The sequence below is a fragment of the Symphalangus syndactylus genome, chromosome 16 (assembly GCF_028878055.3).
Source record: "Symphalangus syndactylus isolate Jambi chromosome 16, NHGRI_mSymSyn1-v2.1_pri, whole genome shotgun sequence".
Taxonomy (NCBI): domain Eukaryota; kingdom Metazoa; phylum Chordata; class Mammalia; order Primates; family Hylobatidae; genus Symphalangus; species Symphalangus syndactylus.
In genome coordinates this window covers 101,124,962-101,408,398 of record NC_072438.2, presented here as the reverse complement: position 1 = coordinate 101,408,398, position 283,437 = coordinate 101,124,962, and the positions used below count along the sequence as shown (strand labels likewise).

Below are 283,437 nucleotides of genomic sequence, written 5' to 3'. Positions count from 1 at the left end.
GACACATACGGACCAAAAAGGAGACCCAAAACTCACAGACCATCCCTGAAATAAGTACCAGACATGCCCTTCCCCAAGGAAAGAGACCCCAGGAGGATGGCATGGAACAAAAGGAGCAAAGACATGCAGAGAAAACCCAGCAAGCCGATCATCAAACATAAACAGCCATTGGTTATTTTATGAAGAAAACTTGGGGCACAGGAAAACAGCATGGCGAGTTTTCCTCTCAAAATGGCAGGATGGCTCGTATCAGAACAACCCTCCTGTGAACAATAATTATAAGCTCTGGAAAAACTATATAACAGTATTGGAAGCTAGTGGAGAGCAAACAGAGATGGCAGAGACTCAGTGCGGCAGCCTTTGAAAGCAGGAACTGCAACGGGTGAGCTTCACGCACAGCTCACACCTGAGGGTGCGCCCTGGTCACCTAGCTGGGGGTGTTGTCAGCAGAGCACTGCAGTCTCACTGGCTGGACACGTAGGAGGCCAGAGAAGGAAGGCTGGAACACCAAAAGGAGGGAGCCACAGATGACAGGGCCCTCAGCACTGTGTGTATATTGCATCTCAATCCTGTCCTGGACTGAGCACCCTGGGGGAGACGCTGAGGGTCCCTGCAGAGAGGTAGCAGCTACTGCCACAAGGGTAGGTGGGACATGGCCACAGTGCACAGGCACGTGGCCTACGAGGGCAAGAGTGACATCTTCCAGCACAGAAAACGTAAGCCAGAGTCTCTGTGTCATATTGACAACAACAGTCATATACTGTGGCTGACAAAAAAGCATCCAGACATGAAAATAAACAGGAAAATGTGACCTACATCTGAAAGAAATAGCAGTCAACAGAAATGTGCCTCAAGATAACGAAAGATGATAAAATTAGAAGACAGACTCTTTAATATGTTCAGGGAATTAAAGGAAAATATAGTCACAATGAATGAACAGAGAATCTCAGTAGATGGCAGTCATCTTTTAAAAGAACCCATGAGAGGAAAATAGAATCTCAGGACCCCAAACTCATGGTGCTCAAGGAAAAGTAAAGCTTGGGAGTGGATTCTCATGGAAACCACTGTCCTTTTGGTCCCAGAGAGACAGCGGTGATTTCCCATGCTCTCTTTATCTCACGTAAAACTCAGACTCTCTGGGCACTGATCAGAGTCTCACAGAACAGAGCCATGTGCCTCACTACCCACCCCCCTCTTTTTTTCTTTCTGTCCTGTCTGCTCTTTCCCTTTCAATACCCAAACCCTCTTCATAAACATCACAGGACACAGACCTCAGAGGGACTCATGTTTCTTTTTCCTGGGCGTGTCCTCAACCTTGCTAAATAAACCTCTAATTGATTGGGACCTGTCTCAGGCAGGTTTCCCAAACCAAAAGGAAATTCTGGAACTGGAAAGCACTACAGACCATACAATGGGTCATAAAATAAATCTTAAATGTTTCCAATAATTGAAATAATAGAGAGGACATTCTCTGATCACAATGGAGTTAAAAGAGAAATCAATAATAATCATACATCTGGGGAAAACCACAAATATTTGCAAATTAAAGAAAACATCTAAATAATCTATGGGTCAAAAGAACCACGGGGAAATTTGAAAATATTTCAAACAAATGATAGTGAGCACAAAACATATAAAAATCTGTAAGATTGTGTCCAGAGTTGGTTCTTTCTGGTGGGGTCTTGGTCTCACTGACTTTAAGAATGAAGCTGCGGACCTTCGCAGTGAGTGTTACCGCTCTTAAAGATGGTTTGTCCAGAGTTTGTTCCTTCAGATGCATCTGGAGTTTCTTCCTTCTGGTGGCTTCATGGTCTCGCTGATTTCAATAAAGAAGCTGCGGACCTTTGCGGGGAGTGTTACAGCTCTTAAAGGTGGTGCAGACCCAATGAGTGAGCAGCACCAAGACTTATTGTGAAGAGCGAAAGAACAAAGCTTCCGCAGTGTGGAAAAGGACCCGAACGAGTTGCCACTGCTGGCTGGGGTGGCCAGCTTTTATTCCCTTATTTGTCCCTGCCCACGTCCTGCTGATTGGTCCATGTTACAGAGTGCTGATTGGTCCATTTTACAGAGTGCTGATTGGTCCATTTTACAGAGTGTTGATTGGTGCATTTACAATCCTTTAGCTACACCCACAGTGCTGATTGGTGCATTTTTACACAGTGCTGATTGGTGCATTTACAATCCTTTAGCTAGACACAATGCTGATAGGTGTGTTTTTACAGAGTGCTGATTGGTCCATTTTACAGAGTGTTGATTGGTGCATTTACAATCCTTTAGCTAGACCCACAGTGCTGATTGGTGCATTTTTACAGAGTGCTGATTGGTGCATTTACAATCCTTTAGCTAGACACAACGCTGATAGGTGCATTTTTACAGAGTGCTGATTGCTGCATTTACAACCCTTTAGCTAGATACAGAGTGCTGATTGGTGGATTTTTATAGAGTGCTGATTGGTGCATTTACAATCCTTTAGCTAGACACTGAGCACTGATTTGGTGTTTTTTTACAATCCTCTAGCTAGACAGAAAAGTTCTCCAAGTCCCTACTCGACCCAGGAAGTCCAGCTGCTTCTCCTCTCAAGATGAGCTAAAAATAAGTTTAGAGGGGAGATAATAGCTCTAAATGCTCACATTAGAAAAAAGATTTTCAAAGAAATGATCTAAGATTCCACTTTAAGAAGTTTTAAAAAGATGAGCAAATTAAATCCAAAATAAGAGGGGACTAGAAGGAAAAAAACTATAAAGAATGAGATACTAATGAATTATAAAACAAATAGAAAAGTCAATAAAGACAAAAGTTATTTTTTGAAAAGGTTAATAAAATTGATAAAACTCTGACAAGACTGATCAAAGGAAAACTGCAATAATCAATTACCAATGCCAGGAGAAAAGAGACGACACCATTACAGACCGTACAGATGTTAATAGGAAATATCATAACATAACAAATGATCTTCTGCTGATAAATTTGAGAGCTTATGTAATAAATTCTTCTGAAAATAAAACTTACCAAAATTGACACAAAGTGGAATAGAAAACTTGAATATTCCCATATCTATTCAATAAATGAACTTGTTATTGAAAACTTTTCCAGAAAGAAAACTTCAGAGCTAGATGATTTCAATGATGAATTTTATCAAATAGTTGATGAAACAACATAATGCCAATATTTAATAAAACATTTCAAAACTTAAGAGAAGGAAAGAGAAGAGAACCCTTCCTAGCTTTTTTATGAGGCCAGCTTAACTCTGATGTCAAAACCCGGCAAAGACATTATAAGATATGAAAATTACAGATCAGCATCCCTCATAAAGATAGATCCAAAAAATTGTAAACAAATTACTAGCAAACTGAATCCACAAACTTATAAAAAAAAAAAAGATAATACATCATGACAAAGTAGGGTTTTTCGAGGAATGCAAGATGAGTTTGGCATCTGAAAACCAAACCAATGTAACTCACCAAATTGATGGAATAAAGGAGTAACCATATGAAACATCAATAGGAGCAAAAAGAGCTTCTAATGAAATTCAAAATCCATGTGAGATAGAAGCTCTTGGCAATCAAAGGCATCATGTAAAACCTACACCCACATCATACGCAATGGTAAGACGCCAGGCACTTCTCCCCTAAGACCAGGGACAAGGCAAGGAAGTGTACTCCATCTCCACAAGACCTCTTGCTCCAGGTTGTAGCTGGACAACAAAGGAAGGGAGAAAGAAGAGAAAGAAAGATTGGTGGGAAAAAAGTACAATTATCTCTAATCACAGATGATGCAATTATTTACAAGGAAAATTTTAAGCAGTCTTCAGAACTACGGAAATGAATGTGAGATTCACAGGGTCTCAGAACATAAGATCAGTACACAAAAATCAGTTATGTATCTATATACTAGCAGCAAATAATCTGAAAATAAAAATTTAAATTATTCAGTTTATAATACCATCAAAACCACAAAATACTGATGACTAAATTTAGCAAAAGACATCATCTATAAAATGTCGCTGAAAGAAATTAAAGACCTGAATAAATGGAGAGACAGACTTCACGGATTAAAGCACTCATTACTGTTATGATGTCAAATTCTGCCCAGATTCAACTACAGTTTCCACGCAATCCCAAATCCGATCCCAGCAGGTCTGAGATGAAGCCGGGGTGAGGGTGAGCAGAAAATCACAAGCATTCTTGTACACCAATCACAGACAAACAGAGAGCCAAATCATGAATGAACTCCCATTCACAATTGCTTCAAAGAGAATAAAATACCTAGGAATCCAACTTACAAGGGATGTGAAGGACCTCTTCAAGGAGAACTACAAACCACTGCTCAATGAAATAAAAGAGGATACAAACAAATGGAAGAACATTCCATGCTCATGGGTTGGAAGAATCAATATTGTGAAAATAGCCATACTGCCCAAGGTAATTTATAGATTCAATGCCATCCCCATCAAGCTACCAATGACTTTCCTCACAGAATTGGAAAAAACCACTTTAAAGTTCATATGGAACCAAAAAAGAGCCCGCATCGCCAAGTCAACCCTAAGCCAAAAGAACAAAGCTGGAGGCATCACGCTACCTGACTTCAAACTATACTACAAGGCTACAGTAACCAAAACAGCATGGTACTGGTACCACAACAGAGACATAGATCAATGGAACAGAACAGAGCCCTCAGAAATGATGCCACATATCTACAACTATCTGATCTTTGACAAACCTGACAAAAACAAGAAATGGGGAAGGGATTCCCTATTTAATAAATGGTGCTGGGAAAACTGGCTAGCCATATGTAGAAAGCTGAAACTGGATCCCTTCCTTACACCTTATACAAAAATTAATTCAAGATGGATTAAAGACTTAAATGTTAGACCTAAAACCATTAAAATCCTACAAGAAAACCTAGGCAATACCATTCAGGACATAGGCGTGGGCAAGGACTTCATGTCTAAAACACCAAAAGCAATGGCAACAAAAGCCAAAATTGACAAATGGGATCTAATTAAACTAAAGAGCTTCTGCACAGCAAAAGAAACTACCATCAGAGTGAACAGGCAACCTACAGAATGGGAGAAAATTTTTGCAACCTACTCATCTGACAAAGGGCTAATATCCAGAATCTACAATGAACTCAAACAAATTTACAAGAAAAAAACAAACAACCCCATCAAAAAGTGGGCAAAGGACATGAACAGACACTTTTCAAAAGAAGACATTTATGCAGCCAAAAAGTACATGAAAAAATGCTCATCATCACTGGCCATCAGAGAAATGCAAATCAAAACCACAGTGAGATACCATCTCACACCAGTTAGAATGGCCATCATTAAAAAGTCAGGAAACAACAGGTGCTGGAGAGGATGTGGAGAAATAGGAACACTTTTACACTGTTGGTGGGACTGTAAACTAGTTCAACCATTGTGGAAGTCAGTGTGGCGATTCCTCAGGGATCTAGAACTAGAAATACCATTCGACCCAGCCATCCCATTACTGGGTATATACCCAAAGAACTATAAATCATGCTGCTATAAAGACACATGCACACGTATGTTTATTGCAGCACTATTCACAATAGCAAAGAGTTGGAACCAACCCAAATGTCCAACAACGATAGACTGGATTAAGAAAATGTGGCACATATACACCATGGAATACTATGCAGCCATAAAAAATGATGAGTTCATGTCCTTTGTGGGGACATGGATGAAACTGGAAAACATCATTCTCAGTAAACTATCGCAAGGACAAAAAACCAAACACCGCACGTTCTCACTCATAGGTGGGAATTGAACAATGAGAACTCATGGACACAGGAAAGGGAACATCACACTCTGGGGACTGTTGTGGGGTGGGGGGAGCGGGGAGGGACAGCATTAGATATACCTAATGCTAAATGACGAGTTAATAGGTGCAGCAAAACAACATGGCACATGGATACATATGTAACAAACCTGCACATTGTGCACATGTACCCTAAAACCTATAGTATAGTAAAAAAAAAAAAAAGAAGAAAAAAAAAGAAACATGGGAGAGGGAAAAAAAAAAAAAGAAGAAGGGCTGAGTCCAGGATGGGGAGTGTCAGGGGACCTTGATTTGTAAAAACCAGTCCTTTGAGAAGAACAGCTCGTGGTGCCAGGCATGTTGTAGCTCCTCACGGCTCAGCCTGGCACACCCGGCACCCTGGGACTGTGGCCACCGCCCTCACGTAAGGATGCCGAGGCACCGAGAGGTCACGTGACCTGGCCAGAGCCGCACAGCCAGTTGGAGGCTGGGCTATGCGGGGACCCCACAGCGTGCTCTGACTTCACACACACAAACGTCACCACTTACATTTTTATTTCCCTGTCACTGTCTTGTTTCTCAAAGGACTTGAGGCTCATAGCAGCACAGGTTCCTTAAGGAGGCTCATAGCAGCGCAGGTTCCTTAAGGAGGCTCATAGCAGCGCAGGTAGGCAACTGTGTTGAGCTCTCAGGGTGGAGAAAACCTGGCTGATCTCTACCTGTGGCCTCTCTGTAAAGATCCAGGGTCCTCGGGGCGGCTGTGGCAGCATCTGAGATGGTCTGGTGTGGGCTGCCTCAGATGCCGGCCTTGGTTCGGGGGTGGTCCTGGCCTTGGCTTGGGGTGTGGTTCTGGGTGCTCCCTCCACAGCCCTCTTCTTGATGTGGCTTCAACCTGCCCCGTCCGGGTTTGGCCCCAGCTTCCCGTGAGCTCCGGGGTAATCCCTGTGCTGGCTATGATAGGGACATCTGACCTAGTGGCCTCCAAGTCCTCCCCTGCCCCAGGACTCCTCCCTCAGTTCTGGGGAGCGCCACGTGCCCTGCGCCTCCAGGCTGAGCAGGGTCGTTCGCTTGCAGGCGGCCTCTACCGGTCTGGCGCTCCCTAACAGCAGTGGGGCCACAGCCCGTTTGTTCCCTCACACCCAAGGCAGAGCTGGGTGCACAGCAGGTGCTCAAAGGTGGCTTCACTTTGCAAATAAGAATCTTTGGCAAAGCCCCAGGATCCCTGCAGGGGCCCGCCAGGGGTTCACCACATGAGAGCACAGGTGTTAACTCAGTGTGTGAGCATCCTTTTAACATAATCCTTAAGTTGGTGGCAGAATTTCCTTCCCCAGTAAGCTCTGCCGTGTTTTGAATTTCATCCTGCCTCCCGGTGTGTGTTTTAAAGATCTCTTTGCATTTGCTCTGCCCGGGTAGGGCATTCATGTGATGCCAAGCCCAAGGCGTTTCCTTCTTTGCTCTTAATTCTTAAATTCTGCTGGTATTTAATATTTTCAACTTCCAAACCTTCACACGGGTATCTTTACTAATGTAGATCAGATTCATTTATGTTCCTGGTTGCTACAGAATTAGAAAAACAGGAAGAGAATGACCAAAGTAACGCATTTCCGTGGCAGGTTCCGCAACCCTTGGTCTTCAAGTTTCAGCTGTGGAGGGCAGGGCCTGTCTGTGGGATGGAGACATGAGCTGCCCAAGTCAAGCAGAAGGTGAGAGGATTCCAGACCTTTGCGGCCACAGTGAGGACATGGGTGGGAGGGGAAGCATGGGATTTGAGGAGGGTGAACACACATACACCATTCGTGGTTGTAAGTTTTTAGCACGTTTACATCCAAAGTCACTTTGTAAATTAGTAAGTTTGTTATTGGAAGTAACTTTTCAAGTTGCTGGTTGGACCTGGTGTTTTGTTGTTGAAGCTCTAGATAGAGGCACAAGCAGCCGGAACTCAGAGACGAAACCCTCTGCCATTTTCAGTTCATGAGGAAAACGAGCTGCAGACAGAGGGAAATGCTGCTTGGTGCAAAAGGAAAACAAAATGAATACAGAGATGCGTGCATGCCAGACCTGTTTCTGAAAGGAGGAATGAACAGCAAAACCTTGGCAGGGCCGACCAGGCCAGAGGCTGCTGGTTTCTCTTCATGCCTCTCCAGGTTGAATCTCCTGGTCTCACCCACCTACACTTGATTACTTTCTAAAGATATAAGCAGAAGTTTTATAAAGAGTGAGGTGCTGGTCTACTTTCTTTTCTCTTTATACTTCTCTGAGTAAAGGACACTGAGCCAGCATCCCCACAAACGCTGAATGCACACTGAGCCAGCATCCCCACAAAGGCTGAATGCACGCTGAGCCAGTATCCCCACAAACATTCAATGCACACCAAGCCAGCATCCCCATACATGCTGAATGCATGTCAAGCCAGCACCACCACAAACGCTGAATGCAACACACACCTTGGTTGGATGTTTGAAGCAGCCAAGAGTCTACACTTCTGAGACAATGGGAAAAAGTGGATGTGGCCTGGGGATTGGCTGATGTGAGGGAATTGTGCTTGTTTGGGGCTTACAGTATTGGGCTCCACAGCAAACAGGCTTTATTCTTTAGAGACATCTGCTCTGCTGAGTTCCCCAGGGGTCCGATGGCATGATATCTATAAGCCAACCCGAGTCCCTCCACCAAAATAATAGGTGAAGTAAACACAGCCAAATGTGAGTGTGTTAGAAGGCGGTGAGGGGCGGCTGACTCTCTCTGCCTCCGTGTATGTTAGAAGCGTTCCATAATTAAAACTTTCTAATCAGGTGCAGTGGCTCATGCCTGTAATCCCAGCACTTCGGGAGGCAGAAGTGGGTGGATCACCTGAGGTCAGGAGTTCTAGACCAGTCTGACTAACATGGTGAAACCCCATCCCTGCTAAAAATACAAAAATTAGCTAGTTGTGGTAGCGGGCTCCTGTAATCCTAGCTACTTGGGAGGCTGAGGTGAGAATCACTTGAACCCGGGAGGCAGAGGTTGCAGTGAGCTGAAATGGCGCCACTGCACTCCAGCCTGGGCAACAGTGACTCCATCTCAAAACAAAACAACTTTCTTTTGCCCTGTACCCCGTGGATACAGCCAGACCCTGGCAGAGAGGCTGTCTCCCTGTATCCCGTGGTTCCCTTGTGTCCAGAATTGGTTCCTTCTGGTGGGTTCCTGGTCTCACTGACTTCAAGAATGAAGCTGCAGACCCTTGCAGTAAGTGTTACAGTTTTTAAAGATGGTGTGCATGGTTTGTTCCTTCAGATGTTTAGATGCGTCTGGAGTTTTTCCTTTCCGGTGGGTTCGCAGTCTCACTGACTTCAGGAGTGAAGCCACAGACCTTCGCAGTGAGTGTTACATCTCTTAAAGGTGGTGCTCATTCTTCCTGGTGGATTCGTGGTCTCGTTGGCTCCAGGAGTGGAGCTGCACACCTTCACGGTGAGTAATACAACTCATAAAGGTAGTGCAGACTCAAAGAATGAGCACGGGCAAGATTTATTGCCAAGAGCGAAAGAACAATGCTCACAAAGCACAGAACGGTACCAGCACAGGTTACTGCTGCTGATGCTGGTGGCCAGCTTTTATTCCCTTATTTGGCCCCACCCACATCCTACTGATTGGTCCATTTTACAGAGTGCTGATTGGTCTGTTTTACATAGTGCTGATTGGTCCATTTTACAGAGTGCTGATTGGTCCGTTTTACAGAGTGCTAATTGGTGCATTTACAAACCTTTAGCTAGACACAGAGCACTGATTGGTGCATTTACAATCCTTTAGCAAGACAGAAAAGTTCTCCAAGTCCCCACCCAACCCAGAAGCCCAGGCGGCTTCACCACTCACTACCTTCTGCACTTTCCCACCATCCACAAGGCTGCACGTTGACTGCAGAGAGCCAGGGCTGGCCACCACTGCATCTCATCTCCTGCCTTTCCTGCCGACATTCCTTCACCCGCACTCCCTTTTTAATTGTGCAGTTCTCTGTGTTTATTTTGCCTCCTCAAATGCTTTTGACAGTGACACGAAAGTATGTGTTTCCTATGTCGGCTTTACCCAAGAAGCACCCATGACTAGGGATTGCTCTGCCCTCGGCACAGGTGTCTCTGGCCACGGGCAGCCCACCTGTTTGGGGCTGGCAAAGGCTCCAGGTGTTGAAGTGGTAAAATCATGAAGCTGCCTGGCCCATCTCTTACCCCTCCTCTCCTGTGCCGCTTCGTCCTCAGGCCGCCCCACCCAGCAGCCTTGCTATAAAGATTTTCCGAGGGGTCCAGCAAGACTGTGGCTCTCACTCAACACTTAGCGTTGCCCACTCCTGGTGCCCTTGGACACCTATGGACAGAGAGTGGGAGAGGCAGTCCTGAGGGAAATTCGAGGTGCTGACACCAGGAAAAGGGAAATGGATGCTGGGCTGGCAGATACAGCGTGCGTGTCATGATGGTGGGGGTGAAGAGGAGTCGCTCCAGTGTGAGGCACATCGTCCGAGAACTCCCACGAGTGAGGGCAGGGCTGTGGGGGGCTGGGGCAGTGTGTGGGAGGTGGAACAAGCAGGGGGTGTGTCAGGAGCTTTCCCTGCAGGCAGGCAGTAGAAGCTGATGCAGCCTTGCAAATAGAAGATACGGTCAGATGTACATGCTGGGGAGGTCACTCTAGCTGCCAGAAGTTTATAACATCAGCAGGTGTGCAAGGCTTGGCACCTAGTAAACCTTTAATAGATGGATGAACAGAGAGGTGAATGGGATGGTAATGAATGGGTGGATAATGAATGCATGGATTGCATGGATGATGGATGGATGAATGAACGAATAAATAAATGGGTGGGTGGGTAGATGAATGGATGGGTTGATAAATGGATGAATGGGTGGGTGGATGGATGGTTGGATAAATGGGTGGAAAAATGGGTGAGCGAGTAGATGGGTGGGTGGGTTAGTGGCTGGATGGGTGGATGAGTGGCTGGGTGGATGGAGGAATGGGTGGGTGGATGGATGGGTGGGTAGATGGCTGGGTAGCTAGATGGATGAGTGAGTGGATGGGTGGGCAGGTGGATGGATGGGTGAGTGGATGGGTGGGCAGGTGGATGGATGGGTGGCTGGATGGGAGGGTGAGTGGCTGGATGGGTGGGTGAGTGGGTGGATGGCTGGGTGGGTGAGTGGATGGGTGGACGGATGGGTGGGTGGGTGGCTGGGTGGATGGGTGGGTGGCTGGATGGGTGAGTGGTTGGTTGAGTGGGTGGGTGGATGGGTGGCTGGATGGATGGATAGATAAATGGGTGGGTGAGTGGATGGGTGGATGGATGATGAATGAGCAGCTGGCTGGGTGGGTGGGTCAGTGGCTGGCTGGCTAGGTAGGTGGATGGATGGGTGGCTGGATAGGTGTGTGGGTGGATGGGTGGGTGGATGGGTGGGTGGCCAGATGGATGGGTGGCTGGCTGGGTGAGTGGGTGGATGGATGAGTTGCTGGATGGGTGAGTGGCTGGCTGGCTAGGATCGTGGGTGGGTAGATAAATGGGCAGCTGGAAGGGTGAATGGGTAGATGGATGGATGGGTGGGTAGCTGGATGGGTGGGTGAGTGGATGAATAGGTGGCTGGATGGGTGAGTGACTGGCTGGTTGGGTGGGTGGGTGACTGGATGGGTGGGTGGATAAGTGGATGGGTGGGTGGATGAGTGGATGGGTGGGTGAATGGGTGGCTGGATGGGTTGGGTGGATGGGTGGGGGGAAGATGAATGGGTAGGTGTGTGGACGAATAGGAGGCTGGAAGGGTAAGTGGGTGGCTAGATGAGTGGGTGGGTGGATGGATGGGTGGGTGGATGGGTGGGTGGCTGGGTGGGTGGCTGGATGGGTGAGTGAGTGGCTGGATGGGTGGGTGAGTGGATGGATGGGTGAGTGAGTGGATGGATGGGTGGGTGAGTGGATAGATGGATGGATAAATGGGTGGGTGGATGGATGGATAAGTGGGTGGCTGGATGGGTGGGTGGATGGATGGATAGATGGATGCATGGGTGGATGGGTGGGTCTCTGGATGGGTGGGTGAGTGGATGGATGGATGGATGGATGGATAAATAAGTGGGTGGATGGGTGGGTGGATAGATGGATGGGTCGCTGGATGGGTGGGTGGGTGGATGGCTGGATGGGTGGGTGGTTGGGTGGCTGGATGTGTGGGTGGGTGGATGGATGGATAGATGGATAAGTGGGTGGATGGATGGGTGGCTGGATGGGTGGATGGATGGGTGGGTGGGTAGATGGATGGGTGGGTGGGTGGGTGGATGCATGGATGGATGGATAAGTGGGTGGATGGATGGGTGGGTGGTTAGAAGGGTGAGTAGATGGATGGGTGGCTAGAAGGGTGAATGGATGGAGGTGGCTAGAAGGGTGAGTGGATGGCTGGATAGGTCAGGGAGCAGGTGGGTGGGTAGATGAGGGAAAGAACAGGTTGAATGGATGGATTCAGGGATGGATGAGAAGGCAGTGAGGCATGAGGAAAGCATGGACTTTGACAACATGCTGATTTGATCCCGGCTCTGTCACTCACTGGCTGTCCCATCTGAGACAGATCTGCAGCTCTTGGGTCTCCATCTCCTCATCTGGAAAATGGAGATAATATTTCTGCCCTGGCAGGACTTGATGTAAAGGTAACGGGGTTATGCAGAGCCTGGCACCCAGCAGGTGACTGAACACGGGGATCATGGCACTCCGAGAGTGCTCTGCTCCAAACGCAGCACTGTGGGGTGGGGCATGGGGAGGAGGTCAGGGTGTGCCCCCGCTCCCCCCAACAGCTTCAAAGACAGGACCCTCAATCACACAGAACCCTAGGGAAAGAGCCTTGGCTGAGGTACCCTCCATCCAGAGGTGCTGAGGCTGCACCCCTGAAGATACACATACTGGAAGTCAATGTTAGAAGTGGTTTAAATCTTATCCTGAAAGAACTCCAGCCAGGCACGGCGGCTCATGCCTGTTATCCCAGCATTTTGGGAGGCTGAGGTGGGTGGATTGCTCGAGCCCAGGAGGTTGAGGCTGCAGTAAGCCAAGATTGCACCACTGCCCTCCAACCTGGGTGACAGAGTGAGACCCTGCCTCAGGGAGAAAGAGAGAAGGAAAGAGAGAGAGAGAGAAAGAGAAGGTAGGAAGGGAAGAAAGGAGAGAGGGAGGAAGGAAGGAAGGGAGAAAGAGAAAGAGGAAAGAAGAAAGACAAAAGAATGAAAGAAAGAGAAAGAGAAAGAAAGAGAGAGAGAGAGAAAGCAAGCTCCATGCAGTATCATTAGGAAAAGAAACGGTGAAGCGTAGTTTGTTGAATGAAACCTTTTGTTTAAGATGGGAGGAGGGTGATGAACTCGCGCAGGCGTTTACTTGCATTTGCAAAAGTAATTCTGGGAGGCTGAACATGAAAGCAACAGGCAGAGTCCGGAGGGCGTGAGAGCTGGCAGGGGACGGGGTGGCAGTGGGAGTTAGGCTGCTGACTGCATAACTTTTTACTGTTTGATTATCAAGCCACACAAATGCATTGCCTTTTGTTAAAATCAAAGAAAATTAAAACAACACATCTTCCATTTGAGGGAGCAGTTAGCAGGGGTTGAGCCCACTGAGCCACAGTCTACTGCACTTTCCGCTGAACCCCTGGGATCAGGGCCCTTTCCTGGCTGACCTTCCACCACTCCCTGTGCTTCTGCTGCGAGGTGGTGGGAGTGGGGGGCAGCGTGTGAGGGTGCGGGCAGCTCTGACTTGCTGTTTAGAATCATTTCTCCATCAACACCTGAGCCTGGTGGCCCTCACCTTCTGTGTCCATCCTGATGTCCAGCTGCAGCAGCTGTGTGGGCGCCTGTCCCTTCTCTGCAGCTCCAGCTGGCCCAAGCACCCTCTCTGTGCCTGCCCCACAAGCTGCTGAACCCTTTGGCTCTGCAGGGGCAAACAGAGCCCCATAAATCCTGAGCTGACTGTGGGCTGCACATTTGACAGCGTCTCTTTGCCAAAGATCCTGGTTTCATTGGCCGAGTGTTGCCCAACAGGCCCCCTGGCCCTCCTGGTGGATGGCATTTGTGGTGCAGGTGAGGGCTGAACATCCTCAAGCTGGTAGGGTGCCAGGCCTTGGGGGACAGAGTCCTGCCCATTCCTGCAGAGACCTGATGCCTGGGCAACCAGACCACAGGAGGTGCCCTGGACAGCCTGACTGGGTCAGAGCCCTGGAGACTGGCTGGGCACCGTGCAGAGTCTGTGGCACCTGGGGCTGCTGTGTGGCCTCGGAGTGCTGCAGCTTTGTCACCCCTGAGACCCACAAGGCAATGACATCACTCCATAGGTGTTTTTAGAAAAATTAGTAGACTTTATTTTTAGAGGAGTCTTAGGTTTATGGTGAGCAGGAAGGCAGAGGCTCCCATGTACCCCTCCCTCCCTTATTAAACCTTGCATTTGCGTGGAATGCTGGTTACACGTGATGAGCCAATATTGGTAACTTATTACTAATAGACATTGCACATTATGCCACAATACACACTATTCTGACCTAATGGGTGCTCTTACTTCCTGGGCCTCCCAAGGCTGCAGCTCCTCAGGGTTGGGTGGGGCCCTCTCAGTACCCACCGTCCTGGAAGAGTGCCTTGAACATGGAGACACGAGCATTGAGCAGACTCACCTGATCAGGATGCCAAGTGCCCGGCTCCAGCTCTGCCCCCAACTGCTTGTGAACTTGCTCTTCCGGATCCTTCCAGGCCACCTTGCAGTGCACAGAGCAGGCCCTGACACGTGGAGGTGGTGTGTTCCATACGTGGAGGTGGCATATTCCATACGTGGAGATGGCATGTTCCATGCCAGGAGGTGGTGTGTTCCATAGTGGAGGATCTGTGTTCTATGTGTGGAGGTGGCGTGTTCCATGCATAGAGATGGTGTGTTCCATATGTGGAGGTGGTGTGTTCCATATGTGGAGGTGCTGTTCTATACGTGGAGGTGGTGTGTTCCACATGTGGAGGATCTGTGTTCCATGTGTGGATATGGTGTCTTCCATATGTGGCAGTGGTGTGTTCCATATGTGGAGGATGTGTGTTCCATGCATGGAGGTGGCGTGTTCCATGCATAGAGATGGTGTGTTCCATATGTGGAGGATGTGTGTTCCATGCATGGAGGTGGCATGTTCCATATGTGGTCTTGCACGCAGAGCTCAGCACAGTTCACACAGAGGCTCAGGTGCATCCCTTGCTGGTTGGCTCATCCAGACAAAGCAGTGAAAACCAGGCCCTGGATTTATTAAGAGGGTGGGAGTCCGGGGTGTGGCACAGACCCCTCCGGTCTCGGCCTGTCTGTCCTTCCAACATTTGTCAGGTAGCAGACACGGCTGTTATGGGAAAGATGGAAGCGTTGTCTTGCAGCCATCGTGTCCAGTAACGACCTCATTCCATCACATCTGGTGGAGAACATGCTCCTGTGAGTTGCCCCAGAGCACAGCGGTGGGTACAGCCAAGATTCTAGCCTGGTTTTACGTCTTTCCCCAGCGGCCAAGCCTCCTAATTGTTATTTTTGTCAATTGTCTTACCTTGTTTTTAGGGACACATCATTCACACACGTGTCTTCCTGCAGAACACCTGCCAGTGCTGTGCTGTGTTTCTGTGACACATCAAAATGCCGTGTGGGTGAAAATGAAGTGGTGACAAGGATGTTCTGTTGACATTTCCTGTGAAATCTTTGGGGGAGGGCACAGGTGTGAGGCCTTCTGTGTCTGTCGAGGCATTAGGGTCAGAAATGATGATGATATTTTCAGTCTATGACCTTGAAATAAAAATGAACGAGGAATCATACCTATCCCCAAATCCACGGAATACCCCAGGCTGCTCCCTGCACAGGTGCAGAGTGGAGCCCAGGCTGTGCCTCATTCTCTGAGCAGCAGCCCTGGGGTGGCAGTGGATCCACAGCCCATCCAGGCTGGAATGCAGAGGGTGTGCGTTATTCTTGGCACCCACCACACCCACAACCGTCAGAACATTGTGGGGTCATCCTGCAGCTCACCAGCTCTGGAATTTTCTGCCCCCGAAAGAGGAAAAGCATAACTCCACACTGTCTGACACTGAAGCCTCCAGGAAGGCATCCTCATAAGTACCAGGCTTAGCAGGTGCTTTCTCAACCGTGAACTTGAGCCAGGTGTTTTCTCGATTTCAGGACGTTGTGATCTATGCCCTCGTCTTGCAGTGACACCATTGCCTTGCTAAGCCATAAATAATGTGATCGGGAACACATTGTGGCTTTGAAGACAGAAGCTCCCAAACCATCATTCATATGCAAGAGGGAGAGGAAGGCGTCAGCTGCCCACATAGTTCACTCCTCCACGTCGGCTGCACCCTAACCGTCCCATTGAGAAGTGTGTCCATTATCCATGGCTGTGTAATAAATCCCCACAGCTTAGCAGCTTGAGCAACAAGCACTCATCATCTTACAGTTTCTGTGGATGAGGAAGCTGGGAGTGGTGTACTTGGGTGGTTCTGTCTCAGGGGCTCTCACGTGGCTGCTGTCAAGCTCATGCCTGGGGCTGTGGTAGTTTGAAGTCTCGACTGGGGCTGCAGATCTGCTTTCGAGGTCTCTCAAATGAGTTTGGCAGGAGGTGCTATTAAAATATTGAAAGTAATAACAAAAACTGCAATTACTTTTGCACCAACCTGATAGTTGCTCTCCTTAAGTATCTCCTAGAGCTAGTGATGTGAGAATGAGCACTTGGAATGGAGCCGTGATCTTCCACAGCCTGATCTCAGAAGTGACACCCACCACATCTGCCACTGTCATTTGGCATGGGTCCAACCTAGTGTGATGAGAAATGAATACCAGGAGGCATGGTCAGGTTGTGGCACCATGGAGGCTGCTAGCACCAAAGTGGGTGTATTCAAATGCACTTCCTCTTGTAGTGGTTTGTTCTCATGCTGCTATAAAGAACTGCCTGGGACTGGGTAATTTATGAAGGAAAGAGGTTTAATTGACTCACGGTTTCACAAGGCTGGGGAGGCCTCAGGAAACTTACAATCATGGTGGAAGGGGAAGCAAACATGTGCAGATAGAAGGGGGAAGCCCTTTGTAAAACCATCAGATCTTGTGAAAATCACCCACTATCATGAGAACAGCATGAGGGTAACTGTCCTCATGATACAATGACTTCCCACCAGGTCCCTCCCATGACACATGGGGATTATGGGAACTACAGTTCAAGATGAGATTTAGCTGGGGACACAGCCAAACCACATCATTTCTGTTGTAAACATTTACTGGCTGCCTGATGTATTTCTAATGTGTTGAATGCTATAGCAAAAAGTCATGTATCTGACAAGACCTGAACAATTAAACTGTGTAATTTTCCAGTTCTGCTGCAGAAGGAACTAGCCTAAATGAGAGGGACAGAGACTTGCCCGCAATACAAGACACAATTAGCTAGTGATAGAGTTGTTATCAGAATTTGTGTCTCTAATTCCCATTTCTATTTTTGTCCACAAAATTCCAAAGGAAAAAGCACAATCCTTGCCTTTAAGAGTCTGAAAATATTCTTGGGATGATAAATGCTTTTTAAATAAGTTAATGAATCATGGTCATAGTATTTTCCATAAAATTCCAGAGTTTCCTATAACCAAACCAGGGTGTGTCAGGTATAATTAGATATGTTCCCCTAATATCCAAAAAGAATTTTCTTATTAAGAATGTTGAGTTGTCATGAATGTATTATTTATACTGGAAAATATAGATTACCATTTTAGTCAATAACAGGTTTTCATGAACCCTACACATCAGTCAGGGTACAATCAAGAGACAGAAACCACAGCAATTATTTGAACACAGAAAACTGAAATGAAGGATTGTTAACCAGACTTGGAGTTTAGCAGGCAACTAAAAGATATCTTGAAGGTAGAGGCTACTAGAGGAAGCTACTATGCCTGTGGCTGGAGGAACAAAGGGGAAATATTGGAACTACTACTATTTTAAAATCAAGACCTCTACGGAGAGGCACCTGCCAGCTTTAGCTGTTGTCTTGAGGCTCAGAGTGGGGGGCCCATGTCAGGTGGAGGCTACATTTCATCCATGTCTCCATGGGAGGAGACATAAAACTGACCATTTTCTGAAAAGATCGTTTTCTTCCCCCTACTGCTTTGCCAGCATCTTTGTGGTTCTCTCATTTTTGTTTTCTTTTGTCTTTGTTAAAAAAATAGCTTTATTTTGACTTTGTTCTTGAATGATATTTTTACTGGGAGTAATATCCTAGGCTGGGCATTATTTTTTCTTTCTCACACCATTTAAAGATTTTATTGCATTGTCCTCTGGCTTCCATTGTTTTTGCTGAGAAGTTGGATGGATGTCTATCAAATTTTTGCTCCTTCTAAAGTAATCTTACTTTGTATGCTGGTTGCTTTTATGATGCTTATTTTTATTTTGGTTTTCTGTAGTTCACTATAGTGTGTCTAACGTGTGGATTTCTATTTATGCTACCTATTTCACTGGAGATTTTTCCCTTCAAATCTTGTATCATTTTTAAAAAATTTCGTAAGTTGAACTTCACCTTTCTCTAGTAACTCCTTGATTAGCTTAATAATAGACCTTTTGAATTCTTTTTCTGGCACTTCAGGGATTTCTTATTGGTTTGGATCCGTTGCTGGTGAGCTAGCATGCCCTTTTGGGGGTACTAAAGAATGTTGTTTTGTCGTATGACTAGAATTGTTTTTCTGGTTCCTTCTCATTTGGTGGACTATGTCAGAGGGAAGATCTGCAGCTCAAGGGCTGCTGTTCAGATTGTTTTGTCCCACAGCATGTTCCCTTGAGGTGGTGCTCTCCCCCTTCCTTTAGCGATGGGGCTTCCTGAGGGCCGAACTGCAGTGATTGTTTTGCTCTTCTTGGTCTAGCCACCCAGTGGAGCTACTGGGCTCCAGGCTGGTACAGGGGAGTGTCTGCACAGAGTCTTGTGACATGATCTGTCTTCAGGTAGTGTTGTTAAGTGCGCTGGTTTGGTATAGGTTGGCCTCCAGCCAGGAGGTGGTGCTTTCAAGAGTGCATCAGCCGCGGTTTTATAGAGAAGATACAAGCTTGCCCTAGAGTCCCCAGGAGATTATGTCCTTTGTCTTCAGCTACCAGGACAGGTAGAGAAAGATCACCAGGTCGGGGCAGGGTTAGGCATGTCCGAACTCAGCCTCTCCTTGGATGGGGCTTGCTGCAGCTGCTGTAGGAGATGGGGTGTGTTTCCCTGGTCAATGGAGTTATGTTCCCAGAGGGATTATGGCTGCCTCTGCTGTGTCATACAGGTCGCCAGGGAAGTATGGGGAAGCAGGCAGTTACAGGCCTCACCTTGCTCCCACACAGCCAGCAAGGCCAGTCTCACTCCTGCCATTTGCCGCCACCTCCAACAGCACAAAGTCTGTCTCCAGGCAGTGGGTGAACAGGGCTGCAAACCTGCCCTAGGCTATCTGCTTCCCAGCTGAGAAAGCAAGCAGGGTTTTAAGGCTTCGTGCCTCCCCACCTGGACACACCATTGGTCTGAGAACACTGTAACCCAGGATCAGGGACAGGGGGGTCCTGGAGTTCCCAGATGACTTGGAGTTGGGCTGCAGCCCCTGGCAGGCTGGTTGACCTCAGTTTACCTTTTATCCCCATGAAGAGCTATATAGGTTTTCTTCCCAAGCAGGGGATACAGAGCAGAAACTTTATTCCTCCTGGGTCTTTGTGCCAACACTTGTCCTCCGACCCCAAAGTACTTTCAAAAGGATGGTGCTGATTTTTAGCCACTGCTCCTGGAATTGGCATGGCCCACAGAAGGCATGTCCGCAGATCCCAGGCTCACCCACCTACAGTCGCATTTCTCCTGGCTGCCAACCGGGCGTGTCTACACCCAGATCCCAGGATCACCCACCTACAGTCGCATTTCTCCTGGCTGCCGACCAGGCGTGTCTACACTACTTGGTTGGCTTCCAATGCCTTCAAGCAGATATGGTTCTATTTTGTCCAAGTTTTCCAGTTGTCCTTGGCATCTGGGTGGGTATAGATGATTTAGACTTCCATTTTTGGAAGTGGAATTTCCTGGGTTGATTTGTTTTCCAGTTTAATATTTAAAGATGCACTGTGGGCCATGTGCGGTGGCTCACATTTGTAATCCCAGCACTTTGGGAGGCCCATGTAGGTGGATCGCCTGAGGTCAGGAGTTTGAGACCAGCCTGGCCATCATGGTGAAACCCCGTCTCTACTAAAAATACAAAAATTAGCCGGGTGTGGTGGCGTGCGCCTGTAATTCCAGCTACTCAGGAGGCTGAATTAGGAGAATCGCTTGAACCAGGTAGGTGGAGTTTGCAGTGAACTGAGATTACACCACTGCACTCCAGCCTGCGTGACAGCGAGACTTTGTCTCAAAAACAACAACAACAAAAAGACACACTGTGCATGTCCCTGGCCCGGGGCAGAAGTCACAGCCCAGCGTGTTGCCATTAGACACTCTGTTCTGTGATATGTCCCATGAGTCCCACACATTGCCCAGGCCAGATCTTTACTGACCACTGGAGCTACCTTATGGCCTCAGGATGTGGCTTTGCTGACGTTCCTGTGGAAGAGGCAGTGCCCCATCCATGTGCCACCCTGTGCTGTGATGGGGAGCCTGGCTGCTGCACTCACACTCGGGGTGGAAAGCAAAGCCCGACCGCCCATTTAGCCAGTGGGACTCAGGAGCCGGCCATTCACTCGTTCAATTCTGTCCATACTGAAGAGACGCCTGTCCCCTGGCAAGAGGCTACAGAGCCTCTTGCTTCCCTCAGAACCTCTCCTGGGGACAAGTTCCTGCTGTCCCTAAGTCAGCAATGAGGCTGAACCCAAAAGCAATGTGGCCAGGCCAGGGAAACCTTCTCTTCATGGCCAAGAAGTAGGAACCTGCATCTTCGGCCAAAGCAGGCCTATGGGATTTAAGGACAAAGAGGCTAAATACACAAAGGAAAGGTGTGTGTATGTGTTTTCTAGGACTTCTTTAACAAATTATTGAATACTACACGGCTGGAAACACTGGAAGTGTATTCTGTCACTGTTTCAGACACCAGACGTGTAATTCAAGGTGTCCACAGGACCATGCATTCTCCAAAGGCTCCAGGGAGGGACCTTCCTTGCCTCTTTCCCTTTCTGGTGTTGTCCACAATCCTGGGTTGTCCCTGGCTTGTGACAACATCACACTATGCTGGCCTTCCTTCTCTGTGTGTCCAAATTTCTCTCTCTTATAAGGGTGTCATCATTAGGCTCGCTCCAGTCCAGTGTGACCTCATCTTATTTAATGACATCTGCAAAGACCTGATTTCCAAATAAGGCACTGGATGTTGGGATTTGGACATACCTTTTGAGGGGAGACTCAATCGTACCCTCCTCTTTTGGATAAGCTGGGGATGGTTCCCTCTCTCTGGACCTGATACTGCTCTTTCCCCAAAGGCCATTGATTAGTCAACATGCTCCCTGGGGCTCATGTCAGCCAAGGAGGGCAACTGATTTCCAACCACCTGTCAACATCTGCTTTACCCCCTGGGCTGAGAGCTGAGTTTCCCACAGTGACAAGTAGGTGATAAAAGACAGGTGTCCAAATGTTTGCTGGAGAAAAAGCATTGGTTTAACTCATTTAATTAGTTCCAGAGAAGCAGTCAGACAGAAATGACACATCCCCTACAGGGCACAATAATCCAGGCTGCAATTTCTCACCAGATGCTGTGCAGACCACGATGTGGAAGAACATTGAAAACATGAAACCAAAGGAAGCACCAAGCCAGAGTTGTGCATCTGCGAGAATTTCAGAAATGGAGGAAAAATTGATGCAAGAATACCCTTCGGAAATGAAGGAAAAATCGACGCGAGAACACCCTTCGGAAATGAAGAAAAATCGACGCGAGAACACCCTTCGGAAATGAAGGAAAAATCGACGCGAGAACACCCTCCGGAAATGAAAGAAAAATTGACATTCTCCAGTGAGGATGCACTAAGAGAATCTGTAGCCAGGACACCTGCTTGAAAAGATGCTAAAGCAAGTTCTTCAGCTTGAGGGAAGACACCAGAGGAAAACCCACAACCCCAAGAAGGAAGAAAGGGCAAGACAAGCAGTAAATGTCCAAGGAAACACAGCACACTATTGTTCTCCTCTTTACCCCGAGTGACTTTTCTTGCTCTGAATCTATTTTGTCTAACATGAATAGAGCTGTTTGAGGATTTTTGTGTAACTGATGTTGACCTGATAGGTCTTTTCCCATCCTTTTACTGTGAAACAGTTTGTATCATTACATTTAAAATGAATTTCTTGTAGACAGCATGTAGATGAGTCTTTAAAGTACATATGATGGTTGAAAGCAACAATGAACAACATTGCATGGTTGAATTTTCAGTATGTGCAGATGCGATACGATGACTGTGACAAAGGGCACAGTGAAGGGGCCTTGGTGGGGACAAGGTCCCAGCATTCCAGCCAGAAGTGGTAAAATATTAATTCTGCATAGACTGGCAAGGTGAGGAAGAGTTAGAATGTATATTGCAATCCTTAGAATGACAATACACAGAGATAGATTCAAGAGACCATTACATAAATCAAAATGAAATACTACAAAATATCCCAATAATCCAAAAGAAGGCATGCAAAGGGGAAAAAGGGAAAAAATCAGAGGCACAAAACAGAGGACATGCAAGAAATGCTGGACCTAAATTCAGACACATCAGTAATGAATATAAATGTAGATGATCTAAACATACTGATTAAAGGCAGAAATTATCAGACTGGATAAAGGCAAGTCTTATCTACAGGCTGTCTACAAAAACCCTCTTTAAATACAAAATATAGGCAGATTAAACGTAAAAGCATAGAAAAAGATATGCCAAGCAAACACCAATTAAAAAAACTGAAGTGACAAAGTAGATTTCAGAGCAAGGAAAATTCCTAAGAGTAAAGAGGGACGTTGCATAATGACAAAGGATCAACTACCCAAGAAGACCTAGTAATCCTAAACACATATGCACCCAACAACAGGGCTTCCAAACACACAAGACAAAGACGATAGACCTGAAAGGGAACAGGCAGCTCCACACTGGAATTGGTGGCCCCAACATTCCCATCTCAGTCGGTTAGGGCTGCCATGTCAAAATACCACAGACCGGGGCCTTAAAGGGCAAAAATTTGTTTTCTCACCATTCTGGAAGCTGGAGGACCAAGATGAAGGCTGTTGGGGTTGACTTCTCAGTGTTCTCACATGGTATTTTTTTGTGCTGGTGTGGAGAGTGAACAATTCCTGGCTTCTTTCCATCTTCTTATAAGGACACAAGTCCTACTGAATCGGGCCCCCTCATGTGACTTCTTGCAACCATAATCACCTCCTCACAGGCCCTGTCTCTAAACACAGTTACATTGGGGGTTAGGGCTTCAACATGTGAATTTTGTGGGACACAATTCAGTCCATAACAACTCCTCTCTCAGTAGCTGATAGAAAAGTGGACAGTAAATTAGCAAGGATATGGAAGAACTGACCAGCTCCAGGAACCAACTGGACCTAACTAACATTTATAAAACGTTCTGCCAAACAACATCTACATACACTTTCTTTTTGGTCATAAAATGCATGTGAACAAATTTAAAATAACAAAAAACCTACAATGGCGTTAAAGTAGAAATCAATAACATAAAAATGCCTAGAAAACCTCCAAATAGGTGGAAATTAAACAACACACTCCTTAGACAATGCAAATGTTGAGGAGAATGGCTCAGAAAAACTAGAAATCACTTGAACTGAATGAAAATGAAAAATATAACACAGCAAAATGAAACAGTGCTTAGAGAGAAATTTATAGAACTAAATGCTTATAGCCCTAGAAGCATTTAGTTAGAAAAGAATAAAGAAATGCTAATATTAAAAACAGAAGAAAATTATAAATCAACAATCTAAGCTTCCACCTTAAGAAATTATAAAAATAGGAGCAAATTAAACCGAAAGCAGGCAGAAGGAAGGAAAGAGTAAAGATTAGAGAAACCAATGAAATAGAAAACAGAAAGACAACAAAGAAAAATCAATAAACTAGTGGCTGGTTCTTTGAAAAGATCAGTAAAATTGATAAAGCTTTAACCAGACTGATTAGCGAGGGAGAAAGAGAGAGAAATTACCAGTATCAGTAACGAAAGAGGATATATCACTATTGACCCACAGACATTAAGAGGGCAACGCGCGAACATTATGAGCTACTCCCTGCACATACATCTGGCAACTTTGAAGAAATAAGCCAATTCTTTAAAAGCCACAAACTACCAAAACTCACTCAACAAGAAATAGATGGCCTGAACAACCCTTTTGTATTAAAGTAATTGAATTCATAGCAGAAAAACTTTCTAAAAACGAAAATTCCAGACACAGATGGTTTCATTAGCAGATTTTATGAACAGGTAATGAAGAAATGTTACCAATTCTGCACAATCTCCTCCAGAAAATAGAAGAGAAATGCTTTCCTACTCATGTTATGAGAACAGCATTACTTTAGTGCCAACACCAGATAAATGACAGTACGAGAAACAAAACTATGTACGAATATCTCTCATGAACATAGATGCAAAAGTAAGTAATATAGAAGAACCAGCATAAATTGTGACAGAAGCATGCAAGTCTGGCTAAACATTTGAAATTCAATCAGCACTCTCCATTGCATTGACAGACCAAAGAAGAAAACACACATGATCATCTCAAATGACGCAAAAAACAATGACGAAATTCAAGAATCATTCATGGAAAAAGTCTCAGCAAACTAGGAGCAGTGAGGAACTTCCTTAACCAGATGGAATGTATCCATTAAAAACCCGCAGATGACATCGCTCATAGTGGTGAAGAACTGGATACTTCCTCCCTAAAATCTGGAATGAGGATAGGCGGTCCCCACTCCCATCCTTGCCAACATCATCCTGAAAGTCCTAGCTAGTGCAATAAAGCAAGAGAAGGAAACAAAAGGCATTCAGACAAGAAAGGAAGAAATAAAACCATCTCTATTTACAGAGAGCATAATTGTTTACGTAGAACATTCCGAGGAATTTACCAAAAAGGACACAAAAACCTCACGTATAACTAGTCCATGAGTTCAGCAGTGTCACAGGATGCAAGATGAGCACACACGTGTCAACGGCGTTTTTATCTGATAACAGTGGACACGTGGGAATTGAAGTTTTTAAGTCTCAGTCCCACTGACAGCCCTGTCACGAGAATGAAACACAAACACACTAACACAACGCAAGTAGATGAATAATGAGCAAAAGAGGGAACAACTCATTTACCAAAGACATTTGGATGGCAGATAAGAACATGAGATGCTCGACATCATCAGCCACGAGGGAATAAAAATGTACACCACTGATGCGTGGAACCACCGCACACCTGTGAGAACAGTGCAAGGAAAAAGGAAACACGTGGTCACACCCAGCGCTGGCGAGGACACGGAGCCCTGGCTCTCCCGCGCCACTGCTGGGGGTGTGACGTGCGGCAGCTGCTCCAGACGACAAGGTGGCAGTGTATTTTAACCTTACGACTACGCTTACCTTGGGATCCAGCAATCCCCTGCCTGGACACGCATGCTGGAGAAATGAAAGTTTATTTCACGGGAAAATCTACACATGACTGTTTGTAGCGGCTTCACTCCAGGAATTGGAAAATGAACCACTTATCTGAATCCAATGAATATTCACCATAAACAACCAACCAACTGACAAATGTGTAAACAACAACATTGAGACCTACTAAAAACAACAAATACCTGCTTACATATGTTAATTGTTTGCCCATTTTGCGTCTGTGGACTTCCATTCCAATTCTTTATTTATTCTTCCAATACCTACGACTGTTTCTATTTAAGGTGTTAAAGGAAACGTTTGACTGATTAAATAACTGATATGACATTTATCTTACTTTACTTTTAAAATTTCAACTTTTATTTTAGATTTAGGAGGCACATGTGCAGATTTGTTACATGAGAATATTGCATGATGCTGAGGTTTGGAGGACGGGTGCCATCACCCGGATGGCGAGCATCATACCTGAAGGAAGTTCTTTAATCCTCCATCCCCAACCCTCCAGGAGGCCCCAGTGACTTTTGTTCCCATATTTTTGTCCACGTGTCCTCAATGTTTAGCTCCCACTTGTGAGAACATGCGGTATTTGGTTTTCTGTTCCTGCATTAATTTGCTTAGGAGAATGGTCTCCAGCTGCATCCATGTTGCTGCAAAGGACACGATTCCATTCTTTTTATGGCTACGTAGTATTCCACGGTGTATATGTACCACATTTTCTTTATGTATTCTACCACTGACGGGCACCTGGGTTGGCTCCATGTCTTGCTATTATGAATAACGCTGTGACGAACATATGTGTCCTTTTGGTAGAATCCTTTATTTTCTTTTGGGTATATACCCGGTAATGGGATTGCTAGGTTGAACGGTAGCTGTGTTTTAAGATCTTTGAGGAATCTCCAGAGTGCTCTCCACGGGCCTGGGCTAATTTATGTTCCCACTAGCAGTGCGTGAGCATTACCTTTTTTCTTTGGCTTCACCAGCATCTGTTGTTTTTTGATTTTGTAATAATCGCCATTCTGACTGCTGAGCTGGCATCTCATTGTGGTGTTGATTTGCATTTCTCTGATAATGAGAATTTTTTCTTGTTGGTCACTTGTATGTCTTCTTTTGAGAAGTATCTGTTCCTGTCCTTTACCCATTTTTTAATGGGGTTGTTTTTTGCTTGTTGATTTGTTTAAGCGTCCTATAGATGCTGGATATTAGGCCTTTGTCAGATGCGCAGTTTGCAGACATTTTCTCCCATTTTGTAGGGTGTCTGTTTCCTCCACTGGCAGTTTCTTCTACGGAGCAGAAGCTCTTTAGTTTAATTAGGTCTCACTTGTCCATTTTTGTTTTTGTTGCAATTGCTTTTGGGGACTTAGCCAGAGTTATCTGCCAACACCAATGTCAAGAAGACGTTGTCTTCCAGGATGTTTATAGTTTGACATCTTGCATTTGAGTCTTTAATCCATCTAGAGTTGATTTTCGTCTATGCGGAAGGGTAAGAGTCCAGTTTCCTGTTTTTGCCTGTGACTGAGCTGCTTATCCCAGCACCATCTATTGGACAGGTCGTCCTTTCCCCGCGGCTTGTTTTTGTTGGTCTTGTCAAAGATCAGATGGGTGCAGGTGTGCAGCTTCATGTCTGAGTTTTCTATTCTGTTGTATATGATAATGAAACCAAATCAATGTCTCTGCTCAGACACCTTCTGACAAGGTCTGTGGCACCCACCACCACGCTAGGGCCGCAGCCTCCTGCCCCATGTGCCAGGTCCAGCTCTGCCCAGCTCCCTGCAGCTGTGCCAGTGTGTGCTGTGACTCGTGCTCCTGGTTTGTCTTCTGCCCCCCTCAGTAGACACCACGGCCTTCAAGCTTTCTCCGCTCCATGACCAGCACCTAGGATGGGACCAGCAGTGCATGCGGCTCTGGATTCATGTTTGTTGAATGACTGACTGAACGGAGGCTCCCTTACAGAAGTGAACGGTGCAGCCCTCCCTGAGTCCCGGCCTCGCTCTGGATACCAAGGAGCAAGGTGGTCAGGGGTCAGGGGCCGAGGCTGAGATGCTGGAGCGGGGAGATTGCCTGGGAGGGGGCTGGAGGGTGTGGTGGAACTGCAGGTTCTCTCCTTGACATGCCTGTGGGGGAGCCTTTCCCCGCCCTCTCTCCGCTGGTTTTCACCCTTTCTCCAGTGCATGCCACACTGGGCATCCCACCCCAGGGATCCAGGAAGGGGGCGTGTCGGCCGAGTGAGAGCCCGTTTCTGAACACCCTGTGAAGTTGGTGAGAATTCAGGTGCCTATCGGCCGGGCTCCACCTGTGCACCAGGTGTGGCCACCTCACTGTGACTTCAAAGGTCCCCGGGGAGGAAGGAGGCTCCCAGCTGCACACAGGTGAGTCAGTCCCATTGTTCCGTGTGTCTGAAAAATCAATCGGGTCCAAAGTAAAAATATTTATTTAATGAGCAAAAATGTATGGCCGATCGGTTTTTAAAGGATATTGCTTCCTGCTCCTTGATACTGAAAAGGGGCGTTTGAAAAAATTCATTTGCAGGGATTGAGTTCTGGAAATGGCCATTCTAGGTGAAATAAGGACAGAAAATAGCACAGCACCCACCAAAGACAGCTCATTCTCTTCCTCGGGGTGCTGGGGGACACGGACGCCCCTCGCGGGCAGGAGGATCCCAGCGGGAGGACACTGGGCACTGTGTGAAGTCTCTGGGAGCCCCAGAGAGGGGCAGGTGATGGCCCTGAGTGTCCCTGGGTCTCCTAAACGCACGCCTGGGCTTCCCTGGGAGGAGGACTCCACCCTGCAGAAGTGAAGGGTCTGGGTCAGAACCCAGTGAGTCCGGGGCTCCCTCCGCCTCCTTCGCTCCCTGTGAGATGGGCACGGAGAATGAGTCCCTCCGTGGACGCCTGTGGTTCTCGGCCGAGATCGCACCCTCGCGGCGCCTGCCGGGGACATGTCTGCTGGCCACCGCCCAGCTCCTGCAGCTGCGGTCTCTGGAGAGCACCGTGGGGATCCCCACGGCTGGAGAACCCGCGGTGCGTTTTGTAGGGTCAGTATTTGGGTACTGGGTCCCTTCCTCGCACGGCTCCCCGTTCAGCTCCCTGCAGGCGTCGGGACCTTGCTGCACGGCTCCTCTTCCAAAACCCACGAGGTTCTGAGTTCCTGGGGCTTTGTCCCCCAAGTCTGTGGCCGCCGCAGGGCCTCCTCCTGGACCAGCCCGAAGGACACATGAGGATGGCGCCTCGGGGCTGGGGTAGCGAAGGCCGCACAGACGTCCCGAGGACCCTGGGAGCGGCCGTGTCCTGCCTCTTGGTCCCTGAGGACCCTGGGTCTTCCTGGCAGTGGAGGCTGATGTCTCTCACTCTGTCCAGGTGCAGGTCAGTGCACAGCTCCAGAGGGAAGCGAGGACCCAGGACTCCCTGACGGTTCTGGACAAGGCTCTGCAGGCGCCAGGCCTCAGGTCAGAACAGGACTCAGCTAAATGCCTTCAGAGCTCCGGGTGAGATGCGCGGCACCCGCCACCGTCAGTCTTCGTGTGTTGGGGTGTGATGGGGATGGTATCTCAGTCCTATGTTCTCCTGCTGCTGTGTTTAGGACATGTCAGTTTCCCATGACTGCTGGAACAACCGTCCTAGTTCTGGTGCTGCTTTGTTTGGGATGTGTCAGTTTCCCATGACTGCTGGAACAAGTTACCCCAGCCTTAGGGGCTCAGAACAACACACAGAACTCTCACGCTTCTGGAACACGGCCCCCACTCCCTCCAGAGGCTCCGGACCAGCATCCTCCCATTGCCTCCAGCTTCTGCTGTCTCTCTCCGTGGCCGGCTCCTCCGTGTCTCTTCTCTCTGTGTCTCTCTTCTGTCTCTTAGAAGGACACGCGTGATTGCATTTAGACCCCCCACCCCCACCCCCCCATAACCCAGGAAAAGCACCTCTCAAGATCCCTACGTTTATCACAGCTTTTGCCTCAGAGGTGACATTCGAAGCGCTGGGGTTTTGCACAGATTTTGAGGGAGGTCTTAATCAGCTCAGGTGGCCGTAGCAGAAAACCACACACGGGCAGCCTGAGCAGCAGACACAGGAAGCTCCCACCGCTCTGGGGTGGAAGCCGGAGATCCTGGCACCAGCTGACTGGCCTCCTAGTGAGGGCCCTTCCTGGTTTCTTGGTGTGACAGAGAAAGGGGAGGGCAACCCTCTCCTATGAGTGCACTGATCCCACTGGGAGGACCCCACTCCACACGCCGCAGCACTGGAGATGGGGTTCCACCCGTGACTCCTGCAGGAGCGCAAACATGCAACCAATAGACCGCGTGCCTCTGGGCAGCAAAGGTGCCCTCTCACCTGCACTTCATTCTCCCGGTGCTGCCTCTAAGGACAAGGCTGGCTCCAGCAGGCTCAGTGCTGACTGCCAGGATGCAGGGGGCCTGCTTGCTCGCCATAGCTGCGAAGCCGGCTGATTACATTTCAGGCTTTTGTTTATTCCCCATCCCGACCCACTCCTTCATCCACACAGACTGCTTCGACCTGGACTCAGGCCAGGCTGGACACGAGGCAGACAGAGGGACGTCCCCAGCAGCCAGCTCCCTCTGTCCGAGCAGATGGAGGGACGTCCCCAGCAGCTGGCTCCCTCTGTCTGAGCCCTGGGAAGGTGGGGTCCTCAAGAGCTCCCCTCCGCAGCCCCAGCCGCCCCCATGCTGCAGCTCCTGCCCCCTCCCGGGGCTCTATCTCCCCACGGAGAAAGGGGGTCCCTCCACTAGGCAGGCACAGCCTCCTTCCAGGCCTTGTTACGGGCACCTGCACACATGCCTGGGCCACCTATGCTGTGCCCACCACCTCAGCAGATGCCAGGGTCCACAGAAAGGCATTGGGTGCAACAGTCACTCAGCTGTTGTGTTTTCTTTCTCTTAGCCACAATCTAGTCCTAGCAGCAGTGTCCGTGGTTTGAAGCCCAGGTTGGGCACCCCGCTGATGCCAATTTTCTTTGCCCTCATCATCCCAAGGCGGCTGCTGCAGTTTCAGACATCACCACTTTGTTCAGTGCAAAGGAGAAAGGGGACAGGGTATGTGCCAGTTACACGTTTCTTCTTCTGGAAAATCTAAACTTTACCCGAAAATGCCACCCTAGCCTCATGCTTGCTTGTCACCAATCCAAGCTGTGAGAGATGGCTCCATCCTCTACACCAGAAATGGGCAAGGCCCAAGAGAGCTGGGAACTGCCAGTCCCCTTGAGGGCCCTCTTATTTTTATTTTTTAGAGATGAGAAAACTGGAGTTCGGAGATGGGCTTGTTCACAGCCACACAGCCAGGGAGCCTGCTCACCCCAGTGTGTGCCCAGCCAGAAACCTGCGTCTGGGCCCCCAGAGGCTGGGATCTTCACAGTGGGGACCCACCATGTCCACTGCCTGCAGGAACCGACAGAGAGGCTGTGATGCTGAGCCCCGGCCTCATGAGACAAGGCTTTGCCCGATGGAATGCACCCAGTGGCAGTGGACAGCGGTGCTGGAGCCTGTGGGGTTGAGGCGGTGGAGCTTGGTCAGCGCGGGGGGCAGGGGGCAGGAGGGGGGATGTGGCCAGTGGCCAGGGAGCAGTCAGGGCTGGTCGGCTGACCAGAGGCTCAAGGAGAAGGTGAGCTTCTGGTCACTGGGCCATATGGGGTGGGGCGGCTCTGGCTCTCAGTGAACTCCTGCTTGGAGGAGGCCTTGGGCTTCCTGAGGCTGGTGGCCCCCAGGCCACACTCTGCCCTGGCCCTAAGGGACTCTGAGCTCTGGGCTCCTGAAGCCTCAGAGATGAGGAGCAAGCAGCTGCAGGTCCCCAAGCCATAGTGGGGTAAGCCTGGGACTTTGCAGGGGATGCCAGGTTATATCTGATGCTGGCCCCGATCCTGATCAGCCTGCTTTTAACAGCAGATGGTGGAAAGAGAGGCAGAGGTGGTGTACTAGGCCGTTCTTGCATTGCTATAAGGAAAACCTGAGACTGGGTAATTTATAAAGAAAAGAGGTTTAATTGGCTCATGGTTTTGTAGGCCGTACATGAAGTGTAGTGCCAGGATCTGCTTCTGATGAGGCCTCAGGAAGCTTCCAGTTGTGGTGGAAGGTAAAAGGGGAGCAGATGCATGGCATTGTAAGAGGGGTCAAGTCAGAGGGAGGAGGCATCTAACATTGTGAGAGGCAGAGCAAGTCAGAGCGGGGAGGCGCCTCATTGTGAGAGGGGGGCTGTGAGAGGCGGGCAAGTCAGAGGGGGAGGCACCTCACATTGTGAGAGGGGGGCTGTGAGAGGGGGGCAAGTCAGAGGGGGAGGCACCTCACATTGTGAGAGGGGGGCTGTGAGAGGGGGGCAAGTCAGAGGGGGGAGGTGCCTCACACTTTTTTTTTTTTAATTGAGACGGAGTCTCACTCTGTCGCCCAGGCTGGAGTGCAGTGGCGTAATTTCAGCTCACTGCAACCTCTGTCTCCCAGGTTCAAGCAATTCTCCTGCCGCAGCCTCCCAAGTAGCTGGGATAACAGGTGCATACCACCACACCCAGCTAATTATTTTTGTGTTTTCAGTAGAGACAGGGTTTCACCATGTTGGCCAGGGTGGTCTTGAACTCCTGACCTCAAGTGATCCACCCGCCTCAGTTGCCCAAAGTGCTGGGATTATAGGTGTGAGCCACTGCGCCCAGCCACCACACACTTTTAAACTACCAGATCTACCAGAGTGAGAACTCACTCATCACCAACAGGATGACCCACGCCATTCATGAAGGACCCACTCCTGTGATCCAAACACTTCCTACCAGCCCCCACCTCCAGCACTGGTGATTACATTTCAACATGAGATTTGTGGGGACAAACATCTAAACCATATCGAGTGGGCTCAGGAGGCAGCAGCCCTGGAAGATGCCAAGTGCCTAGGAGGAGAGAGGAAGACGCTGGCGTTCACGGGTGCCATGTGCAGGCGCAGCTCCTGCCAGGCAGCTGAAGATGCAGCTCCAGGTGGCAGTGCCCCAGCCCCACCAGTCCTTCCTGGGGAGAGGGTCACAGCTCAGCGGCTGAGGGGCTGGGGGGCTTGTCTGAGACCCCACCAGTCCTTCCTGGGGAGAGGGTCACGGCTCAGTGGCTGAGGGGCTGGGGGGCTTGTCTGAGAGGGGTGCATGCCTGCCCATCAGGCACTTTCGGAAAAAGCTGGAAAACAAGATTTCCCTGAGAAGTCCTGGGCTTTCTGGTGTTGGAAACTGTAGGAAACAGCTGGCCTCTGCTTCCCCTCCAGGGTCCAGGAGAGAATTTGTTTTGGACAAACCTTGTAGGCCACATGCTTGGGGCACCTCTGACCTCACCCAGTGCCATGCCCCCCAGCTGAGGCCCGGCCCCTGCTTTGGAGTGGTTCAGGGATGTGAGGCCTAGCACTGGTCCGCAGGCCTGTGGGAGCCCTCTGGGCCCCTTGCAGAGTGGGGCAGCACTTGGCCAAGGACTGCGAGGGCTGAGCTGTCCTGAGCCCGTCCTGGGAGAGCAGAGCCGCCCACCCTGCCTCGGGGCTCCTGGGTGTCTCCTGCAGCCACGCCACTTGTAGCTGGGTTCTATCCTGGGACAGCAGAGACACCCAGCCTGCCTCGGGTCTCCAGGGCATCTCCTGCAGCCACACCACTTGTAGCTGGGCTCTGTGCATGTTGTCAGTGCAGCCCCAGCAGCCCAGAGCGGTTCACAAGCTCCCAGACCGACGGTACCTGCTCCAGGGAAACTCCTATGAGGGCACTGAAACTTCCCATCGTTACAGGGCTCCGGCCCACAGCCATGGGGATGCCCCTTCCCATACCAGCTCCTGCAACTGGAAGGCTGCGGGCCATTCACTCTGAAGCCTCCCCTTTCCAGACACAAGGGCAGGAGTCAAGGGCAGTGGCAGCATCCCCCAAAGATGTCGATGGATGGTGTTTCAACCTAAACCGGACAGCCGCACTCCCTCCCTGGCCACACAGTGGGACAGAGACCAGGACACAGTGGCCCACCCGCTGCCCTCACACTCCCCTCCTCCACAGTGTGAACTAAACCGCACAGGTGGCCTGTTACTTGGACAAGGTGGGAAGGTGTGGCCCCACCCCCTCCTAAGACATTACAACGTGGAGAACCCCCAAGCCCGCCCTCAACTGTGTTCACTGGAAACAGCCCAGCAAGGGCTACGTGTGCCATCCGGTTTCACTTTTGGGAAGGTTAGTGGGTAAAATGCGGTATTGACAGTTCTCAAATATTGATGTTGATCTTAACTGCTAGAGATACCGTGAGGGAAAAGAGTGCTTTTGTTCAACGTTTATGAATGGATAAAGGAGGAACTGAAACCAGCAAAGGGGCGGCTGGCCCCGGACCAGACGTGGCTTCACCGAGGAGCTGTGGGCAGGGTGGGCCGGCACCTCCTTTCCTCTTGAGAAGGATGTGGGGAGCAGGTGGCTCGTGCCACCCGCCTCCCCGGCCCTCATCCATGCCTCTGCACTGCCCGCTGGGCTCCTGCCGCCCGGGGATGTGGGGAAAGGCCTTGGAGTGGGATGGAGGTCCACACGTGGGTGTTTGACAGATACCGGTGGATGGAGGTCCACGTGTGGGTGTGTGGCAGATACCGGTGGATGGAGGTCCACGTGTGGGTGTGTGGCAGATACCGGTGGATGGAGGTCCACGTGTGGGTGTGTGACAGATACCAGAGGATGGAGGTCTATGTGTGGGTGTGTGACAGATACCAGTGGATGGAGGTCCATGTGTGGGTGTGCAACTGGGTGTGAGACTGTGTGTGGGTGAGCGTGTACATGAGTGTGCATGTGCACGTACACCTGTGTATGTATGCTGTGTGAGCAGGTGTGTGAACTGTGTGCTGTGGCTGTGAGCGTGTGCACACATGAACTGAGCATGACAGTGCAAATGTGTGTGCTGCGAGTTCCATTGGCCACATGAATGCAGGTGAGGCCGCTCCACTAGGCTGTGGATTTCCAGCCCAGCCACGCTGGTTGCCTGTGTCTTCTTCTTGACACAGGATGGAGAAAGAACGATGCAGGATGCATCTCCGAGCCTGCCTCAGGCACCCAGAGGGAGCTGGGTTTGGGCGCAGCTGCTCTGCGTAGCCCTGGCTTGGATGCTGCGAGCTGGGTGGGCCTGGGGTGAGCGCCCGTCCCTGGGGTGGGTGGAGGCCCCCATTTCCCTCTCAAGTCCCCTCATTGCACATCACAGCCTCCTCCCACCCCTGCTCTGTTTAGAGAAAGCCCAGAGGCCCCTCAGACCACACCTCCAGCCCTCTTCTCTGACCATGTGGGTCTCCCTGTTTCCTTCCGCTGGCCTGGTCTCTGTAGGGCTCACTGGGCCTGCAGTCTGGGACCCACAGGCTTGAGGATTGAGGCTCGGGGCCTGGGAGCCTCCCTGGAATGTTCTAGAAAGCTATGGATGGGGCACCTGTCAGGGAGACAGCACACGGAGAGCATCTCCCACCTGGGTCCTGCCATAGCGGCCTGGGCCTGTGGGCCTAAAGAGCCGCTCCAGAATTTAACTGGGCCTGAGGGCTGGTGCCCTGTGAGGAACCCGGGATAGAACCTGGGGACAGAGGCCTCCATTAGTCCTTGGGAGTGGCAGATAGCCCATGGGGTCACTGTGATCATGGTGCATTGTGGGATCATGTGCTGGGATGGGGAGGGGTCGTTGTGATCACGGTGCATTGTGGGAGCGTGTGCTGGGATGGGGAGGGGTCATTGTGATCACGGTGCATTGTGGGAGCGTGTGCTGGGATGGGGAGGGGTCATTGTGATCATGGTGCATTGTGGGAGTGTGGGGAGGTAGTGTGGGGATGGGGAGGGGTCGTGATCATGGTGCGTTGTGGGAGTGTGTGCTGGGATGGAAAGGGGGTCATCGTGGGAGCGTGCGCTGGGATGGAAAGGGGGTCATCGTGGGAGCGTGTGCTGAGATGAGGAGGGGTCATAGTGATGATGGCACAGCGCACTCTCCTCTGGTCTAGGTTTAGGGATGCCAGTGAGACCCGCTGAAGCGTTGGGGCCCTACCCAAGGTGAGGCGTGCCCAGCTCTGGGGACTCCTGTCTTGGGGCCCCTCCCAGGAGAACCACCCCCCTCCTCTGCCAGAAAACCCCCAAAGCCGTGGAGGAGCCCTGGGCCCACAGACAGCATCCCTGCTGCTGGGGACCCCAGGCTTGTGCGGGTGCCGCTGCCATGGGGCTGATGGGGCCCAGCCCAGGCACCTCAGCCCCTGCTTTTGCTTTCCCGGCTTCTCTGCGGCTCTGTGCTTTCGCGGCCCCACTCCAGGCCGGAAGGCTCCCACGTCTCTATGGATCTTCACGATGTGGCCAACCAGAGTGAGCACCGTGAGGAAATGGAAGCAGACACAACATTCAGCAGCAGAAGACAGGATGATAAAGTTGGGTTTGGTTTATGATGTAACGTGACCATTAAAAGTGTTTAATAAACAATGTTAAAGACTACTTAGTGGCAGATACATATGGCAATGCTTAGCATAACCTCATGACTGTCAATATGCACAGGCTTGAGAAACACCTGCAGGATACATGAGGGCATGTTAGCATGGGTTATCTCAGCAGGGCGGCATATCAAATCTCGGTGGCCTTCTGTAGTGTCTATATTTTCTACAGTGAAGCTGGGATACTTTAGTGAGCAGAGGCATTGTTTTCAAAGTTCCCATTGGTACTTCCATCACATCCCTGTGTGGTTCTGTCCTGGACCGGCTGCCCACTGAGGTCCCACTCGCCCTGCCCTGCCCTGTCTGGCCAGCTGGGTACCTGCCCAGGAGGAAGAGGCTCAGTGTGTGAGGCCTGTGTTATGCCCTGAAAAGCCACTTCTGTTGGGTGAGGGCCCATGAGGCCTTCAGTTTGCCGTTGTTGTGTGCTTCTGAAGAACAGGGATGCTGTCCACTGTTCTCTGTCTCCTGGCTGGACAGAATTCCACTCTGCATATCAGGGGCAGTGATGGGGCTGGGGGTGTGAGGGCTCAGCTGTGCCTGAACTCCTTCACGGTCTTGCAGGAGGGGTCATGGAAAGTTACGGGACAATCTGCACTCAGGAATGCTGAGTGTTTGGCAGGCCCCATGAACAGTGATCAAATATGACGCTGTGTGTCCTACAGCCTAAGGGCTGTGGCAGAGACCAGAAGGGCCATCAGCTCCCACAGCTCTCGAGTCCAACTCAGGGCTCCCCCTTGCTGACCTCCCTGGGTTGTCAGTGGAGACAACCACCCTCCCACAGAGCAACTGCCTGAGATGGGCCAGGCCACCCCCCGTGCCCTGGCTCTTGCTGCACATGCTGAGGTCAGCACAGAGGCGCCCTCGGACGCCAGCACGCCCTCGGGTTTGCAGCTTGTCAAATATCTGATGAAGGCAATCTGGCCAAATGTGCTCTAACACCACTGGACCAAGGGAACGTCTTGGGCTGAACAGATGCAGCCTTGCATCCACCGCCTGCCACCACCCTCTGTGTATACCCCCTGCACACACCTCTGCACACACTCCCCCTGCACACTGTTGCACACACCCCCTGCACATAGCCTCTGCACACAGCCCGTGTACACTCCCTGCACAGATCCCCTGCACACACCTCCCACACACCTTGTGTACACCCCCTGCACACTGTTGCACATACCTCCTGCACACAGCCCCTGCACACGCCTCTGCACACACCCCCTGTACACACTATTGCACACGCCCCCACACATAGCCCCTGCACACACCTCTGCAGACACCCCCTGTACACACTATTGCACACGCCCCCACACACAGCCCCTGCACACACCTCTGCAGACACCCCCTGTACACACTATTGCACACGCCCACACACAGCCCCTGCACACACCCTCTGCACACACCCCTTGCACATACACCCTGTATATACCCCTGCATGCTCCTTATGTACACCACTGCACATACTCCCTGCACAGACCCTGTGTGCATCCTCTGCACACACCCCCTACATGTACACCCTCTGCACACTCCTCCTGCACACACCCCATGTACACCTTCTGCACACACTCCCTGCACACATTCTGAGTACACCTCCTGCACACGTGTACAGCCCCTGCACACACTCCCTACAACATCCACACACACTCCCTGCACACAGCCCCTGTATACAGCCCCTGCACACACTCCCCGTGTACACCCTCTGTCTGTGTATACCCTCGTCTACTACCACCATACGTACCCTCCACTACCCTGCCTTGTGTATCACCTCCCAGGCTGTGACATACCAGGGATGTTGCCAACGAGCTGGTCTAATCTGGGGTGAGGGTTTCTGGGTGCCCCTAGACACCAGGAGAAAGGCCGGGAGGGGACACCCCTGGGGCTCTGCACTCACTCCACCAGGCGCTGGGCCACAGTAGTACGGTGACACAGTAGGTGTCTTGAGCGGGATTAAAGTCTTCCCAATAAACAGGCTGAACTCTGTCTTCCTTGAAAGCTCTGTAGAAGGACCTCACCGGGATAAACACAGGGGGACCTTCCAGGGCGCCGTCAGCCATGAGCCACAGTGCTGGGCCTGTTACATCTCTGGAGGTTCTGGGGTGGAGAAGGACCGGCCGTGGGGAGTCACTGGCTGGGGAGAAGCTCAGCTCCCGCCCACCTCTGGGAGGCCCGGGGCTGGACGGGAGGCGCAGCAGACAAGGCTCCGGGCGGGTGCTGGGGGGTCTGGAGGGGTACCCGCGTGGGGGTCGGGTCGGGGGGGAGTCTAGGTGAGTCGGGGGTCCCCGGGGGCGCTGGGTTCAGGGTGGGAGCGGAGTGTGGATGGGGCAGGGTCCCCACGCCCACCACCAGCCGCGATTCCACCGCGCCTACTGGGGGTTTCCCCGGGAGGACACGGCGTGTGTCAAGGACCCGGGCCTAGAAGGCGGCCGCGCCCAGTGATGCCTTGACAGGGCGCTATCTGGGGCGGGGGCTGGGGTCGCGTGGCCAGGACCTGGGAGAACCGCCATTCAGGAGACACCCCCGCCAGGCTCTTGGTTCCGCCCACGCAGGCTCCGCCCCTTCCCCCCGCCCCGCCGCGCAGGCCCCGCCCCGTCCCGCCAGGCTCTTGGTTCCGCCCACGCAGGCCCCGCCCCTCTCTTAGCCTCGCCCCGCCCCGCCGCGCAGGCGCCGTCCGAGGGCTCCGTTTGAAACATGGCGCGGGCTGGGCCTCGGCTGCTGCTGAGCGAGGAGGCAGTTCGGGCGAAGAGCGGCCTAGGGCCTCACCGCGACCTGGGTGCGCCGGAGGGCGGGCGGGGGTGCAAGCGTGAGGGTGGCAGGGGGTGGTTGCCGAGCTTCTCGGGGCGGCGGCGGGCCGTGGGCAGGCGGGACCCCTCTGCGCGGCGCCGCGGGCGTCCGGAACGGTCGCGGGCGGGCGGGCGGGGCGCGCGTGCCCAGGTGAGCGACCCACCGCCCGTGCCCAGGTGCGGCCCCTCCCCGCGTTCGGGTTCCCGCGTCCCGGCCCCTGCCTGTCTAGCGGGCCACTGTGGTTCCGTGACTGGGGGGTTACATCCGCTGAGAAGAGGGAGCCAGCCCTGCTGCCCAGGAGCGCAGCCCGCCCTCCCGCTGGGGACCCCCCCCTGGTTCTCCTGGGCCCACTCTGTGGTGATTGTCGGGCTCAGCCTTCTTGAGGATGTTGGTGGCCGGTTTCCTTCTTGTTGGCTTATTTTTGTCTGGTTTTGGCGTCAGGGTGAAGCCGAGCTCATAAACTGTTGAGAAGTGTTGCCTTCTCTTTTATTTAGAAGAGGTTCTGTAGAGTTTGTGCTCATTGTTTGAATGTTTCCTGGAATTTTCCAGTGAAACCATATGGACATGTCAATTTCTGTTTTTGAAGGTTTTAAATGACAAATTCTGTATCTCTGGTTGTTAGAGAACCGTTCGTACTAGTTCACCGCGAGCCGGCTGTGTGGGGTTTTGTGGAGTTGGCTTATTTGAACTAACTTGTGGAGTGTGTGTAGAGTTGTTCCTGGTGTTCTGTTGTTAGCCTGTTAATGTCTGTGTGTGGTCTGCAGGTGTTACTGGACCAACAGGTTCAGTCAGGTGCTGTGGGGGCCACAGGCCGATACACTGAGACAGCGGGGTTTGCAGCAGAGAAGGAGTTTAATGCTGGCAGGAGCCCAGCAGGGAGGTGGAAGGGGGCCTCAATCCATCTCCCCAAGGAGATCTGAGCGTTTTTTTTTTGTTTTTAGACGGAGTCTCTGTCGTCCAGGTTGGAGTGCAGTGGCACAATCTCAGCTCACTGCAACCTCCACCTCCCAGGTTCAGGTGATTCACTCAGCCTCCTGAGTAGCTGGGATTACAAGTGCGTGCCACCACGCCCGGCTAATTTTTTATATTTTTAGTAGAGACAGGGTTTCACCATATTAGCCAGGCTGGTTTTGAACTCCTGATCTCAGGTGATCCACCTGCCTTGGCCTCCCAAAGTGCTGGGATTACAGGCATGAGCCACCACACCCAGCCTGAGCTGGGGTTTTTGAAGGAACAGGATTGTAAGGGGCTGGAAAATTGGTGTTGTCAATTGGTCAAGGTAAGGGCCATGGAATTATCAGGGTGTGGAAACTGCATTCTTTGGTGAATCCGCTTGTGGGGTCCTTTAGACCAGCTGGCATCAGTCCCCAGGTCCTGAAAGAATATCTCAAATGGAAAACTTAACGGTTTATAATGTCCAAGTTATTATCTGTAGAGTAGTTAAGGGGAACTGTAACCTCGTGACAAAGTCCACCTGATCCTGAGGCAGTAGGCACCACGTGGCTCTGAGGAAGCAGGTGAGAGGGCAGCTGACCTCGGGACACACCAAGTCCTCCCTTCTTCCCTGATTAGTGCTACAAGGTTTACAGGGATATCCCTTTTCCTGATGTTGATAATCTGTGTATTCTTTCTTTTTTAGTCTTGCTAGAGGCTTGCGAATGTTATTGATAGTTTCAAAGAACCAACTTTGGGTTTGATTTTTCTCCAGTGTTTTTCTAGTTTCAAATTTCATTGATTTCTGCTTTTTTTTTTATTTCCTTCTTTCTGCTTGCTTTGCATTTATTTTATACTTTTTCTAGATTCTTGAGGCAAAACTGTAGATTATTGATTTGAGACTTTCTTATTTTCTATTATAAATAGTGCCACAAGTTTCCCTCTAAGCACTACTTTAGCTGTATCCACAAATTTTGTTATGTTGTATTTTAATTTTCATCCAGTTCAGCATATTTTAAGAATTTTCCTCAATACTTCCTGTTTGACCTGTGAATTTTTTGTTTGTTTGTTTTGTTTTTGAGGTGGAGTCTCGCTCTGTCACCCAGGCTGGAGTGCAGTGGCACGATCTTGGCTCATTGAAAGCTCTGCCTCCTGGGTTCATGCCGTTCTCCTGCCTCAGCCTCCCGAGTAGCTGAGAGTACAGGCACCCACCACCACGCCCAGCAAATTTTTTTTTTTTTTTTTGTATTTTTTAGTAGAGACCTGGTTTTACCGTGTTAGCCAGGATGGTCTCCATCTCCTGACATCGTGATCCACCCGCCTCGGCCTCCCAAAGTGCTGGGATTACAGGCATGAGCCACCGCGCCCGGCCTGACCTGTGGAATTTTAGGAGTATGTTTTTAACGTTCCATGTGTGGCTATTTTCTTGTTATTTTTCTGTGTGATTCCATTATGGCCAGAACATAATCTGTATGATTTTAATTCTTTTAAATTTGTCAAGGTTTGTTTTATGATCCAGCATCTGGTCTATGTTGTTGAATGTTCCAGGTGCACTTGAATGTGTGTGTATTCCGTTGTTGAGTGGAGTGTTATGTAAATACATAAATATCAATTAGATCCTGTTGGTTGATGGTATTGTTCAGTTCTTCTGTATCCTTGCTGATTTTCTCTCTAGTGACTCTATTAATGACTGAGAGAGGGGTCTGGAACTCTTAACTATAATTGTGGATTTGTCTATTTCTTTTTTCACTTTCTATGTTTTGAATCTCTATTTGTTGAATTACATAGCTAGGATTTTTATACCTTCTTAGCGGACTGACCCTTTTAGTATATGTAGTCTCCCTCTTTTTTTTTTTGAGACAGAGTTTCCTTCTTGTCCCCCAGGCTGGAGTGCAGTGGCACGATCTTGGGTCACTGCAACCTCCGCCTCCCAGGTTCACATGATTCCTCTGCTTCAGCTTCCCGAGTAGCTGGGATTACAGGCACCTGTCACCACGCCTGCCTAATTTTTGTATGTTTAGTAGAGATGGGGTTTCTCCATGTTGGCCAGGCTAGTCTCGAACTCCTGACCTCAGGTGATCTCTGCCGGACTCCCAAAATGCCGGGATTACAAGTGTGAGCCACCGTGGCTGGACCTTCTTCCTCTCTTTTCCCTGGTAATTTTCTTTGTTGAGACATCTGTCTTACTTGATGTTACTGTTGTTACTGTAGCTTCTTTTGATTGGTTTTTGCATGGCGTATCTTTTCCTATCCATTTGCTTTGAACTTTTAACCTACCTGTATCTTTATATTTGAAATTAGTTTCCTGGTTCATTATTTTTATTCACTCTGCTAATCTCTGTCTTGTAGTAGTGTTTTAGGCCATTTACATTTAATCTAATTGTTAAATATTAGAACTTAAGTGTGCCATTTTATTGTTTTTTGATTGTTTCCTGTGTTTTTTCTTCTGTTACCGTTTTTCCTGCCTCCTGTGACTTACTCGAATATTTTTAGTGTCTCATTTTGATTTATCTGTTATGTTTTGGTGTATATCTCCTTGTATGGTTTTCATAGTGGTGGCTATACAAATTACAATGTATTTATGTCATTCAACACAGTTTACTTGTACAGATATTTTACCACTTCTAAGTGAAATACAGAAACTTTATCACCATTTAGGTCTCTATCCTCTCCCCTTTACAATTTAGTTGTCTTAAGTATTTCCTCTGTATACCTTGAGAACCATATTATTACGATTTTTTTAAATACCTAGCCTTTTCAATAACTCAGGAGGAAACATATTTATTTGCATGTTTATCTGTTCCGTTATTTTTTCTGTATTCCACAATGCTCTAGGTTTCTTTCTTTTGTTTTTCCTTTATATTTGAAAAAATTTCTTCAGCAATTGTCTTAGGGCAGGTCTGCTTGTGACAAGTTCTCTTCGTTTTTCTCTACAGTTTTACAGTTTTCATCTGTCATCTCCATTTTGCTATTAAACTGCTCTTGTGATTTTTTTGTTACTGTATTTTTCTTTGAAATTTCTATCTGTTTGTTCTTTATATCTTCTGTTTCTTTGCTAAGGCTATTTTCCCTTTGTCTCAAGGGTTTGTAATTGTTCATTGAAGTATTTTTTATGACAGTCACTTTAAAATCCTTGTTAGACCTGACTTCTGTGTTCTCTCTTGGTGGTATCTGTTGTTTGACTGTGTTTTCTCATTCAAATTGCCCTTTTTCTGGTTCTTGGTCATTTTTTATCGTATTGTGGACATGCTGGGTATGATGTCATGAGACTCTGCTTCCTGTTTAAATCCTCTTACTTGAGAAGACTCCTCACTCGAGCCTGCTGGGTGCCACCTTGTTGCCGGCACAGTCGTGGAGCTCTTGTCTCACCCACGGCCTCTGGCAGACCCTGCTGGCTGGGAGGGTGAAGGGCACCACCTCGTTCTAGCCAGGCCAGGACAGCAGTCAGGATCCATTCTCACACCCCAGTGCTGGCTGCTGCGCAAGGCCAGGTGTACGAGGGGCATTTGTGTGTGTGTGTGTGTGCAAGTGGGGGTTTGCTTGCAGGAGGGCTGATGATGTGAAGTGTGTGTGGTTGCAGGAGGGTTGATGATGTGAAGTGTGTGTGGTTGCAGGAGGGTTGATGATGTGAAAGTGTCCTGCAAGGCCCCTCCTGGTGCCAGGTGGACGAGGGTGTGTGTGTGTGTGTGTGGTTGTGTGTGTGTGTGTGGTTGTGGGTGGGTGTGTGGTTGTGTGTGGGTGGGTGGGTGGGGGTTTGCTTGCAGGAGGGCTGATGATGTGAACAGTGTGTGTGGTTGCAGGAGGGCTGGTGATGTGCAGACAGTCTGTCCTGCCAGGCCCCTCCTGGGCCTTTGGCCGTCGAGAGCAGGCTTACGGTTTTTGGTCTTTTGGTGTTTCTGGGCTGCTGGCTTCTGTAGCACCCGGAGTGGGATGTGTAGTAGATAAGCAGAAACAAAACCCCAGAGTCAAGCCAGGGACTCAGCGCTGGGTTCTCTCTCGAGTGCTGAGGCCCCTGGCTGGTTGGCTTCTGTTCCTTTCAGTCCCCCAGTGCTTGTTCCGTATGTTTTCCTCCAGGGCGGTGGGTCTAATGTGCGGGAGGAGCAGGTGAAGTGTGTCCCCTCCATGTTGCCTGGAACTGGAGGAGCTCAAACCAAATTTTAAACTTAATCAAAACACATTCTGGTTGGGCGTGGTGACTCATGCCTGTAGTCCCAGCACTTTGGGAGGCTGAGGTGGATGGATCACTTGAGGTCAGGAGTTCGAGACCAGCCTGGCCAACATGGTCAGGAAACCATAAGACTGTCACGGAAACCCTTTTCCTTCAGGAGCATGAGCCAAAGGTCAATGCACCTTGTCCCCTCCTGACCCTGTCCCGGTGGCAGGGTATGGGGGACAATGAGCTGCTTGTCCTGTGTGCCTCCAAGTGGGGCAAAACCAGGCAGCGTCCTTCTGTTTAGCTGCACCTGGGATGCCTGAGGGCTACCTGAGGAAACAGGGAAACGTGGGGTTTTAGTAGAAACGCCGTCTCTACCAAAAATACAAAAATTAGCCGGATGTGGTGTCACGTCCCTGTAATCCCAGCTACTCGGGAGACTGAGGCGGGAGACGCACTTGAACCCAGGAGGTGGAGGTTGCAGTGAGCCGAAATCGCACCATGGTACTTCAGCCTGGGCAACAGAGTAAGACTCCATCTCAAAACAGAAACAAAAAAAACAAAACCTATTCTAAAACATAAATGTTCCCAGGAGAGGATTGACGTATTCGGATCTAAACTGCCTTTGTGGTTATGGAAACTTTCATCTTGTAGTTAACGTTGATGTAATGACTGCTTATGGGGTGCGCGGAGCTTGCACAGCCCAACCACAGTTGTAACAGGAGGACAGCAGAGAGGTTACCCAACTAGTGGGTTTCAGATGGTGATGGCTGCAAGGGGTGACAGAATTGAGCAGCCAGAAGTGGAGGCGGGAGATGGTTTAGAAGGTGTTCCTGGGGAGAGACGGTTTTGGAGGGAGAGGCAGTAAAGGTGGGAAGAAGCGTGTGGGCTTGGAGGTATTGTAGAGATAAACATAAGCTGAAACTTCAGGTACATTCCTTGCTTGTCAGTGCTGATATTCCACCTCCAAAGGAATTGCACTGGGTTCTAGGTGCCTCTTTCAGATTACGAGGGTACATATCTCTCCAAGAAAAGCTGAAAATACAGAAATGTGTAAGGGGGAAAATAAAGGGATTTATTCCACAATAGGACACTTGTGTTAACATTTGTCTTTCAATCTTTTTACATATACTGTTAGAGGAAGAAATGTTTTGAATGACCCTTGTCAGGCACGGTGAGGAAGGCTTTATTCAGAACCATCGAGGTGGGCCTGGGGCCACTGCGCTGGGATTTTGCAGTGGGGGAGAGAGATGGAGCTCAACTCCAAGTACAGCAGGGGCCTGGGGGTAGTTTATAGCCGAGGATCAGGGCAGGGGCAGTGGATGGCACATGACTGAGAGGACACGTGAGGAATAAGGGGATTTGGGCTAAACCGACCGAACAGGATTATTGCATAAGAGAGGCCAGGGTGACCAGACACCACCTGTGGGATCTGGGGATGAGGAACCTGAGCAGATACTGAGGGTGGGGGTTTTGGCCGCACTAAACTGGACTTTACAAGGAAGGGCACAGATGGCCGAGGAGAAGATTCAGGAGCCTGAGTAAAGTTGAATTAAACCAAGAATCTGTGTCAGTTTCTACTCTATATCCAAACACCAAGAACTTGACTGTTATTATAATAATTGTTTGCAAAATAAGAGATTAAAATCTCGTAATGTTTTTTTATTCTTAGCTGAGCTTCGGTCATTGTCTATTCCTGGAACTTACCAAGAGAAGATTACCCACCTGGGACATTCTCTGATGAGTTTAACGGGTCTGAAATCTTTGGATCTCTCGCGCAACTCATTGGTTAGTCTGGAGGTAAGTTTTAGGTCTCTTTCTTAAAAGAAAATTTATTGCTATCAACATCAGTGGAAAGTCCATTCACCGCAGAAACGGAGTCTGTTTTGTAACCCTCTGCTTATACCTGTAAATGGTACACTTTGTGTTGTGTTTTTTTGTGTTTACCGTGGGCTACATTTCATACACATCACGTTACGCTGTGTTGTAGCCCTCTGATGACGATGGTTATATCTTTAAAGGAAATGAAATGAGACCCCTGAGACTTAGTGAGTGGCAGCGCAGTGGCCCTGGGGCTGCCTCCTGGGCTCCTGGCGGGGTCACCCTGGAGGGAGATGCCTAGGTGGTGGTGAGGGGAGCTGTGCACACCTGCCATGGCCTGATTGGCGCGGATAGAACCGTGGGATACGCCTGCCCCGGGCGTGGTGCCTGAGCATTATGGAGGCCGCGTCTGACACCAGCTGGGGAGTCTGCTCCAAGTCAGATGCGGACCCAGCCCAGGCTGCACCCAGTGCTGCCTCATCTTTCCCCCTTCCCAGGCCTCAGCTTTCTCATCTGTGAAGGGGGGGAGGGCCTCCCTGATGGTTCTCACCTGTAGGGTGACGTGTGGATTAAATTGTGCGTGTAAATCACTCAGCTTGGTGCTCACTGAGGTGGCCTCAGTAGATGCTAGCTGTGCTTAGTTGCATTACGCCGTGGCACATGTGGGTTCCATAAACGATCATCTCACCACGTGGGCCGCCCTGACGGTTCTCACCCCGTAGGGCGGCATGTGAATTAAATGAAATTGTGCGTGCAAATCACTCAGCTTGCTGCACACCGAGGCCTCAGTAGATATTAGCTGTGCTTAGTTGCATCACGCTGCGGCACATGTGGGTTCCATAAACGATCATCTCACCACGTGGGGCCCAGAGAACTTCACAGATGAGAACGTGTTTCATTTTTCTACTTTTGCTGGTAATGACATGTATTTATTGCAAATGCATTTATTAAGTTCGTTGGTCAGTGTGTGTTGCTGGCTTATTTCACTGTGTATTTCTTTTTTAAAGTGTGAACAAGTTCACTGTTTTCCTATTGACAGGGCATTCAGTACCTGACTGCATTGGAGAGTCTCAATCTCTACTACAACTGCATCTCCTCGTTGGCAGAAGTGTTTCGGCTCCACGCCTTAACTGAGCTCATGGACGTGGACTTCCGGCTGAACCCTGTGGCGAAGGTTGAGCCTGACTACCGCCTTTTTGTTGTGCACCTGCTCCCCAAGCTCCGGCAGCTGGGTAGGCGTCAGGCAGGGCCATGCTCACGCTTTTGTCCCCGCGGGGTATGGGAGTCCTGGTGGGTATCTGTGTGCTCAACGTCACATGCTTGATTCCTTCTGGAACAGGGAGTTGGTTTTCTACACTGATGGCTTGAGTTCCTGCAGACACACAGCTCTAGCAGCCCTGTGTCTGGACAGGACAGGGCTGGAAGGAGAGCACCCTGGGAGGGCGCAGGGCTGGGGCCGTGGGAGCACAACCCTGGACCAGGCTGCCCTGTCCTGTTCCGGCGCTCTGCGTCATGGCTGCTGGACTTGGGCACGTTCCTGAACATCTCCTGTCCTGTTTCCTCGCATAGCACCCGGGCGTCGTCTCAGGTGCAGCTAAACAGGACACTGCCTGGTTTTGCCCCACTTGGAAGCACACAGGACAAGTAGATCATTGTCCCCCACGCCCCGCCACTGGGACAGGGTCGGGAGGGGACGTGCAGTGACCTTTGGATCATGCTCCTGAAAGAAAAGGGTTTCCATGACAGTCTTGTAGGCAGAACTTCCAGGGCTCCCACAGCGATGCCCAGTAGGGAGGGTCCCTGGGTTGGGGCAGCCACAGGTCACCTTCCCGTCCGCCTCCTGCCTCCCCGGAGGCATTGTTGCTGTTGCCGTTGCTGTGAGCGCCTGGTGGCGCCTCTGCTGACCCTACCCCAAGTCACAGATCCAGGAGAGAGCTGGGGCCTCAGCCCAGGGGCACACTGACCAGAGTCCATGGGGGAAGAAGAGGGTGCAGGGTCTCTTACCTCAGTCCTCCTGTGTGAAGTGGGGGGATAAGAATGCCGTGTTGACATGTCGTGGTGGGGAGACCTGAGTTAATATCTGTAAGCTCCCAGACTGCCCGGCATGGCCAGGGGCCTATAAACGTTCACTGGTTATTTCTGTTGTTAGGGTCAGACCTACCATGCACCGCTGTTCAACACCTGCCCCTCCTACTAAGAACCTAGGACCTTATCAAAAACAAAAGAATCACAGAGTCCTGACTATCTTGTTAGAGCAAAAGACCAACAGAATCACAGAGGACAGAACACTTTCTCCCACTGCGAGTGCCCTGAACAGGCTGTTTTCCACGGCTGTGGGAGCATTCAGGTTCTTTTAGAGAACTGAGATTTGTATGTCAATTTCAAGTAAACAGCAGCTGAAGGAGGCCCCGCAGCTGAAGCACGTTGGTGGGTGATGTGCCCAGCCCCTGGGTAATGTCTGTTGTGGGCGTCGGGACTGAGGGCCAGCTGGGGTTTTGCCACCCACCAGATGAACACCCGGCAGCCGTCACCCTGTCAGCCCCGTGAAGTTCATGTGCAAAGCTGCACACAGGAGGTGGGAAAACGGGTGGAGGAGCGCCTGGGCGCCTCAGCGAGTAGACTGGGCAGGCTGTCTGGGGCCGTTGTGGAGCCGTGCAGGGCCGTGTCACCTCATCACAGGGAGGGCTGGCCTGTGGTGTCTTGACGGCGATGTGATCACACGTGTTTGTAAATGGAATTCTCACATTTTATTTAATTTTTGGGACATAGTCTTGCTTCGTTGCCCAGGCTGGAGTGCAGTGGCGTGATCTCAGCTCACTGCAACCTCCGCCTCCCGGGTTCAAGCAATACTCCTGCCTCAGCCTCCCAAGTAGCTGGGATTACAGGCGCGTGCCAGCATGCCCTGCTAATTTGTGTCTTTTTAGTAGAGATGGGGTTTTGCCATGTTGGCCAGGCTGGTTTCAAACTCCTGGCCTCAAGTGATCTGCCCACCCTGGCCTCCCAAAGTGCTGGGAATACAGGCGTGGGCCACTGAGCCTGGCCAAATTCTAACATTTTAAACTGCACTGCTTTGCTACTTGGAGAAGCTTCTGGAGATGCTGGAAAGAGCTGTCTGTCAGCATGCAGCACACACAGCCTCTGTTTGGTGATAGTGTAGGTTAGTGGTATGGATTGAAATGTTTAAAGGAGTCCTCTTGTGAGAATGCCCCAGTCTGCCACAGTTTGACCATTTTTTAGTAACTAACGATCAAAACAATTTTTCTCTGACCTTCTAAAAGTGACTTGAGAAGCTGACAGTATCCCTGGGTCCTGGTGGACTTTGCTTCTGCAGGAGTTCAGCTACCCTGGGCACTGGGGGCCGGCAGTTGGCAGTGGCAGGAGCATCAGATGGGAGGGCAGCGACTGGGGGTGCATTTGTTGCTCTGCAAGGGCTGGGAGGCGCTCAGGGCGTCTGTGTGGCCAAAGTGAGACCTAGCTCCCAACATCACTGTCAGGGAAGACCCTGGCTCACCCGCTTATGTGGCAAGTGCTGGGCCCTGGACAGGCCCTGCTGCTGGCCTTCCAGAGCCTGAGCAGTGTGGATAGAGTTCTGTGCTGCAGCTCTTGGCAGCAAGGAGCGCCTCCTTGGGAGCATGCGGCGTGCATGCGTGGTGCTGGCCACCTGAGAGCCTGGCTGCGCTGCCTGACACTCTGTCCCCTGGGATGGGGCCGTGAGTATTAACAGTGGACCCCCCAAGACACACTGTCTGTTTCCAAACCCAATTAGGATTTTGCTGTTTAATTGTAAGAGGTTTGGGAGGAATAAGCGCCTAGTTTGTAGCGTTTATTTGGCTGATTAACCAAGTAACTCATAAACAGTTGAGTTTGGCTGTTTCAGGAGCTACAGTCCTTATTCTGGATAATTTTTGGAATCTTCAGTTCTAAATCATTGCCTCTGTCATCCAAGTTTTAGATTCAGAATCTTAGTGTTTCTACAGAGAAGGAACACAACAGTCTTGCCGCACGTGACAGATGCTTCCAGCAGTGGCGCTGGCAGTCAGAGGCACTGCGGGCAGCACGGAGGCGCTGGGCCGCCGGGACAGCCTGCTGCCCCGCGTGGTGCCTCCCGGAGGGGCTCGGTCCTTGGCTCCGCCAGGGTCATGGAGAGGCCCTGGTGGTGGAGGAGGCAGATAGCAAGGGCCTGCGTGTGGGGTGGAGGCGGCGTCTGGGGAGACTGCGCCAGCAGGAGAGGGTGGGCTTGGGGTGAAGGTGGGTTTACAGTTGGCTTCGGACGTGCTGCGTTAGAATTTACACAACAGTTGAGAGAAATGTTCTTGGAGTGCGGGATTTGGAACTGACTCAGCAGTGAGGCAAAGTCTCGGTGGGCAGAGAGCTACGCGTTGTTAGTGCAGGGCGGGTGAAGGCCGGGGTGGAAAGGTTGCCGGATGGTGGGGTCGGGGGGCAGGTCTCCTGGTGCACGTGTCTCCTGGGGACGTCCTGTGTGCTGGGTGGAGAGCGCCCCAGGTTGCAGAGGCCTCTGACTCAGCATCTTTGTGTGATTATCAGAATTCCTCCGTTTTTCTGCTTTGAACATTATATTGCGCTATTACTTACTCATTTCTTACTGTGATGCTATGGTTTTCAGGACGTGCTGTAGGCTAAATGGAGGCAGCATGGGAACTTGTCACAGAATTCACGTTACAAATGGGGGTTAAGATGTGTTGCAAGTTCCAAAGCGCCAAGGTTGGAGGCCTGGGGACCTTCTTATCTTCGGGGATTTACATGAGGAAGCTCCAGGAGTTCTTGGGTGGGAAGCCTGGTGGCCCCAGGTACGCACGTCCCTGAGGCCCAGCCCTAAGCACAGACCCAAAAGGCCTCCTGGAAGTTGCAGCCTCTCGGGCCGGGCAGGCTCCCTCCGTGGAGGCTTCTCTGGGTTACCCGAGTGTGACTTGAGAATCCCACCCCACACCCGGTGTGCACTTTAGAGAAAGGGTGTGCGTGTGTGTGTGCGGCTGCTCCTGTGCGCAGCAGTGAGCTCTGAGGGACAGGCGGCCTCAGCACCACGCTGGGCATCTCCGGGAAGCTGTGGGACCACCAGAGCCCAGCATTCCGGTGCTAGGTCAGTGGGAGCAGGGCTGGCCCTGAGGGGATGGACACCCTGCCCTGTGTAGATGCCCCAGGGTGGATGCAGCCGCCCGCCTCTTGCCACCTGCGCAGTCTTCTGTGGCCTTTTCTTCTAGACGATCGCCCCGTGAGAGAGAGCGAGCGGAAGGCTTCCCGACTGCATTTTGCATCAGAGGACTCACTCGATTCAAAAGAGAGCATCCCAGCATCTTTGAAAGAGGGCAGGTATGAACGGAAGTGCTACGGATGCCCAGAGTGTTTCTGACTGGCCTGCCATCAGGAGGATTAACTGAACGTCATTCACTGTGTGCCAGTCACTCTCCAGGGGCGGACACCAGGAGGGAGGAAGGTAGAGCCCGGCCAGCGGGGACTCAGTGGACGGTGGGACGGGGCCTCTCTCCTGTTCTCCACATTCCTAGGAGTTATTTCTAATATTGAAACTGTTGATTAAGGTAATATGTGTAAAATCAACTCAGCAAAGGGCTTGTCATGTCCCTCTTCCCAGGGCTGGCAGCTCTCACGTCTGTGGTTGCCTCTGCTTCTAGCTCTCGCTTCAGTTACTTTCTTAGCTGCCCATCCAACCAAATCCCATTTCTGGCCGTGAGCACGTTCAGCAGGACCCGCCTGCCTGGATGGAGGAGGACTCCTTCCTCCCCCGCCCTTTGTGTGACGGTGCCGGGATGCGCCCTCCTGTCTCCCTCCCCGTGGCTGGTGCTGGTGAGGCGGCCTCCGGAGACCGTGGGCGTGTGTGTGAGCCGGGCCTGCTTCCCCTTGCAGCCCCAGCCCTGCTGCCTGCATTTCTATGTTCGGTTGATAGTATCTGCGTGTATCCCAAAACCCTAGAGAGACTTCGTGCTTTGTTTATGGGTTGATTCAAGGGGCAGAAATCAGTGGACTCTGTCTGCATAGCCGTGGGAAGTGGTCGGATTGTACACTTTCTTGAGTACCGTTTGTCTTGTCTGAGGCTTTTAATCAAATCTTTTTTTTCTTGTGTGAGGTGCCTCTACTCGTTTTAAACTCCTAGTGCACGGGTCAGTCAGCTTTTTGTGTGATTGTTTTGGGCCCTGGAGGCTGCGTGACCTGTCCCATCTTCTTAGCTCTGCCTTTGCAGGGCAGAGGCAGCCAGTGGCAGTACAGAAGCCAGGACGGTGTGCCCGTAAGATGCCCGCCCACAGCGCAGGCAGGGGCCCCATTTGGGCCGTTTTTTGCTGACTTCTGTTCCAGTGTCTCCAAAATGGCTCTGCGTCCTTGGGATCGCCTCTTCCCTCAGATACCGGCCCTGCAGCACCCCCCGCCCGACCCCATTTCAAACCAGGCTACTTGCTGCGTGGACAGCGGCACTCTAGTACCTGCACCTTCTGCTCATGTGAGCCGTGTGGGAGAAGCTGTTCCGTGCCCCTCCTGGCTGCTGGTGGTCTATGCAGCCGCTGGTGTTGTTTGTCTCGGAGGGCCTCCCTCCAGCCCTGCTCTCACAGGCCGTCTTCCCCTGTGTCTCTTCACAGAATCTCTCCTCTGTGCCTGTCTCTACGGGGCCAGGTTTCCCCTTCTTAGAAGGACACCAGTGATCATGGATCAGGGCCCACCTTAATGGCCTCATGGTAATTTGATTGCCTCTGTAAGACGCTGTTTCCAAGAAAGGTTGCATTCCCAGGCACTGGGTTAAGGACTTCAACATATCTTTTGGGCGGGAGGTGGGGGCACAGCGCCACTCCTGACACCTGGAATCCTGCACCCTGGCTGTCATCGGCAGAGGGTGGGGTAGGGGGAGGGGGCACAGCACCACTCCTGACACCTGGAATCCTGCACCCTGGCTGTCATTGGCGGAGGTTGGGGTAGGGGGAGGGGGCACAGCACCACTCCTGACACCTGGAATCCTGCACCCTGGCTGTCATCAGCAGAGGGTGGGGTAGGGGGAGGGGGCACAGCACCACTCCTGACACCTGGAATCCTGCACCCTGGCTGTCATTGGCGGAGGGTGGGGTAGGGGGAGGGGGCACAGCACCACTCCTGACACCTGGAATCCTGGACCCTGGCTGTCATCAGCAGAGGGTGGGGTAGGGGGAGGGGGCACAGCACCACTCCTGACACCTGGAATCCTGCACCCTGGCTGTCATTGGCGGAGGGTGGGGTAGGGGGAGGGGGCACAGCACCACTCCTGACACCTGGAATCCTGCACCCTGGCTGTCATCAGCAGAGGGTGGGGTAGGGGGAGGGGGCACAGCACCACTCCTGACACCTGGAATCCTGCACCCTGGCTGTCATTGGCGGAGGGTGGGGTAGGGGGAGGGGGCACAGCACCACTCCTGACACCTGGAATCCTGGACCCTGGCTATCATTGGCGGAGGGTGTTGGGGGGGGGGGGGGGCGGCACAGTGCCACTCCTGACACCTGGAATCCTGCACCCTGGCTGTCATCGGCGGAGGGTGGGGTGGGGGGCGTGCACAGTGCCACTCCTGACTCCTGGAATCCTGCACCCTGGCTGTCATCACTTGTTAGTTTCATGAGGTTTTCTTGTGGATTCTTTGTCGTTTTTTAAAAGAAAATCACGTCATCTGTGAACAGTTTTATTCCTTCCGGATCGGTATACCTTTTATTTCCTTTTCTCATCTTACTGCCTTATCTGGGGCTTCCAGCATGACGTTGGGAAGTCTGGCGAGAGGGAGCATCTTGCCTCACCTCCTGTCTTGGTAGGAGAGCATCTGGTTTCCAGTGCAGCCTTGCGCCTGCTGACCATGGATGATAGGTGTTGTCTTCACGCGGAGAAGGCTGTCTTCTACTCCCAGTTTGCTGAAAGGAATCATGAAGGAGTGTTACGTTTTGTCAAGTGCTTTTTCTGCATCTATGATGTGATCTTGTGATTTTCTCCTTCAGCCTGTTGCTTTGAAGGATTTTCAGGCGTTGAACCGGGCCAGGCACAGTGGCTCACACCTGGAATCTCAGTGCTTTGGGAGGCCAAGGTGGGAGGATTGCTTGAGGCCAAGAGTTGGAGACCAGGCTGGACAACATAGTGAGACTCTGTCTGTAAGGAAACTTTTTTTTTTAATTAACTGGGTATGGTGGTGCGTGCCTGTAGTCCCAGCTACTCGGGAGGCGGGAAGATCCCTGAGCCTGGGAGTTGGAGGCTGCGGTGAGCTATGACCGCACCACTGCACTCTAACCTGGGTGACAGAGTGAGACCCTGTCTGTAAGAGAAATAGAAGTCAGTGTTGAGCCAGCTGTGTATACCTAGAATAAATCCTGCCTGATCGTGGTATGGAATTCTGTTGGATTGTTGGATTCAGTTTGCTGATTTTTTTATTGAGGACTTTTGTGTCTATTCATAAGAGATACTGGCCTGTGGTTTTCTTGTATTGTCTTTGTCTGGTTTTGGTTTTAGGGTCGTGCTGACCGCATAGAATGAGTTAGGAAGTCATCTCTCTGCTTCCATCTTCTGGCAGATACTGTAGAGAATTGATATACTTTATTCTGTACAGTGAGCCCATCTGGCCTGGTACTTTCTGTTTTGGAAGGTTATTAACTATTGACTTGATTTCTTTAATAGAGATCTCTACAGTTTGTCTGTTTTGGCAGATGGTTTCTTTCAAGGAACTGGTCGTCTCATCTGAGTTGTCACGTTGGTGGGTCTAGATAGATGTTCATCACATTCTTTTCTTTTGTTTCTCTTTTAATGTCTCTGGGATCTGTGGTGATAACCCCTCTTTTATGTCGGTTATTCATGTTTTCTTTTTTCTTAGTTAACATTTCCTTTGCGTGTTATGGATTTTGAACTTTTGGATTAGGGCTGCTAAACCTGTACCTGGAACTCAGGCTGGCATTTCCACAGCTACCCTTGAGCTGGGAGAGGGGAGCAGACTCGGCGGGTTAGAGTGTCATAGTCACGGTCTGTACTGAAAACTGGCTGTTTTCCTGCACAGTTGCTAGCTGGGTTCTGAGTTCCAAAAAAGCTCATTCTGATACCTTTTCTTGTTTTTTATATAGTTGCTTTTTATGGAGGGCTAGAATTTGGAGCTCTTTTCTTTGCCATTTTTTGCTGACACCACTCCAAATACATTTTTATTCTGATTACGAGATTGTTTCAAATTTTTTCTCTTTTGTTATAATACATATAGGAATAAAGGAAGCACATATTCCGTGTGGTTGGAAATGCTGTATTCTAGTCAAAAAATAGTATTTTACTTGGCTTCACATTTACTTATATTAAAACTTCACAGTAGTATTTGATTGGTGTAAAAGTCACAAACATCACAGAAACTGATGAAAAGAAAGGGAGTAAAAGTCTTCACCCGCCATTCACGCTGCTGACCGTGACCAGCGGCAACGTGTGGATGCACTTTCCTGCTTTCTCAGGGTGAGTGCAGACCCGGAGCGCCACTGCACGTAAGATTACTCTTTATACCACACGCGACTTTTAACCTCTAGGTGATGAGAACAGAATGTGCTTCATACCGAAGTGGCACAGACACGAGGGTTAGTGATTGACACACCCGCCAGGTCGTCTTTGTGGACGTTCAGAATCATTGTGTCCCGGTGTGGAAGCTTCAGTCATGGATTCTCTCAGTTGAGATTGTCCACAGTTCCCATCTGTGAATTATCACGGAGATGAGAGTGTAAGATGACATGGGTCAATGTCTGTATGGCACAGAGGAGGTGGGGGATGCCCACAGAACTGTGCTCAGTGTCAGGCTTCAGGGAGGTCCCGGCCCCAGGACCCAGCCCCCTTCTTTGTGCAGCGTTCCGGAGAACTCAGGTCGCAGGCCCCGGGGAGTGGGACTGGCCTTGGGTGGACCAGGTGTCGTGTCATGAGCCACTCACAAAAGCAGCGTTCCTGGTCACTGCCCTTGGGTTTGTCTTGTGTACATATCTCTTAACTGCCTTTGTTGGAAACAAGGTCCCCTTTGAGCACATTCTTCTCTGTATAGAGGGTCACCATGCCAAGGTGGGTCCTATTCTGACATACCTCTGATTTCAGCCATTATGGAAACATTCTCCCTGAATGTGAAAGTGGACATTTGGAACACTTAACTTTCTTGATCACATGTATCTCCTTGTGGATGTTCTAGGAAAAGTATAATTTGAATTTTAACCTGCATAGCAGGTTAAAGACATAGCAGAACAGAACCTTCCAGAACTTTAATTTTTGAACCAATCCTAGTGGGGTTCTGTCCAGTGCTGGGATTTGGCCCAGTCCTGGTGGGGTTCTGTCCAGTGCTGGGATTTGGCCCAGTCCTGGTGGGGTTCTGTCCAGTGCAGGGATTTGGCCCAGTCCTGGTGGGGTTCTGTCCAGTGCAGGGATTTGGCCGTGTCCTGGTGGGGTTCTGTCCAGTGCAGGGATTTGGCCGTGTCCTGGTGGGGTTCTGTCCAGTGCTGGGATTTGGCCGTGTCCTGGTGGGGTTCTGTCCAGTGCAGGGATTTGGCCGTGTCCTGGTGGGGTTCTGTCCAGTGCTGGGATTTGGCCGTGTCCTGGTGGGGTTCTGTCCAGTGCAGGGATTTGGCCGTGTCCTGGTGGGGTTCTGTCCAGTGCTGGGATTTGGCCGTGTCCTGGTGGGGTTCTGTCCAGTGCTGGGATTTGGCCGTGTCCTGGTGGGGTTCTGTCCAGTGCTGGGATTTGGCCGTGTCCTGGTGGGGTTCTGTCCAGTGCTGGGATTTGGCCGTGTCCTGGTGGGGTTCTGTCCAGTGCTGGGATTTGGCCGTGTCCTGGTGGGGTTCTGTCCAGTGCTGGGATTTGGCCGTGTCCTGGTGGGGTTCTGTCCAGTGCAGGGATTTGTCCCAGTCCTGGTGGGGTTCTGTCCAGTGCTGGGATTTGGCCGTGTCCTGGTGGGGTTCTGTCCAGTGCTGGGATTTGGCCGTGTCCTGGTGGGGTTCTGTCCAGTGCTGGGATTTGGCCGTGTCCTGGTGGGGTTCTGTCCAGTGCTGGGATTTGGCCGTGTCCTGGTGGGGTTCTGTCCAGTGCTGGGATTTGGCCGTGTCCTGGTGGGGTTCTGTCCAGTGCAGGGATTTGGCCGTGTCCTGGTGGGGTTCTGTCCAGTGCTGGGATTTGGCCGTGTCCTGGTGGGGTTCTGTCCAGTGCTGGGATTTGGCCGTGTCCTGGTGGGGTTCTGTCCAGTGCTGGGATTTGGCCGTGTCCTGGTGGGGTTCTGTCCAGTGCAGGGATTTGGCCGTGTCCTGGTGGGGTTCTGTCCAGTGCTGGGATTTGGCCGTGTCCTGGTGGGGTTCTGTCCAGTGCAGGGATTTGGCCGTGTCCTGGTGGGGTTCTGTCCAGTGCTGGGATTTGGCCGTGTCCTGGTGGGGTTCTGTCCAGTGCTGGGATTTGGCCGTGTCCTGGTGGGGTTCTGTCCAGTGCTGGGATTTGGCCGTGTCCTGGTGGGGTTCTGTCCAGTGCTGGGATTTGGCCGTGTCCTGGTGGGGTTCTGTCCAGTGCAGGGATTTGGCCGTGTCCTGGTGGGGTTCTGTCCAGTGCAGGGATTTGGCCGTGTCCTGGTGGGGTTCTGTCCAGTGCAGGGATTTGTCCCAGTCCTGGTGGGGTTCTGTCCAGTGCTGGGATTTGGCCGTGTCCTGGTGGGGTTCTGTCCAGTGCTGGGATTTGGCCGTGTCCTGGTGGGGTTCTGTCCAGTGCAGGGATTTGGCCGTGTCCTGGTGGGGTTCTGTCCAGTGCAGGGATTTGTCCCAGTCCTGGTGGGGTTCTGTCCAGTGCTGGGATTTGGCCGTGTCCTGGTGGGGTTCTGTCCAGTGCTGGGATTTGGCCGTGTCCTGGTGGGGTTCTGTCCAGTGCTGGGATTTGGCCGTGTCCTGGTGGGGTTCTGTCCAGTGCTGGGATTTGGCCGTGTCCTGGTGGGGTTCTGTCCAGTGCTGGGATTTGGCCGTGTCCTGGTGGGGTTCTGTCCAGTGCTGGGATTTGGCCGTGTCCTGGTGGGGTTCTGTCCAGTGCTGGGATTTGGCCGTGTCCTGGTGGGGTTCTGTCCAGTGCAGGGATTTGTCCCAGTCCTGGTGGGGTTCTGTCCAGTGCAGGGATTTGGCCGTGTCCTGGTGGGGTTCTGTCCAGTGCTGGGATTTGGCCGTGTCCTGGTGGGGTTCTGTCCAGTGCTGGGATTTGGCCGTGTCCTGGTGGGGTTCTGTCCAGTGCTGGGATTTGGCCGTGTCCTGGTGGGGTTCTGTCCAGTGCTGGGATTTGGCCGTGTCCTGGTGGGGTTCTGTCCAGTGCTGGGATTTGGCCGTGTCCTGGTGGGGTTCTGTCCAGTGCTGGGATTTGGCCGTGTCCTGGTGGGGTTCTGTCCAGTGCAGGGATTTGGCCGTGTCCTGGTGGGGTTCTGTCCAGTGCTGGGATTTGGCCGTGTCCTGGTGGGGTTCTGTCCAGTGCTGGGATTTGGCCGTGTCCTGGTGGGGTTCTGTCCAGTGCTGGGATTTGGCCGTGTCCTGGTGGGGTTCTGTCCAGTGCTGGGATTTGGCCGTGTCCTGGTGGGGTTCTGTCCAGTGCAGGGATTTGGCCGTGTCCTGGTGGGGTTCTGTCCAGTGCTGGGATTTGGCCGTGTCCTGGTGGGGTTCTGTCCAGTGCTGGGATTTGGCCGTGTCCTGGTGGGGTTCTGTCCAGTGCAGGGATTTGGCCGTGTCCTGGTGGGGTTCTGTCCAGTGCAGGGATTTGGCCGTGTCCTGGTGGGGTTCTGTCCAGTGCTGGGATTTGGCCGTGTCCTGGTGGGGTTCTGTCCAGTGCTGGGATTTGGCCGTGTCCTGGTGGGGTTCTGTCCAGTGCTGGGATTTGGCCGTGTCCTGGTGGGGTTCTGTCCAGTGCAGGGATTTGGCCGTGTCCTGGTGGGGTTCTGTCCAGTGCAGGGATTTGTCCCAGTCCTGGTGGGGTTCTGTCCAGTGCTGGGATTTGGCCGTGTCCTGGTGGGGTTCTGTCCAGTGCTGGGATTTGGCCGTGTCCTGGTGGGGTTCTGTCCAGTGCTGGGATTTGGCCGTGTCCTGGTGGGGTTCTGTCCAGTGCTGGGATTTGGCCGTGTCCTGGTGGGGTTCTGTCCAGTGCTGGGATTTGGCCGTGTCCTGGTGGGGTTCTGTCCAGTGCTGGGATTTGGCCGTGTCCTGGTGGGGTTCTGTCCAGTGCTGGGATTTGGCCGTGTCCTGGTGGGGTTCTGTCCAGTGCTGGGATTTGGCCGTGTCCTGGTGGGGTTCTGTCCAGTGCAGGGATTTGTCCCAGTCCTGGTGGGGTTCTGTCCAGTGCTGGGATTTGGCCGTGTCCTGGTGGGGTTCTGTCCAGTGCTGGGATTTGGCCGTGTCCTGGTGGGGTTCTGTCCAGTGCTGGGATTTGGCCGTGTCCTGGTGGGGTTCTGTCCAGTGCTGGGATTTGGCCGTGTCCTGGTGGGGTTCTGTCCAGTGCAGGGATTTGGCCGTGTCCTGGTGGGGTTCTGTCCAGTGCTGGGATTTGGCCGTGTCCTGGTGGGGTTCTGTCCAGTGCTGGGATTTGGCCGTGTCCTGGTGGGGTTCTGTCCAGTGCAGGGATTTGGCCGTGTCCTGGTGGGGTTCTGTCCAGTGCTGGGATTTGGCCGTGTCCTGGTGGGGTTCTGTCCAGTGCTGGGATTTGGCCGTGTCCTGGTGGGGTTCTGTCCAGTGCTGGGATTTGGCCGTGTCCTGGTGGGGTTCTGTCCAGTGCTGGGATTTGGCCGTGTCCTGGTGGGGTTCTGTCCACTGCTGGGATTTGGCCCAGTCCTGGTGGGGTTCTGTCCAGTGCTGGGATTTGGCCGTGTCCTGGTGGGGTTCTGTCCAGTGCTGGGATTTGGCCGTGTCCTGGTGGGGTTCTGTCCAGTGCAGGGATTTGGCCGTGTCCTGGTGGGGTTCTGTCCAGTGCTGGGATTTGGCCGTGTCCTGGTGGGGTTCTGTCCAGTGCAGGGATTTGGCCGTGTCCTGGTGGGGTTCTGTCCAGTGCAGGGATTTGGCCGTGTCCTGGTGGGGTTCTGTCCAGTGCTGGGATTTGGCCGTGTCCTGGTGGGGTTCTGTCCAGTGCTGGGATGCTGTCATGTTATCATGTTACCTGGCTGTTGCTCACCGATTGTCCTTGGTGAGTCCCTCTTTAGCATCGCTGTAGTGGAAGCAACAAGACCCACTGCCCCACATTTGCAGTACACTGCTTCCCTCAGGGACCATGCAGGAATTTTCCTTCTCGAGGTCTGCGTGGGCCGGAGCATACGGCTGGCTTGGGTGATGCTGATGAGTTTGCTTTTCCTTACAGACCATGCCACCCCAGAGCCAAGTGCACCGAGGCCTCGGCCAAGCAGAGCCTGGTCGTGGACGCAGATGACGAGGCAGTCCTGAACCTCATTGCAGAGTGCGAGTGGGATCTCGGCAGGCCTCCTGGGAGCACGAGCTCCAGCCGGAAGGAGTGTGAGGCCGACTCTCGTGGTTCCCAAGGTGCGCTGCTCATCTGCCAGGACACCAGTGAGGCCGCTGGCTCTGGGATATATATAGTCATCACTGGCCTTGGAGTCCACAGTTGCACTTTTTGTGGGACTTACCTTGAAGGGTAGAATCTTCATGATGTGTCTTTGTGTGCTCTCGAATGCCAGCCATTTGGACTACAGAGTTACAAAAGGAGAAAGTTAAGGTATTTGAGTATAGATAGTCATACTGCATGATGGTTTAAATTGTATCCTTCTGAGATCACAGGAAAAGGCAAACTGTCTAAAATAGACAAGAAGCCTAGTATCCTGTGGGAAGTGGGGCTGACATCTGAGGCAGCTGCAGGGGGGCATAGTCACTGAGCTTGTAGGAAACCCTGAGCTCAGGCCGCCACTTGTAGACCTTTAGATCCCAACACGGGTGTCACGGAGACTCCATTGCCCGGTGGCACCGCCCTCCACTGGGATGTGCTGATAGGCTTTAGCTTCATTTATTCCACCTCCATTGTGAGTTTCTGAGAACTTTTCATGGAAACAGCAGGTGGAGACCTGAGTTTGGGCTGAAGTCTTAGGTTCATCTGTGCAAGGACATCTGTCCCGCGGCAGCGGTGCCCGAGCCGTGTCTTTGCCAGCACTGGGCGCTGAGTCCTTTAATCTTAGCTGCTCCGTCAGGGGGTTGTGGTCCCTGTTTATGGCTTTAATTTGCATCCCGCTGCTGTTGAAATACTGGCCGTGCCTGTCTCTTCTCTCCAGGTCTGCCCACCTTTGTTCTGGGGTTGCTTCTCTTAGTATTGAGTCTTAAGAGATCTTGGTTTTGACACAAGCTCTTTCTCAGGCACAAGGGCTGCCCATTTCCTCCGTTCTGTGGCTGGCCTTTTCATTTTCTGAACAGTGCTTTGAAGAGCACAAGTTTTAATTTGAGTACAGTCCAGTTTATGAAGGACACAAGTTTGTTTTGTTTTTTTGTTTTGTTTATTTTGAGAGGGAGTTTTGCTTTGCTGCCCAGGCTGGAGGGCAGTGACGCGATCTTGGCTGACTGCAGCCTTCGCCTCTCAGGTTCAAGTGATTCTCCTGCCTCAGCCTCCCGAGTAGCTGGGACTACAGGCGCCCGCCACCACGCACAGCTAGTTTTGTATTTTCAGTAGAGACAGGGTTTCACCATGTTGGCCAGGCTGGTTTCAAACTCCTGACCTCGTGATCCACCCACCTCAGCCTCCCAAAGTGCTGGAATTACAGGGTGAGCCACCGCGTCCGGCTGAAGGGCACAAGTTTTAATTTCACTCCAGTCCAGTTTATGAGCACTTTCCTTTGATAGTTTGGGCTTTTGTGTGCCCTGTAAAGGAATCTTTGTCCACCGCATGATCATAAAGATTTTCTCCCATGTTTCCTTACACATGTCCCATAGTCTTAGTGTCTAGGTGTACAGTTCACTTTTTGGAGCTTTTGTGTGTTTTGTGAGTTAACGGGTCAAGACATCACCCCCTACATGTACAGTTGTCTCTGTATCCACTGGTTTTGAATCTCTGGAGTCAACCAACCATGGATCGAAACTATTTGGAAAAAAACAAAAAAAATTACAATACAGCAATTGAAAAATAATACAGTACAACTATTTACACAACGTTTATTTATTTTGTATTTTTGTAGAGATGGAGTCTTGCTATGTTGCCCAGGCTGGATTCAAACTCCTGGCTCTGGCAGTCCTCCTGCCTCAGCCTCCTCAGCATCCTCGACCGCAGGCATGTGCCGCTGTGGCCATCTACAGTAGCATTTACGTTGTGTTATGTATCCTAAGTAGGCAAGAGATGACTAAAGTATACGGGAGGATGCATGCAGATTATACAGATACGCCATTTCACCTAAGAGAGTTGCATGTCCATGAATCTTGCCAGTCCTGGGGGTTGCCTGGAACCAGTCCTCTGTGGAGACTGAGGAATGACTGTATGTCCAGTTGTTCTGTTGCCTGTTGTTGACAGAAGTATATCCAGTTGTTCTGATGCCTTTTGTTGAAAAGACTCTTTTTCCTCATTTAGTTACTTGACACCTTTGACCTGAGACTGTCTGGACTCTCTCTTCTGTTTTGTGCATCAATTTGTCTGACTTTGCTCCACTTCATGCAGCTTAATTCTTGCAGCCTTGTCCTGAGTCTCGCAGGCGAGTGGCGCCAGTTTCCAGTTCCAAGCTCTCCTGCTGTTAGAAGTCACTGTGGATTCACTCTGGTGTCACCCGGCACGTGATTAACCCCTCAGTCTAACAGATACCATACACTTTTCAGAAGCTTAAAATGTAATTTTTAATGAAATAAAACTTTTACAATATTTTATGAAATATTTTATTTATAATATTTTAATAAAATAGAATCCAGACATCTGTTGAGCCCGCAGTTGGTACAGTACCAGTGTGGGGACTCCAGGAAGCAGAGCCGTGAGACGGGGAGGAGCAGCTGCAGAGGGTGCTGTCTGGAGAAGGTGCCTTGGAGCCGGCTCTGTAGAGAGCTCTCACCACCATCCGGAGCGGAGCCGGAGGCCTCCCGTGCTCCCGGGCCACACGCGTACTTCACCCCACTCCCAGGTACTTACGCGTGTCTTAGTCTGTTTTCTGCTGCTATAACACAAAACCACAGACTGAGTAATTGATAAAGGACAGAAGCTTATGTGGCTCGTGGTTCTGGAGGCTGGGAAGTCCAAGAGCACAGTGCCGGCAACTGGTGCTGGTTTCCTGTGGCACATGGTGCAGGCAGAAGCAAGCTCAAGACAGAGAAATGGAGCCAGACTCATCCTGTGTCAGGAACCCAGCCCTGCGATACAGCATTCCTGCCTCCCTGAGGGCTGGCCCTGTGACCTGTTCACCTCTTGAAGGCCCCCCTCCCCCGCTTAATACTGTTACAATAGCAATAAGTTTCCAGCTTAGGAACTTTGGGGGATTCCTTCAACCCGGTCAACTTTTACTCCCTTCAGTTCCCTTTTAAGTAGTTAAATAGTTTTCACAACATTTGCTTTTACTATGAAATTTCTCCTGTTCTCTTTGTATTTATTTGTTTGTGAAACTCTCCAAAATGTCTTTGGAAAGAATGCAGCACATTGAAATTTATAATCCATTCATGGTTTAGATTCATGGTTGGTAAATAGGTGCTTTTTCTCTGCACGTGTGTGTGTGGACACCCTCACCCTCTCACTAACGCACACACACTTTCTTTTAAGTGTATGGGCCCAGGTTATGGCAGTAGCTACATTTTGAAAATCAAAGGCGAGAAAAGTTAACCAAGAGCATCATGTGATACCATGTGATGGCCACCTATGTGGCTAAGTATCAGAAAACCTCCTGCCGCGAGCAGGCCGGACACGGTGGCTCACGCCTGTAATCCCAACATTTTGGGAGGCCGAGGCCGGCGGATCATTTGAGGTCAGGAGTTTAAGACCAGCCTGGCCAACATGGTGAAACCAGGTCTCTACTAAATATACAAAAATAGCTGGGCATGGTGGTGGGCGCCTATAGTCCCAGCTACTCAGGAGGCTGAGGCATGAGAATGGCTTGAACCTGGGAGGTGGAGGTTGCAGTGAGCCTAGATGACATCACTACACACTCCAGCCTGGGCAACAGAACAAGACTCCAACTCAAAAAAAAATTAAAAAGAAAAGAAAAAGAAAGAGAAACCTTGTCTTGAGTGACCCTGGCACCTCCTGGAAGCTTGCTCATGCCCAACTGGTGAGAGGGCAGGGGACCTAACCAGGTTGTCTGTCAGCCGCTGAAGGACGTGGTGGGTCATCTTGAGTTGTGCGGGCTGTGGTGGAGGCCAGGGCTGTGCCCATTTTGTGCCTTCTCCTGCTTTCATTGTCCTTCTACAGACAAGTTCACCCTCCCCTGGGTCTTGTGTGTCCTGGGGGCTTATGGTTGGTACAGTGCACAGGACCCACCACTTTATGGACCATCAGTCTGTCACTTCGCCTGTCTTCAGAGATGGATGTGTGCTTAGACGTTTGGAACGCTTTGTTGAAGCGTATTGCACGTCGGTCATCATGGGGTGAACATGCTTAGCTGGGCGGTCCATGTCTGCTTCATCCAGACTCCCCCAGAGTTTGCGTGTTAGCACGTGTGCCCTGGTATGCCCCTTTCCTCCCTCGGCACCCTCCTTCTGCGTGTGTCTTTGTGCAGGTGTACGGATGTATGTATGCATGTGGATAGGTATGCGTGTACATATGTAAGTGTGTGTGTCCGTGTGCGTATGTACATGGGCACACACATGCCTTTTAAAAGTTACAGTGGTGAACACTGCGCCCAGAGAATTTGGCCTGACGTGGGTCCCGTCCTCTCTGTATTGCAGACTCTGTGGATACCGAGGACTCGGCCTCTTCTCAGAAGTTGGATTTGTCAGCAGAAATGTTGCCTGGTACCCTGCCAGCCCCCGGAAAGTGCAGGAAGCGAAGAATGCCTGGTGGAAGATTCCAGGCGTTTTCAGACCAGGAGGGTCTGGGCTGCCTGGAGAGAACTCATGGGTCATCCATGCCCGAGGAGAGCCTGAATAGACAGAACAGCTCAGAAAGCAGGACCGGGAGGACCTTGTCTCAGCCTGAGGCCTCGGAGACTGAGGAGCAGAGGTCTCGGAGTGTGACTGACACCAGAGAGGTGAGAGAAGGGCTGGGGGGCAGCAGGCCCACGGCGCCCCCTTCCTAATGCGGGGCTGTTACGGCTTTGGCGATGCCGTGATTACGCCTACGGCACTGACCGTGTCCCTTCCTAATGCGGGGCTGTTACGGCTTTGGCGATGCCGTGATTACGCCTACGGCACTGACCGTGTCCCAGGATAAAGGGAACCATTACACTTAGGTTTCCAGGGTGCTTGCTGCTGCGTTTTGTTGGACGCGTGCCTCTGTGCCACACGCTGCTCCTGCGGTGCTGTTCTGAGTGGAAGCCCCAAGGTGGGGAGAGGGGACTCTGCCTTACAGTGTACAGGGCGTTTGTCTCCAAAGTTGGAATCGGGCATCTTGGCCGGCTGAGCCATTGATGACCCTGTCGTGAGGGGAGGATCCTGGAGGTCATTGTGAGGAGAGACTGAGTCGCACCACCCTCAGGGTGACCTAGAGGCCAGGGGGACAACTGGCAGAGGCCCAGTCAGAGGCATTGAGACACGCCTGCTGTAGACATGAGTGCAGACCACCCAGAGGGGAACAGGCAGGGGCTGTTCACTTGGTACTTGCCACAACGAGGGCTTCAGATTCCAGGCAGACAGAGGAGCGTGAAGGTGCAGAATTGTGGGATGGGAAGGGAGGCATGGTGGGAGCTAGAGGCGGCTCCCTAGCAGCACGGGGTGGGGGGGGCCCAGAGCTGGGTGGGGTGTGTTTGACGTCCCCGGCAGGTCCTGAGCTGGAAGGAGGTAGAGGTGGGGAGGTGGGCGGTCTGTTTCAGGGTTATTGTTTGACTCCGGGCCATTGCTGGGGACAGTGTCTGGCACCCTCTACCAGCCTGACTGTGGGCTCAGGCTGCTTCCTGGGCAGCTCCCTTTGAATACAGGCTCTGACCACGGCCTGGGCGTGTCTTCTGCTTCCCTGTCTGGGTTGAGGGAAGGAGTCTGGGGCCTGCTTGAGTTGGGAACGTGTGGGCCCATCCTGTCCTGTCATCAAGACCTCACTCGTCCAGGACCGGTGCACCTGGCTAGGCCTCACTGGGCAGGCACTGCTGAGCCGCCCCCCACAGGCTCAGGGCTGGGGCCTTACGGCACCTGCCCTCCCCTCCGTGGTGCGAGGGCATCCCAGGGTGCGCTTGGGGCACTTGCTGGCATTCAGGACCTCAGTTACTGACTCACTGGCCTCATGATTTTGTTTCCATCACAGCCGTCTCCTGGGTCACACTCGACTCTATCTGAGAAGAAGACGGCCCTGCAGGCGGCGCTCCTGGAGGCACTCTTGGACCTGGTGGACAGGAGCTGGGGCAGCTGCAGGTCCCTGCACAGCAATGAGGCATTCCTCGGTGAGTCAGGGCGGCTGCTGCTCTTGCCCTCCAGGCAGCGTCTGTGTGGGTTCCAGGGTCCTCTGTGTGTGGTGACCTGGGAGTCATCTCAGCCCCAGGTGTCCTGCATCCCCTCGCACGAGCGTGTGGTGGTTCCACGCCTGGGCCCTCCCTGCCAGTCTCTGCCTCTCACAGCGGCCAGGGCTCTTGGGAGGCACCACGTGGTCCTGGGCCTGTGGGTCCCCCGCTGTGCTCTGGGGTGTTGGGGGGCTGTCACCTCATTTTGCTCAAAATGCCCAAAGGGGCTTGGTTCTGATGGCTGTGTTCACGTGGGGATTTGGAGTTTGGAAGCTGCTCAGCATCTTCTCCCCCGACCCAGACATGTAGCCTGTGCCGGGCCTGGATTGCAGAGCTTTTGGTTGTCGTGGGGCCCAGGAGGGTGGTCCCTCCCCAGAGAGGACTTGGGTCTGTTTGATTCTGCCAGGCAACCTGTACATGAGCACACTGGGGCTTCCCTCATCTGGGGTCACACCGGGAGACCAGGAGATGCCGTGTCCCCGGTGGCACCTTCTCTTTGTCCTGCAGCCTGGGGTGTGGCCGTGTGTGTCCCTCAGGAGCCTAGCCAGTGTGCTCCTCCCGGCAGACCCTGGGCACGGCTCTGAGCTGTCTGAGTGCCCCTCGCAGTGTTATAGCCCCTCAACTCCTAGAATGAGGACGCCCTGCAGTCACAGCCCACCCAGACCCCAGCCCCATAAACCTCCCCTCTCCCTAGGCTGGTGTCCTGCGGGAGCCTCCTGAGCTTGTCATCGTCGGTGGCAGGGGGACTGTCCCAGGCCCAGGCCACTGTCCCAGTGTGGAGTTGCCAGCTGTTGTCTGCACGGCAGTTTCCACACAGGGCAGTCGGTGCTTGTGGAAGGTGCAGCGAGTTGTGGCGGCACCATTGAAACCTTGAGACGTGGCGGCCCCTGGTTGCCCCTTTTCTTGGAGGTCACCTCTTCTCTTTCTGCAGTTCCCACCCTGCCCGTGTGTGGACGCACAGAGGCTGAGGTGGTTTTGTGGCGCCAACACCCCTTTCCCCCCTCCCTACCTGCCGTCTTTTTGAGGCATCATCTGTGTGATTCAAAACATACTGAGCCGATTTTGTTTATATTTCATCCTTTAAGCCTAAGTGCTAACATAATATTTGATTTTCACTCCTAGCTCAGGCAAGACACATCTTGTCATCTGTTGAAGAATTCACAGCAGCTCAGGACAGCTCTGCGATGGTGAGTGAAGACGTCGGCTCCCTGGCTCTGGAGAGTAAGTCCCTGCAAAGCCGCCTTGCTGAGCAGCAGCAGCGGCACGCCCGGGAGATGAGCGAGGTGACGGCGGAGCTGCACCGCACACACAAGGAGCTGGTGAGCCTGCCCTGGTGCTGTGTCTGTGTCCATGTGACTGGGGGAAACGCGGCTCTGACTTCAGGAATGAGGGCAGTTTCTCAATGCCACACTGTCCCAACCGCCATCTCTGCAGCCCCACGTCTCCCCTCCCTGCCCGGGACCCGGCCACCCCCAGGAACGCGGCCTGCCCTGTCTCACAACAGGCCTGGAGCACTTTGGAGACAGCAGTGGCGCTGGCCACTTTCTCTCCCCGGGCCCCAGGGACCCTCCACCATTGGGCGGTGCCAGGCGCTGAGACAGCCAGGCCTGGACATGACTTTGTCTTGCTGAACCGTCTCAGGGCCTCAAACTGGAGACAGCTGAGGCCACTCTCCTTTTATGAAGGAGATGACGGCCACTGTCCCATGGTGAGCTGGGGCTACAGGGCAAGTTACCCCAAAATGAGCGGCTGAAAACCCACATTTATCACCTTGGATTTCTGTGTGTTGGGCCTCAGGCTCAGCTCCGCCAGGCGCGTACGGCTCCGTCTCAGCCGTGGGCCGGCACCGCCGTCTCATCTGAGGCCTCATGGGACAGAAGCCTCCCAGGCTCCCTCCACGCTGCAAGGGCCTCCCCACGGGCTGCTAGCATCCTTAGGACACAGAGCTGGTGGTCAGAGAGCCACACCCAGACAGAAGCCGCCCTCCAGGAGTCCTGGTGTGAGGGCAGAGCCACGTGAGGATGTGCACACCCAGGGGGCCTTGTCAGCGTCTGTAAAATGGGAGTGAAGTTGGCCCAGGACAGCTTCGAAAACTGCCTCTGAACTTGTCTCACAAGTACATACAGTCTGTTTCATGGGACCCTACATCTCAGAGATCCCACACAACGCTTCCTCTTTAGAGAAGAAAAAACACAGATGGCAAAACAACACAGGCAGCCTTTGTTTAAATGCACGTGCCCCCCCACCCCCCACCGTCTGGAAGCCTCTGCATGTGGCCTTCATCTGGAAGCCTCGTATTTTTTTTTTTTTTTTTTTTGAGACGGAGTCTTGCTCTTTCGCCCAGGCTGGAGTGCAGTGGCGCAATCTCGGCTCACTGCAAGCTCTGCGTCCCGGGTTCACGCCATTCTCCTGCCTCAGCCTCTCCGAGTAGCTGGGACTACAGGCGCCCGCCACCACGCCTGGCTAATTTTTTGTATTTTTTAGTAGAGACGGGGTTTCACCGTGGTCTCGATCTCCTGACTTTGTGATCCGCCCGCCTCGGCCTCCCAAAGTGCTGGGATTACAAGTGTGAGCCACTGCGCCCGGCCGAAGCCTCGTATTTAAACACACGTGGGCCTCCTCCATCTGGAAGCCTCTGTATTTAAACACACATGGGTCCCCTTCCCCCATTCCAGAAGTCTTTGTATTTAAATACACAGGGCCCCTCCTTCCCCCGTCCAGAAGCCCCTGCATTTAAACCAACGTGGCCCCTCCTCTGGAAGCCTCTGGATTTAAACACGTGTGGCCCCCCGTCTGGAAGCCTTTGTACTTAAACACACATGACCCGCTGTCTGGAAAGTGAGCTGGGCGCCATCACTGATGATGTCTTTTCTGTGGGACGCAGCAGGGCACACCCCTTGCCCTTCTGAGCCTGGGACCAGACGGAGCCAACAGGCGGAGCCCAAAGGTGTGCCGAGCGCCAGTGCAGCTGGTGGTGGGAGTCATGTGCAGCTATGGCCACCGTGGACGCCTGCTTTTTCGCCCTCTGCAGTTTGCCTAACCCCATCCCTTGGGGCAGTCCTGGGCCGCGGGACAGAACAGCCCCGGTTCCCTGTCAGGGTGAGTGAACCGGAAGAATCTGGCAGCCCGAGCCCCGCGGGTAAGGAGCAGTCAGCACGGTCAGGAACCTGGTGGAGGGAGCAGCCGGGCAGGCTGGTGGGCGCTGCCTTCCAGGGAGACGCACATCTGTCACTCCAGAAGCACCCAAGTTCACTCTGCCACGTGAGGACGCTCATCCCTCGGTCACATGATCCTAGACCTTGCTTTCTTTGGAAGCTGCAGTCGGGTGTCCTGAGGCAAGGTGGCCCCACTCCCAGCTGCTGTGCCTGGCACGGCCTCCGAGGCAGATGGGCTGTGCTCAGCCTGGGTGCAGTCAGTCCTCTGTTCCCTGCGCCTGCCGTGGCCTAGACACCAAAAAATAAAAAATAAAAAATTAGCCAGGCGTGGTGGCCTACTCCCGTCATCCCGGCTATTTTGGGAGGTAGAGGCAGGAGGCTCAGGCATTGGGGGCTGCAGTGAGCTGTGATTGCTCCACTGCCCTCTAGTTTGGACGACAGAGCGAGACTTTGCCTCAAAGAAACAAATGAAAAAGAGCTGGGAGCTCACAGCCCTGCCTTAAGAGCTCACCGCGTCCTTGGGAGGCAAAATCATGAGACGTGGCGCTGCCAGGAGCTTTCTGGACGACCCAAAGCACCACGCAGAGGGCAGGTCTTGCTGGTTGGCACCACTGCAACAGACACCTTGAGGAGAAGGCCGCGAAATGAAGAACTGGCCAAGATAAGCCTGAGGGGAACGGTCTCAGACCCAGCGATCAGCTTTCACTGTGGGTGTCGGGGGCCTGGCGGGCGCGTGCATGCTGAGGGGCTGTCGGCGGGTGGGCTCGCAGAGCAGAGAAGGACGAAGCAGCGATACCCGCAGCACGAGGCTTCTGCTGCACAGACTCGGGCGCTCCCTCCCCTGGTGGCAGTGAGCTGGGGCCTGCTCAGCACCCCCGGCCCCAGGATGTGCCTGCTGGTGCCTGAGAGAGCAGCAGCCAGGTGAGACGGGATCTCTGGGGACCCTGGGGACCCTGGCCGCAGCTGCTGGCGGCTTGGATGGCTCACACCTCACCAGGCACCCTGGGGCCGGGGAGGGGCAGAGGCTGCCATGTGGCTGCAGGCGTGGCCCTTTCCCCTCCTCGATGACAGCTCATCCGTGCTCCGGGTCTTCTCCATACTTTGAGGATATGAAAGGAGCCAGAACAGAAGGGGGTTCCTGCAGGGCCACTGGTGCCTCACACTGGCACCAAGGCCTGGGACCTGCAGTGTCTGTGAGGGCATCCTGGAAGAGGCAGGGTTCCCCCAGCCGCCAGCTGCTGCCCTGCCCAGCATCAGGCCTGCAGGCCCAGCTGTAGCACATGTCTCAGGGAGACTCAGGAGTGGGGTTCTCACAGGGCTGGGGTGCTCCTTTCCATCCGTCACTGCCCCCTCCCCTGAGGGTGCTGCAGGGCTGGCAGGGCGGGCTGGGAGCAAGGAGATGCACTGTGAAACCGAATTAGTGCCTTTCACATCATGACTCCAAGTATGCAGAAGGAACCCTCTAGGGATTCTCAGGGTTCAGTTTTCTTTTCTATACGCATTTTACTGAATTTGACTTGTGCATTTAAGTGTATTTTCTGTGTCCCCAGGATGATTTGAGACAACATTTAGATAAATCTTTGGAAGAGAACAGTAGCTTAAAATCAGTTTTGTTGAGTATGAAAAAGGAAGTGAAGAATGCAGACACTGCAGCCACGTTAAATTTGCAGATCGCTGGTAAGTTGATCGTGTATTTGGTCACTTTGTAAACTTTAAGTGTTCAAATGTGCCTAGGTAGACTTTGTTTTAAATTCTTCACTGAGGGAAGTGAGCAGCAGCAGACGCAGTTGGTAAGTGGGGAGCCGAGCCCCTGCCTCGCTGGCTGGCGTGGAGGCTGCCTCAGCCGGAGTTTGTGACACACGCGCGTGTCTGGGGCAGTCCTGGCATGGATGTAGGAGGCAAAGCCACCCCTGTCCTCACCCTGCCCGGCCGTCCTCCCCTCAGCACAGGGTGTCAGGGCTGCAGTTGCTGGGGTGGCCTGGTCACTGTGGGGTTCGCTGCTCCTGTCTGGCGTCCTCCCACGGTTATGCTGCCATCGAATTTGGTGAATGAGCCTGTTGTCCAGCGTCTCAGCGTTCCAGATTCAGGTTGCATTTCTGGTGAACCGTGTCTCTCCCGAGCAGGCCTGCTGTGGTCACTGTTTTGTCCAGATCCAGATCTTTCTCATTTCCCTCTCCTCACTTTTTTTGTTCTATTTTGCAGTTTTTACAAAAGTGTATTCAGTATTTCAAGTTTAGATACCTGGATTTTAAATAAGGAAATGCTGATGGAGTCTGCTGTCCGTGGTAACCTTCTCGGTGTGGCGTGGAGTCTCTTGGAAGTTTTAACTGATACTTCCCTGAGGTTAGCAAGTGGAGCATCTTTTCCTGGTCTCAGGGGCTCACGCACTTTTTCTCAAAGGCCAGGTAGTAACCGTTTCAGGGCGTGTGGGTCTCACCGTGTCTATCCCAACCAGCCGTGGCCTTTGCGGCAGGGAGGTGGCCGCGGATGAGGCCTGTGGCTGCTCTGTCTGCTCTGGGGCAGTGTCTCCTCGGACCTTTCGCCCGTTGGTTTTTATTGGATTGTTTTATCGAGCGGTAAGAGTTCCTTAGAGTCTTCTTTTTTATTTATAAATTTTGTTTTTCTCTCTTCTGTTTCTTTAAGATATTGTTATATTTACAACGGGTCCTTGAATAACCCTGTCCATTCAACAACATTTCGTCGTAAAGGTGATGAGAAAAAAAAAAATCAGTTCTCTGCCCGGGAGAACTGTGTGTGTGGTTTGCTCTCCCAGCTCTGTGGGCTTTCTCTGGGTGCGCTGGTTTCCCCCCGTGCCCCAAAGCTGTGCACGCCAGGGCGTTGGCGTGTCTGACCTGTCCCGTCCCGAGTGAGCGCAGGCACGAGCCGCCCTGCCGTGCGATGGCATCTGATCAGGGCTGGTTCCCACTCCACGCCCTGAGCTGCTGGGATAGGCTGCAGCCACCTCTGCCCCTGAACTGGAACAACAGAGTAAATAATGGTCTAACTTGTTTTTATTACTCGGTCTTAAATGTATGCATAGCTCCCATTTATTTTCACGTTTAATGTTAGAGGTATTTTGGTCTTTGGTGGTTTGGTGATGTTCTTGTGACTAGAAATTGCTGTGTGAGCGTCACTCCTGCTCCCGTCGGTGACCTGTGTGGACGGTGAATTCGCCTTCGTTACACGGCAGTCGCTTTGCTTCGTGGCCGTTTCTGGAACCATCAGCGTGAAGCAAGGACTTTCTGGACTTTCCGTTAGACTCCTTCTTAGCCTTCACTTCCAGTGTGAATTTTTTCTTTTATTGCGAATTCTTCCCTGAGTTCAGAACCCTCTTTTCTGACATTTCTGATTATGACTTACGTTGTTTTTTCGTTTCTTCTGTCATTTCCTTTTTGTCTCGTAGGGATATTCTTGCGCCCTAACCCTTTGCCTTACAGAAACTGAGATTTGGCTTCAATACTTTCTGCTGCTTTTTACGTGAAAATTATGCTTCTGAATTTCAAGGAGGAGGCAGGGTCAGGGCAGCTTTTCTGACCTCACGCATCAAGGATAGGGCAGCCTCCTCTTGGGGATTCTCAGGCCCTGTTCTCTCCTCCACCCTTCTCTGATGCCGTCATCCTGGTTGACCTTCACCCTGACCCCACACCAGCTGTTCCTCTTGGTGCAGGCTCTGTTCTAGAAGGGACCAGACAGGTCAGCTCTGAGGGATCGCACAGCTGCCTCAGCTTTTCCAGACTGCACGGGGGCCCCTGGCCTCACCCTCATGGGAGGGGCAGGGCCGTGGTTCCCTGGTCGGCCCACTGGGTTTCCCAAGGGAGCAAGGACACTTGGGGGCTGTCCCGTTCTCAGAGCTGACGGCCACCCACTGCTGACGGCTGCCTCACCCCCGCAGAGGTAGACATGATGTGTGACTTGTGGCCTCTGGGGGTTTGTCCCAGCCTCTTGTGTTTGGGGTCCCAAGACTTCCTTGTCCCTGGGATGCTGTAGTGTTGTCCCCGGGGTTCTGGTTTTGCCATCTAAGGACTCTTGGTTTGACCACCACGGGGACTGGAAGGTCCTGAAGCTGTGCCGCCCTGCGTTTCCTTCATTCATGCCCTCCGTGAACATGTCCGTTGACATAGACTCCACGTGGTGTGGCCTTCACGCTGGATGCTCTTGCGGCGCTGCTGCCTTGTGGGTGAGAAGAGCCTGCCATCGGTGTCACCGTCACCCTTTGCCCACCACTGTCCCCGCCCCCCCCCCCCCCAGCTTTCTCACTGCCTCTGTCACCGTGTGGTTTTGCAAGAGTGTGTCTTACATATGAGTTTATTTGTATCCCGTGTTTGGATTTGGGGAACCACTAGATAGTATCCCTCTTCTCCTCTTGCGCTGGAAATCCAGAAACAGGCGGGAGTCTGTAGATGGAAACCAGCCACATATTCCATCACTGATGGATGCAGAGTCAGAGGGCACTTCAGAGACCTGTGGCCACTGTGGGCTGCTGGGTGCTTTTCCCGAAACCCACAGGCCCCCCCTTCAGGGGCAGAGTGTGCTTCCTTGTGGAGGAGGAACCAGCAGGCAGGCCCAGTGGAGGGACTGCCAGCCAGTGCCACCTCTCCCTGCCCTCACACAGGGATGTGGCTCCGTGGGGGCCTGTGGAGGGCAGACCACACAGCTTCAGCCTGGGGAGGGCCCAGGGTAGAAACAGCACAGGGTGGGGCCGTGGCATTCATGCTCGCCCTATCTTTGAGTCTCATTAAAACTGATCTTTCCCAGCTATATTCTTTTTCTAGTAACCAAGATCCAGTTTAAATATCGAATTGTTTTCATTTTCAAAATGTATGAATGAGTTTTACTCAATAATGGTACTTTTTTTCTTTCTTTCAGGACTTCAAACAAGTGTGACGAGGCTATGTGGGGAGATTATGGAACTGAAGCAGCACCTGGAGCACTACGACAAGATCCAGGAGCTCACGCAGATGCTGCAGGAGAGCCACAGGTGCCGCCCATGAGGCCTGGGTGGGCCCCCGAGGGGAGGAGGACCAGGCACAGGGAGGGTTGGGCCGGACTGGGTCACACCCAGAAGGCGCAGAGGAGCAGCTCCTGATGAGCCTTGGCCGATGATATCCAGGACCACTGCTGATTTGAAACTTCCATAAACTTTCCTCTCTGAAAACGGAGGCCCTTCCTGCTGTCGCATGTGTGAGGCGTGGATCATGAAGTGTGACCCATGAGGTGTGACTGCAAGGTGTGGATGTGAGGTCTGACCATGAGGTGTGACCATGAGGCATGGACTGTGAGATGGGACTGTCAGGTACGTGACCATGGGGTGTGGGCTGTGAGGTATCAACCCTGAGTGTAAGGTGTGACCGTGGGGTGTGGACCATGAGGTGTGACTGTGGAGTGTGGACTGTGAGGTGTGACTGTGAGGTGTGACTGTGGGGTGTGACTGTGGGGTGTGGCTGTGAGGTGTGGCTGTGAGGTGTGACTGTGAGGTGTGACTGTGAGGTGTGACTGTGAGGTGTGACTGTGAGGTGTGACTGTGAGGTGTGACTGTGGGGTGTGACTGTGGGGTGTGACTGTGAGGTGTGACTGTGGGGTGTGGACTGTGAGGTGTGACTGTGGGGTGTGACTGTGGGGTGTGACTGTGAGGTGTGACTGTGGGGTGTGGACTGTGAGGTGTGACTGTGGGGTGTGGACTGTGAGGTGTGACTGTGAGGTGTGACTGTGAGGTGTGACTGTGGGGTGTGACTGTGAGGTGTGACTGGGGTGTGGACTGTGAGGTGTGACTGTGAGGTGTGACTGTGGGGTGTGACTGTGAGGTGTGACTGTGGGGTGTGACTGTGAGGTGTGACTGGGGTGTGACTGTGGGGTGTGACTATGAAGTGTGAATGTGAAGTATGGACTGTGAGTTGTGACTGAGGTGTGAATGTGAGGTGTGACCATGAGGTGTGACTATGAAGTGTGAATGTGAGTTGTGACTGTGAGGTGTGAATATGAAGTGTGACTGTGAGGTGTGAATATGAAGTGTGGCTGTGAGGTGTGAATATGAAGTGTGGCTGTGAGGCGTGACTGTTAGGCGTGATTATGAGGCGTGACTGTGAAGTGTGACTGTGAGTTGTGAATGTGAGGTGGACTGAGAGTTGTGGACTGTGAGGTATGACCTGTGTGCAGTGTGACCAGGGGAGACAGGCGCATGAGAGATGGGCACGGTGGGGCAACCTGGTTCCCCTGGGCCGTAGTCCGGCAGCTGTGCTTCCCCCTTCACTGCAGTTCGTGTTCAGTTGGAAACATGGAGATTTCACCTTTACTCCCTGGCTATAGGGGGATGGTGAGAAGGGGGCTGGGTGTGAGGGGATCTTCAAGGCAGAATCTTAGTTTGTCTTTAAAGAATTGTGTGCCGGGAAGTGGTTGGAGGCTGGGTGCAGAAAGGAAGAGGTGAGCTGCTGGAGGAGGCAAGGACAGGTTGCTCTGGGCGGTTTTGTGGGTGCTGCTGTGTGAACCCCTGTTCCTGTGGCCTCAGCAGGGAAGGCTGGTCTGTGGTCATTTCCTCCCCCTCCCCTCCCATTCCCTCTTCCTTTCCCGCCACCTCCCATTCCCGCTCCCTCCCCCACTCCTCAGGCTGAGGCTGCCACACTTTCCTGGGTTTGACTACAGTCTGTTCATAGGCGTAGCCAGGCTCTGCCCCTTCCAGGATAAAGGCCACAGACCCCCTTGGGGCCCATCACAGGTGTAAGTTACAGTGGGGAAGGGTCCTAAAAGATGAGACTGGGCCAGGAGGAGACGCAGCGGAGCAGAAAGGGGACTGTGGCAGCCGCGGGTGCAGTGCACAGTTGTGGGCAGGGCCATGTCACTCCCTGGAACCTGGTGGGCCTGTCTGTGGCAGGTCACGGTAGAGTTGGGGGTCATTCTCCTTGAGCACTGTGGCCTGGATGTGGACAAGGCAGGGTGCACAGCTCCCAAACACGGTGGCATCAGGCTTCTGCCCCCAGGATTCATGCTGGCTCCATCCAGTCCTGGCCTGCGGCTCCTTTGCTGTCCAGGCGAACAGGGCCGGGGCCTGCACAGTGGCCCTGCCAGTGGGGTGCCCATCTCTGCTGCTAATGTGGCCGAGGTCAGTGGGCCCTGCATGAGTGTCCTCAAGTCATCGCTGACTGGGTAATGAGGGCAATTTGGAAGTGACAGAGTTGGTAAAATGCAGTAGCACTTCTAAAATAAAAATGGTCAACAGCATTAAAGACTAGGACTCTCCTATTACACTAATGTGATGTCAAAATTATTGTATTTGACTGGGAATTAGAAATATTTCAGTCCCTGTATCTTTTCTAGAATTAGAACTAGAATAGAATTGCTAGCCACGACATTTATCATCTTCTCATAAAACCATGCGTAGCTGGAATAGCAAAGGCGCCATTCAGTCACTCATTAGCCTGTTCAGCTCATTCATTCATTCCATAGGTGCCGAGCAGCACCTCCAAGGCTGCTCCCAGGGGTCAGGGCAGTGGTTGGGAAGGAGGCAGGTGGGCAGTAGCCAGTGGGACACAGAAGGTGATGGGGCCACAGAGACAGGTCTGTGTGCAGGGCCAGGGCAGCTTCGTGCCCATGCAGGGAGGTGGGCAGGCCCAGCAGATGAGGGCGACACCGCTGGAGAGGACGGAAGTGCCAAGCAGCCGCTTCCCTGTCATTCTGCAGCTCCCTGGTCAGCACCAATGAACACCTGCTGCAGGAGCTGAGCCAGGTGCGGGCGCAGCACAGAGCCGAGGTGGAGCAGATGCACTGGAGCTACCAGGAGCTTAAGAAGACCATGGGCCTGTTTCCACACAGCAGCGCCAGCCAAGGAGGCTGCCAGGCCTGCTGACTCCTTCCGAGAAGCTGGGCCGCCCCTTAAGCTCCCTGGTAAAGTTACATTGTCTGCACCTTTATACTTCTTAACTGAGTGTACTGGCTGGCAAGAGTTCTCTCTTCTGTTGGTAATTATTTAGGATTTTTGGAATGTATTCAGGGCCTGTAGCTTGGTTTTCTAAAGCACCTCCAAATGATATGATTACTCCAAGCCCTTTGCATGTTTTCAGACAAAAAATCATATTTTGAGACAAACTGACCATTAATCTTTTATCCAGTATCCTGAGATGAAGTAAATGCAGTGTTTTACTGCCTGATGTGAAAGAGAGCTATGTATGATAATTAAAGAAAATAATTTTCTGTGTAACAAGCAATCTTTATTTAATAAACGAATACATTGTTCTGAAAAGTTAACTTTTTAAGTGGCTGTATACAAATTAGAACTGAGTTTGTCATTGAGTTATAGAACAAACTGTGCACCATCATAGGTGAGTGGGAATAATTAAGTTCAAAGACAACACAAGTAACACTTATAGATGTGGGGGAAAAAACCTTAAAAATATTGTCTTATGATATTAACATATCACAGTGGAAACATCTACCCAAGCCCTGGCTCTCTCTCTTGTTTGCAGTGTAGTTCTGAAAATTATGTCGTAATGGGACACAAAACTAGATTTTTAGTTTGGAAACTTCATATCTTATGTCATACTTGGCTGTGATTGGTAAGACAAGGTCTTTTTTTAAATGACGTTCAACTGATTTGGGAAGAATGAGCAGCCCTAAGAAGAAAATGCGCCGTGCTAGGTCTGTGTGTGTGTGTGTGTGTGTGTGTGCTGTGTGTGTGCGCTGTGTGTGTGTGTGCTGTGTGTGTGTGCTGTGTGTGCTGTGTGTGTGTGCTGTGTGTGCTGTGTGTGTGCACTGTGTGTGTGCTGTGTGTGTGCTGTGTGTGTGTGCTGTGTGTGCGCTGTGTGTGCTGTGTGTGTGCTGTGTGTGCGCTGTGTGTGCTGTGTGTGTGTGCTAGCTGTGTGTGCTGTGTGTGTGTGCTGTGTGTGTGCTGTGTGTATGTGTGCTGTGTGTGCACTGTGTGTGCTGTGTGTGTGCTAGCTGTGTGTGTGTGCTGTGTGTGTGTGCTAGCTGTGTGTGTGCTGTGTGTGTGTGCTGTGTGTGCGCTAGCTGTGTGTGCGCTTGCTGTGTGCTAGCTGTGTGTGTGTGCTTGCTGTGTGTGTGCTAGCTGTGTGTGCGCTGTGTGTGCATGCTAGCTGTGTGTGTGTTCTGTGTGTGTGTGCTGTGTGTGCGCTTGCTGTGTGCTAGCTGTGTGTGTGCCTGCTAGCTGTGTGTGTGCGCTTGCTGTGTGTGTGCTGTGTGTGTGTGCGCTGTGTGTGTGTGTGTGTATGTGTATATGGATTGTATCCCTGGAGAAATCAGAGGTGGGACTCTGCTGTCTCTTCCCTGAAGAGGACTTGCTGGGCTTCAGGCTTCCCTCTCGTGTCACCTCTGTCCAGTTGTGGTCATAACTAAGGAAAATGTGTCCTACCAAATTTATTTTCTGTAGGGTTAGGATGGGGTTAATTTGTCATCACGTAATTTATGTAAGAGTGTTAGAAGATGTTACTATTAATCCACTTTAAGCTTATAGATGCTTACCTCGTTTGGGTTTCGTTGAGCTTCTTGGACCTGTGAGTTCATATTTTTCATCAGATTTGGCAAAGTTTCAGCCACTATTCATATTTCTTGTCTGACCCCATCTCTCTCTCTCACTTCACCCTCCCTGTCCCCGTCTGGGACTCCAGTTAGCTTTCTGTTAGACTGATACTATCTCACAGGTCACTAAACGTGATGCTTTTTCATCCTTTTTCTCTCATCCTTTCCTTTAGATGGTTTTATTGTCCTGTTGCGAGGCTTACTAATCATTTCTTCCACTTGCCTAATTTGATGTTAAGCTTGTATAGTGAATTTTTTATATCAGAAATTAGATATATTTTTAGTTCTAAAATTCCATTTGAGGCTGGGCGGGGTGGCTCACACCTGTAATCCCAGCACTTTGGGAGGCTGAGGCAGGAGGATCACTTGAGGCCAAGAGTTTGAGACCAGCCTGGCCAACATAGCGAAACTCCATCTCTGCTAAAAATGAAAATTAGCCAGGCATGGTGGTGGCCACCTGTAGTCCCAGCTTCTTGGGAGGCTGAGGCAGGAGAATCGTTTGAACCTGGGAGGCGGAGGTTACAGTGAGCCAAGATTGCACCACTGCACTCCAGCCTGGATGACAGAGCAAGACTCGGTCTTAAAAAAAAACAAAAACAAAAAAACTCCATTTGATTCTTTTCATTAGTTTTATATCCCATTATGTTCACGTTTCCATTAACTCCTTAACCATGTTTTTAACAGGTTTACTAGAAATTCCCAACTGTTCCAAAGTGGTTGTACCAGCAGGCCCGACTGCTAGTTGTGTATGACCACGTCTGCCGGTCCATGTTTTCAGCACCCATTGCCTGAAGTGTGAGCACCTTCACTCCGGAGGGTGTGGGGTGGCGGAGGGCGTGGGGTGGCGGAGGGCGGGGGGTGGCGGAGGCCGCGGGGTGGCGGAGGCCGCGGGGTGGCGGAGGGTGCGGGGTGGCGGAGGCCGCGGGGTGGCGGAGGGTGCGGGGTAGACCCTCTTTCTGGTTTCATTGGCTTCTTGTTCAGCACCTTCTCACATGTCTGCGGCTCATCGGGATTTCCTGTTTGTAAAGTACCTATTCAAGTATTTTCCCTACTTTTCTATTGGATGGTCTGTCTCATTTATTTGCAGGTGTTATTTATGATTCTGGGTAGTAGTGCTTTGTGAGTTACATTTGCAAATAGCTTTTCTTGTGTTTTTACTTTCATGGTGTCTTTTCAGAGAAATTTTAAACTTTAATATGGCCCAATGTATCAGTATTTTCTTTCATGGTTAAAGCATTTTGGATCCTAATTTTTAATAATCTTTACTTTTCCTTGATCATAAAGATGCTTTGTTATCTTCCATAAGATTTTATAGTTTTGTATATTTTGGATTTTAGATATAGATTCTACCCAGAATTGATTTTTGTGCCTGTTGTGAAGCTTAAGGATCCAGTTTCATTGTGTTGCAGACATAAGCCCAGTTTTCCCAGCCCCGGCCGCTGAAGATTCCTTTGTCAGGATGATCTCTGTGTCTGTCTCTGCATCTCCTGGTCTGTCTCTGCCAATACCACACACTCTAGGGCGCGTACCTCCATCTTGTGTTAGGGTGTCTTGGCTGTTTTGGACCCTTTGTGTTTCATACATTTTAGAACTGGCCGGTTGAGTTGGGATTTTGTTTGGGATTGTGTTGAACCTGTAGATCAACTTGGGAATCATTGACATACTTGTAATACTGGGTTTTACAAACCCTGAATACGGTGTCTGTCTCTCCAAATGTTAGGGCTCCTTCGGTGGGTGTTAACACAGCCTGATACTTTTCACAGTGCTTTTTTTTTTTTTTTTTTTTTGAGACGGAGTCTCGCTGTCGCCCAGGCCGGAGTGCAGTGGCACGATCTCGGCTCACTGCAGGCTCCGCCCCCAGGGTTCACACCATTCTCCTGCCTCAGCCTCCCGCGTAGCTGGGACTACAGGCGCCCGCCAACACGCCCAGCTAATATTTTGTATTTTTAGTAGAGACGGGGTTTCACCGTGTTAGCCAGGATGGTCTCGATCTCCTGACCTCGTGATCCGCCCGCCTTGGCCTCCCAAAGTGCTGGGATTACAGGCGTGAGCCACCGCGCCCAGCCCACAGTGCTCTTGTATGTCTTTTGTTCCATTTAATCCTAGGTCCTTGTTATTTTGCGATGCTGTGTTTAAAAATGTGCTTGGATTTCATTTTCCTAATTATGTGTTGCCATTTCATGGAAATTCAATTTTTGTGCATTAATTTGTATCCAGCAATCTAGTAATTTTAATCATTTGCCTGTAGCTGTTTTCTCATTTTTAGGCACACAGTCATGTTTTCTGTAAGTAATGGGTTTTCTTTCCCATTCCTGTTGTTCTGGATTTTTACTTTATGTTTTTATTTTTGGTTTGTTTTTTGCTTTTCTACACTGGTCGGAACTCCTAGAGCAATGCTGATTAGAGGTGGTAACAGAGTGGGCATCGTTGTCTTCTTCCTGGTATTCAAAGGGGTGATAAATTCTCACCATTTATCCTCTCACTTGTAATAGATTTTTTTTGTTTGTTTTAAACCTTCTTCTATCAATAATTCGCATCAAGAATGGATGAATTTTATCACTTTTTCTGCAACGATTGAGATGACCACATGATTTTTATCATTTAATGTATTGATGTGGTTAACGACCATAATTTGCTGTTGTTAAAAATAAAGCTTGTCAGGAGATCGAGATCATCCTGGCTAACACGGTGAAACCCCGTCTCTACTAAAAGTACAAAAAAATTAGCCAGGTATGGTGGCGGGCGCCTGTAGTCCTAGCTACTCGGGAGGCTGAGGCAGGAGAATGGCGTGAACCCAGGAAGTGGAGCTGGCAGTGAGCCGAGATTGCGCCACTGCACTCCAGCCTGGGCGACAGAGCGAGACTCCGTTTCAAAATAAATAAATAAATAAACCTTGAATTTCTGAGATAAGTCCAACTTAATAATTATGGATTTTCTTTTACATACATGTTGTTATATTTAGTTTGTTAATATTTTGTTTAGCATTTTGTGGCCCAGCTATACCACCTACCACCTGTGTTTGGGCCCTGATTTCCTCATCTGTAAAATGGGGACATAGTGCCTTCCTCACAGGATTGTTGTGAAGGTGAAATGAGTTACTGTGAATAGGACTCTCGGCAGCATCTGGTGCGTCCTGAGCACGGGGTAGCTGCGTGCTCTAGTGAGGTGGTTAGTGTCTCTCTTCACGCTGCGTGCTCTAGTGAGGTGGTTAGTATCTCTCTTCACGGGTGACAGCCACTTAAACGATTTTCCTTTGTAATGCTGTTCTTGAAAGGATTCGCGTCTTTACACCACCGTAAAATGAGCTAGGTTGTGTATTCTTTCTCCATTCTCTAGGATAATTTACTTAAGATTATAATTATTTCTTCCATGGATGTTTGATGGAACACTGCTCACCTGCGGGGGTTCCCAAGTATTTTTATGAAACATTTTAATCTCACAAAGTATTGATATAGCCACTGTTAATTTGGAGTTACCGACCTATTTATTCTCTTTGCTCCACTTGCTTCACAAACCAGACTTGCCATTTGAGATCACCTTTGCTTTCTGCATTTAGAATTTCTTTTAACGTCTGCTGGTGGCAAGTTCTCTTTTCATTGTCCAAAAATGCCTTTATTGTATCCTCATTTTGGAAAACTGTTTCGCTGGGCTAGTATCTCAGGTTGGCATTTTTTTTTATAGCAGCCTGTGATGACATCGTCCTGTTTTGGGGGGCTGTGGTGGTGTTCACAGTGTTCACGTCCATTCCCCTTGAATCTAGACCCCACCCAGCACTACACCAGTGCTAGACCAGGACTCACACCTGACAGATGGCTGGTCCGCCTGCTTCTCCTTCACAGACCTCCTGTCTAGAAGAGGAAGCAAGACTCCCTCGGGCAAAGGGGACACAAGGCCCTGGGCCCTGTGAGCTTCAGCCTAGTGGAGGCCCTCCTCATACTCCCTACCTGGGGCCCCTCCAGTGTCCGTCCCCTATTATCACCTGTTACAGACACGTGTGCTCCGAGGAACAGAGAAATCCATGTTTTAACACCTTTATTTGTCACTTTACCAATTTGACACACAATGTTAACGACAGCAGACACAGGGGTAGTGTGCACACAGACACGAGCTGTTTCACTACAGGTTTGCAAGCCAGGCTCAACAGCAAGTCCAACAGGCAACACCACGCCTCTCACCTGCAGGAGGGACAGCAGGGCCACCCCACCCCGCGGACGTCCCCAGTGAGTGCAGTTTAGACGTCGGCAGAAGTGCCTTTCAGAGTCAGAACAGCCATGACGTGGACATCACCCGTCACACTGATAAAGTGGTGCGCTCAGTACTCCCCAATGTTAATCACACAGTGTAAAAATATATTGCACATATATATATATAAATTTGTTTCCCTTTCTTGAAAAAAACTTAGTACAAACTAGTAGTTACACGATCCCTTTCAAGTTTCTCTTAAGTTGTGCAGATTTCCTTTGTGGTTTGGCTTGGTTTAGTTTTTTAAGAGGTCAAAAGAAAGAAGTAAAGCATCTCGATGTGCCCAGGACTCCCCATCACATGCCTGGGGACAGACACTGCACCCTGGATCACCAGAGCTCACAAAGTATTCAGTAGTAAGAGGAGGAAAGATGCAGGTTCAGTGTTTGAAGGACATTCTAGCCTATTGATAACATCATGGTCCAGCCTCATCGTCCCCCTGTGCCATCCCCTCGTGGTGTGTGCTGTGGGGTGGGAGGGTGGCCAGTGCACACGTGATTGCCCACAGGAGGAGATGAGCTAGGCCAGTAGAGGGACAGATAAGTGTCCAGGGCCAAGGCATCTCCATCTCAACTCCTCCCCACTCCAGTTGTACAGCAGAAGGAGCCACAGACATGTGTGAACACACAGGACAGGCCCTGTGCCAACAAAACACCATTCACAAAAGCAGGCAGCTGCAGCAGCCCAGGACGGGGGCTGGGGTAGGAGGTGACGCCCACACAGGGCTGCTGTGGTCGGCCCTGAGCTGGCATCCCTAGGGCCCGGGATGGAGCGGCACCAACAGGCAAGTGGGACAGCCACAGGACATGACGCCAGCCCAACACCACCATCTGCTCCCAAACTTGGACAGGATATTAGAAGGTGTAAAAATAGTCCAGTATAAATATATATCTTCTGCTACAATATTTTAAACATATAATTTGAACTTTAATTTTGGTAACGCTAACTGTTATGAACACTACCTGGTTGCTTATCCTATAGCAGTAAATAAAAATAAATAAGTACTCTGGTGCGAACAGTCTTCTCAACGCTCTCCCTCTGCTTTCTCCTTTCCTGATGCTGAGACACCATCAGCGCTGTCCTCCCGACAGAACCTGTCCCTGTGTCATGGTGTCACCCCCGACAGAACCTCTCCCTCTCTCCTGGTGTCACCAACAACCTGTCCCTCTCTCCTGGTGTCACCAACAACCTGTCCCTCTCTCCTGGTGTCACCCCCAACAGAACGTGTCCCTCTCCTGGTGTCACCCCCGACAGAACCTGTCCCTGTGTTCTGGTGTCACCCCCGACAGAACCTGTCCCTCTCTCCTGGTGTCACCCCCGACAGAACATGTCCCTCTCCTGGTGTCACCCCCGACAGAACCTGTCCCTGTGTTCTGGTGTCACCCCCGACAGAACGTGTCCCTCTCCTGGTGTCACCCCCGACAGAACCTGTCCCTCTCTCCTGGTGTCACCCCCGACAGAACCTGTCCCTCTCTCCTGGTGTCACCCCCGACAGAACGTGTCCCTGTGTTCTGGTGTCACCCCCGACAGAACCTCTCCCTCTCTCCTGGTGTCACCCCTGACAGAACCTCTCCCTCTCTCGTGGTGTCACCCCCCCCAACCTGTCCCTCTCTCCTGGTGTCATCCCCCACAGAACCTGTCCCTGTGTCCTCCTGTCGCCCCTACAGAACCTGTCCTTGTGTCCTGGTGTCACCCTGACAGAACCTATCCCTCTCTCTTGGTGTTACCCCTGACAACCTGTCCCTGTGTCCTGGTGTCACCCCTGACAGAACCTATCCCTCTCTCCTGGTTTGCAGGCTGTGCAGTTTGTTATTCACAAATACACATTTATTTTCTGTTGAACCATGGTTAGTAGAAGCTAGTTGGCAGTGCATAAAAACATGCAGAAGAGAACACACACCTGCCTGAATTCACAATATTCAGAAACAGGAAGATGCACGGGTCTGTTATGTGCAGTGGGGCTGCCGTCCAAACTGTTCTGTGTTTGGAGGCGGCACACGATGCAATTACAGATTCCACAGACAAGTTGTAACTGACAATGGTGACCGCTATGTCCTTGTGACTTTATTTTTGCTACCCCTCCTGGCTAGGTGACAGAGATGGGAGCCGAGTGGGTGTTTTCAAAGATTCGCTTTGGAGCTGAGTGGAGAAGGGTGCTCTCCTGGCTCCCGCGTGTCTGAGGAAAGCCTGGGGGCCGTTGGGGGAGGGCGGGACACCGGGGAGGTCGTGCCTCTGACTCGTGGGCACCAACCCTGGAAGTGTGGAGGGAGAGTGGGGGCGTGGGGCCTCTCCCTCCAGGATCCCAGGGTGCTCCAGGCTAGGACGGGCTGGGTGCCACAGCAGCCTCGATCTCATTCGCGAAACCCACAGGCGTGTCCTAGGATTCGGGATGCACGCCGCGATTTTCCTCAGTGAAGGGAGCACTTCTGTGAAGGAGCTCACCTCCAGGGGCCAAGATGGGAGCCATGAGTCCCGCCGCTCCGGCCACTCCAGCCGGGTCTGGGAAGGGCTGTGGTGAGTCGGTGCTGGTCGCGTGGACGAGGTGACCCGTCGGTGACAGGGCCTGCTCCCTGCGAGGTCGGGTGGTGCCCGGGCCGGGCGGAGGCGCTTCTCGTGCACAGGGCCGGTTTCTGGTGTGCTCCCGATGCGCTTGGCTCTTTTCTCGAGGCCGTTCTTGCCTGAGGCCAACCAGGGACCAGGAGGCAGCATCCTCGTGCCCAGCACCTCTCCTCAGTGTCCCTTGTCCCCACAGACCAGACCAGGGCCCGGCGAGCCTCTGTGCCTGCCGTGCGGTGTGAGGACCCGCGGACCCCAACCCGCCTGTCCCTCCGTCCTGACCCGGCGCCAGGCTCAGCTCCAGGGCGAGGTCCTCTGGAGTCACGTTCATTCTGCGTGGCTTGGCCGTGACTGTGGGGACCGGGCTGCCCACGGACAGAAGAAAAGAAGAAACGCAGCCTGGGACCAGGAGACGCAGCCCAGGGTGGAGCCGCGCTGGGGCCAGGGAGGCCGAGGAGGGCAGGAGTCTGAGGGTGTAAAGGTGCCAGGGTCTTCCGGGTCTCAGGCTTCGGGACCTGGGGAGCCACGCTGTTTGGTGAGCACTCGTCCTCGGCCTCTTCAACACAAGGGCTTTGGAGTTGCGATGGGCTGTGATCGGGCGATTCCGGTGACCGTTCGTCTGTGATCGGGCGATTCCGGTGACTGCTCGTCTGTGATCGGGCGATTCCGCACTGCACATTCAGAGTTGTTTTCAAATGTTTCCGCACGTTCTGCCTTTCACACGCGGTCCAGCCAGGTTCAGCGGGGGCACAGGGCTGGGCTTGGCCACCCCCCGCCTTCCCCAGGCCGGTGAGGTGACATCTTAAAGGAGCCACGAAGCCTGAGGTCCATTTTTCCTCGGTCTTTATTGCCAGGCACCGTGAACTTCCCAGCCCTGCCATGGAAGCTGCCTGCCAGGTCCTCCCCGTCCTCAGGTGGAGGCTTCTCTGTTGAGGGGCCTCGGAGACCCCCAGCCCTCAGTGGACCATGCTGGCTGGGAGCTCCGCCCTGGGGCTCCTGCTCTGCTCAGGCAGGGGGAGTCCTTCCACTCCTCCAGCAGGGGAGTCCTGCTGCTGGGGCTGTGGCTGCAGCAGGTGCACTCTTGGGAGTCAGGGGAGGCGGGTGGCGCTCATGCATGTCAGTGAGGGAGGGGCCTCGCCGTCCTCCTGTACTGTGAGCCTGGCCCTGGGCAGCCCCCTGCCCTGGCCAGAGCCTGACCGTAGCCACGGGCTAACAGGCTCTGGAAGAGTTTCCCCAAGGCTGCCGCAGGCTCATCCGCAGGTAGACTCCAGAACCACGGCCCAGCAGGTCACACGTGCGGCTGTGGCTGTGTGCGTGCCAAGGGACAGTGGCAGTGTGCCATTCTGACAGCGGGTGGCCACACCCTCAGCCTCCCCAGGAGGGAGCAGGAGCGCCGGCTTCTCCCCAGGTGCAGACAGGTAAGGGCGGGCCGCCTGGGTGTGTTCTGGCAGTGTGGAGTGTCCTGGATGGGCTCTGCTCAGCCCCCTGCTGGCAGAGAAACCCCCACAGACACTGCAGGCCTGGGGGTCCTCCCTAATGTCCTGCTCTCCAGTGGGGTGGGGGGGAACAGGAGAGGTTAGACCAAGCCATTTCCGGAGAGTTGAAGAAGGTGCTTGGGCTGTGGCAATGGGAGGTCTGCGAGCAAACAGGGTGCAGCTAGCGAGGACGGGCGAGCGGGAGGGCCGGGCAGAGGCCCTGTCACGCGGTGAGGCGAGGAGTGTCTTGGGACTTCGTGTCTTTTGCCTGGCAACACCACGGGGACCAGACATTCTGAATCTTCCCAGACCCGCTCTGAGAACACAGGCAGCCACCACATCTTCTCAGGAAAGCAAAGCGAGCCTGCTCCACCCTCACAGTCCAAGCCAATGTGGTCAGCCAGGAAGCCGCCCACTGCCCCCCACAGCTTTCGTTTTACCGAGGTTGCCCTTGGCACAGAGCTGGCCTGTAGGCATGTGTGCACACGTGTGTCCACGTGACCGGCTTCCCCACACGTGTGCCAGGCACCCAGCACCACCGCCAGGTGGCCTCACTCTGCCCTCTGCCCAGGAAAGCAGGAAGGCCCCGTGGTGTCCGCTGCACGCAGGACAGGCCTCGGGCCCCACACACACCTCCCACATCGGGTGTGGGGCCAACTCCGTGTTGGTTGCCTGCTGGTTGGGGTTAGCTCCTGCCGCCCTCAGGGCTCCTGGAAGGTGTCTGCTGCTCAGGAGGTCAGCACAGCCTCCTGTTGCCATGACAGCCAGCTCCTTTAAAACGCCCCTTTGACCTACAAACCACGTGACCAATGTGGTGTGAGCCGGGAGACACTTTGGAAATGGCTGAGGACGAGGCAGGTGTATTAGGAGGGTCAGTGAACTGGGGCCCAAACCTGGTTTGAGAGGGGAGTACTGGGGGCATCCGGCAGGAGGAGGGGCAGGAGGGAGGTCTGGGCCTGGCCTCCCCCCAGCCCCCTCTGGGGCACCCGTCTGAGTTCTGCCCGAGTGAGCACAGGAATGTAATGAAGTGCGAGGTGACAGAGTCCCTGCTCCGGGGACACCGGCAGTGCCACGGGGCATGGAGCGGGGGCTACTTGCCCCCTTGCACCTTCTGGTCGTAGGTGCCCGCGTGCTTGTAGCCGGACACATAGCCCGACTCGTCCACCAGGTCCACACGGCCAGCCTTGCCCTTGCCCTTGCCAGAGGGGTCGAAGCGCTCCTTGTGGGAGCCCGTGAACTTGGTGGTGTCCGTGAGCCTCGACACTGTGGGCGACGAGATGGCTTTCTGCAAGAGGAGCAGGAGGAAGGGGGCAGGTGAGTTGCGATCCAGGTGAGGCCAGCAAGTGAGGTGGCTGTGCCCTGGGCAGGTCTCCCAGCAGTGGGGCAGTGGGCAAGGGGCATAAACCCTGGGATTTATGCCCCTTTTAATTTTAATTCTTATTTTTACCTCTCCTGACCCTGGGGCAGCCTTGGGCCTGCCGGGTGCCACGACCCTAACAATTGCCCAGGTCCACCTGGTGTTTATGCAGTTGGGGACCCTACCACATGCACCCTCAGAGGGAAGGGGCTGTCAGGACAGCCAGGCCCCACCCTCCAGGCTACGTCCCCCCAATCCATGCCCCTTCGGACCAAGCCGCCCCAGACCCCGCCCCGGCCACGCCCACCTGGCCACGCCTCCCAGGACCCACCCACCCCCTCCCAGGCCAAGCCCCCAGTCCATGCCCTTCCTGACCCCGCCTCTCTAGGCCTCACCCTCCAGGCTATGCCCCATTCATGCCCCTTCTGACCATACCTCAGACCCCACACCAGGCCATGCCCTCCTGACCACGCCTCCCAGGACCCACCCCCCCAGGCCACGCCCCAATCCATGTCCCTCCTGATCACCCCTCCCCAGGCACCACCCACCTTCCAGGCCCCGCCCCCACCCCTCCAGGCCCCGCCTTCCATCCCCGCCCTGCTCACCGTCACCCCTGAGATGATGGGCGCCTTGCCCTCGATGAGCCTGTGCACCTCGCGAACGGCCTCCTCGCTGCTCTTGTCTTTGAATCGCTTCTTGGCGAGCTCCTCCAGCGCCTCCTGGAACTGCTCAAAGGTGATGGTCCGGCAAGACTTCCCTCTGCAGGGGCACAGGCGACTTAGGGCTGGGCGCGGGCCGGCCCAGGGCTGCTCTCCCCCAGCGTGGGTCCGAGCAGAGCTGGCCGGCCATGGCCCAGCAGCCCACAGGCTTCACCCGCAGGCGGCCGGCCTGGTAGCGCTGCAAATCCAAACTGTCTTGGAAGAAAGCTTGGAGGAAGCAGGTCCTCTATAAAGCTGGATGCTCACACGGCCCTGCAGGCTGCTCTGACACAGGGTGTGTGCGGGTCTGCACTCTGCCGGGGCGGTGCGGGAGGCCATTAGGCAGCGGCGCCCACCTCCTCCTCCTGGGGCCACCACAGCCCCGCCCAGCTGCGTCGGGAGTTGGGGGTCCTAGGACCTGCTGGGGCCCCAGCTCTGTGTGTGTTGGGGTCCTAGGTGGAGGTGTCCCCCACACAGGAACATGGTTAGGAGGGGCTGCTGCCCCCAGACACTTGGCAGCATGGGTGCAGGCCCACACCTCAGACGCCCTGGCTCCAACACCCGCCAGGCGGCCCCGCTGTGCCCCTGCACTGTCCTGGCCTCAGGGTGCAGAGCCTCGTGAGCCGGAGGTGCTGTGAGCAGCTTCTGGTCACACAACACGCTGCGTCTAAACACATTCCACGCCTTACAAACATCCTCCCACCACAGGCCATTCAGACGCTTTCAGAGGGTTCTAAAATGATTCTTGGTCTTTTATATAATAATACTAATTAGAAAATATTTTTCTTCTCTGACCAGATCTACCACAACTAACCCAAAGTGGGGTTTTTCAATGTTTAAAACAAGAGATCCTGTGGATGAGGCTCAGCACTGCAAAAGGCACGTGCATTTCACCAGGGAAGCCTCTGGAGAGCACGAGAAAGGCTGCACCCGGCAGGCCAAGCATTCCAAGGGCACTCCCAGCTGCAGAATCCACAGTGACCAAGAGTCAGGAGACAAATGACCCATAAAACCCTAGCAAGCCTTTCCAGAAGTCAATGAGCAGAGGGCCTAGAATAGCCAAAACGATTTCAAGAAATGAGAACAGAGTCAGAGGACTGACTACCCAACTCCAAAGCTCATCGAGGCTTGACTACAAAGTGGCAGCGACGTGGGCACGGGCAGGTGGCCAGCCCCACAGCCCAAGGGGAGTCTGGCTCAGCCACACGCATGCCGCCCCCCGATGTCCACAGGTGCAGAGGCAAGCCAGAGAGAAAGGACTGTTTCTTCCACAAGTGGAGCTGGAGCAACTGGTGATCCCTGTGCGAATTAAAATGCACTTTGGTCTATACTACACACTATATACAAAACTAACTCAAAATAGATGACAGTCCTAATTATGAAGCTAAAACAAACTTCCAGAAGAACACCAAAGAGAAGATCTCTGTGACCTGGGGTTAGGTGAAGATTTCTTAGAAATGGCAACAAAATATGGCCTATAGTGGAAAAAATAGATGAACTGGACTTCATCAAAACGTTCAAAACTGTGCTCTCAGAAGACACCGTTAAGGGAATGAGAAGACAAGCCACAGACTAGGAGACATGCCTGAGAAAGGACTTGTCTCTGAGATACACAAAGGAACCTTAAAACTCAGCAGTGAGAAAAAAAATCCATGTGAAAAGACGGGCAGAATATTTGAAGCAGACACCACCAGAGAAGACACGTGCATGCGGACAAGCACACGGAGAGGGGGCCGCGTGGGCGCCGTCAGGGAAGTGCGGACAAGCACACGGAGAGGGGGCCGCGTGGGTCCCGTCAGGGAAGTGCGGACAAGCACACGGAGAGGGGGCCGCGTGGGCGCCGTCAGGGAAGTGCGGACAAGCACACGGAGAGGGGGCCGCGTGGGCGCCGTCAGGGAAGTGCGGACAAGCACACGGAGAGGGGGCCGCGTGGGTCCCGTCAGGGAAGTGCGGACAAGCACACGGAGAGGGGGCCGCGTGGGCGCCGTCAGGGAAGTGCGGACAAGCACACGGAGAGGGGGCCGCGTGGGCGCCGTCAGGGAAGTGCGGACAAGCACACGGAGAGGGGGCCGCGTGGGTCCCGTCAGGGAAGTGCGGACAAGCACACGGAGAGGGGGCCGCGTGGGCGCCGTCAGGGAAGTGCGGACGGAAACCACAGCAAGGCCGCTGCGCGATCTCCAGGGGGCTCAGACAAACAAACTGCCAGCACGTGGAGCTGAGCAGGCCGCGGGGTGGGGGGCGTGCTCATCCACAGCCGGCCGAGCAGCGCGGCAGAGCCACTGTGGACAGCTTCTCGTCACAGCCAAAGGTGGCCCAGCAGTCCCGTTCCTGGGTCCTTGCTCAAGAGAAATGAAAACAGAGGCTCACACATAAACGCAAATGTTTACCACTGCTCTGCTGGTAGTCACCAAACCCCAAACAATCCAGTGCCCTTCAGCAGTGGCCAGACCACAGTGCTGTGATGTGTGCACACGTGGACGGCACCCCAGCCCGGAGAGCAAGCCCAGGATACCCACCCAACGCGGTGGGTGCCAAGTGGCCGGGCCTGGAGCCAGGCATGGAGGTGCCGCTGGGTGATTCCCAGACCCCAAGGCGGATGCTGTGTTTAAACAGCACCTGAGGGTTCCCACACACTTTACACGCGTGTCCTGAAGACACAACAGACACCATCAAGAACAGCACTGAGCCAAAGGAGAAGAAATCCCGCTCAGAAACTCACCGAGTGCTTGGGGTCCCACAGCTCAGACCCTCACGCCTCATGGGGTCCCAGGGAGGGGAGTGGAGGCCTCGCTGTGGCTGGAGGAGGCCATGGGGAGACAGAGCCCCAGGGCGGGGCCTGGACTGCTGAGGACAGCCACGCAGGGCACATTCCAGACCCCCAGTCATAGGGCGCTGTTGTCCAACAGCATCCCCCAGGGGGCGCAGGTGAGCCCTGTGAGCCGGAGGTGCAATGAGCAGCTCCATGGCTTGGGGGTCCACGGTGTTGGGGGTGGATTTAGCCCCTTGACGCACTCAGCCTGGACACCCGCACATTCCCTGTGGTGCTGGAGGAGCCAGGCCACCCCAGGCAGCCCACAGTGCCTGGAACTGACAGTGCCCATTGGGCCCTTGGGGCCTGTCTGTCCTGGGCTGTCAAAGGCTCTCCTGTCTTCTATTCACACCCTGCCCAAGCTGACATGCGGACGCCAGGCCTGACTGCCAGCCTGGTGACCAGTGCTGAGGCACGCAGCCCTTTCTGACGGCCTCGGAGCCAGGCACCACCAGCATGAGTCACTCGGTGGGAGGGGGATGACTGACGGGGTTCCCCCATCAGAGGCGACATTCAGATCCGGACACCTGCTCTGCCTGTTCCCCGAGTGTCTTGGGGAAAGGGCTCCTGGATCTCTGCCCCACACCGGCAGGGAGCTTTCCCCAGGAGACCTGGGTGCCCCCTGCCTGGGGCAGTCCTCAGGAGTTCTAGGACAGTGGTGCCTGCCTCTTCCCCAGAGACACTTGGTCTGGCTGCCCGGCTCTCCTGACACAGAGTGGGCCTGTTCTCCAGAGACCAGGGTGCTGGAGGAGCCTCCGAGTGTGGAGCTGGGCATCCTCATTGCCCATGCGCTCCCCAGCCCGGCGCCCTGCCCCGAAGCCAGCCAAGCAGGACGCAGCGGCTGCCCACACATGATGTCCTGCGGGGCCTGGACTTGCTTCCCAGGCTCTGAGTCCCCTGGCCTCTGGGCCTGGCTCCGTCTCTCAGGGACACTGGGACCCGGCCTGGGGCCTCCAGGAGCTGGGCTCAGGCCAGGACAGCCCTCTGTTTCTCCGTGGCGGACGTCACAGGCCCCACTGGGCTCGGGACTGTGCATCCAGCACCCTTGTGAATCAGGAATGCCCTTCCAGGGTGCCCTCTCTGAGGGGCAGGGGCTGGTGGGAGAGGTGACAGCTTGCTGCTCGGGTTCCGGAGAAAGCTACCAGCCCCCCTGGGCTCTCTGGGCCTGCAGCTGCTGTAGCTGGAGTGCCCTGTCCTGAGGCTGCCGCAGGTGGGAAGCTGGGGGCTGTGGAGGGGAATCTCAGGGGAAACAGCCTTTCCCTGTACTTAGATGAGTCTGAGACTGAGGGGCTGCGGCTCCCCCAGGGCACCAACCTCTGAGATCTTCCATTAGCCCCTGAGACCTGAGGAGGCTGGGAAGGAACCCCTGGCTGGTGGGCCCCGCGGGGGGAGTGGGGGCTTCTGCGGAGGCCCCTGCCTGGTAGGGACGCGGCTGTAGGGGAGCCCTGTCTGGCATCTCCATCCTGCACGTCGCTCCGAGTTCTCACTGCTCCAGGAGGGCCCAGTGGTCCCGGTCCAGCAGGACCCAGCCTTGGGGTCCCCCATGCCTGTTGGCCGCCCCTGCCTTCCCCAAGCCCCAGCAAGATACAGAGGACCTAGAGCAATGTTTCGGGGCTGGCAGTGGTCGGTGGCAAGCCCTCCAGGCTCTGCCCATTCTCCCCTCACAGGTGACTCCACCAGCAGCTGAGCACCTGGGGGCAGGTGAGGTGATGTCTGGCCACCTGGGAGGGCTTCTCCCCTCATCTCAGGAAACGAGCCCTTCCTGCACCCCACTCGGCTCAGCGGATGGATGGCAACGTCCACTGGCCCACGGTGGGCTGAGAGCCAGGGCCCTCCCATTGCTGCGCCAGCTCTAACCCCAGGCACACCCACCATGAAGCCCCCACACAGCCAGTCAGAGGGCTGCCTGAGCTCAGGAGGTCTGGCTACCAAAGGTCCCACCCTGCCTGAGGGGCCGCCTGTGATCAGCCCACTGTTTCCCTCTGGGTGCACACCCTAAGCTTGCTCCTAATTTTGTGTTGCCACCAGCCTTTTTGTTTTCCTGGGGGGGGGGGGGGGGCGTGTGTAGTCACCACCCTGTGGACGTCACTAGGAAGAGGTGGCCCTTAGTGGGATGTGGACTTGGGGCCCAGAGGGACCCCCGGGCAGATGTGAGAGGCCCGACCTTCTCTAGGGGGCCCCAGGGGCTCAGCTGCCTCCATCCACCCCGGTCTCGGCCTGGGCAGGGCTTGGGTTTATGCACCCGAAGTCAGTTTCTGGCTGTTTGGAGGTCACCCTCTGAAATGACCTGTGCTGCCTGCAGGCTCATGGGGCAAAGTGAACAGCCAAGGCCACACCTACCACTGGCCAAGCGCAGAAGAGGCGGGTGCCTGTCCCCGCACAGTGCTCTGGGGATTGCCGGTGCTGCTGGGCCTGTAGGCCACAGGATCCACAGGCCTTGACTGTGAGGCCACGGCGCCACAAGCTCATGAACCCTCAGCCACAGACGCACCCATGGCCGAGGGACCCCCTGCAGGGGCTCCACTCTGCAGAAGCCACGGTCATCCTGCCCTGCCAGGGGTGGCCACTAGAGGCTCCCCAAAGACAGAACTGGCCCCAGGGCTCCAGAGCGGCCGAGTGCAAGCCCGGGACAGGGTGGCACCCACAGCAATGGAGGGACAGGGTTGGGTGTCGGGAGTGCAGCCCACCCTTTTCCGGGGCTGGGTAACAGCTGGGTATGCAGCCCTGAGGCTCCTAGCCCCTTGCAGGGGAGCTGACACCTGCTTTCCTGGGATGGACAGACAGGAGGACGTCACACACAGTGCTCTGTGGACCTCATCTGCCCTGTGGTGGCTGCCCTCCAAACACACTGTGACCTGGATTCTCTCCAAACCTGGGTGTTGCTCCTGGGAGGTGTTTGGGTCGGCTTCCATACTGGGAACAGTCTGAAGACTTTAGGACAAAGTGTCCTGCCGGCTGTCACACTCGGGGTGACCACAGACCCCAGTGTTGGCTGGCCGGGGGGGTATACCAGGCTCAGCAGCCCTCCACGCTCAGGGTGACCACAGACCCCAGTGCCGGCCGGCGGGGGGGGGGGGGGGGCGGTGTACCAGGCTCAGCAGCCCTCCACACTCGGGGCGACCACAGCCACCAGGGAGCCTGGCCCTGCTGTTCTCAGTCCCCCACTGGCCCTGGCTTCCTTCTAACCTGCGTCCAGGTATCAGTCTAACCCCCAAGCCAAGCCACCACCCAGGTGTCTATAGGAAACGTCAGTGCATTCACTTGGGAAAACACACCACACCCAGCACACAAGCGTGGGTCCTGGGGGAGGCCAGGGCTCCCAGCGAGCCGAGACCACGGCCCAGCCCTCCTTCCTCTGCCTCATCGGCTGGGTGCCCCCACCTGGGCTAGATGGCCCCGCAGGGGGCCAGTGAGCAAGGCTGGTGGTGGTGCAGGTGGGGAGGCAGCAGCTGAGCCTGACCCCAGGGGTCCTGAGGCACCCATGGCATGGGCCCTTCCCCAGGCTCGAGGAGGCGCTGGGAGATTCGCTGTCCATGGCTCTACTGGGCCCCACTCCCACCGCCCACTTGTGCACCTCATGCCTCCATTAATATTTTAAAGCTGCCGCTGCGCGCTCTTTGCAGGAGGGAGTCATTGTCTGAGTTAACAGTAGTCTTCAACAAAAACCTGGCATAAGGCTGCAAGAAATTTGTTTAAGATTTAACACATAGTAACATCAAAACAAACAAGCACTGCCATGGCAACGAGGACTAAACAAAGGCTCGCAGATACCCCGAGCTGGCGCCACGCCGGTGGAGCCATGGCAACCTGCCCTGAAAACAGAAATCGGTGGACTTTTCTCCACAAGTCCTGTCAGGGTCAGCAGCTTTCTGCAGTACCTAAGGCCACTTCCTAACGGTCCCCAAGCTCCTGAGGGAGGCAGAGGCTCCCACAAGTGACAGTGGGCACCCCCTCCCCAAAATGCAAAACAAAAGCAACTCAACACCCGCCAGGCCCGCCACCACCCTCCTCCAGCCTGGGGAGGGGCCCATGCCATGGGTGCCTCGGGACCCCTGGGGTCAGGCTCAGCTGCTGCCTCCCCACCTGCACCAACCACCACCAGCCTCTGGGCGAGGGTCTGCCAGCCTTGCTCACTGGCCCCCTGCGGGTCCATCTAGCCCAGGTGGGGGCACCCAGCCGATGAGGCAGAGGAAGGAGGGCTGGGCCGTGGTCTCGGCTCGCTGGGAGCCCTGGCCTCCCCCAGGACCCACGCTTGTGTGCTGGGTGTGGTGTGTTTCCCTTGCTTTTCCCGGAAATCAAAGGAAAGCAACTCAACACCCCCCAGGCCCGCCGCCACCACCCCTTGCTTTTCCCGTAAATCAAAGGAAAATCTCTAGTGTCCCCAACCCCTCCTGGTGGCCCTGCCCCCCTCTCTCTTCCTGAGACAAGGGTATGAGTTTAGGTCCCTTGCTCCTGCACACCTGGGAGGTCAGGACCCGGTGCCAGGATCATAGGGACCCCCGGAGGGGAGTCCAGGCTGCAGGAGGGAAGGACAGTTTGAGGGTGGGAGAGAGGAGGAGGTGGAGGCAGCCCTGGGGAAGCCCAGGGTCACAAGGGTCTGCGGCTGCAGGTGAATGGGGAGGTGGGGAGGTCAGAATCCCTCGGGCCAGGGTCCCGGTCCTGGCCACCTGAGCAGCTGCCTGCTGGACAATCTCCCACACGGCGCCCACTCACGGTGCCCAGCCGGCCGACCAGGCTGCCCAGGACTGGGTCTCAGCCTCAACGCTTCCCTGGGCTTGGGCCACAGCTGTCTGCTCCCCCAGACCTTGACCCTCATGGTCAGCCAAGGCTGGCACACCCCAAGGCTGGTCCCGGGCTCCACACTGGGGAGGTGGCTGTGCTGCAGCAGGGGGCCAAGCTTTAGCCCCCAAGTGCCTGAGCAGCTCCAGCCCTGCTTCTGAGAACAGGCCCAGACCAGCTGGGGCTCCTCTGGCCTTCCAGGGTGCCAGCACCCCCACAAGCAGGCAGGGTTCCCATCATTCTCCAGATGAGCCACAGCCGCCCAGCCCCACCCACCGCAGGGAGAGTTCTGCGTGTGTGTGCAGGCGTGTGCATGCAGGCGTGTGTGTGCAGGCATGTGTGTGCAGGTTTGTGCAGGTATGCGTATGCAGGTGTGTGCAGGCGTGCGTGTGCACGCGTAGCCATGTGCACGCACACATGCACCATAGTTTGAAGGCAACTTTCTGCAGAAGGAATCACACCTGGCACCGCACTTGGTGTGTCCGGGCCAGCGCCAAGGCTGTGCGCATGGGGCCGGCCCTGCAGGGCTGATGGCCCCTGGACAGGCTCTTCCCACCTGCCCAGCCCTTCTAGGAGCTTCACCCACAAGCACCATCTCCACACCACTTTGCCCCGGGTCTGCTCCTGTGTATCCTGGAATACATTGGGCAGCACAGAGGGCACCCAGGGACTTGTCCCAGATGTGCCCACACGCCCAAGCCTGCTGAGGAGCAGCTGCCAGGGCCCCGGAGCACGGGGCTGGGATCCATGAAGGGGCTGGGTCCCCTCCAAACAAGGACACCTGAGGGGGAGGAGGAGCACTGGGGGGCACAGGGGCCCTGGCGGCCAAGGGGAGGAGCCTGCCCTGCCCGTGCCCACGCAGGCTCTGGACATGGCGACTGTGCCACGAACCCCACCTGCCACTGCATGGGCTAAATATAGCCGACCCAGTTTCCCTCTCCTGGTCCATGTGCCCGGGACACGTCCCCTTGGCAGAGTGAGTTCTGGGCTCAGGACAAGGGCACTGTCTCTGCCAGAGGCTCTGGCCCCTGACCGCCCAGGTCAGTGCCACCTGCCCATGGCTGTTGACCCACCAGAGCGGCCCTGGTCACCAGGACCTCCAGCAGCTGGCTGGGGCCATCTACACAGGCCCACACCACATGGCCCGCTGCTGCAGGAGGCTGCAGGTTTCCACCAGGGGACGGTGGGCTGGTCTGTCCTCCAGGCAGCGGCTGGCATAAGCCCTGTGGATGATGTGGGATCTCCAGCGTGCCTGTGGTAGCTGCCCCTTGCCAAAGAGCCCACAAGCGGGGCCTGTACTGCAGAGTCAGGCGCCAGCCACCTCGGCCACAGTCCTGAGGGAGGTGCAGCCCTGAGAGTCAGTCCACGAAGGATTTGTGGCCGGGGGGACAGTGAGGGAGGCACAGAGTGGCAGGGGGTGCAGTGTGGGGGGGGTTCAGTGTGGCCGGGGGTGCAGCATGGGGGGTACAGTGTGGCCGGGGGTGCAGTGTGGGGGGTGCAGTGTGGAGGGTGCAGTGTGGCCGGGGGTGCAGTGTGGGGGGTACAGTGTGGCCGGGGGTGCAGTGTGGGGGGTGCAGTGTGGCCGGGGATGCAGTGTAGCCGGGGGTGCCGTGTAGCTGGGGGTGCAGTGTGGCCGGGGGTGCAGTGTGGCCGGGGGTGCCGTGTCGGGGGTACAGTGTGGCCGGGGGTGCAGTGTGGCCAGGGGTGCCATGTAGCCGGGGGTGAAGTGAGAGGGGTACAGTGTGGCCTGGGGTGCAGTGTGGCCTGGGGTGCAGTGTGGCCTGGGGTGCAGTGTGGCCGGGGGTGCAGTGTGGCCGGGGGTGCCGTGTAGCCAGGGTGCAGTGTGGCCGGGGTGTGGTGTGGCTGGGGGTGTGGTGTGGCCAGGGGTGTAGCACGGGGGGTACAGTGTGGCCGGGGGTGCAGTGTGGGGTGTGGTGTGGCCGGGGGTGCGTGCCAGAGGTGCAGGCTGTCAGACGGACCCTCGCGGGCTGAGCCCTAGCCTTTGTTGGGGCCCTGCTGGTCCCCTTGCTCTGGCAGGCTCCTTGTGCCTTCCCGGTCTCCAGAGGCCCCAGGGATGAGTGGTCCTGGGTTATTGTGGGCTCCAACCGCCAAGGTGTCGGCAAATGATGGCCCTGTCTGAGGCCGGGGAGCACAAGACTTTGTGACTACCTGCCCAGAGGGGCCAGCCACAGCCTCCTCTCACACCGGCCAGTGGCTGAGCCCATGAGGACGCTGAGGCTAGGAAGCCACAAAGGAGGTTGGCGGGGCCACTGGGACTGGACAGGGTCAAGGATGAGACCAGCTCGTACCCGGGGCCCTGGATGGAGCCTCCCCTCCAGCTTGTCTGGGACTGAGGCTGGGAGCTGTCAGGAAGATGAACAGGACTCGCTGGCCCTGGTTGCCCCTGCCGTCCCCTAGAGCTGGGGGAGCCTGCAAGTCGGCTGGAGAGAGGGTCTGGGTTCAGGCATCCTTCTGAGCGGTTCCACTGCTTTTCTAGCATAACTTTCCAAACCCCAAACGCCCTCAGATGCACTCAGATGTGCCGTACACAACAGGAAGCTCACCAGGACATGCACAGTCCAGGAACACGCACGACCCAGGAGACACCCAAGACCCAGGGGACATGTGTGACCCGGGAGACACATGTGACATCACCACGGAGTACAGCAGAGACGGCACAGCTGCAAAGGCCACGGCGCCCACCCAGAGCTGGTAGATGGGGCGCTGGCGCCGCAGAGATGGGCCCCACAGCCTTCAGCACAGGGGCGTCTGACCCACGGCCCAGCCCTTCGCAAAGCCAAGGCCGCAGAGGGGGAAGGTGCAGGAGCTCTGAGATGAAAGAGGTGATGAGGTTGCGGCAATGTAGGAATGAAATACATCACATCGGCCGCAAGTGGACGCAGGTGCAAACCACCGAAATAAAGCCATTACCACACAGGCGGACAGGACAGGGCTGGACACGGCTTGGGGAGAACCACTGCTTTTCTCAGGCGCGATCATGGTGGGGTGTCGGGACATGAGGTGAAATGTGTCGGGGCGTGTGAGGGTGCCTCAGTGTGCTTCCCGGCATTCATCCAGGAGAAAACAGACAAACAGACAATGCGTGACACAGCAACAGACATGTGCACACATGACACAGAAACACATGCACATGTGCATACGACACAAAAACATGCACACGTGCACACACGACGCAGAAACACATGCACGTGTGCACACACGACGTAGAAACATGTACACGTGCACACGACGCAGAAACACACGTGCGCATGTGCACACACGACGCAGAAACACATGCACACATGCACACGTGCACACCAACGCAGACAAAGCAAACGGCACAATGCGGTTTCAAGGTGGCGGCCGGAGCCGCCTCCTTGGTGCCCTTTGCCGTTTCGGCGCCCGTGGGAATCCTGGGGCAGAAGCAGAGCGGCACAAAGGCTTTGGGAGGGGCTGGGGGTCACCCAAACAGCCAGCTCCATGCAGGGGAACACAAGCATCCAACCTCTGAGACTCAGCCCCGAGCCAGCCCACAGAGGGTCGGGAGCTCTGCCCGCCAGCAGCCACCTGCCCCTCCAGGCTCCAGGCAGGCACTGGCCCCACTCCTGGGGAAGCCCAGTGATCCCAGTCACAGCCCCCTGACTCCGGGGAGCAGCATTCACCCCTAGTCTGCTCCAAGGCCAGACATCCCCTCATAGGCCACCTCCCGTGCCGAAACCCTACACGCCTACGGGGCTGAGAGGAGCCAGGGCTGCCGCTCAGGACTCGGCACTGAGAGGTCCAGCAATGCCCGGACCCCTGCTCCCTGGGGGCCCAGATGGCACGTTCAGGCTCCCACGTCTGGGCTGCTTCTGAGAAGGGCGGGGTCTTGAAGCACAACCCCCTCCACTCCCCACGGCCCACTCCCCACAGAACCCACCCGGTGGCTCAGGGCCGCAGACTCCCGTAAGTCAGGCCCCTCGGCCCGTGAGCCCAGCGCACTCACTTGATCTTGCTGAAGACGATGTCCACGTCAGTGACGGTCACGTTCCTGCCGTCGATCACCTGGCAGTCCTTGCACAGCTTCGACCAGTTCTTGCCGTGCATCTCCCTCCCAGTGGCCCTGGTGTCCCCGTGCACCGCAAACCGCCGGAAGGCCTCCTCCAGGGCGCTGAGCTCGGGGGATGCGGCTGCCCCCTCACTGGCACCCTCCGATTCCAGCGACAGCCTCTTGGCCGCCCGGTCCTTCGAGGGGTCCCCCGGAGACTTGGGGGGTGTCCTGTTGGCAGTTTTGGCGGGCTTGGCCTTGTCAGCCATGTCGCTGTGGAGGAAGGAGAGGAGAAAGGTGTCACCCGGGCCATGTCCTAGCTGACCCGGGTGCAGCCCAGGAGACCCGCCATACCAACGAGCACCAGGACGTGGTGAGGGCTGAGACGGACAGGCCCTCCCGGGGCTGGGCGTGAGGCCCCTCAGACCCTTGGAGCCCGCTGCCCCGGACGCACACGTGTCCAGCCCCGGGCAGAGCAGAGCCAAGCGAGGCCTTGCCCACTGCCGTCATTGGGCCAAGGACCCCCTAAGCCAGATAAAGCCAGCAGCACACAGAGCCCAGGGTGGGAGCTGAGCTGGGTGCCAGGGGCTCCAGGCCGAGGAGGCTCAGGGTGTGACTGGCAGCATCAGAGCCTATCCGAGGTCCCCTCCCCGCCATAGTTCCACTGTCCCTCCTGTGGACGCCCGCTCTGCAGCTCTGGAGGACACCTCGGGATCACACCCTCCCCGGGGTCTGTGACGTGGCGCCTTCCTCCGGGAGGGTCCACAGCAGTCGTGCAACAGCCGCTCCCTCCCCAGTGCAGAGCCTCTGACCAGAGATGGAGCTTTAGGCTGGGGAGGGTGCGTGGTGGCCCTGGGGGCACCTCAGGATGCTCTTCCCAGGAGCCCTGGGCCTGCCAAGCCCACGGTGGCCCCGGCCAGGGGAGGGGACTGCGAGTGTGCGGGGCTGAGGCAGTGGTGGGGGCACCGGTGTCAGGGCGCAGGGATGCCCTCTGGACTTTGCAAGGTGCCCGCCCCCAGAGCAGGCGGCTGGGCTGTGGGGTTGAGAAGACTGAGGGGTGCCACCCAGGCAGGGCTCGGGGACGCAGGGCTATGCCACAGGACGGGGCTGCTGAGGTCGCCTCCCCACCACGCATGGGCTCCGGTGAGACCCAGTCAGGCCCTGAAGGACTCAGAGTGAGGTGCTGGACTCAGGGCACGACAGCTGCTTCCCCAAGGGGCCTGGACGCCAGGTCGGCCATCAGCACTGCACTGAGAGCTGAACGGGGCCTCGGCCCACAGACACAAGAGCTGGTGGGAGGGTCTGTGCCGAGGACACAGGTGCGTGTCCCAACCCTGGGACTCATGAAGCCCTCTCAGATCTGGAGTTCTCAGCGCCAGTCATGGCCAAAGTGTGGCTCTGTCATCGTGGGGGTCCTCAGTGTGGCCCCCGCTGACCTTGAGATCTCACAAATTCCCCCAAAACAGCTGGAAAAAAATCCAGGGACTCTCCCTACACTGAGGACCTTAAGGGCCTCAGGCCCCACCCACTCACCCCTTTCCCTGGAAGGCACCAAAAATGCAGATGCCAACCCAGCGGAGGATGCAGGGGCAGGACCCAGTCGGGGCAGGAACCTAGTGGGGGCAGGATCCTGCTGGGGGCAGGACAGCGTGGGGGCAGGATCCTGAGGGGGCAGGACGGCATGGGGACAGGATCCTGGTGGGGGCGGGAACCTAGTGGGGGCAGGATCCTGAGGGGGCAGGACGGCGTGGGGGCAGGATCCTGGTGGGGGCGGGAACCTAGTGGGGGCAGGATCCTGGTGGGGGCGGGAACCTAGTGGGGGCAGGATCCTGGTGGGGGCAGGGCCGCGTCGGGGCAGGATCCTAGGGGTGGAAGGGCTGGGTCGGGTGTCGAGCCAGGAAAAGACTCCAGTTTTATCGCTGACACCATTTCTTTGTCTGAAACAGGAGCTTCTCACAGGCCTGGCCTGTGTTTCCCCTGGGCCTCTGCAGCAGGGGACGCTGGGCAGGAGGAGCAGTTGGGAAATTACCAGAAGTGATGGTGGGTTTTGTGAGCACCCAGAACAGTGGGGGGCATGCAGGTCAGAGAGAAAGAACCTTCTGGGATGCTTCAAACTCAGGGCTGCGTTCTGTGGTCTCATCTCCTGTGGGGACGCGTCTGAACAGAGACCCTTATTCACACACCTCAGCGAGTCATCTGAGAACCTGCACCCCATGGGGCCCGCCTGGGAGCACAGGAATGAGGGAAGCCCCTCGGAGCCGCCTTCAGGGCTCACTCAGGACGTCCCAGCCCATCAGCACGTGCTTTGCCCAAGTTTTTAATAAGCTTAGAGGTTGGCCTTGGAGGGCTGAGCAGGACATAAAGCGTCCTACCCTTGTGAGGCCTTCAGCTGGGACAAGTGATAGACAAACAAGCGATGAAACATCAGGCAGTGGGGAGTGAAGAGGAGAAACTGAGGCAGGTCAGAGGGGGGCCAGCAGGCAATTTCAGACCCGGCGGAAGAGGACGCGCGTGAGCAGAGATGCGGACAGGTGGGAGTCACAGTGCATGAGAACGGTCCAGCCCGCAGCCCCTGCGCCAAGGTGCCCCTGAGCCCCTGCTGGGCAGGCACCACCTGTGCTGGGCTCAGCCCCTCTCAGCACAGCAAGCAGCAGGAGAGCACGGTGGGGGCCATGGGGGAGAGGGCAGAAAGGAACAGGGGTCAGGCCATCGCCAGATCTACCGAAGACAGACACTGGCTTCAAACGTTCTGAGGACAAATGCTTCCGGCCGGGACTTGGATACTCACGTCCACTGTCCCACTCAGGCTGAGGGGAGCGAGGCCACCTGCAGTGGGTGTGAGCTCAGAGACGTGGCCACACCCCCTGCGGAGGTGCTTGGTGACTGTGAGCTTCCCAGGAAGACAAGGGTGAGAGCCGTCAGCAGCCGAGAAGGAGGAGTAGATGCAGGAACCCACGGGCGTCACACAGGAGTGAGGCCACGGGCGCTTGGGAGGGCTGAGAACCAGGCCCAGGAGGTTCTGGAGGGAAAAGCGGAACCCGTCCCAACTCAGCCCCGGCCTTTCTGCACCAAGGGGCGGAGCAGTGCCGACCTCAGACGCCAGCTGCCAGAAATGCTTCCAAAGCCCGGCTCTGCGTGGGGTGTGTGCTGACGGGTCTCACACGGGACTCGCCTCAGAGCCCATCCGAGCTTCACTGTTCTAGGTTCTTATAGTTTTGTTTTACCTCAAACATGCATTAGCTTAACAAAATAGTTTTTAAAAGGTTTTTAAACTAAAATGACAGAATGAATTAGGCGCGACGTGCCTCTGTGGGAAGACAGCCAGGCTGCTGCTGGGTCTGGAGGAGCAGGACGCGGGCCACAAACACGGAACAGGAGCGGAGGAGATGGGAGCCGCACTGTCTGGATCGCTTCATTAGACCCATGTGCTGTTTCCACAATGACGGTAATAAGAATACATTTAATTTTAAGAGAACGTGGAGGTGTCAGACGGACAATGAGCCTGGGCGGGCGCTTCTCCCTTGGCGCTCTCCACCGAGCATGGCATGAGGCTGTGCCAGCTGCTTCTCCTTGGACGGGCAGAGGCCAGGTGTCCTCCACTTTCCCACAGTTTCTGGGCGCAGCGCACTTGAGCCCTGGGTGCAGACCCTCACACCGTTTTCCCTGGAGGCTCTGCTCTTTCACCATGAGGGAAAAGAAGGTCATGTAGCAGAAGAGACTCCAGGAAGACAAACTGCTCACCCAGGGGTCAAAGGACAAGCTCCCAGGCGTGTACCCACCATCTCCACGCGTGTGCCCTGAGCCCCCAGGGGGTTGCTCTGCACTCCCAGGCCTGTGCCCACCATCCCACGTGTGCCCTGAGTCCCCAGGGGTCACCCTGCACTCCCAGGCCTGGGCCCACCATCCCAGCTGTGCCCTGAGTCCCCGGGGGTCACCCTGCACTCCCAGGCCTGTGCCCACCATCCCAGCTGTGCCCTGAGCCCCCGGGGGTCACCCTGCACTCCCAGGCCTGGGCCCACCATCTCAGCTGTGCCCTGAGTCCCCGGGGGTCACCCTGCACTCCCAGGCCTGGGCTCACCATCCCAGCTGTGCCCTGAGCCCCCGGGGGTCACCCTGCACTCCCAGGCCTGGGCCCACCATCCCAGCTGTGCCCTGAGCCCCCAGGGGGTTGCTCTGCACTCCCAGGCCTGGGCCCACCATCCCAGCTGTGCCCTGAGCCCCAGGGGTCACCCTGCACTCCCAGGCCTGTGGCTTGCATCCAGGTGTGCACCTGCACCCTCTCCCACTGGCCGGCACCTCCCTGGTAGGAGGGACATGCCCAGCCCTGCCCTGACCCAGATGCCTGCTCAAAGCACATGCCCCTTCCCTGGCCAGACTCTATGGGACCACAAGTGGGGCCCGGCCAGGACCTGCTTGGAGGCTGAGCCCACCCCACTCGCGCCCCCACCCCCAGGGCCTCCCCAGAGAGTCAGGACTACGGCACCTATGGGCTCACCCACGGGTGTGGGCCAGACTGTGTTGTCCAACTGGCATCTTCAAAACAGGCTTGGAAAGGGCAGAAGACGAGGGCAGAGGTGGCACCACAGACCTCAGAGCGGGGCAGGCAGAGGCAGACCCCAGAGGGTGGCTGTCCTGGGGAACGAAGCGTCCTCGCTGGCCGGAGAACGCCTGCCCCAGGTGCGTCACCAGCTCCAAGGACTCAGCCACCCAGGCGGGGCTTTGTCCCAGACACCACCCCAGGCCCCCTTGGCCCCAACCCCACAGGCTGTCCCTGTTCCCAAGAGACCCCAGGGAAAATCGCCTAGGCCCCGTTTGTCAGAATGAATCTGCTGGGAAACATCTTCAGACTGGACGCTGGACTGCCCGAAGCCAAACTTACAGAAAAGTTGCCAGAACAGAATTGACAGGTCTGGAGAGACAGCAGCCCCAGCCTCTGATCACAGAGCTGTCCAGGGGGCTGGAAACCCGGGTGTCCAGATGGCATCAGTAAGCAGGGCCAGGGGCCAGGCACTAGGACTGACCAGGGCTCTGTCACTAGGAACAGGGGTCTCTCACTTGGGCCAGGGGATTCTCACTAGGACCAGGGGTCTGTCAGTCACTAGGGCCAGGGCCTGTCCCTTGGGCCTGGAGCCTGTTACTAGGGCCTGGGGTCTGTCACTAGCACCAGCTGCTGTTTTAAAGGTAGCAGCAGCCTCAGTGCTCCCTTGTTCACTGCCCACGCCCACGCAGGGATGGCACTGATAGAGCCCACACGACTACTCTCCACGTGGACGGCTGTGGGGTGGCTGAGCCTTGCTGGCGGAGGAGGCTAGTGGACAGGCTGTGCTCACATCAACAGCAGTGCCGGGTCAGAGGTGGAGGCAGGAGCCATGGAGCCAGTGGGAGCCACCACCCCTCTCAGCTCATCACCCCTCCCTGGGGCCTGAGACCTCAGAGTCAGTCCTCGGCCCTGCTCAGGCTCTGGCCTGAGAACCTCTGTCCTGGTCACAAGTGTCCTGCAGGCCCCCTGGGTTGTGCTAGGCAGGACCAGGCCAGGGTGTGACCTCTGACAGCTCCACCTGACCTGGAGAAGCCACCAGCAGCTTCTCCAGCTGCACCTGCTGACCCCCAGAGCTCGCTCCCAGGCAAGTGCCCACGGTGGGACAGCTGCTTGCGCCTCAGTCTTCTCATCCTTGAAGGGGTGCAGCCCCCTCCCCATCTCCCTCGCACCCGACGGCCTCATGCAGGCACAGCCGGAGGGAGAAGCTGCCTCTGCGTTCTGAGAAAGACTCTGTGATGGCGGCCGACTGGATTCCACCAGAACCCGAAGGCAAGCATTCCTCGGGAGTGACCAGGCTCGGAGCATCAGGCACGCACACCACACACTCAACCCAGACCTTCTGTTGACTCGGGTTCCCGGGAGCCCTGCCTGCTTCTGCTTGGCAGGAGCCAGGGCTTGTGCCCTGGAGAACTCCCTGTTCAGGGATGACAGTGGGTTCCCTGGTGATTTGGAGGCCTGGGTGGGAGCTGCTTCCTCTACCCCTGGAGATGCTGCCCAGGAGTCCAACGTGCTGGCAGAGGCCATGCTGGCTCAGATGCCTCTCACCAACCCCTTCCTTCCATGCCCTCAGGGCGCTGGCATCCTGGGAGCTGTGAGGGTCACGCTGCGTTGCAAGCCGATTGGGAAACAGGTTAGGGGGGTGGGGGCCAAGGCGCTCAGCAGTATTCAGGCATCTCTCAGCTGGCAACAGGAGCTATGCTGGGCCCTGCAAGTGGGACTGCATGCCGGGAGCCCCTGGGGGTCCCTGGTCCTCTCTCCACGGGTGGATTCCCGTGCGGATACCCCGGCCTCCGCAGGCTCAGCTGGGTGTGCTGCCGCTGGGCTCTTCAGAACCTTTACGCCTAAGTGCTGTCCAAGGGGAGCACCCTCCACCCCGGGCCGGCAGCCATCACAGCCTTCAGCCCTGCCCAGAGTCCCTGGAGACTGTTGTCACTAAGCCCCACTCCTGTTTAGGAAACCCCAGGGCCAGACCCCACTGCCGGAACAGGGCCCTCTCGCGCCTGCAGGCGGCAAAGCTCCTGAGGGCCTGATGGACCCTCCAGTGTCCCACGGCCACAGGTCCCACCTTGACGCCAAGGCTCCGGGATGGCCCCTCTGGAACGCCCAGTGCTCCATCACGACCTGGCCCCAGGACGCCGAGTGAGGGAGCGGAGGGGATGGGGACCGGGGGAAGCAGCAGGTAAATCTGAAGTGCAGGCACGGCGCAGCCCCAAGGGAGACCGGATAGGCGCCTGGCCAGCAGGGCTGAGGGGAAAGTCTCCACTGCACGGCTCCTGCTGGGCCCACGCAGTGTGTTCTGGGCCTCAGGCTGCCCACTGGGCATTCCGCCTGGACAGCTCTCGGCTCCGGAGACCCTCGCTGGTGAACAGGACAGCAGCGTCAAAGACCACAGGGACCCAAAGCCCCAGGAGGAAAAGCTGCCCTCACAGGGGAAGGAGTGGACAGAGGCCCTGTGGAGCTCACCCATCCGCCGTCCCTCCAAGGGGCCTCCTAGGACCCGGGAGCCCTGCCCTCCTGCCGAGGAGGGGCTGCCCCAAGTAAACACGGCCAAGGAACAAGGCGGCTCAGGGCCTGCCACGCCCAGGGTGGACACCGCGCCGCCCCGCCAGCCCCCACTCATTTCAGTGCCCATTTGAGCGCAGACGGTTCCTGTTTTTCATTATCATCGCAGGGCACTCCTGCTCCGCGGGACTCTCCATGTGAATGGCCCCACTCTTCTCAGCCCAGGCTGCCTGTCAGGCAGTCAGAGCTCCCAGTCAGAACAAAGCTGGCAGTTTCTGAGTCTGTGCACATCCCCCTGCAGCGCAAGACACAGGATAATCAGCCGCTCCAGCCCAGCGTCCCCACGGCACACTCGAGAGCACACCCCACCCAGAGGCCAGACAGGTGCACACGGCCAGGGCCGCCCCAGGATGCACATCCAGAGAGGTCACAGTCCTGAAAGGCCACGGTCCTGAGAGGTCACCATCCTGAGAGGTCCCCAGTCCAGAGAGGTCGCCGGTCCTGTGAGGTCACTGTCCTGAGAGGTCACTGGTCCAGAGGTCATCAGTCTTGAGAGTCACTGGTTGATCCTGAGAGATCACTGGTCCAGAGGGGTCGCTAGGATGGGGTCTCCAGGCCTGGGCTGAGGCTCTGCCCCATAGAAGACCTGAGGTTGGGTTCCTGCTCTTCAGGGACCCTGAGGGCCAGAGCCAAGCCCAGGCTGAGTGTAGTCCCCAAGGAAGCAGGAGGAGGGCCCGGCCGAGTCCTGTGGCAGCGTCCCCAGCACACCACACTTCTATCCTGGTCGTCTCACATGGCGTCCTCCGGCCATCCTGCACTGGGCCACTCAGGACCCCTGCCACTCACCACAACTGCAGGGCCTCAGACCTGGGCAGGACAGGGCAGGCTTTGCACTCTCCTAAGGCTGATGGGGTGGGAGGGGCCCTGCACAAGGAGTCTTCCAGTAAGAGGGGCAGGGGATTTGGGGCTGCGCGGCCCTGGCCACCTCCACTCACCCTTCACCCTCAGAAGAAGAGAGATGGGTGCACAGGAGCTTCTCGGGTCAACAGGGTGCACCCAGCACCCAGCCCCTGGTGCCCTCTGCCTCTGGGAACCACATCTGCAGGGTGTGGTCCTCGCAGCCCTCAGCACGGCCAATCTGGGGATGGCCACCAGAGCCCATCTGCATGCAGGTGTAGGGATGAGAAGGTGGGGCAGTCGCAGAGAAAACCCTCCCAGGCCACACGGCAGATCCCTTCTGAGTGGGAGACTCAGGATGAAGGATGACAGGGAGACGCAGGCGGGAGGATAGAACATTCCAGAGCACTACGGCTGAGTATCCAGGCCACAGACGCCCGGGCTGCCAGGGCCACCAACTTTGCCACCAAATGGCCACCATGGGACAGAGGTGCCAACAGGGCTCCCGGACTCTGCAAAGGACGCTGCGGCGGAGACTCATCCAGGTCTGAGGCTGTCCAAGGCCCAGGTGAGAGTTAAACCACATGCCCAGCCAGTGCCTACCACCCGGGCCAACACCATTTCTCTAAAGCACCACACAGGACGTTTCGCCAACAGAGCATCCCAAAAGGGAATAACAGAGATCCCGGCTGGCTCATCCCATCCACCACGTCGGAGACTCGGCGGCTGCAGATGCGGTGGGACCTGCTTCCGTTAAAGACACCTTCTGTGGGGACAGCCAGGGCTCCCACTAGGGGCACAGCAAATTAGAGAACACAGCCGGGATCTCACGGGGGGCACAGTGGGTTACAGGAGAAAGCAGCTGGGGCTCTCACGGTGGGCAGAGCAGGTTACAGAACACTGCAGAACCAGGGCTTGGTCCCTCATCCAGCGCAGCTTCACTGAGTGTCAGATGCACGAGGACCCTGCCCTGCCCCAGCCCACTCACTGCCCTTGGGTTACCCTCGGGGCTCCAGGTCCAGGGCACCTGCAGGCAGCTGGGACCAGGCCAGCTCTGGGCCAGCGGTGGCCCCATCTAATACCCAGAACCTGTGAACGCGACCTTGTTTGGAGAAAGGATCTGGAAATGAGATGATCCCAGATTATCCACAGCTGAGCCCTAAATCCAATGGTGAGAAAAGAAGACGCAGAGAGGAGAAGGTGCTACCAGCTGAATTCGTTCCCTCCAAAATCCATGCTGGAACCTAATCCCCATTGTGGTGGCATTAAGAGTTAGAGCCTTTGGGGGATGAGACTGAGCTATGGGCGCCAGGCTCCGGGGAACGACTGTGCCTTATCAAAGGGCTGGGGCTGTCTTGGAAGCAGGGAAGGGCCCTCGTCGGACGCCTGCAGGCGCCTTAATCTTGGACTCTTCAGCCTTCAGAACTGTGAGAAGTGAACGTATCATTTCATAAATTACCATGTGTGGTGCTGTTACAGCAACACACACGGACTAACACAGTCGACGTGAGGCTGGGACTGCAGTGACGCAGCCACACGCCCAGGACAGCTGGAGCCACTAGGAGCTAGAGGAGGCAGGGAGGGTCCCCCCAAGCCTTCAGAGGAAGCTGATCCCTGAGATGCCTGGATACTGGGCTTCCGGTCTCCAGGACCATGGGGCGGTGCGTTCCTGTTAACCCCGGACCGTGTCAGTTGTCAGCAGCCTCTGGACACAGTGACACAGCAGGTGGGACCAGAAGGTTCAGCACCCCTCATGGGGAACAAAGTCTTTGGAGGCCCTCAGGTGGCACTGAGAGGCCACGGGGGCTCCAGAGGCCCTTGGGGGTCCACCTGAGCCAGGATGGGTGCTAGGCCAGGGCTGCCAACAGCACCTGCCTTCTGAGACCCATCCAGCCTCCGGTTGCCCACTTTTAGGTGGAGAAAATGAAGGCTGCATACGTGGCTGGCGTGAGGAAGTCAGTTGATGGCAATTTGTTGATTTAAGGGAAGGTTCAGCTGCGTCTGCATGCTAAAGGGCTGTCCTCCAGATCAGATTGAGAAGCTTCAGGAAGGTAATGCAAAAGAATTTCTGATGTTCTTGGCGTGGGGGAAATTTGTTACACGGACACAGAAAGCCTTGCCCTGCAGGAAAAGATTCTTAGAAGGCACCAGATTAAGAGAAAGAACTTCTGTTCATTGAAAAATATCATCAAGAGAGTGAAAAGCAAACCCCAGGGTAGGAGATCTTTGCTACACACAACAAATGTTGGCTTCTCTCCAGAATATATGAAGAACCTCTACAGATGAACAGGAAGGAACTCAATACACAAAGGGCAGCTGACTTGAACAGGCCCCTTGGGGACGGGGGTATCCAAGTGCCCAGTGCTCGGCGGGCAGTACTCAGCTTCGTTAGTATGACCAGGAAAATGCAAATCATAAGGCTTCCACACAGCCTCAGAAAAGGCTAAGACATTGCAAAGGCGGACAGTTGCAAGTGCTGGCGAGGACGTGGGTCAACGGGAAACTGTGGGGGCAAATGGCTTTAATCCCTTTGGGAAACTGCTTGACATCATCTGATGAATGTAAAGACAGGCATGATCCCAGACCCAATGGCTCCACTTCCAGATTGACCCAAGAGATTCGTGCCCACGTGCCCCAAAGATCATCCCAGGAATGCCCACGACAGCTTCATCCCTAGTTGCCAAGAAAGGGAAACCGCGTGGACACATGCCTGCTGACAGTATGGCGGTCTGAGGGACAGCGGGCATCCCCGCGGGAGTGTGGGGGGCTGAGCACGAGCGCCTGGGGCTCCTCAACGCAGTGTGGATGGACCACTCGCAGACACTATTGATCCACGTGAGCCAGCATAGCAGTGTGCCCACCGCGTGGCTTCTGTTTAAACGTTAAAAACACGTGCAAAGCCACAACATGGTGCTCAGGAATTGGAGCTTCGACGGGAAAACGGATGGTGAGTAAGACCCCATCCCACTCCCGGAACACGAAGAGAGGCAGCCCAGAACAGCTGGCACTAGAACTGCAGGTGGACTGTGCCAGGTGCCAGGTGCCAGGTGGGGCTCTCACAGCAGGTGGCTTGGGGACACGTGGGCACTGGCGAAGGTGGCAGGAACAAGCGTGGTGGGAGGTGAGGCTGAGATGAGCTTCACCCCAGTGGCTCCGTCCACGGCCCAGGCTCCTCAGGCACTGAGAAGGCAGAGGTGCCACCCCGCCAAGGGGCAGAGGAAACCAGCCCTTGGGCAGCCTTAGGAGAAGCAGGGGCCAGTGTGCGCAGGAGAGGGTGGACGCCCCAGAAGCAGCCACGGTGGCCAGGTCACCTGTGAGATGCCACGGGTGGGAGATGCAGGTGCCCTGGGCTCAGGGGGAGGGGCTGGGTCAGGTCCCCGGGTCTGGCTGGGGCCTGGACATGGCTCCCTGGCCCTGAGGCACCAGCAGCACTTCTGAGTCGGGTGGGACTGGCCTGGTGTGTTTCTGGGCGGGGATCCAGTGTGAGCGGGTGAACAGTGAGTGGCGGCCATGGGCACGCTGAGGTAAGCACACTTCGCACAGCTCTGTGGCCCAGGAAGGCGTGTCACACGCTTCCTGACAAGGCTGAGAGTTCTGGGAGCTCGCCTGTGTCAGACGTGAGGGCACTTGGACCAGAGCCTGGGTTTGAAGCCACGTCCATACCCCATACACGGTGCTCGCTGCTCCTGGCCCCACTGACTGATGACTGACGGCCAGAGGGAGGCAGCAGGTGTGTGAAGTCGCCTGGCAGGTGCAGCTGTTGGTGGCATTCCCCGGGCAGAGGCCACGTTGGACATTTGTGAACACACAAGCAGGGCGGGGTTACAGGTTATAGGATCTGGGAAATGTGGTCTGTGATGCCATGCGCCCTGGGGGATCACGTGGAGCCCACATGGGCAGGCACCTTTGATCACGCCAAGAAGTCAGATGTGGGACACAGAGCCTGCCCGGAGGAACGCACACACCAATCCCTTCCCTGAGCCGCACTGAACAGGGAAAGGGCTCCAGGTGGCCTTAACTGCTGGGCTTAAAGAACCTCCCATCCCTTCCAGAACCTCAGTGTTAAAGGACGTCAGCACGACTGCGTTCCTCTGATGAGGCGCTCACCCTTCCACGACGGCGGGGAGAAGCCCGGCTTTCTGAACGGATGAGGCTGCAGAAGGCAGTTGGTATGATGCAAAGACAGAAAGCTGCTATCTGCTTCCACTCTTTTGAAAGATTTTTTATATTTCTTCCCCAAAGGAAGTCATGCGTTTGGACATTTAGACATTAAATTACAATTCGCAATTAAGTTGCGCTTGCACAGTTAAAGGAGAAACGTGGAACCCAGAACAGTCTTAATTCGCGTATCAGGAAACAAGAATTAGGGACAGCTGATGTTTCTCTTTATTCTTTTTCTGAGACCCACGTGCCACTTTCCTGCGGGGCGCTGCCCTTCCCCAGGTGTGATTCCAGGGGGCTGCAGACTACAGAACCCGCCCCTCCCCTGGATCCAGCAGGGCCAATCAAAGCTATTCCCAGGCAGGGCCCTGCAGCGCTGGGGAGGGGCCTCCCCACTGAGGAGGTGCTGCTGAGCTGATGTGCCCTGGAGGCCTGGTGGGGAGATGGCCTGGAGGTGAAATGCCCAGGATGGGGAAGCCCTAGGGAGGGAGAAGCCCTGGGCGGAGGAACCCTGGGGGTGGGGAATGCCCTGGTGAGGGGGAAATCCCCTGGGGGGATGCACTGGGGAGGGGGATTCCCTGGGGAAGGGGATACCGTGGGTGGAGATGCCATATGGGATGGAAGCCCTGGGTGGGGGGGATGCCCTGGGTGGAGGGGATACCCTGGGTCGGGGGTAGGAAGCCCTGGGTGGGGGATGCCCCGGGTGGGGGCTGCCCCAGGTTGGGGATCATCCAGGTGGAGGACCATCTGGGTGGGGGATGCCCCGGGTGGGGGACCATCTGAGTGGGGGACCATCTGGGTGGGGGATGCCCCGGGTGGGGGATCATCTGGGTGGGGGAACATCTGGGTGGGGGACCATCTGGGTGGGGCTGCCCTGGGTGGAAGATTTTATCGGGGGATGCGGTGGGTTGTGGCCCTCTGGCACCCCAAACACACACACACCAAGAAGAAGCTGGTCTCCCTAGGAGGAGTATCCAGGCAGGGCAGCTTGGGGTTTGGCTCCTGGATGCTGGGGACAAGGTCTTAGGCAGCTCCACCCCTTCCTTCCCAGGAAACACCTTTTGCTCCAGCAGTAGGAACTAGGCGTGTGTAGATTCTGCTGCCTGATCCTGGCTCCCGGCTGAGGGTTTGTGGGCTCAGATGGACTTGACACCCGGCCACAACCCTCCTGGGCACAGCCTTCTGTCTCCCCCAGCCCAGGCGGAGGCAATGAGCAACACTTCTCACCCAGAGTGTTTTCCCGAAGGCACTTCTGCCTGAGGACCCCAGGCTGCGCCAGGTACTGCAGGGCGCTGACCAGCACTGGCCTGGGGGCCCCAAGAGCCCCAGATGGCATCCCTCTCACACACTCCTCCTGTCTCACCAACAGCTATAAATAGACTCGGCTCTCTGCTGGCACGGCCTTTCCCAAGGAAGCTTTTAATTCTCAGCGTCCTCTGCAGGGAGTGGCTCCCACAGGCCTGGGAGGGAACAGACTGCCTGACTCTCCAGAGAGCTCCCCGGTCTCCATCTGCGATGGGTGATCCTAATTTTCTTTAGGAAGTTCTGAGCCCTGCGTGTGGCGCTTTGGCCTTCGTGCCCACGGAGGCCCCCTACAGCCCCTCCCTCCAGGCCCTGCCCAGCCCAGTGCAGGAACCCTGTTTACCGATTCCCAGGCCTAGGGCAGCCGCTGCCAGTGTGAGGCCTGCAAATTAGGGTAGAGGGGTCAAAAGGAAGCCCTTTTTGACCATTTCTATGAGCCTTCTATGCTCATTTCCACAGTGAGCATTTATAACCTTGTATAATCGCTAAAACATTTATTGCAACTTCAGGGAATGCGGGAAGATGGACCAACCGCAGCCGTAAGATTAAAATGCAGCCAGTGACCAGCGGAGCTTCCTCCACGCACACGCGGTCCAATCCCCATGACTTCATGTTTTGTGAAGATGCAGAGCGAGTTCATGCCGGCGCCTTTCTGAATCAGAGATCCCTTTAGAAACCATGAAAGCTGCAGACCCCTCCCGGGAAAACGCACACACCCTCCTGGAGCTCGTCTTCTGCAGCCGCTCCCGGAGCCCGCCCCTCCCCCACAGGCCCTCCGAGGATCACGTGGTGGGGAGGCGCTGGCACCGAGCTGCTGACAGGCGCGAGAGCCCAGTTCAAGGCGCCGGCATCAGGCTGCAGCTGCCTTACTCCCCTCCACTTCCTGCCCCTTCCCGGCCTCGGTCCAGCCCCATCTCCTAGTACCAGGCCACAGGGAGCTGGGTCACCTGCTAGGGGCAGGGGCTGGCTGGGCGCGGGGGCAGACCTGTCCCCCTGAGAAGTCAGGCGGGGAGGGGTGGCCGGGGTGGGCGGAGGGGCCCAGTCCTCTGTCGGTCCCCCAGGGGCCGCAGAAGAGCAAATAAACATGCCAGGTGGATCAGCGGTGACACTGAGAGGGAACGCAACCACCCATCAAAACAGCAGCCTCCCAAACCCCATCAAAACAGCAGCCCCCCAAGCCCCCATCAAGACAACAGCCCCCCAACCCCTATCAAAACAGCAGCCCCCAACCCCCTATCAAAACAGCAGCCCCCTCAAGCCCTCATCAAGACAACAGCCCCCCAACCCCTCATCAAAACAGCAGCCCCCCAACGCCTATCAAAACAGCAGCCCCCCAACCCCTCATCAAGACAACAGCCCCCCAACCCCTATCAAAACAGCAGCCCCCAACCCCTCATCAAAACAGCAGCCCCCAACCCCCTATCAAAACAGCAGCCGCCCAACCCCTATCAAAACAGCAGCCCCCAACCCCCTATCAAAACAGCAGCCCCATCAAGCCCCCATCAAGACAGCAGCCCGGCAACCCCTCATCAAAACAGCAGCCCCCAACCCCCTATCAAAACAGCAGCCCCCAATCCCTATCAAAACAGCAGTCCCCAACCCCCTATCAAAACAGCAGCCCCCAATCCCCTATCAAAACAGCAGCCCCCCAACCCCCATCAAAACAGCAGCCCCCAACCCCCTATCAAAACGGTAGCCCCCTAAACCCCCATCAAAACGGCAGCCCCCAACCCCCTATCAAAACAGCAGCCCCCCAACCCCCTATCAAAACGGCAGCCCCCAACCCCCATCAAAACGGCAGCCTCCCAACCCCCATCAAAACAGCAGCCTCCCAACCCCCTATCAAAACAGCAGCCCCCCAACCCCATATCAAAACAGCAGCCCCCAACCCCCTGTCAAAACGGCAGCCCCCATCCCCCATCAAAACAGCAGCCCCCCAACCCCCTATAAAAACAGCAGTCCCCCAACCTCTATCAAAATAGCAGCCTCCCAACCCCTATCAAAAAAGCAGCCCCCCAAACCCCCATCAAGACAACAGCCCCCACCAAACCCTCATCAAGACAACAGCCCCCACCAAACCCTTATCAAAACAGCAGCCAGCCACTGCCCGGGAGGGACGGGCTTCTCACCTCCCTGGGCTCCGTTTACGTAACCGAAACCGCAGAATAAAGGGCTCCTCAGATCCTCGGGCGCTGCTCCCAGGGGTGCGGGAAGATGTCCCGGCAGCGCCTCTCCATCGCCACAGGCCCGCGGACGGTAGCCAAGGCCCGGGGAAGCTGGAGGCTCTGCGGGGGGCGGTCTGACAGCCCCACCTGCCAGGACGCGGTGGTGTCAGGACCCCGAGACGGGCCGTTTCTGTAGCCAGGGATCTCTCAAAACCTGCTGCGGGCAGTGGCTTCATTCCAGCCCCCCACGCCCTTATTTCCCACGCCTCACACTGGCGGCGGCACCCTAGGCCTGGGAATAGGGAAACGGTTCGAGCCCCGGGCTGGGGAGGGCCTGGCGGGAAGGGCTGCAGGGGCGTCCCTGGACGCGAAGAAAGGCCAAAGCGCCGGCGCAGGGCCCGGAGACGGTGACAGACCTGTCCCTGGCGCGGCCGACGGTGACCCCCGCCCGTGGCCTTTGCGAAGCCTCCCTGCAGCCTCCGGGCACGGAGCGCGCAGCGTCGAACTCCGGGCATCCCAATCCGACCGCGCAGGGACGCGCGGGGCGGCCCGGGAAGGGGGCTCGGGGGAGCGCGGAGGGTAGGGGCTGCGGCGCAGGTGGCTGCTGGGGCTGACGGGCCCAGTCTGCGCCCCCGGGTGCCCCCCCGCGCCGCGCCCGCAGGACCGAGCCCCGCGCCCGCTTACCTTGGAGACGCAGCAATTGCAGCGGAGGCGCCTCCGCGACTCGGCCGCGCGCGACCCGGTGCTCAGCGGAGCTTTCCAGCCGCCGCCCCGCGCACGCCCGTCCCGCCCGTCCCGCCCAGCCCCGCCCAGCCCGGCCCCGGGCCCGCCCCCGGCCCCCAGCGTCCCGCGCCCGCCCAGCGCCCCGCCCCGCGCGCTCATTGGCAGCCCCGCCCCCGCCGCCCCACCCTGCCCGGGAAACGCGCGGGGCGCACGGAGGCCTCTGCCTTACAAGGCCGGCTCCGCGCAGGCCCCGCCGGCCGCCGGGTGTCTGCTCAGCGCAGGGCGCGGCGGACCCGCGGGCCGTGGGAACCGCTGGACAGTGGCGGCTGGGCCCCTCACCTGGCTCTGGGGCCCCCCCGGGGCGACCGGACCCCGATCTCTGCGCCCCGCAGGACGCGCGTTGACGGTGCGGCAGGGGATGGATGAGCGCGGCCGCGGCCTCCTGGGGTGGGGTGGGTTGGCGGCGGGGGGCGGGAGGACAGTGCGGGGCGACCCCCGACAGCGCCCAGTACTTTAAGGAGCCGCAGACTGTGCAGGGAAGCGGCAGGGCCGGGCTGTGAGGATGCTCGGACCCCAAGGTGGGGCGCAGGCTGGGGACTGGGCGCCCAGGTGGGGGCAGCGCGGCCGGGGGTCGATCTGAGCAGGGAGCCGGGTCCGTGCCTGGCACCGAGCGCAGCTGCCCGGGACGGGGCCGCCCTTCCCGCAGAAGCGGAGAGGCAGAGCGCGCACCCCTGTCCCCGGCCTCAGCCTCCGTTCTCCCTGCAGGTCGCCAGTGTGCAGCGCCACCATCCCGGCCGCTCTTCTAATCTCGCCTTTCTCGGGGCACCTGCGGCCCTGCCCCCCGAGACAGGCTTTGCGGAGGGGGCTCATTACGCCCGGGGCTGCCCGGCCCTCCGCAGGAGTTGGCTCCGCAAAAGGTTCCGGGGCTGGGCTGACAGGGCGGTTCTGTGGTGCTGGGACTTGAGGGGTACAGGGGCACCTGCCTTGGAGGAGGCCGAGGCGCAGCCCCCCAGGAGGAAGGGGTGCCTCTGGTGACTTCCAGCTGGACTGTGTCTGGTGCAGCTGAGCTCCTCCCCCAGCCCCGGCTCTGTCCCTGCACCAGGTGTCCAGCAGGCCCTGAAGCCAGCAAAGGCAGAAGCGGAAGTTGGGGTGCTGGGTGCTGGGCAGGGGGTGCTGAGGCCTCGGAGCCCTGCGACTTGGCCCCCACCCACCCCACGGTGGTCCCGCGCCCCACACTTCCTCTCCTGTGGCTTCTCCTTCCACTCAGAGCTGCCCAGAGATGGGCTTCTGTCTAATTCTTTTGAGAAATTCCACACTCGCAGCAGGGAAGTCGGGAGACCCCCGAAGCTGTGCAGCCGCCACGCTGCGGCTCCTGCTTCCCTCCTGCTTGGGTGCGGACTCGGCTGCCTTCTGGTCCCGCGGAGCCCGGAGCGCCTCCCCCTAGGGCAGCTCCTACTAACAGCATCAATGAAATAATGAAATAATCTCTCCTTGGTGTGTTCTTACTGTCCTATTAGGCACAAGGTGATTCTTCAGTGCCTTTTTCAAAACGTGTACAAACTCTCTTGACATAAATGCAGTGAGTTTACAATAAAATCGCAGTGGGAGGTAACGTCAGGCTTCAGAGGCAGACATGGTCCTGGAGCCTTTGGGAGGAGAGGAGAGGAGAGGCAGCGGGCGCGGGGTGGCGACCAGGGGGCTGAGCGAGGTCTCGGCAGGAGGACAGAGCTGAGCCTTGGGCTGCCCTGGCCCCTGCGCAGGACACACAGTGACCGGGGCTGGGGTGGGCACCCTGGTTCTACCGTCGGGAGTCGGCGTGTTCATGGAGTCTGTTTCCTTGTCTGTGGGTGAAATTTTGGTTTGGGGTCGGGGGTGTGTTATTTCCCAGTGACAGTCGGTTCAGTCAGCACTTACAAAATCACCAGAAACAGGCACAGGATCTTGCTCCCGGGAGAGGTGGATCCTGATTCGGGACTCCAGGCTCTTCACCTGGCCATGGCTGCCTGTCCAGTGCCCCTTCCTGGCCCCCAGCTCTTGCTCCACCGCCAGACCTGGACAGCCTCCATTAACCCTGCAATTACTGAAAACCGACTCACAGCCAATGATGTGATCCACGCCAAGTATCCCATTATAAGATGTTTCCTGGGGCTCCTTCGAAAATCACTACAAATGGGTTGAACAACAGGGCTTTCCTCTTAGGGCTTAGGAGGCCAGAAGTCCGATCAAGGTCTGTGCCATCCAGAGGTTCCCACTTCTTCCAGCTTCTGTGGCTCCAGGCGGTCCTGGGCCGTGGCCACGTGGCTCCACCTCCGACCCTGTCCTCCCGGGGCCTCCTCCCCTGAGTTTGTGTCTGTCTCCTCCTTTGCTTCTCAGGACACCTGTCACTGGATTTAAGGACCACCAGGATAAGCTAGGATAATATCAAAATCTTTAATCGAATTACATCTACAAAGATCCTATTTTAAAGTAAGGTCTTACTCTGAGGTTCTGGGTCGATGTGAATTTTTTGGGTGGGGGTCACTACCACCCCAGCACCAATGCTTTTCCCAGCTCCACCTGTGGCACCGTGTCAGTGGCCAGGAGCGTTCACCAGGATGCCTGCCTGCAGCTGTTTCCACGGCTTTCTGGACAGGTTCTGTGTCCGCAGTTGGGAGCACCAGGCCTGGCAGCTGTCACATAGGAGGAGGCTGGCTCTCAGGGACAAGCCCCTGCTGCCCGGCACCCGCGCCCACCCCTGCCTGGGTTTGGGGTTGGGTTTTGTGGGCAGAGGTTCAGGCTGACAGTGGAGGTTGGGAAGGGCAGACACAGCGTGGTGGGTAGCACTGGAAGCCCTGGGTGGAAGGGATGGCAGGAGACCCTGAGCCATGCGGGTCTGCAGTGGGAGACCGGGACAGGAGCCCAGGTCCATTGGGAGGCCCCGTGCTGAAGACGGAGGCACAGGGAGCGGGGTAGCAATGGACTCATGAGGACAGCAGCAGACATGAAAAGGCCTCCGAGGCCAAGTGTGGGGATGCCGGGTCCCAGCACTGAGGTGGGGCCGCTCCCCACCAGGCCTGCAGCTGGACCTGCCAGGTGTCCACCCACACCTGGCAGCTGAATGTCCTTTGGCAGTCTATGGGCTGAGCAGCTTCTTTGGGCCCCGTGGGGGTGTGTCCCACAGCAGGTGAGCAGTCAGGGCCCCTTCAGAACCCTAACCAGCTCCTGTGTGGGTCCTGGGCTGGGGACAAGCTACAGCCTGGGTGCATGGGGTCAGAGGGGGTGGTCAGTGAAGTAACGACATGCCTGCCTGAGTGTGGGGCCTGGGAAGGCTCATGGGGGTGTTGAAGCAGCTCCCATGGGTCCTTGGCAGCTTAGGTAAAATGTCTGCCAGGATGTGTGTGTGCACATGTGTGTGAGTGTGCACATGCATGCATGTGTTTGTGCATTCCTGTGTGTGAGTGTGCACCTGTATGTGTGAGTATGCATGCTGGTGTATGTACGTTGGTATGTGTTCAGCTGTATATGTTCAGCTGTATGTCTATTTGTGTGTCTGTGTGTGTTTGCACGAGTGTGTGTGTCTGCGTGTGCCTGTGTCTCTGTATGTGTGTGCATCTGTGTTTGCACCTGTATGTCCAAGTGCCTGTGTCTGTGTGTGTGTGTGCATGTGTCTGTGTGCCTGCGTGTGCCTGTGTGTGCATGGGCCTGTGTGTCTTTGTGTGTGTGCACATGTGTGTGTTTGCACCTGTGTGTGTGCACGTGCCTGTGTGTGTTTGGGCTATGATTGCATCTGGTTATTTTGTTTAAAGAAGCCAAGTTCAATTCTGGGGTTGGAATTGCTGTGGAACATGGAATTAAAGTGCAGGTTCTGGGTCTTGCTGCCAGGGAGCAACTCTGGCTCCACTGTCACAGGCCTGTGACCCAGAGAATGGCAGTTGAGCCTTGTGGCCTCACTGTTGCCACTGGTCAGAGGCTGATGAGGAGGGGAAGCCAAATGGGGGGTGTTCAGCCCTAGGCAGAGCTGCTTGGAGCACATTCTTAATACACCAGCCATTGCTACCTCAGTTCCACAGCTGATGTTAGGGAAGAAGGATGCGGGGACACGGCAACAGGACAGTGTGCTGGGCAGAAAAGATGTGGACAGGAGCCCATGCCTGGCAGAGACACGGAGGACCAGAGAGAGGATGGCGTCACAGAGCGGAGGGCCGCAGAGAAGGGAGGCACTTGCGTCTGCAGTGGAGAGGACACGCCTCTCTGTCAAGGCCAGGGGCTGAGGCCCTGGGTGTGGCTGTCAGAGGCAGTGCGCAATGAGCTCTGTAAAGCCGAGACGACTCCAAGCAGACCATAAGGAGCCTGGTCAGCTCCTGTCCCTGTAACTGTTTTCCCCACAGCCGGAAGTGGCTTCATTTGTTGTGTGGATGCCCTGCACTCAGCCCAGGACTAGATGGATTCACAGCCAGATTCTACCAAACATATGAAGAACTAACACCACTCCTTCTGAAACTATTCCAAGAAACTGAAGAAGGGGGATATCTCTCTAACTCATTCTATGAGACCAGTATCACCCTGGGACCAAAACCAGACAAAGGCGCAACAAAAAAAGAAAACTCCAGATCAATATCCCTGTGAATATAGATGCAAAAATCCTCAACGAAATACCAGAAAATAGAACCCAACAGCACATCAAAAGGATAATACACCCTGATCAGGTGGGATTTATCCCAGGGATGCAAATCAATAAATGTGATGTATAACATCAACAGAATTAAGGATAAAAACCATATGATCATCTAAATAGATGCAGAAAAAGCATTTGATTAAATTCAGCCTCGCTTCATGATAAAAATTCTCAACAAACTAGGCATAGAAGGAACATGCATCAACGTAATAAAAGCCTTATATGACAAATCCACAGCCAACATCACACTTAACGGGGAAAAGTTGAAAGTATTCCCTCTAAGAACTGGTATAAGACATGGATGCCCACTTTCGCCACTGTTATTCAACATAGTGCTGAAAGTCCTGGCCAGAGCAATCAGGCAAGAGAAATAAATAAAGGGAATGCAAATTGGAGAAGGAGCCCAAACTATCCCTTTCTGTTGGTGAAATGATATTCTATACAGAAAACCCTGAAGACTTCACACTGCTGGTAAAGACATGCCTGAGACTGGGTAATTTATAAACAAAAAGAGGTTTAATGGACTCACAGTTCCACATGGCTGGGGAGGCCTCACAGTCATGATGGACGGCAAAAGGCAGATCTTACACAGCAGCAGGCAACAGAGAGGATGAAAGCCAAGTGAAAGGAGTTTCCCCTTATAAAACCGTCTGGTCTCGTGAGACTTATTCACTCCCATGAGAACAGGACGGTGAAAACTGCCCCCATGATTCAATTGTCTCCTACCCGGTCCCTCCCACGACCCATGGGAATTATGGGAGCTACAATTCAAGATGATTTGGGTGGGGACACAGCCAGACCGTATTAAGACTCCACCAAAAAACTCTTAGATTTGATGAACAAATTCAGTAGCATTTAAGGACACAAAATTAACGTACAGAAATCAATAGCATTCTTATAAACCAATAACAATCTGGCCAAGAACCAAATCAGGAAGGCAATCTCATTTATTATAGCTACAAAACATTACCTAGATATGTATTTAACCAAGGAAGTGAAAGATCTTTATAAGGAGAACTACAACACACTGATGAAAGAAATCATACATGACACAAATAGAAAAACATCCCATGCTCATGGATTGGAAGAATCAATATTGTTAAAAATTATCATACTGTTCAAAGCAATCTACAGACCCAACACAATCTCTATCAAATTAGAAAAAAAAATCCTGTAATTCACATAGAACCCAAAAAGAGCCCAACTCACCAATTGCAATCCAAAGCTAAAAGAACAAAGTTGCAGGCATCACATTACCTGACTTCAAATTATACTATAAGAGTATGGTAACCAAAACAGCATGGTAGTAGTACAAAAATAGACATCTAGATTAATGGAACAGAATAGAGGACTCGGAAATAAAGACACAAAGTCAATAAAAATATACACTGAGGAAATGACACCCTTTTCAATAAATGGTGCTGGGAAAACTGGATTGGCATATGCAGAAGAATGAAACTGGACCAATACCTCTCACCACATACAAAAGTTAACTCAAGAGGGATTGAGGACCTAAACATAAGACCAAAAACTATAAAAATCCTGGAAGAAAACTTAGGAAAAATTCTTCTGGATATTGGCCTAGGCAAAGAATTTATGAACAAGTCCTCAAAAGCAACTGCAACAAAAACAAAAATAGACAAATGGAACTTAAACTAAAAACCTTCCGCACAGCAAAAGAAACTATCAACAGGGTAAATAGACAACCTGCATAATGGGAAAATATTTGCAAACTATGCATCGACAAAGGGCTAATATCCAGAATCTACAAGGAACTCAAACCAAATAAGCCCATTAAAAAGTGGGCAAAGGATATGAACAGCCATTTTTACAAAGAAGACACAAAAGTCGTCAAAAAACATGAAAAAATGCTCAACATCACTAATTATCAGAGAAAGGCAAATTAAAATCACAATGAGATACCATCTTAGACCAGTCAGAATGGCTATTATTAAAGTCTAAAGGCAAGAGATTTTAGTGAAGATGTGGAGAAAGGGGAATGCCGAAGCACTGTTGGTGGGAATGTAAATCAGTGTAATCTTTCTGGAAAACAGTATGGAGATTTCTCAAAGAACTAAAAATAGAACCACTATTTGGTTCAGCAAGTCCACTACTTGGTATATACCCAGAGGGAAAGAATTAATTATATCGAAAACCACCTGTACTTGTGTGTTTATCACAATACTATTCACAACAGAAAAGAAAATGGATCAACCTAAGCATCCATCAGTGGAGGGCTGGTTAAAGAAAATGTAGCATATATACACAAGGTAATACTACCCGTCCGTAACAAAGAACGAAATCATATCTTTTGAGCAACATGGATAGAGACCATTATCCTGAGTGAAATAACTCAGAAACAAAAAGTCAGATACCACATGTTCTCACGTATAAGCAGGGGCTAAACAATGTGTACACATGGACGTATGGAGTGGAATAAGACAACACTGGACACTCCGAAATGTGGGAGGGTGGAAGGGGGTGAGAGTTGAAAAATTACTTCTTCAGTACAATGTTCACTATTCAAGCAAGGGTACACTAAAAGCCCAGATGTCACCACTATGTAATATATGCATGGAAGAAATCTGCACTTCTACCCCTTACATCTATAAACATTTTAAAACTCTGTTCTTAAATAACTGCATCTCAGAATAAGATTTCATCTTGTCTGCATCCCCAAATAAGGTTTACCCTAGGTGTGGATTTCTTCTTTTTATTTATGCAGCTGATCATAAATTAACTTATCATATACCTGTGGATTCATGTCTTGTCAGTTCTGTGAAATCCTCAGGAATATTTATAGGACTACAGCAATATCCAACACCAGAGAAGGCAACAATTTTTGACATCCAATCAGAAATATTAGGCATACAAACAAGTGGGAAAATAGGAGCCATAAGGAGACAAATTAGTCTATTAAAACTGATCCAGAATAGACACAAGGGCATTAAACAATATCAAGACTGTGTTCCACATATTGTAAAAGCTAATTTGAGGCACAGAAGATGTAACAACACTCTGGATCACTGTTCTAGAGGTGAAAGCTACAATGTATAAAATGAGAACTGCACTGCATGAGATTAATGGCAGATTAGATATTAAAGAAGAAAAGATTATTCATTGTGAAACCATAGCAATATAAATTATCCAAAATGAAACCAAAAGAAAAGAGAATTTAAAAAATTTAAGTCAAATTATCTGTGATCTGTGGAACAACTTCAAGTGGCTTTAATTGAAGTCCCTGAAGGACAGAAGAAAACATGAGGAATGAGGGTAGTGCATTAAAAAAGATGTTTGGAAAAATAATGACCACTTTTTTTCCAAATTCGACGTAAACTATAAACCTACAGGTGCAAGAAGTTCAATGTACCTCAAGCACAAGTACCACTGAAGAAAATTACATCATGTCTCATTATAATCAAATCACGCAATCCCAGTGATAAATAGAAATTTTAAAAGCAGACAGGAAAGACTGCCAGAGAAAGTATGTAAAGGGGAACACTGGTCCATCCCATAGAAGTTATTTGAGACTTGTTGAGGCTAGTAAGCAGTGTTTTGGGCAATACTCCTTGTGTGCCTAAGGAGAATGCACATTTTCTATTAATAAATGAGCTTCCAGTTCCACGGATGTCCCATAATTCAAGCCTGTTAATGGTGTTGTCCAAATCTATGCTTTTATTATTTTGAAAATATGATTGACCTAGCAGTAATTGAGAGTTACATTGAAAACTTCCACAAGTGATAGTGAATTTTTAAAAATTATTCCCTGTGGGCTCTATCTGTGTTTGCTTTACACGTTTTCCCTCAATAAATACATCTTTTTTGAAGTCCCATTAGTGTAGGATTGTTGGTGATAAACTTGGCTTTGATTTATCTGAAAATATGATTAATTTGCTCTTTTTCCTAAAGATAGTGTTGCTGGGTACATAATTCCAGATCAAAAGTTTTTTTGTCACACTTAGTGAATATTATTTATCTACTGTTCTTACGATTAATACATCTGCTCTCTAACTGCTTTTCTTCTGTGGATGATTTGTTGTTTCTTTCTTGTTTTTAAAGTTAGATTTTCTTTTGTGTTCTGCCTCACCCTACAATGTGTCTAGGCCTGGATTTCTTTTTTTTTTTTTTTTTTTTTTTTTTTTTTTTTTTTTTTTGAGATGGAGTCTCGCTCTTTCACCCAGGCTGGAGTGCAGTGGCGCGATCTCGGCTCACTGCAGGCTCCGCCCCCCGGGGTTCACGCCATTCTCCTGCCTCAGCCTCCCGCGTAGCTGGGACTACAGGCGCCTGCCACCTCGCCCGGCTAATTTTTTGTATTTTTAGTAGAGACGGGGTTTCACTGTGTTAGCCAGGATGGTCTCGATCTCCTGACCTCATGATCCGCCCGCCTCGGCCTCCCAAAGTGCTGGGATTACAGGCTTGAGCCACCGCGCCCGGCCTGGATTTCTTATTTTTATTTGTACAGCTTGTCATGAATTACTCCTCACGTGGATTCAGTTCTTTTGTCAGCAATTACCCAAGTTCAGGTATTTCTTTATAGCAATGCAAAAATGGGTCCATTCAGAAAATTGGCACTGAGGAGCAGGACATTGCTATAAAGATAACTGAAAATGTGGTAGCAGCTTTGGAACTGGGTAATGAGCAGAGATTGGGAGACTTTGGAGGGCTCAGAAGAAGACAGAAAGATGAGGGAAAGTTTGGAACTTAGTGACTTATTAAGTGGTTGGAACCAAAATGCAGATAGAAATATGGATAATGAAGGCCAGGCTGACAAGGTCTCAGATGGAAACGAGGAAGTTATTGGGAACTGGAGCAAAGGTCACCCTTGTGTGCCTTAGCAAAGAGCTTGGCTGCATTGTATTCATGTCCTAGTGATCTGTGGAAGTTTGAACTTAAGAATCATAACCTAGGGTATCTGGCAGAAGATACTTCTGAGCAGCTAAACATTTAAGATGTGGCATGGCTGCTTCTAACAACCTATGATCAGCTATGGGAGCAAATGAATGACTTAAAGTTGGAATTTATACCTAAAAGGAAAGCAGAGTGTAAAAGTTTGGAAAATTTGCAGCTTAGCCATGTGGTAGAGAAAGAAAAAAATGTTTTCAGGAGAGGAATCCAAACAGGCTGCAGAGCAACCACTTAATAGATTTGCATGGCTAAAAGGAAGCCAAGTGCTAATATCCAAGACAATGGGAAAAAGACCTTGAAGACATTTCAAAGATCTTCGCAGCAGCCCCTCCCATCACAGGCCCAGAGGCCTAGGAGAAAAGAATGGCTTAATGGGCCAGGACTAGGGCCCTGATGCCCTGTGCAGTCTCGGGACACTGGTCCCTGTATCCCAACTTCTTCAGCTACAGTGGTGGTTCAACAGTCTCCAGGTACAGTGTGGACGGCTGCTCTAGAGGGTAAGCCTTGGTGGCTTCCAAGTGGTGTGAAATCTGCAGGAACACAGAACACAAGAGTGAAGGGGCATTGGCAGCTTCCCCCTAGATTACAGAGGATGTGTGGGAAAACCTGGGTGCCCAGGCAGAAGCCTGCTGCAGCAGCAGAACCTTCACAGAGATACCCTATGAGGGCAATGCTGGGAGGAGATGTAGAGTTGGAGCCCCACACAGACTCCCCACCAGGGCACTGCCTAGTGTAGCTGTCGGCAGAGGGCTTCTGCCCTCCAGACCCCAGAATGTTTGATCTACTGGCAGCTTGCAACCTCAGCCTGGAAAAGCCACAAGTACTAAACTCTAACCCACGAGATTGGCTGCAGGGGCCACAACCTGCAAAGCCACAGGGGTGGAGCTGTACAAGGCCTTGGGAGCCCACGCCTCACACCAGTGTGCCTCATGGAGTCAAAGGAGATTATTTTGGAACTTTAAGGTTTAATGTCTGCCCTGCTGAGTTTCAGACTTGCTTGGGGCCTGCAGCCTCTTTCTTTTGGCCAATTTCTTCCTTTTGGAATAGGTGTGTTTACCCAGTGCCTGCACCATCATTGTGTCCATTGTATCTGGGAAGTAAATCACTTGTTTTTTATCTCACAGACTCATAGGTGGAAGGAACTCATCTCCAGATGAGACTTTGGACTTGGCATTTTTGATTGAGTTGATCCTGGAATGAGTTTAGACTTTCAGGGACTATTGAGAAGGGATGATTATATGTTGCGAGGTAAGTTGGACATGAGATTTGAGGGACCAGGGATGGAATGATATAGCTTAGAGGTTTGTCCCCTCCAAATCCCATGTTGAGATGTAATCCCCAGTGTTGGAGGTGGGGCCTGGTGGGAGGTGTTTGAATCATGGGAGCAGGTTCCTCATAAATAGTTTAGTGCCATCCCCTTGGTGATGAGTGAGTCCTTGCTCTGGTAGTTCACTTGAGATCTGGTCATTTAAAAATGTATGGCATCCCCCCAACCCCACCACTCTCTCTTGCTCCTGTTCTCACTACATGATGTGTTGGCTCTCACCCCACTTTCGGCCATGATGGAAGCTTCCTGAGGCCTCACCAGAAGCCAAGCAGATGCCAGCACCATGCTTCCTGTACAGCCTGCACAACTGTGAGCCAGTTTAACCTATGTTTTTAAATAAATTACCCAGCCTTAGGTATTTCTTTACAGAAACACAAAAACAGCCCAATGCACATATTAACTTATATATACATATTTAGAAAACTAATTATCTTTTAAAATATGACTACTAAACAGACTAAAACGCAGAGTTCATTATAAAATACAGAGGATGCCTCTGGTTCTCTGGTCTTCTCTTGACTCTTTTTGTCTACTAAGATAAGAAATCTGGGCTAGGCTGAAGAACTCAGAATCCAGGTCTGGGGTTTCCCAGTACTATGCTCCCATTTCCCAGTACTGTGTGCTCCCCTTTTCCAGTACTGTGCTCGCATTTCCCAGCGCTGTGCTCCCATTTCCTAGTACTGTGCTCCCATTTCCCAGTACTGTGCTCCCATTTCCCAGTACTGTGCTCGCATTTCCCAGCGCTGTGCTCCCATTTCCCAGTGCTGTGCTCCAATTTCCCATTACTGTGCTCCCATTTGCCAGCACTGTGCTCCCATTTCCCAGTGCTGTGTTCTCCCATTTCCCAGTACTATGCTCCCATTTCCCAGTACTGTGCTCCCATTTCCCAGTGCTGTATACTCCTATTTCCCAGTGCTGTGTGCTCCCATTCCCCAGTACTTTGTGCTCCCGTTCCCCAGTACTCTGTGCTCCCATTTCCCAGTACTTTGTGCTCCCATTTCCCAGGGCTGTGCTCCCATTTCCCAGCACTGTGCCCCCATTTCCTAGTACTATGCTCCCATTTCCCATTACTGTGCTCCCATTTCCCAGTACTGTGCTCCCATTTCCCCGTACTTTGTGTTCCCATTTCCCAGCGCTGTGCTTCCATTTCCCAGTACTGTGCTCCCATTTCCCAGTACTGTGCTCACAGGTGTGAGCCAACATGCCCAGCCCATCAGCTCTTCTTAAGCAGCAAGAGGCCTTGCAGCTGGCTGGCTGGCTGGACAGCACAGTTAAGCAGGTGGCCGCATCCTCTGCAGTTGCTGGCAGCCCATCATCCTGGAGATGTAAATCCTCCTGCAAGGCTGGCTCTTCTTTGGGTGTGATGAAGATGATGACAGAGATGGATGCTGGGCTCTGAAGGTCCTAGTTCCTTTGAAGGACATCCGGGGCCTCTGAGATGATGGGCTCTGGTTGCTGGCCTGTAGCATGGGTAGGAGCAGGAGAATTTGTAAGGTAGACTCTACAGGCAGGACCTTGATGGAGGGTGGGGTTTCAGGGTGGAAGACCTGGATCATAGGGGCACCTCAGCTCCTGCAGGACAAAACAAAGTCACTCTTTGAGCAGCCACCAGGGAAGGAGCTCAGCTCTACTTGTGATGGAAACCTACTGGTGGCTTTTACCCCACCCTCTTGCCTGGAGAGGCAGGGCTGGTTTCTGGGCAGATCATCACCTTGGCTTAGACACAGAGACCCACTCCCAGCTGGGTCTAGTGAGAGTCCTCCTGAGCCAGGCTCCTGCCCTCCCCATCCTTCCAGAAAGCTTAGAGATGAGTGCATCACTGACAGGCCATTTTCTATTGTTCTTATTGGGAAATACATCTTTTTGAAAGATAACCCATCTTTTATCACTACATATTTTAAAAAATATTTTCTTTGGCCAGGCATGGTGGCTCATGCCTGTAATCCCAGCACTTTGGGAGGCCGAGGTGGGTGGATCACAAGGTCAGGAAATCGAGACCTTCCTGGCTAATACGGTGAAACACCGTCTCTACTAAAAATACAAAAAAACTAGCCAGATGTGGTGGCGGACACCGGTAGTCCCAGCTACTCTGGAGGCTGAGGCAGGAGAATGTCATGAACCCGGGAGGCAGAACTTGCAGTGAGCCAAGATTGGGCCACTGCACTCCAGCCTGGGTGACAGAGCGAGACTCCGTCTAAATATATATGTATATTCTTTGTTTATGGCATTTATCAATTGAATTATGTTTTGTCTAGAATTTTATTTACCCTTCTTGGATTCACTGGGCTTTATGAATCTGTGAGTTGGTGTCTTCTAACAATGTTGGCAAATTCTCAGCCAAATCTCCTTAAATATGACCTCTTCCCAATTTTCTCTCTTTTCTCTTTCTGGGACTCTAAACATAACATAGCCTTCAAACTGTATTCTCATTAATTTTTTTCATATTTTGCATTTCTGTCACTTTGTATCTATTTCAGTAATTTTTTCAGCTCTAGATTCCAGTTCTCTAATTCACTTTTCAACTGTGTCTAATTTGTTGTTAAATCCATCCACTTTAAAAAAAAATCAGTGATATTTCTCATTTCTATGTTTTATTTGGTATTTTTCCAAATCTGCTTTGTATTTAAAAAATAGTTTTTTGTTCTCTTCAGATATTTCTGACTGTGTTTTCTTTATGTTTTGGTCTGCCAAATTCAACATCTGATATATTTATGTGTCTGTTTCTACTATGGTTTCTGTTGCTTCTCACTCATAGTGCTTTATTTTCATGTGTGGTGAGTTATTTTTCATTGAGAATTGCTTATTTGCTTTGTAGTTTTATTTGTGAGCAATCTTCGAGGCTTAGGATGAAGGTTTGTTACTCAGAAGGAATTATGCTTGGCCCCTGGGAATGACCAGTTCAGAATCACTCTCTGTTCGGGACTTTTGGTCACCCACCTCGCACAAAGTTAGGGACAACCTGTTGCTCCAAATACCCGGCAGTGATTTTTCTCTTTTTCTTTCAGCTCTAGGGCTTGAGATGACTGATCCCTCCCGATTCCTTTGTGGGTGGAGAAGTGAGTTGCTTCTAGTTTGCCACTGCAATGAGGGTACTGCCCTCTGGGGGGTCCTAACTTTAAGAGATTACTGATTGGCTTGCCATTTTGGCTGTGCTCTCAGCTTCATCTTCCCTTTCTACCTCTTGTAAAGCTGAAAATGAAGTTCACCAGGTTTCACAAATGCCCTCAGGGCAAAGGCCAGCTGCACTCCCCACTAGATTTCTCTTTGGGTTCCTCTGTGCCTTCAACCCTGGCCTGAGAATTCCTTGTCTCCTCAGTTCGTTAATGCCTTTAAGAATACTTACACTCGATGGCCGGGTACGGTGGCTCACGCTTGTAATCCCAGCACTTTGGGAGGCCGAGGCGGGCGGATCACGAGGTCAGGAGATCGAGACCACGGTGAAACCCCGTCTCCACTAAAAAATACAAAAAAATTAGCCGGGCGTGGTGGCGGGCGCCTGTAGTCCCAGCTACTCGGAGAGGCTGAGGCAGGAGAATGGCATGAACCCGGGAGGCGGAGCTTGCAGTGAGCCGAGATTGCGCCACTGCACTCCAGCCTGGGCAACAGAGCGAGACTCCGTCTCAAAAAAAAAAAAAGAATACTTACACTCGCACTCAGATGGACACGGACACGCACGCGCGTGCACACACACACCCTTAACTTGCTCAGTTTCAGAGCACTGTCCGATCCTTGTAAGTGACCTGCCACATGACTAGAACCTCTGGCTTCATTTCACTCCTTCTTTCTTTCCCCTCCCTTTTCCCTTTATTCCATCAGTCTGTATTCCACGATCTTTAAAATCAAGTTCTTTCTGGGATTATGTAAAAATCAGACAACTCTCCTAGCCACAATCTCTTTTTCTAGAGATAGGAGTGACTCACTCCTACAGCACAGGCACTTTGGAAGGGTAAGGTGTAATACTGAAGAAGTGTTTTGTGTGGTCTACAGTAATTCACAACTGTAAGACGTTATCACAGCAAACATTTGCTGTTTAAAACCTTAGTGGTGAATATTTTTTTTTCGAATGAAGCTAAATCATTTCAAAAGCACCCTAGGAAGACCAGATGCTTTTGAAATGATTTAGCCTCATTCAAAAATAATGCAAATGATAAAGAATGTGACCTGAAATTATCTGCGACTTCAGCAGACAAGCTGTGGTTGGTTGAGTTTGGGCTTCTATCAAACACCCTGAACCATCTTGTTTCAATCACTAATCAAGCTCTGCCACGGGAGCTTGCTCTTTGCTATGGTTTGGACATCTGACCCTTCCAAACCTTATGTTGAAATTTGATCTCCAGTGTTGGAGATGGGGCCTCATAGGACGTGTTTGTGTCATGGGGGTGGACCCTTATGAACAGATTAATACCAACCCTCTGAAGGGGTGAGTTCATGGTCTAGTAGTTCTTGCTCTAACCAACCCATGAGACCTAGTTGTGGAAACGGGCCCGGAGCCTCCTCCAGCCCTTCGCCTCCTCTCTCTCCACGTGATCTCTGCACGTGTCAGCTCCCTTCACCTTCTGCTGTTAGTGGAAGAAGGCTGAGACCCTCACCACATGCAGAGCTCAATCTTCAACTTTTCAGCCATCAGAATCATAAGCCAAATACACGATTTTTCTTTATAAATTACCCAGGCTCAAGTGTTTCTTTGTAGTAACACCGACAGACTAAGACACCCCTTGTGTCCATCACTGTTAGCCACTGTTGCTCATGGAAGGGAGTCCACAGCTCCATTCGATGCTCACAGGGAAGGATGTCCACAGAAGCTGTCAGTTTTTTGCAGATGATTTGCAAGTTGACGCTTCAGCCAAGTGTCCAGCTCCACTTCTCGGGCTCTGCTACTCCTCAGCCGTTTCACTGTTGCACAAAGGAAATGGTGGGAGGAGCACGTAGACTCAGGCACTGTTCTGTAGACATTCTACATGAGCTCAAGTTGTAGCTTCTTAAGTTTGTCCTCCATATCACTGAGACTGGTTTTTCCAGCATCAATTTACTGCTTCTTTCCTTGAAAGATTTTAATTTTGCAATTTCATGGTCAGTTTCTTGCCATCTGTCCATATCTCATTCATCTCCCCTTTAATCTCAGTGGATTTGTCTTCTCATCTCAACTTGTCTCCAATTATGATTTTGACTCCTGCCTCATTAAGACCCTGTGCTATGCATCTCAAACACTTTTTTTTCTAGGGAACAATTTTCAAAGGTTTGCTTTCTCTCTGGGCTTTCATGGTGATGTCTATTCCCAGTTCTGCAAAATTTTCACAGGATATACACAGAACCATGAGTCCTGCCCCCTTGTCCTCTAGGGTGCCGGTCAGGGCTGTGCTGCTGGGAGACCTTGACCTTCCTCAGGGCTCTATGGCACCCAGACGGCTGGAGCACAGGAACTCTGAGGATACCAGGGCTTTTGATGTTTTGCCCGATCATAGGGCTTTTCTTGTATGGATCATGCCTTTTAGGATACAGTGTGCTCTATACCCTTTTCCTGTCCAGCTAGTTTTTGGGAGGTGCCTCTCTGAAGCACTGTGAGAGGGCAGGTACTGAATGGTAGAGTTCAGGGTGCAAAGGAGCTTGCTTTGCCTTGGAAAGCCAAGGTAACAGCTTAGGGAAAGGGTTGCAGTCTCGTTTTAAGGTACAATCATGTCTCACGTTTCTTAGCTGAGGGGATATAGTAGTGTAGGGAGAGCATGCCCCTCTGTTTTCAAGTGCACAGTCTTCCTATTCTGATGGCAGAGCATGTCTGGATGGTTTGCCAACTCATGTGTGTGCCTGATAGCAAATTCCTTTAGCCTTCTAGTGAGTAAACTTTCCCCCTGATTCTGGAAGTAAATGATCATTTGTTTCACAGTTAAATTTCACTGCATTCTATGGATCGTCCTAAATATTTGAGCAGAAAGCAGGGATAGGTAGGGTCAGGGGCATCTAATCAGAAACCATCTTAAAATGGCAGGTGTTCATTATTTAAAGTTCTTAGATCAGTACAATTGGGTGAAAATAATTCTTAGTTTAGACTTAAAGGCAAGTATGGAAATGAGCGGTGTACAATCTATACATTGTTTACTGCCTAGAAAATAAAGATGAATTGATATTCTCACAGCTCAGCTGCCATGCACTACTTCTAAAGATGGACACATGGTTCCTGTTCTGGGGTTACTGTTGACATCAAGAGACAAGGACACAACAAGCAGCTCAGCCCTTGAGTTTGCATTGGTGATTTTTTAAAGAAGATATTTCACTCTCTAGAGAACCAAACTTGGGTAGATTTCCACATGACCCGTACTGCCACGTATCTTACCTGAATCTCAGTCTTCACTTTCAGCACTGTCGGTTTTCGTGGACTCTGTTGTTTCTTTTGCAGCCTGTTTGCAATATTCAGAAAGAGAAACAACAGAGAACGTATGATGTAATACTTGTTATACTGCCAAAGTGGACAAAATGTGTAAACAAGAGTACATTTTAGAGATTAGCTTGTGACGTGGGCAATCACTTCACCTCTCTGTTTCAGAGCCTTCATTTTTGTGAAGACAGTAATATGACTGCACTGCTGAAAGAATGCTGCTTTTTTCTTCTGCATGTGTGCTGACATAGAGACAAAGTGTGCTTTCCCTGAGAAATAAGAGGGTCTTGTGGTAGCCAAGGAGGCTCGTTTGGATTTCCAGCATGAAAAGTGGGGAAATGTGGGGCCCACAAGAGGTCAGCCCATGCCTGGTACCTTCTTCTCACAATTCTTGCTTGATTGTGGTGAGTTCTGGCTATCAGGGATCCTTAAGTGTTTTTATAATCACATCTTGAGTACAGGTGTTTTGTTCTCTACCCTGATGCTACACTAGCCCAGCCAGCCAATGACTTGATTGTTTATGCATGCTGGCCAGCTGGCAGGAGAAGTGACTGTGTTGCTGCCCAGACTTTCCAAAGGGTTGGAGATTGGGCTTATCTTAACTTGCAACGCTGAATGTGTCAGCAATTAGAGACCAGAAACATGCAAAATTTTGCTTTGAAAGGTTTTGAAAGACCCACAAGCAAAAAATTCACCAGGAGACTTCTAAATCAAAACAGCATATCCATCACATGCTATAGTCTCCCTTCTCTGATCCAATCCTTAAAAATTATAATCAGGATATAAACGGATCTATAAATGAGTAAGGACAGGACATCAAAGAAAAGCAAGAAGGGAAATCTTTGTTGGATCAGAAATGATGACCCCTAGAAGGAAAGGATGCAAATGGGAGCTGATGCAGAAGGCCATGGTCAGGAGTGTGCTGCAGAACCTGGAAGAGACCCCCAGGAATCGCCACGGAGGAGCAGTGGATGCTCAGCTGGGCAGGGCTCCTGATGGGGCGATGAGCTGGGGGACTTGCAGGCTGAGCAGCCAGGCAGTGGCTGCTGCTGCAAAACTTCGCAAACCATAGGCAACAATGGGAGTGTCTGCCACCAGATTATTGCAGGGAGAGCAGTAGTCTTGGTAGACACAGAGAAATGCAAGGAAAAGATGCACAGAAGGAAGTGACAGGACTCAGTAAGCAAAGGAGAGCTAAGGTATCACCAAATGAATCCCAAAATTACTGAGAATAAGGAGGAAATAAAATATTAATTTCAAATGAAAATAAAAGCATGACAAAGTATGACAGGTGAAATGGTGGAGGATTGTGAAATACAGGTTGGTGGGGAAGAATGTAGATAACTGGGTTGTAAAAGTGTGTTTAAGTATCTATATAAAAATGCAGAGGAAGTTTACCTAAGGACAAAATGGTATTGTATAAAGCTATAGAGGCTGGTCGTTCCACTGGAACAACCATTAAGCTATAAAGAGCAATTGCAATGAATTATTTGGAAACTCTGGAACCTGGTCAGACATGTATGGGAGGGTGCTTGAAGAAAGGAGAAGCTGGGCCGGGTGCGGTGGCTCACACCTGTAATCCCAGCACTTTGGGAGGCCGAGGTGGGTGGATCACGAGGTCAGAAGATCGAGACCATCCTGGCTAACATGGTGAAACTCTGTCTCTACTAAAAATAAAAAAAAATAAAAAAAAATAAAAAAAGCTGGATGTGGTGGCGAGTGCCTGTAGTCCCAGTTACTCAGGAGGCTGAGGCAGGAGAATGGTGTGAACCTGGGAGGTGGAGCTTGCAGTGAGCAGAGATTGTGCCACTGCACTCTAGCTTGGGCGACAGAGCGAGACTCTGTCTCAAAAAAAAAAAGAAAAGAAAAAAAAAACAAAAAAAAGAAAGGAGAAGCTGCTGGTCTTTCGTGAATGGTGTACATGAGCCAGCTACCGCCTCGATTTCTTAGTTTTCCTGTGGCTGTAAGGGCAGCAACCTACATTCTTGGAGCAGCTGGCTGATGTCAGAGTGAGCATCAGGGACCTTGTCCTCAATAAATTTGAGGTGGTACATTTTGGTTAGTCTGGTGGTGCCCTGAGGGATCAATACAGAGGCTTGCCTTGGTTTTGATCCACTTGGCAGCAGTGGCTTCCTCCAGCTGCATCCATTGGAAGATTTAAAGAGACAGACATTCCCCCCTTGTTTGTAGCTAGATATTTGAGGAAATCTTTGATAGTTCACTAACTGGTCATAGAGATAAAGGAAGAGCAACTTCAGTGACAAGAAATACATATTTTGCAAAACTAGTTTGAAAAGGGCACAAACTGATGGTTCCAGCCTTTAACAAGAGAAAATCCACAGTCCCAGAGGAGGAGAAGCACTTGATTTTTAGAGTTACCATATTATGATACTCAGAATATCCAGTTTTGAACAAAAAATTATAGAACATATAAAGAAATAGAATAATATGGCCCACTCACAGGAGAAAAAGACTTGGCATAAACTATATCTGTGAAAGCTCAGACATTTGAATTACTAGTCAAAGACATTAAATCAGCTGTCTTAAATAGCTCAGTGAACTAAAGGAAGTCACTGACAACTAAATAAAGTAGGAAAATTACATATGAGTAAATTAGATTAGTAGAAATAGAAATTATATATTTTTTTAAAAACCAAAAAGAAACTGGAGCTGGAAAGTACATAACTAAAATAAAAAGTTCATTCAAAGAGTTCAATAGATTTGAGCAAGCAGAAGAAATGATCAGCTAACTTGAAGACAACCGAAATTACCCAGTCTGAGGACCAGAAAAAAAAAAAAAGAATGAAGGAAGATGAACAGAGCTTGAAGGATTTGTTAGACATCATCAAGGGTACCAACATATGCAACATAGGAGTCTCCAAAGGAGAAGAGAAAAGGAAAGAGGCAGAAAAAATACAGTGTTCCCCCATTATCAGCAGTTGTGTTTTCTGCACTTTCAGTTACCTCTGGGCAACCACAGTCCAATAATATTAAATGGAAAATTCCAGAAATAAACAATTCACAAGTTTTAAATTGTGTGTAGTTGTGAGTAGCATGATGAAATGTCATTCTGCCCTGCTCTGCCCACCCAGGACATGAATCATCCCTTTGTCCAGCATATCCATGCTGTATACACTATCTGCCCATTAATGTACAGGAAAAAACATAGTGTATACAGGGTTTGGTACTATCTACAGTTTCAGATACTTACTGGGAGTCTTGGAACGTATCCCCTACAGATAATGGGGGAGCAGGAGACTACTCTATTTAAAGAAATAATGGCTGAAAACTTTCCAAATCTAATTGAAGAAATGAATCAACACATCCAAGGAGCTCAACGAATTCCAAGCAGGCTATACTCCAAAAGATCTACGCCAAGACACATTACAGTTAGATTGTCAAGACATAGACAATGAGAGAATTTTGAAGGCAGGCAGAGAGAAGTGACTAATCAGAATCAAGAGATCCTTAATAAAATTATCAGGTGATTTTTTATTAGAAATTAAGGAGGCTCAAAGGCAGTGGGGTGACATATTTAAATGCCCTGGAAGGGGGAAAATACCTGTCAACCAAGAATTCTATATGTGACGAATCTATCCTTCCAGAATAAAGCAATAACTAAGACATTATCAGATAGACAAAAATTGAGGGAATTCATTATCAGTAGACCTACCCTAAAAGAAATGTTAAAGAAATTATTTAGTCCTAAATGAAGAGACACTAGACAGTAACTCAAAACCACACAAAGAAATAAAGAACATTGGTAAAGAAATAAAGAACATAGGTAAATATACAAGTCAATAATATTGTACTTTTGGTTTGTAACTCTTTTTTTCTATATAATTTAAAAGTCAAATGCATAATACAATAATTATAAATATTGTTAATGGGTGCACACTGTATAAAGATGTAATCTACGACAACAGCAATATAAAGGGTGAGGGATGGAGATGGATAAAAGCAGTGTTTGTGTACTATTGAAACTAAGTGGGGCTGACTGTAGTGGCTTACTCCTGTAATCTCAGCCTTTGGGAGGCTAAAGTGGGAGGATCGTGTGAGACCAGGAGTTCAAGTCCAGCCTGGCAACATAGTGATACCCCATTTCCACAAAAAATAATTTAAAATTAGCCAAGCGTGATGTGTGCCTGTAGTCCTAGTTACTTGGAAGGTAGAGGTAGAGAGATTGCTTGAGCCCAGGAGTAGGAGGTTGCAGTGCGTTATGACTGTGCACTCCAGCCTGGGCAACAGACTGAGTCCTGTCTCAAAAAAAAATCTAAGTTGGTATTCAAACTAGGGTGTTATAAGTTTAAGACATTAATTATTATCCCCAACGTAACCACTAGGAAGATAATTAGAAAAGGTACAAAAAAGGAAAGAACAAAGGGATCAAAATGGAACATTACGAACATTCAACTAAAGATTTTTTAAATGGGCAGGAATTGAGAAATAAAAATATATATGATATACACAATGCAAAAAGCTAAATAGAAGAAGTGAATAATTTCTTATCAGTAATTACTTTAAACATTATATATGTATAGATAGATAGATAGATAGAACTTTTTAATTAAAAGTCAGAGATTGGCGGATTAGATTTTTAAAAAGCTGAAGTGCCTGTGGACAAAGATGCTGAGTTAAAGGAGGTTGTCTTCCTTACTGAGTAATAGAGAAGCTCCCGGGCCTCAAGATATGGAGGGTCCCAGGGGCAAGGGTGAGGAGCGAGGATGGGAGTGGGATGTGAGATTAAGCACAAGGGTGGTAGCTAAGTGTCCATATATGGAACATGTTGCTGACCCCACAGAACAAGCAGCTAGCCTCTGCCACCCCACAGGAGATAAGAAGGGTCTGATGTCAGGACACCAGAGGTGTGGCAGGTGGGAGAATGGGGGAGGCACTGGAAAGGAAAGAGTGGGGCTAGTGACCATAATACTGAATAACTAGAGCCTTTCGTGGGAAAGAGAGGGAGTACTTACTTCTCAGAACTTATTAAGCTATAAGAAGTAAGATGATAAGAAATTAGTGCAGGGATAGACAAACTGACAAGTGGAATTGACTAGACAGCCCAGAAATAGACTCAAATATGTGCATAAATGGAATTCAGGACAGAAGCAGCTTTTGATGCCAGTAGGGAGAGGACCTGCTCAATGAATGGAGCTGGAAACAATACAAATCCATAGAGGGAAAAATGAAGTTAGATCTCTACCTCACACCATACACTGAAATCAACCAAATACAAAGACTTGGCTCTCAAAATCAAAACTGAAAACCCTTATTAGAAATAATAGATGGCTATCTTTTGGATATTTTGGTGGAAAGATTCATTAATCAAGACCAAAAAGCATTACTTATATAATATGTATAAACATGACTATATTGTAATGCATGATCTGGTTTCTAGAATGGTATATTAAATTAAACATGGAGTTAAGCTGCACATGGACAGACTCTATCTGTAGTTCACCCAACTGACAAAAGGTTTGTATAAAGAATATATAAAAACTCATATAAATCAATAAGAAAAGCACAAAGAGTCCAATGGAAAAATGGACTAGGGACATGAGCAAGTGCTTCATGGAAGAGAAAACTCGTATGGCTCACGTGTGTTCAGATTCATTAATAATGAGGGAAATACTGAAGTAGACCACAATAAGCCACCAGTTCACACTACGTGACCGTCAATTCCAAGTGTTGGAGAGGACACGAAGCAATAGGACTTCTAATACCCTGCTGTGAGAGTGTAACATGTGCAACACCTTTAAAAAACAGTGGCCTTATCTCTGAGAGCCGGACATTCTAGCAATTGCACCACTAGGAATAGCCCCGGGAGAAATGGTTGCACCTGTACAACAGGAGCTGTGTCAAGATCGAGCAGCACAGCTGGGTAGCAAAAAACTGGAAGCCACCTCCATGCCCAACCATAGCAGAGGGGGTAATTAAGTGTGGTATGGGGTGGAACAGCCACAGAAGCAAACGCGAACAGACTACAGTGACACACGGTATGGACAGACCTTGGTAATTTAGTACTAAGTGAAAAAGGTGATTCCCCAAAGATTCCAGATACTACATACACACAATGTCCTTTCTGTTAAAAAAAAAAAAAAAAAAAGAAAAAGTAACCAATGTATTGCACGTACGTATGTACTCTTTAGGAATATACATCTATATCTGTATAGATATCTAAGGAACAAAATTTGAAGGAAAGCAACAGAATGAAGATCATGAGCGAGGTGCAAGGACTTGGAATGGGGGCCCCGTCAGCAGACAAAGACGATGTCAGACTCTGCTTTTGTTGTTGGTGCTTCCTCCACTATCATAAATAAACAAAATACGGAGTCAATGAAGGAAGCAGGTCACTCATAGATCAAGGATGAATCTGTGTTCCCGCCCAGGACTGGGATTCGTGTGACTCTGGGCACCTGGGATCCAAAACAAGGGGAAAGAGGCAACCACCACTCACTGGGCATCCCTAAGCCAGACCCTGGGCAGTGATATTCACAACTCCAGGAGCTCACACACAACCTTCTTGGGAAGAGACACTAATACCCCCCATTTCCTTGTGAGGAATAGGGGCTCAGAGTGGTGTAAAAACTTATGAGGTTACAGAACCAGCAGCATCTCCACACTGGCCCCGAACCGAGGTCTGTCTGATGCCAAAGTCCAAATGCAGGTTACGGAGCCAATTAGTTTCTGATCGCTCTGCTAAGAGGAGCTTTGGATTCCTGCGAAGAGTGAGAGAGGTGGGCCTGGGATGCCTCTGGGGGATATCAGAGCAACAGGATCAGACGCAGGTCCTGGACTGAGCCTGCAGCTAAGAGAAGCCCAAAGGCTGGGTCTGGGGGTGCAGGTCAGTCCCCATCAGACTCTCAGTGACTGTGGCCACTGGGGCTAAGGGCCAGGGTGTGACCTTCCATGGTCAGAATGGGGCTCTCCTAAGTGGACTGAAAGACAAACCCTAGATCTTCAGGTGGGTCCTTCTGAATCTCTGGTGCCACAGAAGGAAAACTGGGCACTGCAGCCCGATGGGGATGGGAGGGATCAAGTTGTGCAGCCTCCCTCTCGCTGTGCAGCCTCTTGGGAGGGAGCATGCAGGACATCTGAGAGGACCTGCGCCCTTAGCCTTAGACCCTTTGCTGGGTGTATGAGTCCTCAGCTCTCAGGGCAGAGAGACAGCCCTATGGTAGCTGCATCTGCCCTCCTGTCCTCTCTGAGATCCTCTGCTCTGCCAGAGCTGCCCTCTGGGTGTGGGTTCAGACCTGTCCACACATCCTGTGCTGTGTCCTCAGTGCTCCCAGCCATGCCCCACACTTCCAGGCTCCCTCACTCAGTTCCCCTTGGACGTCTGCATGTGTCTCCAACACACTTATGTGTTCCATCTTTTTATTTACTTATTTATTTTGAGACGTAGTCTCATTCTGTCACCCAGGCTGGAGGGCAGTGGCACGATCTTGGCTCACTGCAACCTTCACTTCCCAGGTTCAAGCGATTCTCCTGTCAGCCCCCTGGGTAACAGGATTACAGGAGCATGTCACCAAACCCAGCTAATTTTTTTTTTTTTCCAGACACAGTCTTGCTCTGTCGCCCAGGCTGGAGCGCAGCGCCGCTATCTCGGCTCACTGCAAGTTCCGCCTCCCAGGTTCACGCCATTCTCCTGCCTCAGCCTCCCGAGTAGCTGGGACTACAGGTGCCTGCCACTACGCCTGGCTAATTTTTTTTGTATTTTTAGTAGAGACAGGGTTTCACCGTGTTAGCCAGGACAGTCTGGATCTCCTGACTTCTTGATCTGCTGCCTTGGCCTCCCCACATGCTCCATCTTTTGACCATCAGTTACACACACACACACAGACACACACACACACACACTATTTATTCCCCACCTGTCTCCTATACGCACAGTTTTCCCAACATTTTATTAAAATTTCAAACATAAACAAGACTGGAAAGGGCTTTACAAAAAAATAAAAAACAAACAAAACCTGAATCCAGCACCCTGGAAGCGACCATGGCTAACGTTTGTCCTCCACCCCATCACATAACTGTCCACCCATCACTCTGGTCTGCCACATTTCAGACTGGATGCAGACATCTGCACACCTCGCTGAGATGCACACACAGCACTTCTGGCACTGCAGCACCTGTTTTTGTGTTCTGTCTGCTTCTGTCACACACACACGTGTTTCATAGTTGAAAATATTTTGTCCCTTTTTCTTCTATTCCACACCCGCCTTTGTTGCTGTTGGAGCGGCACCCTTCAGGACCCTTCCTGTAGATGGTGTGCCTGTGTCCCCCAGATTCATAGGCTGAAGTCCTAACCCCAACGTTGTGTGTCATAAAGCAGAGCCTTTGGTGTCAGCTGCCGAATGTGGGACCCGGATGGCAGGATTCGTGAGCGCCTTCAGAACAGGCATGCGAGTCAGATCTCACTCTAGACTCCCTGCCGTGTGAGGACAACCAGAGGAGGCCATCAGAGAACTAGGAAGGGGCTGTCACCAGACACCGGATCTGCCGGCGCCTTGAGCTGGGACTTCCCAGGCTCTGGAATGGTGAGAAATACATTGTTGCCTAAGCCCCCAGTGTGTGGTATTTCTATTGAAGCAGACTGAACAGACTAAAACACCTATGAATGCTTACAATTAGTCAAACAAGCAACTCGGAATATTGTTGTAACCTCCACCCTGGAGGAAGACTGTGTGCTGCTCACTGGAGGCAAGAGGCCAGCGGCTTTGGGGATACCCCAGATGACAAGGTCCTTTCTAGATGCCAAACAGTGGTGGGGCTCAGGCTCAAGCCCTGGGAGGGAGACAGGAGCTCCTCACGGTCCCCTCTGCTAGGAAGCGCAGGAGGAAGGAAAGACCATGTGTCCGCAAGGCAGGGTCTCGTTTTGGGGAGGAGCACACAACAGGCCATTAAGGCTCCAAAGTTCCGGACAAGCACCGTTACCGTGGTTTCTGCTTGTCAGCAGATCCCAGGAACAGGCAGCTCCCGGGAGGTTGTGTGAGTGCTCAGGAGTGTACTACACAACAGACACCACCTGGGCATGACGCTCACATGGAAAGCACCCTGGATGCTTGCTAGGGGGATGATGCAAAGGAACGGCTCCAGCCTCCAGTGGAAAATTAATACAAGCCACTGAATGAGGTGCTGGGGATTAGGGTCTTCACACGGCAAATCCTGCTCCTTATTCCCACTTTCATCCTAGCTGGTCAGCTGCATCCACCCATTCCCTTCGACATCCCACAGCAAACACGCAGACCAGAATATCCCCCATCAGTTTGTCTAATATCCACCACTAGAGACACTATAAATTCCTACACATTTCCCAAAAAATAGACCTGTGATTAGCAACATCACACCCCACAGGCACTTAATGAATGGACTTTCCCCCTGTGGCAAAGCGTGACATGATTTAAACACAGTCCATGATGGCTAGAAACAGATGTTTGTAATGTACCCAGCAGGCAGAGCCTGAAGTAAAAGGCTGCGAGTGAGTCTAAAAGGTGGACCAGCTGGATCCAAACTGTTAGGTGACCCTGGAAGCATATTCTGTGACAAACAAAGGATTAATGGTAATTTATCACCTGTTGCATCTAGAGGCTTTGTAAACTCATGTGGTGTTAGAGTAACACTTTTCACACTAAACAAGGTTAGCTCATTCTCCTATGGAGAAGACTTGAGTGAAATGAAGAAGGCTTCCAAAAAAGAGGAATATGATATAAAGATGGAGCAGTTTATGCCCATTAGTATCTTATCTTTTAACGGGACAATGTAGAGTTTAAAAAGCAGGCGCCTAAAGAGGTGTATTAAATGATGATTTCATTTAGAAAATGGCTCTAATACACAGAAACAATGTTAAAAGGGAAGCTGCAGGAGGTGCCAATCAAAATGCCTGCAGTAGCCATTGGTGGGTGGGGGGACTGTGAGTGTCTTAGGTTTTTACACCAAGAATTTTTGTAACTTCCCTATTTTCTATTTTGAATGTGTACTGATAAAACATATATTTTTTCAAAGTGAAAGTTTACAATTCTGGTCACAATGAATTTTCTATCATTCTTGCCAGAAATAGATAAAAGAGAAAACGTCTTAGTTTTTACCTAGTATTAGAACCATAGGCTATACTTCGAAGTAAAATTCAAAATAACCTGGATTCACTAAATCAAAGAAAACCAATTTACAAGGAAAATTAATGGGTTGTGTGAAAGAGCGTTTTCACACTAAGTGATATGTAATCCTTGATTGCTGAAACTAGGCAAAACTCTTAAGCAATTCTCAGATTTGAGAAATTGGTGAATGGCGCACTTCTCCTGGGCTACCTTTTTCTGATCCAGGAAGCTGCCTGCCTCTTGAGCTGCAGAACCCGCCTGGCCTTCCCTGGCCTGGAACTCTGGCACTGCCCCCAGCACGTTTCCATGAAGGGCGGAGCTTCTGGAGCAACGCAGGAAGAGCAAGGCAGGAACTTCCGTCCTCTGCCCACCTGGGGGAGACTGACTTCTGGGTCCTCACTGTGGCTCCCGGCGGAGTTGGGATGCCCGGGAAACACTATCGGCCACTCTCAAAATGAAGTGTATATTTAATGCAACTTTGCTCCAAATTCCAGGTTTCCTGGAACTGAAACAAAATGTATTTTCCATATAAATTTTAAATAAACTTATATGAAAAAATTAAAGTTTAAAAATTGTCAAAACTTTTAGAAATGAAAAAACCTGAGAATGCGACTGTCAGACATTAAAATGTAGCTCAGGAAGGTCCAGTAATTAAAACAGCATGGTTTAGGACACAGATCAACAAGGCAGAAATAAACGTGTAGAAACAGATCTGAGTCTATTGCTTATGGCAAGCACTAGAAAAGGGGCCTTTGAATTAGATGGAAAGCTGTATTGTTTCATAAATGAGGTGGTAACCATTAGTTAAGTCTTCGAGATAAAGTAACCTCAGCTCTCTCCCTGTATGCAAAAATAAGTCCAAGATGGCTTGAAAATCAAAATAAGGAAAACCAAAACAGAAAAATTATGAAAATATCAGCAAAGAGTTCTGGATGATTTTGGTGTAACCCTGGAGTAAGAAAGACTTTTTAAAGCAAGACAAGAACATTTGACAACTTTAACTTCACAAAAATGTATGACCTTCACGTTGCAAAAGACATGATAAACACAAAATTTTTAAAGACAGACTGAAAGAAATACATTGGAAACACACAGATCAGAGAATTTAATATTGACAATACAACTTTAACTTCACAAAAATGTATGACCTTCACATTGCAAAAGACATGATAAACACAAAATTTTTAAAGACAGACTGAAAGAAATACATTGGAAACACACAGATCAGAGAATTATTATCCCTAATGTGCAAAGACCATTTAATATTGACAATACAAACAACTCCATTTAAAAGTGTGCAAACATTTGAAAAGCTAATTCATATAAGAGGAACGGTGAAACGGTAAAAAAAAAAAAAAAAAGAATGACAATATGTTCAGTCTCATTAGTAACAAGGAAAATGCACATTGAAATAAATAAAACTGTTATTTGGATAAAACTAAAAATACCCTGCTAATATCTGGTGCTGAAAAGAGTGAGGAAATTGAAGGAAATTTGCATTGTTCAAACCTTTTGGTAAAGTAAGCAAAAAGAAACTATGAGGATTTAAAATGCAAATGCCCTTTGACTTTTAAGTGTTCTACAGAAACAAAACAATATTGTCAGTATCTGACAACATTGGCACAAAGGTGCTTCTTGCAATTCTGTTTGCAAAAACCTAAACTTGGTCATAAACTTAATATCCTGTAGTGAACAATGGTTGACTAAGCCACGGTATATGCACATCAAGAGAGGGTGAAGTTCCTGACAAGAATAAAACACATCTATATGAAACGTCATGAGCGTAATCCATGCCACATTGTTGAAGAAATCAAAAAAGGAAGCTGCAGAATAATTCATATGGTATACATTAACCTGTCAACGTGAGCGAATCTGCGTAGAGCAAAAACATGTATTTACCCTCTATTATTAAAATGGCATTTTGAGGTGGTATTCAGGAAGGGAGGTGCAGAATATTTTTAACTTAAGTACTATCGTATTCAAACTGATACAATGAGCATGTAATAAGGTTATAAGTTCTAAGTATATGTCAGGTATTAAATTCTCCCCCATCTAAATGTTGCTCCATGGCCAGACACAGTGGCTCATGTCTGTAGTCCCAGCACTCTAGGAGGCTGAGGTGGGCAAATCGCTTGAGCTCAGGAGTTCGAGACCAGCATGGGCAACATCGTGACACCCCATCTCTACAAAAGTTGGCTCAGCGTGTTGGCATGAGTCTGTGGTCCCAGCTACTTGGGAGGCTGAGGTGGGTGCATTGTGAGAACCCAAGTGGCAAAGGTTGTAGTGAGCTGAGATTGTGCCACTGCACTGCAGCCTGGGTGACAAAGTAAGACCCTGTCTCAAAAGAAAAATAAAAAATAAAAAATAAATGTTGCTCCATGATCCAGGGCAGCTGGGTTGGGAGGATGAGGCCAGCTGGGTGCACTCATCTGTGAGGGGGAGACCAGGAGGCATGCAGTGACCTCAGCAGTCTGGGGTCCCGGGTGCTTCTAGAGGAACCCCAGCAGCTCTGAGCCATGAGGTGTGGGTGCTCCTTGTTCCCAGCATGAGCAGCCTCCCTCACACACCATCCCTGAATAATGTCGGCCGTGTCTCTGGGCATGTGTCCACTGGGCCCTCCCTGGTTTGGCCATCTGACCCCCTGAGTAGCATGACCTACTGGAATGGTGGCAGAGACCCCAGAGGTCCTGGGCCAGGACAGCTGCAGCTGCTGGGTGCCCAGAGAGGAGGACGGGGCTGTTCTGTGCAGGCTGGGGTGGGCGCTTCCTCTGTGGGGCCAGCTGGGACTCCCTGCAGTGACAGGAGAGTATGGCAGGCAGGGTGGGGACCGGGATGTGAGGTGAAGGCAGGAAGGAGGCTTTGTCAGTGTGAGAGAGTGTGACTGCGTGCGAGCGTGTGTGTGTGTGCGCGTGCCTGTGTCTGCGCACCTGGGGTGGTTTGAGCCATGACTCTTACCTTCCATTTCATTTTCTTTTAGGTTGTATTAAATGGTTCTAGATGAAACTTACTGTAGAGTGTAGGAGCCCAATACCTAAACCCTGAAACCCTGGGAAATGTTGTATAAAGTTGCTTTTTAAAATATAAAGTTAACATGTGTTCATTTTATGGAAAGGAAAATGAAATAGCAAACAAGGAGTAAATAATTTACTCAGCATCATGTGTGAGTAGCTTTCCTATGACTCTGTGTTCTGTGAGAAGTGTATCCTGTACTTGAGATTCTCTGGGAAGAATATGCATTTGTCACGGCTGCACAATTTTATTTCACCATGGGAACAGGGTACCCTTTAGAATGTGTGCTTAAAACTGGATCATGGTCCTCTTTATAACTGTCTTCTTTCAGCTTTGTAGTTTGGAGGGTGAAAAAGTGGTGTGCAGTGGGGCTGGAATTGTGCAGTGTTGGGGCAGGGCTGTCATCAGTGGATGTATTTAGAGTTGAAATGACAAGACCTGACTCTCAATGAAACACTATTAGAAACATTAAAAAACATTCAGCCTCACAGCATTACATGCATTTAAAGAAAGAAAATAACTATGCTTGGCCTTATTTTTGTGCATAAGTTCAAATGTTAGTTATAAAGAATTCTATAATTTTTTCAAGTAAGATAAGTGCAATAAGCAACATGAATGGCTACAAATGTTCAGTGAAGCATTTCTACTTTCCATTATGTCATCAGATTATTTGAACACGTTAAATAGAGGACATATTTTCCTAAGTAATTTGAATTAAGGCAAGTGTACAGACAGATAAAACATTCCCATTAAACTTACAAACTTACCCAAGTGTAGATGTACTCGGGCCATCATCTGCTTCCTGTGGGGGGAAGTGAAGCAAAATTCAGAGGATGAATAAAGACCTTATTGACATTAAACTTATTCTTAAACAAAATTCAAGTTCATTACTAGTCAGTTCTGATAGTTCTGAGTAATGGTACTTCAAGGCTGCCTGGATCATAGAATAGGATCTCAGTGGTGGCACAGCACCCTTCCTCCCAATCCTTGGATCATGGAATGGGATCTCAGTGGTGGCACAGCACCCTTCCTCCCAATCCTTGTACTATGGGCTGAACTATATCCCCCTCCAAATTCATAGGTTGACATCCTGACACCCAGTACCTCAGAATGTGACTATATGTGGAGACACGACCTTGAAAGAGGTAATGGATGTTAGATGAGGCTATTAGAGTGAGCCCTAGTCCAGAGTGACTGGTGTCCTTTTATGAAGGGGAGATTATGACAGAGACACAGAGAGAAGGCTGTGGGAGGACGCAGAGAACAGGTGGCCATCTACAAGGCAAGGAGAGAGGCCTTGGGAGAAACCAACCCTGCAGACACTGTGCTCTGGGACTTCCAGCCTCCAGATATGTGAGAAAATACATTTCTTGTTCCAACACCCCATGTGTGGTTCCTGCTTGTGGAAGCTCTAGCAAAGAAAAACACCTGCTCCGTGTGCACACACATATTGTTTTCAGAGCTCTTGGGTAAGAACCTGGGAGTGGGAGTGCTGGGTCGTATGATAAGCATATGCTCAGCATCTGAAGCTTTGCCAGACTGCTCGCCGATGTGGCATGTGGCATCATTTTCCATCCCCATGAGCAATGGATGAGACTTCCAGTTCTCCGACGTCTTCACCAACACTTGGTATTGATCATCTTCTTTTTAATTATTATTATTTTTTAAGATACAGGGTCTTGCTATGTTGCCCAGAATAGTTTCTATCTCCTGGCGTGAAGGCATCCTCCTGCCTCATGGGCCACCCAAAGCTCTGGGATTTCAGGTGTGAACCACCGTGCCTGGATGGTATCATTACTCGTTTTTCTTGCAGCCATTCTAATAGGGGTGCAGTGGTATCTTTTGTAGTTTTATTTTGTGGTTCCCTGATGTCAAATGATGTCGAGAACTATTTTGTATGCTTTATTTCTCATGGATATGGTTGCCTTGGTGAAGAGTATGGTCAACTCATTTGCTCATTTAAAAACTGAGCTGTTTTCTTATTGTTGAGTTTCCATGGTTCTTTAAATATTCCCGATACAAGCATATGACTTGCAAATATTTTATTTCAGTCTGTGGCTTATATCTTCATTCTCTTAATGGTGACAATTGAATGAATGATTTTAAATGTTTAAAGTCAAATTTATCATTTTTTTCTGAAATAGTGTTTTTGGTGTATGTCGAAGAAAAGTTTGCCTAAAACATCACAAAGATATTCGATGATTTTTGTAGGAATGTTAAGTTGTTCCCTCTTAATATGAGGTCTGTGATAGGTTCTGCATTGCTTTCTAGGTGGTACTGAGCTGTGTGTGTGTGTTTGGCGTGTGGCTATGCAGCTGCTACAGCACATTCATTAAAAACGCTTCCATGTCTCCCCATTGCCTCGCCTTGGCACCTTCCATTTAAGCCAAACACCAGAAATGTAAAGAAGGGCTTGTTTCTGGAGTTTCCAGTTTGTTCCATTCATCTACTCAGGGTGTCTTCTTTGGACAACGCTGTCTGCAGCCGTGGGCCACTCCAAGGGGAGGCGATGGACTGTAGGTCTGTGGAGCTCAGCGCAGGGCTGTGCCATGGACGTGGGTGTCAGTGAGTCACACTCATTTTCAGATGGAATTCTCCTCCCCGATGTGAACAATGAACCAACGGGGTTATTTTCATAGGATTGTCCTGGAGCCCGTGGAGATGCAGACTTGGGATTCAACGCGATGCTGAGCGGATCTTCTCTTCCTCAGACCAGGCGTCGTGTGGCTTCACGCAAGGGTGACTGTAAATCATCATCTACATCGAGACGCTGCAGAGAGACCGAGGGGACTCCAGATTGCACCCAGCAGCAGGTGTCCATGCAGACAACTGCAGGTAGAGAAAATCCCGTGAGCCCGTGTGCCACACGGAGTGAGGGAACTTTGGGAGCTGAGTCTGGGCGGGGACGGGCCGGGGGCTCGATCGGTTTCCACTGAGTGTGTCTCCAAATCTTCGCTGGAAGTGCAGGCAAGGGGCAAGGCTTGGATGCCAGCGTCGCTGTTCCTCCAGGCTGGGGTGATCCCTTTTCATTTCCAAGTCTCGGCAGCCTGTTCCCTGAAGTCCTGGGGAAGTGCCATAAGGTGGTCCTGCCCCCACAGGGAAGGAGAAGACACCTGTAACCTCCAGAAGCTGGCTGCCTCACAAAGCCTGCTCAAAAGCCTTCCCCCACAGCCTAGCACAGTGGCTCATGCCTGTAATCCCCCTGCTATGGGAGGCTGAGGCCAGAGGCTGCTTGAGACCAGAAGTTCCAAACCAGCCCAGGCAACAGAGTGAGACCCCATCTCTTCAGAAATAAAAAATAAATCGGCTGGGTGTGGTGGCACACGCCTGTAGTTTCAGCTACTCGGGAGGCTGAGGTGGAAGGAACACTTGAGCCTGGGAGGTGGAGGCTGCAGTGAGCCGTGATCCCACCGCTGTAATCCATGCTGGGTTACAGAGTGAGATTCCATCTCCAAAAAATAAATAATGACCCAGCAGAAACCGCTGGAAGCCGGCCCCAGAGCAGGAACAGAAATATGTGGCCCTAAAGCCGGCAGCCGCGTTGGGCTTTTCCTGTGAAGGACGGACACAGAGTCCGTGTAACACACACACACGATTCACACACGTATACATGTGACCACACACCACACACAAAACCACACCCACATGACCACACACCAACACATACGTGCACATGGGACCACACACCACACACAAAACCACACCCACATGACCACACACCAACACATACGTGCACACAGGACCACACACCACACACAAAACCACACCCACATAACCACACACCAACACATACGTGCACACAGGACCACACACCACACACAAAACCACACCCACATAACCACACACCAACACATACATGCACACGGGACCACACACCACACACAAAACCACACCCACATAACCACACACCAACACATACGTGCACACGGGACCACACACACATCTCTATTCCCACCTGTCTCCTACACACAGTCCTCCCTGAGCATTTTATTTTAAAACCACAGCACGTGGCTTCTGCCATGGCTACCAATTTCCCTCCATCCTTTATCACAGCACTGTCCCTCGCTGCATGTTCTGGGCACTTCAGAGCCTGCCCTGGGCATCTGCCCATCACTGCAGTCTGATGGTGGCGCTCCAGTGCTGGGGGCTCCCGCTTTGGTCCCCGTCTGTCTCTGTCACCCACAGCTGGGAAGCATTCCTGCCTCTCACTCCATCTCTCTTCTGTGCTCCACCCACCATCATTCCCATGTGAGCAGCACCCTTGGACACAGAGTGCTTCCATTCTGAATACTCCTTAACCTCAGCTTGGGGGACCTCAGACCACACATTCTGCACATGGCCCTGTCCTCAGGGTGCATGGCTGGTGACTGCAACTTACCTGTGCCGTCGAACCCCCTTCTGGCTTACAGTACTGGAGAATGGACAGAGGCACCTGGATATCTGCAGGGAGTTCCTGGCCTTGGCTCTGTCGAGGCAAGCAGAAGGAGAGAAACACATCCCAGCTTTGTGGGGGGCTCAGGGTGGCCCTGGAGGCTACAGCGTGTCCTGTAAGCACCACTGCTGTGGGGCCCACATGTCTCAGAATCTGGAGACCAGCAGCTCCCGGGAGGTTGTGTGAGTGCTGCCAGGTTACTGCACAGTGGGAAACAGAAAGAGCTTCCCACGTGAAGGACCACGACTCCTTCGCACTTGGGACACTGCAAAGCAGGGCCTCCTCCCACTGTGCGGGCCCCGCACTGGACCAGAGCCTCAGCCAGTGTGTGTCCTCCGTCGGTGTAGCCTGGCCCACTGGCAAATGGACAGAGTGGCGCCTCGGAGCCCACAGCGTTACCCATTCGTGGCAATCTCTTGAAGCAGACAGAGGACACTAAGACAGGAGGAGGGACCTGGATTATCCACGCAGGCCCCATGTAATCACCTGAGCCTCAAAAAACAGAGAAGTGAGGAGGAAGAACCTGGAGACCGAAAGCAGGGGGAGGATGCGACACCCAGTGCTGACGGGAAGTTTGACAGGGGCTACGTGGAGCCTGAGAGAGCCATGAGTCCCATTGCGTCCAGAATGAGCTTGGGGCAGATTCTTCCACAGGAGCCTCAAAGAGGACTCCGGCCACCAACCGTGCCTCCTGCCCTGCAAGGCCCTAGGCACAGACCCGCTGGGCTAGCCCAGGCCTGAGACCCACGGAGCCGACACAGAGTGCTGTGCTGAATGCCTAGATTTGTAGTAATTTGTTGTGGCAAATGGGAAGCTAACACCAGCCACTTGGTGGACACGAGCTAATGGGAACCCCCTCAAGTTAGACAGGAAGCCTGCGGGGCCCTGCTGTGTATCCACATTTGCATCCCGTCTGCTCAGCTTCAGCACATCCCATTTAATCACCCAACACGGGCTGTGATGGACCGTTTCGAAGAAATGCTCCCTGTGAACCAGCCTGACAGCTACCATTGAGCAGATACTGTGTGCCCTTCTCCCCTAAACTCCCGTTAAACTCTGACTGTGCTTCACATCTTCACTCTCCACAGGCGTTTAGTGACTGGGTTTTTTTGGTATTGGCATAGTGCCATGGGATGTAGATGTCTTTCCTCATGTGGAGGAACTCTGTGATGGGCAATGCCAGGCTTGCAGTAAAGACCATGGCTGTGAGTGTTAGCTGTCCATGTGGGCAACTGTTCCAAACTACCAGGTGGCCAGGCAAACATTTCCTGCAACAGAAGATGGGCGATGGGTGTCTTGTTGCCCACTGCATCTAGAGGACCTGTAAACTCGCATTGTCTTTATCCCACTTTCAGCATCTTAATCCTTTCCACATGAGGGTAGCTCCTCAGTCCGTCGGAAAAGCACAGACTGGACTGAAAATCAACATACTGTTCCAGAAATGAGGACCATAACAGATCCCAAAGATGGGGTGATTTATACCCACACAAGCCATTCTTTTTTCCTTTAAGAGAACAATGCTCACAATATTTGAAGTTCAAAAAGCAGGCTCTGAAACAGTTGTACAAGGTGACTGTAATTTTATAAATCAGCACTTTATGCACATCACACACAGAAAAATCATTCAAAAGGACGACCTGGAAAATGCCAGTCCAGGTGCCCACAGTGGCTAAGGGTGGGTCAAGGACTCTACATGACTCTCATTTTTACCTGGGAATCTTTGCCATTCCCAAATTTCCCACAATGTATATACGTTGACTTGGCAATCATTAAAATTTTTTGTTTTTCATTTTGTTTTGGTTTTAGAGTGGAAGTTTACAATTCTGGTTATACTTAGGTTTCTATTAATCTTGTCCAAAATGCATCACAGAGAAAGCATTGTTATATTTTACTTAAAGGACCACAGTTCCATGATAGTTCAAAGTGAAATTCAAACACTTTGCTGCTTCTCCGTGGGGGCTGTGATGCAGGCCCCTCCCCAGGGCAGCGCTGTGGCTAATGCAACTCCAGTTTGAATTTCATGTTTCTTGGAACCAGACAAAGTGATTTTCAAGCTCATATTTAAAAATAAATGTGTAGGAATTGTCTAAAGTAAATGAAAAATGGAAAAAAAATTTAGACAGAGGTTTTCCTGCCAGATATTAAAATATAGTAGCTAAATAAGGTTCTATAATTTAAAGAGATGGTGCAGCTCCAGGACACAGACCCATGGGACAAGAGAGGTGAGCATCCAGATACAGACCTGGGCCTGTTTTCAGGGAAACACAGCGAGCCAGAAAAGGGCCTTTCAGTATGAGGGCAAAGGAGCATTATTTAATACATGAGGTGAAAAACCAATAGCTACTTTGTTGGGATAAAATAACCTTAGCTCCTCTGTTACTAAATACAAAAATAAATGCCATCTGGCCTGAAAAGTCAAAATGTAAAGGTAACAAATAAAAAATAGGACTATATTAACAAAGACTATTGGAGGATATTTGTATAATCTTAGAATAAAGAAGACTTTTTAAAGCAAGACAAAAGGAAATGTTTACAAATTTGGCTTCAGAAAAGTTCACAACCTCTACACCGTGAAAGATCCCATATGGTTCCTAATATGCAAAGAGCTGTTACGTTTGATAATACAAATAACCCAACTGTTGAACGTTAATTCACTAAAGAAAAATTGTAAAATGGTCAAAACATGAAAAAATGTTCAGTCTTAATTGTAGTAAGGAAATGCATATTAAAATATTATATATTTTCTTTGAATAAAACTAAGCATACTGTTAGTATCTCATGCTGAAAAGAGCGACAGGGTTGAATGAAGTGTGAACTGCTCCACCCTTTTGGGAAAGTCATCAGAAAGAGTCTGTGAAGATTGAAAATGCGCGTGCCCTTCGACTCTTAGACGGCCTCCAAAACAAAATGACCTGCACTGCACAACACTGGCTCAAAGACGCTTCTTGAAACCCTGTTTGTGAAGCCAACACTCGCCCTGTTGGGTGGGGCTATGGGGTCAAGGCACCCCCAGTGCTCCCATTTACTTAGCACCTTGACTCAGGAACGGGTTGGACTCTCAGGACTTACAATTTCTATGAACACTATTAGAGATCATAAGAAATACATTCAGACTCACAACTACACACGTGTTCATGGAGAGATGTAGAAATAAATAAGCGGGTCTTATTCTTGTGCGTTAGTTTAGATGTTAGTTATGAAAAAGGGAGTGAAGAATGTAGTTTCTGCAAGTAAGACAAGCACATCGAGATAGATAATTTGGTATAATTTAACAACATTAAACAAAACTATTTTATCTTCCACTGCGTCATCCCATGATTTCAAAATGTCTCATCATAGGTGAATTATTTTCCAAAGTCATTTGAGTTAAGAAAAGAATATAGCTATTCTTCAGAGTGACCAAGCTACTGCAGGAAGCTTGCAACTTACCCCTCTGCAGATGAGCCGAGGGCGCTGTCTCCTTGCTGTGGGGTAAATGAAAATTCGTCACATGAAAAAAGTTGTTGACATGCAGCTGATTCTTACATAAAAGTCACGTCTATTATTCGTGGGTTTTGAGAAATGCTACCTGGAGTTCTCTTGGATCCTGAGTTCAGATCTCAGAACCACTTACACGTGCACGCGTTTTCATTTCTCTCTGGTGAGAAACTGGGAGTGGGATTCTGGTCATATATTAGACACTTATCTTTTAAAGAAATGCCAAACTGCTTTCCAATGTGGTGGCACTTTACACCCTCATTTAACTCCCACTAGCAAAAAACGCAGGAGAGTTGCAATTTCTCTACAACTTCACCAACCCTCGGTGGTGTCTGTCTTTTTGATGACAGGCATTCTCCTGGGTGTGTGGTAGTATCTGACTGTGGTTTTAATTTGCAGCTGCCTGATGTAGAATGATGTGGAGCCTGTTTTTCCATGTGCTTATGTGGCATCCACATATCTATACATCCACCTTGGTAAGGAGTTTGTTCAAATCTTTTGCCCACTTTTTATATGTATGTATGTATTTTTATTTATTTTTGTAGAGATGACCAGGCTGGCCTTGAACTCCTGGCCTCAAGCAATCCTCCTGCTTGGCCTCCCAAAGCACTGAGATTATAGGTGCTTCCCATTGTGCCCAGCCCTCTTGCCCATTTGAAAAACTGGGTTTTCTGTTTGTTTTTTATGTTGTTTGTTTGTTGGATTTTTACAATTGCACTTTGAAAGCTCTTTGTGTCTTTGTGTATTCCAGACATCAGTCTAAGACCTGAAAATATTTTGCCTGTGATTTGCACAGGAACGGACACCTTGCTTTATTGTGCTTTGCTTTACTGCACTTCACAGACACTGTGTTTTTTTAAAAATTGAGGGTTTGTGGCAACCCTGGTCAAGCAAGTCTGTCGGCATCATTTTCCCCGCAGCATGTGCTCACTTCGAGCGTCTGTGTAAGCAGCTTTTAGCAATAAAGCATTTTAATTCAGATACATAGTTTTTAGACATAATGCTGTTGCACACATGTCATGTAAACATAAGTTTTATAAGCACTGGGAAACCAGAAATTCATGTGACTTGTTTTACTGAGATGTTCACTTTATTGTGGCTTTCTAAAACCAAACCTGCAATATCTCTCATGTGTGCCTGTATTTTTATTTACTTAATGGTGACTTTTGAAGAGCAAATATTTTCAATTTTGGTAAAGTCCAAACTATGATTTTTTTTCTTTAATAGGCAGTGATTTTGGTGTCAGATCAAAGAAAAGCTTTGTCTCACTAAAGATCACAGAGATTTCATCCTATGCTTGTTTCTCGAAGTGTTCTATGTTCAGCTTTCAAGTTTAGGTGTCAGATGGATTTGGGGCTAATTTTTCTGTGGGAAATGAAGTGATCCCGGGTAATCTTTGTACAGGCATGAATAACTCAATCATTCTTTTTTCTTTTCCATGTGGATATCCAATTGTTCTAGTACCACTTGTTGAACTATAATTTCTCCCCATTTAATGATTTTAGTACCGTTAAAGTCAATTGATCATAAATGAAAGCTTTAACTTTGGACCTTTCTTCTGGTCCATTTCTCTGTATCTGTCTCTGTTGGCACCCACTGTTTTTATTACTGTAGCTTTATGTCTCTCTCTATGTCAGCGCCACACCATCTTTAGTGCTACAGCTTTATAGTAAAATTTAAAGTCAGCTTTATAGTAAAATTTAAAGTCTGGTTGTGTAAGTTCTCCAATTTTATTTTTTCTCAAAATCATTTTGGCTAGTACAGTAGTCTAGGTCTTTTGAATTTGCATATACATTTTAGGACTACCTTGTCATTTCTGCTAAAACAGAAGCCTGCTGGGGTTCAGCAGAGATTGTGGTAAATCTGTAGATCAGTTTTGGGGAAAATTGCTCTTTTAATAGTATTTTTTTCCAATCTATGAATGCTGTATACCCTTTCACTTAATAGAGCGTCTCTGACTTCTCTCAGTCATGGTGTGTAGCTTTCAGTGTACACATTTGCACAAGGTTTGTTAATTTTTTTTTTATTAGACTGTGAAAGGAAGTTTTAAAAATATAACCCGGATTTTTCATTGCTGGTGGATAGAGATGTGCAAGTGTGTATTTTAATATGTGCCCCACATCCTTGTTAAGCGATTTTATTATCTTAACTAGGTCTTAAAACATACTTTTTAGGTTTCATTGCCTGCAAATAAACACAGTTATACTTTGTATTCTGTGTGCCTTCATTTCCCCTGCTGCACTGGGCTGGCCAGAACGTTCCTGCGACATCAGAAGTAGGAGCAAGGGGCATCATCACCTGTGCCCAGCCTCCAAGAGAGGGTCACCAGCCTTTCACCAGGAAATGTCATGTCAGGTACACAGGGTGCTTTCCTATCATTCCTAGGTCACTGAGATTTGTTAAAAATCATGAATGGGAACTTGCTGTTAACAAATCCTTTTCTGCATTGATTGGCATGATTGCATGGTTACTGTTCTCTATCGGACTAACGTGCTAAACAGTAGTAATTGATTTCTAGGCCTTAAGCCACTGCTTACCCCTGGAGTGATACCACTTGGCCACAGTGCACAGTTCAGCCCCGTGCTGCTCGATTTGGTTTGCCAAGGTCTTATCAGTGATCTTTGCCTGTGTTTCCTGAATGTATTGGCTTATGAATATCTGGCTTTGGTGTCAGGTTGACAGTGGCATTGCTGAATGAGTTGGGAAGTGCTGCTTCCTTCTGTGTTCTCAGAGAGTCTGTGTGTAGGTGGTATTTTTTCTTAAAATCTTTGCTGGAATTCATGCATGAAGACTACAGGGCCTGGGATTTTTCTTCACTAGGAGATTTTAAATTAGTAGTTCAGTCTCTTGGCTGTTCTATGTCTATTTGGACTTTCTATGTCTTCTTGAGTTAGTTATAATAATTCATGTCACTTAACTGGAAAGGGAAATAACTTCCTTAAGGTAAAAAGCATGTTTCAGGCCAGGTACAGCAGCTCATGCCTGTAATCCCAGCACTTTCGGAGGCCAAGTCAGGTGGATCATCTGAGGCCAGAAGTTTGAGAACAGCCTGACATGTCAAAACCATGTCTCTACTAAAAATACAAAAATTAGCTGGGCGTAGTGGCATACATCTGCGATCCCAGCTACTTGGGAGGCTGACGCAGGCAAACTTTTTGAACCCAGGAGGTGGAGGCTGCAGTGAGCCGAGATTTCACCACTTCACTCCACCCTGGGCAACAGAGCGAGACTCTTGTCTCAAAAAAAAAAAAGATGCAAAAAGCACATTTCAACTTTGGAAGATGTATAATGCAGTACAGAAATGTCCAGGAGACTCAGTTCCTTTCCTATCTTTGCACTAGGAAGTCACTGGTGCATGACTGGTGTTTATGTTCACAAAGACACATAGACACACCCATGCACAGAGCCTCACACACCGACACACACTCACAGCAGAGTCCACAGGCTGCATCAGCCCTGAAGTAAAGGAGTGTGGCTGAGAGGTCCCAACCACAGAGTGACCTTAGACATTGTCCCAGGCCTCGAGAAATGGAGCAGAGAGACAGGTGGTACCTGGAGAAATCCTTCCTCCATTTGCACGTGTGGATCTTTCCTCGCTGCTTGATGTTTTGAACTCTCTTCTTTGCAGGTCTCATTGAGATACTCAAAGGTTGTCATCTTCTTGGCCTCTGGAAAGGGAAAAGCAGGAACAGGACAAGTTACCAGCCCTGCAGCTTTGCACGGCGCCCACAGGACAGCTCAGCAGGGCGGCCAGCACCACTGACCAGGCCCCTGCGCAGGAAGCGCTGCTCCGCCCACCACGCAGGCCCTGTGAGGCCAGGATGGGTGCAGGTGCCTTGTGGGCCCAGGTCTGCAGCTAGCTGATGGTCAGCAGGAAGGGTCTGCAGCTGTGACCTGGGGACCGGTGCTGATCCACGCCCCTCCGCCTGCCAAGGCCTCACTGAGCTGCATTGTTAGTGGTGTCAGAGGAGAAGCTGCCTCTCACAGACCTGGGTCCCCCGTACCACGCAGCCTGAGAGGTTGCCCCAGATCCCCTGGGATCGCTGGCAGGGGTGAGAGGCCAGCTCAGGAGGGGCTGCTCTGTCTGAGGGTCCAGGTGGCCTGTGGGGTTCCTCACATCTGGACACTGGGTGGGGCGCACCTTGGGGGATGCACAGAGACCCCGAAGTCGGAGGACCACACAGTGCAGCGGCCACCCTGAGGTGCTGGCTAGCAGGTACTGGGACCACACACTCCTGAGGGTGCTCAGAGCCCCAGGCCCAGGAGGTGAACATGAGTGCTGTGAGTGCCACTCAGCACCGCCTCTGATGGGGCTGAGACAGGTCACCATCCCTGCAGCCCTGCACAGTGTGCTCAGGACAGCTCAGCAGGCCGGCCAGAGCCCCATCCACCTGGCCTGCCCTGCAGGCAGCAAAGCAGCCCAGGGAAGCAAAGCAAAACCTGAGACAGCCATTTATCTAAAAGAGCCGTCTTAAGAAACGTTAATAAAATGGGCTCTGCACCTATTTCAGCCACAGGCTTCCATGGAGGGGCCAAACTCTCCACGCTTCTTTACCTGAGCACCAACACCGTGAGAGCCCATGTCTTGTGACTATTTCTGGAGACTGGGACGGCCGCCCACAGAGGCCTATTTGCAGTGAGGAGCATCTGGCGGTGGGCGCCCTGTGGAGCTGCCTGCGGCCAGCCCAGCCCTCACAGGATGCCACAGCCTCTCCAGTGCTGTGAGGTGGAGAAGCTCCTGGCCGTCCTGGAGTCACTGCCCAGGGAGGCTCTGGGTCACGGGGGCGGGGACAGGCCTGGGCGTCATGCTTCCAGGAATCCTGCCTCCCACCCACAGCAGCCACCTGCCTGTCCTTTCATGTTTCTGCCACACCTGTTCTGAGCTTTGTGTTCAAGGAGCCCGTTGCAAGTGCAGTGCCTGGCTCAGAGGACAGACCAGGCCACCCCTCCCAGCCCCGCATGGCTTCAGGCCCACTGTGCTTCCCTGCTCCTCTGCCGCCTGAGGCAAGGGCCAGCTTCTCCACAGCACAAGGGCCATCCACACTTGTTTGTGTCTCATTCTTCATCCTCTCCCCTCAGTGTGCAGGTGACCATGCCTCACCCAAAGAAGCCTGCAGCCCCCCACGTGCTCAGCACACAGTGGGTATTGACTATTTTAACCAGGGGGAAACATTTTGTACACAAAGTTGGAAAAAAATGACAAGTGCAGACTTTGTATTACTGGGCAGTTTGAGCATCCGTTAATCTGCAGCACATGTGGATAAGACCATGTGGCCTCGGCCCAACCTCAGCTGATTCTCCTGTTGTGGGGGGACTCACCCTGACTCTAAGCATCTGAGGGTGAGAGATTTCCTGATAAGGAGAGATGATGAATTCTGGGTGGAGTGAAACTCCAGAAAAGACTTCATAGGTGGTAAACCCAAAAATACTTAAATATAAGAGAGATTGCTAGATAATTCAAGAAAGTACTTTTAAAAATATTCCTGATTCTAAGAGGGGTGGAGAGTTTTGAAGGAGGCCCAAATGACTTCTCACTCTTAAGGGTTTCAGCTTCAGGAACAGGCAGCCTGTAACATTCTACAAGGCAGATGCGCGACTCCGTGAAGTTACATCTGAGGCTTTAGTTCCATTCCATTCAGTAAACATATCCTAAGCACCTACTCTATACAGGCACTGGCCTTGACATCCAAAATTAAAACTCTGAAAACACCACATTCAGCACTGTGTCCGTAGGATTTAATCTAGTGATTTTCATTGCACTTTCATTAAAAAAAATTCAACCCTCAGGCAAGACAACAGTGACTGTAAGATGTGCGTTAGAGGTGTGTGTTTTAAAACATTCCCAGGGTTGTGTGGGGACAGTGGTTTGTAGGGTAACCTGTGGTTATGAACAAGGAGGCTCTTGGTGGGGTGTGTTCATTCTGAGCTGGTCGTTCTCGCCACAACTGCAGGCAGGGGCTGCTCTGGAGATGGAGATGAGCCCAGAGCCTGACCCACCCGACTCCCTCTGCCCTGACCAGGGGTTGGCCAAGCTGTCGGGAGCAGGGCATTCTTGGGGGCTGGCCTGGACACACTCTGCTGCCCACGTCCACAGAAACCCCCTGAGAGGCCACAGCCTCGGGGCCACCACTGCCTAGAGAACGGAAGACGCTTTGCAGCTGGCCCACCATGACCAATATGGCTGGTGCCAGGAGCAGGGAGGTGGTTGTTACTTCCAACAACAGGTTTCCTCGGGGCTGGGGAGTTTACCCTTCCTCGTTCAGCAACATGACTGACCGCCTACCGCTGTGCCCATGGTGAGACTCAGCAAGACCCCCAGCTCTTGCTTCAGTTGTTTGGTTAGTGGGTGACCTGCCTGTAATATTTTTCATTGTTAGAATTTCTACTGGTGCTTTTCTAAGTCCACCTGTTCTTATTTCATAATGTCCTGTTCTTGCCTAATAGATCCCATTCCACTGTCTCTGAACATTTTAAACTTGTTACTTCGAGCACCCAGCACCGCTCCTGCAGGTCTCGGAGTGACTTCAGCTCCTTGCTGGGCCTCCTGGGCCCTCATGGATTTAATTTCTTCCTGTGATTTGCCCTTTTGCCCATGATCTCATTTCTGGGAAAGGCTGACCCTGAACACATGCGCACACCGGGGGGCAAAGACTCTGGCCCCAGTCGTGGGGGGCTCAGGGTTAGGGACATACTCAAGTAGAGGTGTAAGATGAGTAGCTCTGACCACCCAGGCTTGGGGGGATCGGGGGCTTAGGGTAGGGGACATACTCAGGTAGATGTGGAAGATAAGCAGGTAGCCCAGGTGCACCAAGCCAAGAAGGTCCAGCAGGAGCACAAGCATCCCGATGATCACGACTATCAGGTTCTGCACCTGCACCGGGAACAGGGGGAGGAACGGGGGGAGGAACAGCAGCCACATGTTCGTATTCTTGACATCTGTGGAGACAAGTGAGAGACACTGTGTCCAGTACCTGCTGACGGGTGCCACATCAGGTGGACATCACAGACCAGATCTTGCTGGGGATGGGGCGGTGTGGGGACAGCCGGCGCGAGGGATGCCTCCCTGCCCAGGTGGACGCCTCCCTTACCTGAGTGCCCCATGGGCCCTGCTGCCTGGTTGGTTTTCATGATCCCTGCTTTATGGATCTGGGAGGTGAAGCTCCAACAGGGTCACTAAGTGCCAGGGCCCCAGCACCCACCCATCCCTTCCTAAGTACCGGGGTCACAGTGCCTGCCGGCTCTGCCGGGTCCCAGCACCCACTCCTTCCTCACTAAGTGCCAGGGTCACAGTGCCCATCCCTTCGTAAGTGCCAGGGTCCCAGCACCCATCCCTTCCTAAGTACCGGGGTCACAGTGCCTGCCAGCTCTGCTGGGTCCCAGCACCCACCCCTTCCTAAGTGCCGGGGTCACAGTGCCCACTCCTTCCTCACAAGTGCCGGGGTCACAGCACCCACCCCTTCCTAAGTGCCAGGGTCACAGTGCCCACCCCTTCCTCACTAAGTGCCGGGGTCACAGCGCCTGCTGGCTCTGCTGGGCCCCAGCACCCACTCCTTCCTCACTAAGTGCCGGGGTCACAGTGCCCACCCCTTCCTCACTAAGTGCCAGGGTCACAGCGCCTGCCAGTTCTGCCAGGCCCCAGCACCCATCCCTTCCTCATGGCCCACACTGTGTCCCTGGACCCTCTGCACCTTAAAACAGCTGCCTTCAAATAGAACAGGAAAGCCACAGCTCTCACCTGGGGTCATTTGTAAGATATGGTCCTCTGTGACACTGGGCTGCCAACACTCAAAACCACAACACTTCCAAAAATCAGGCGTAATGCAGAACGGCAGAGGGCCGGCCAAGTTAGAATGGCAGAGAGTTGGATTCAGCATGGATGTCTTTGGGTGACGGAGCCTCTCTGGAACTGGTGGCTTCGGGGGCCATCCTAGAAGGCAAACACCACACTTGGCCCCACGGGACCTCAGCTCAATGTGCCTGGGCTGGGCTGGACCCCATGCTGCCCCCCTTAGCCAGTGACATCATGATGAGTTCAGCCACGAGAACAAGGAGCTGCTTTGCTCAGGGCCCTGCTGGTTTTGAAGCCCTGCAGAATCATCTGGAACAGCAAACCCAGGAATTCGCTCAGGCCACAATCGATGAACTCACACGGAGACACTGGCACTGCCGTGTGGAAGCAGCATGTTCCAGGAGAGAAGCCAGCACACGCCATCTCGGCCACCTCTGCCCTGTCACTCTCTCCTGGCATCCCCCACAGTGAGAGCCCAGATAACATGGAGGCTGCTGGGGAAGGTGACTTGCTACAGGGGGAAGAAGAATGCAACAGGCATCATCCTGGGCTTGGGTCCGCTGAGGTCAGGGCCTCGCCAGGGTGGAGCTGGCTTTCAGAAAGAGCGTCAGAAGCGGCTGTGAGGCCCTGGAGGCATCAGTCACGCTTCGAAGTGGAAGGAGGAGCTTTAGGGCCTTCCACATGGAGCTGGCAAAGCTCATCCTTGAAAAAAATGTCACACTGTGTTGGCTTTGGAATGCTCTGGAACGAGGGGCAGGCAAGTCTTCCCTCTCTCGCCACCTGGGCCGTGTGCAGTGCGGGTGCAGACACACCTGGGGCTGAGACTGGCAGTCTTGACCTGCACCCGGAGGGGCTTCTCTGGCCCAGGTCCTCCTGGTCAGGGTCCCGGTGCTGCTGTGATAAATATATCAAGTGGTGGCAGGTGGGGGCAGGTTCTATAGCAGACTCTTGCGGTCTGAGGCAGGGCTCTGACGTCCAGCTGCAGGACAGGCGTGCTCGCTGCCTCTGCATTCCACAGCAGACTCTTGCAATCCGAGGCACGGCTCTGACATCCAGCTGCAGGACAGGTGGGCATGCTGCCTCCGCAGGGTCCAGGGAGGTCCTCCCATCTCTGCCAGCTCCTGTGGCTCCGGGCAACCCTGGGCTGTGGCTGTGTGACTCCACCCCTGCCTCCATCTTCACGGGGCCACCACCCCTCTGCGTCTCTCCTTTTTCTTATAAGCACACTCATGGCTGGATTTGGGCCCCCTGGGACATCCCAGCATGACCATCCCACCTCAGATCTTAAGTCACAGCCGCAGGCCCATTTCCCGAGGATGCTGGCATCACGGGATCCGGGTTAGGCGTGGACTCGCCTCTGGAGCCCACAGTCCTCACCGCCACGTCTCTCCAGTGGCTCAGTGCAGGCATCGGTTCCCGAGGCCCAGGCTCCGGGCCCACTTGGCCAAGAGCCTCAGCACCCCACAGCCTACAGCCCAGCACCCTCAGCGCTGCCTCCGCTCTCCCTCCCCATGGGCTGCTCCTGCAGGACGGGCACCCCCACCCTCCCACAGCTACATGGCCCCACGGGACAGTGTGACAGGTGCTATAGGGCTGACTGCAGAGGGCGGGGGCAGAGGTGGACCCCACTCTCTCTCGTCTGACTCGACCTGGCAGCATCCACAGAGCAGCATGGCCAGCGCCCTCCCTGAGCCTGTCTCCTGCGCGCTGGGGGTTGCTGGGCTATGTGGACACTGGGCTGCTGTCATCGGCCTGGGTCAGAGCCTGCCTGGGGCAAGAGGGGCCGACCACCCCAGACCCGATACTACCACCCGGGAAGATGGCTGGAGGCGAGGATGAGGGCCCCCGAGAGCAGCGGCCACGTACCTTCATACTTGGGGTCCGTGCGGAGCACCCCGGGGTTCACGCGGAGCACCCGGGGGTTCACGAGGTACTGGACGAGGACGTACAGCAGGATGGCAATCAGGCAGAGCGTGCCAGCTGTGGCCGAGGCCACAGTGCTGAAGAAGAACCTGCCGGGAGACACACAGGCAGGCACGGGGTGGGGATGCAGGAGCAGCGGGGGCGCGGAGGCAGGTGTGGGGGCACGGGGGCAGGGGGTGTGCACGGGGTGGGCGGGGGCGGGAGTGTGGGGCACAGGGGCAGGGGGCACGCAAGGGTAGGTGTGGGGCGTGCAGGGGCACAGGTGGCGTGTGGGACAGGTGGGGGAGGGGAGGCAGGGGCGGGGACACGCAGGGCATCTGGGGCAGGGGTGGGGGCGTGCAGGGCAGGTGGGGGGGTGCAGGGGCAGGGGTGGGGATGCACAAGGCATCTGGAGCCCGCAGGGTGGAGGTGACAGGTCAGCGTGGGCGTCCACTGAGAGAGAGCACCTGGCCACCACCCGACGCTGGCCTCAAACCCCACTCCCGACCGCACCTGGAAGCTCAGGCTGCTGTCTCTGTCCCATCTTGTGATGCCCCCCCAGGTCTCCAGGCCTCTCGCTGTAGAGGGGTGGCCGTGGGACATTCCCATCATCACACCGCCCGACAATTCAGGCAGCGCTTCTTGCAAATGTGATTGCATTTAATCCCCACAAGGAACAAGGAGGTTGTGAGGAGGGGGAAACAGCCCTTTTCATGAGTGGGGAAAGTGAGGTCAGAGATGCGGTGTGACTCGCCCAAGCCTACCAGCGGAGCATGAGGATCACACGGCATCTCCAGTGTCACAGCTCTGGGGCCTCTGCCCGCACCTCCCAACTCCACCTCATTCAGACAGGGCTCCCTTCCAGCCAAGGAGCACACGGGCTGGGTCCACTCAGGGGGCCCTGGGCATGGTCTGTGCTGGGGTCTCCATGGCACCATGCTAGGCAAAAGCACTGAAGCCAGGGAAGGGGAGAGCCGTGAGTGCCATGGCACCCAGGAGGGCCTGCAGGCTCAGGGACCTGGATCTCTGCACCCAAAGGGAACTCGGGCTGAGGAGGCCCTGGAGGAGCCCAGCCCCACCTCGGCTGCAGTCCCCCCTTCTCCAAAGGTCTCCTGCAAATCTGAGCCAAAAGCGATGTCTATGCTGTAGACGTGAGACCAAAACCACTCCCAGTCTCTGGTCTTTGCTCAAAAGATGCAGAGAATAATCCATCCAGAAAAACCAATTCTGGGCAGCAGTTCCTGGAACATACTTTGCCTAAACCATCTTCCATTGGTCTTTCCGCCATTATGATATTTTTAAAAAAGTATCCTTTAACCTCCTTTAATATTTTCCATTGTATTATGTTCACCGAAGCTTGTTTAAATCCCTTTTTCTATTTTCAACTGGAGGCCGGAGCATGAATGCCGCAGTCTTCCGAGGAGGCGGTGCGGGGACAGCTTCCTTCTGGGCGCTCCTCCCTCCAAGAGTCTTCTGGATAATCCAGGGGTGAGGGGTGACTCCAGGCTGAGGGGCTCCCTGACTGCTGCTCCCTCATACTGCCTCCCTCTCACAGCTTAGGTTTCCAAAGCAGCAGCCTCTCCAGGCAGCGGACACGCCCTACACTGCCCCCAGTCCTCCTGGGCTTGAGCCCACTTGTGGTGAGTAAAGACCCCTCATCGTCACCCTACTGTCTGGACAGGACTCCCCTCTTCATCCAGGAAAGCAGGCGGGTCTCTAAGACCACAGAGACCAAAGCCCACAGGATGGGGCAGAGCCACTCACGCGGGGCCTCCTCTCCCCGCAGCCGCCCAGGGCCGCCCTCCTCTTGGTTAGCACAGCCTCCTGCCCCTGCTGCCCGTGTTTAACCTGCAGAGTCCGAGGCCAGCGCTCACAGTCTTCCCAGGACACCACAGCCGCCTGCCTTCTTTCCGTCCCCCTTCCTCTCTTATCACTACGAAGTACACAGCCTCCCTCACAGGCGCTCCGCCGTCAGCTCGGCCTCCCTCGCGGGGGATCTGCCATCAGCTCAGCCTCCCCTGAGGGGGCTCCGCCATCAGCTCGGCCTCCCTCACAGAGGCTCCGCCGTCAGCTCGGCCTCCCTCGCGGGGGATCTGCCATCAGCTCGGCCTCCCTCGCGGGGGATCTGCCATCAGCTCCTCAACTTTCCTCATCTTGCTCTCAATGCCGTTGTTCTGTCCACCTCTGGCGGATGAAGGGACAGAAGCGAGGTTGGCACAGATGCCGGCGTTGGCTGCTGCCTGGAGCCGAGGGCGCCCATGACCCCCGCCCTGCTCTCCTGACGCCCCTTTCCCATACACAGGCAGTGTCTACACTTGGCACCCACGTGGTCCCTCTCCAGTGCCCCTCCTGAGGAAGGCAGACCCTCTCCTTGCCACCTGCCTGTGGGCCCTCACCCCCTCACCTTCCCCGCCAGGGCCTGCTGGATTGAGCCAGCTCAAGGCACCAGGGCAGAAGGAGTCCAGAAGGAAGTGGCACCTGGGGCTAGCATGAGCCAGAGGAGCTGGCCCCACCTTGGCCATCCTGGAGCTGCTCTTCTCCAGGGGAGGAGGCGGGTGGGTCTCCCCGGCCCCTACCATCTCACGCAGCCTCTGGACTCGCTCTGCAGTGACGCAGCCTCTCTGTCCCTGCCGGGCTGCTCAGCCACTCTGGACACATGCTGTGCTCAAGACGGGATGGCAGGGAGGCAGGGCAGGGACCCCCCGGCGTGTCCTGTGACACCGGACAACGTTGGTCCCCATCCTGCCCACACCAAGGCCTCTTTCAGGTCAGCACGGAGTAGCTGCAGAGCACACGTGGTTCTTTTCCCTGGTGATCATCACAACTCAGTGCTGCGGACAGCCGGGGCTCAGCACACGGGGCCTTGAGAGTCCCTGGATCCTCCACCGTGCTCGGGAAACACCTCTCATCTGTGAGCCTCCACCGTGCTCAGGGGAAACACCTCTCATCTGTGAGCCTCCACCATGCTCAGGAGAAACACCTCTCATCTGTCCGTGCTGGGTGCCCACTGCCCTTCCACGGCCCCACCTTTGCGCTGGATGAGCCTCAGCCTGGGTGGAGAGAAGGCAGCCCAGCCCAGGACAGCACGGTCAGGAGGCCTCAGCCAGCGTGGCCCCGCAAGTGCCCACGGGGGGCCTCCAGGGACTTACTCTGTGCGGATGAGCTTGTCCAGGGACGGCTGCACCACAGCCCCAGAGCCAGACAGGAGGCCGGGGCACGCAGGCACATGCACCACCACATCAGGACAGGGACGCGGCCCCAAGAGGACCCTCCCCCCTCTTTCAACACGAGGACCCCTGCCCACAGACCCCTCCCTTCCGAATTCCCCCAAGCCTGGCCCGTGCCGGCCATCCCCGCTGTGCCCCTCACCAGTAATTCCGGCTTCCCACGCAGTTGTTGATCCACGTGCAGTGGTGGTCAAAGCCGGACACACACTTATTGCAGGAAATGCAGTGTTTGGTTTTCTTGTTCCTGGAGGGATGAATCGGGGAACGGCTGTCAGGCCCCAAGTGCGCAGGTTGGGGCAAGGCCAGAGGTCCATCACTGGAAGCCAGGTGCCTCGGAGGAACCAGCCCTGTGTGGCCTGGGGAGTGGGCGTCCAGCGGGGAATGGGAGGCTGGAGGAGGGTGTTGACGCCTGTGGGGAGGAGGAGAAGCAGGGCAGCTGTGGGCAGAGGTAGCCACAGAGCAGGAGGAGCTGTGTCTGTGGCCGCCAGGAGCGTAGACCCCCCCACCAGCCTTCCTGCACTAGCTTCACTCCGGGCCATGGCCCTGGAGGAAGCTGCGCCTGCCCCATGGTTCCAGGAGTTGAGGCCGGGGGCTTGGATCCCACCTGTGCCTACAGGGCCTCCCTTGCAGCTGACAGCAGCCCTGTAGCCACCCCCTAGGCCATCACGGAGGCCTCCAGGGCCCCTAGAGACACTGGAACCCTTCCCTCCCTCTTTCCTAGGGGCTTGTCTTGAAAATCCCCAAGAAAGACAGCGCTCTCTTGCCCCGGGACCTCAGGGGAGGGACCTCGTGCACAAAATCCACTGAGGACCAAACATGCCTGAGCGCTGCTGCGTTTCATTCCAGGGGAGCAGCGGGGCACCTGCAGGTGACAGACCCAGCCCTCCAGTCTCAGCCCTGCCTGCAGAGGTGGGGCGGCCCAGCACTGCGCCCGGCTCACAGCGTGATGAGGGGCTATCCACCCGCAGCCACAGGGCCGGGCCCTGGAAGCTCCGTTAGCATCGGCTGCGGCCATGGCATGGGCCCTGAGGGGCCAGCAGTGACCTGAGCCCCTGGACCCCTGGAGGTGACCCTGACACTGCGGGGCCTCGGCGAGGGCGGGCACTCACACAGTGACGTTGCACAGGTGGCAGAACTGATTCTGGATCACGTGTGTGTGTTTTGCTCTGTCGAAGATGGGCGTGGGCTGAGAATAGTTCTTCATGAGTCTGACATTGGAGTCGGCCGGGTCGACGCAGGAGACAATCAGGTGGACGACAAGGTGGAAGGAGAAGATCCCCCCCGGTCACCTGGCATGTCAAGGAAAAACCTGGCCCAGGGCCTGGTCAGCCTGGCACGAGGTGTCTCCATGAGGCCCAAGGGCCCAGAGGAGGTGAGGCCGCCAGTCAGCCCTGCTCACCCAGCCCTACACACCCAGCCCTGCACACCTGAGCCAAGCTCACCCAGGCCTGGCCCTGCTCACCCAGCCCTGCACACCCAGCCCTGTATACCTAGGCCTGCAGACCTGAGCCCTGCACACCCAAGCCTGTTCGCCTGGCCCTGCTCACCTGGGCCTGTTCACCTGGGCCTGCTCACCTGGGCCTGTTCACCTGGGCCTGCTCACCTGGGCATGCTCACCTGGGCATGCTCACCTGGGCCTGTTCACCTGGGCCTGCTCACCTGGGCCTGTTCACCTGGGCCTGCTCACCTGGGCCTGTTCACCTGGGCATGCTCACCCGGCCCTGCACACCCAGCCCTGCACACACCTCCCTGCACACCTGGTGCTGCACACACAGCCCTGCTCACCCAGGCCCAGAGGAAACGAGGCCACCCATCAGCCCTGCACACACAGCCCTGTGCCAGTTGGGGACCGGGAAGGCTGCCCCCATGCCCCTTTTTGTTCATCCCTGTTGGACACAGGGCAAATCCCCCACAGAATGCACTGTACCCCCAGAGGCTCGGCCAGCCCAGCCAAGCACAGTGACCCCAAAACTCTTTACACCTTGAGGAAAAGAGCAGAGCCACAGGAGGGACACCCCAGGTGTAAACACAGCCAGATGCAGCCCCAAAGGCCCTGGAGGAGCCTGGGTTCTTTCATACCAGAGACCCCTGAGCACTGGGATAGAAACACAGCCTTAGACAGCAGGAGCAGAGGGAGGAGGGAGGAAGCTGCACAACCTATGCACTCCCTCTAGACCCCAGACGGCTCGCTCAGGGACCCTCTCCCCGAGATTAGCTCAGGGAAACCCCCTCCAGACTCTCTCAGGGACTCCAGACTCTCTCAAGGACCCCAGACTCAATCAGGGACCCTGGGCCTCTGTCTTGGGCCCTCTGAGCTCAGAGCCTGGCTGCGGGGGCACTGGGGAGAGGGTCCTTGTCCCCTGGAGCCAGGAGAAGCTGGGCTCCCCGTGACTGGGACGTCAGCTCCCGCCCTCAGATCCTGGCTCCCTCCTCCTTTCACCCTGGGACCAACACAGACTCCCCATGGCAACCAAACAGAAAGGGTGGAGTGCGGGGCCCTCCCATCACCCTGCCTGGCCCCTGGACCGCCTTCTAGCCAGGAGTTCAGGGTTGACGGCCATCTCCGCAGGGCAGCCCAGAGGCCCTCGCAGTGTGGCCTAAGCTTGGCATGGAAACGCAGGCTGCCGACCTGCGGGGCACGGCGCTGTCCTCCTTGGCACCAGGGATGAGGAAGAAGGTGCTGGCCATGTGCAAAATGCTGTGCAGGGATTTTAGCAGAAGGCTGCCAGCAGGGGGGGTCCTGTGCCAGGCCAGGGGGCTGCTGTCCTTCCTGACAAAGCCCCTCTCCAGAGCCCCCTCACGCAACGTTGGGACAGCTTCACTGCTGCTGGGCTCACCCTCAGCCTCGTCCTGGCACCACCTTGGGGCATGGGGTTAGGGTTTTTATGCAGCAGCCCTTCCCTGACGAGGGTCCCGTAAGAAGCGTGCTGTTATGCATGGGAAGCCTGAGTGTGAAGCTGGTTCCCACCGAAATGCAGACACAGGTGCCGAAGCCCTCAGCAGGATGCGCCGCACACCCTGCATCTTCCAGGCACCCACGCGGCCCCGGGCCCTGGGTGCTTGTGTGTGTGAGCTGGGGAGGAGGCTCTGTGTGTGCAGACATGGCCGCAAAGTGGACAGGCGAGAATGATCTGGATGCCAAGGGGATGGGACTGGGGAGCTGCTGCCCAGGCTGGGGTGCAGTGGGAGCTGGACAGTGTGGCAACGGGGCCAGGCAGGCCCTGGGGGACTCACATGGGGGCCAGGACTGATCAGACACCTGCAGTGGCCACTCTGATCCCACCATGGTACAGCAGAGGTCTGCAGGGGCCCCGCCCGACTTGGGAGTGGACTGAGGCTGCAGGGGCTGTAAAGGGTGTGGGTCAGCTGGGCCGGGCACAGGGCTCACTGTCCAGCTGGTGACACTGACATGACCGAGCCTGTATCCCGGCTGTTGTCCCCATGTACCCGCTCCCTGCAGGCTGAGCTGGGGACACTGCACTATTTATGTGGTTGCTGGGGCAACGGGGAGCGCGTCTGGAGCCTTGGGACGCTATCGGTGGCAGCTGAAGACAATGAGACAAGGCAGGAAGCTGCACTGTGGCCCAGGGGCAGCCCCTTCCTCTGCAGAGCTGGAGCAGCACTTCCCTCACTGGAAACCAGTGGGCAGGGAGGGTGGGGCCAGGCAGGGCCTCTGCACGGGCAGCAGGTGAAGCTCAGGCTGAGGACGCCCACCCAGGCCCTTGGTCACCACATCCAACTGCAGCCTCACATTCTCCAGGCTTCACACACAGAAGCCCACAACCAGGGAGACGGTGCTGCTGCAGGGGGCCACCGGGAGACAGCCCGGGGATGGTGTGGCCCTAACCGGGACCCACTGACTTCCCTGTGGAGGAGCTCAGGGCGGTCCTGAGCCTGAATCTGCCAGGCAAACCCCATGGAGCTGCCTGAGCCCATTCCCAAGCCAGTCCCCAAACCTGCAGGTGCCGTGGCCAGGAGGTCACCCTGAAGGCGTCCACCCAGAAACAAAGGTCCAGCTGGCAAGGGACCCCCCAAGATTCCAGGGCAGTGTCTTCACCTGGACAGCTCCCTGGGACTCAAAGCTTTTTTCACGAGAACCAGGTAGAAGCAAATCTTTCACCACACACTACGGTGCCCTGCTGTCCATCGGCCGCACTTTGGCCAGCGAGGTCCGCGCTCTGCGGGTGGGCTTGGGTCGTCCTCCTGGGACATCCGTCACCCATAGGAATGATGCTGGTGACCTTAAGTTGGCTATGTTTTGCCCAGACGGACCCAGCTAACCACTCTGCCCATCACCCACTCGGGTAACCCTTCCTGAGCTGGCGGGGAGCCCCAGGAGAGAGAGGACACGGAGCACCGTATTCGCAATTTTCTCTGCTTCTACTTTCACATTTGATTTTATCCCAATAGAGTTTTATGTTCCAATGAGCAATAAAAAGTAAAAGAAGTAGAGTAAGTGTCTCCTTTCATCACCCAAACTGCCTGCCCTCTGGAAGTTTCGGTCTCGAGCTGTCATGAGAACCATAGCTATGCCGGAACCTCCCCTAGCAACAACCTGTATTTTGTAAATAAACAGTGCCGCAGCGCCAGCCCAGGACACACACCCTGTGCCCTTTGTAACACTGCTAACCTTTCCCCCACCCTGTTCTGCAGGCAGGAAAAGAGAGGAGGTGGAGAGTGAGCCCACAGCCCCTACTCCAGGGGCCCAGTGCGGTCACGTCTTGTCGTCTTATCAATTCCTGCGGGGCTCAAAGCTGACACGTGCCACTGAAGGCACAGCACCACTCCCTGCTGGTGAACCTTCCACTGCGGCTGCCAAGCTCGTGCTGCCCTGGGCCACAGCACGGGACTTTGCTGGGAAGAGATTTCTCCAGATGAAACAGAGTTACACAGATTCCAATCCATTCCACACAACAGGCCCTACAGATGCTGCGGCAGCGGTGGAGCCTGTTTCCCTTTGCGGAAGAACAGAAGCAGGCACGCGGGCACTGAGGCATGCTCTGGAAGGGCCCATACACGAGGCCGCTGGATGGTTGGCCAAGCCTGGCACTCAAATGTCTGCCTAACCTGGGATCTTTATTCCATTTCTTCCCCACTTTCCACAACACAGCATCCCTCACCCTGCACCTGACCTCCCCTGGGGTCAGGGGCTGCAGCCACGGGGCCTGGGTGGTCACTTCCCAGACCCGCCCGGGTCCCTGCAGGTGCCAGATAGCGCAGGCACCCTCCAGTGGCCACAACGCAAAGCCACGTGCTGCTGGCCAAGGGGCCTGAGGGGGTCGCAGAGGTGCGGGCACAGGGAGTGCAGCCGGGGATACCATCTTGAGCCCAGCGCCGGCTAGGGGGAGGGGCAGCATGGACAAGGGCTGGGGCACCAAGGGATCCTTTAGAAATGGAGATCCAGGTGTGGAGTGGGGGGTACAGGGGAGCCACAGAGGGTTCACCTACCAGAGAGCAGGTGACAACTCAGAGGCACAGGTGGCCGAGCCACGGGCCAAAGGAAGAGTGGAGAGAAGGGATTCTAATTGCACATAAGGAAACAGCCAGGTGTGGAGGGTCGACTCGATCCCCCGCATAGGTCCAAGCCCTAACCCGCAGCACCTGTGGATGTGACCTCACTTGGAAATCGGGTCTTTGCAGATAATCCTGTTATGGCAAGGTCTTTTCAGATAGGCCCTACTCCAATGACTGGCATCTTTACAAAAACAGGAACCCAACGGCAGCAGACACACGCAGAGAAACGACGATGTGAACACGAGAAGACAAGCCACAGAGAGCGGCCAGAACTGTCCCCTTCAGCAGCTTCAGGGGGAGCAGGGTGCAGCCAGCACCCCATTCCAGACCCAGGGCCCCAGGACTGTGAGACCAGATATGTCTGCTGTTGCAGGCACCCGGTTTTTGGTGCTTTTTGATGGCAGCCCCAGGACACGCCGTGGCCACCTGGTGATGCTAAGGGAGAGAGACAGATGGCGGCCAGAGCAGCAGGGGAGGGTACCTTCCTCTGCAGAGCATGCACTGGGCCATGCGGTGGAATCGCAGATGGAAACACAGCATTTTACACCCCTAGCGTAACTGTGATTCAGATGAGGGTTGCAACAAAAGGCGACATATCTGAGACTCAGAGTCCACATGTGCACCACTCCAGACTGGCAGGGGCAGGGGCAGGGGCCCGGCCCACCCTCCCAAGGAACCGCTGTGTCCCCACCTACAGGGCCTCCTGACAGTGCAGTGGGACAGGCCGACACCACCTGTGCAGCGTTCTGAAACTGCTCAGCCTCAACCACACAGACCTCCAGATGGTGGAGCAAGACACTAGTCTGGATATGCCGTGATGCTGTGGTCAAGGAGATATCAGCAGCTGCCAGGAAAAGGCAGGCGGGCGCTGTGCTGACCTAAACACACCAAGAGACTCTGTCGCAACATGCCCAGAACCTTGGCCGGATTCTGGATTAAAAATCCTCTCAAGCACATCTGGAGGCTGTTGGAGAATGTCGACGTGGACTGCCCCGGCCACGGTCCGATCACGGCCTGTCCCCTCGCCTGCCGTGAAGGTGCAATACAGGAGGACACCCGTGTCTGGAGGGCATGTGCTGGGGCAGGGAGGCGGGCTGTGGGGCATGGGGTTAGTGACTGTGGGCTTCAGTGACATCCTCACCCCTCACTGCAGGGCACCCAGGGTCAATGGGGCTGCCACGCAGCTCTGTGAGTCTGTGGATTTCTGGGCCCTGGAGGTGGGGGAGGCCATCTAGGACCCAGGCTTTGGGGGTGTGGGGACTCGGGGATGTAGGTGGAGAACTTGGAGGCTGGGCCACAGCAGAAGCTGGGCCAGTGGCAGGGGACCTTGGGGAACGCCAGCAGGGCCACAGGGCACACCTTGGGCCTGGCAGAGACAGGCCACTACTCAGAACTATGATCTGTCCTCCTGACGAATGGAGGAGCACAAGGCTGGCAGTGTGTGCCGGGTGGAAACATGGGTTGCCACATTCCAGCACCTCCCACGGTAGAAGCCTGAACCCCCACACGTGTGTCCAGGCCTTAGACCCCCATGGAACCCCCACTCTGGTGACTGGGCACACTCAGGGTCTATCAGCAAAGGCCTCCCCTTGGGAAGTGAGCACTGCTTCCCTGAATCCCCTAGGATTGGGAAGGCCAGGGAGCAGACAGGGGGACACAAAGTCTTCCACTCACAGCCCTGGACAGCCACTCACAGCCCAGATGGCCATTCCCAGCCCCGGATGGCCACTCACAGCCCTGACAGCCACTCCTAGCCCCAGACGGCCACTCACAGCCCTGGACAGCCACTCACAGCCCAGATGGCCACTCAACTCACAGCCCTGGGCAGCCACTCACAGCCCAGACAGCCACCCATAGCCCCAGACAGACACTCCCAGCCCCAGGTGGCCACTCACAGCCACAGATGGCCACTCACAGCCAAGAGGGCCACTCAATTCACAGCCCTGGACAGCCACTCACAGTCCCGGCCAGCCACTCACATCCCTGGATGACCACTCACAGCCCAGACGGCCACTCATAGCCCAGACAGCCACTCATAGCCCCAGACAGACACTCCCAGCCCCAGACGGCCACTCACAGCCCGGATGGCCACTCAACTCACAGCCGTGGACAGCCACTCACAGTCCCAGCTGGCCACTCACAGTCCTGGCCAGGCACTCACAGCCCCGGATGGCCACTCACAGCCTGTACAGCCCCTCACAGCCCCAGGCAGACACTCCCAACCCCAGACGGACACTCCCAGCCCTGGACGGCTACTCACAGCCCCGGAGAGTCGCTCGAAGTGCCAGACAGTCACTCACAGCCCGGACGGCTACTGACAGCCCCAGACAGACACTCCCAGCCTCAACAGCCACTTGCAGTCCCACATGGACATTCCCAGCCTTGTACGGCCACTCAGAGCCCCAGACAGACATTCCCAGTCCCGGACGGACACTCCCAGGCCTGGACAGTCACTCGCAATCCTGGAGGGCCACTCACAGCCCTGGAAGACACTCCCAGCCCCAGACAGACACTCCCAGCTCTGGACAGCCATCCCCAGCCTCGGACGGTCACTCCCAGCCCCAGACGGTCACTCGCAGCCTGGATGGCTACTCACAGCCCCAGACAGACACTCCCAGCCCAGATAGACACTCCCAGCCCCGGATGGCCACTCACAGCCTAGATGGCCATTTACAGCCCTGAAGGCCACTCACAGCCCGGATGGCCACTCACAGCCCCTGAAGGTCACTCACAGCCCCATATGGCCACTCATAACCTCAGATGGCCACTCACAGCCCCAGACAGCCACCTGCAAACAAGACGCAGGTTGCAAGAGGGATGGAGCCAGAGAGTGCCCAGGATGAGTGTATGCCACAGTCAGCACTCACGTCTTTCACTAAAGCACATCCTTGGACCCCTGGTCTCTGCGAGACCAGCTGGGCCCAGCCCATTTCAGACTTGTAGATAGGGTGTGGCCTGGCCTCCCAAGGGAACTTTAGCTGCACAAGGCACCCCAAGACCCAGAGACTGAGCCCCAAATCCCTGGGGAGACACCCTTGAATCACTAAGCCAGATGAGGTGGTTGAATGAGAGGCCAAAAGCCTTACTGGCAGTGTGTGTGTGTCTGTGCATGTCTGGGTCTGTGTGTGTGCTCACTGAAAATACACAGCTTTAAACACACATTAGAAAGTAAGAAAGGTCTACAATCAATGCCCTAAGTTTCTGTCTTAAGATGATAGAATAAGGAACAAAGTAAACCCAAGGTCAGTCTAAGGAAGTAGTAAAAATAAAAGCAGAATTTTTAAAAAATAGAATAAAAACAGGCAAATAATAGAGAAAATTAATAGATTAAAAAGCTGACTCTTTTCAAGATCAATAAAAGGGGTAAGCCCCAGGAAGACTGAAGAAGAAGAGGGAGGAAGACACAAATGGCCAGGATAGTGAGGAAGGAGGGCACAGCACTCAGACCCTACAGATGGGAAAAAGATTGCAGGAAACACTGTAAACACCTGTATTCCAAGAAATATGACAACGTACATGAAATACTCCAATTTCCTGAAAAATACAACCTATCAGCTAGGCGCAGTGGCTCATGCCTGTAATCCCAGCACTTTGGGAGACCGAGGTGGGTGGATCACAAGGTCAGGAGTTCGAGACCAGCCTGGCCAATATGGTGAAATCCTGTCTCCACTGAAAAATACCAAAATTAGCTGGGTGTGGTGGCACACACCTGTAGTCCCAGATACTCAGGAGGCTGGGACAGGAGGATTGTTTGAACCCAGGATGCAGAGGTTGCAGTGAGTCGAGATCACACCATTGCACTCCAGCCTGGGTGACAAGAGCAAGACTCCATCTCGGGGGGAAAAAAAAAGAAGAAGAAAAATACAACCTATGAAAATAGAAACAAGAAACAGAGAAACAGAATAGCTCTTTATCAAAGAAACTGAATTCATTATCAAAAGCCTTCCCACAAGGGAGACTGTTGCACTTGGGGAAAAATCCAGCCAAGTCTAGACTGAGGGGCCTCCTGTGGGCAAAGGCACCAGTTTCTCTGACCAGTCAAAGGCCTGGGAGCAAAACGGATGGAGGAAAGGGGGCTTCAAGGACACAGCAGCACCGTGGCACGTGGGCTCCTGATGTGAGCCACGCATCTGTAGAAAGGCTTGTTTTGAAAATTGGGGAAATGGCCATATGGGTAAGAAGGAATATATGATGTTAAGAAATGGCTATATAATTTTTAAGTGAGATAAAGCATGGTGTTATAAAAATAAAAAAAGTTTGTCAGACACAAATTGGAGCATTTACAGGTGAAATTTCCCGATGTCCGAGATTTTTTAAGGTTACTCGGGTACACATGGGTGTGAGATATAAAACAAGGTTAGCAAAAGCTTCACTGTTGAAGCAGGTGACTGGCACCTGCGGGTCTGCTTGACTGCACTCTCTACCTCTATAAACTGAAAGACACCACAGGAACAAGTTTCAGGAAAGAGAGACATGGCCTTGCCCATGGCTGAGGCGCTCGGGCTGGCAGGCTGCAGTCCTCACGGCACCTGCTCACTCTGCATCCAGCCCCTATGCCTCCCTGCCTGCGCCACAGCGATACACACCACGCTCACCATTTACCAGAGACCTGCCCGGGATGGCCCAGCCCAAGGACCACGCAGTGATGCTGAGAGGTGACAGCGTGCTGGCAGCCCTGGCAGCCCTTGCTCACTCTTGGCGCCTCCTCAGCCTCAGCGCCCACTCTGGTTGTGCTTGAGGGTCCCTTCAGCCCACCGCTGCACTGTGGGAGTCCTTCTCTGGGCTGGCCGAGGTCAGAGCCGGCTCCCTCGGCTTGTGGGGAGGTGTGGAGGGAGAGGCGTGGGCGGGAACCCAGTGCGAGTTCACGGTGTGTGTGGGCTCTGCGGCCCCACACTCAGAGCACCCCAGGCAGTGAGGGGATTAGCACCCAGGCCAGCAGCTGTGGAGGGTGCGCCAGGTCCCCCAGGAGTGCCGGCCCGTCAGAGCTGTGCTCGAATTCCCACCGGGTCTCAGCTGCCTCCCCGTGGGGCAGGGCTCAGGACCTGCAGCCCACCATGCCTGAGCCTCCCTGCTGCTGTGGCTCCTGCACAGCCCAAGCCTCCCAGATGAGCACCGCCCCCTGCTCCGCGGTGCCCGGTCCCATCTACTGCCCAAGGGCTGAGGAGTGCGGGCACAGGCACGGGACTGGCAGGCAGCCCCACCTGCGACCCGGTGCGGGATCCACTAGGTGAAGCCAGCTGGGCTCCTGAGTCTAGTGGGGACTTGGAGAACCTTTATGTCTGGCTAAGGGATTGTAAATACACCAATCAGCACCCTATGTCTAGCTCGAGGTTTGTAAATGCACCAGTCAGCACTCTGTATCTAGCTAATCTGGTGGGGACTTGGAGAATCTTTATGTCTAGCTAAGGGATTGTAAATACACCAATCAGCACTCTGTGTCTAGCTCAAGGTTTGTAAACACACCAGTCAGCACCCTGTGTCTAGCTCAAGGTTTGTAAATGCACCAATCAGTGCTTTGTGGGGACTTGGAGAACTTTTGTGTCTAGCTCAGGGATTGTAAACACACCAATCAGCACCCTGTCAAAATGGACCAATCAGCTCTCTGTAAAACAGACCAATCAGCTCTCTGTAAAATGGACCAATCAGCAGGATGGGGGTGGGGCCAGATAAGGGAATAAAAGCACATGGCCCGAGCCAGCAGTAGCAACCTGCTTGGGTCCTCTTCCACACTGTGGAAGTTTTGTTCTTTTGTTCTTTGCAATACATCTTGCTGCTGCTCACTCTTTGGGTCTGCACTGCCTTTATGAGTTGTAACACTCACCGTGAAGGTCTGCAGCTTCATTCCTGAGCCAGGGAGACCCGAATCCACCAGCAGGAAAAATTTCTGAACACATCTGAACATCAGAAGGAACAAACTCCAGACATGCTGCCTTTAAGAACTGTAACATTCACCACGAGGGTCTGCAGCTTCATTCTTGAAGTCAGTGAGATCAAGAACCCACCAATTCCGGACACAGTGTCACCACTTCCCCACTGAGGAAGGCTCTAGTGAGGAATAACACATCCCACTTTCAGAAATATGGTTCCAGTGCCCCAAGGCACCAAATGCAGGCCAACTGTCCCCAGGCCCCTTTGTCCCCACAAATCCATGTCTCAGCGACCCTAGGGGGCCCGGGGTTTCTCAATGCCACGGTCGGCTGGGGGTAGTGCAGAGCTGACATGCCTCACGGACGCGCACCCTGGGAGATGGGAGCAGATGCAGGCTCCCGCCCACAGGAAGGTGATGGGAGCAGATGTGAGCCCCCGCCTGATGGGAGGTGAGAGCAGATGCAGGTCCCCTACCCACTGGGAGACAGGAGCAGACACAGGCCTCCCGCCCTCTGGGAGATGGGAGCAGACCTGGGCCCCCTGCCTGCTGGGAGATGAGAGCAGACCTGGGTCCCCCACCTGCTGGGAGATGGGAGCAGACCTGGGTCCCCCACCTGCTGGGAGATGGGAGCAGAGGGCCTGATGTGGGGTCAGCGGCTGCCTTGTCCAACCTGACCCTGAGCCATGCGGGAACGGTCTGACATGGGGTCAGTGGCTGCTCTGTCCACCCTACCGTGAGCCACACAGGAATGGCCTGATGTGGGGTCAGCAGCTGTCCTGTCCTGACCCTGAGCAGGGGCTGCACAGAGCACGAGTGGCCACTGGGCCCACCTGCAGGCTTGGGGGACATAGTCTGGCCCAGGGCAGGTGACTGGTGCCGCCGGGCAGCCATGGCCCAGACCCCAAAGCCAGGTCCATCACAGGGTCCTCCAGGAACCCCTCCCGCTTAGACCATGCCACGGTGGAAAGGATATCACGTAGGTAATGTATTTCCACGCGTGAGGCAGGAGGGGAATGAAGATCCCGAAGGTGGTCGAGGAAAGGCCCACGAAGACAGCCCAGGTCACCACCTGGAAGCAGTGCAGGGTAACGACCAGCCGTTCACTCTGGAGATGCGGGGCGGCAAGACCAGCTCTTCATTGTTGAGTATGGCTTCTGGGGTGACGGAACACTGGCTCCCAGAGCGGGTGTCCATCTGCAGGATACAGAAGGGGAGAACCTGCACCCTCAGCTCCGGGGAGGGCCGGCCCCACCCACTGTCAGGGAGACCACAGGGAACACAGCCCCCAGGACCAGCACTGACAACCAACGGCCCAGCACTGCCTGGGGCCACGTTCCCTGCAGAGGGAGCAGGGGCTGGGCTGGAGTCGGTGCAGGGCCCTGCCCAGGGGAATGAACAGACATGCTGCAGAATCTGACCCCGGCCAGAGCCGAGTGGCTACGGAAAACGGCTCTCCAGGGTGTGGAGGACCCTGGGCAGAGGACCTGGCCAGGCCCCCGGTGCCTGCGCTACCGCCCGTCAGTTCCCCTGAAAATTTGTTATGTTCTGGGGAGCCTTCGACAGCCCCCACACAGCAATAGGTCCCAGAACCCGTTCACGAATACGCAGGCTCACCCAAGACTCCCCAGGTGTGAGAAGAAAACCCATGTCAGAAAGAGGCCACACTGAGCAGAGGGGTGCACCTGCGAGAAGCTGAGGCAACGCCGGAAGAACTCGTGAGCCGTTACTCACTGCGGCAACACTGAAACCTGCCAGATCCTCCCCGAGAGGCTTCTCTGAGCTTCCCAGAGAAGCAGGACCCGAGAGCTCACTTCACAGGCTCCTGTGTGTCTCCCCTTCCACAGGACAGGGAAGCCCGTCCAGCCATGCGGGGCTGGGGCCTCTGCCCAGGTGGACAGTGGCTGGGAGGTTCTGAACGCCCTGCAGCCGCTCCTGGCCAGTCAGGAGGGCGGCAGGGGAGGGAGGGACATGGTGTCACAGAGGGGCAGTGAAAGACACTCAATGGCCGCTACGGGGTGGGGGGGATCTTGAGGGGCTGGGTGGTCTCTACAGAGGAGGGTTAGGAAGCTTCACCACGTTATGCCTCGTGCAAAGTCCTTGCTGTCTCTTTGGGAAAAATGAAGTTGATATTAAATGTATTTAATATTTCAGAAAATGAAGTTGATATTAAATGTATTTCTTTGGGAAGAGAGACATTGAGAAATAGTTAACAATTCTTCTTTCTTGCAGTCATGAACGTCCACGATTCAGTGGCTCTGTGCTGCCTTTGGTGGCTACTCCCTGGTCCTCTAAATGTGACACCAGGCGGATGCGGGGCCACAGGGCCCTAGGGCTTGAGTCATACAAGAATGTCTCCGGGAGACCTGAGAGACTCACAGTTATGAAACAAGACCATGGTGCTTTGGCCGGGCGCGGGAGCTCACGCCTGTAATCCCAGCACTGTGGGAAGCCGAGGTGTGCCGATCACCTGAGGTCAGGAGTTCGAGACCAGTCTGGGCAACATGGCGAAACCCTGTCTCTACTAAAAATACAAAGATTAGCCAGGTGTGGTGGCACACGCCTCTAATCCCAGCTACTCGGGAGGCTGAGGCATGAGAATCGTTTGAACCTGGGAGGTCGAGGCTGCAGTGAGCCGAGATTGGGCCACTACATTCCAGCCTGGGGCAACAGAGGGAGACTCCATCTCAAAAAAAAAAAAAAAAAAAAAAAAAGAAAGAAAGAAAAGTCCAGGGTGCCAAGGAAGAAAATAGAAACACAGAAAGACAACCTTGTACATTAAAAACACAATTCCCAGTTAAAAACAAAACCCAAATGAAAGTGCCAACAAACAGAAATGATGTTGCCAAAAAATCACATTGGTAAAAGCTGGAAGATCAAATCGAGGAAGGACCACAGATCTTAGAGAGGAGAAGAGGGGAATCGCTCAGCGGCCTGGAGCCTTGAGCCTGGAGACACCGTGTTCATCTGTTAGGATTTCAGAAGAGAAAGGTGGAGAGTCTGTGAGAGAAGAAAACAAAACACTGAAGAACTCTGAGAACTCAGACTGAAGGCTTCAGGTCGACACTGTGCACCAAGGGCCGGAAAGGACGATTGGAAAAAGAAATACGTCCACACTGGTGAAAATGTGAGCGGCAAGGATGTAGAAAAAAATCCTAGTGTTCTCAGAAGAAAACGAGAGGGAGGTTAATTACAATATATGGATACCTGCAAATTGTACAGCATCCGTTTTTTAGAAAAATACAACAGAGAGCAATTCTTCAAGTTCCGAGAACATTTTAATCTAAAATGCACCTGGCCAAAGGATAATCAAAGTTTGAGAGAAAACAGACACTTTCAGAATGTGTGAATATTCAAAGTACACCAGCCATTCGTCATTTCCAAAAAGAATTATTTAAAGATTTACTCCATCAAATAAATTATCACAGATAAAACGTGGTGAGCAAATTAATCTAAAATTATATCTAAATTAAATCCAAAACAAAACCAAATCTAAGTGACAGATGGCAGAACCATGAATCTGCACAACTGGCCACAGGCGCGGAACGTCGGGGTCGCGCTGTTCCACAGAGCCATGCACCGGGGCGTGGGAACCCCATGCTGGCCAGCACACAGACATCTCACAGGATCTCAGCACGGCCCAGGACAGGAGAGCAGCCCAGCAGGGACTGTGCCTGCCCCACGGAGGACAGCAAGCGGGGGGCACAGACCCCGGGGGGACAGCGAGCCGCGGGGACAGACCCCATGGGGGACAGCAAGCGGGGGGCACAGACCCCATGGAGGGCAGCAAGTGGGGGGCACAGACTCCAGGGGGACAGCGAGCCGCGGGGACAGACCCCACGGACGACAGCGAGCCGGGGGAAAGACCCCACGGAGGACAGCGAGCTGGGAAGACAGACCCCATGGGGGACAGCGAGCCGGGGGGCACAGACCCCATGGAGGGCAGTGAGCCGGGGAGACAGACCCCACGGAGGGCAGCAAGCCGCAGGGACAGACCCCACGGGGGACAGCGAGCCGGGGGGCACAGACCCCACAGGGGACAGCGAGCCGGGGGCACAGACCCCACGGGGACAGCGAGCCGGGGGCACAGACCCCACGGGGGGCAGCGAGCCGGGGAGATAGACCCCACAGGGGACAGCGAGTGGCGGGGACAGACCCCACGGGGGACAGCGAGCTGGGGGCACAGACCCCACGGGGGGCAGCGAGCCGGGGAGATAGACCCCACAGGGGACAGCGAGTGGCGGGGACAGACCCCACGGGGGACAGCGAGCTGGGGGCACAGACCCCACGGGGGGCAGCGAGCCGGGGAGATAGACCCCACAGGGGACAGCGAGTGGCGGGGACAGACCCCACGGGGGACAGTGAGCTGGGGGCACAGACCCCACAGAGGGCAGCAAGCCAGGGAGACAGACCCCAAAGGGGACAGCGAGCCGGTGGGGACAGACCCCACGGGGGACAGCGAGCCGGGGAGACAGACCCCACGGGGGGCAGCGAGCCGGGGAGGCAGACCCCATGGGGGGCAGCGAGCCGGGGGGGACAGACCCCACGGAGGACAGCAAGCAAGGGGCACGGACCCCACAGAAGACAGTGAGCGGGGGGCACGGACCCATGGAGGACAGCAAGCGGGGACACGGACCTCACAACAGCCAGGGAAGACTCCAGGACAGCTTCTTCCCCTCAGGCCCAAACTCAGCCTCAATACCACCGTGGCCTGTAAGCACGTTCATATACCACACCACACAATCCACACCACACACACCACATACCACACACCACACAGACCACGTACCACACCACACACCACACAGACCACGTACCACACCACACACCACACAGACCACGTACCACACACACCATATACCACACAACACACCACACACAGCACACAACACATACCAGACCACACAACACACACCACCCACGACACACCACATACCACAGGGACCATACACCATACATCACACAACACATACCACACATACCACACACCACACACAACACACCACATACCACATAGATCACACAACACACACCACACACCACACACGACACACCACATACCACAGAGACCATACACCACACAACACATACACAGACCACACACCACATACCACACAGACCACACAACACACACGCCACACAACCCACACCACAAACCACACACCACATACCACACAAGCACACACCACACAGGGACCACACAATACACACACCACACAGCACACACACAGAATACACCGCATACACACCACACACTGCACACCACACACCATGCAAACCACACAGAGCACACACCACACTTGCACTACACACCACACACACACACCACACAAACCACACACACCACGTACCGCACACATACCACACCCCCCACAAAATACCACACATACACACCACACAGTGCTCACACACTCCCACACACAATTCAAGCGAAAGGAGCATCTGTGAGTCACGACACTGAAGACTTGTAATGTTGGGTTCAGGAAGTTAGCACGACTGAGGCTGGATGGGCCCCTCTGTGTTATGACAACCGGACTGATGCCCAGGGAACTGGCTGCCCTGCACCGGGGCCTGCAGCGCAATCCTCTGTGGTGGACCCAAGGCGCCTCCTGTCTGCCCCCATCTGTGGATGTGGAGACAGCCCCCTTCTCAGACTGGGACTCCATCCTTCTCTGCACCACCACACACAAGAACCAGCCCCTGACACGGACCCCAGAGACCAGAGGCGCCCATCCCACCCTATCAGGTCTTTAAGATGCCATGGCCTCCTGAGTCTTTCCTGTTCCCATCTGTGTATATGACACCAGGCCCCTAGAGTCTGTCCTGGTCCCCATCCTATCTTTATGACACTGTGGTCCCCCGAGTCTGTCCTGGTCCCTGTCCCGTCTTTATGACACTGTGGTCCTGAGCCTGTCCTGGTCCCTGTCTTGTCTTTATGACACCGTGGTCCCCAAATATATCCTGGTCCCAGTTCCTAGCCTGTCTTTATGACTCTGTGGTCCCCCAAGTCTGTCCTGGTCCCCATCCTGTGTTTATGACACTGTGGTCCCCCGAGTCTGCCCTGATCCCCGTCTTTATGACACTGTGGTCCTGAGTCTGTCCTGGTCCCTGTCCTGTCTTTATGACATCGTAGTCCCCTGAGTCTGTCCTGGTCCCAGTACTGTCTTTATGACACCGTGGTCCCCCCCCACCCCAAGTCTGTCCTGGTCCCTGTCCTGTCTTTATGGCACCAGGCCCCTAGAGTCTGTCCCGGTCCCATCTCTGTCCCCCCGTCCTGGTCCCTCATCCTTTATGACACCATGGTCCCCTGAGTCTGTCCAGGTCTCGTCCTGTCTTTGTGACATTATGGTCCTGAGTCTGTCCAGGTCCCCAACCTGTCTTTATGACACCATGGTCCCACAAGCAGGTCTGGTGTCTGGTGAGGGGGGGCGCTCAGCTTCCAAGGTGGTACCTTTCTGCTGCATCCTACGGAGGTGACAGACACTGGGTCCTCACGTGGAGGCGCTGGGTGGGTGAGAGGTCTCTGCTGACTGAGGCCTGGTCTGCAAGGACCTTCATCGCCTTCACGGCCTAACCACTCCTAACACCATCACACTGGCCATTGGGTTACAACGCCTAAGTTTTGGTAGAAGACAAAAACCACAGCACACCCACACCCCTGACCCCCTACACCACATACATCACTCACTTGCACACTCACACACCCCACACCTGCACCCCATACACACTCACACACCCCACACCTGCACCCCATACACACCCACACACCCCACACCTGCACCCCATACACACCCATGCACCCACCTGCACCCCATACACACCAGCACACCCTCACACCTGCACCCCACACACACCCACACAACCACCTGCACCCCATACATACCCACATACCCCTACACCTGCACCCCATATGCACCTGCACACCCCATACCTGTACCCCATACACACCTACATACCCACCTGCACCCCATAAACACCCACACACCCCCACACCTGCACCCCATGTGCCCCTGCACATATACTCTTATACCTGCATTTCCATATACACTTGCACTCTCCATTCCTGCACCCCACTACACATCTGTACCCCCATACATGTACCCCGAGATGGACCTGCACACACACCATAGCTGCACCCCATACACACCTACACACCCCATACCTATACACCATACGCACCTGCACACCCCCATACTTGCACCCCATACACACCCACACACCCCACCACCACAGCCCATGCACACCCACAAACCCCATACGTTTACCTCATACACACTGCACACCCCCATACCTGCACCCCATATGCACCTGCACACCCCACACCTATACCCCATATGCATTTGCACACCCCCATACGCACCTGCACACACCCCACACCTGCAGCCCATGCACACGTGCACTTCCTGCCGACAGACTGAGGTCTTGGAGGAGACCCCTTTGCCCCTCCTCTGCTTCCCAATTCAGAACAGGAGGCTGTGAACTCAGGGAGGGGTCAGGTACCTAAAAGTTGACAAGTGCCCAAGGTTAACAGCTGGTGGGGGAGGCTCAGCCACACTCAGAGGACCTAGGGTAGTGCTGGGTGACGGGGCATCTGCCTCAGTTTCCCCATCTGCAACAAAGCCCTGAGGGCACCACGGGGTGAGCAGATCTTGGATTCTGCAGGCCCCAGAGCAGCCAAAGGGTGGGAGGGGCTGGACTGAGGTTCGAAGTGTGGCCCAAGCCAAGCCCAGAGGATGCCACCTCCCACACAGCAGGTCCCACCACCCTCCTGCTTCCTGGCTCAGACAAGCACAGACTTGCAGGGCCCTGGCTGGCGATGCACAGCTGCTGGCCCTCATGTCCGACAATCTGCAAGTGGCCCCTGTCACTGCCGCCCTCTGCTCCCAGCTACCTCCCCCTCCCCTACCCAGGTTCTGCCCACATCAGCCAGGGAGCAGGGTAGGGGGGACCAGTGGCTGTCGCCCGCCTGCACAGGGAGAGCTGAAGCCGCACCCCCAGCCACTCCCCAGGCTGAGACATACCCATGTCTGTGGGGCCTCCCTGGAAAGCTCTTGTGTCCTGTCACACACAGGGGTGGCGGCCTGTTCCCCTCTGCCCCTCCTCTGGTCTCAACATGAGATGGCTGCCACAGCAGCAGTCACTGTGTGACCACGAAGGAAGCGTCCAGGGACCAGAGAGATGCTGAGCTCAGGGAAGACCCCAGCCCCCTCCACTGTGGCTGCTCTGTGCCCTGGCATGCCGGCTTGGGGACATCTGAAAGTGGTGTACCCACAAAAGAGGGTGGAGGGGCCCATGGGCTGCCAGCAAGAGCAGAGGCTGCCGGAATCCCAGGAGGCCACGCATGACCTCCCTGGACAGCTCCAGCCACCACCAGGGCCCTCTTAAGTCCTGCAGGATCAGCTGGCCAGGGTGGCCCCATATCTGTGCAGCCCAAGGGGCAGTGGGAGGAGCCCTGGACCCTCCACCCCACTCCCATCTCCTGGCCCAAGGGGAGACTCTCGGCCTATAGGCCACCCATAGGCCTCTTCAAGACGCCCCCTCATTGCAGACTCACTAAGACTGAAGCCACATGGTGGCTGCTGTCCAGTGCCCCTCTCTGCTGGGACCCTGTGGACCAACAATGCCGCCCGGAGGGACAGCCAATCTTGGGGGCCTCAGGGAGTGAGGGGTGCAGGAACAAGGGCCAGGCCACCAGGAAGCCAGGCAGGGAGGCTGTCTCCCACAGCTCAGCACTGCCTGTGGGCTACACCTGACATCCACCCAGAAACTGCTTCAGAGTGCTAATAACCCGGAGGGACGGCCGCCCACGCCTGCCACACCATGAGGGCACAGCTGTGTCATCTCGATGCAGGCTGCTTTGTGCTGCTGTAACAGAACGCCTGAGACTGGGTAACCTGAAAGACACGAGGCTTATTTGGCTAATGGTCCTGGGGCTGCAAAGTTGAAGACAGAGCCCCAGCATGTGGCGAGGGCTCCTCCACTCACAGTGGATGTGGCGCGAGGTGTTCAGAGCTCGGAGGTGGGAGGACACCTGACTCCACAGCAACCTGCTGTCAGGAGCCACGCTGTTCCTGAGCCCAAGCTCTCCAAGGCCGTACCTGGGGACCCGGCTGTGGGAAGTGTCTGTCCTGTTAAGGGAATCCTGGCCTCTGGAGTCCCCGTGGAAGCGGGGTGCAGTACACAGCCTCACTGAGCTTGGACTCCGGATGCTCCCTTTCCCAGCCTCCCCGCAGCCAGGGCGCCCTCCCAGAGTTGGGGGTGGGGAGCAGAGCCTGCAGGCAGCCACTGAACAGTGCACTTGGTGGCATCCAGGGACAGGACGGCAGGTGCAGCTGTGCAGACAACCATGGAATCTGCTTCCTAGCCAGCACGGAGGGCGCAGCCCAGGCTCTGCCCCTCGTCTGAGCCCTGTTCACAAACTCTTCCTGTGAGTCAGCTGCTGTGGCTTCCTTATGCTGTGTCCAGAGGCAATGGCTTTGCTCCCACTTCCACCAGGGCCCAGGATGGACCTCAGAACGCTCAACCATGCCACAAGAGCACTGGCCACCCTGCTCACCCAGCGTCAATGGCCTGCGAGGGTCAGCCCTGTGGTCCCGTGGTGTGAGGGCCCAGGCACTGCATACTGCCCCCGGGGCCTCTTCAGTCACAAATGCCTCTGCCCCCGGGACGACTGAGCTCCCATCTGTGCCCGGCCTCTGGAAGGTGTGGCTTCTTCACTTTCAAGTTTCCATGGTCACAGAGCAGGGCACACTGCAGGAGGTGCTGCTGGGCGCACAGGTGCACCCGACATCACTGTGGGCACGACAGCTGGGCCGGAGGACTACCACCAGCTGGCAGGACACAGCACCCTCGCGTGCTGGGAGCAGTCTGGTGCACTTTGGCGCTCTGTGTCTTGTGATTGGGAGCTGTGTTTATGGTATTTTGCAAATACTAACATAAATGGGCACTCAGTAAACACACCCAGTTAGAAAACATTTTATGGACACGGAACGCCCCACTGTAACGGGCAGGCAGAATGCACTCCTTTCTCGGGCTCATCAATTAAACAGAAAACAGGGGAGCTGTCCTCACTGCAGCCTGGCCCTGTGCTCCCCACTGGCCCCTGCGAGGCCCCTACCATGGCCTGCCTGGGAAACACAAACTATGACAGGAACACACAGGACTGATACAGAATGAGGCCAGACACACCCATGCCTGTGCCTCCCTAGAGCGAACCCAGGACAGTGTGGCAGACAGGTGTCTACACTGGCAGAAACAAGGCCTGGAGCCACACGATGCTTGGATAGACTGCACGCAGCTCTGCGTCCTGGCCACACGCCCTTCGCGTATGACTCCACTCCTCAGGGTTCACGGGGCTGTGTACAGACTCTCTCTGCTGACACGATGGCCATATGGCCTTCGTGTATGACTCCACTCCTCAGGGTTCGCAGGGCTTGGAGACTCTGCTGACACGATACCACAGACAATTCATTACCTCCCCGGGGCTGCTTCCCGCATGCCAAAGGGGGCAGGATCAAAGTCCTTGTCTGGTGACAAAAACTCTACACATGCAAAATAAAAGAGCTGAAGGTGGTCTAGAGTTAGGTCTTGGTGGAGGCCGCAGGCTCTGGAGACTGAAGGAACTCATAGGGGTCGTGGGTGACATCTGGCTGCTCCCCGACACTCAGGCGAGAAGGGCTTCCTGTAATTTTTAGAACACAGGACTTCAACACACAGGACAGACCCACAGCACACGTGGGGCTCCTGGGCCCAAGGTCTGCTTCATGACCTACCACCAGGGCTCAGGGACTCCCAGGACACAGGGGCACCTCTCACTCCCTGCCAAGGAGAGCTGTGTGTAGAGACCCTGGAGCCACGGGTTGCCCGGACCCGGCACACAGCACGGATGCTGCTCCTGAAGGAGAGAAAGCTCCTCGATCAGGAGTCCCTCAGACACAGCCCAGACCTCAGGGCAGTTCCCAAAAGTCATACTGGGATATCGGAGGCCTCAGAATTTGGCCCACGGCCCTCCAGAGCCTGCTCCATGCACTGTTTAGTTAACACCCTGATCACAAGGTTAATGGGATCAAAAATACTGGTCTTTTTCCAGATGGTTGCAGCTAAATCTCTGCAGCTGAAAAACTGTTAAGATTCACTCTGCCGATAGAGGGATTCAGTGTTTACAAGTGGGAACAAACCGCCGCCCCCAAAACCGCTCCAGGACACATGGCCAAGGAAGCCATGCTCTCCCCAGCAGAAACACTGGAACCAGGGTCCACAGAGGGCACAGGGGTGGACAGAACTGGGGATGGGATCTGGCAGAAAGCCTGTAATCCAGCGTGCGGCCAGGCCAGCATCCCAGCTCCGCTCCGGCTCTGCACCCTGAGGCCGTGACCCAAGGACGTCTGTGGAAACCCACCTCCACGACAGCACAGCTGCCTCTGCAGCCTCCAGCCTTCCCACAACGCTGCCCACCACCTTGTCTAGACGCCACACTGACTGTGCTGGGGTCCCCGGAGATGCGGCGTGGGTGGGGGCGTCTCACCCAGGTGGTGCTGGTCCCTCTCGGAGGCATTGGACAGGGAGCTGAGGTTGGACGATGGCCGAGAGCCGCCGCGCTCTGCCTGTGCTTCGTGCAGGTCCTGCAGGAGCTTGGTCGTCTCATCCAAGTTCAAATGGCTGTCGTCAGGGTCCAGCTCCTTCTTCACCTTCCCTGTGTAAACAGGACAGGACCCCACATTGGCTGAGCTCAGGCGGCCCATCCACCCTAAGGGCAGGAGCGCACTGCCCATCCAGATCAGACCTTTCTGCTCAGGACAATAATTGCTCTGGAAGCTGAGTGGACGAGCTCACGGCAGACAGGTGGACAGGCCTGGAGGACAGACATTACCCTTAGCAGTGAGCAAAGGGAAGGCAGACACCCAGGGTCCTTTGCTCAAGGAAAGCATCAGACAAGACCAAGCACTGCACAGACCACGTCATGTCACGCACAGAAACCATGGAGGGATGTGGCCACAACCCAGGATGGGCCTGGTGTGGGCTCCTGTCCTCAACACACAAAGGCCAGACAGCTTGATGGAGGGTGCAAGAGGCCAGCAGACCCTGGTACCGCCCAGCTCACTGTGGAGCAGGTTCCAGGTGACAGCCATCGGGGACCCAGCACGTCCAGCTGAGAGGTGGAAAGGACGAGCTCCCAGCCCACTCCTGGACTGTGTACCAGACATGCCAAGAGCCTGCACACGGGTCTGTGGTCACCTGAGCCCCACCAGCCAGGGCCTCCAGTCAAGCCCTGGGAAAGGTGCAGCCAGCAGGGGACCAGCTTCACCCACCCCAGGGTGGCTCTGGACTTACCCTAACAATGCCTGGGGAAGGTCCCACAGAGTCTAAGCCACTTCTCAAACTCAGAACAAAGGCCGCCAGGCCTCAAAGGTGTGTAAGCAGACCTATCATCCAATGGCGTCAACTACAAACTCCACCTGGTATCCAGTAAATGATTCCCACACAAAGGGGCAGGAAAACACGGCCCCAAACCAGGGGAGACCCAAAGCTGAGATCAGGGAATCAGTAGACAAAGTGTAAGAACGGTGACTACAGACATGCTCTGTAGAACTGGGTAATGGGCAGAGGCTAGAACAGTTTGGAGACCTTAAGACAGGAAGATGAGGGAAAGTTTGGAACTTCCTAGAGACTTCCTGAATGGCTGTGATTCAAATGCTGATAGTGATATGGACAGTGAATTCCAGGCTGAAGTGGTCTCAGATGGAGATGAGGAACTCATTAGAAACGGGGGCAAAGGTCACTCTTGCTATGCTTTAGCAGAAACTGACAGCATTGTGCGCCTGCTCTAGAAATCTGTGGAACTTTGAACTTGAGAGAGATGATTTACGGCACCTGGTGGAAGAAATTTCTAAGCACTAAAGCGTTCAAGAGGTGACCTGGCTGCTTCTAAAAGCCTATGCTCACTTGCATAAACAAAAAAATGACCTGAAACTGGAACTGACATTGAAAAGGGAAGCAGAGTGTAAAAGTTTGGAAAATTTACAGCCCAGCCATGTGGTAGAAAAGAAAAACCCATTTTCTGGGGAGCAATTCAAGAAGGCTGCAGACATTTGCATAAGAGGAGCCAAATGTTAATACCTCAGAGACATTTCAAAGACCTTTGCGCAGCCCCTGCCATCACAGGCCTGGACGTCTAGGAGGGAAAAATGGTTTCGTGGGCCAGGCCCAGGGCCCCACTACTCTGTGAAGCACTGGGACATGTGCCATGGTGCTCTGTGTAACAGCCATGGCTAAAAGGGACCAACGTACAGGGCTAAAAGGGACGATCCTTCAGAGCCCGAAGCCTTGGCAGCTTCCACGTGGTGTTGGGTGTGTGGGTAGGCAGAAGGCAAGAGCTGAGGTTTGTGAGCCTCTGCCTAGATTTCAGAGAATGTATGGAAAACCCAGGGTGTCCAGGCAGAAGTCTGCTGCAGGGGCAGGGCCTTCATGGAGAACCTCTGCTAGGGCAGTGCAGGGGTGAAATGTGAGGCTGGAGCCCTCATTCCACACAGAGTCCCCACTGGGGCACTGCCTAGTGGAGCTGTGAGAAAAGGGCCACCGTCCTCCAGACCCCAGAATGGTAGATCTGACAGCTTGCACCATGCCATCTGGAAAAGCTGCAGGTACTCAACACCAGCCAGGGAAAGCAGCCACAGAGGCTGTACCTGCAGTGCCACAAGGGTGAGGCTGCCCAAGGCCGTGGGAGCCCATCCCTTGCATCAGTGTGGCCTAGATGTGAGACGAGGAATCAAAGAAGATTCTTTTGGGGCCTCAAGATGTAATGACTGCCCTGCTGGGTTTCAGATTTGCAGCCTGCAGCCCCTTTGTCTTGGCTGATTTCTCCCTCTTGGGATGGGTCTATTTACCCAATGCCTGTACCCGATTTGTATCTTGGAATTAACTAACTTGTTTTGGATTCTATAGGCTCACAGATAGAAGGAACTTGCCTTGTCTCAGATAAGACTTTGGAATGTGGACTTCTGAGCTAATGCTGAAAAGAGTTAAGACTCTGGGGGACTTGTTAGGAAGGCATGACTGTGTTTTGAAATGTGAGAAGGACAAGAGATTTGAGGAGTCAGGGGCAGAATGATATAGTTTGGCTCTGTATTCCCCCCACAAATCTCATGCTGAACCGTAATTCCCAATATTAGGGGAGGGTCCTGGTGGAAGGTGATTGGATCATGGGGATGGATTTCCCCCTTGCTGTTCTCTGTTCTCATGATAGTGAGTGACTTCTCATGAGATCTGGTTGTTTCAAAGCACTTCCCCCTTTGCACTCAATCCTGCTCTGCCAGGTAAAGACATGCATGCTTCTCCTTCATCTTCCGCCATGATTGGAAGTTTCTCGAAGCCTCCCAGCCATGCCTCCCATACAGCCTGAGGAACTGTGAGTCAATTAAACCTCTTTCCTTCACCAATGACCAGTCTCAGGTGATTCTTTATAACAGTGTGAGGACAGACTAACACACCACAGCACATCAGCACCAAGCTGCTGAGAAGTAGTAATAAGGACAAAATCTTAGAAATGCTGAGAAAAGCAGCTGCTGTGCAGAAAAGTGCTGTCACGGCACCCTGGGGCCAGGGTCCCCTGGAAGGCGAGGCCAGCCACGGCTGGCGTCTGGGGTCCCCCCCAGTGCTAGGGATTGTTCACAGCTCCAATGACAGGAACAGAGTGGTTTATGCTAAAGCTCACCTTCCCTCCGGGAGTCTGGATTTTGGTACCTGCCTGGCAAGGGGGTACCCTGTGACCAGACCCCAGTGACCCTGGGCACCAAGCCTCTGATGAGCTTCCCTGGTGGGCATTTCACATGTGTTGTCACAGCTCACTCCTGGGAATTAAGCGTGTCCCACGTGCCTCTGCTGGGAGTGGATCTGGGCCTCACGCTGGATTTCCCTGGATGTCACCCGTGCTCTTGTCCCTCTGCTGCTGTTGGCACCCTTCCCCTATAATAAATCACAGCCGTAAGTGTCTGAACAGAGCCAGCAGAGACAGGTGGAATGTCACCACGTGAACCAGTGGGACCCATGGATCCAGCCACCACAAATGCTGCTGGAGGTCAGAACAGCTGGGGGCGCCACACAGGCAGCCTCCCAGGTGAGGGCTCAGTCGCCAGGATGGCCCCACTGGCTGATGCCAACTGAAAGCCCCAGGCTGTGGTCTGTGCTTCCGACTATCAAATGGGGTTCCCACAAGACCTGACTTGAGCTCTGTGAATTTCCTAGAGTGACTCACAGAAGTCAGGGAAACATCTGTAAACGAAAAATAAAATTCTAAGCCCCACGGACTGAACGGACTCCCACTCTTGGCCAAGGGCACTCCAAAGTAAACCTGGAAAATGAGGTCAGGCCATGATGTGAGGCGGGATTGGACTTGCCTCATTATCCCCTTTTGGAATTCAGGCACAGCTGACCAGCATTAACTTTAAAACAGAGATCTGAAGGCTGACAAAGCAGACTCCATGGTAATAAGACACCAAATTCCGATCCAACGCTAGTACAGCATCACGTGATAGATGGCAGTCCCTGAAAGAAACTATTTTATCTCAAAATAGATTTCTCTGACATATTTTGAAATGGCCCTGCAAAGCTGTCTCTTGTGGGAAAAATCTACGTTCTGTAGAGAAACTCCTTCCCCTTCCAAGTCTCTTCCTGACCCAGGAGAGATTTAACTAAGAATCTGGTACCTTTCAGGGCCTGATAAGCGACGTTTGCCATCTACTCTACTCTTTTTGAAGCCTGCTACCTGAAGGCTTCATCTATGTGACAAGAACCTTGACTTGTACAACCACTTATCTTAACCATGCACATTTCTTTCTGACTTCAGCTCTTCAGAGCTTAACCTTTTCAAACAAATGCCAATCAGGAAATCTCAGAATCCACCAATGACCCGACGTTGCTCGCTTCAAGTTGTCCCGCCTTTCCAACACGAACCAGTGTAACAACTGACATGTACTGACTGATGTCCTCTGTCTCCCTAAAACATATCAAAACAAGCTGCAGACCAGTCCTCCTTGGCAAATGTTCTTGGGACCTCCTGGGGCTGTGTCACAGCCACGGTCTTCACATTTCACTCAGAAGAAACCTCTCTAAACACCCTGCAGAGTTTGACTCTTCTGTCCACACCCTAGGCTGACACTTACCCATTTATTATATGGGGTCTCAGCCAGGGTACGGATGGCCCCCACGTGAGAGCAATGCAAAGGGGGACCCGTGGGAAGGGGCTGCCTTCTTCCCAAAGCCCCCAGGCGTCCGGCACTGAGGAGGCTCCCAAGGGAACCCCACCTTTTGGGATTTCACAGAGGCAGTAGGCAACACTGATGAAATCCACAGCTACTGGGGATCGGCCAGATCCCGTCCTGAGGTAACCCAGGGGCTGCAACCACTACTCATTAGCTTAAAAAAGACACTTAACACTCAGGAGATTCCAAGGGTTTTAGGAGCTATGGGCCAAAAACCTGGGACAAAGACCAAATACTGTAACAAAAGATTTTCCTTGCATCCCTGCCTAGTCAGGAAGGGAGAGGAGGTGGAGGCCACATGTTTTCTTCCTCTATCACACTTTCACCAGGTCCCGTGGGAAAGCGCCTGTTACAACTTACCCAGAGAGCTGAGCACGGAGATATCCACGGAGACGTCGGGATACGACTTCATCGACATGAACTCCAGAACAGAGCCACTGCTGTCTCCTAGGGTGTCCCCAACCTGTGGAGACAGACAGGCATCAAGCGCAAATGAAACGTCAAACGAAAAACGAAATGTTACTTAATACTCGCCATTGAAATCACTCTAATTATTTGCCAAACGTGAACCTACCCCTCAGTAAGTGACAAGACCAAGTCCTGTTCACTGAGGCTGCTGTTCAACGGACTGTCAGGTTGGAGCTCATGAACGGATATGCAAATCCATGTCAAAGAAAAACCTACTCAGACCAACAATGCAAACTAACAATCCTTTGCTAACCTTTTGGGGCTAAAGAAATTGGGGAGGGACATTATGCAACAGAAAGACATACGGAATTTTAGGGTCCAGGACTATTTCTCAGGCACTTCACAGAGCACACCACATTCCCTTTCCTTTTCCAGCAAGGGGTGTCCTCAGGGCTAGACTACAGCCACCCTAACACACACTCTCTCATCAGCTCCCTGCAGCCCGGCCTCTGCCCTCAGACAGATGTTAAGGGGTCTCTTCAGGTTCCCAGGGACCCCAGACCAAAGCCCATGCCTGCTGACTGTCAGAGACACACACCTGCCAATCGGCAGGTGCAGCAGTCTGGGCTCACAGCACTGCCCTGCCAGCACTGGCCCCAGAGCCCACTGTGCTTGGGATAACAGCTGCTACTCGCCCAAGCAGGTCCCAAGCAGGCCCATCCTGCCCACCCCTTGCAAGGGTGTCCCAGAAGGACAGCACCCAGCGGGGACAACTGCTCTGAAACTACCATTTCTGGATTTGGAAGAATGTACTGCGGCTTCACACCACTCACCTCAAGTCATGAAAAGAGCAGGAGAAACACTATTGATCTTACTGATCAGAAACAGACTCCGTTTCTAAACGCTGTCATACGCACAGACCTCCCCACCTCAAAGGCTGGACACAACTTTCCCTGCGAGAATCCTAACGTTAGGCTCGCCCTTCCATGCTCAGAAACTCACCTTGGCTTCATCTGGAGGTTTCATGGGGACATTTCTTCTCTGAAAAGTAAATGAGGACAGAAACTAGTTTTTCCAGAGTGATTTTACAGAAATGGACAATTCGCTGACATTACACACACGTAAAAATGGCTCGTGCGCTTCTGCGAATTCTGCTCCCCAGTCATGCCATCTTAATGGATTAAGGCTGGGGGTCCTGCAAGCCTTCTTCATCACCAGCCGCCGACCCAACCACGGCCAGCCCCCCACTCAGCGCCAGGATTGTGTGCCGGGGACAGCGCTCCACAGGGTGAGATGGAGAGGACAGAGAGAGAGGATGCCGATGCTGTTTCGGCAGCCTTGGGTGGCTTAAAACAAAAGAAGAAAGATGTGCCTAGATCCTATGGGAAGCTTAGGATAAAAAGGGCCTGGTGGGTTCCACCTGGAATATGACCAGGTGCATGAGACCAGCTTGAGTCCTGCAGGGGCAGGTGTGTGCAGGAGCGAAGGAGGCAGACACCTCCTGGCAGTGCCTGTGGCAGGTGGGCCGGGCCGTGCATTCTCTCCTTCCACAACTGTCGGCCTCCATGGCACATCCGTCCTGTGCTCCGGTGGAGCGGTGCTTTAGTACGCACTCTATCGTGTGTGATCTTTGTTCGAAATAATGTTTCTCAGATTCAATGACATCAATTTTCACAAGCTTTTAATTAGAAAATGAATACTGCTGTTCTGTTCGCATCTGTTTCCCCGCAAACCTTCAGTCACTTTAGTCCTGGGCATCATTTACTGCGAGGGTGCACTCGGGGTCACTCAACTCCGTATCCAAGTTCACGTTCCCGAAAGGAATCCAACTGGAACCCAGAGAGGAAACCACAGAGCCATCCCATTTCCGGGCTGTGAGGGGGTCACTTTCCCTCCCCCACAGCAATGCCTGATTCTAACGCTGTGTTGGGGGGCCGGCTTCCCACCTGGAGGGAGCCTGCAGGCCACAACACAGGAAGGTGACCAGAGCTCAGGGTCAGAACCACGGGCTGGTGCCGCAGACTCTGCAGAGGGGGCTGCACCTCAGAGCTGCAGAAATCTGCATGGGGACTCCCGCCTGGCTGCAACCCTCTCTTCAGGGGCCTGCGAGCCCCCCAAGCATGGAAATAAAGGAAAATCTTGAGTTCCTTCAAGGGAAATTCCAGTTACTTAGATAACTCTGAGAAGTAAATCAGCAACTTGATAAGCAAGAAGGTAACAGTATCCTAAAACTGCCAAGGAAGCTGGAGTCAGATGTTTGTTCCATTTGTTCCCTCCCTACCATTCTGGGAGGCCGAGGCAGGTGGATCATCTGAGGTCAGGAGTTCAAGACCAGCCTGGCCAACATGGTGAAACTCCGCCTCTACTAAAAATACAAAAATTAGCCAGGTGTGGTGGTGCATGCCTGTAATCCCAGCACTCTGGGAGGCTGAGGTGGACGGATCACCTGAGGTCAGGAGTTCAAGACCAGCCTGGCCAACACGGCGAAACTCCGCCTCTACTAAAAATACAAAAATTAGCTGGGTGTGGTGGCGCATGCCTGTAATCCCAGCTACTCGGGAGGCTGAGGCAGGAGAATCGCTTGAATCGGGGAGGCAGAGGTTGCGGTGAGCCACGATCACGCCACTGCACTCCAGCCTGGGTGACAGAGTGAGACTCTATGTCTCAAAAAGGAAAAAAAAAAAAAAAAAAAAAAAAAGAAAGTAAAGATAACATCATAATGTATATCCCTGAGTTGTCTTTCAGAAACCTGGACCCTCCACCTAGGACCTCCCCACCAAACTAATCTACTGGCATGAAGGCCTCAGATAAGGAGAAACTGAAGACTGAGCTCTGACCCCGTTCTTTGTTCTGAATTTCTTCCTGAGGGGCCTGGAGGGAGCCACACCCACAAACCTAAGCTAACATTCTTTTCTCTTCAACCCAAATTTTTAAACAAAACTTCTCTTCCTTAACCAGCTGCAAATCAGAAAACCTTTGAATCCACCTACAACCTATAAGGCCCTGCTTGCAGATATCGCCCTTATAGGCCAAGCGGACATGTAACCTGTGTCCTTATGCACGATTCTGCCTTTCAGTTCTGCTTTCCTGACATCTACCCCTGCTTTAAAAGCCTTGCCTGTAGCCAGTGGGGGAGGCCAGGATTTATACATGAGCTTCCTGGTCCACCTGGCTTGGCAATCTGCAAATACACGTCTCCTTTCTACCACAAAACCTCGGCGTGGGTGTCTGGGTTTACTGCACCAGGCATGTGGACCCCAGTTCATCTGTAACAAGCACAGATGAAACCGTCAGGTCAAGCGACTGACCACTCCTCGGGAGCCATGAGCCAAACGTTCTCAGAGCCTGGGCAGGACAGAAACTCATCTGAACTCCACCCACAGCAGAGACCACGCTGAAAAGTCAGGGCTCCCGAAGGGCCACTCCTTAGCATTAAGGCCACACGAACCCTAGAATAAGGCTGCCCTGGACCCACCGCAGACAGGTCTGGTAGGATCAGGCCATCATCCACAACTAACAACTGCCAAAATGATCATCAATATTCTCTGGAAGAGAACAAGAACCCAGACCTGCCTTGCCCAGCAGACATAATGCGAGCACACACCTCATTCTAAATGTTTTTTAATCTTTTTTTTGAGACCGGGTCTTGCTCTGTTGCCTAGACTAGAGTGCAGTGGTGCAATCACACTGCAGCCTCGACCTCCCGGCCTCAAGTGATCCTCCCACCTTAGCCTCCTGAGGAGCTGATGACAGGTACATGCCACTGTACCCAGCTCTTAAAATTCTAGCTGCCACATTAAATTACTCTTTTAACATTCAATTAACTAATGCATTTTACTTAGACAAATTTATTGAAGATGTTTTTATTCCAACATGTAGGCCATAAGAAATCGTTACTCATATTTTTACGTTTTTTGTATTGGTTTTTTAAGATCTAGTTTGTAGCTCACACATCACATCTAAATTCAGACTGGCCACATTCAAATTTCCCAGCGGCCATGTGGCCAGTGCTTTTTTATCAGACAGCGAGGGTCAGGACTGTCCACCAGGCACGTGCACAACGGCCCACAGCTCCAAGTGCAGCAAAGTGTCAAACAGAAACAGAACCGGAAACGGCAGAGGCGACAGACTCAGTGACTGAGGACTTCAAAAGCAGCTGCAATAAATATGATGAACATGGCTCAAGGATGTAAGGAAAAACATACACACAACATGAGAGAAGAGAAGATACACAAAAGCAGCAAATGGAGCCCCAGTGATGAGCAGCGCAGGGCGGCATCATCAGTGGAAACTGATCTGGGATAATAGGTTTAGGTGTGGCCAGAGAACAGGTTAGTGAACTTAGCCAACAGCATCAGAAACTAATCTGCAGCAGCCTGGTGCAGCAGCACAGTGTCGGTGCCATATGAGATAACACGAGCTGTCCTCACCGTGCCACAGTCCAGCAGGAGGAGGAAGAGGCAGTGGTGGAAAATGACATTTGAGTAACGGCTAAAAATCTTCCAAATATGATGAAAACTACAGACAGATCCAAGAAACAACAAATGCTAAGTAGAACCCAAAGAAAAGCCCACCGAGGCACCTGGAAAATACAAGCTGAAAATCACTGACAAAGAAAGATAAAGTTTAAAAGCTCTTAGAGCACCGGCCAGATCCCGTCACGCCGAGAGCCTGGGAGTGAGAAGCCGAGGCTCTGCGAGCCGCACACTGCCTGCAGCATCTTCTTCTTCCTTTTCTTTTAACGACCTTTTAAAGATGTAAAAGACATTCTTGGCTTGTGGTCTGTACAAAAGCAGACTGCAGGTCAGATCTGGCCTGCGGGCTGCAGTTTGCCAAAAAGACACATCACATGTGGCAAACAAAGATGAGAATGACTTCAGATGCTTTTTTTTTTTTTTTTTTTTGAGATGGAGTCTGGCTCTGTGGCCCAAGCTGGAGTGCAGTGGCATGATCTTGGCTCACTGCAAGCTCCGCCTCCCGGTTTCATGCCATTCTCCTGCCTCAGCCTCCCAAGTAGCTGGGACTCCAAACACATGCCACCACACCCAGCTAATTTTTTGTATTTTTTAGTAGAGGTGGGGTTTCACCATGTTAGCTAGGATGGTCTCGATCTCCTGACCCTGTGATCTGCCCGCCTCGGCCTCCCAAAGTGCTGGGATTACAAGCGTGAGCCACCATGCTTGGCCCAGATGCTTTTTTATAGCAACAATGCAAGTCAAACCTATTTTACAGTAGATGGGAAAAAAGGTCATCTAAAATTCCATACACAGGGAAAATGAATTTCAAAAATGAAGATGAAATAAAGACTTTCAGATAAGCCAATGCTGAGAGATCACTGTCAATAAATCTGAACTACAGGAAATATTTTTTAAAATTCTTCAGGATGAAGGGAAGTGACAGAGATGAGAGATGAAGATGAGAATAGAGAGTTACGAGTGCACTGGGAGTGGTGAGCACACAGTCATGGTCTCCGGGGGACACCTGCCCATGCAGAGAAGCACGCAGATCCTGACGAGGAGCCGGAAGCAGAGTCCCTGCGACAGCTCCTCATCCCCGAGAGCCTGGCCAAGCTGCAGGCTCTTCCCACCAGCAGCACCTCAAGGGCAACTGCCCCCACCCCCCCGCCGGTGCGAGTGCAGCCCACCTGCTTCAGCTGGAAGAGCGTCCTGGAGTGGTCTCCACCTGTGATCTGGTCCAGGAGGTCGTCCACCACTTTCTTGCTGTAGCTCCCAGCATCCTTCACAAACTCCTGCAGGCTAGAGGGGCCGCGGGAGAAGGCGTGCTGAAAGGCATGCTGTGTGCTCCATGCCAAGCCCTTCCCGCCTGGCCCTCGCAGCGGCCGTGATCACAGAAGCCTGCCGTGCCAGCGCAGCTCCTCAGTCCCCGTTACCCTCCCAGAGCGGGTATTTTGGGGGGAGTGGCTGATAGTTTTCATTAGATTTTCAAAGTGGTCCATGACCCAAAAAGGTTAAAAAGATCTCTGGGCGGGAGGGGGAGAACAGCATGAATACACATGCACACATTCTAGAAACACACGTGTGCTGTGTTATCATCTGTAAAAGGATACTCCTATCTTTCCACTCGTTATGCGTTTAAAAACACAAGTGGGTGTGGATGGAAGCAACTGGTGGGCAGCGCCTGCCGGTAAGGAAGGGGTGCATGGGGCAGGGGTGGGCCGACACGTCCAAGGCATTCCTTTTAGTACCATCCTGATTCTTGGCCATATAAATCAAACAGCTTAAAAAGTAAAATATAATACAATCTAAAAAGTAGGCCAGGAACAAAAATGCGTAGTCTTAGAATCAAAGCACCAAGCAGGGGCCTCAGAAGGGCTCCCTAGACTCCAAAGACCTTCGCAGAGAGGAAGAAGGATGGCTGCTGGTCAGAAGCTGAACCACGGTCACAGGAGGCAACAAGGAGACTCCATGTCTTTGTTAAAACACCCACAGCCCAGGACAGGCCAAGCTCAGCACTCGCAGTGTGCACGGGAGAAGCACTCAAGGGCAGAGGATCTGGGTGTCTGTGTGCTGAGGCTGGCATGGGACCACGTAGCCTCATGCCAGGCCCTAGGAGATGTGCTTCTGAGTGTTGCCCCTGCAGCCGCGAGGCAGGCGGGGTCGGAATGATCTTTCTTCACAGCAACATGGAACCTGATGCGTTCTAGGAACAGACAGTTGGGGAAGGCAGGGGGTGCGCACAGTCTGCTGATGATGTGCCACATGGACAACAGGTGACTGATGTCCTGAAGGAACCACGAGCCGTGGACAGGGGAGCCGACTGTGGACAGGATGGCACCAGGGGAGCTGCGGCCTTGGCCCAGGCTGGGCAGAGGCCCCACAGCAGGGGTGAGGTGAGGGCTGGTGGGAGGGCGGGGAGCAAACAACTCTTTAATTTCTGACTTACGATGCCTTTGTCTCCTACTAGAATTTCCTCTTCATTTTCCACATTTACTTCCTTTTTTTGCTACAAAAATCGGGGTCAGGTTTTCACTTATTTTAGGAAGCACTAACGGGATTCTTGTTTATTTTTAAAACATATTCTGCATTCTTGTTGGAATAAAATGAAGACCTGATATGTCAAGATGCCATTTCTTAAAGGCTAGCAAAATTAAGTTGCTTTCTCCATTAAAAACTGCCAAAATTTTACAAGACTGACCCACTTTTATTTTGCCACAGAAAACAAAAAACACACACGGCAACATTCTATGGAAAAGCAGGCTACTACATTTGTGATTTTAGTATTATACTTTAGCCTGCCATGGCCTGAACTGTGTCTCCCGCTCAGAGTTCGTAAGTTGAAATCCTGACCCCAGTGCCTTGGAATGTGACTATACTTGGAGCTGGGGCCTTTACGGCCTTTAAGGTCACTGCAGTGACATGAGGCCATTAGGGTGGCCCTGATCCAATATGACCAGGGCCCTTGCAGAACGGTCGGGTCTCCAGGAGAGCTGAGGACACAGACACGCGTAGGACGGCCCCAGGAAGGCACAGGGAGAAGACGGCACCTGCAGGCCCAGGAGAGAGGGCTCGGGAGGAACCAGCCCCGCCCACACCTTCATGGCAGACGCCAGCCCCAGGAGTAAGACCCAGTCTGTGGCGCTTTGTCACTGCAGCCTGAGCTAGCACGGCCACTTAGGAAACACAATTCAGTATGATCCAGTGAGCTCAACACACCCCCAACCCCTTCACAAGCTACACTCTGATCGCCGCCTTCTTGCAACTCTGACTGAGTTACCCAAATTTCAGGACTGGCCTGTGGGAGACCTGGGTGGATGACTGAAAGCAACAGGAAGGCCCGGGCTGCCATCTGGACGGCTGCGGGATGGCTCTCTCCCCACCCGCACACATGTGGGGCTCCGGGTCCCACACCAGGACGCAGCTCAAGCTGCACAGCAGCCAAGGGCTCCCCGGGGCCGACACTTGCCTCAGCGCACACTGCACGCCTGTCTCATCTCCGTAGGCTGAATAGAGCAGCTCCATCTCGTCCGACTTCAAGTCGCCAAATACTGAATTATTCTGCATCGAAAGCGCAGTAGTGGCACTGGAGAGAAAGGTAACTGTGTGGAAGAGGAGAAAGAGCATCACTGGACTCACTGGAAGGACTCGGTGTGCAGGCCCCACCCCGCTTCTCCAGGGGCTGAGGGACCGCCTGGCTGGCAGCCAGCACCCCAGTCTCGCCTCTCTTGCTCTCCACAAAACTCTCGCTCCTGAGTTTTCCATGTGTAACCAGCAGGGGTGTAACTCACCACCCCTCATTTTCCTTCTGTAGGCCAAAGACCGCAGAGAAATGAGCTCTCTGCAAAAGGGTGAGCTCCACAAGCAAAAGGGCTGTGTGGAGACGTGGGCAGAGGGCACCGTCTGTCACTGTGAAGCATCCCAACCACCACACACCGCAGAGACCACGCCTGCCCAGGGCCAGCTCTCGCTGTGGGGGACACGGGCCGGGTGTACTGTGCGGTGTCCCATAGGGCGTGGAGCAGCACCCCTGGCGTCTCCCCACCAGAAGCCAGCAGCACCCCCCACCCCAGTGGGACCATCAACATGTCTCCAGACACTGCCAAACGTCCCCAGGGACAAAAGTGCTGTGGTTGAGAACTGTGTTAGAGGGTGAGAACAAGGAGTGTGTCAAACACAACAAAAAAAGTATCAACAACCACAACAGCCCCAAGAGGAAGAGGGGAGCAGGGGCTGGTGAAGGCAAGTGGTGATGGCAAGAGGATCCTTTCCTGTGGAGGGCATCCTTCAACAGGAGACCCAGACCAGGCAGAATTCCAACACCTGGAGCTGGAGGAAAGAACATTCCAGAAACAAGGAAGCTCTTGAGTCAAGGCCATGGTTTGGAGGCAATAGTGAGCTGTCCCATTAGCAGATGGTGTGAGTGGCTGAGGGAGAAAGGCTGGCAGGAGCAGTGTCCATGCAGCTGTCTGCAAGGGAGGGACCCAGCAGAGGTGGAGAAGTGGAGGGTGGGGCCGTGCAGGAGGTCCCAGCAGCAGCGCAGCCAGGAGGCAGCAGTGCAGATGGAGAGGAGAACACACAGACCAGACCCAAGGCCCAGGGGCCACACATTCTGACCCCTGAAGGGATGTTCTGTAAAGCGACAGGGACAAAAACACAAGGACCCCAAAACACTGACCAAGGTGAAGTCCAGTGATGCAACCAAGGTGCCCGCTGTGCGTCCCCATCCAACACAAGTTTCGTTCCTGTCACTGTAACTGATCTCAATCTTACCCACGCGAAAATATGAATCCAGGTACAGTGAGGAAACCCTCAAGTAGGAATCAGCAGCATTTGCCATCACCCCACTCAATCCCTGCCACCTTCCCTGCTCCGGCCGGCTCCTGGGACGGGACTATGGATTTACCTTTGTTTCTTCTCTCGTCTTTGAAGCCCAGCGTGGTGAAGCCTGGGAGCAGCTTACTGGAGAGCGAGCTCAAGTCCACCGGGTGGGTCTCCTCCTCTGCAACACGGACATGGCGGGCCGTGAGCAGCAGGCGTGACCCCAACGCGGTGCCCCAGTGCAGTGCCATGAGCCCTTTCTCCACATCACAGTGGATGTGACTGGTGCGGGTGGGGGGATTTTATAACGATCACCTGAAAACAAATTTGCAAAAGCCAACCACCATTCTCAAAACTAACTGCATTTCAATTTTATTTCTTTATCACCCCAAAGTCAACACAATAAAAAATACTGCATCGTTGGCCACCACACCAGTAATACTTTGAGAACATTTTCAAATGGATCACTCAACAACTCCAAGAAGAAATCTTGTCCTGCGTGCTCTAACAGTGGAACGGTGGCGTGTGCACCTGGAGCGCATGAATCTGACAGCGTGTCTGCCATGCTCAAGTCGCCACCCACACAACACTCATGGGATCAGATCAGGAGTTCCTCAGTTCCCAACCGGTGCCTCGGTCTCAACACTCTCTTAAGCTAAATATGGATCAAGTCTGTCCTCTTTAGGAAAATAAGCTGAAGATTAAATAGATCAGCCCGTTTCTATCCTTCACACACTGGAGAAAACCACGCTGGCACGTTGGAGCGGGTGAAAGACCAGCAGGCACGCGGGTGAGAGCGAGGGAAGCGGAAATCAAGAGGCAACCTTTGCCGGGCTGCGCGTTCCTCATGTGAGCCCGCGAGTGCGTTTCAAACCCAAGTGAGTCACACTTTCCTTCAAAGGACAGGCCTCTTAATTACTTCCAGACCAACAAAGCGCCCCTGACGGGCTGGACAGGCCCAGTGTGCGCCATCCTTCAACACTGTCCTGGACATAATCATCTAACAAACAGCTCTTCTTTTTCTAAGACTGCTTTCCAGATTCAAGGAGCAGGGAGGGCCAGCACTCCGGTCTTTGCTGAAAAACTGAGCTCGGGATGTGAACCCTTCCCGATGCTAGTGAAGTTTGGCCTTAAAGGCCTCTCGACAGCTTTGCAGGAACGTGGCTTGAGTCCCGCTGCTCCCAAGGACCCCTGACCAAGGTCTGACCAGCACCCCCGCCCTGCGAGATGGCCGTCCACGCCTCCACTCAGTGCACGTGTCACGTCGGGGTGCGAGCAGGGTCGGGAAGCTGGGCAGCTTCTCATGCTGCCCCATGGCCAGTGGCTCGGCTTTTCATCACAGAACATCAATGGAGGCCCAAAAAAGAGTGTACAGACAGCATAAAGCCAGCCCTGAGTGGGCACCCACCATCAGCGTCCGGCTCGGCTGTGTTGACCACGCTGTAGAGCAGGCTCCCGTCCCCGTTCCTCTTCAGATAGCCCATCTGGAAGGAAGCACTGCCTGAGCGTCTGTCCTCAGGAGGGGCAGCGCAGCACAAATGAAATGAAGGCCAACAAGCAGGGCTTAATGGGGGTGAAAGCACATCTGTCCAAGAACAAACGCAAGAGGGCCCCTCACGGCATTCCCTGGAATTTCAGACTCACCGGCAACAGCAGAGTGCACACAGGTGCAAGGAGAACCTCTTAGGCTCCCCATGGCCCTGCTATAGGGGGTACAGCTGAAACAAAAACCTTCACCCGCAAGTAAACATTTAAAATTGCTCATGAGCCTCGACAAAATGGAATGGTCGGCAGGTCAGCATGGCACTGCCCTGACGGCGGGCAGCTCTGGCTGTCAAGCATGTGCCGACTGGTTTTCATTTAAAAACCCACCACCCACACCCCAGTTCTGTGTACAGGCCATCAGGAGGATCCAAGAAGAGGAGGCACTGGTGTGTGCTGACTTGGGGGTCAAGGGGAAAGAGGGCTGTCATGCAGGGGTTGGCTGGGTTCCAGTGCAAGGGTGATGTCCATGCTGCGGTCAGGGCAGCCACCTGGCCTGAGAAGAGCCAGACGTTGGTGTGGGGCAGCTCCCCACGACCAATCTATGCAAAGTATCAGAGCCCACAGGATGGCCAGGGCCCTGGGGGAGAGGCAGAAGATCAGGTACAATGGGACACGGATTTGATACGTAGATTAGGAGTCAAGTCCTCACGGCGCAGATACAAAACTGAAAAGGAAGAAGTGGGGGGAACCCACGGGGCAGGAGGGAACTGGAAGTTTCAATGGAAAAAGTTTTCAACCCATGTAAACACAGGTGCCAACAGAATCCTTCTGCACAGTGTCCATGTATGTGGTGCAGGCACACACAACAGGCATTTCCCAGCTCTATCTGCAGAGGGCTTCACCTAGAACCCAGGTCCTGGCTTCTAAACAAGGCTCTCTAGTCAAGAAACCAGGGCTCCTTGGAGAATGTGGCAATTCCAGGGCTGAAGCACAGCGTGCAGAACAAGTCTGTCCAAAAGAACTACAGTGCAAACCACGCAGACCACAACCTCCAGCGCACAAGCCACATAAACAACTTCCCCACACGTGAGCCACGCAGACCACAACCTCCCAACACGTGAGCCACAAAAACCACAACCTCCCAACACATAAGCCACACAGACCACAGCAACTTCCCAACACGTGAGCCACGCAGACTGCAACCTCGCAACACGCGAGCCATGCAAACCACAAACTCCCAGCACGCGAGCCAAGCAACCACCCCACACGCGAGCCACGCAGACCACAACCTCGGGACACGCGAGCCAGGCAGACCGCAACCTCACGACACGCGAGCCACGCAGACCGCAACCTCGCGACACGCGAGCCAGGCAGACCGCAACCTCGCGACACGCGAGCCACGCAGACCACTGCAACTTCCCGGCAGGCACAGGCAAACAGAAGCAGACACCTCTGAAACGCCCCCACTTCAGCATTCTTTACATCCCATCCCATGTGCCTTTTGAAGACTTAATATGAAAAAAACCCATAAAGTTCAAATTAACATTTTCTACAGACTACATGTTGAGATAAAATGTTGGATATAGAGGTGAAATGAAACCTGCCAGGATTAATGTCACCTGCATTGCTCTACTTCTCTTATCAGGGCTGCTAGGAAGACCGAGACTGCAGACAGCCTGTGCTCTGTTTCCACTGGAGACACTGGGTCTAGAACGTCTCCTGCCAGAAAGGAGAGCGTGGTCAGCTGAGTGGGCCCCACCACACAAAGACCATCTGTGGCAGGAGCCACGTGAACACAGTCGGTGGCCTATTATGGACCATCTGTCGGATCCAACACCAGCACCCCCACTGGAATAACAAGGGCGGTGCCTCACATCAACACCCAGTGACAGAGAGACAGAAGTCAGCATTCACTCCAAGAGAAAGGATGAGCCTGCAGCAGGGCCTCCATCAAGGAAATGAGGTCAGTGACCACGTGGCCTCCACGATGCGTGAAACACCAGCAGCAGCCCTGCCAGAGGCACCCGGACCCCGACTGAAGAGATCAGCCTTCTGTGTGTCTGATCCAGACCTCCCTTCAGGGCCCCACACTGACCTCTGGATCCCGGTGGCTGTGCTGGATCACACAGCACCAACCCAGAAGGAGAGGCACACGGAGAGTCTGGGGCCACGCGGCACCCTCTCTCGGTGGCCACAGAGCACTACCTTGCCGCCTGGGAGGAACCGGTTGATCCTGTCCCGAGCTTCGTCAGCTGCGTGCTCCACCAGCGCCAGCACGTGCTCCTCTGCGGTACTGTCCGTCAAGCTGCAGGCATTCCCTTCAGGCTCAAACATGCAGCTGTGAGGTGGGGACAACCAAGTCACCTGGAAGCAGCGTCCCCACCGCACACCTGCTCCCCATGGGTCGGCACCTAACCCAGCTTCTACTGACCCTGCCCTCAGACACAGAGCTGGCAGAGCACACTTAACTCCTTTTAGGTCTCAAAGCATCCCTTTTCACCCTAACCAAATAACAAATTAAGACGCTTTTATTAAAATAAAGAGTAAACGTAAGCCAAGTAGGCAGACTCCCTGTTTTTCAACGCAGTGAAAACTCAGTTAAAGTGCTTTAGCAACAAAAGCAACAAAATAACAGATGCCCACACTGGTTAGTCATTAAAGGCCCCATCAGAAAAGTGACTGGAAAAGACCCCGTGACTACGCAGGGTTCACAGCAAGGCAGGATAGGTGGGGCTGCTCGAGTGAGGTCTGGTGCTGCTGGGCTGGGTGGAGAGCAGCCCCCTCTGCTGTGGCCACTGGGTGGCACAAAGAACACACAAGGAAGTCAACAAGTGGCCCCAGGTTCCACCTGAAGCAGTTCTCCAACAGCTGAGGGGCACAGACTGTAGCACCCAAGGAGTGTGGAAGGTTCTAGAAGCATGTGAATGGGCTCCTTCCCACCCTGGGCACTTGCCTGGGCGTGGGTCTGAATGGCCTAGGGCCAGGTGCAGGCCCAGGACAAGCCCTACCCGTGAGAGTGGCCCTGCCCTTGCCTGACCTACAGTGAGAATGGCCTGGCCTTGCCTGACCTACGGCGACAACCTGGCAACCCTGCACAGGAGTCAGAGCCCCATGAGCTCCGCAGGGAGGGGCTCCACTCAGGCACCTGCGTGAGCCCATTACCGATGCACATGACACTAGGTGAAGGTGAGTGCCGGAGCTCGGCACGCTCTGCTGCTTGCAGACTGACAGCTGGGGATTCATCTAAAGGGCCTGGGTCCCACAGGCAAGGGTGGAGCCGCAGCACCAGAAACACCCAAAACCAACCGGGGGTGGGTCTGCCAGGACACAACCCCACCGCAGCTGAGCATGCTGACCAACACCAACTTCAATTCCCCCTCAATGCTCAGCCACCATGAGGCGGCAAAGGGCGGCCACGAAACCCCTACTCCTGAAGGCCAGCAGTGCACTCGAGTCGGGGGCTGAGGCTGGACACAGCCACCAGCCAACCACACAGTGAGTGTTCGCGCGGCAGCGGGGTGGGAAACGCAATGCACGTGGGGAGACCGCCTTAGGAGACTGTCGTCCGTTGCCAAGCAACACACTCTGGCCACGCAGAGCACCCTCTGTCTCCTAAGCCAAGGCTGCAGGACCTGAGGGGCTGGTCTCAAGACCACTCTCCCTTTTCACTGTTGGAGGGAGCTGCTCAGAGCAGAAGCACCGAGCCCAGCACTGCTGCCGCCCCACCTGTTAAATCCATGCGAGTCCCATACACACTGTGAGAAGACAACAAACAATGGAGGGCCGTGACCATCAAATTGCCTCAAAGACATTCAGTACCAACTCCAGACAGTCCCTGACTTCCCACAAGACGGCACAAAAGCAACAGGCTTCAGCAGAAACCTTCCTTCAAATCTGATCTGTCCCCAGGCTGGCAACAGGCCACAGTCCTCTCAGGATACTGGGAAGACTGTGAGCCACAGTGCTGTCAGACACACGGCCATGAGGGTGCATGTCCCGAGACTGCGCTCTCTGGGGCCTGCACTCAGCAAGTGACAAGTGATGAAGCAGGCTCTGTGCCAGGCACTTCTGCCCGCTGCAGGCTATGGTAAGTGCTCTTGGTGCCTCTAAGGCCCCTGGCGATACTCTCGCTTTGTTTGGTCCTATCAGGCAGCCGTCTCACATAGGTGGAGTAGCGTCTACAGGAATGACGTGTGATACAGACTTTGATACAACAATCTCAATGCTCAGCCACCATGAGACAAAGAGGCCCCATTAAAACTACTCTGGGGTTTAGAAAAAAAGGAGGAAGGTTCTCTGAAGGACCAGCCAAGTCAGCTGCTCCCTGTGGGAGGGAGCAGAGCTACAGGGAGCTGTGGCCTGCAGTCCTCACCTGCTTCCCCCGCAGCATCCACACCTTCCTGACCATGGGCCTGCACCTGCTCCACTCCAGGGTCTACACAGACCAGTTCAGGAGTGTGCATCTACCCCACAGCAAGAAAGAAGCCCGCTGCCAATGCTGGCTGCCCAAAGTCGGCCCGCTTGTGCGGCACAGTCTGGGACAAGGGCACAGCCTTGGCTGCCGGCAGGCACTGTGCAGGGGAGGGAGGGGCCGATGATCTTAACAAATGGTGTGTGGAGACAGACCACCAGTCAGTAGCAGTTGGGGGCAGGGGTGACGGGACAGGCTTGGGTACCACACCTGGGTCAGAGAGTGCACGTGGCCGGTGGACAGGAGGGGCTGTCTGGCCACACTCCTCCTGCCAGAATAAGCTACACCAAGGACGTCTACGTGACATGACATCCGTTCTCTCACTCGCTCACTCCTCCCCTACAAGGCACCTGCTTTCCTGGCTGTGGTGCTCAACTCCAAAAGCAAATGCGGTTTCCAGAGCCTTTACCTGATAACTTCTCTACTCGGCTTTTTGGATTTCTTGGCAGTTTCTACTTGTACTGGTACAACTTCAGGGACAGGTTCTTCAACAGCTGTATCTTCATTGCCCAAAAGAGCTGCCTGCTGAGAAAAATCCATGTCCTGCATAAACGACATGCTGCGCTTCAAAGCTAACAGCCGCTCCTAGAATCAGAAAGGACAGAGCAGCAGGGATTTACCTCTCCCTCACAGCCAGGGTGCCGTGACGATGGGATGGGATGGGGATGGTCACAGCCTCACCTGGCCTAAGAGCTAACTTTCCACGGCGGAGCAGCGGGAGGTGGTTGTGGGGGCTTGACCCACTGCCAGAGTGCGGCAGGTGCCGCACCTCCCCTTTACCTTCACCTACGTGGGACGCATGCAGCCTGGCTCACGGCACAGATCTGGGAAGCCACTCAGGATGGCCAAGGAAGACAAGGATGTCCCGTCTGGATTCAGTGAGGCAGCCACGCAAAACAAGCCCGCAATGCTGGCTGCCATCCAGCAAGACTGACACCCAGGCTTAAGATCAAGAGATGCGGAACTTTCCACCAACCCTAAATGAGACGTTACAGCTAGGTCATGAGCAGAGAGGGCGGCCGGGGATGTCTACCCTAGAGCAAAGGGGGCAACACCATGAGGGTGGCGGGTGGATGGAGCATGTGTTCACTGTGAGGCTCCCTTCGGGCACAAGCGACGGGGGGCAGAGCCCCTGCTTTCCATAGCTCGCTGCTGCCAGTGAGTTTCTTACTTTGCTCATCATCTTAAAGCCTGCATGAAGGATCTTCTTCGCCAACTTGTAGTACACGGTATCTGGCCTATTGTATGTCATTGCATTATCACACATCAGTTTGAAATCTGCCTGAAAAGAAAACAGGAAAGACTTACCAAGTTTGAAATGCCACAGACAACAGCAAAGCTCTAGATGACTATCAAGAGACCAAAAGGAAAAAGCTACAATCGAGCAGAAAACAATTCAACTGGGCTCTCTGACCTAGAAATAACGTTTAAGAGCTTAGAGTAAGTTTTCTTAGTTGCACATTGGTCTTGCATGAAAAATACTACTGCGAAGCTGGCCAAGCCTGTAACTTCTTTCTAAGCATCACATACAAATGCTCTGTGAGGAAAAAGGAGCATTTCCTGCATTTCTCCAGAACATAAATAGGAACAAGAAGCAACGATCTGATTCGTTCAAGTGAAAGTCGAGGGATAAAGGCAGGTGCACGGCACAGTGATATCCTCTATCTCTAGAATTTCTCCACAGAATAGAATTTAAAATTCTGTCACCAAATGGTTCCCTCAAACTATTAGAAAAAGACTTTGCCCCCCAAAAGGACAGCCTTATTTCATAATTTATGGTAAAAATATGGAAACATCAGTATTTTATTATCATAACCAGTTTCCTCAGCACAGGCCTCTCAAAGGTGAGTACCAGCGTCAGGCTGGAGCATGACCTCGGAGGCCGGCCACCCTGAGAATGTGCCGTCTGGACCCTCTCCAAGTCCCGGTTCCGGAGCCAGCAGCCCCAGGGCCCGGCCCTAGGCTGTGGAGCCCCTCCCCTGAAGACTCCACCGCGGGCACTCCACAGAGTGAATGCTGCTCCCCTTCTCACTTTGTTGCTAGAAATGGCCAGACTGGGGCCTGGAGCAGGGAATACAGAGGACTTTCGGGCATGGAGTGTGCTCAACATCTGCCCTCAGGTGCTGCCTGATCCTCTCATCAAGTTTCCTTTTCTCCCACTCTCCTTTAAGTCTGTTCTGTTGTGTTTCTGTGAGTCAGCAAACCCTTCAGTCAACGTAAAATAAATAAAAATAGAAAAGTCAAGCTTTCCCCAGAGGAATGGAACCTAAGAGAGAAATCTAATGCCCTTCTAAACTACACTAATGCTGATTTTATCAATCATCTGTTTTGCTTTCTTCCCCTGGGTTGCAAAACCAATGAGCAATTGCTAATTCTCATAGCCAGTAGCAAGAAACAGAGTTAAGTGCAAAGTACTCAGGAGACAGAAAAACTTACTATGCTAAAAAAACTAAATGCTCAATTAGTATAAGACAAAACTAAGAATTAAAAAGAAGTATGTTTTTAAAAATGTCTAGTCTCAAGCCGTGCCACACCGGACACCTCATTGCTTGAAACAACATGTCCTATTTACGCCAGCGCAGTAACTTAGAAAGAAAAGAAACAGACTTTTAACAGCGTGCAACCTGACCTAGTTTCTAGACCAAAGCAGAGAAAATGTTCACGACCAATCATTTCCTTAATGCTGTGTCTGTAAAACATCACCCAAACACAGAAACACCTGTGAAAGCTCAAAAACTAGAAATGACCTAAGATGAATGAAGTCTTCACAAGACATAAATACACACAACTATGCCATGATTACTTCGGGCAATGGAAGTAACTTACCTTAAATTCCGTAACTGATTTGTATTCATTAGCTACAATTTTGTCTTTCATGGTGCCAAAATCCATGGGATGTTTTATTATCATTGAATATCCAGGAGCAATTGCATCCGTGACAGGAAAAGCAAAAAATCCATGGGGATCTTTTCTGAAAGCAAAGACATCTTAAAGTGGAAAAATCTAGATTTCTAAATGATACAAAATCTTACAATCCAAAAATTGGATACAACTGACCAAATTTTGTTTCTTAAAAATAAAAAAATTACCAGCGTCTTTTAATTTATTGATAGGTATTTCAGATGTAATAAAAATTCCCCCAACGCAGCCTGGCGGCCGTCAATGTCCCAGCTCTAGCCTTGACTTCCCTCACCCTACTCTGACTTCAGAGTGAGCCACTAATGAGTCATGAACTCTTCCTGCCCACCCCGAAGTGGACTGGGAGTCACCAAGAGAAGGTGCAGGGTGTTTCACAGCTGACGAGGCTGGGGTGGGGAACAAGGCCTCAGAAAAGAAAGATGACACCACACACCCCCAGACACTAGCTCTTCAGAAACGCCCAGGTTTACCTCTGGAGCTGGCGGAGGAAGTGTTCCAGGAGTTGCTGAATGGGTGTGCTCTCATTTTCGGCTGACAATTTAAGGAAAAAAACAATTGAATACAAAGACTTTGGTATCCCTTCATTAGCGAGCTCCAAGTTCACAGTATCTGTCTGTCTGGTGTCTCACAGCATTTTAAGTTCCACCGAGAACTGGGGATATAAAGATACATCCGACTCAGCCTTGGCTCCCACGAAGCTCAGCCGGGTGGAAAGGGCACCCCCAACAGCAGGAGTCATGAAAACCTCTTATAATAACCGGTAGCCCTTACATCAACAATAGGTGGTGATCACTTATCAATGTTTTTAGCTCATACCACTACTCTAGACAAGGAATCAAGGACGGAACAAAAGCTCTGGACATAAAGGTTGATCCTGAATTCACCGATTATTATTTCACTTGAGGTCCCTTAAAATTCAACAAAAAGTAAATAAATGGCTGGCGTGGTGGTGCGTGACTGTAGTCCCAGCAACTTGGGAGGCTGAGGTGGGAGGATCGCTCGAGCCCAGGGTTATCTGAGCCCAGGAGTGAATCATGACACTGCACTCCAGCCTAGGCGACACAGCAAGACCATGTTCCAAAAATAAATTAAAAAAAGAAAGTGCCTGAAAAGCCAAATGACCACAGAAGCTCAGAAGACCACCAGCTTTCCAGAACTTTCCTTCAGTGGAGCCAGCAGGGCTCAGACGGTTTCTAATGGCCAAATGATTGCAGCACTAGCCTCCCCATTCCCTGATGTCCCATGTCCCAAAGCCCAGCCATCTAAGTTTCCCTATAACCCAGGAACGACTGGATGCTGAGAGTTGCTGAGAAGAGACACCCCTTGTCTTGGTTACAAATGCCTCATCACTGTGAGTAGTGCACAGGAAGGCTGGGGACAAGGAGAACCCAGAGGGCAAGTCCTTGTCAGCTGGAAATTCCAGCCAAATGCCATCCTTGGCAGATGGTGCACACGACAGAAATTCTACTGAAGGCTTCCAGTTGCCTTTGTCTCAGCCTATGGTCACTTTCAGCAACTTCAGACCCACCATTTAGGCCTCGAGGTCCCTTCTTCCCAAGGGGAATTACCTGCGTTTTCACTGACATGCATCTCTCTTACCAGTCTGACCCAGGTGGGGCTACTCTTCCAATGCTGTTCTGTTTGGGTGCTAAGTACAGACAAAACCAAACTTCAAGACTCAGAGCTGGCAAACTTTTTAAATAAAGGCCAGACAAAAAAGTCTAGGCTTTGTGGGTCACATACGATTGGTCTCTGTGGAGATGCCTTTTTGTTTCTTTTTATGAACCCTTAAAAAACATATAAACCATCCTTAGCTAATAAGTTAAAAAACAAAACTGAAGGGCACCAGTGGTAACTGGCCATGCCTTGCTCTAGACATTCAGAGACACCGGAGGAAACCTCAGATCCAGAGGACACCTGGGATGAGGCCCTGGAAATACTAGCTCTCCTCCCTCCCATGCTTCTCCCCAAAGCAAGAGGACACGGTGCCGACCCCTCATTTACAACGATGAGCTGTGAACACCAGAAGAGTCTCTAAAAGTGCACTCTTGCCTGGCTGTGTCCGGCACGCTCGGACTGGCCGATCTGGGGGCGGCTCCACCTCCACCTTCTTCCCAGGATCAAAGTCGTCAGCCTCTCCCTCCGTGTCACAGTGCTCCCTCTCTCGCTTCCGCTTCTTCTCTTCCTGGGCGGCAGAGTCAAGGGAGTGAGAAGGGCGGGAGTAGGTGCGATCCAGACAGGTGTGCCCAATCCCCTCGCAGTTCTCAGGGGAGGGGCAGAGCTAAGGGAAACCCCCTCCGAGATCCTCCTCATGCCGGGCTCCCTCCTCACAGAGACCCTGGCAGGGTCCGCTGAGGAGCAACACACCCAGGATCCCGGAACTGAGTCTGCGGGCCTCAGTGGTTTGCGTTTTGCTACCAGTGGAACACCCGCTCCCCTCCTCCAGCCACGCAGGCGCACTCTGCCTGCGTCCGGGACCCAGCTCCCCATGGGCTCCTCGTGGGCAGCATCCAGGCCACCGCCGCTGCCGCTGCTCCTTTACCTTTCGCTTCCTTCTTTCCTCATCGTCCAGATGCTTCTCCTTCTCGGACTTCTTCTTCTTCTTCTTTTTCTTTTCTTTGTGCCTCTCTCGCTCATGGTCTGACCTGTCATCATAGTAACTGGAGTCGTGGCCGGATCCTGAGAGTTCAGTCACTTCACTTCCTCCGACCTTGAGGACTAGCTTCAGGGGCTTCTCCAGGGGCTTGTCGGCATAATCTGCACAGACACAGACCGAGTTCCACCCGCGTGCTCAGGTGCAAACGCCACGTAGCCAGGTGAGACGTGAAGGTGATAAGAGGGAAAGGCCTCCCTAAGGAGTACAGCGGGGCTGCCAACCAGCAGGGAAAGACGAAAAGGAAGACCACAGTGGCGGCATGTCACTGCCTCCTTGTTCTCCCTTCCCCTCCACAGGGAGCTTCAAGTCCCTTTCAAGCCACGGTGTCCTCACCAGAGGAGGCCCTGTGGGATGTTGTTCACATCACTGGTTCAAGATGGATTAAGAGGGACCTAGAACTCCCTCCTAGAAACCCCCAGCACTTCGGTTCACCCTCGCCTGACTTCCTGCAGGCGCCCGTGCTGCCCGCTGACACCCATAGAGCTGCTGCGGGACCAACGAAGAGGGAGGGAAAAGCGAGAGAAAGGACAGCCCAGCTTCTCCCTGAACTCCACACAAAAGCCAGCACAGATGCTTCCCTAGTCTCCAGGACCGGGGTGAGTGGGCTTGCAGCCTCGAGCGCAGAACCCTCTACCAGGAACGCAAGCGCCCACCCAGGACCGCTCACGCGTGCCCGGTTCCCTGCCCGAAATCCCAGAACCTCTCCCTCGTGGCCAGGACCTCGCCCGATGCCCAGGACCCCCGTCCGCGTGCCCGGAACTCCTCCCCGTGCCCGGGACCCCGCCCGCCGCGCGTCACAAAGCGCCGCCGCCTCACCCTCGTAGGACGAGCGCCACTCGGCCTTGTGCTTCTTGTGCTTCTTGCCCATGACGGCGGCGGCGGCGGCGTCGGGCCACGGGCGGGGGCCGGGAGCAGCGGGGACCCTGCCGGACCGTGGCCGCCACCGCCTCCTGGCCCTGGCTGGCCTCCCGCGCTTCGCCGCGCGGAGGTTGCCGAGCCCGCTGGGCTGCGCCGGAAACGGGGCGGAGCGGGGCCGCGGCAGGAAGTGGCCCTGCCGGTCCCGAGCGCTTCCGGGTCAGGAGGTGGTGCGCCTCGCGCGGCAGATTCGAAGCTAGGGCGGGGCCCGCGGGCTGAGGCGGCGATTGTGGCGGCGACGCTGGGCGTGAGGTGGCGGCGGCCGCGCTCCGGTCGGGTCCCCACTGCTTTCGGGGGCGCCATGGACGAGGCCGTGGGCGACCTGAAGCAGGCGCTTCCCTGTGTGGCCGAGTCGCCAACGGTCCACGTGGAGGTGCATCAGCGCGGCGGCAGGTGAGCCGGGCCGGCCCGACACATCCTCTGGGCACCCACCCGCCCCGACCCCAGCGCCCTGATTCTGATGCGACTGAACCCCAGGGTACTGACCCGGCCCGACTGGACTTCGGCGCACAGGCCGCTGGGCCCCGACCCGATCCTAGCGCAATGACCCGACCCCACCCCAGGGCACTGACCCGGCCGACCCGAGCCCTGCGCGCAGGACCCCAGCTCACAGATTGAGCCCCGACCCGACCTCAGCTCACGGACCTGGCCCTGACCCTGCCCGGCTGTCCTCCAGTGCACTGATGTGACCCCGAGTCCCACGTTGGAGAATAGGATGGCTGCGCATTACAGAGAGCTCTAAAGTCTCAGCCGAAAGTTGGGTGGTTGTTCTTTGAGCCACTGTTTCTCAGACCCTTTAATTGTTCCCGTTCCTCGCGGACTCGATGTTAAATTTTTAGGGTTCAAAGCAAATCCCACTCATTTGTGACCAAGTCAGTTCATGGTGTGGTGGGGCCTGTGGGCTGTGCTGCTCCCTGGAGTGGGGGGAGCGGAGCAGCGGGGCCAGACCTTCACTGACCCTCCTTATGTCCATGGAGGGTGGATTGAGGTCAGGTGAGACCACCAGCCTCCGAGGGGATGCAGAGGAAGAGACCTTTCCTTTAACAGAACAGCTGTTGACGGGGCACCTTCTAGGTGCTGGAGTTCAGACACGTCAGCATAATTGCACCAGGGCCCAGAGACACCTGCACAAAGCCCCACCACAGCCTGGCGACACCTGTGTAAACACCTTAGAGCTCAGAGACACCTGTACACAGTGCCACCGCAGCCTGGAGACACCCCATGTACAACCACACCTGGGCCCAGAGATGCTAGGCATAGTCACACCAGAGCACAGCTGCACCTAGAGGACAGACACCTACGTACAACTGCACCAGAGTTCATAGGCACCTGCACACAACCACACTATGCATGGTGGTCGCTGCTTGTAGGGTGCTGGGATGATTGCAAAGGGGCCACAGATCACCTGCCTGGCTCTGAGGACCCTGTCCAGGAGGGCTCAGAGGGAGGCAGACATTGAGTAGAATCTAAAGGGTGACTGCAGTTGATCAGCCCAGTAAGCTGGGACCTTGCACAGCAGGGCACAGAGGCGTGATCCAGGACCAGGTCACTGTTGTAGAAAGGGGAGGTGTCAGGAGGACTGCAGTAAGCGGGGCCGAGGGAAGCCCTGGGTGCCAAGCTTAAAGCATTAGATTTTCTCAGCACAAATCACAGCTATTGGAGACTTGTTACAATGCAGACCCCAGGCCTGACCCCACAGCTGTGGAACTTCATTAATAATAGTGAAAGCCAACATTATTGGGTGCTTACTATGTGCCAAGTATTGTCCTAAACGCTTTGAATGTATTAATGACTTCACAGTAGCCCAGCATAGCGAGAACTCTTAGGGTTGTCCCCTTTTTCTAACTGGGAGCTGAGGCACAGCTTCTTCAGGGCACAGCTGGTAGGGGACCCACATGCAAGGGGTGGCTCTAGATTTGGTCCCAGGCAGGCCAGCTCCAACGTGTCCCGTTAACTACTGTGCTTTCTTATGTATTGTCTGAGTTTTTGCAAAACACTTAATTTTAACATTTTGTTTTTGAACTAAGATCATTTATGTGTGATTTGGCTTTTTTTTAGTACTGCAAAAAAAGAAGACATAAACCTGAGTGTTAGAAAGCTACTCAACAGGCATAATATTGTGTTTGGTGATTACACATGGACTGAGTTTGATGAACCTTTTTTGACCAGAAATGTGCAGTCTGTGTCTATTGTTGACACAGAATTAAAGGTTAAAGACTCACAGGTAAGTTACTGATTTGCTGGGCCAAGGAACAGTTAGCTGAATACAAAGGCTGTATCATGAATGTCTTGCTGTTTTCATAGCCTGTTGTCAGAAACCGGTTCACTTCTCTGTTGGTTTGGGTGGCTAGACAAGTTCTTTTCGCGAGTTGTCAGGAGCCAGGTGCTGGGAGTAGGAAGTGGCCCTGATATCAGGGTGCTCTCAGTATAGCAGGGACAGATTGGAAGCCAGGAATGAGAATGCAGTGCTGTACAATAGTGGGCTGCGCTGGTAAGGCCTGTGTACCGTGTCTCATTCTTTGAATCAGCAAATGTTTATAAAGTGCTCAGTGTGTGCTAGGGCCGTAGGAGGTGTGGGGCCACAGAGATGAGAAGATGGGCTTGCCTTATAGAATTCCTTCATCTCATGCCATGCATGGCCACCTCACCCACCATCTGAGTTCATGTGTATGGGTTAGAGGAGCTTTGTGTGAGGGCGTGGAGGCATTGGGGCGATTCTGGCACCAGTATAAAAACAACCTGAAACATTCCTAAGGAAGACTTATCACTTACAGCAGTACAATTCCTGTCCTGTAAGAACCAGCTGTGAAGGACAGGCTTGGTACTAAGTTCTGCTCGTGAGGTGGACCTCCCCATTCATACGTTAGGACTCATGTTTGTGCATGCTCAGAGCTTTGTGCACACTGAGATCTGATACTGCTGTGGTTTTGGCCAGTCTGAGGGAAGGAAGAGCTTCCCACGCTGTTGTGGAGGGATGGACACCCTAACTGGAGGGCACGGGCTGCCCAGGGAAAGTTCTAATGTTCTCTGACTGCAGATTCACTTGTAGGAATTTATCGTAGCTGATAATTATGCAATTTTGTAGATCTTTCTGAACAGATGTTTGTTAGATGCTGTTAATAATAGTCAACAATTTGAAATATTTTAACTGTCCACCAGAGATCAGTTAATAAATGTATGAATTCCATATATCTACACTATGTACAATATAGCCATTAAAAAGAATGAAATAGATTTCTATCTGCCGATGTAAACATTTCTCTGAGTTAATAACAAATGTAAAAAGACACAGTTAGGAAACTGACTGGGCAAGGTGGCTCATGCCTGTAGTCCCAGCACTGTGGGAGACAGATGGAAGGATCACTTGAGGCCAGGAATTAGAGACTGGCCTGGGGATCATAGCAAGACCCCGTCTCCAAAAAGAGTTTTAAAAAATTAGCCAGTGTGATGGCGCACACTTGCAATGCCAGCTACTCAGGAGGCTGGAGGTGGGAGGATCACTTGAGTCCGGGAATTTAACGTTGCTGTAAGCTGTGATCGTGCCACTGCACTCTAGCCTGGGTGACAGAGCAAGATCCCGTCTCAAAAAATAAGTTAATTAAAAAAAAAAAAAAACGTGGTAAAACTCAATTTTTGGTCACATCTGTGTGAGTGTATTTATAGACTATAATAACATCCCGGAGGTTGGATTTAGGACACTTTTTCATTCTGTAAGTAAATGTAGGGCCCAAAGGGCAAGGGATGGGTATTAGCTTTCAAAAGAGCTAATCCTCAATCTGAAATAAAATAATAGCCTTCTCATCTAATCTGAGAACTAGTTTTGATTATACTATACATTCAGTTTTTATTTGTAGACCTTAACATCTAATTTGTATGGTTGGAATTAAGTGAGAGTTGGAAATGTATGTCGATTTATTTGGCTTTTCCCTTATTTTAGCCCATCGATTTGAGTGCATGCACTGTTGCACTTCACATCTTCCAGCTGAATGAAGATGGCCCCAGCAGTGAAAATCTGGAGGAAGAGACAGAAAACATAATTGCAGCAAGTCACTGGGTTCTACCTGCAGGTATGGGGTGTGATGGGAGTTGAGGGGAGGCTGAGGTCAGAGGATTGCATACTCCATGCCATGTCAGTTCACTGGGGGGGGGTTCTGTTTGTCCGTTTGTTTTGTAGGATTTTAGGACGTTTTCTGTCTTATGAAATGGGAAGTATATCACAAAAGAGGAAAGTAGAGATTTCCAGTGTGGGACCATACTGTTCCTTTGGGTGGGTACCTTAGAGTTCATGGCTAACGGAGAGTGCCCATGTGCTCTTCTCACATGCCCGGTTGGTCTGTCCTGCTGAGTGGCTCCTTGTCTGCTTGATGCTTCTCCATGGGCATTGCTGATGGGCTCTAGCAGGCTGAGCCCAGAGCTTCATTCAGTCAGCGTGTGGAGAAACAGGTGGATTTGGCGTCTGAACTTGTGTTGAAGCATGGGTAAAAGACAATTGTAAATGGTTGTGATCATAAATTTTATAATGTGTTGTTTACCACGAAAAGATAGTTTAATGAAAACATATTGTGGGGATTATGATATACATAAATGTAAAATAAATGACAACAATATCATAAAGAAGGGTGGGAAGTTAAAGTTTTTTTAAAAGACTATTGCACGTGATAATGAGACATAAAGTGTAATTCTTTAACTCCATCCAATTGTCTGCCAAAAGTTACATGTGACTGGCATTTATTTTGCATCTTTGATTTTAATAAAAATCAAAATTTGAAGAAAAATTTGCGGAATTTATACTTTCCTGTTATCAGTCATAGTCTTACCTGGAGCAGCACAATGGGAAGCTCGGGCTTAGGCTCAGAGGAGACTGACTGGGGGCGGCTGTAACTGCTTGCCTTCCTGAAATCAGGTCTGTTTAATTCTGCCACAGCTGAATTCCATGGGCTTTGGGACAGCTTGGTGTACGATGTGGAAGTCAAATCCCACGTAAGTTGCTGTGACTTTTCCCAGAATGCCCTGTTATTTGAAGAGGAACCGCTACTGTTTTGCTGTCCAGCACCCCTGAGCAACTTGATGCAGATGGGTTTTTGGGAGCCGCTGTCTGCTGGCAGCCCTTGTCCTGGACATCTGTCCTCTAGGATTGTTCCAGAGTAGAGCTGGTCTCTGAGGAGCTCCCTGAGGGAGAAGAGGGAAAGGGAGAATGTGAAGGCAGCTTAGAGAATTGAACCCTCTGGAGATGTGAGGAGGAAAGGTGGGCAGACCTGTCCGCACAAAGGAAAGGCCAGTGTGTCTTAACCCCTGCACCCTCTTCAACGGGAAGGGCCTTTCCCATGCCGGCAGCTCGCTGGAAGACCATCACTCAGCTGTCCCAGGCAGCTCCTCCGCATTGTGGCGGTTGTTATTTTGCAAATAGTAACTGCTGTATCATTCTAGAGGAAGGAGCTTACTCATTACTTGATAAACAAACCCCTTAGTGGTTTTGTTTAATGTTGGCACTTTAAATAAAAGTGATCATTTTGTTTCTCTTCTTATATTTATAATAGTAATAGCCAGTGTTTTTCCTTTTCCCTTTTTGAAGCACCTTCTCTTCTGAAATGAAAGCATTTGGAGGTGATGATGTCTTAGGAGGCGGCCTCGCTCCCTGTGCTCCCTCCTCTCATGTAGGATTAAGCCCTGGGGGAGGGCACATTTCTTGGGGACCTTTGCCTTGTTGGTACCTTTCTCAAGCTCTTTTTCTTTTTCTCTACCAGCTCCTCGATTATGTGATGACAACTTTACTGTTTTCAGACAAGAACGTCAACAGCAACCTCATCACCTGGAACCAGGTGGTGCTGCTCCACGGTAAATTATGCAGGCTTTTATTTGACCAGACAAGTGGCATGAAATTCAGCCTTTACTTGTACCTTTCTCCTTCTGCAAGGAGTTACTGCTCTTTGTTTTCTGAAGGAGCCACAGCTGTCCTAGAATGTCCCCTGTCTGTGAAGCAGATCCAGCTCATGACACCTGGGACTTTTTTTTTTGCTTTTTTTTTTTGAGACAGAGTCTCGCTGTTGACCAGGCTGGAGTGCAGTGGCCCGATCTCGGCTCACTGCAACCTCCACTTCCTGGGTTCCTCCTAGGTTCCAGCGTCTCTTCTACCTCAGCCTCCCAAGTAGCTGGGATTACAGGCATGTGCCACCACACCCAGCTAAGTTTTGTATTTTTAGTAGAGACGGGGTTTTGCCACGTTGACCAGGCTGGTCTCAAACTCCGGAACTCAGGTGATCCACCCACCTCAGCCTCCCAAAGTGCTGGGATTACAGGCTTGAGCCACTGCGCCCGGCCCTTGGGGCATTTATTATTCGGCACTTAATCAAGTCTTCCTGTGGGGGGCCGCATTCCAAGACGTCCTCAGATGCCCCAAATGTGGATAGTACTAAACCTTATGTAGACTATTTTTTCCTATACAGACATTCCTATGATAAAGCTTAACTTATAAATTAGGCACAGTAAGAGATTAACAATAATAACTAATAGGAAAAGGGAACAATTATAACTTATAAAAGTTATTTTAAACTTATGAATTGTTTATTTTTAGAATGTTACATACAATATTTTTGGACTGTGGATGACTGCAGGTAACTGAAACCTTGGAAAGTAAAATCTTGAATACGGGGGTACTGTTGTGTTATTAAACTTTTCCAAAAATTCTGCCTTGTTTCCCTAGCTGATTGTAACTCTTTAGAATTCTGCGTGTTTCCAGGCTGATTGTAACTCTTCAGAATTCTGCCTGTTTCCAGGCTGGTTGTAACTCTTCAGAATTCTGACTGTTTCCCGGCTGACTGTAACTCTTTAGAATTCTGCCTGTTTCCAGGCTGGTTGTAACTCTTTAGAATTCTGCCTGTTTCCCGGCTGACTGTAACTCTTTAGAATTCTGCCTGTTTCCAGGCTGATTGTAACTCTTTAGAATTCTGCCTGTTTCCAGGCTGATTGTAACTCTTTAGAATTCTGCCTGTTTCCAGGCTGATTGTAACTCTTTAGAATTCTGCCTGTTTCCAGGCTGATTGTAACTCTTTAGAATTCTGCCTGTTTCCAGGCTGATTATAACTCTTTAGAATTCTGCCTGTTTCCCGGCTGACTGTAACTCTTTAGAATTCTGCCTGTTTCCAGGCTGATTGTAACTCTTCTTTAAGACAGAAACTGCCTCATATTTCTTTGTAGTACTCAGAGCTTTACTTTGTGAGGAGTAAACTGAAAAAGCCATATTTTAAAGAAATTCTGTCTGGTTCTTCTCATGAGAAAATACTGATGGTTTGTTGTTTTGTTTTGTTTTCAATATCACTGGGTAGAATGGGGACACGGGAATTGAGTGGACTCGAGAGTATGAAACTGTAGCAAAGTGTTAAATAGAAGCTTGAAGAGTACTTAGCTTCTTTAAGTCAGTTAAGATTGCGTGACGAAGTGACCTTAAAACACAATGTTCTTTTAAAGAGCAGATAGGCCCCGCATCCTGCCCTCATAGCACCATCAGAGTAAGCAGCAGGTATTTTAATTAGTGAAATAAGTTGTTTCTGTTTGGAACCAGTTACGTATTCCTCTTTAATTCTTGAAAATGCCTGCAGAAAATTAGAGTTGCATGTCTCCATTTTCTGTTAGATGCTTTCCTTTTTCCACATTGGTCACCTCACAGCTTCTGTGAGGCATTGTGTGTAGGGTCCAGCTCCACAGGGTTGGTGGGTTTTCTCCCCATGTGCGGAGACGAGAGAGTGTAGAAATAAAGACACAAGACAAAGAGATAAAAGAAAAGACAGCTGGGCCTGGGAGGGACCACTACTACCAAGTCATGGAGACTGGTAGCGGCCCCGAATGCCAGGCTGCACTGATATTTATTGGATACAAGACAAAGGGGCAGGGTAAGGAGTATGAGCCATCTCCAATGATAGGTAAGGTCACGTGGGTCATGTGTCCACTGGACAGGGGGCCCTTCCCTGCCTGGCAGCCAAGGCAGAGAGAGAGAGGAGAAAGAGAGAGACAGCTTACACCATTATTTCTGCTTATCAGAGAGTTTTAGTACTTTCACTAATTCGCTACTGCTATCTAAAAGGCAGAGTCAGGTGTACAGGATGGAACATGAAGGCAGACTAGGAGCGTGAGCACTGAAGCACAGCATCACAGGGAGACAGGCCTCCAGATAACTGCGGGCGGGTCTGACTGATGTCAGGACCTCCACAAGAGGTGGAGGAGTAGAGTCTTCTCTAAACTCCCCCGGGAAAGGGAGATTCCCTTTCCCGGTCGTCTAAGTAGCAGGTGTTTTTCCTTGACCCTGACACTACTGCTAGACCAAGGAGCCCTCTGGTGGCCCTGTCCGGGCGTAACAGAAGGCTCGCGCTCTTGCCTTCTAGACACTTCTCACTGTTCCCTCTGCTCCTATCTCTGTGCAGCCTGGTTTTTCCTGGGTTATAATTGTAGAGCGAGGATTATTATAATACTGGAATAAAGAGTAATTGCTACAAATTAATGATTGATGATATTTACATATAATCATATCTAAGATCTATATCTAATATAACTATTCTTATTTTATATATTTTATTATACTGGAACAGCTGGTGCCCTCGGTCTCTTGCCTCGGCACCTGGGTGGCTTGCCACCCACATCATGCTAGGGGACGCTTGGCAGGCAGGCGTGCAAGAGTGCTGGCCTCTGCCTCTTTGAGTTTAGTATGGGGTATGAGCCCACTAAGAATTGTCTTAGGAAGAGGGTAGTTCTGGGGACAACAGGAACAACACGTGACCCCTCCACCTCCGTTTATCAAGAAAGGTGTGTTTGACCTCTGAAAGGTGCCTTGACGAGTGGATTTCATAGAGGAAGTGTGGGGACAAGGACAGGTGTCAGCAAAGATGTAGGCTAGAAAATGCAATGTTCGTTCCCAATGCTAAGTGGGACTGCAGGCTGGGAAGCTGGGAACAGTGCTGGGGGTGGGGAGGCGATGGAGGCTGAGACCAGAAATACGAAGTTGAGTACAAATTAGTAAGAAAGAGGGGGAGACCTAAGTGTATGGGTAATATTTCATAGCATTTAAGCTTCTAAGCAGACTTCATTGTAGTAATAACATTAATAGCTTTTAACTGTATTCCTTATATTTTATGGATAATGGAAGTTACTATTGTTTTAAGAAATTTGTTGCAGCACTGACTTAAAAATATATTTGTTTGGATCTTTGTCACAGGTCCTCCTGGCACTGGAAAAACATCCCTGTGTAAAGCGTTAGCCCAGAAATTGACAATTAGACTTTCAAGCAGGTAACTTTCGGTAATTTGTGAGAGGAGGGCCGTGGGAATGGGATTTATAACAGGAGGTTGTTTTTTTTCCTAAATCATTTTACGCAAATAATAGATTCCTCTCCTTCACTGTAAGTCACTTGATTCCTCTGTTTTCAGCATAGTTTTGAGTTATGATTTCAGTCTTTTAAGATTTGAGACTTATTTTATTGCCAGCACATGATCTCTGCTGGTGAATTGCACTTCAGAAGACTATACTTTCTCCCCTTGCTGGATGGAATGTTCGTCTCTAATTATGGATTTGTCTTTTCCGTTCTGTTTGGGGCTTATGGTTTCGTCACATTTGGAAAATACCTGGTCATTGTTTCCTCACCGAATTTCCTTGCCCCTCCCCTTTATCTGGGACTCTGTTTTCATGTTAGACTGTTTGATGTTGTTCCACAGGCCACTCATGTGCTTTTTCGTGTTTTTTTTTTTTCAGTTCTTTAGAAATATCTGTTTTATTCGAAAGTTTCTATTGCTGTATTTTCAAGTTGACTGATTTTCTACATCATCTAATCTGCTTTTAATTCCATTCAGTGAAGTTTTTATGTCTGATAGTGTATTTTTCTGCTCTGAATGTTCTATTTGATTCTTTTTATGCTTTTCTTTCATTATGTTCTTGTTCACATCTTGAACAACTCTATAATAGCTGTTTTAATGTTCTGTCTGCTAATTCCATCATGATTGTCATTTCTGATTCTGTTTCTATTGACTGGTTTTTCTTCTGGTTATGGGTCACATGGTTTTGCTTTGTTGGCATGTTAGGTAGTGTTTGATTAGATGCTGAACATTGTGATTTGAATTGTGTGGATTGTGTCTTCCTTTAGTGAGTGTTAGATTTTGTCCCATTAGGCATTTCCATTACTTGTGATTTGGTGTGATCCTTTGAGGTTTGGTTTTTTTAAGCTTTGATTGGGAGGGGTTTAGGTTTAGTCTTAACACTAAATTGCAGTCCTCTGGGGTCTCCGCTGAGTGTGCTGAAGGATCCGTGAGCACTCTCCACCCTGGCAGTTGGAGTATGCACTCCTCTCAGCCTGTGTGAGGTCCAGGAGCCCTTCAGCTCACAGACCACGGGTGCCCTTTACATAGCTACATGGAATGTCCCCTGCTCACACACACCTGAGTATTCATCCAGGACATCGGGGGCGCCATGAGGATCCTGGGCACTCCTTCTGAGGTATTTCTTCATATTTCCTTCCCCTCTGGAATTCTGTTCTGCAGCCTTCAGTCACCTCAGACTCCCTGAACTCCAATCTCTGTCTCCTCGACTCAGCGAGTGGCTGTACTCCACTTGGGTTCCCTCCCGTGCCTGGGTTGGAAGACGCCTCCTGGCAGAAAGTCAGGGCATTTGTAGAGGGTCCCTGGTCTTTCGACTCAGGAGTCCCAGCCCTCACTGCCTGTATTCAGCAACCTTACCAGATGTCGTTTCATCCATTTTGCCTTAAATGAGGTTTTCTCATTTAAGATTAGATGGTAAATCTCTGCTTCCTGTTACTCCAGTATGACTAGCAGAAATCCTGTTAGGTTTAATTTCATATACATAATTTTAGTTCTTCAAAAATGTCTTGTAAATGTTTTTACATAGGGAAACTGCTTTATTTTCACCCCTTAGTTTATGTGTAGCAACTTGCCTTTTGCTTTGACATATTGAAATACATGTGTGTTTTCAAGATCTCTAGGGGCATGCCGGCATGGCGGCTCAATGCCTGTAATCCCAGCGCTTGGGGAGGCTGAGGCAGGTGGATCGCTTGAAACCAGGAGTTTGAGAACAGCCTGGCCAACATGGAGAAACCCTGTCTCTACAAAAAAATACAAAAAATTAGCTGGGCGTGGGAGCACATGCCTGTGGTCCCAGCTGCTTGTGAGGCTGAGGCGGGAGGATCACCTTAGCCCAGGAGATCCAGGCTGTGGTGAGCCTGGGTGACGGGAGTGAGACCCTGCCTCCAAAGAATAACCAAAAAAGATCTCTAGGGGCAGAGAGACAAGAGAAGGAAAATATGATTATTATAAGGAATATAACTTTTTCCAGTACAAAGATCTGGAAATATGCATTGTTTTTATGGCTTAGAAATGGCAAAAAGAAGTCTTAGCAAGCCTTTGTTCCTCACTCTATCAAAGAACCAAAATGTTTTATAATTAATTTTGTTTAATATTCGACTCAGTCTTTATTCTGTTAGATTGTCTGTATCCCTCCACTGTTTTATAAACAGTATCAGTAAATGGTCTCTCTTTTTTACGTGGAATGCCAGTGATGCTTCTTGAACGTAATTCTTTTTCTTTTGTGGACTTTTGACGTGGAAGAAACTGAAAAGAGGACCTGGAAATCAGCTTCTTTCTGGCCTCAGTCTTGTTCTCTGGTGATTTAGTCAGCAGTTAAGCACGTCCAGATCTGTCTGCAGGCTTCTGAATGGACAGAGGAGTGTTCTGGGTTCTGGTCAGTCTGTGTGTGTTAAGGTTAACTTTGGGCCACCTGAGCATTCCTGGGCTCTGGGATCTGTGCTGTTTAGGGTTCTGTGGAAGGAGGGGAAAATGCTCAGCTCCTGCCAAAAGCTCTTGATGCTTCTATTTTGTTTTGTTTTCTATATTAGTACTGCTAATATTTTTAAATATAGAAATATAATTTGTAAATAGATATAAAATGGGAGTTTTTAGTCTTTAACTCAGTTGGCACAGTCTAGAACTACTGATTGAATCTTGTTAGACTTTTTCATAATTATTTAGTACATGGAGGGCTGGATTCCTCGATTCTTTGTCAGTAATTGTAATTCCCCTGATGCTGGGCACTTGAGATGTTGCATTCAAGACGCATGAATGGCTGCCACTGAGGATCCACAGGACCAATTAGTAATTCTCTCAACTCCTTTTTTCTATCTCAGGTACCAATATGGCCAATTAATTGAAATAAACAGCCACAGCCTCTTTTCTAAGTGGTTTTCGGAAGTAAGTATTAAATATTAATTCTAATTGTCTGGATTGTATGGCTGAAAAAATGTATGTTAGGCAAATCCTCCTCTAGAAGCTTTAGGAGAGAACTGGGTGGGAAAGGTGTGTGAGGATTGGGGCTGACCGTGATCAGAGAAGGTTCCAGAGCTGGGGCCCATGGGGACCCTCCCTTGGTTCTCCCCAGACCTATGACTGGCTGGGACAGGACATTCGATGGGCTCTTAGGAGGGCAGGCCTGGCACTCGGGACTGCAGCCCTGCCATGCATATCCTTGGTGCTCGTGCTCCCTAGTGCTGTCTGTGAGCTGAGGGGGTCAGACAAGGTGATGTCACAGGTGATTCTTACCTCTGAGGAGCTGTGCCCAAGTCACCTGGCATGCGCACATCCCTCTGGTGAGGTGAGGTGGGACCAGGCACACTGGGCACAGGAGAGCCTGTGAGGAGTGCATCCCAGCCTGTTTGCATCTGTGGTCTGTCTCTTTTCCTCATCAGAGAGGACACACAGGTAAAGCAGAGGTACAGGTCACCCTCACTGTGCCACCCCGGGCAGGCCAGGTGTGGTCTCAGGTCTCAGCACCCTGGCATTCAAAGCAGAGAGGAAGAGTGTTAGGCTGACCTCCTCCCATGCTGCCCTGGCTTCTCTGATGTAGGGAGCTTTCTGAGGGGCCGTCAGGAGACAGTGGGCTTGTGGGGACAACCGGGGCAGCAGGCCACGTCAGGGTCCCCCTGTGTACCTGGCAGTGTGGTCCCTGCACGTTGACATTAAAAGGGTGTTTGGGTTCCAGAGTGGCAAGCTGGTAACCAAGATGTTTCAGAAGATTCAGGATTTGATTGATGATAAAGATGCTCTGGTGTTCGTGCTGATTGATGAGGTAGGCATTTCCAAATAAGAAAATTCATGACAGAATCGCCTTTTGCCATTGTGGGGACACAGCCTACTCCTGATGCTCCTATGGCCGTAGGCTTCCCTCTAGCCCTCCCTGCACTGTGTGCATTTCCACCTTCCCGCAGCATCCACAGGCTAGGCATGGGAACACCCATTCATTCATCTTTTCCACGTGCTCAGGGGGACGTATCCCCATAGCTGCCTGTGAGGTGCCAGGCCCTGTCCTTTTTGACCCCATTGCTCCCTCCCAACAGGTGGAGAGTCTCACAGCCGCCCGAAACGCCTGCAGGGCGGGCACCGAGCCATCAGATGCCATCCGCGTGGTCAATGCTGTCTTGACCCAAATTGATCGGATTAAAAGGTAACCAGGACATGCAGTGATTTTCTCTGAGAAGTGATGAGAAGTTTGTCCCAAAGAAATGCATGATACTTGTACAACTCTAGATCTTAGTGCCGAGCTCTTTTACCTAAAAGTGCATTTGGTATTGAGTATTGACTCCTTTTCCACATTGGAGGCAGCATATCATAAATGCTTTTTAAAGAAATTGTTTTTAGTTTATTAAAAATGTAAAAGAAGGCCAGGCACGGGTGGCTCACACCTGTAATCCCAGCACTTTGGGAGGCCGAGTCAGGCAGATCACGAGATCAGGAGATTGAGACCATCCTGGCTAACACGGTGAAACCGCATCTCTACTAAAAATACAAAAAATTAGCCGGGCGTGGTGGCGGGCGCCTGTAGTCCCAGCTACTCGGGAGGCTGAGGCAGGAGAATGGCGTGAACCCAGGAGGTGGAACTTGCAGTGAGCCGAGATTGCACCACTGCACTCCAGCCTGGGTGACAGAGCGAGACTCCATCTCAGAAAAAAAAAAAAAATGTGAAAGAAAACTCAGGCATGGTAAGAATTTTACGTAGCACAGAAAAGCATAAAATGAAGAACTGCTACATTCAGGCCTTATCCCACCCACTTCTCTCCTATCCCACCCAGTGTCAGCACCAACCAGTGCTGCTCGTAGGTGAATGGCTGTCCCCTGCTCGCCCTGCTGGCCCAGGACATAGAGCTTCGTGGGCAGATGGTCCACATCTCCACAGTCCAGCCTCACAGGGCCAGGGCCTGTTGTCATTGTAGCCCAAGTTGATCAAGCTTAAGGAGGGACGGCTGCTGGCCCAACTCCTGAGGAAGTGATGGGCGAGCCAGAACCTGTCTGTCCCTGTGTGGTGCTCAGCCAGGACTCAGGTTCCTTCTCTGAAATGCTCTTTCTGCCCTCGGTGCCTGGGGAGTCCTGGGCATTCTCAGAAGCTGGATTGTTGAGTGTGGGGTGACAGCAAACTGAACTGTGCAGTAGAATGTTTTGTCCAGGCCATCACCACTGTCTCACCACAGTGAGCATATCTGGCTTCTTGAGAAGCACTTGTCTTGGGGTCAGCCGCAGGATTGTGTGCCGAGACCAGCTCGGCTGGGGAGACCCTAACCCAGCAGCGCTAGAGGAAGACACACACATAAATATAGAGGTGTGAAGTGGGAAATTGGGTCTCACAGCCTTCAGAGCTGAAAGCCCTGAACAGAGATTTACCCATGTATTTATTAACAGCAAGCCAGTCATTAGCATTGTTTCTATAGATATTAAATTAACTAAAAGTATCCTTTATGGGAAACGAAGGGATGGGCCGAATTAAAGGAATAGGTTGGGCTAGTTAACTGCAGCAGGAGCATGTCCTTAAGGCACAGATGGCTCATGCTATTGTTTGTGGCTTAAGAATGCCTTTAAGGACGGGCCAGGTGTTCCTTGCCCTCATTCCGGTAAACCCACAACCTTCCAGCGTGGGTGTTATGGCCGCCATGAACATGTCACAGTGCTGCAGAGTGTGCAGTGTGATGGGCGAGCCAGAGCCTGTCTGTCCCTATGTTGTTTATGGCCAGTTTTGAGGCCAGTTTATGGCCAGATTTTGGGGGGCTTGTTCCCAACAAGTGTGCAGGTCCTGGAGGGGGGCCTCCCCTGCCTCTGGCTTCCTTCTCCTCTTGTCCACTTCCTTCCCTACCCAGCTCGTCCCTCAGTCTGCTGCAATCTGGCTCCTACCCCCGCCACAGCCCCGCAGCCCTGCAGCCCCGCATTCACAAGAGTGTTCACTTTTCTCTTTCTGGAACTTTGCACAGCACTGACACCCTGATGGCCCCTTCCCTGAATCTCTTTGTACCTCCCTCCCCGGCCTCCACTCTCCTGTTTCCCCAGTTTATGCTGCTGGCATCTCTCTGCAGGGAGGGGTCTACACAGCCTGTCTGTGGCCTTCTCTCCTGGCGTGTGCCCCTTCAGCATAGCTCAGGGTTCTGTGGGGGGAATCCCAGACCTGCATATCCCCCTGTGACCAGACATCACAGCTTAGATGCCCAGGATGTCAGGTGCACTCTCACACTGCTCATTGGGCCCCAAATCCCTAACTTCCTGGGTTTCCGCATGACACTGATGGCCTCATTGTGCACCTACCACTCAAACCAGAGGATGGAGGTCACCGTGACTTCTCCCTGTCAGTCACAAGGGTGTGTGGCTCAGGAAGAAACAAGGAGACACACTTGCCTCTCTTGCCTTCATTCCCTCGTGCTCCTGTTTCCAGCCCCTCTCTAGAGGACTCTTTATGTCCCCCACCAGTCCTGTCCACTCCTGCATCTCTGGATTGTCAGCCCCTGGGTCGTGATCTCCAGGCCTAGGCCTCCCTCTGGCCCTTCCTGCAGCCCCACCCTCCTGGTGCTGGCCTAAGCAGCTGTGAGCTCACCCGACCTCTGTACCTTGTTCCCTCTGCCGGGGACCCACATGCTCCCTGCCCTGTCTCTGCTTAGCTCACCCCAGCTCACAGGCACAGGGCCTGCCCTCCCTTGGCCAGGGTCTAGGTAAAGCTGACCTTCCCCAGGCAGCAGTGGTAGCACTGCCACACGTGCAGCCAAGCCCCACCAGGCCTGTGCAGCATGCTCCCTGGGGGCACCTTGTGCCTGCTCTGTGCTGGCTCATGTTGGACCCTTGGGGGACATTGGTCAACAGACCAGACAACAGGGGCTCTCTCTATGGAGTTTAGATGCTAGAGGGGAGAGCAGATCATGAACATGGGAAGTAACCCAGCTCTAGAGTATGTCTAGGGATGATGAGTGGCCATGCCCAGGTGGTGGTGGGCACCAGGGCCTACGGTAGGTGGCACGGTCAGGAACGCTGTGTGAAAGTGAGATCCTTGCTGAGGCTGAAGGCAGTGAGAGAATGAGCCAAGTGGGGCTGTAGGAGAATTCCCGGAAGGCCGAGGAGCAGCGAGAGCAAAGGCTGGGGGGTCTGTGTGGCCTGCGTTGGCACAAGGCCCCTTTCCTTCCTGTTGGCAGCCTGGGCAGCCTGCTGGCCATCATCCTGCCAACCTCCTTGCCAGATAGGGCAGGATAGAATTGGGTCACCGACAGCTGTGATGACCGTGGTGCTTGCTTCTCGGCCACAACAGGCATTCCAACGTCGTGATTCTGACCACTTCCAACATCACCGAGAAGATCGACGTGGCCTTCGTGGACAGGGCTGACATCAAGCAGTACATTGGGCCGCCCTCTGCAGCAGCCATCTTCAAAATCTACCTCTCTTGTTTGGAAGAACTGATGAAGGTACCTTTATTTTTTTTTTCCCCCTCTTGATACAAATGGATTTCTTATATGTTCTTAATTAAGATAGCTTAAAATAAGCTCGTTCCAGTATGGAAGATTTCAACATACGCATTAACTCCCTTCTTAAATTGAAAACTAGTTTTGTATGTGACAGGTTGAGCTGATAGTTGAAACTAGGGCCACTGACTCAATATTTTTGTTCTTTTGGCACAATACAGTCATCATTGTTCATTATTTGAGGTACCAATCAGTGTAGAGGACGTCAGTGACCGGCTATGCTCACCTGGCTGGCTGCACAAATCCTAGTTCTCAGCTTACCCCAGGCTTTTCCAGTGCCCTGCCTCTCGGGGGGCCTGTATCCTTACCTGAAAGAGGAAACATCTTGGGCATAGTATGGACTGGTGGTTGTGGTCACAGGGTCCATGTGACGTCATGTTCTTGAGTCGCCTGTTGTGATGATAGGAACATTGTTGCCATGGGCACAGTGACACGTGCGGCGAGTGTGTGTGACACAGGAACACCGTCGGCATGGGCACAGTGACGCGTGCGGGGAGTGTGTGTGACACGGGAATGCCGTCGGCATGGGCACAGTGACGCGCGTGGGGAGTGTGTGTGTCAGGAACACCGTCTCCATGGGCACAGTGACGCGTGCGGGGAGTGTGTGTGTCAGGAACGCCGTCGCCATGGGCACAGTGACGCGCGTGGGGAGTGTGTGTGTCAGGAACGCCGTCGCCATGGGCACAGTGACGCGCGTGGGGAGTGTGTGTGACATAGGAACACCGTCAGCATGGGCACAGTGACGCGTGCGGGGAGTGTGTGTGTCATAGGAACACCGTCGGCATGGGCACAGTGACGCGTGCGGGGAGTGTGTGTGTCAGGAACGCCGTCTCCATGGGCACAGTGACGCGCGCGGGGAGTGTGTGTGACATAGGAACACCGTCGGCATGGGCACAGTGACACGCGCGGGGAGTGTGTGTGACACGGGAACGCTGTCTCCATGGGCACAGTGACGCGTGCGGGGAGTGTGTGTGACATAGGAACACCGTCGGCATGGGCACAGTGACGCGTGCGGGGAGTGTGTGTGTCAGGAACGCCGTCTCCATGGGCACAGTGACGCGTGCGGGGAGTGTGTGTGACACAAGAACGCCATCACCATGGGCACAGTGACGCATGCGGGGAGTGTGTGTGAGTCTGGAACGCCGTCGCCATGGGCAGTGACACGTGCGGTGTGTGAGTCAGGCTAGCAGGGACCTGCCCCATGCTTGTGTTTCTGCTGCTCTAGCCCCCGTGGGAACAGACCTGTCCCAGACAAATCATCCTGCAGGGGCCTTTGTTTAGGGTAGTTGGGCAGTAACCAAGCAAACCAGTGAATGGGGATTTAAACAGTGATGAGTTTAATGCAGTTGTTGCCACCTGCTGGTACCACAGAGCAGGGGCGTTAACAGGGGCGGCACAGCCTGCTTTGGTTGGGGACGGGAGAGCTGGTCTCAGCCATGGACCCATTGGGCCTGCCCGGATCAGCACTGTCCAGGCATGGTTTTCTCGGGGGTTGGGGAAAGGAGACGGAGCTCTGTGGAGCTTTGCTTGGAGAATGCCAGTGATCTGAAGACTGATTACCGCAGTTTTGCTGCCAAGGAGCCCCACGTGATAGCAGATCCTGCGAGGAAGTTGTGTGTGTTGGAGGTCCTCACGCACTTTCAGTGTGGGTTCCAGCCCTCGCAATGTAACATTTATACACTTGTACACTTGTGCTGTGAATCTAGGGGATGTTTAAAGTTTTAGCTTAGAGGGATGGACTTTTTCTGGGACAGTGTAGGACAGGGGTAGTTTTTTGTTTGTTTGTTTATTTTGAGACAGAGTCTCACTTGCCTAGAACTGGAGTGCAGTGGTGCGATCTCGGCTCACTGCAACCTCCGCCTCCTGGGTTCAAGCAATTCTCGTGCCTCAGCTTCGTGAGTAGCTGGGATTACAGGTGCACGCCTGTATTTTTAGTAGAGAAAGGGTTTCACCATGTTGGCCTGGCTGGTCTCAAACTCCTGACCTCAAGTGATCTGCCCACCTCAGCCTCCCAAAGTGCTGAGGTTACAGGCATGAGCCACTGCACCCAGTGATGGGGGTAGTTTCTTATTTTAGGCAGTTTATATGAAATTAAGACATGCAGATGTCACGGTGGATATTGAGCTGGTCTCGAAAGCATCCCCCCAAGCACAAGCACAAACTATGTCTTAATTTTGCTCACACCCCTCAACAAACCTCCAAAATGTTCAGACAATGCTATTTTCTTCCTTCTCCTGGCTCCTGAGTCAGAACGGTTCGTGTTAGAATTCAGTCATAGTAAGTCAGTGTGCCCACCTGACTGTTGGCAAGGCTACTTGGAAAAGCATGACTTCCAGACAAATGATCTCTGAGGTGAACTTCTGGTGCCCAGCTCCTCGGTCAGACACTGTGTCGTGCTGCCAAACAAGCCTCACCTTTAAAACAGACAAACTAGGATCCCGCTTTGGAAGTCAGTGGAAGTCCTGGCTCTGAGTCCCAGCTCTGCCCACTGTGGGTTTTGACGTCTCCGAAGGTGGCATAACAGACTGGACTGGGTGCCTCCAGGTCCCTTCCCTTCCTGACACACAGGGAGGAAACATTTTGGCCCGAAACACAGAAGAGGCTATGTTGCTACTGGTTTCTGAGGCATGTTCCGTTATTTGTATTTGTTTGAAAAAGCAGAATGTGTACACTGAGAGGCAAGAGAGAGAGAGCTTGTTCCCTAGTGCAGCCGTGCATCTCGAGTCGTCACTGTCTGGATTTCTGTGAGATGTGACGTGGTTGACATTTGACCTGCAGGTGCTGTCCCTCTTGCTGACGGTGCCTACGCTCAGGCCTCTGTGGACTCAGCTAACCGCCTGTACTTCTGTCTCCCCAGTGTCAGATCATATACCCTCGCCAGCAGCTGCTGACCCTCCGAGAGCTAGAGATGATCGGCTTCATTGAAAACAACGTGTCAAAATTGAGCCTTCTTTTGAATGAAATTTCAAGGTGCAAATTGACCTCATTTTTGTAATCAAGAAGAATCCATTTGTGATATTAACTAGGGAGTCATTGTTTCCTTTGAGGAGACCAGGGAGGGCTCTGGGTGTGAACTCTCAACACAGTACAGGTGTGAACGTGCATGTACACGTGTGTGTGTGTGCATGAGTAGAAAAACGCAGCACAGTCACCTCCTTCCAAAGGAGATGTAACCCTTGCGCAGGGAGGGCGCTGGCTTATGTGCTGGAAGCCTGCGACCCTACGGTTGATGGCACTTCCAAGGATTCGCAGAGTCCACAGAAAGGAAGTGGCTTTGGGGGTCCGGAGAGGGTGAAAGGTAGGAAAATCAAACGGTGCCTTGAAGGATAGAATTTGGTTCCAACTGGAGAGAAATCGGGAAGGCTGCTGGAGCAGTGTGTTCAGGTGACCTTCTAGTGGGTTGCAGTGCAGAGGCTGGGGAGGTGCCGGAGAGGCAGGAGGTGGAGTGGACAGAGCCTCGGGTTTCTGGCCAGAGTTTGAATTTTATTTTGAAGTTGGCAAGAGTGTGGAAGGCTTTAAACAAGGGATAACATGAAGAATGTAGTATTTTTTAAGGATTTGGATTATCTGTTGAAGAGATTTAAATCAGTTAAGATGGGAACGAAGAACAGTTCAGAGACTTCTACAAAAATTGAAGATGTGAACGCACCCATTATTTGGGGAATCTGTTCCTACTGACCATGTGCCCGCTGCGTCGTGCCCTACGCCTGGTGCTCCCAGGCAGGTGATGCATTCCCTGAGCGCAAGGGTGCTGGCCCTGGGGCAGAGCACAAAGTTGTGCCTTGGGTGTGCTTCAGAGCAGCGAGGACTCTGCCTCCCAGAGCAGGAGCTGAGGATGGGGAGAGACTGGCCCCATATGAGAGGCCGGGCGGCAAAGGGATATTCAGAGGACAAGGCTGAGGAGACCAGTGAGGGGCAGGAAGTGTCCTGTGAACTCAAGGTGTGCCTGGGACGCTTCAGCTTGTGTTCCCAGGGATGCCTCAGCCAATGAGGAAAATTAGTCCTGAAACGTGTGATTGTATAAATTGCTGTCTCTGAACTGGGTTTTCTTTACACAGGAAGAGCGAAGGCCTCAGCGGCCGGGTCCTGAGAAAACTCCCCTTTCTGGCTCATGCACTGTATGTCCAGGTGAGTCTCCACTGCTGTCCTCCAGCACCCACCCTGTCCACAGGTCTCAGCCTCGCTGGAGTTTCCACTTAGTAGCCCTGGGGTATCAGCCTTATTTTATCTCAGTTTCTAAACCACAGGGTCCTGGGGCCAGAGGAGGAGCTGACCGTGGCACGGAAACACTGGGGCTGTCTTGAGTCCTTTGGGAGGAGGCGGCTTTGCCACGTGCCTCTGCTCACACGCATGCACCCACACACATGCATATCTGCCTCTGTGGTGTGCTGAGCTCGTGGCCAGGGCCCTCGCTGGCCTCAACAGAGGTTTGTGCTCTTTCAGTCTGGGTTCAGCTCACATAGAGCAGTGACCTGGATCCATAGCCTCACCCACTGGGTGCTGGGCCTGTTGCAGATGCTTCGGCCCGGGGCACTCACCCCTCCCCTGCACTGTCCCCAGCAGCTGGTTGGGGTAAGGACTCAGTGTCTGGCAGAGCAGATACACTTACATCTGAGAAGAGAAAACCCCCATCCTGGAATGGTTCCTTTCAAATCAGAAGTGACTCAGGCTCTGTCTGATCAGTAGCAGCCTCTGTGCTGGACACAGTGCTCAGCATAGAGGTGACAGTGGCCACGGACCATGAGTGGGAGCCTTTTGATGCAGGGGAGGTGACAGCTCTGAGCACTGGGCCATGGGAATTCTCTGGTTATAAGCCTGGGACATAGGGTGGGCCCTCCAGGGTCTGCTCCCTATAGCTTCTCATCCTTCTCAGTGTGTGGGTGGCTGCCTTGGTGCTCCCCTGCCCACCCCCACAGCTGTTTCTGACATGCAGGACATGGGGGCGGCCACGTAGCCACCTTGTTCGCCTCTTCTGAAGTAAAGAGCTTGGCTCATCTGCGCCCTGGATTTGTGTGGTGCGCACTCACTGCTCAGCCCATCAGCTACCACCCCCTTCTGTGCTGTCTGCACTGTGGGTGGTGGCAGGAGCTGTGGATGCCAGGTGGCCCCACCAAACGTGAGTTGAGCCCCTCCAGCAATGACCGTGTGCCTTCTAGGCCCCCACCGTCACCATAGAGGGGTTCCTCCAGGCCCTATCTCTGGCAGTGGACAAGCAGTTTGAAGAGAGAGAGAAGCTTGCGGCTTACATCTGATCCTGGGCTTCCCCATCTGGTGCTTTTCCCATGGAGAACACACAACCAGTAAGTGAGGTGGCCCCACACAGCCGTCTCCCAGGGAATCCCTTCTGCAAACATTACTTAGACTGCAAGCTAGAAAGCCACCAAGGCCAGGCTTTGTTAAAAGAAGTGTGTTCTATTTATGTTGCTTTAAAATGCATACTGAGAGACAAACATCTTGTCATTTTCACTGTTTGTAAAAGATAATTCAGATTGTTTGTCTCCTTGTGAAGAACCATCGAAATGTGTTTGTTCCCAGCCCACCCCCAGTGGATGGGATGCATAATGCCAACAAGTTTTGTTTAACGCAAAAAAGGAAGATTAATGCAGGTGTTATAGAAGCCAGAAGAGAAACTGTGTCACCCTGAAGAAGCATATAATCATAGCATTAAAAAATGCACACATTACTCCAGGTGGAAGGTGGCAATTGCTTTCTGATATCAGCTCGTTTGATTTAGTGCAAAAATGTTTTCAAGACTATTTAATGGATAAAAAAAGCCTATTTGTACATCATACCAACTGAGAAAAAAAATGGTCGGTAAAGTGTTCTTTCATAATAAATAATCAGACATAGTCCCATTTGCAGGAAAAGTGCAGACTCTTGAGTGTTCCAGGGAAACACATGCTGGACATCCCTTTTAACCCAGTGTGGGCGCCCCTGCATTGCTGGGATGTTTCTGCCCATGGTTTTGTTTGTGCAATAATGTCATCACATCTCTAATGAGGATTCACATTAATAGAACATAAAATAAATAGGTCAGTTACTGGTCTCTTTCTCCGAATATTATGTTTTGCTTTTATCTCACAGTAAAATAAATATAATTAATGCTTTGCATGTGAAATTCACTTTTGAAAGAACATGTTACCTTACCTTTTGTTTTAGAACTTTTTAAGTATTAAAATATTTTTTAGAATTTTCTTGTTTTGATTCTAAGTATCTCTTCCAAGTGCTTTTAATTTTACTAAAAATTACTCACGATTACTTAACTTTAAGCCTGATTTATGCTGTGAGGACCTTATGGTGTAACTGCATCATCCAGAAGAAATTGGGAAGGTGCCAGTGGCCCAGGTGCAGATTCAGGATCACCAAGGCCGAGGCATATGCGGGTTCTGGTCACTGCGCCGTCGGCTGGGCCTTAACTCCAGATTCAGAACCTGGAGCCACTCCTGCCACTCCTGCTGTGGGAAGCGTAGCTTGGCTCTGGGGGTGGCAGGTGGAGGAGTGGGCCCAGTCCCTGCATGTCAGTGCTGTTACAGGATCTTTTCACCAGTGGGCACAACCCTAACAGCTCCCCCACCTCCACTCTCCAGGAGTCAGCTTGGGGTCCACAGTGGCATGCGGCCCTTGTACTCACAAGTTCTTCAAGAAACAATTTGAGCTTTTTAAAACAGTTGGGGTGGGGTATAGTGAATAAGGCAAAAGACTCATCTGAGAGTAAAGGCAGTGTATTAGGGTTCTCTAGAGGGACAGAACTAATGGAATAGATAGATACATATATAAAGGGGACTTTATTAAGTATTAACTCACACGATCATGAGGTCCCACAGTAGGCCATCTGCAAGCTTGAGGAGCAAGGAGAGCCACTCCAAGTCCCAAAACTGAAGAACTTGGAGTCCGATGTTCGAGGGCAGGAAGCATCCAGCACAGGAGAAAGATGTAGGCTGGGAGGTTAGGCCCCTCTCGCCTTTTCACATTGTTCTCTGTTACGCTAGCCACATTTGAAATGCTCACATGTGGCTAACAACTTCCAGTTGATATTGTCACACAGGTCATTGAAATGTTGTTCATTTATTTTTAGTCTTTTTTCTGTTTGCTTCCAGTGTGAATACTTTCTATTCCTGTCTTCAAGTTCACAATCTTTTTTCTCCCTACAATGTCTAATCTGCTGTCTTGTAAGTCAGTGAGATTTTCATTTTGTGTAGTTTACTTTTCATTTCTAGAACTTGCTGGTTTTTTCTTATATCTCCCTTTTTACTTACATTCATGTCTTCCTTTATATCCTTGAGCATAAAACAAGCATTTCTCTAAACTCTGTAATGTTCTTGTATTCTAATCTCATCATCTTTATCATTTCTGGATTATTTCTACTGACTGATTTTTCTTTCCTTCAGTTTATATATCACAATTTGCTACTTCACATATCTAGTAATTTTTTACTGGATGCTAGACATTGTGAACCTTATATTGTTGAGTGCTAGTTTTGTCTTTAAAGAGTGTTCAGCTTAATTCTAGCAGGTAGTTTGGTCACTTCTGGGTCCGTGTATGCTCTTAAGTCTTGTTTTCAAGCCTTGTTGGGAAGTCTTAAGTAGCTTCTCTGTCTGGGTGACTCCAGGGTGGAGCTGGTTCCATGAGCAAAGTTTTCTGTACACAGCCACACTTCGTTTGGACAAAAGCAGCAGGGTCAAGGGGCTGATAGAAGCCACAGCTCACAAAGCCTAAACTGTCTGCAGTCTGGCTCTTTAAAGAAACATTTGCCAAAACCCAGGCTTGACCAATTCCCAGAAGTGGATGGGCTACCAGACAGGATGGGATGTCATGAACACTGAGAGAAACCCATCATGCACTGCTCATGCCGGTGTCTCAGGGAGACCTCAGCATCTCAGGGAGACCCCAGCACAGACGAGTTCCAGTTACCTTCTGTTGGTGCCGCTTTTCTCAGTACCAGCTTTTCGCCTGGGTGGGTGGCCTGGCCGTGAGCCAGGTTGGGTCAGGGCAGTGAGGCCTCTGGTGGCTCCTGGGACCCCGGTCAGCCCAGGGGTCCTTTGTCCCAGTTCCTGTAACTTAGGTTCCCATAACCCCTCTCAGGCCAGGCCACAGAGGGCCTCTGAAGACACAGTTTCCTCTTCCAACGCCACCTCTGCCCAGCTCATCTGCTCTTGGTGGCATTTCACGATGGGGTCAGGGGTCCTCTGCTCCTTGGTTGACGTCCCAAACCTCACTGCTGAGGCCCCGTGCACTTTCGGGATGGTTGACGCTCAGAGACTTCGTGTCCACATGCTGGCAGAGGGGGACTCCAAACCAACACTGCAGGACCAGGGCGAGGGTTTCTGTGTGATGCTCCAGAGGCTCTAGGACATCTCCCCTGGTCCAGGTCAGCTACTGGGCCTGTTCCTGTGCCATCCTCACTGCAGAGGGTCAGAAGACTGGGCAGATCTGGGGCATGGGGATTTGGCAGGCAGTGCGGAGGAGGGGGGCAGTGCTGGTTCCAACAGACCTGAGGCCCCGAGGGTGATGCTTCTGCTGGGCAGCCGGGTTACTTTTGCCACGGAGAGAAGTGTGCAGGTGGCCCTCATAGTCAGTAAATACCTGTGACCACAGAGAGAGATACCTGGTAAACTGCTCACAGTCACGACTGCTGGGCACCCGTTCCTCAGCGTGGCCTCAGAAGAGCTGCCATCTAGAGCCACGCCTGTGCCCTGTTCCCTCCCGGCCCCTCCGCCTCCCACTGCAGTCAAGGCCCCATCTGCACCATTTGCCATGGCGTGCACAGGGTGATCCACACCTTTCCCACTGTGCCCTGTGGTCACTGGTCAGGGACAAGGTCACGTCCTCAGACCTCAGGGACACAGCTGCTGAGGCCATGGTCCTTCAGGAAGGCCCCGTCAGAGTGGCTTGGGGATGTCCAGGCAGTTCCAGAAGGAGTCCAGAGCGGCTGCCCTTGAGAGGGAGGTGGGTGTGCCCTGAGGAGGGGCAGGAGAAGGAGGTGCTGGGAGGCTCTAAGGCAGGGCCAGTCCCCAGGTCCCCATGCATGGGTCTGAGGACCAGAACCAACTTGCACCCAGGCCCTCCCAGCCAATGCCCAGCCCCTGGCACTGCCGCCTGTGAATGAGGACAGTGATGCCAGCCAGAGAACAAATGGGATGCACAGGGGGTCCCTGTGCCCCCCAAGGGAATGAAAGAGGGGTCTGAGGCCTCTCTCGCAGGAGATGAGGGACATCCCACACTGCCCAGGTCCTAGAACCCAGGTGGAAGGAGGAGGCCTGGGGGCTGAGGGGAGGAAGGAAGAGACGGGCCTGTGGACAGACAGGCGGACCCCGACAGGCCCAGATAGGAAGCGCGTTGTGGCATTTCTGTCACAGGACCCCTTTCCCTTGTCCGCTAGAGGGCGGCGCTGCCCCAGAGGTGCACAGCCGGCGGCTCACCCAAGGCCCCAGCACCAGCGGCCCTGGGCCCTGCCCTGAACCTGTGCTGACTGCGGTGGCCTCAGCTCCGAGTCTGAGTGTCTGTTGTCTGAATTATGATTTGTGACCAAAACCTTTGTCTTTCATGTTAGTTATCTGTGACTGGAAGCCTTCTTTCTCTCTCCCCTGAGTTATCATTTATGACTAAAACCTTTCTCTTACTGCCTCTGGGTCATTTTTTACTAAAACCTTTATCACCTGAGCTATCACTTGTGACTGAAAACCTTCTTTGTCTATCACCTGAGTTATTTAATTTTGATTGAAACATCTTTTCTTTATCATACCTACAAGAATCATAAATTATCATTTATGACTTGCAGCTTTATCTGTCAATTTAGTTATCATTTATGAGTGAAATCTTTTTATCTTTATCACCTGAGCTATCATTTATGGCTGGAAAACTTCTCTCTCTCCTGAGTTACCTGTAATGGAAGGCTTCTCTGTATTACTGGACTTATTTACAACTACAGCCTCTGTCTCTGTAGCACTTGAGTTATCATTTATTTATGACTAGCCACCCTGCATCTCTCTCACCTGGTATCATTTATGTCTAAAACCTTTCATTCTCTATCAACTGAATTATTACTGGAAAATGTCTTTCCCCATCATCTAGTTGTCATTCATGATTCAGACCTTTTTCAGTCACCTCAGTTCCTTATGGCTAGACACTTTTCTTTCTCCATCATCTGAATTATGATTTATGACTACAACCTTTCTTTTTATCACCTGAATTATCACATGTGACTGGAAAAATGTATGAATGGAAACCTTTTTCTCTACCACCAAATTTCTATCTAGGCCTTTTTGGGTTTGGGGTGGCAGCGGGGGGTTGTTTGTTTTTTGTGTGTGTTTTTTGTTTGTTTTGTTTTTGAGACAGGGTGTTGTTCTGTCACCTAGGCTGGAGTGAGTGGTGCCATCACAGCTTGGCCTTCACCTCCTGGGCTCAGTCAATCCTCCAGCCTCAGCCTCCTGCATGGATTGGACCAGGGGCCTGCACCATCACACTGGCTATCCTTTTATTTTTAGTAGAGACAGGGTCTTGCTATATTGCCCAGGCTGGTCTTGAACTCCTGGCCTCAAGCGATCCTCCTGCCTCAGCCTCCCAAAGTGCTGGGATTATAGACGTGAGTTACTGTGCCCAGCCTTACAAAACCACTTTTTCTTTATCACCCGAATTACCATTTATGACTGGCACCTTCTTTTTGTTACCTGAGTTATCATTTATGACAGGAAAACTTCCTTCTCTCTCACCTCAGTTGCTTATGATGGAAGGCTTCTCCCTGTATTACATGAATTATTTTTGAGTGAAGCATTCTGTCATCTGAGCTATCATTAATGATTGAAACTTTGTATCTCCATCACCTAGATATCCTTTATGAATAAAAGCCTTTCCTTCTCTGTCATTTATGACTGTAATCGTTTTTCTCTGTTACCTGAGTTACCACTATTGCCCAAACCTTCTTTCCCTAGCACCTCAGTTACCACTGTGGCTGGAAACCTTCCTCATCACCTGAATTATCATGTGTGAGTGACACCTTCTTTTCTGTCACCTGGGTTACAATTTATGGCCAGAAATCTTTCTCTCACCTGAGTTATTAATTATGACTGGTAGCCCTATTCTTTCTAGCAGCTGAGTTTTATTTATGACTAAAAACCTTTCTTTGTCTAGCATCTGATTTAACCCCTATGACTGGAACATTTCTTTCTCTATCACCTAATTATCATTCATGACCTCGAGCCTCCTTTCACTCAACTGAGTTATTTCTTATTGAAAAACCTTTCCTTCTCCACCTGAGTTGATTGATGACAAAAACCTTTCCTTCTCTGTCCATTGCCTGAGTTATAACCTGTGACTGGAAAACGTCACCCAGTTTTCATTCATGACTGAAAACCTTTCTTGACCATTGAAATGATCATTTATAACTTGAAACCTTTGTTTTTCTATCCCTTGAATCATAATTTATAACTAAAACCTTTCCTTTTCTACCACCTATCACTTATGACATAACTTTATGAATCAAAACCCTTATTTCTGTAGCAGATGTATTGTTTATGACTAGAAATCTTTCTTCTCTATTACCTGAGTTATTATTTGTGACCTTGCTCTATCATTTCAGTTACCATTTGTTACCTAGAACCTTTCTATCTCTACCATTTTCTATCGGAAACCTTTCTTTATTATTTATGACTAAAACTTTTCTCTATTACATGAGTTATCCTTATGGCCAGAAGCCTTCCTTCTCTGTTATATGAATTGTCACTTACTACTAAAACCTTTATTTCTCTTTTAGCTGTGTTATCCTTTATGGCAGGAAACCTTCCTTGTATCTACCTGAGTGATACATGAATAAAGCTTTTTTCTCCATTATCTGAGTAATTTATGACTAAGCCTCTTTCTCTATCACCGGGTTTATCATGTATTAATGACTGAATACTTCATTATGTGATCAATCTTTCTCTTCATTTGTGTGGTGGTTGGAAACCCTTTTTCTCTATCACTTTAGTTTGGATCTTTTGTTCTCTGTCATTGGGTTGTCATTTGGGACTGAGGCCGTCTTCCCCATCCCCTGAGTTCCGCTTTATGACAGCACTTCTCTTTCTCCAAACTCTGTTGTAGTTTAGGGCTGGACACCTTTCTCTATCTCCTGAGTTACCATTTATGATGAGAAATCACCACTCATCCATCGCACGTGCTGTAATTCATGACTAAAACCTTTATTTCACTTGTTCTTCATTTTGGAAGCCTTCCTTCTCTATCACCTGATTATTATTACTGGAAATTTCTGTCTGTGCCACGTGAGTTATGGCTTTCTCTCTGGCGTTATTTTTACTGGAAACCTCCTTTCTCTTCCCCCGTCCGAGCTGTTCTCGCAGCCGCAGCCGCAGCCGCAGCCTCCTCCTCCCGCCCTGCGGGGGCCGCCATGCCCGCTCCTTCCCCGCCCGCCCTTCCTGGCCCCCTCGCGTCCCCCTTCCCTGTCACCCGAGCTTTATTTGTGGCTGAAACTGCTGCGTCTGTCATCTTGGTGTCCTCCTCTATGAAAACCTTCCCGGAGCTCTTCACACTCCACACATGGTTTTTATTCAATATTTTTTACCCTACCTCAACAGCGTTTTCCTGGGGAAGGAAGGCACCCAGTGGTTCCGGAGGAACGCGGCGCTGTGTTCCCGCGCCCTGGGCTTCCCTGTTGCACAGATTTATTTTTTCCTCACTTTGTGTTTTTTGCCGTCAGCTGGAGAAGCGCTCTCCGAATATTTCCCCGGGAACACGGACTTGCCGGCCGCGCGAGGCACCGGGCGGGAACTGGCGGAAAGGGAGGAACGGCTGGATGGCGCCTGCGCCTGGCAGCCCCCTGTGCCCGAGGCCAGGAGGGACCGGTCCGAGCCTGGGGGCTGCGTCAGGGCCGCTCTGAGGGCGGCTTCGCGGGGACTCGGGCCCTGCCCCAGGCCAGGCAGGGTGTGACCGCCCCCTAGTGCGGGAGGCTGCGTCTACACCCGCGCCAAGGACCGTGGAAGCCACGGAACTGGCCCCACCTCGCGCACCAAGTCCACGAAGCCCTTGCCCCCAGCCTCACGGGCGTCCAGACCTGTCCTGAAGCCCTGTTCTCCGCGGCTCTGGGTGGGCGCGGGTGGCCCTGGGGCGACCCCAAATCAGGCCAGGACCCCAAATCAGGCCACAACCCCAAATCCAGGCCAGGACCCCAAGTCCAAGACACAATCCTAGCCCAGTGACCTGGGGCTTCCCTTGGGCCAGCGACTGACTGCACCGGCAATGCTGTTCCAGCCCCTCCTGGCCTCCCTCTTCCCAGCCTTTCCTTCCCGCCTTTGCCCCCGCAGCCTTCACGTCCTCGGGAGCCAGAGCAGGGATGCCTTCACTGGGAGAATCTGCTCAGAGCTGATTTAGCTATTGATGAGTACTGACAAAATATTATTTTACATTGATTTGTTAGTTTTTAAAAAAATGTGCTTAAGCCAGGAGACTTTTTAGGATATCTTAACTTCTGCTGCTGCTCAACAGCCATCTAAGGACTTATAAAACCTATCCAGTTGTGTTTGGGGCTAGAGAGAGTGCTGGGTAATGTCATCACTGACATCCTCAACAGATCTCTATTTACAATGCTTAAAAGTTGCTCCAGTCAACCAACAGGTAAGTACTTTAAGACCATCACCGACCTTTAGTGTTAGAATTTCACACCTGCCTTCATGATGTCCAGGGAACAGAATACTACAAACAGGTTGATATGCTTTGGATTTGTGTCCCCACCCAACTCTAATGTCGAATTGTAATCCCCAGTGTTGGAGTTGGGGGTTGGTGGGAGGTGATTGGATCCTGGGTGCTGATTTCCTCCTTTGGTGCTGTTCTGATAGAGTTCTCCTGAGATCTCCTTGTTTAAAAGCACATGCCTCTCCCCCCATCTTCCTCCTGCTCTGGCCATGTGAAGACATGCCTGCTTCCCCTTCACCTTCCACCATGATTGTAAGTTTCCTGAGACCTCAGCAGCCATATTTTCTCTACAACCTGTGGAAACATGAGCCAATTAAACTGCTTTTCTTTATAAATTATCCAGTCTTGGCCGGGCATGGTGGCTGTAGCCTGTAATCCCAGCACTTTGGGAGGCCGAGGCGGGTGGATCACCTGAGGTCAGGAGTTCGAGACCAGCCTGGCCAACATGATGAAACCCTTTCTCTACTAAAAATACAAAAAATTAGCTGGGCGTGGTAGCAGATGCCTGTAATCCCAGCTACTCAGGAAGCTGAGGCAGGAGAATCACTTGAACCCAGGAGGCAGAGGTTGCAGTGAGCCAAGATCGTGCTACTGTGCTCCAGCCTGGGCAACAAGAGCAAAACTCCATCTCTAAATAAATAAATAATAAATAAACCAGTCTCAGGCAGTTCTTTATAGCAGTGAGAGAATGGCTAATACAGAAAATTGGTACCTAGGAGTGGGCATTGCTGTAGTGATACCTGAAAATATGGAAGTGACTTTGGAACTGGGTAACAGGTAAAGGTTGGAAGAATGTGGAGGGCTCAGATGAAGACAGGAAGATGAGGGAAAGTTTGGAACTTCTTAGGGATTTGTTAAATTGTTGTGACCCAAATCCTGATAATGATATGGACAATGAAGTCCAGGCTGAGGTGATCTCAGATGGAGATGAGGAACTTATTGGAAACTAGAGAAAAAGAGTCACTTTTGTTATGCGTTAGCAAAGAACTTGGTGACATTTTGCCCCTGCCCTAGAGATCTATGGAACTTTGAACTTGAGAGAGATGATTTAGGGTATCTGGCAGAAGAAATTTCTAAGCAATAAAGCTTTCAAGAGGTGATCTGGCTGTTTCTAAAAGTGTACACTCTCATATGTGTGAAGAAAGAGATTATCTGAAACTGGAATTTGTATTTAAAAGGGAAGCAGAGCATAAAAGTTTGGGAAATTTGCAGCCCAGCCTTGTGGTAGAAAAGAAAAACCCATTTTCTGAGGAGAAATTCAAGCCTGCTGAAGAAATTTGTATAGCATAAGTAAAGAGGAGCCAAATGTTAATAACCAAGACAATGGGAAAATGTCTCCAGGGCATGTCAGAGATCTTCACAGCAGCCCCACCCATCACAGGCTCAGAGACCTAGGAGGGAAAAGTGGTTTCTTGGGCCAGGCCCAGAGCCCAGTTAGCTCTGTACAGTCTCAGGACATGGTACCCTGTGTCCCAGCTGCTCCAACTCCAGCTGTGGCTAAAAGGGGCCAAGGTACAACTTGGGCCATGGCTTCAGAGGGTGCAAGGCCCAAGCATTGGTGACTTCCACATGGTGTGGGGCCTGCAGGTGCACAGAAGTCAAGAGTTGAGGTTTGGGAACTTCTGCCTAGATTTCAGAAGATGTATGGAAATGCCTAGATGTCCAGGCAGAAGTCTGGTACAGGGGCAGAGCTCTCATGCAGAACCTTTACTAGGGCAGTGCAGAGAAGAAATGTGGTGTTGGAACCTCCACACAAAGTCCTTACTGCAGCACTGCCTAGTGGAGCTGTCAGAGGAGGGCCACTGTCTTGCAGATCTCAGAATGGTAAATCCACTGACAGCTTGCACCATGCACCTGGAATAGCTGCAGGCACTCAACACCAGCCTGTGAAGACAACCATGGGAGCTGTACCCTGCAGAGCCACAGGGGCAGAACTGCCCAATGCCATGGGAGCCCACCCTTTGCATCACCATGATCTGGATGTCAGACACGGAGTCAAAGGAGATCATTTCAGAGCTTTAATATATAATGACGGCCCTGCTAAGTTTCAGACTTGCATTGGGCCTGTAGCCCCTTACTTTTGACCAATTTAACCCACTTGGAGCATTTACTCAGTGCCTGTGCCTCCATTGTATCTTGGAAGTAACTAACTTGTTTTTTATTTTACAGGCTCATGGGAAGGAGGGATTTGCCTTGTCTCAGTTAGTGCTGACTTGAGTTAAGATTTCGGGGGACAGTTGGGAAGGGAAGATTTATTTTATAATATGAGAAGGACATGAGATTTGGGAGAGGCCAGGGGTGAAATCATATGGTTTGGATTTGTGTCGCACACAAACCTCACGTTGAATTGTAATCCCCAAAGCTGGAGGTGGAGCATGGTGGGAGGTGATTGGATCATGGGAGCTGATTTCTTCCTTGGCTGATGTTCTCATAGAGGTCTCATGAGATCTGCTTATTAAAAAGCATATGGCACCTACCCTGTTTCTCCTCCTCCTGCTCTGGCCAAGTGAAGATGTGCCTGCTTTCCCTTAGACTTCCACAATGGTTGTAAGATTTCTCTGGTATTTATTTAGAGCACTGCAAGAACAGACTAATACACAGGTATACTCCAAAGACTTCCACGTGTGAGCACCATCACCTCCAAGTGTGTTCACCTGTGAGCACATAACCTACTGGTACATTCACCTGTGAGCACCTTCACCTTCCAGTACATTCACCTGTGACAGATTCACCTCCCAGTACATTCATCCACCTGTGAGCACATTTAATCCCAGTACATTCACCTGTGAACACATTCACCTCCCCGTACATTCACCTGTGAGCACATTAACCTGTGAATATGATCACCTGTGTACACACTCTCAGGCTGCACCGGAGAATTTAACTGACACAGAAAGATCAACAGGAGGAAAGCAGGGAAGTTTATTGAAGGGAAGCTCTGTGTGGTGGGAGAGCCTCCCATGGAAGGAAGGTCCTAAAGCCACAGAGTTGGACACTCACACCCATGTGAGCAAACAGGACTTGCAGGAAGTGGACGGGTGGATCTCTAGTGGCTCACCGGGCCTAAATCCTCATACAGCCCAGTGGCCGTTTGCTGATTAGAGGTCACACGGGTACCCAGAGTTCCTTGAAATCCCATACCTCTGTTAAACTTTGGGACTTCCAGACCTCACCTGAACCAACCCATCAGAACACAGGAAGTTTGAATCTTTCATTTGCATAAGCGAACCTACATGAGAACTTTCGGTATAAAAGCTGGACCCTCTCTTTGTTCTCTGGAAAGCATCCTGGTTTTACGCTGAAGGCAGCATCTCCCCACTTCACAAACTGTTCATATGAATAGTCTTTCCTCTACATTCCTTTTCAAAGAACTTTTGTTCACCCTGAATTGGAGGTGGAGTAGTAAGCTGTGAAAAATACATTGTGTGCGGAGGCTGCAAGAAGAGTGATTTTAAGGAGGTCTATGCTGAAATCTCTCTGGGTCTGGGCCTCCCACTCTTGATAAGAAAGATGCTTTCCCGAAGGTATGGGGAGGGCATCTTTCACATGAGAATTTCATCTCTTGCTTTTAAGAAACGGAACGGAGATCCGCGTGAAGCCAGAGCAATGCATTTGGGGTGGCGGGCTCTTAGCTCCTTCAGGATCACACCACAAAAGGAAATCGGTGAGCACCTGCTTCCACCCTCAGAAAAAGCTGCAGTTTCTCAGGGAGTGACAGCTGTTTGTGCCAGCTTTGGGGGCACTTCCAATCTGGAGTGAAGGAGGTCAACTTTGAACAGCATGAAGCCGGCTGCTTCGCAAGGTAAGAAATGTAAACAAAACTCAAGTGACCAAACTCTCCATTTTGAAGATGGGGACTCTCAGTTTGGGGACAGGCCACACCCCTTCAAAGAGAGCATGGGGTTCTGCACCCGCACCTCTGAGCCCTCCTTTCAAAGGACGCATTTGTTTCTTGCCTTGTTGGGAAGGCAGGTGGAGCTTCATAAAGAATAATGACCCTGCCATTACTGGCTATTTTAGGCTTGATTCATTTTCCTTTCCATAAACTCAGCCAGAGAGTCAAAGGCTTCCTTTAAGACACTCTCTTTTCTGTACTTGGACCTGCAGTGTGGCCCCTGGGAGGTGGACAGTGACTTCATTCTCAGCTCACAGCATCCTTGTGTTCTGTGTCGGGAGCAAAATCCCATGTGAACTGGGCACCCTCCCTTTCCACAGACATTAACCCCCAAACGTGAGAGCGGGCTCCCAGCCACCTGGAAGGCAGCAGCATCCATGCTGCTGGAGCTGGTGTCTGGGGGCCAGATGGCATAGACAGGCTCCTCCAGGCATTGCTATGTCCTGGGAAGGAACAGAGAGATGAATAGGAGGGTGATGGGAGTCAATTCAGTAATTCCAAGTGGGACATTAACATGCCAGCCCTCTGCTCACCGAGGGACAGAGTGGTCTGCCCAGAGGAAGCATGGTGGCCTGGGCCCGAGTTGCGGGACTGAGTGGCTGCCCTCCTGAAACCCACCCTCCTCTGTCCAAGAGCAGGAGCTGCGTTCAGCTGGGCGAGGCTGATGACTGAAGCCTGGCTGCTGGTGCCTGGGAATAAATCAGGCTGACGATGGTCATTGGAGAAGAACAGCAACAAGGCATCAGTGACAATTGCCACCTGTCAGTCGCCTCCTCAGGACCACATCCTGAGCTGAGCTGTGACTAACTTGACCTCTGCACCTCTGTGAAAAAGGATATGGCTGCCCGTTTTCCAGCAAGGAATGAGGACTGAGGGCAGCTCTTGGCTTTGGTTGGCCAGGGCTTGAACCTTCTGTTTCTGGGCAGAGCTAGAGCCATGAGGGGTGATCCAAAGGGAAGCCAATTCCTGGGTTCACCCATAAACTCATAAAAGAGTTGTTCTACTTTCTGCTGAGATAAATGACTTCTTTTATTTCCCTTTTGGAGAACAATTGCCCAGTGTTCTCGCTAGTTTTTATTTGGCTTAAATTTTGGAATGAAAGGAAAGTATGACCCATTAGTGAAGTTGGATATGAAGATGGAGAAACTGTATGCCTGTGTCTCCATGAGAAAGACAAGACTAAGCAAGAAATACTAACCCCTGAGCAGCAGGTCAGGCCCTTTTCTGGAAATGAACCTAAAGTTAGGTCTCTGTGTACTTTCCAATTATATTAGTCTGTCTTCACACTGCTATAAAGAACTACCAGAGATAGGGTAATTTATGAAGAAAAAAGATTTAATTGACTCAGTTCTGCAGGCTTAACAGGAAGCATGACTGGGAGGCCTCAGGAAACTTATAATCATGGTGGAAGGTGAAAGGAAAGCAAGGCACATTTTCCAATGGTGGAGCAGGAGAGAGAGTGACGGGGGAAGTACCACACACTTTAAAACTTTCAGATCCCATGAAAACTCACTGTCATGAGAACAGCAAGGGGGATGTCAGCCCCCTGGATTCAGTCACCTCCCACCAGGCCTCTCGCCAATTCAACATGAGATTTGGGTGGGTACACAAATCTAAACCACAAAATTTGACCCCTGGCCCTTCCCAAGGCTTATGTCCTTCTCACATTGCAAAATGCAATTATCCCTTCTCAACAGTCCCTGAGTCTTAACTCATTTTAGCATTAACTGAAATGTCCACAGTCCAAAGTCTTATCTGAGACAAGATAAGTCCCTTCCAGCTATGAGCCTATAAAGTAAAAAAAAAGTTAGTTACTTCCAAGATATAATGGGGGTATAGGCATTAGGTAAATGCTCCCATTCCAAATAGAAGAAATTGGGCAAAAGAAAGGGGCTACAGGCCCCATGCAAGTCCAAAACTCAGCAGGGCAGGCATTAAACCATAAAGCTCCAAAGTGATCTCCTTTGACTCTGTGTCCCACATCCAGGCCACACTGACACAAGGAGTGGGCTCCCATGGCCTTGGGCAGCTCTGCCCCTGTGGCTCTGCAGGGTACAGCCCCCATGGCAACTTTCATGGGCTGGTGTTGAGTGCCTGTGACTTTTCCAGGTGCATGGTGCAAGCTGTCGGTGGATCTGCCATTCTGAGATCTGCAAGACAGTGGCCCTCCTCTGACAGCTCCACTAGGCAGTGCTGCAGTGAGGACTCTGTGTGGGGGCTCCAACCCCACATTTGTCCTCTGCACTGCCCTAGTAGAGGTTCTCCATGAGGGCTCTGCAGGCAGACTTCTACCTGGACATCTAGGCATTTCCATATATCTTCTGAAATCTAGGCAGAAGTTCCCAAACCTCAGCTCTTGACTTCTGTGCACCTGCAGGCCCCACACTATGTGGAAGTCACCAATGCTTGGGCCTTGCACCTGCTGAAGCCATGGCCCAAGTTGTACCTTGGCCCTTTTTAGCCACAGCTGGAGCTGAAGCGACTAAGATGCAGAATGCCATGTTCTGATGCTGTACAGAACAGCTGGGCCCTGGGCCTGGCCTATGAAACCATTTTTCCCTCCTAGGCCTCTGGGCCTGTGTGGAAGGGGCTTCCATGAAGGTCTCTGACATGCCCTGGGTACATTTCCCTCATTGTCTTGGCTATTTGGCTCATCTTTACAAGCAAATTTCTGCAGCAAGCTTGAATTTCTCCCCAGAGAATGGGTTTTCTTTTCTACAACATGGCTGCATTGCAAATTTTCCAAATTTTTATGCTCCGCTTCTCTTTTAAATATAAATTCCAGTTTTATATAATCTCTTTGTTAACACATATGAGCATACACTTTTGGAAACAGCTAGGTTGGCCAGGTGCAGTGGCTCATGTCTGTAATCCTAGCACTTTGGGAGGCCATGGCAGGTGGATTGCCTGAGCTCAGGAGTTCGAAACCAGCCTGGACAACACGTGAAACCCTGTCTCTACTAAAAATACAAAAAAAAAAATTAGCTGGGTGTGGCGATGTGCACCTGTAGTCCCAGCTATTCTGGAGGCTAAGGCAGGAAAATTGCCTGAACCCAGAAAGTGGAGGTTGCAGTGAGCTGAGATCGCTCCACTGCACTCCAGCCTAGGCAACAGAACGAGAATCTGTCTCCAAAATAAATAAATAAATATAATAAAGAAACGGCCAGGTCACATGGTCACATGTTGAACACTTTGCTGCTTAGATACATTTTCCACCAGATACCCTAAATCATCTCTCTCAAGTTAAAGTTCCACAGATCTCTAGGGCAGGGGCAAAATGCCACCAGACTCTTTGCTAAAGCATAGCAAGAGTCACCTTTACTCCAGTTCCCAATAAGTTCCTAATCTTCATCTGAGACCACCTCAGCATCACTATCGGCATTTTGGTTGAAACCATTCAACAAGTCTAGGAAGTTCCAAACTTTCCCACATCTTCCTGTTTCTTCTGAGTCCTCCAAACTTTCAACCTCTTCCCATTACCCAATTCCAAAGTTGTTTCCACATTTTCAGGTATCTTTGTAGTAATGCCCCACTTTCCTGGTACCAATTTTCTGAATTCATCCATGCTCACACTGCTATAAAGAACTACCTGAGACTGGGTAATTTATGAAGAAAATGGGTTTAATTCACTCAGTTTCACAGGCTTAACAGGAAGCATGGGTAGGAAGCCTCAGGAAACTTACAATCATGGCAGAAGGGGAAGCAAGGTACATCTTGTGGAGGAGCAGGAGAGAGAGAGCGAAGGGGGAAGTGCTGCACACACTTAAACCATCAGATCTTGTGAGATCTCACTATTATGAGAACAGCAAGGGGAAGTCGGCCCCCTGGATTCAATCACCTTCCACCAGGCCCCTCTTCCAACTTGACATGAGATTTAGGTGGTGACACAAATCCAAACCATATCACTAATCTTCCCTTGTGGCGAGATGAGCAGCTCAGTGTTTGCACAGTCTGAGGAATGGGTGAATTGCTGCAACTTAAACTTCCAGCCAGCAGATGACAAGCTGTCCATTCAACACAGTCAAAGGCTTGGTCTTACACTGCGTGTGTGACTACAAGCAGACCCTCTCTCTCCTGTGTGAAGAAGTGGAGTTGACACCTATTACATGGCTCTAACACTTTAGTCTAATCGGGTCCTCAGGAAGTTGGAAGCCTCTAAGCCCAGAGGCAGCCTAGACCCTTCCTCACAGATGCGTGGCGCTGGCAGTCCCACACTGTCCCCCATGGTGGCAAGCGATGGTGTTTCTGGAATGTTCCACTTCACCCTCATTCCTGTGTGTTCTCCTGCCTGTGGTCTGTTGTCACGAGGCCTGTGCCCTGACGCTGGATCTGCCTGTCTCCAGCCGCTGCTGGATCCTGCTCTGCACCTTCATGAGAAGGTGTCTAGGAAAGTTTCTTCTTGTTTCTCCCGATTGGGTTTGTTCCCCTGGGACTGGGCAACTGGGACTTTGCCCCACTTTAAAGTTCTCCCTCTGGCTTCCTCCGTGGGCTGCAGCCCTGACCCCACCGCAGCACGGAGAGGGCCAGTCGGCATCCTGGCTGCCTACTCAAGCTGATGCCGTCACAGGGAGAGGCTGGGGTGGGAATCATGACATCTTTGGATAGAGAGCTTTGCTTTTCACCTTCATGCCAGTTGTTTTCATGAAATCCACAGAAACTTCCTTTAGAAGAAGTCTTACCTAGAAGCCCACCCGGTGAATGAAGTGAAACAGAATTCTCTGGCGAGAGGAGGGTAGAGTCTGGGACCCCACAGATGGTTCTGTGGCCCCCTAGAGACCCCCTTCTGTGGTGGCTCCAGAATGTGGCCCCATGTGGTGTGTTGGTGGCTTCCCATGATGTGTGCCTGTGCCCCCCATGCCATGTCCATGGCCCTCTTCTTGGTGCATCTGCAGCCCCCTCATGGTATGTCTGAGGCCTCCTCAGTGCTCTCTTTGTGGGCCCCTATCCCCATAGCCTCTGCCTGCTGTGGCATGTCCGTGGCCCTCTCCTTGGTGCACCCGTGGCCCCTCCGTGGCCCCTCTGTGGTATGCTGAAACGCACCCAGGCTCTGCAGAGCTCAGCAGGCCACGCTTCTACTTCAGGCTGCCTTTCAGGAAGAAAAGTTTCTTCTCCAGCTTGGGGATTGTGATGGGAAAAACAAGATACTGGGGAGGGGTGATAAAAGAGGAGTGTGGTGGGAACTTGTTCCAGAAAAAACATTCAGTGGTTGACTTCCTGGAGAGGCTTGGACCTGAGCTCTCGGGAAGCTTTGCAATCTCTCCCATTGTGCTGAAGGGAAAACAGAGGCCGTGTGAGGTTGCTGGGGCCAGTGGGCCTGTGCCTTGATCCGCCCGGAGCAGGCTGGAGGATTCCATGATCCCAGACACCACGCTAGGTGACACAGAGCCTCTGGCAAAACAAAGGGGACAGACTGGCTCCTTCCTCAAGAGGGAGGGTGTTGCTTCAGCAAAACCACCCTGAGCTTTTTTTTTTTTTTTTTTTTTTTTAACGGAGTCGCGCTGTCGCCCAGGCTGGAGTCTGGAGTGCAGTGGCGCGATGTCAGCTCACTGCAGGCTCTGCCCCCCGGGGTTCACGCCATTCTCTTGCCTCAGCCTCCCGTGTAGCTGGGACTGCAGGCACCTGCCACCACGCCCGGCTAATTTTTTGTATTTTTAGTAGAGACGGGGTTTCACCATGTTAGCCAGGATGGTCTCGATCTCCTGACCTTGTGATCCGCCCGCCTCAGCCTCCCAAAGTGCTGGGATTACAGGCGTGAGCCACCGCGCCCGGCCCACCCTGAGCTTTAAGGCAGAGTTTTAGGGGAGAGTTCAGGCAGCTGAAAGCCATCGAGTCAGCGGGGCTGAGATCCTCCCAAACTGGGGCAAGGGCCAGGGCTTGGGTGTCAGAAGTAAAGTCAGAGGTTGTCTGGGCCAAGGGGACCACTGAGCACACACTGTAAGCATGGCAGGCGGTGGCAGGACTGCACCTGGGCACTGAGTATCCGCGACCTGGCACCCCTGGGGAGAAGGGGCTGGCATCCCAGGGCTGCACCGGGACCCAAGGAGAGGCTCCTTGACCAACAGTTGCAGGTTGCAGCTCCCAGGTGTGGAGCACGCTTGAAGATTCTCACTCTGGTGACCCAAAGCAGGATCAACGGTGGACGCTTGTGTTTTGTTTCGCTTAAAGTTTCTCTTTTGTGGCTGGGCACAGTGGCTCAAGCCTGTAATCCCAGCACTTTGGGAAGCAGAGGTGGGTGATCACCTGAGGTCAGGAGTTTGAGAACAGCTGGCCAATGTGGAGAAACCCCGTCTCTACTAAAAATACAAAAATTAGCTGGTCCTGGTGGCGCATGCCTGTAGTTCTAGCTACTTGGGAGGCTAAGACAGGAGAATTGCTTAAAACCGGGAGGCGGAGCTTGCAATGAGCTGACAGGGTGCCACTGCACTCCACCTGGGTGACAAAGCAAGACTCTGTCTCAAAAAAAAAAAGAAAGTTTCCCTTTTGTCCCATGTCCATGTTCTTGGCATGCCAGGACCACTGCCTGTACGTGGAGGTGTCTGGCCCAGCAGGGTCACTGCTGAGCAAGCAGAGTGGTGGCCCTCATGTTCTAGGCTGGGCTGGGAATGTATCCCTGACTCCAGGCCCAGGACTCAGGACCCACAACCTCCAGGACAGACCTCAGCCCAGTGGCCCTGGCTTTGGGGTCAGGGCTGAGGCTGGTGGCAGCCCACCCACCCCTGGCGTGGCACTCAGACCACCTCCTCTGGACCAGGCCTCTCGTCAGGAGAGGAAGGCTCAGGGGGAGGGCAGGGACAGAGGATGGAGGCGGGTGGCCACAGCTCCACGTTCTTGTGAGTAGACCGAATGCCAGACAAAGCTGGAGCAAGACTGAAGAGGACCAGGCAGGGAGAAGGGAGGCCAGGTCGCCTCTGCCACGGTCTGCCCCTGCTGCATCTCTTGGGCTCAATCTCCTGTTCTGGGTTCTTGACTTAGATGCTTTGCTCACTAAGTGCTCTTCTTCTTTTCCATGTGAGTGTTTAACACATTTGTCTCAGAGCCATTCCTGCTGCTTCCCACATGCCCGAGAGTGGGGGAGTCTGTCATTCAATTCCAGAATCTTCTCATTTCCGCTATGGTCGCTTTGATCCAGGAGTTATTTTGAATGTATTTTATGATTTCAGAAAGCATTTCAAATAGTTATTTTTGCAATTCATTTTCACACTTTTCCTCTCTCTCCTCTACCTCTCCCCTCTTGGATCTCTAGGAATGCATAGATTTTTAGAAATTCAATATTTTATAATCCATTATCTTCATTTTTTTCTGTTGCCCAAATTGTTCTGAATTTTGTCCATGGGAGCAATATAGAGATATAAAATTTGTCTCTTTACCATATTTCAGGGATTGTTTATGTTTTTCTAAAATAAAAAGTAAACTTTTTTGAAGTATAATATACATAGCGAAAAAAGTGTACATCTCCCAAGTTTATAACTTGTTTAATTTTCACAAAGTTAACCACACTTGTAGTAACCAGACCCAAAATAGAACATGACTGGCCCCTATAAGCCACTGCCCCAGTCTTCCTACCGGTCACCATCTGTCTCAGTCAGCATGGGCTGCCATAACAAAATACACCTGGGGGACTTCTAGACAGCAGAAATTTGTTTTCTCCTGTTTCTGGAGGCTGGAAGTCCCAGGTCTAGGTCTGCTAGGGTTGGGTTCTCGTGAGGACCCTCTTCCTGCCTCACAGGCCTTTCCTCAGGGGCACGCGGAGGGCGGGGAGAGACAGAGAGTTCTTCCTCTTTTTATAAGGCCTCCAGTTTTATACAGTTAAGGCCACCCCATGACCTCATTTGACAGTTACCTCCCAAAAGCCCTGTCTCTAAAGACAGTCACATTTTGGGTTAGGGAGTCAGCACACAGAGTTTGGAGGGCCCAGCCCACTCCGTGGTCCTGTTCCACCCCACAGTGAGGGTAGTGCCCCTCTGACTTCTGACACTGTGCATGGGTGTGGCGGGCTTGGGGCTGTCTGTAAACAGGGTTGTGCAAAAACCTTCCTTTGCTCCTTTGTAAGATCCAGCCATGGTTTTGCATGTAAGTGGGTTCCGTTCATTCCCAAAGCTGCCGTGGTGTGAATACGTGGCTATTCATCCATTCTGCCCTTGATGGACATTTGGACTATTTAAGTATGGGGCAATTAGGAGTCGTCCTATGAATGTTCTTACACAGTTTTTTGGTGAATAAAGGTTTTTACTGAGATATACCTAAAGAACAGAGTTGTTGGGTCATAGAATATGCATATATTTAACATGAGAAGATACTACTGAGCTGCTTCTAAAATCCTGCTCTAACATTCATTATAATATACATATAACTTGAGCATTCTGAGGTTTAAAAAAGTATATTTTAATTCCCTCCCTTGTTTATTTCCAATCGACTCATCTTGAGTTATATGCTGTTAATGTCCAGTATTTTAGTTCTATTTTCTTTAACTTCCAATAATATATTTAATTTATATTGTTTTGTACAGCTAATGTTTGTTTGTTTGTTTGTTTTCGAGACAGAGTCGTGCTCTGTTGCCCAGGCTGGAGTGCAGTGGCATGATCTCAGCTCACTGCAGCCTCTGCCTCCTGAGTTCAAGCAATTCTCCTGCCTCAGCCTCCCAGAGTAACTGGGATTACAGACGTCTGCCACCATGCCCAGCTAATTTTTGTATTTTTTGTAGAGATGGGGTTTCACCATGTTGAGCAGGCTGGTCTTGAACTCCTGACCTCGTGATCCGCCTGCCTCAGCTTTCCAAAGTGCTGGGATTACAAGCATGAGCCGCCGTGCCCGGCCGTACAGCTGATGTTTAATGACATTGACCATGTGTGGGTTTTTTTCTCTCTGTCTCTTTTTTTTTTTTTTTAAGTTCTGGGCTACATGTGCAGGATGTGCAGGTTTGTTACAGAGGCAAACGTGTGCCATGGTGGTTTGCTGCACCTTTCAACCCATCACCAAGGTATTGAGACCAGTATGCATTAGCTCTTTTCCCCAGTGCTCTCCCCACCCACCCTCCCCGGACAGGCCCCAGTAAATGTTGTTGCCCTCCCTGTGTCCATGCGTTCTCATTGTTCAGCTCCCATTTATAAGCGAGAACATGTGGTGTTTGGTTTTCTGTTCCTGTGTTAGTTCGCTGAGGATAATGGCTTCCAGCTCCATCCATGTCCCTGCAAAGGACATGATCTCATTCCTTTTTATGGCTGCATAGTATTCCATGGGGTATATGTGCCACATTTTCTTTATCCAGTCTATCATTGATGGGCATTTGGGTTGGTTCCATGTCTTTGCTGTTGTGAATAGTGCTGCAATGAATATACACGTGCATGTATCTTTATAATAGAATGATTGATATTCCTTTGGGTATATACTCAGAAATGGGATTCCTGGGTCAAATGGTATTTCCAGTTCTAAATCTTTGAGGAATAGCCACATCATCTTCCAAATGGTTGAACTAATTTACATTCCCACCAACAGTGTAAAAGCATTCCTATTTCTCTACAGCCTCACCAGCATCTGTTTCTTGACCTTTTAATAATCACCATTCTGACTGGTGTGAGATGGTATCTCATTGTGGTTTTGATTTTCATTTCTCTAATGATTAGTGATGTTGAGCTTTTTTTCGTGTGTTTCTTGGCTGCATGTATGTCTCTTTTTGAGAAGTGTCTGTTCATATCCTTCACCCACTTTTTAATGGGGTTGTTTGTTTCTTGTAAATTTGCTTAAGTTCCTTGTAGATTCTGGATATTACACCTTTGTCAGATGGATAGATTGCAAAAATTTTCTCCCATTCTGTAGATTGTCTGTTCGCTCTGATGATAGTTTCATTTGCTGTGCAGAGCTCTTTAGTTTAATTAGATTCCATTTGTCAATTTTTGCTTCTGTTGCAATTGCTTTTGACAATTTCATCATAAAGTCTTTGTTCGCGCCTATGTCCTGAATGGTATTGCCTAGATTTTCTTCTAGGCTTTTTATAATTTTGGGTTTTACATTTAAGTCTTTAATCCATCTTGAGTTAATTTTTATATAAGGTATAAGGAAGGGATCCAGTTTCAATTTTCTGCATATGACTAGCCAGTTTCCCAGTTTCTAATTTTATTCTTTGCCATTGCTTCTGATATCTCAGTTATCATTTAGGGATCTTTCTCTCCTTCCTGAAGTTTGCCCTTGGAAACTCCTTTATGAAACATCTATTGATAGTATACTTGCATTTTTTTTTTTTGGAAAAAAAATTATCTTCAGCCCTCATTCTTGAAAAATGACTTTGCAGGATATAGAGGCCTTTCAATCCTTGAAGGTATTGTTCTGACCTCTGTTGTTTCTGTTGAAAAGTCGGCTGTCAGTCTAATTGGCATTCTTTCCAGGAGGTCTGTGTCTTTTCTCTATGGTTATTTTTATGATGTTCTCTTTGTCTGTATTCTGTAATTTCACTAAAATGTGTCTAAGTTTGACTTTCTTTTATTTACCCTGTTTGGGGTTTATCAACCCTTCAAAATTCTCAGCCATTATCTCTTCAACATGGCCCTCACCTATTTTCTTCTTCTAGAAGTTTGATTAAATGAACGTTCTACTTCCTTGCTGTGTTCTTCATGTCGCTTATCTTGAACCTGTTTAGAAATCTTTGTCCTGCAGATTTGTCTTCCAGTTCACTAGTTCTCCCTGAAACAGTGTCATATCCTCTGTTAAACACACCATTGCACTTCTAATTTCAGCTATAATTTCTTCATATATATACACACACACACACACATATGTTGTTATAAGTTCTCTTTATCTCTCTTTCAAATCTGATTGGTTATTTTGGATAGTCTTTTGTTCCTTAGTGATATTTTTTATATCCCCTCCCATATGTAAATATATAAAGCATACTTATTTTTTAAAAAGCAATTTGTATCCAATGTTCATAGGTCTTATTCTGCTGTTTGCTCCTTCTGGTGAATCTCACTCATGTTGGGTAGTTTATCAATATATTTTGTGATTTTTTTGAAGAGGAATTCTTGTTGAATAGAGTTCTATCTGTAAGAGTCTATGAGTCTGGCTTGGGGTGGGGTCTTCCAGAAACAACTCACATAGGCTGCCGGATGCCTTGGAATACGACAACTAGAGCCTCTATTAGCCTCATTCTCAGCTTGAGTTTAGGACACACAGGAAACATAAATTCTGATGTGGAGGCTGCATGAATATGGGCTTATAGTTAGGAATTCTTAGAAAAGTCCTTCCCTGCACCTTCCCAGAGCCAGGGCTAAGGCAGGCAAGTTTCCGTATTGTCTCCCTTGATAAGCATTTTTTATTAAGTTGTTCATCGAGGGTTTCACTTTGTGGAGGTGCTGGCTCCCTGTGGCACTCTCAGGCCTGATTTTCCATCCTGTGTGGTCTCAGATTTTGATGCCGTTCTGCATCCAACGTGCCTGGCCACAGGGGACTGCTGTGGCTCCTCTAGCCTTGACCCCACTTCCCTCTCTGGACTTCTGCTCACTCTTGCCCGCTCAGCCATGCATTAAAACAGGAAAAAAATAACTTTATTCAGTATTTAACATGTTTTGTACCAGAGGTGTTTTTCTAGATATCTAATCTGTAATAGTGCATGAATGAAAGTCTCTCATGGCTTAATGTTTTGAACTTCGATCTGGTATTGGCATTTTTTGTGAAACAGATGGCATCCTGAAAGCAGAGACCATCAAAGCCATCCTGACCAGACATTCCTTCCTAAGTTCAAGAAACAAGCAGCACAGGAAGAAACAACTGTCTTACCAGAGTAAATGCTTCTGAGAAGGAGAAACTCCACTGAAAATATCTGCATAAAGAGGTTATAGCAAACCAAGAAAAGAAGCCCAAAAATAATTCAGAACTCACAGAATCAAAGCGGAGAGTTTAAGAAGTGGGGCTGAAGAGGCTGACCTGGCCCAAAGCAGGCATCTGGAGGTTCTCATTAGTGACAAGAGGTGGAGGTGGCTCCGGAGAAGCAGGAAGCAGACACAGAGAGAGGGAGGGAGGAAGGCAGGAAAATGCAGGGAACTTTGTGCTCATTCAGAAGAAACTCCCTCTCATGTTTAAGGATCTGGCTCCTTGAGAGAAAAGCACAACCTGAAATCAGAGGTTCAAGGTAGAAGCAGAGTTCAGTGGGGCCCTGGGAAGGTGTCACCCGGCCAGATGAGCAGCCCTCACAATCTGGGGATCAGGAGGGCCATGGGCTGTAGAGAATTGCCTGGGGCCAGTGGGGAGGGTCCCCAAGGCCACAGCTGTTGTGCCCTCCAGGTGGTGGAGGACACACATGTGCCCAGGGCTGTAACTTCCAGTGCTCTTCATGTTCCCCACCTGGGCAACCCCAGGGCTCCTTGTGCTCCTCAAGTGCCCTGCACTCCCCTGCTCTCTGTGCTCCCTGCTCTGTGCTCCCCATGCTCCTTGTGTGCCATGTGCTTCCAGGGCTTCTTACATTCTCCATGCTCCTCATGCTCCGCATGCTGTCTGTACTCCCCTGCTCCTCATGCTCCTGGTGCTCCCCATACTCCTCATGCTCTCCGTACTCCTCGTGTGCCCTGTGCTTCCAGTGCTCCTTATATTCTCCGTGCTCTCTGTGCTCCACATACTCCTCATGCTCCCCGTGCTCCTTGTGTTCCCATGATCACTCTCCATGCTCCTCCTGCCTCCTCTGACCCTGACTCCTCCTGCCACAGGGGACATGGACCAGGGAGGAATCAGAGTGGAAGGAGAGTGTGGTCTTGTCTGACTCTGGTTAAAATTTCTCTTTTTTGCTCATCACCAGGATGTAACTATGGGAACACTTTGCTAAGGTCCCTCCCAGGACCTGCACATGTGCAGCCTCTGGTCTTTGTGGTTTTGCATAAATGCATTGCCCCATAAAAAGCAGGTTCCAAAGGGTCAATTGCCATCAATGTGAACTAAGGTTATTAGGAAAATGTGGACTCCACATTGCTGTCTGAGACTCAGATTGGGGATCTGGCTGGTGCTGCACAGGGCTTGGTAGATGCTTCCTGGCCACGCTGACCCTGAGAGAGAGAACCCACAGAGATCGCAGAGTGCTGACCACAAGGGCAGTCTGTTGGAGGCATCAGCCTCCAAAAGTGGGGCACCAGCCCTCCTCTCAACTTGATGTACTGTGTGTTGCTGTTGGTGATGTCCCAATGGCATCGATTCAACCCACCATGAAGGTGCTCCTCTCAGGGAGTGAGTCTGCAGAAATTTGAGACCAGATGTGCTCCAGGATGGAGTTAGGCTGGCTGGCCACTGCTGCTGGAACTCTCCTGGGGAGCCTGAGCTACTGGGTTGGAGAGGCCCGGTGGAGCTATCCGTTCAGCCCTGGAACCTGGCAGGAGTGCCAGCTCCACACAGCAGCCCACGTGTTCTGTGGCTTCAGCTCCATTTGTCAGGGTGCAGGGTGGCGGCCAGCTGACTGGTGTCCGCCTTGACTGTGGCTTCTGCCAGGAGCACAGAGAGGAGCATCAGCATAGCTCTGGCAGATGCCCCAGGTCCCACTTTATCACTTCTCCCCCCATCTCCTGCCTTGACTGCAAAATGAAAAATGCTGAACTGGAAAACCCGCCAGCAGATGCCCCGGCCACCTGTGAAAGCATTAACTTTCAAGGCGCCAACAGGGTGCAAAGTGTTCGTTAAACCTTGTGACCCCAAGCTCACATGTCTGTGCCAGGAACACACCCGCCACCCTGGAGCTGTCCGGCGCATCCAGCAGGCTCTGTAATCAATCACAGCGCAGAACACAGCAGCCAGATGCAGAGCTTTCGATAAAAGTGTGGTCTCATTGATTTTCCCTGTAGTGCTCAGCAAAGGGCTGCTCTCCTGGGGAGAGACGCACAGGACAGCCTGGTTTCCCTTGTTCCTCCATCATAGGCTGCTTTGGGGCAGGAAATAACAAGAGCTGGTGGATGCAGCCTCGCTTCGCTAGAGCCAGGCATTGTTCTGCACCGTTTTGGAGGTGGGTAAACCTGGGTAAACACAAAGCAGATTGGGGGCATGTGTTCTGAGCACTGTCATCATCAGCCCTCTGCAGGCACTGAAATGTACCTTGGTGACTTTTTAAGGTGACCCCATTGTTCCCAGGCTGCTTTTGTAACTGGAGAGCTGTAGTGCTTCTTTGCTACATCATGGGAACTGCTTTAATGAAAATAGATTTCTGCATCCAATTATATGGCTTTTAAAGCCTCTTTCTCCAAATGAGGGCCATAGGATAGATAGCCTTTCAAAGGGAACCGCCTTCAGCCCTCCTGGGGTTCAGCTTCTCCTTCCAGCTCTAGGGGTCTTCACAGTGCCATGCTGGGAGTGGCTCTGGGGTCCCCTTGGTCCACCAGGAGGTGGGCATCTGAGGCTGTGTTTCTCTGGGGTCAGGTTTGCAGCTGCTACAGAAACCGCCTGTGCTCAGCCTGTGCCTTTGGGTCTCCTGAGGGCAGGCGGCAGCATCCGTGCTGTTAGGATTGCATGTGGATTCACGCTCCTCAGCGTGACCTTGGTCAAGCCAGCGAGGCCAGCAGGGATGATGGAGAAAGCTCCAGCTCTGCGCTCCTGGCTCCAGCCCAGTCCCCGTTCTGATGTCTCAGAAGTGAAGCAGGTGGTTGGTGTGGAGGATCCAGCTGAGGGCCGGAGTCGGGCCAGGCTGACCTTCAGCCTCGATGCCTGCTGGCTCTGTGGGCTCTGGCGCCTTGTGTGACTCCCCTGTGACCCCGCGGCCTCTCGTAAAATCCAGCGTGGAACTCACAGGTAGAAGCTGTCTGCTGGGCCCCAGAGCCTGCTCTGAGCTTTCTGCTGATTCCTGGCACACAGTGTGCACAGCACTGGACACACACTGACCCTCCAGGCATGGGTGTGAGGGCTGGAGACAGACGTGGCTTCCTGTGGTCACACAGCCAGGACAAGCGCCTTGGGCTCCCTAGGCTCTCTGAGGCCCGGGATCATCGAGTCTCTGCCACGCCTGCTGTCTCAGGTCCCTTCCAGCCCCGCAGATTACACCCCCGAGTCCACCACAGTCCAAACTCTCTTCCCCACAGGAGTGAGTTAGCACCAGGGGCAGGGCTGGGGTCTGATCAAAACTCAAGAGGAACCACGGGATACTGGGGCAGGCAGGGACTGCAGGCTGATTTAGTTCAAAGACTGTATCTTTCTGGTGTCAATGGAGGTCCAGAGAGGTTGATCGACTTTTTCTGGGGTCACACAGCCAGGAAGTGGATAGGAGAATATTTCAGATATAACATCTGGTCCTCAAAATCTGGGCCAGTTTCCAGACATGGGTGTGGGTGGCAGAACATGTCTACAGTGCCTGAATCTCTGTAGTGCCCATCCCTGTGATGGGCACTGCTGATAACCGCTTCCCTGTTGCGGCCTCTGCAGAAACCACACAGATCCCTCCCGGGAATCTGGTTCAGACAGCAAGACCTGTGGCAACCCCCAACCCCCGCCACCCACCTGCCTCACCAGGAGGATGTGAAAAGCTTCTTTCCTCACACTGCGAGGCTTTTGGGGGGAGCAGGGTGGCTCCGAGCTGCCCTGAGGATGGATTGAGAGGGTGGGCGGGTAGGGGGGCCTGGGTTCCCGCAGCTGGGCTTGGATGAGGGTCCTGCCTGAGGGAGCAGACCAGGCGTGGGAAAGAGGAGGAAGGGCTGGGCTTGACAGATGGCAGCCCAGTGTCAGAAGAGGGGTGGGACTCCCACACCCCCAGAGGGCCCCTACGGGTCTTCACCAGTGGCACTTAAAACACAGCAAGGAAAGCGCCTGGTGGGAACTGGATGTGCCCCATGGGGTGTCACTGTGGGCGTCACTCATTTGCACCCAGGAATTCAGGCTTCTCAGTGGAAAATGGCAACAGCTCTTCTAGCAGACTCCAGAGGGAGCCAGAGAAACCTCTCTGCTCTACCAAAATAAAAGCCAACAAGTCATTCTGATCCTATTTGATGAAGGCAGGCCGGCAACGCCTGTTTCTCTCATAAGCCTCCTTCGCCCTGGCCTGGGGCTGGGGGACTTGGTGGGCCTCCCAGGCTGGTCGTCATCGCAGAAAGTTGCCCTTTCTTGTCTTGAATTGCATCATACGGCCCAAAGACCATGGTTTTAAAACGAAATCCCAGTGGGGCTCAGAGTTCCTTCTGAAGCGTGGGAGGCTGGGGGCTGATGTATGCTGTGGGATCCAGCATCTTCTGCTCAACTTCGGGTTTTCAGGGGGTGCGGAGGGGATGGTGCAGGTTCACGTTCTGCCCCCAGTTAGGCCCCTTCATCCAGAGCCACACGTGAGCTTGGCACAGGCCTTGGTCTCTCACTGCGTTTCCCGTTACCTCATGTCCCCGAGCTGGCCCTGCCCTGCGGGATCCTCTCCTGATGCTCGGATGCAGAGCTCTGGCCCCCATGGGCCCCTCCTCACTGGCCGGTGCCTCTGCCACCACCTGCACCCCCAGAACAGGCACCACGCCCACGGCTGAGAGACGGGAGGGATGGAAGTGGGGCTTTGAGGAGAGCCGAGTGAAGTCACCCCTCAGAGCACCTGGGTGAGTGAACAGGAGGTGGGGAGCTCTGAGCAGGGCTGAGGGCTCCAGTACTGGGGATACCTGGTTCCCAGGTGAGGGGGCAGATGGTTGGTCCCCCAAGAGGTAAACTGAGTGAAAGAAGGCTTGGCCTGGGAGGAGAAATTAAATGTAAGGGACGGCAAGATGTGAACACCTTGGTGGGTCAGGACAGACATTTAGCGTGATCCGGGGTCAGAGCTGGACGGGTGCCCAAGGACCAGCTTATCCAGTTATCGTTTTCCGCAGATGAGGAACCCGAGGCCCAAGGGGCTTGGGAGATGCTGTCAAGGTCCCATGACTGGACCCAGGGCCTGGGTCCTCCCGCCCACTGCTCTGTTTGGACCTCTCCCTTCCATGTGGACAGGTGGCCTCTCCCTTCCATGTGGACAGTGGCCTCTCCCTTCCATGTGGACAGTGGCCTCTCCCTTCCATGTGGACAGTGACCTCTCCCTTCCATGTGGACAGTGGCCTCTCCCTTCCATGTGGACAGTGGCCTCTCCCTTCCATGTGGACAGTGGCCTCTCCCTTCCATGTGGACAGTGACCTCTCCCTTCCATGTGGACAGTGGCCTCTCCCTTCCAGGTGGACAGTGGCCTCTCCCTTCCATGTGGACAGTGGCCTCTCCCTTCCATGTGGACAGGTGGCCTCTCCCTTCCAGGTAGACAGTGGCCTCTCCCTTCCAGGTGGACAGTGGCCTCTCTCACCCAGCTGAGTCCCACGCATGCCTCATCTTTCTTGGTTATCCTAAGGGTTGTTTTTCTAATTTTTAATTTTAAACACATTTTTTCATTTATTTCATTTTCACTTCTGGAATTTTTATTTTTGAACTCGTTCATTTCTCTTTAAAAATAGTTTGCCATCTTTTCATCTATATATTTAAAAATATTTTTTCTCCGATATTTTAAAAATATACTTTTTATTTTAAAACAGTTTTGAAGCTATAGAAAAACTGCTAGGATGCCGCAGAGAGCTGGTATACTCCTGGCACTCAGGATTCCCCTACTGCTAACGTCTTACATTCATTCACTAGATGTGTCCTAATTAGTGAGCCAATATTGACACGCTGCCATTAACGAAAGTCCGTAGCCCATTCACATTCCCTTGGTTTTCACCTCATGTCCCTTTTCTGCCTCAGGACCCCGTGCAGGATCCCACATGACACGCCGCGGTCACGCCTCCTTAGGCGCCTTGTGGCAGTGACAGTTTATCAGGCTTTCCTTGCTTTTGATGATTGTGAGTAGTACTGGTCAGGCGTTTTGTAGAATGGTCTTCAAATAAGATTTGTCTGATGTTTCTTCATGATTAGACTAGAGGTAAGTGTTTTCGGGGAGAACGCCCGAGAGGCGAGTGCCAGTTTCACTACGTCTCATCACCCGAGGGGAACTCCAGTGGCACTTCTGCCTCTGTCCCCCTAATGGTGAGGCGTTTTCCCCTCTAGCTTCTTTCACCGTTTTCTCTTTGTCTTTGGCTTTCTGTCATTTGAATATGATATACCAAGGTGTAGATTTCTTGGGATTTATTCTGTTGATCTGTGAGCTTCCTGGATCTAGATCTGTGGTTTGGTGTCTTTCATTAGTTATGGACTGTTCTCAGCCATTATTACTTCAAATATTCTCCCTTCTCTCTTTCTTCTCCTTCTGGTATTGTAATTATGCATGTGCTACACTTTTACAATTCTTCTGCAATTCTCGGATGTCCTGAATTTTCCCCATTCTTGTCTCTCTTCCTAAACTGAAGTTTGGGACATTTCTGTTGGCCTATTGTCAAATGCACTAATTCATTTTCAGCTTTGTCCCATCTACTGATGAGCCCAGAAAAGGCCTTCTTTGGTTCTGTTACAGCTGATTCCTGGCCTTTCCTTATGATTCTTTCTTAGAGCTTCCATCTTTTGGCTTACGTCACCCACCTGTTCCTGCATGCTGTCCGCTCTTCCATGAGAGCCTTTAACATATTACTTTACATTCCCTGCCTGGTAATTCCAAAACCTCTGCCACATCTGAGTATTGTTCAGATGATTGTGTTTGCTCTTCAGACAGTTTTTTCATACCTTTTGGCATGCCTTGCAATATTTTGTTGAAAGCCATACGTGATGCATTGAGTAATAGGAATGGCGGAAAGTGGGGATTTAGATTGAAGTTTTATTTTAATCTGGCTAGAGTTAGGCCACGTGTAATATTTTCCATAGCTCTAGGTGCCAGAGACTTCAAATTCCCCTAATGTCCTTGCGTGTGTTTCCTCTTTTGACTTCGGACTTCCGTAGGTCCTCCTCTTTAAATAGAATACATATCTGGTAGCTCATTCAGCTGTAATCCACTGCAACCTTGTCATAATAGAACCCTGGTTGTGTGGTAGTCAGGTGTGTGGGAAGGGAGCGTGCTATAATCTTATAATGAAGTCTCTGTCTTTCATTGGGTCTGCCTCTTGGCCTGTAACCTTCACTAGTGTTTTTTCAGGGGCATAGGGTCCCCACTGTGGTGAGACAGGAAAGCTCCAGGGAGCTGGAGTGGGAGGAGTGCCTTTTGTCCAGGTGGGATAAGGCCCTGGTAAGGTCTGTTTGCCCTGGAAAGGCGGTTTTCTGTGGTGAATGCCCTGGCTGTGTTCCACAGTAATTACTCCTCTCCTCCCCTGCCAGACCCAGAGGGGGTCTTTTTGGATCTTTGAGAACCCAGTGGGGTTCCTGAAAGTAAAACCATAAATGTGAGAGTCCCAGGACTGCAGCTCCAGGGAGATGCTCACCCTCACATGGCCCATGCCCGGCCTCTGCCACCTCCTCAAAGCCATCATTTCCATGTGTACACTAGTTTCTGGGTCCAGTGGCTTTGGCTTTAGGTGGGCAGATCTCAGCTGTGACATTCTGTGTTCACCTGTTTCTCCAGGTGTCAGGTGGCACTCTGCCCTTTGACCTTGGTTCTTTGATGGGTCCAAGACAAACTGATGATTCTCACTTTGTGGTTTCCAAGCTCTTTACATATTGGAGCTGAAGGGAAAGTTCATCCCGGAATTTTGGCCAATGTTCTGGAAAACGAGCCCCCTCCCGGCTCAGCCGACCCCTCCCCTGTAATTCCTAATGGTTAGCTCCTGAGGAGAGGGAGGAAGCCCAGAGGCTGCCAGCCCCTTCCCACAGGCCCCGCTCCCGCCGCCTGCCTTCCCTGGGCAGAGTCAGGGACACGGGCTCTTCCCACAAGCTTCCTTGAGGAGTCCTCGTTCAGACACTGTGACTGGGGCTGAGCTACACGTGTGCACTGCTGTCCTGGCACGACCCTGACCCCTGGGTGGGCTCATGTGGCCCTGGGAGAGCTGGCGGCAGGACAGGAGAGGTCTTGGCCACCTCCCGCCTCCCTCCCCTGGCTGTTCCCTAGCACTGCTGTTGACTTTTCCACATCTCCTGGTGGCTCCTCCACCCACGGGCCCTTCTGACCCGCAGCCTGGGCCAGAGCTGACCCTGCACCTGCAGTTCCCAGGGCCTCGGCTGTGGCTGTGGGTAGCTGTGAGAATGATCTTCTTCCCAAAGTCCCAGGCAAGTGGTGGAAAAGACCCTGCCCCTGTAGGGCCTCCCTGAACCTGGTGCCCCTGGGTCTGGAGCACAGGCCCCTCTGCCCTGGACGTCCTGTGGAGAAGCCGAGGGCGGTTCCACCTGCTTTCTGGGGTCCAGAGTCTGCGCCGCCGAGGCTTTGCCCTGGAAAGGTCAGGCAGCTCCACCTTCTATGCCCACTCTGTCTTCATGGTCACTCCCTCAGCCCCTGTTCTCGTTTGCCTGTTCCCCTCTAAACATGGGCAGGGAACCGGAGACTGTCACTCACACTCAGCACAGACGCCTGGGCAGGGCGTTGGGGCCTCTTTAGGGCAGCAGCTGAGACATCCCTGATGGCAATGGCCCTCCTGTCCAGTGAAAACAGGCCCTGTCCTCTGGGAGGACAGCCCTGTGGCTCTGAGCATGCGGAATGTACCACAGGGGCAGGTGTCCTTGAGCCAGGACAGGCCTGCAGGGTCTCTGCACAGGGAACGGGCGCACATCCTGGGCACGAGCGGAGGTTTGGGTCTCACAGGCCATGCCAGGGAGCAAAATGTTCAGTGCAAGGCAGAGTTTGTCCCCCAACCAGGGCCCCCTAAGCCAACTTAGAGAGCCTGCGGCTGGCTTGGCAGCTCCTGAGTCTGGGGTTACAAGCCTAGGCCTGAGTGTCAAGTGCGGAGGCCACAGGATACAGGGGCTGCTGGCCCCTGAAACCGCTGCTCAAAGCTGGAGGTTCTACAAGTGCAAAACAGAGGCCAGGGTGGGAAGAGGCAGGAGGGGGAAGAAAAGGCAAAATGCTTCAGCAACACCCTTTATGTTTTACTTACATGCTGGAATAATATTCGTTACATTGGGTTAAACAACACATATTGCAATTAATACCTGTTTCTTTTTTCTTAGTGTTCACACCTGTAATCCCAGCACTTTGGGAGTCCAAGGAAGGCAGATCACGAGGTCAAGAGTTGGAGACCAGCCTGGCCAACATGGTAAAACCCCGTCTCCCACTAAAAATACAAAAATTAGCTGGGTGTGGTGGCGGGTGCCTATAATCCCAGCTACACAGGAGGCTGCAGCAGGAGAATCGTTTGAACCTGGGAAGCGGACGTTGCAGTGAGCCGAGATCGTGCCACTGCACTCCAGCCTGGGTGACAGAGCGAGACCCCATCTCAAAAAAAAAAAAAAAAAGCCTTTTTTCTGGATGATGGAATTAGGATTGATTGATTGTGAATGCTGGGTTTGCATCCAACATACTTGCTACCTTTTTTTTTTGGGGACGGAGTCTCGCTCTGTCACCCAGGTTGGAGTGCAGTGGTGCAATCTCGGCTCACTGCAAGCTCCGCCTCCCGGGTTCACACCATTCTCCTGCCTCAGCCTCCCAAGTAGCTGGGACTACAGGTGCCGGCCACCACGCCCAGCTAATTTTTTGGATTTTTAGTAGAGACGGGGTTTCACTGTGTTAGCCAGGATGGTCTCAATCTCCTGACCTCATGATCCACCCGCCTCGGCTTCCCAAAGTGCTGGGATTACAGGCGTGAGCCACTGCGCCTGGCCGCTACTTTTTATTATATCTAATAATATACATGTAAATCCTTTTAAATTTCTTTCTTTTTTTTTTTTTTTTTGAGACAGAGTCTCGCTCTGTCGCCCAGGCTGGAGTGCAGTGGCGCAATCTCGGCTCACTGCAAGCTCCGCCTCCCGAGTTCACGCCATTCTCCTGCCTCAGCCTCTCTGAGTAGCTGGGACTACAGGCGCCCGCCACCACGCCCGGCTAATTTTTTGTATTTTTAGTAGAGACGGGGTTTTATCGTGGTCTCGATCTCCTGACCTCGTGATCTGCCCGCCTCGGCCTCCCAAAGTGCTGGGATTATAAGTGTGAGCCACCGCGCCCAGCCTAATCCTTTTAAATTTCTATGTTTATCTCTTGTTTCTTATCTGTGTTATTTTCTTTTCATTTTGTTCATTTTCTCCCTAACTTTTATAACTATGCTGCTGTAGTCCTTATCGAGCTCCCTCGACAACCACATTAATTCCTCTGGAGGGCCTCACCTCTTAACACATCTGCCTCCACTCTGCACCTCATCTGGAAAATGGCAATTAAGTTTCAACATGAGTTTTGGGAGAGACATTCTAACCACAGCAAATGCCATTTGTGAAGAACATTTCTCTTTTATTCCAGATATTGTTTCATTGTCTCCCTGCAAATGCCTTGTCTCTCTCTCTCTGTGAGTGTTTCTGTCTCTCTCTGTCTCTGTCTCTCTCTGTTTGTCTCTGTCTCTGTCTGTTTCCCTATGTCTCTGTCTCTGTTTCTCTATGTCTCTGTCTCTGTTTCTCTATGTCTCTCTCTGTTTCTCTATGTCTCTCTGTTTCTGTATTTCTCTGTCTCTGTCTATGTCTCTGTCTCGTTTCTCTCTGTCTTTGGCTGTCTCTCTGACCCTGTCTCTGTCTCAGTCTCTCCCTCCTATGGATGATGGCCACAGCCTCTCTTCGAATGCTAAAAGGAAGTGTTGTTAGAAGGCCGTCTACTGTGTTCTGGTCTGACGGGGACAGTTTCTCTGTCTCGCCGTTTAGTGCCGTACTGTATTTGCTGAAGGTTTTTTGAAGACTCTTTATCCAGTTAAGGAAATTCCTTTCTATTCTTAGCCTGCTGAGAACCTTTTCATGAATGGCTGTTGAATGTTCCCAGATGTTCTTCTGCGTTTGCTAAGGTGGCCACGTGGTTTTCTTCTTGACTTTGCTAGCGTGAGCTCCAGGAAGGCGGGTCTGTCTGTGTTCACCGCTGAGCCCGCCTGGAAGGCACCGTTTACAAAGCACCTTGTGCATCTGGCTCCATTCTGCACCCTGGCTTCCTCATCTGGAAAATGGGTCCATCTCGGTGATCTGGGCTGGAGACCTGGGACTCAGGGCAGTGCCAGCTGGGCCCCAAGTGGAGGTGACAGCTGGGGACCAGAAGGGGCTACCACATAGCCGGGGAGTGAGGGGCTGGTGCTGGCCAAGGCGCCTCTGACTGACCTCTGCTCTCTCGCCAAGTACCCAGGAGATATCCCAGAAAGGACGGCAGCTCCACTGAGATCTTGAACCTCAGAGACCCCCTCCCAGGGCTCTGACTCACCCGTGAAGACCTGGCACCCTCTGAGGGCGACTCCACCCCACCTTGCAGTCCCACAGCAGCTGAGGCCCAGCAGGGCTGGGGGCTGAAGACCCTCGAGCATGGCTCAGGACCTCGGGAGGGGCAGGGGAGGCCGGCTCCCCGCAGGAGATGCCAGCAGTCCCCAAAGGACTCTTCGGGGTTGGGGTGGACGTGAAGGGAGGAAACCCACTCACCCTGCTTGAATTCTGAACACGCACACAGATCTCGGTCCCACCTCCCTTTACAGTCTGTTCAGGTCCTACTCCACCCCGGAGTTCTGATGCCCATGAGTGGGGCAGAAATTCCCGGCATCGTGGCAGGGAAAGTCAGTGGGGTTCAAAGCTCCAGCCACGAACGGCCCTGCATCTGCCTGGTTCTCTCTTCAATCGCACTTCCGCAGCCAGGACGCTGGCATTTCATGAAGAATTACACATTCCTTAAACTCTCGCAAAGCCAAGAGAAAACAAAACCGCAATGCTGAGATTCCTGGAATGTTTTCCAGTTATCTGGGCCGAGGAGAGGCCCAGTGGGGGCTGTGCAGCACGCTTAGCCTGGGACTGGGCTGCAGTCCCCTTTCTTGTGGCATTTTAGTTAAAAGACCTGAAAGGAAAATGAAAGGCGCTTTGTGACTGTGGTGTTCGTTAGGGTCCCCAGACAATGGGGGAAGCCCATCCAATCCTCAGAGCTGGCTCGGGCAGCCCCATGGATCTGTGCGCTGGGACTGACCTTGGGGCCAAGAGAACCCTCAAAGGCCGAGGTCACCCCGCCAGGGTCGGCTTAGCTGTGGCGCCTCCTCTGGACGCCCCTGGGATTGCCCGTGTGCCCCGGCCTGGAGCTCCTGTTCGGAGCAGGGAGCATCCCTGGACTGTGCCCTCGTTCCTTTGAGGTTTTCTGTGGCATGCACCACAGTTTAATCCGACTCACCCCAGCCATGCTGGGGCTGGTTTCCTGTTACAAACACTGGCTTAGTTTTAAGATCAAACAACTGTTTGGGTTGTGGTCTGACCTCGCAGGGGATGTGGCGCGGGGCCCAGTGCAGCCTGGCCAAGGGGTGACGTCTGGTCATGCTGGCTTCATTCCCTGAGCACCGCAGCCTCCTCTGTGTCCCCTGTCCCTGCCCGCCTGGCCCCCTCAAGCTTCTGTCCAGCCCAGCCCAGGTTGCACTCAGCAGTGGCTCATTGGCCCCTCTGCCATCCTTGCCACCGATGCCCAGCCTTATTTATTTGGGGTATTTCTGGGCCATTCCACCCACTCCTCTTGAGGGCACCCAGCATGTCCCTTGCCCTGTGTGGTCGGCACCCATCTCTGAGGTGTGGGAAGCAGGAAGCAAGGCCTGCTAATGGGAAGGACCCATGGCTCTGGCTAGAATGGCTTTGGCCCTAAGCCAAAACTGAGGGTGTGGGGAAGCAGGAAATCCAGTGTGGAAGCCATTTCGGACTCAAAACAGTGGGTCAGGGACTGCTCACACAGGGTCATCTTCTTGTGACTTTTCGGGGGCTTCCTTTTACCCTCCTTCTCTGGTGAGCTTTCTAGACAAGGCTGCGACATGACATTCTCATTCTGTTTGGAGCAGGATGAAGGGTTCGTGCCTAACACTATGAGGTGTGGACAGGGCTGAGAACTGGCGCACGGCTGCCACTTGCTGTGGTGGTGACCACTGGGAGTCTCCCTCGCAGGCTGTCTGGCTCGAAAGGTGACCAACTTCCAGCCACGGGGTCCCTTCTCAGCCCTGAGGATACCCACACTGGCACAGGGGACACTGCAGCACTCAGGGAAGGGCACCTCCCCACGCTGGCACAGGGTCTCAGCACAGGGCACACTGCGGCACTGGGGGAAGGGCACCTCCCCACATTGGCACAGGGTCTCAGCACAGGGGACACTGTGGCACAGGGGAAGGGCACCTCCCCACACTGGCACAGGGTCTCAGCGAGAGGCTACGGCACTTGGGGAAGGGCCATTTTGTCATTGACTGGAACTTTCTCAAGAAAGCATTTTCCACTTGCGTTTCCATGGAGGTTGGCTTTGCTGGAAACCACAGGACCCTGCCCTCCACCAGACACGCAGTGTGCAGAGTCGTGTACCCGAAAAGCAAAGTGCGGCATCACACAGTTCTTTAATCTGGAGCCAAATTCCTGAGAAACAAACCAGACAGACGCAGGTACGTGCTCAGCTCTGCAGCTGTGGTTTGGTTCAGGACCAGGGCCGTGCAGATGCCTGGCAACCCAGCTGGGCCTCGCCATGCCTGGGGGAGGATGCGGCGCTGGGAGCCTGCAGGCCGGGAGCAGGCACTGGGGGAATGCTTCGGCAGTTCTGGAGGGACTGGGTGTTCCCGCCATGGCGTTGCTTTCCAGGGGGACAAAAAACAGCATGGATGGGAAACGGAGCAGCTGTGCTCTGTCCAATGAATCCACACGTGGGCGGCTGCGTTCAGTGCTCCCCGGCACGGGGACCCTAAGCCCTAAGCCGGACACCACATTCCCAAAGCCAGGAGGGTCATGACACCTGCGTGCGGTGTCCAAAGGCCAAACCGAGGCTGCGGTCCCTGCCAAGTAGGCAGTGATTCACACCTGGGGAAGCGATGTGAGTGGCCTTCCTCTATTCAAATAATGTAAGTATAAGGGACAGAGAACGCCAGTGCTTGCGCTTGACAAATCTCTGGGCATTTTGCCAAGGGCCGAGCTTGGCTCCCCACCCCCAGCCCTGCCCCCAACATGACAAGGCCCCATCGGCCCCCAAGTCCATCTGACCTCACACTCACACAGCAGGAAAGTGTCTTTCCAAATGAGCACCCTTTCCATTTCCAAAGCCCAAGTGGCCACTCTCCCACCATGGGGCTAGGACACGAATGACCATAGGCCTCAAGCCGCTATGGGGACTTGGGTCACAAGGTGCCCCAATGCCCGGGTGCCCCCCGTACCTCAGTTTCCCCATGCGGGAAATGGCTCCATGTTGGCAATCTGAGGCATCGAATATCTGAGACTTGGGGAGCGTCTCGTTGCCAAGTCAGGGCACTGCCAGCTGGGCCCAAATTGAAGGCGACGGCCAAAGCTTGGGGCACCATGGCCCCAGTGGCCAGTGGGGCCGTCATAAGATGGTGGGGCCAGCGGGGGGTTTCAGAGGCAGCTCTCACACTCCAATGCCGCGGAGAGTGCCCGGGGCTGCAGGTGGGGAAGGGTGTGCCTGCGTCTCTGATGGAGGTGACCCCTGGGGCTCTCCTGCCTGCTGCCCAGGTCAGATGCCCCTCTGCTGGCCCATCTCCTGCACCACACCCACCATTCCCCTCTCACCCCCCGAAGCTCCCTCGTCCTCACAAAAGCAACAGGGCCACTTACGCACCGTCCTGTTTTTCTGGACACCATGACCAGGATGGGACAGGACTCGTGAACCCACACGTGAGATCACACTAAGATCCTAAAGGCTTTGTGCTTCTCCAGAGTGGCTGCTGTCTCATGCGCACCCAGCCTGGTGTGCCCGCCCCACCCAGTGTGCCCATCCTGCCCAGTGAGTATCCCCCCCGTGTGCCCTCCCTACCTGGTGAGTGCCCCTCCCGTGTGCCCGCCCTGCCCGGTGAGTGCCCCCCTCCCAGTGAGTGCCCCCCGCCTGGTGTGCCTGCCCGTCCTGGTGTGCCCTCCGCACCCCACCCCGCCTGGTGTGAGCGCCCAGGTCAGCCAGGCTGCAGGATTCTCAGGGAATCCAGGCAACCGCCCCAGCCCCTGGCAACCCCCGTCTCAGCGGGCTGGACCCAGAGCCACACAGGGGCATCCCCAGCACCTCCTGCCCCTGGGGTTCCTCTTCCCTGATTCACCTGAGCCCAGACCACACGTGGCAGATGCGTTCCTGCCCAGACCCGGACGCCTCCATCTGCTTGGACCACTGGCTTCCCTCAGGCTTTGACCGTCAGAACAGATGGGTGGTTTCTTTTAAACCTGGGCCACCCTGTTTTGCCCTGTAAATGCTGTTATTTTTTTTTTTTTTTTGAGACGGAGTCTCGCTCTGTCGCCCAGGCTGGAGTGCAGTGGCGCGATCTCGGCTCACTGCAAGCTCCACCTCCCGGGTTCATGCCATTCTCCTGCCTCAGCCTCCCGAGTAGCTGGGACTACAGGCGCCCGCCACCACGCCCGGCTAATTTTTCATATTTTTAGTAGAGACGAGGTTTCACCGTGTTAGCCAGGATGGTCTCGATCTCCTGACCTTGTGATCCGCCCGCCTTGGCCTCCCAAAGTGCTGGGATTACAGGTGTGAGCCACCGCGCCCGGCCAAATGCTGTTATTTTTAAAGCAACTGAATAATGTGATTTTCCTGCTTTGCTTTATGCCATCCTGGGGCTGCAACTCTGCTGCTGCCCGCCCTTGCCCTGCCGCTCCTGCAGAGGCCTCCTCCCCACCCACAACGCACGGTGGCCACATGGACTGGGCTTCTCACCTTGGCCACCTCCTCCCATGTCACCCATGTGATGATGACGGAGGGCCCGGGGGCCAGGACTCAGAGCCGGAGCCTCCGCCCTAGCACCTGGCTCTGCACGGGAGGTGGGGTGGCCAAGCTCCAGCTGTCTTCTCAGTGGGCCTTTGACACCACTTTGTATCTTCCTATTAAAAATGTGTGCAATGCTGTAATGGAGGGTGGCCTTTCCATCACCTTGGTGCCAGCACACACTCCACCCTCCAGGGAGACCACAGGATCTGGTGAGGACAAGGTGCCCTCCACGGCGGCACGGCTGCTGCAGCTTCCAGGGGGATCCCTGGGGGCCCACCGTGGGGCCACTTGCCAAGCTGCTCCCCCTTCTCCGTCTCTTTCCTGACCTGCTTCGTCCTCTGGAACCCAGCCAGGCTGCTCTTCTCAGCAGCCTCCACACACGCGCGTGGCCATGAGGCCACTGTCCTTCCTGAGGAGCTAGGGGACAGGAGGTGAGCCACTCCCGACAGGTGAAAGAGTCTTCCTGCGTGTCCCTCTGGGATCTTTGGGCCAGCTGATGGGGAGACGACAGCCCCAGAGACCGTGAAGCCTCTGCCACGGCGGGTGTGAGTGAAGGAAGACCTTCCTAGTGGTCCACTGCCGCGTAAAAATGACTCCCAAATTCAACAGGGTTTCTGAAGGGCTTGGCTGGGTGGGTCTGGCTCAGCTGAGCAGCTGTCCCAGGCCACGGCCTCTGAAGCCTCCACAGGGCTGGAGGGGCAGGTCCAAGCTCACCCCCAGTGCTGGCAGGTCACGGCTCCTCGTGGCTGTGGGTGGGCATCTCCTCACCATGAGGACCTCTCCACGCGGGGCCCGCGCACAGGGGCTGGCTTCCTTCAGGACGAGTGACCCAAGGCAGAGAGAGTGATCCAGAGGGAAGCCACAGGGTCCCTCAGGTCCTGGACTCAGGAGCGGCAGCCGCTTGTGCTCTGGCCACACGGACACACCTGGCCCGGCATGGGAGGACGACACCCAGCTTTGAGTACCTCCTTGTCTCTGGGCCGTCCCGGGCCCTCAGGCCCCAGAGATTCTGTGATTCTCCCAGCAAAACGCAGCCGCTCCTCCCAAGGCCCCCAGAGTCTGCTGCCGTGCGAGGGCTCCACTGGCCCCAGGAGACCCTTCAAGGGTCCTGCGCAGCTGCTGGCAGGCTGTGGTCCTTGCGGGCTGTTGTCTGGAGTCCTGTGCACCTCGGGAGATTGCTCTGTTCTCGCGTCGCCTGAGTTCCCATGAAATAGCTGCTGGCTTCACCCAAGCCCATGACCCAGGAGACAGAGCAACCAGGACGGAGACCTGGCATGTCCAGCCCAGTTTTGGAAGTGACCCGTCTGCACTCTGCTGCATGCTGTCGGCCACACAGACTCACCTGGGACAACGTGGAAGAAACCGCAAGGGCGTGAATGCCAGGAAGCCAGGCTCACCCGGCAGAGCCGTTTCATGGGCAGGACACAAACCTCCGCTGTGTCAGGATCTTTCCATCCCAGGGACCACTTCTTGCTGCAGGTTAGCCCTTCCCACAGACATGGAGACTGGAACCTTCATGCAGGGTGTGGCCAAAATATATTTCTACAGCACGGTGACACTGGGGAGGAAACAGACAGGGCAGGTGGGGACTGGGGTCCCTGCCAGGGGCCAGGGTCTGCGGGAATGCGGGGACAGACCACCCCCCACCGAGCCCAGATGCCAGGGGAGGAGCTTGGCCAGAAAGATCCAGAAGGACTTGGTGTCCGGTGGCCCTCGCTGCTCCCCATTCTTTGAGGCCATTGCTCCCAGATGGGATCTCGGATGCGTCTCCGGCCCGGGCCCCTGGTGAAATGTGATGGAGGGGTGTGGATGGAGCGTGGTGGACACAGCAAGAACCTGGCCAGGCATCCCCGGGGCAGGACAGCATCAGCCGGGGAGCGGGGTCTAGCCCCAGCCGCCTGGCACAGAGTGGTGCCCAATTCTAGAGCTTGAATGAAAGGGAATTCAGGGGGACGCTTACACCAGCCAGGCCCTGGGGCACTCAGGACGGTAGCATCATGGGTGCCAAAGTCTGCAAAGGTGACAGAGGACGTGGGGGCCTCGGCAGGGCTGCCTCCACTTCCCCAAGCACACAGCAGACAGGCAGGGTGGAAGGGGGTGACCCGGCCTGGGGCCTGGGCCATACCTTAGACCTCGGCTCCCCTCCTCATGGAAGCAGCACCAAGACCCGCAAGCCCTCACTGTGGGGACCCCGGCCTCACCCACCGCCGTCTATGTGGCCCCCACACCCACGGCTCTCATCCGGGCCACGAGAAGTGTTCCTCGAGGGTGCGGCCCACCCAGGCCCACCCTTGGAGCTTCCCTGGTATGGACTGGCTGGGCTGGCAGAATGGGTCAGGGTGCCAGGCAGACTCTCAGGGACTTGAAGCAAGGGCGGAAAACACTCCCCAGACAAGGGAGACACAAGAGGGGACAATGCCCAAGGACACAGGCCTGAGGCAGGACAAGCGCTGTCACGCGTGCACCGGATGAAGGCCTGCTAGGCATGGCCTGGCTGGAAGTGAAGAACCGAGGCGGCACCTCTGGCCTGGAGGGAGCCGGTGGGAGCCCTTGCACTGGCTTCCTCTCCCCTGTTCTTGTTCTTCTGGAATTAGGGAGGCTGCCAGGAGGTGGAGGAAGTACCTGCCCCAGTCCTCAGAGGACAGAATCGTGCGAATGCTGAGTTACCGAGACCTCCTTCCTACCTGCATGCTGGGCCAGCGGCTCTGCCCATGACGGCCCCGGGCCTGGCCTGTGCGCAGCACTCGTCCCTCGTGGGTCTTCCAGGCCATGGTGGCATCACACGCCCTGCCCTAGGTGTGGGATTTTTCATGTTTCAGAAGCCAAAGGACCTGCCCTCCCTTTCACCTCAACACAGCACCTGGCAGAGAAGCAGTTCCTCTGTCTACTCCAGGGGCTCAGAGGCCCCTCTGCAGCCTGAAAGTCAGCCTCGGATGTGATAAGCCAGGGAACTCCCTGGTCACCAGTGCATAAGCCCTCAGGGGCTCCAGACACGGCAGCTGGTTCAGAATTTGTTATCCTGGACTAAAGCCTCCCCTTGCACCACCGCAGGGGTGGAAGGAGGTGGCTTGTCTGAGAAACACCAACATGGACAGGGACATTCACTGTCACAGAGACAAGACCTGCCCCCCCTCCCCCGCAGGACTCCCTCCCCAGTGCCTGGTCTGACCGCAGATCCAGGCAACACCCAGTTCCGCTCCCCTCACCCTTGCTTTCGGAAGCAACAGATAACGGCAAACCCTCGCGTGCAGCGACCACGTGAAGACCGAGGCTGCACGGGCTGCGGTTTCTTACCCTCTCTCAGCACGCGCGGCTCTCCAACAGATGGGCGATCTCCAGTCGCTCTGCATCTTAGATGACCCCTTGATAAAACCCCAAACGGCTTTGGATGGGTCCATTTCCCATATCTTAAGCACAGAAAAAGCAGCCCAGATGTTTCTGATTCGTTGAAGCTTTAATTCAAGAGCGCGCTCCGCTGTGGGAGTTTCTCTGAAACTGAGGAGACACACAGGCCCTTCCTCCACTCCCTCCTGCCTGGCTGAGAAAAGGGACTTGCTTGCAGCACCTGACAGCAAACAGCACAGGCGCACGGAAGAGGGTCCCGCAGAGCCCTGGGGAGCCCAGCT

At 52.5% G+C, this 283,437-nt stretch overlaps 5 protein-coding genes and 2 pseudogenes across 35 annotated transcripts; 3 read left to right on the top strand and 4 right to left on the bottom strand.

The window, feature by feature from the left end:
* Window positions 1-27,917: 27,917 nt before the first annotated feature.
* Window positions 27,918-28,530, bottom strand: LOC129464873 (uncharacterized; annotated as a pseudogene).
* Window positions 28,531-38,358: 9,828 nt separating this feature from the next.
* Window positions 38,359-77,307, top strand: CEP72 (centrosomal protein 72). Of its 8 annotated transcripts, XR_010116282.1 has the most exons (13): window positions 38,392-38,497; window positions 45,267-45,394; window positions 46,455-46,647; window positions 50,635-50,743; window positions 59,736-59,914; window positions 62,260-62,472; window positions 64,223-64,524; window positions 65,730-65,865; window positions 67,045-67,241; window positions 70,628-70,754; window positions 73,944-74,055; window positions 74,238-74,370; window positions 76,749-76,881. XR_010116282.1 is itself a non-coding variant. In XM_055245987.2 (12 exons), exons 1-12 carry the CDS (start codon window positions 38,416-38,418, stop codon window positions 76,912-76,914), a joined length of 1,944 nt encoding a protein of 647 aa, XP_055101962.1. In that variant the 5' UTR covers window positions 38,359-38,415; the 3' UTR covers window positions 76,915-77,307. The 8 variants fall into 8 exon arrangements, 5 of the variants coding, with proteins under 5 accessions (XP_055101962.1, XP_055101966.1, XP_063475690.1 ...); XM_055245987.2 differs by lacking the exon at window positions 74,238-74,370 and having other exon boundaries at window positions 38,359-38,497; window positions 76,749-77,307; XR_010116283.1 differs by lacking the exons at window positions 74,238-74,370; window positions 76,749-76,881 and adding an exon at window positions 73,099-73,254.
* Window positions 77,308-82,614: 5,307 nt separating this feature from the next.
* On the bottom strand, window positions 82,615-116,912 carry TPPP (tubulin polymerization promoting protein). Of its 11 annotated transcripts, none has more exons than XR_010116288.1 (5): window positions 116,074-116,458; window positions 100,501-100,815; window positions 88,835-88,988; window positions 84,031-88,157; window positions 82,615-84,000 (listed from the first exon to the last, which is right to left on the bottom strand). XR_010116288.1 is itself a non-coding variant. In XM_055245767.2 (4 exons), the coding sequence occupies exons 2-4, from the start codon at window positions 100,809-100,811 to the stop codon at window positions 87,963-87,965; spliced, it is 660 nt and encodes a 219-aa protein (XP_055101742.1). In that variant the 5' UTR covers window positions 100,812-100,815; window positions 116,794-116,912; the 3' UTR covers window positions 82,615-87,962. The 11 variants fall into 11 exon arrangements, 5 of the variants coding, with proteins under 5 accessions (XP_055101742.1, XP_055101741.1, XP_063475698.1 ...); XR_010116289.1 differs by having other exon boundaries at window positions 82,615-83,970; XR_010116287.1 differs by having other exon boundaries at window positions 82,615-84,477; window positions 84,579-88,157.
* LOC129464482 (uncharacterized) lies at window positions 89,662-91,959 on the top strand (annotated as a pseudogene).
* An 8,942-nt stretch (window positions 116,913-125,854) lies between the features above and the next one.
* On the bottom strand, window positions 125,855-189,242 carry LOC129464662 (probable palmitoyltransferase ZDHHC11B). Its single transcript, XM_063619625.1, is given in 13 exon segments — window positions 125,855-129,178; window positions 134,047-134,110; window positions 147,962-147,996; window positions 151,573-151,659; window positions 158,656-158,771; window positions 161,872-162,039; window positions 162,839-163,030; window positions 164,759-164,904; window positions 168,164-168,265; window positions 169,131-169,310; window positions 180,364-180,487; window positions 180,490-180,598; window positions 188,500-189,242. Coding segments are annotated over 12 exon segments (1,512 nt in total). The 5' UTR covers window positions 188,500-189,242; the 3' UTR covers window positions 125,855-128,989.
* Window positions 189,243-189,360: 118 nt separating this feature from the next.
* BRD9 (bromodomain containing 9) lies at window positions 189,361-217,894 on the bottom strand. Of its 13 annotated transcripts, XM_055245614.2 has the most exons (17): window positions 217,688-217,877; window positions 216,758-216,972; window positions 216,268-216,400; window positions 214,686-214,746; window positions 214,123-214,267; window positions 212,468-212,578; window positions 211,706-211,881; window positions 211,198-211,260; window positions 209,031-209,163; window positions 206,749-206,824; window positions 205,426-205,521; window positions 203,989-204,121; window positions 201,710-201,821; window positions 197,068-197,106; window positions 196,018-196,120; window positions 190,926-191,093; window positions 189,361-190,082 (listed from the first exon to the last, which is right to left on the bottom strand). In XM_055245614.2, the coding sequence occupies exons 1-17, from the start codon at window positions 217,737-217,739 to the stop codon at window positions 189,982-189,984; spliced, it is 1,917 nt and encodes a 638-aa protein (XP_055101589.1). In that variant the 5' UTR covers window positions 217,740-217,877; the 3' UTR covers window positions 189,361-189,981. The 13 variants fall into 13 exon arrangements, 10 of the variants coding, with proteins under 10 accessions (XP_055101589.1, XP_055101592.1, XP_055101590.1 ...); XM_055245617.2 differs by lacking the exon at window positions 211,198-211,260 and having other exon boundaries at window positions 211,706-211,818; window positions 217,688-217,894; XM_055245615.2 differs by lacking the exon at window positions 211,198-211,260 and having other exon boundaries at window positions 217,688-217,889.
* Window positions 217,880-240,780, top strand: TRIP13 (thyroid hormone receptor interactor 13). Of its 2 annotated transcripts, XM_055245623.2 has the most exons (14): window positions 217,880-218,179; window positions 219,845-220,010; window positions 221,724-221,853; window positions 222,711-222,766; window positions 223,531-223,621; window positions 226,989-227,061; window positions 229,959-230,022; window positions 230,810-230,896; window positions 231,165-231,271; window positions 234,380-234,533; window positions 237,448-237,560; window positions 238,649-238,718; window positions 239,747-239,890; window positions 240,453-240,780. In XM_055245623.2, exons 1-13 carry the CDS (start codon window positions 218,088-218,090, stop codon window positions 239,840-239,842), a joined length of 1,299 nt encoding a protein of 432 aa, XP_055101598.1. In that variant the 5' UTR covers window positions 217,880-218,087; the 3' UTR covers window positions 239,843-239,890; window positions 240,453-240,780. The 2 variants fall into 2 exon arrangements, with proteins under 2 accessions (XP_055101598.1, XP_055101597.1); XM_055245622.2 differs by having other exon boundaries at window positions 239,747-240,780.
* The last annotated feature ends 42,657 nt before the right edge of the window (window positions 240,781-283,437 follow it).

Excerpts from the sequence above, each read along its gene's own strand:
- CEP72 (XM_055245987.2), top strand. The coding sequence starts at position 38,416 with ATGGCGCGGGCTGGGCCTCGGCTGCTGCTGAGCGAGGAGGCAGTTCGG. Across the intron at positions 67,242-70,627 it reads ACCGCACACACAAGGAGCTG|GATGATTTGAGACAACATTT; the intron begins GTGAGCCTGCCC and ends CTGTGTCCCCAG. Across the intron at positions 70,755-73,943 it reads GTTAAATTTGCAGATCGCTG|GACTTCAAACAAGTGTGACG; the intron begins GTAAGTTGATCG and ends TCTTTCTTTCAG.
- TPPP (XM_055245766.2), bottom strand. The coding sequence starts at position 116,345 with ATGAAGCCACTGCCCGCAGCAGGTTTTGAGAGATCCCTGGCTACAGAA. Across the intron at positions 100,816-116,073 it reads CGTAAACGGAGCCCAGGGAG|CGACATGGCTGACAAGGCCA; the intron begins GTGAGAAGCCCG and ends CTTCCTCCACAG. Across the intron at positions 88,989-100,500 it reads ATCGTCTTCAGCAAGATCAA|AGGGAAGTCTTGCCGGACCA; the intron begins GTGAGTGCGCTG and ends GTGCCCCTGCAG.
- BRD9 (XM_055245614.2), bottom strand. The coding sequence starts at position 217,739 with ATGGGCAAGAAGCACAAGAAGCACAAGGCCGAGTGGCGCTCGTCCTAC. Across the intron at positions 209,164-211,197 it reads GGATGCTGCGGGGGAAGCAG|CTGCATGTTTGAGCCTGAAG; the intron begins GTGAGGACTGCA and ends CCCACCTCACAG. Across the intron at positions 206,825-209,030 it reads GGTTCCTCCCAGGCGGCAAG|ATGGGCTATCTGAAGAGGAA; the intron begins GTAGTGCTCTGT and ends GCTTCCTTCCAG.
- TRIP13 (XM_055245623.2), top strand. The coding sequence starts at position 218,088 with ATGGACGAGGCCGTGGGCGACCTGAAGCAGGCGCTTCCCTGTGTGGCC. Across the intron at positions 218,180-219,844 it reads GTGCATCAGCGCGGCGGCAG|TACTGCAAAAAAAGAAGACA; the intron begins GTGAGCCGGGCC and ends GCTTTTTTTTAG. Across the intron at positions 238,719-239,746 it reads CTCATGCACTGTATGTCCAG|GCCCCCACCGTCACCATAGA; the intron begins GTGAGTCTCCAC and ends TGTGCCTTCTAG.